The following is a 269,990-nucleotide window of genomic DNA, read 5'->3' as shown; positions in this document are numbered from 1 at the left end:
TGGGCCAGAGATTGAACCTGTGCTGTGGTTGTAGCCTGTACCATAGCTGTGACAATGCCAGAACCTCAACTCTCTGTGCCACAAGGAAACTTCTTTCACTTTAAAAATTATTACCTTTTCTTTTTTGGCCACCCTTCAGCATATGGAGTTCTGGGGTGGAGGATCAAATCTGAGCTGTAGTTGCACCCTATGTGACAGTGTACACCAGATCCTTTAACCTACTGTAGCAGGCCGGGGATTGAACCTTTGTCCCAGCGCTCCAAAGATCCCACTGATCCCATTGCACCACAGCAGGGAATCCCCTTAATTTTTTTAAACATATTTTTTTGGGGTTCATACTTGATGGACTAAAGTGGTCAGTGATTATACAATAGTAAGAAAAACAAGCTGCAAACCAGTGTCCAACAATCCCCTATGCATTGATCCGTCCGTATGGTGGCCTTTAGTATTGAGAGGAATGGCTTCTTTACCTGGACCTTCCAAGTCTCATTCAATTAGGCTATTGGTGACTTATAATCTGAAATTATAAAGATGAGGATTCTGGGATACATCCTAGCCTTTCCCACAATGAAATAACACAGTTCAGCTGAACCATATCTACCTGTAGATTTCATTGACTTTTCACAAATGGCACAGAAAAGTGTAGCACTTGCTGAGAGGGATATTGATATTGGGGAATATATATATATTTATCCTGAAAATAGTGTAAGCGCAATAGTAAAATAAGTATTTCTTTTCTTTTTTGCTTTTTTTGCTTTTTTTTTTTTTTTTTTTTTTTTGAGTGCCACACTCAAGGCACAAGGAGGTTCCCAGGCTAGGGGTCAAATCAGAGCTGCAGCCACTGGCTTATACCACAGTCACAGCAACATCAGATCTGAGCCGCGTCTGTGACCTTCACCACAGCTCACAGCAATGCCAGATTCTTAACCCACTTATCAACGCCAGGGATCGAATGCGCAACCTCATGGTTCCTAGTCAGATTCATTTCTGCTGTGCCACAACAGGACCTCCAAGTATTTCTGATAATCCTGGAACTTGATACTTACATAGATTGAATATATGTACAGATACAGGGTTCAGCTTTGTCTCCCCCAACCCACTGCCCCCAGATTTCATATCCTCCTGGAATCTCAGAATATGACATTTTTTGGAAATAATATCTGTTTAATAGGAGATAACAGGTCCAAAATGGAGTCACTTGAGTTAGGCAGCCAACCAAGAGTTAATAAAAATTTAGAGCTTCAGCATTCCCAGGATGTGGCCCCTACCAGTCAACCTGGCATTTCCTAGTCTACGTGGAAGGGATTCTGTTATTAGACACCTGCCCGCCCCCCTTCCCCTCACAAAATAGAAATGATGCATTCTTTGCCTGAAACAGTACACTCTTGGGTAATAATTTTCTATCCCTTCTCTTTCAAAACCCATCCTTTTTGTTCCTCTTGGTGCTCCTTTCTACTTACTAGATGTATTGCTGCCCAACACACAAATCTTTTATTTATTTATTTATTTATTTATTTATTTATTTATTTATGTTGGTCTTTCTAGGGCCAAACCCATGGCATATGGAAGTTCCCAGGCTAGGGGTCCAATCATAGCTTCAGCTGCTGGCCTATGCCACAGTCACAGCAACATGGGATCCGAGCCATGTCTGTGACATGCCACAGCTCACAACAATGCCGGATTCTTAACCCACTCAGTGAGGCTAGGGATCAAACCTTCGTCCTCATGGTTACTAGTCAGTTTCATTACCACTGAGCCACAATGGGAACTCCACAAATCTTTTAATGAGACCTATTAGATCTTTAAAAGTTACTCACTAGGAGTGCCTGCCGTGGCTCAGCGATTAACGAATCAGACTAGGAACCATGAGGTTGCAGGTTTGATCCCTGCCCTTGCTCAGTGGGTTGAGGATCCAGCGTTGCTGTGAGCTGTGGTGTAGATCACAGACACAGCTTGGATCTGGCATTGCTGTGGCTCTGGCATAGGTCAGCAGGAACAGCTCCGATTCGACCCCTAGCCTGGGAACCTCCGTATGCCCCCAGTACGGCCCTAAAAAGACAAAAAACAAAAAAAAGAAAACAAAGTTACTAGGAGTTCCCTGATGGCTCAGTGGGTTAAGGATCTGGCATTGTCACTGCTGTTGTGCAGATTCTTTCCTGGGCCCAGGAACTGCTACATGCTGTGAGCACAGCCAAAATAAATCAAAGTTACTCAATTGGATTTTTGTTATTTAGTAGATGTGGTGGCAGTAATGGCATCTGAGGCGGACTTCTGATAGCATTTGAGGACAAGGAGCAACATAGGTGTGGTTCAGGGAACCCTTTGAGTCACTTTCTCATTGTCTCCAAGGGCTTGTAGGTCAGCTCCTGTTCTTTCCCATCTCTGCTCTTTTTTGCATTGAGCTTCCACTCTAGTTGGCTTTTCGGTTTTCAGTTTGCAGGTGCTTGGAAAATCCTGGCCCTCTTTTTTTGTCCTAAGATCCATCTGGGAACTGTTGTAGTGGCAGCATGCAATTCCCCATGTGGGGCCCAGAGCCCACAGTCCCTATATGTTGAGGTCTGCTGGATCAGCCCTTTGCCCAGTTCACGGTTTCACAGGAATTGCTGATAGTGCACCCAGGATCTTCTATTTGGAAGTCTGCCATAATTTCTAAGCCCCAGCCCTTGGTTCTGTCCCCCGTTTCTGTGCTGGGATATGCTGGTGAGTTAATCTGCAGTTCCCTATGTGTTTGGAGTCCCTTCCCCAAATTCCACTTTGAGGGCTGCTGAGGGCCGCTGCAGTTCTCCATTTGCTAGAAGTGAGTCCACAGTGTCCATTCTGTGAGGTCTGTTTGATCCTGTCCCCAGTCCTTAATTCTTCGGTTACCACTGGTGTCTCCTGCTCCATTTCCTTGGTTACTATTTATGCTGTTAATGTGCACATGAGCTAAAGGCTATTACTATATGGGAATCTCAGAGGCCAAAAGCCACAAAAATTTGACGGTAGGGGAAGCGAACTTACATGCTATTAGAGCACTTGTCATGTACCCCAAACTCCCGTGTTAGAGTAAATTGGTTACAAAATGGATTAGGTTGACACCAGGTCACCCTCCAACCTGGAGAAAATTCATCTCGATGCCATGAGGTACGATGAAACATCATATAACATTCAACCCAGTGTTACATCCCTTTTAGGAATTAGATTCCCTCTGGAGATGCAAAGTCCTAGCTAAAAAATACAGTGGGATCCTTAAAGTCTAAAGAGTCAAGGATGCCACCTTCTGGCAACACCTGCATATTTTACATCTAAGAAGTATAACCCCGGAAGGTGTAGATATTTATAATAATGTCAAAATCTTAACCAAGCTCATTTTGTTTCTTGAGAACTTACCTTGGTAACCCTTCTTCTTTCAGGGCCCCCAAACATGGCCAGACTGAATGTGGGTTATACCTAATTTACAGCAGGGATCCTACAAAACTACTCCCTGCCCCAGGAGAATTGTAATTTCCATCAGAAGGAATTCTCTAATGGGATAAGATTATTTCGGAGGTGCACTTGAGAGTCCCCAAATGAAACAAACAGAATGGGTTACTTATTTTAATTGGCATACAGAAGCTCCTAAAAGGCTCAAATTCCAAAAATACCTTCATTGAAAGTTTCCTTGCAAAAAACTGATGAAAAATTAATGATATAAATGGTAACATAAAAGTCTTAACAAGTTAACAGCCTCATAAACTCTTTCATATTTACCTTGAAAGGAGAACCCCTTCCAGAGTGGAGACTCAGATATTTTCTGATAAACTGCTACATTATTCTCTAGGAGCATATAGAGGTTCCCAGGCTAGGGGTCTAACGGGAGCTGTTGCCGCTGGCCTATGCCACAGCCACAGAAATGCCAGATCTGAGCCACGTCTGTGACCTACATGACAGCTCATGACAACACCAGATCCTTAACCCACTGAGCAAGGCCAGGGATAGAACCCGCAACCTCATGGTTCCTAGTCGGATTTGTTTCCACTGTGCCATGATGGGAATTCCCCAGGAATGTGATCTTTAATCAGACAACCTGGCATTACCTGGTCAACTGTAAGAGGTACTCCACTGATAGACCCCTCTGGTTCCCCTTAGGAGGGAAAGTTTGCCTGAAACAATGCATTTTTTTATGATAATTTTTTTTCTGCCCCTTCTTTTTTTCTTTTCCTGTAGCTCTTTGGAACGCCTTTGTATTGCTAGATAGGATCTGTCCAATTCATTCGCTTAATAAAGACAATTAAATTGTAAAATTTGATCAGTTGAATTTTTGCTTAATGGCCTGTCAACATGAATTCATAACAGATTGGTGTAGGTCCTAATCCAGTGTTTGGTGTTTCTTTTATTTCTATTTTTTAATTTTAATTTTAATTTTGCTTTTTAAGGCCATACATGCAGCAGGAAGTTCTCAGGCTAGGGGTCCAATCAGAGCTACAGCTGCCAGCCTATACCAGAGCCACAGCAACGTGGGATCTGAGCTGTGTCTTTGACCTATTACTGTGGCTCATGCAACACTGGATCCTTAACCCACTGAGCAAGTCCAGAGATTTAATCCATATCCTCATGGATGCTAGTTGGGTTCATTCCCACTAAGCCACAATGGGAACAAGGTGGTTCTTTTAGAAAGAAGAGACCTGCACAGAAGATAGACATGTCCTCACCATGTGCACTAACAGCAATTGGCATGATCTGTCCACAAACCAAGGAATGCAAAGGATTGTCATCAACTAGATTTCAGAATATCAGCTTCAGCTGTGACAAAATCAATTTCTGTTGTTTAAGCCATCCAGATAGAATTTCACATTCCCTTTGACTTTAGCAAGTCCCAACTTGGAGCCATTGGAATAAAAATCATTAAAAAAAGAAACAACCTGGCACAGTAAACCACTGAATCAAAAGGAAACTTAGGGCCACCTTCACTGAGGACTGAAAAATAGCTCCTCCCTCAAAGAAATAGTCAACATCAATGAACCGAATATTGTACTTTCCGCATATGGTTTAATGTTAAAATTTCAGGAGATTCCTTGGTGGCACAGCAGGTTAAGGAACCAGTGTTGCCACTGTGGTGGCTTGGGTTGCAGCTGTGGCTCAGTTTCAATCCCTGCCCCCAGAACTTCCACATGCTGCAGATGCGGCCAAAAAAAAAAAAAAAAAAAAAAAAAGATAAAAACATTTCAATATCGTTTCTTCTGAAATTAGGAGCAAAATGAGTTTTAGAAAAATGAAATTTCAGTTGATTTTGGTAAATACAAAGATTTGTTTAATGAAAGGAATAGAGAGGGGGGAATTATGTTTTGTGTTGGGGAAACAAGTAAAGCTTAAGCTGTGTTGGCTCAGTAGAATGAGTTGTATCCCCTGACATTCATATGTTGATGTCTTAACTCTCTGTACCTTGGTGTGACTATTTAGAGGTAAAGTCTTTAAAGACATGATTAAATTAAAGTGAGATCCTTGGTATCTGCCCTAATCAAATGAACATGGTGTACTAATAAAAGGAGAAAAATTGGCCACAGATAGTTACAGAGGGAAAACTGTGCCATCTAGACGAAAAAGAGGGAGGATTCAGAACTTAGTTATCAGTTACCAACACTGATAACTCCTTGATTTCAGACTTTGTGCCTCTTAAACTTTGAGAAAATAAATTTCTTTCAATCACCAAGATTTTAGTGCTTTTGTTAGGGAAGCCTATGTAGACCAATACAGTTCCTATGACACAAGTGGGCCTTGGATGTTTGAAGGACAGCCAGAAGCCAGTGTACCTGGAACAGAGTGAGATGGTCAAAGAATAGCAGAGATGAAAAGAGAGTGATGAGGGTGAATAGGCGCATCGTGTCCTGATGCACTGGATTGCCGTGGTGCACTGACTATTGGCCGTGAATGACATGAAGCCTAAAAGTGGCCAGGTGAAGCAGTTTCACAAGATCCTTCTGTTTCCTTGAGAGTAGACATTAGGATGATTTTGTCACTCAAGGTGCTGGATCAGACTGGGGCAGTAGCAGTGGCAGAGTTAGGTGCAGTGAGAGCCTAAACATAGCTTGAAGTTAGAGCCATTTAGAACTTCCTGATGGCAGGAAAGTTGGTTGAGAGGAAAAGACTCAAATTTCCTCCATTATTTTGTGCAGAAAAAAACCCAGCATGATTGAGTTGCCGTAACTGAGATGTAGGTTGTCGCTCATGGAGACTAGTGCTTTTTTTTTTTTTTTTTTGTCTTTTTGCCTTTTCTGGAGCTGCTCCAGCGGCGGCATGTGGAGGTTCCCAGGCGAGAGGTCTAATCAGAGCTGTAGCCGCCGGCCTATGCCAGAGCCACAGCAATGCGGAATCCGAGCCTCGTCTGTGACCTACACCACAGCTCACAACAACACCAGATCCTTAACCCACTGAGCAAGGCCAGGGATCGAACCTGCAACCTCATGGGTCCTAGTTGGATTCTTTAACCACTGAGCCACGACGGGAACTCCTGGAGACTAGTGCCTGAACGTGATTAGTTCAACTATGAATGTGTTAAGATGGAGATGAGAGCAGAACAAACAAAAGCAGAACACAAACAAGAGTTACTAGATTTACTACAATTTAATTTTTTTTCAAAAATATTATTAGAAACATTGGTCCAAAGAGTAAAAATGTGGAGCTGCCAAAGTAATTGCTAGTAGTTAAATCAGTACATGAAAATGGTATTGTCTTGCAAAAGTTAAAAAAAAAAAAAAAGATTTAAAAAGTGAGTCAGGAAGTTCCCATTGTGCCTCAGCTGTAACAGACCCGAATAGTACCCATGAGGATGCAAGTTCGATTCCCGGCCTCACTCAGTGGGTTAAAGGATCTGGCATTGCCAAAAGCTGTTGTGTAGGTCCCAGGCTTGGATACTGCATTCAAGCTGTGGCATAGGCTGGCAGCTACAGCTCTGATTAGATAGCTAGCCTGGAAACTTCCATATGTCACAGGTGTGGCCCTTAAATATAAATAAATAAATACATACATACATAATAAATAAATAAATAAAAAGCGAGTCAAGTGCTAAGCTATGGATGACTAACCATTTTTGAACAATAGATATTTGATATAAAATTGTATATACCCTTTATCTTTTCAAAAAAACAGCTCTGAATTTCATTGGTGTTTCCTATTTTTTTAGTCTCTATTTCTCTCTGATTTTTATGATTTCTTTCCTTCTGCTAACTTTGGGTTCTGTTTGTTCTTCTTTTTTTTTAGGGCCGCATCTGTGGCATGTGCAAGTTCCCAGGGGTCTAATTGGAGCTACAGCAGCAGGCCACAGCCACTGCCATAGCAATGCAAGATCCAAGCTGCATCAGCTACCTACACCATAGCTCATGGCAATGCCAGATCTCCAACCCACTGAGCGAGGCCAAGGATCAAACCTGCATCCTTGCAGATCCTAGTCGGGTTCATTACCACTGAAGCACGACAGGAAAGCCTGTTTGTTCTTTAATCTAGTTCCTTTAGGTTTAAATTTAGAGTGTGTAATTGAGATTTTTCTTGTTTCCTTAAGTAGGCTTTTGTTATAACCTTTGTTCTTAGAACTGCTTTTGTTATATCACGTGGATTTTGAAAGTTGTGTTTCAATTTTCATTTGTCTCCAGGTATTTTTTTTTATTCCCCCCCCTTTTTTTTTGCCATTTCTTGGGCCGCTGCCACGGCATATGGGGGTTCCCAGGCTAGGGGTCTAATAGGAGCTGTAGCCACCAGCCTACGCCAGAGCCACAGCAACGCGGGATCCGAGCCACATCTGCAACCTACACCACAGCTCATGGCAACGCCGGATCCTTAACCCACTGAGCAAGGGCAGGGATCCAACCTGCAACCTCATGGTTCCTAGTTGGATTCGTTAAACACTGCACCACAACGGGAACTCCTTATTTCCTTTTTGATTTATTCAGTCACTCATTTGTTGTTCAGTAGCGTATTATTCAGCCATTGTGTATTTATGCTTTCTGCAATTTTTTCCCCTTGTAGTTAATTTCTAGTCACATACTTTTGAGGTGAGGAGTGATACTTGATAAGATTTCAGTCTCCTTTGAGTTCCTGTCATAGCTCAGTGGTTAACGAATCCAGCTAGGAACCATGAGGTTGCAGGTTCGATCCCTGGCCTTGCTCAGTGGGTTAAGGATCCGGTATTGCTGTGAGCTGTAGTGTAGACCGAAGAAGCACCTTGGATCCTGCCTTGCTATGGCTGTGGCATAGGCAGGCGGCTACAGCTCCAATTAGACCCCTAGCCTGGGAATCTCCATGTGCTGTGGGAGCAGCCCTAGAAAAGGCAAGAAAAGAGAGAGAGAGGAAAAAAAAAAAAAGATTTCAGGAGTTCCCATCGTGACTCAGTGGTTAATGAATCCAACTAGGAACCATGAGGTTGTGGGTTCTATCCCTGGCCTTGCTCAGTGGGTTAAGGATCCAGTGTTGCCATGAGCTGTGGTGTAGATTGCAGATCCTGCGTTGCTGTGGCTCTGGCGTAGGCCAGTGGCTACAGCTCTGATTAGACCCCTAGCCTGGGAACCTCCATATGCTGCGGGAGCGGCCCTAGAAAAGGCAAAAAAAGACAAAAAAAAAAAAAAAAAAAGATTTCAGTCTCCTTAAATGTATCGAGACTTGTTTTGTTACCTAGCATGTGACCTATGAATGTTCTGTGTGCCCTCAAAAAGAATGTGTATTCTGCTGCTTTTTGATAGAATGTTCTAAGCAAGCACAACAATTATTTGAAGTTGCTATCTTAAGTGCACATGCTTTCTAAAAACCTTGAATTTTTACCATCACCTTCAATATTTAATGTTTTTACATCATATTTTGCATCTTTCTGCTTTGTATATTCTTTAACTTCTTATTGTGGAGATAGGTGATCTTACTACTTTTTTCTTTTAAACTTCTTGCTACCTTTTTAAGTGTTGATCTACTATCTTTATATGTTGCCTTTACCAGTGACTATCCCTATGCTATTTTTTGTATTTCTAGTTGTGATAGTTTCTTTTCCATTTAGAAAAGTCCCTTCCCTCTGGTGAAGCTGATTTAGTAGTGCTTTACTCTTTTAAATTTACATGTCTATAAAACTCTATCCTTCAAATCTGAATAATAGCTTGCTGGGTAGAGTATTCTTGGCTTTTTTTTTCCCCACTTTTCATCAATTTGAACATATCATGCCACTTACTTCTGTTTTGCAAAATTTCTGCTAAAAAATCAGCTGACAGTCTTACTGGAGTTCCCTTGTATGTATCTAGTTGCTTTTCTCTTGCTGCTTTAATGGCTCTTTCTCTTTAATTTTTGCCATGTCAAGTGTAACTTTTCTTGGTGTGTACCTCTTTGGGTTCATGTTTTTTTGAGATTCTCTGTGCTTCCTGGACCAGGATGTCTATTTACTTTCCCAGGTTAGGGAAGTTTTTCAGCTATTTGTTCATCAATAACTTTTCTTCCTTTTCTCTCTCTCTTCTCCTCTGAAACCCCTATCATGAGAATGCATGTACACTTGTGGTGTTAGAGGTCTCCTAAAATATCCTCATTTTAAAAAAATTAGTTTTTCATATTTCTGTTTAGCTTGAATAATGTCCACTACTCTGACTTTCAGATCACTGATCCATTCCACTGTATCATCTACTGCTGATTCCTGCTAGTGTACTTTTAAATTATGGTTGATTTACAATGTTTCTTCAATTTTTGTTGTGCAGCAAAGTGACTCTATCACACACAGTTCCCTGTACTGTACAATATGGCCTCATTGCCCATCCAGTCCCAGTTTAACAGTTTGCATTCCAAAAACCCCAGACTGCCGGTCCATCTCACTCCCTTCCCCCTCCCCCTGGGAACTACAAGTCTGCACTCCTTGGCCATAATCTGTTTATGTTTTATAGATAGGGTCATCTGTGCTATATTTTAGATTCCACAAATAAGTAATATCATATGGTAGTCATCTTTTTTTTTCTGGCTTACTTCACTTAGTATGAGAATCTCTTGTTCCATCCATGTTGCTGCAAAAGGTATTAGCTTATCTTTTTCATGGCTGAGTACTATTCCATTGTACATATGTTCCACATCTTCTTAATCATTCATCTGTCAGTTGACATTTAGATTGTTTCCATGTCTTGGCTATTGTGAATAATGATGCAATGAACATAGGGGTGCATCTGTCTTTTTAGTTTTATTTATTTATTTTGCATGAATCTTTTTAAATGAAAGTTTTGTCTAGATATATGCCCAGGAGTGGGATTGCTGGATCATATGGTAGTTCTATATTTAGTTTTCTGAAGTACCTCCATACTGTTTTCCATAGTGGTCATACCAATTTTCTTTCCCACCAATAGTGAAGGAAGGTACCCTTTTCTCCACACCCTCTCCAGCATTTGTTATTTGTTGACTTGTTAATGATGGCCATTCTGACTGGTGTGAGGTGGTATCTCATTGTAGTTTTGATGTGCATTTCTCTAATAATTAGTGATGTTGAGCATTTTTTTCATGTGCTGGCTGGCTATCCATATGTCTTATTGGAGAAGTGTCTATTTAGGTCTTCTGCCTATTTTTCAATTGGGTTGTTTGTTTTCTTGTTGTTTAGTTTTCTTGTTGTCTAGTTGTTGTTTAGTAGGCCCTTGTCTGTGCCTACTAGTATATTTTTTAATTAAAGTTATTGTATTTTTCAGCTATGTTTGGTTATTTTTATATTTTATAACTCTTTAAATTTTGGCTACACCCATGGTACACAGAAGTTCCCTGACCAGTGATCAAACTCAAGCCACAGCAATGATAATGCAAAATCCTTAACCACTAAGATATCAGGGAACTCCAGTATATTTTTTAACTTTTGATTAAAAATCCTTGCTATGGAGTTCCCGTCGTGGCGCAGTGGTTAACGAATCCGACTAGGAACCATGAGGTTGCGGGTTCGGTCCCTGCCCTTGCTCAGTGGGTTAACCATCCGGCGTTACGTTGCCGTGAGCTGTGGTGTAGGTTGCAGACACGGCTCGGATCCTGCGTTGCTGTGGCTCTGGCGTAGGCCAGTGGCTACAGCTCCGATTCGACCCCTAGCCTGGGAACCTCCATATGCAGCGGGAGCGGCCCAAGAAATAGCAACAACAACAACAACAAAAGACAAAAAGACAAAAAGACAAAAAAAAAAAAATCCTTGCTATGTTCATCATTCTTCTCACAAATTTGTTGAACATCTTTATGATCACTACCATCAGTTCTTTATCAGGTAGTGTTTATCTCCATTTCAGTTAATTTTTGTTCTGGGCTTTTGTCTTGTTCCTTCATTTGAGATATATTCCTGTCTCCCCATTTTGCCTAATTTTCTTCTCTGTGTTTATTTCTTTTCTCTCTCTCTCTTTCTTTCTTTCTTTTTTTTTTTTTTTTTTTGGCTATACCCATGGCATATGGAAGTTTCCAGCCAGGGATTGAACTTGAACCACAGCTGCAGCAACTCTGGATCCTTTAACCCACTGCCACCGGCCAGGGATTGAACCTGCACCTCTGTAGCAACCCAAGTAGATGCAGTTGGATTCTTAACCCATTGGGTCATGGCAGGAACTCCTCTGTGTTTATTTCTGTGTATTAGGGGGTCAGTTAACATTTCCCAGTTGTGTAGCTGTGACTTTAGGTAGGAGACAACCTGTGTTCCCATAAGCACACTCCCTTCCAGACATCTGTGCTATATGCCCTGGGCTTGATCCCTACATGGGCTGCCTGTGTCTTTCTCTTGTAGTGGATCTGACCACTGGGTGAGCACTGATAGGGGGACTGTGTCCTGGCCTGTGTGGCTGCCAGGGAACTCCGGTATATTTTCTAACTCTTGATTAAAATCCTTGGCTGCCAGAGAACTCCAGTATATTTTCTAACCTTATGCAGTGGCTGCTGGCCCACTGGTGGGTGGAGTTGAGTCCTGGGGTGTCTGGGTCCTCGGCTCAGGGGGCATCCAGGACATATGATGGCCTGCTAGTATGCTGGTAAGTCCCCCAGTGTTAGATGGAGGACTCCAAAATTGTGCTTGTCCTATGGTAAAACAATCTCCTGAAAATGGCTGCTGTCAGCATCTGTGTCCTCAAAGGGAGTCCATCCCAGTGGCCTCCAGCCTCTCTGGGATGTTCTCTAAGATCAGCAAGTGGGACTGAACCAGGTTCCTTTTATTTATTTATTTATTTAAAAATTTTTTTGCCATGCCCACAGCATGTGGAAAGATCAACAATGGATTCTTAACTTGCTGAGCCACCAGGGAACTCCTGATTCCTTATTTATGTCAGTTGTGGAAAATCTTTTCTGCTAGTCTTTATGTCATTCTTAGAGATAGTTGCAATATAATAGCTGTGATTTTTGCCATGCCCATGGGAGGAGGTGAACTTGGTTTCTTCCCATTCTTCCATTTTCCAGAAATTTTTAAAGATAATTTCCTTTTGTTTCTTTATAATTTTATCACCTGTTTTCTCAATAATTTCCCCTGTTTTATATTTCATGTAAAGAAAATCAGGAGTTCCCATTGTGGCTCAGTGGGTTAAGAACCTGACATAGTATCTGTTAGGATGTGGGTTTAATCGCTGGTCTCACTCAGTGGATTAAGGATACAGCATTGCCACAAAGTGCTGCATAGGTCACAGATGTGGCTCAGATATTACGTTGCTGTGGTTGTGGCGTATGCCAGAAGCTGCAGCTCGTTTGAACCCTAGCCCGGGAACTTCCATATGATGCAGGTGCAACTGTAAAAAGAAAAAAAAAAACGTTATTACCATTTCATAGCAAATATCCCTTGTTCAAAAGTATTTAAAATCTTCCTGTAGTTAGCACTTCGTTTGCTTTATTAACCTATTTTTTCCGTTGCAGAACTATACTATTTTCATATATTTATTCAACTTCCAGCAGCTGTTTTAGTGATTGACAAACCTTCCAATTTGTAAAAAATACAAAAATGAGTTTCCTGGTGGCCTTGCAGTTAAGGACTCCACATCGTCATTGCTATGGCTCCGGTTACTGCTGTAGCTTGGGTTCGGGCCCTGGCCCAGGAACTTCCACATGCCTCAGGCATGGCCAAAACAACAAATGGCAAGATTACATTCTTTTTTAAGACTGAGTAATACTGCTTCGTATATAAATACCACATCTTTATCTAGTCATCTATAAGGGACACTTAGTTTGCCTCCATATCTTTGGTCTTGTAAATGTTGCAGTGAACATTCAGGTACATATACATTTTCAAATTAGTGGAACTTCTGGATTGTATGGTAATTCTAATTGTAATTTTTTGATTAGCCACCATACTGTTTTCTACAATGGCTTCTTCCAGTTTACGTTTCCACCAGCAGTGTAGGAGGGCTCACTTTTTTTTTTTCCAAATCCTGCCCAGCACTTGTTATTTGTTGTGTTTATTTTTATTTTTATTTTTTTATTTTTTGTCTTTTTGCTATTTCTTGGGCCGCTCCCGCGGTATATGGAGGTTCCCAGGCTAGGGGTCGAATTGGAGCTGTAGCCAGCAGCCTATGCCAGAGCCACAGCAACTCAGGATCCGAGCCGCGTCTGCAACCTACACCACAGCTCAGGCAACGCCGGATCCTTAACCCACTGAGCAAGGGCAGGGACCGAACCCGCAACCTCATGGTTCCTAGTCGGATTCGTTAACCACTGCACCACGACAGGAACTCCTCCTTTTCATTTCTGTAGATGGTTTTCATCTCTCTGCAAAAGCTTTTTAATTTGATGTAGTCTCATGTTTTCATTTGTTTCCCTTCCCTGAAGATACATATCCAATTTTTTTTTTTTTTTTTTACTAATGCCAGTGTCAAATAATGTATTGCCTGTGTTAAGTTCTGGGAATTTTATGGTTTCAGGTGTTATATATGTCTTTAATCCATGTTAAGTTTATTTTCCTAGATGGTTGAGAAAGTAGTCCAGTTTGATGCTTTTGCAGATAGCTATCCATTTTTCCCAACAACATTTACTGAGGCACCTGTCTTTTCCCCATTGTATATTCTAGTCTCTTTTGTCATAGATTAATTGCTCATACAGGTCTAGGTTTATTTCTGGGCTCTCTGTTCTCTTCCATTGATCAATATACCTGTTTTTTTGTGTCAGTGCCATACTGTTTTGATTCCTATAGCTTTGTCGCAGTTTCAAGTTATTTACCTTTGTTCTTCTTTTGCAAGATTGTTTTGGCTATTTTGGGTCTTTTGTGTTTCCATATGTATTTTAGAGAAATTTGTTCTTGTTCTCTGAAAGATGCCATTGGTATTTAAGTAGGGAGTGTGTTGAATCTGTACATTGCCTTGGGTAGTATGGTCATTTTAACAATGTTAATTTTGCACACTGTGGAGAAGGTATATCTTTTCACTGTTTCATCTTCATTTTTTAATTCGTCAGTGTCTCACAGTTTTCTAAGTACAGGTCTTTTACCTCCTTGGTTAGCTTTATTCCTAGGCATTTTATCTTTTTGATGCAGTTGTAATTGGGGTTGCTTTTTTGTTCTTTTTTTTTTTACAGGTACACCTGCAGCATATGGAAGTTCCTAGGCTAGGGGTTGAATCACAGCCATGGCTGCCAGACTATGCCACAGCTGCAGCAATGCAGGATCTGAGCTATATCTGTGACCTACCACAGCTCATGGCAATGCCAGATCCTTAACTCACAGAGTGAGCCCAGAGATTGAACCTGCATCTTCATGGATCCTAGTTGGGTTTGTTAGCACTGAGCCATGATGGGAACTCCCTGGGATTGCTTTCTTCAATTCTCCTTCTGCTAGTTGGCTGTTAGCATAAGAATGTAGTGTAGAAATGCAACAGACTTTTGTTGGAATCCTGAAACTTTACTGAAGTCATTTATTAATTCTAATACTTTTTGTTGGCATCCTTAGGATTTTCTATATATATACTGTCATCTGCAAAGTAGTAGTTTCACTTCTGCCTTTCTAATTTGGATTCCTTTTATTACTTTTCCCTATCTGATTCCTTTGACTAAGACTTCATACCATGCTGAATAAAAGTGGTGAGAGCAGGCATCCTTGTCTTCTTTCTGATCTTTTCATCACTGTGTATGGTGTCGGCCATAGGTTTGTCATATACAGCCTTTACTATGTCGAGGTTGTATTCCCTCTGTACTCACTTTGTTCAGAGTTTTTCTCATAAATGGTGAAATTTTTCAAAAGTTTTTTCTGAAACTATTGAGATGATCATGTGATTTTTTTCTTCAGTTGTTTTTTTTTTTTTTTTGGCTTTGCCATTTCTTGGGCCGCTCCCACGGCATATGGAGGTTCCCAGGCTAGGGGTCGAATCGGAGCTGTAGCCACCGGCCTACGCCAGAGCCACAGCAACGCAGGATCCGAGCCGCGTCTGCAACCTACACCACAGCTCACGGCAACGCCGGATGGTTAACCCACTGAGCAAGGGCAGGGACCGAACCCGCAACCTCATGGTTCCTAGTCGGATTCGTTAACCACTGCGCCACGACGGGAACTCCTCTAATTGAAATTTTAAAAAATTAATTTAACTTAATTAACTTAATTTAACTTAATTTAAAAAATAATATCTCAAGGAGTTCTCATTGCGGTGCAGCAGAAACGAATCCAACTAGGATCCATGAGGTTGCAGGTTCGATCCCTGGCCTCGCTTTGGCAAAGATCTGGCGTTGCCTTGACCTGTGGTGTAGGTTGCAGACATGGCTCAGATCTAGCATTGCTGTGCTGTGGTGTAGTCTGGCAGCTGTAGTTCCAATTAGACCCTCCATATGCCTCCGGTGTAGCCCTAAAAAGCAAAAAATAAATAAATTTAAAAAATTAAAAATAATATGTCCAGGAGTTTCTGCTGTGGCATAGTGGGTTAAGGATCAGGCATTGCTGCAACTGTGGTGTAGGTTGAAACTGTGGCTCTGATTCGATCCCTGGCCCAGAAACTTCCATATGCTGCAAGTGCAGCCAAAAAAGAAAAAAATGTCCAAAGTAAAAATGAAGTTATTCAAGTATCAAAATGAGACTAATCAATGAAACATAAAGAGAACCATACATTAAAAAAAATTTTTTTTCTCTTTAGGGCTGCACTCACTGCATATGGAAGTTCCCAGGCTAGGGGTCGAATCAGAGCTACAGCTGCCGGCCTACACCACAGCTCACTGCAATGCTGGATTCCCGACCCACTGAGTGAGGTCAGGGATTGAACCTGCATCCTTGTGGATACTAGTTGGATTTGTTTCCACTGAGCCACGACGGGAACTCCCTAAAATTTTTAAATTATATTGAATGACATCAAATCAAACTAAAATAAATGGAAAGATGGAGTGTGTCTAAGAAAGGACAGAGCCATGTGAATACTTCGCAAATAGCTGTAGGATTTTTGTTTCTTTTTGTTTGTTTGTTTTTGTTTTTAGTTTTTTTGGCCTCACTCACAGCATGTGGAAGTTCCCAGGCCAGGAAGCGAAACTGCACCACAGCAGTGACCTGAACACAGCAGTAACAATGATGGATCCTTAACCCACTGAGCCACCAGGGAATTCCAATAGATATATGGTTTTAATGAAAATTTCATCAATACTGCAACCCAGTTCTACTTGGAACTTCACAACCCCTGCTTCTAAATTTTATAAGATCAATGTTTAGTAATAGCTGTGCTTTCCTAAATAATGTAATTGAGAGGTTTAGAGTAATATGATCAAGCATTAAAAACTTGTTTTGGGGAGTTACCATTGTGGCTCAGTGGAAATGTACCTGACTGGTATCCATGAGAATGTGGGTTCGATTCCTGGCCTCGATCAATGGGTAAACAACCCAGCGTTGCCGTGAGCTGCAGTGTAGGTCTCAGATGCAACTTGGATTTGGCATTGCTGTGGCTGTTGCGTAAGCCAGAAGCTTCAGCTCCAGTTCGACCCCTATCCTGGGAACTTCCATATGCTACAGGTGCAACCCTAAATTAAAAAAAAAACCTTATTTTGTAGCTTAATTATGAAAGTATAATAGAACAATGTTACCATAGGAATGGGCCATTATCACATAAAATGGAAATTTCATTAAACTTCATGGACTTTCACAATACAAACTAATTTAGGGACACCTGCTTTATCAAGAGGTTCTTCCCAGTTTCAGGATCTAAAAGTGGCTGTCTAAGATCCCCACCGGGGGTCTCTTCTGGGTAATTCAGTGAGTGAAGAAAATAGGGAAAAATCTTCATGAAATTGGATTTCATAATGGTTTCATTTTTTATCTTTTCACCTTTTAAGGCCACACCCATGGCATATGGAAGTTCCCAGGATAGGGGTTGAATCAGAACTACAGTTGCCAGCCTACACTACAGCCACAGCAACTTGGGATCCGAAACACATCTTCAACCTACACCACAGCTCATGGCAACTCCAGATCCCCCACCTACTGAGCGAAGCCAGGGATTGAACATAGGTCCTCATGGATACTACTAGCCAGATTCGTTTCTGTTGTGTCACAATGGGAACTTCATAATGTTTTATTAAAATGACACCAAAAGTATAAGCAACACAAGAGAAAACAAATTGGACTACCTAAAAATTAAAAAATATATATATTTTTGGCAGCACCTGCATCATTTGGAAGTTCCAGGGCCAGGAACTGAACCTGAGGTACAGCAGTGACCCAAGCTGCTGCAGTGCAACGCCAGATCCTTAACTCACTAGGACACCAAGGAATTCCAATACTTTCAGTTTTCTAAGAAACCTCCAGGCTGTTTGCCATAGTGGTTGCACCAATTTACATTCCCACTAACTGTGCATGAAGATTTCCTTCTGTTTTTTTTTTTTTTTTCTTCTTCTTCTTTTTGTTTTGGCCATGCCTGTGGAAGTTCTCAGGCCAGGCAGTGACCCAAAACAAAGAAGCAACCCAAGCCACTACAGTGACAATGCCAGATCCCCAACCTGCTGGACCATGAGAGAACTGGAGGATTCCCTTTTGAAAAGAGAATGTTTTGGACAGATTGGTGTATTAAATAAAATATACAGTTGACCCTTCAACAGAGCATGGATTCGGGGTACCAATTCTCTGCACAGTCAAAACTTTAAGTATGTTTTAGTCCACTCTCCATCCCAGAGTTCCCTCAGTATCTGCTGTCCCATGTCCAGAGACTCAACCAACTTTGATCATGTAGTTCTGTAGTATTTACTACTGGGGGAGAAAAATCCATATAAGTATGTTTCAAACACATCTGTACTATTAAAATTAATTTTTTTCCACGTGGTGTCAAGTGTGGGGGCTTTTCTCCTTTTCAGGCTGAGTGATATTCCTGTGTGTGGAGGGACCACATTTTGTTTCTCCATCATCCGCTGATGGACACTTGCACTGTTCATTATAGTTTGCAGTTGCCTCTTTTCTTTCCTTAGCATGTATTCTCAGCACAGCAGCCAGAAGAATCCTTTAAATGCTAAGTTAGGCCCTGTGCCCCCACACACTTCCAGGCATCTCCCTCACCCAGAACCAAAGCCCAGTTCTTCAGGTAGCCCCACAGGGTCTTTACCCCCCTCGGATTACTCTCTGATTCCAGTACCTTTCCTCCAGCTGCATGGGCCTCCCTGCTGTTCCTTGAACACTACTCCAGGGCCTTTGCACAGGCCGATGCTTGCCTAAAACCTTCTTTGTGAGGACAGCTGAAAAATCATCATTTGACACCTGGAGCACTCCCCCACCATTTGCCCATGAGCCCTTGGTTTTAGTCCTTGTAATAGTTTTAATGGTTCCATCATCCCAGATTGGGCTGTAGGAGCCCCTTCCACCCAGCTCCTGTGCTCTTTGGACAAGCCTTCGTCATTTTGTGAATGCTGCCTGGTTTTCTGGAGTAACTAGATGTTTCAGCTCCTTGTCCAGATAGGGTCCCAGCCCCGGATCATCTTTGTCAACATGCAGATTTCTGAACTTGTGCCAGGAGCATCTGGTTCAGTAGGTGGAGACATGGAATTTAGAGGACGTCTAGGAGAATGAATGTCCTAAAAAAAACAAAAAAACAAAAAACAAAAAAAAAACCTCCTCGTCAGTGCAGTGGCTTGAGTCGCTGCTGTGGTTTGGGTTTGATCTCTGGCCCATGAACTTCCCCGTGCAGCCAAAAAAAGAAAAAGAAAAAAAGTTTTAAAAATCCTCCTGGCAGGTTAGGGTGGAATAGGAAAGCTGAGAGGGAGGCGGATGTGATTATAAGGGCCAAGGTGGGAGATCCATGTGGTGATGAACATATTCTGTATCTTGATTCTGGATAAATGAACCCAGCCAAGTGATCAAATTGCATAGAACTTAGAAGAAAAATTGTGAAGTTCCTGTTGTGGCTCAGCGGTAATGAACTCAACTAGTATCCATGAGGATTCAGGTATGATCTCTGCCCTTGCTCAGTGGGTAAAGAATCTGGCATTGCTGTGAGCTGTGGTGTAAACCAACAGCTGCAGCTCAGAATTGGCCCCCTAGCCCAGGAACTTTCGTATGATGCATCTGCAGCCCTAAAAAGACAAAAAAAAAAAAAAAAGGAAAAAAAGAAAAACTGTGAATAAATAAATAAAAATTTAAAAAAGGAGTTCCCATTGTGGCACAGCAGAAATGAATCGGACCAGGAACCATGAGGTTGCAGGTTTGATCCCTGGCCTTGCTCAGTGGGTTAAGGATCCAGTGTTGCTGTGAGCTGTAGTGTAGGTCACAGACGTGGCTCGGATCCCGAGTTGCTGTGGCTCTGGTGTAGGCCAGCAGCAACAGATCCAATTAGACCCCTAGCCTGGGAACCTCCATATGCCGAAGGTGCAGCCCTAAAAGGACAAAAGACAAAAAAAGAAAAGAAAAATTGTAAAGAACCTAACACACACACACACACACACACACACACACACACACACACGAATAAAATAAATTGTATCAATGTCAAGATCCTGGTTGTGACATCCAGCTCTACCTTTGCAAATGTTACTGCTCAAAATGGTGACAAAATCTCTCAGAATTATTTCCTACAACTGCATGTGAATCTACTATTCTCCCAATGAAAATTCCAATTAAAAAAGACCCATACTACTGCAGCTGCAGCATGGATTCAACCCCTAGGCTGGGAACTTGCATGTGCCATGGGTACAGCCATAAAAAAGAAAAAAAAGAGCCATACTAATAGAAATGTAAGCAAGCAGTGTCACAATGGAATGCCAGTAACATGAGAGGCCATGAAAAGAATACATTGCTTTCAAGCAATGACTGTGTAGAGATAAGTGAATGAATACCTCTTGCACGATGAGAATAAAATTCCAGATGAAAAAAAAAAAAAACAGTTTCCAGGTGAATCAGGGAAGCAGCTTTGTTCGGGACCCATGGCTTTCAACTACAAATAAGCTATTTTAAAATTCCTAAAAGGAATGATCATACCAGTTATAGTATCAGAAAACACAGCAATATAACCAGAGATTCAGGAAAACAAATGGAAACAAAGTTAGAAAAATTAAAATTAAAATCACTCATTTTTTTTTTTCTTTTTAGGGCCCCACCTGCAGCATATGGACGTTCCCAGGCTAGGGGTGGAATCGGAGCTGCTGCTGCCAGCCACAGCCACAGCTGCACCGGATCCGAGCCCCATCTGTGACCTACACTGCAGCTCGTGGCAACACAGGGTCCTTAACCCCACTGATCGAGGCCAGGGATCAAACCTGAATCCTCATGGATACTAGTTGGGTTCTTAGCCTACTGAGCTACAACAGGAACTCAGGTTACTCATATTTTTGATCATTGGTTGGCTGCCCATATGCTTTCTGGTACAAACTACAAAAGTATTTGGGGGTAACTTTTTATTTGGATATAATTTCAAGCTTACAGAAGACATGCACCATCAGTACCAAGAACTCCTGCATGTATCCTCACCCAGTTGTCCCCATGTTAATAGTTTGTACCTTTTGCTGTCATCATTTTCTGTGTGTGTATATGTACATATGTATATAGTATTTATGCATCTTTCCCCTCTTAACTCTGAGTAAATTGCGATCTGTTCCCCTGTAACCGAGCAGGGCCCTATGGGGCCTTCCCAGGACAACCCCCTCCCCCATGGTCCCCACCTGCCTCTTGTCTGTTAAAAAACCTTTACCTCCTAGGCCTTCCTCAAGTTGCAAAGAATACATTTAGAGAGTGAGAAAATGCAGAAAGCAACAGTCGAGTAAGATAATAATAATACACAATACAACATAATACACAATAATAATAGTTATAGTAATAGCTAACAATAATATAACAAGAAAATATTTATAATATAGTCTGCCCACGAAACAAAGTCAAGGATATTTAGTTTTTCCTGGAGAGCTATAGATAATATCCTGAGCCATGTCCTTTGAGCTGTTTTGAAGAGACTAAAGCCCCCACCAGGTGGAAGTAGTTAACTGCATGCTGTGGATCAGCACGCAGACCCCAGACAGGTTGGAACCAGAAACTGAATGATGTTGGCTCCCAATTACCTCCCCACCAACTCATCAGAAGAATGTCCACCAGCTGATCCAGCACCCCCACCCCAGACTTTAAAAACCTTTTCCGAAAGCCACAGGAAGTTCTGATCTTTTCAGCATTAAGTGCCTGCACTCTTTGCTAGATGCCTGCAGGAAACGTTGCACTTTCCTTCCCCACAACTCGGCGTGAGTAAATGGGCTTTACTGCACACAGGTGACCCAAGTTTGTTTACCCTGAAATACTTCAGCAACTAGGTCCAAACAGCCAACTAGGAGGTTTTGCTGGTGAAATGGGGCCCTCTTGTGACGATGATTTTCCTCCATTGAAAGCCTTCTTTGTGCATTGTGGATACAATGACTTTGTCAGAATCTGTTACACAAATATTTTCTCCTTGTTGTGGCTTGCCTGCTTGTTTTCTCACAGTGCAAAATATTCAAATATTCAAAATTTTAAGGACAAACTAGGTCATTTCTTTGTGTATCTTTTCCACATTTTCTATCCTGAGAAATCTTTGCCTATCCCAAGATCACAAAGATTTTTCTCCAGTGTTCTTCTAGATGTTTTAGAGCTTTAGCTATTATAAAAACTTATTGTGTCTGAACAGTCATGTCCTTAAAAGGGAGACCTGTAAGAATTTTTGATTTTCCCTAATTTTTGAGCCTGTTAATTGAATGCATAGTCAACCAGACACACCACATCCTGGCCATCTTCCAATGTATATGTGAAATTCTCCAACTGCCAGAGATGACAGCTTGCAGCCCAGAGTTGCCCCAGCTTCACCTCAATCACCCCGGCACCCTCCACTTCCAGGAGTATCCTGCCTAGGACTTGGAAGAGGACTGGGGTTGTGTCCCCAGAAAGGGGCAAGGGGGCAATTAGGCAACATAGAGGCTTCCCTGAGTGTGATGGGAACCAAACATTTGTACAGGGTCTGGGGGAGGCAGCAGGAGGGACAGATGCTCATAGTGCTCACCTGTCCACATTTGAGATATAATATTTAATACATTTACTCTTTATTAACATGGTTAATTTTTTTTTTTTTGTCCCTCCCCATCGGAATCTAAGGATGAGGGCAAGGATTTTTGTGTTAATTTACTGTTGTCTTCCCTTGTCCAGAAAATAGAGTTTGGAATATAGCTATGCTTAATTAGCATTTTTTTTTCAGGATTCCACATGCATTTTTCCTTCAGGAATATCCAATACAAAAAACAAAATAGGCACCAAAGCGAAAACGTGAGCTAGGGCGCCATCCAGTGGCTACTATGGGATAGCACGACGCAGTTATTAGAAAAGCAGTACGTAAACAAATGAATAAAATATGACACATTTCTGGAAAAATAAGGTGTGTTCCAAGAAGCAACATTCCAATAATAGGAATGTCTTTTTATAGGGGTGTAAATAAAGAAAAGTTTTCAGAGAAATGAGCATTTATTGCTTATGTAACAAACATTGCTTATTAGACACCCGGGTGCTCAGGGGTTGCCCAGGAGGCCACGCCCTCAGCCACACCTCTGGGTGTGCTTTCTACCCTAGACACGCCCGTGTGGGGATGTGGGCGGGCCCTCATTGACCACGCCCACAAGCACATTCCCGCTTCCGGAAAGCCTAAGGGGGCAGGGCACCACACTAGAACCAATAACGTCCCAATGACCGGGGAAATAGTATTTATCTGCTCTATGATTGGAGAAGCTGACCTGCCTATCCTCGAGCTTCCACCAACACCAAACGTAGGTCTGCCCCCTTTTTATTGCTCCCAGCTGCCCCGGGGCCGGAAGCGGAAGTGCGATCAAGAACGCTACTGCAGAGTTGGCTGCTTTCATGGGACTACACGCTACTCCTTTTGGTGTCCACAGCAGGGTCAGGCCTTGCGACTGCTTGGCGGCCAAGGCTGGGCGAGGAGCAAGCCGCGCCAGGAGTGGGTCAGAGGGCGGGGTACAGTTCAAAGGGCAGGGGTCGGGGTTATTTAAAGGGTTACTTCCAAAGTCCAGTCTAGGACGAATGGAACTGAGCCTCAGGGGTCTTGTTTGGCGGCGCAGGACCATCTGACCCCCTACACCTTAGGACCCGCGGCGGCCTCACTTTAGGATTTGGGGGAAGGGTGGATATGAGTGAGATGTGGATGGAGGCTGGTTTCCCTGGGCGCAGAGCAAAGCTGAGCCACGTGCAAAGGGGTCAACCAGGGCAACGTGAAACTGAATCCTTTTTCTTGGAAAACAAAAATTCATGTGGATTGTTGTGTCCAGAAACACCTGTGTAAATGCTTCGTGATATCCTACTGTGGCCACTGGATGGCGCCCTAGCTCATTGTGGAAATGGGGACAGATTCTTAGCATCCAAGAGAATCAGACTCCAAGTGGGAGAGGAACGTTGTCTTCTTACAAACAGGTTTTCCCGTCCCACTTTCTGAGATTTTCTGGAAGGAGTCCCTGTAGACTGGCTCCTGTGCTCTTTTAACAAGTCCCCATCTTTTTTGTTTGTTTGTTTTTAGGGCTGCATGTGTGGCATATGGAAATTTCCAAGCTAGTGGTCCAGTCAGAGTTCAAGCTGCCGGCCTGTGCCACAGCCACAGCAGCGCCAGATCAGAGCCACGTCTGCGACCTATGTACCACCAGCTGGTAGCAACAGGGTATCCTTAACCCACTGAGAGAGGCCAGGGATCAAAACCTGCATCTTCATGGATACTAGTCTGGTTTGTAACCTGCTGAGCCACAGCGGGAACTCCAAGCTCCTCATCATTTTGTGAACATTGCCTGACTTTCTGGCATAACTGGATGCTTCAGGACCTTCTTGTCTGGATACTGGCCCAGCCTCTGATCATCTTTGTCATAGACAGATTTCAGAGCCCAGTCAGGCATGTGTAGCTTAGTACATGGGGTGTGGGATTTTGGGGACTCCTAGGAGAATGAGTGTCTTTTAGAAAAGACTTCTTATCAGGCGTTGTCAGTGCAGTGGCCTGAGTTGCTGCTGTGGATTGTGTTCCATCCCTGACCCTGGAACTTCCTCATGCTGGGAAGGACCAAAAAGAAAAAAAAAAATTTAAATCTTCCTAGATTGTTAAGGTGGCATGGGAAAGCTGGGAGGGAGGTGGGTGTGAAGGAGAGCCATATGGTGATGAACATTTTCCATTTCTTGACTGCGGATAAATGAACCTACCTAGGTGATAAAATTGCATAGAACATAAAAGCAAAAATATTGTAAAGAACTTAACACACACACACTTGAATAAAATAGATTGTATCAATGTCAAGATCCTGGTAGTGACATACAACTATATTTTGCAAAATTTTAGCACTGGGCAAAGGCAGAGGAGATCCCTGAGTTATTTCCAACTCCATATGAATCTACAATTCTCTCAATAAAAATTCCAATTAAAAAGGATCTGTACTATGTTGCCACAGCTGTGGTGTAGGTCACAGCTGTGGGTCTGGAACTTCCGTATGTTCTGGGCACAGCCATTTAAAAAAATTAAAAAGCCATACTAATAGAAATTTAATAAAACGATTTTATGGTGGAAATGCCAATAACATGAGAAGCCATGAAAACAGCAGAACACATGGGCTGCAGCTTACTAGTAAATACTAGAGATGAGTGAATGAACATCCTGTCACTGTCCCATCTGCTTTGCAGAAATGAATGTGAGAATAAAATTCTGGGTGAATAAAGAATGAACGTTTGGGTGACTCAGGGAAGCAGTTTTGTTTGGGACTGTTTTCAACCACAAATAAGCTATTATAAAATCCCTTAAAGGAATGATCATACCAGTTATAGTCTTGGAAAACACAGCAGTACAACCAGAGAAACAGGAAAATAAAGCAAATGGATTCCAAAAAACTCGATCAGTAGTAGGGTTTTGTTTTGGAGTTTTTTTGTTGTTTTTTGGGTTTGTTTGTTTGTTTTTTTTTTTTTTTTTTTTTTTTTTTTTTTTTTTTTTTTTTTTTTGGTCTTTTTAGGGCAGCATCCATGGCATATGGAGGTTCCCAGGCTAGGGGTCGAATTGGAGCTGTTGCCACTGGCCTAGGCCAGAGCCACAACAAACACCAGATCCAAGCTGTGTTTTTGACCTACGCCACAGCTCACAGGAACGCTGGATCCTTAACCCATTGATCTGATCGAGGCCAGGGATCAAACCTGCAACCTCATGGTTCCTAGTTGGATTTGTTTCTGCTGTGCCGGGACAGGAACTCCTTGATTAGTAGTATTTTTGATCTTTGGTTGGCTAACCATTTTCTTTCTAATACGAAGTATTAAAAAGTGTTTTGGGGTAACTTTTTATTTGGATATAATTTCAAGCTTACAGAAAAGTTGCACAATCAGTACCAAGAACTCCTGCATATACACTTACCTAGCTTTCCAGATGTTAATAGTTTGTCTCTTTTTTGTGTCATCCTTTTCTCTGTGTGTATATATACACACACACATATATATATGTGTGTGTGTGTGTGTATATACATAGTAATTATGCATTTTCCCACTTAACTCTGGGAGAAAACTGCACTCTGTGCCCTGTAACCAAGCAGGACTATAAGGGGCTGTGAACTGGAGATTGGCACTTGCCATCTGCCTCTACAAGGAATGAATCATGAACCACAGCAGCTGCTTACCTCAACAGCCCCTGAAAGGAGCTTATGGTGAAGATTGGGAGTCCGGCCCTCTGTGATCTTGGGAAACTGGCAGAAGAAGTGTTTAGGTAGGTAGATATTTTCAAGAGGATATTTTATGAGCCCAATTCTTGCATCTCCTGGAATCTAGAAAAGCACTACGATTCTTCATGGTGGTGTCTGCTCCTCAGAACTAGCAGTGGCCTTCTTGAGACTAGCAGCAACCTTCTGCAAAATGTTCTTGTTTGCATGTACCTCCTCTTTCACCAAAATCACATATATATTGACATTACCTCTTTGGAGTGGTATTTCAGAACTATCTGAAATGCTCCCTCCCAAGCTATAGTTTTCATTTTGCCCCAAATAAAAATTAACTCTCAACTTTTAGGTTGTGCATATTTTTAAGTCAACAGGGCCTTCCCAGGAAAACCCCTTTTCCCCATGTCCTCCACCTGCCTCTTGTTTGTTAAAAAAAAAAAAAAAAAAAAAAAAAAGGTTTCTATGTGTTCCCTGAGTTCCAAAGAGTACATTTAGAAAGTGAGAAAGTGCAGAAAGGAAGGGAGACAGTCAAGCAAGACAAAATAATAACACTTTGGCCTTTAAACAAAGTCAAGGACATTTAGTTTCCCCTCCAGATCTGTAGATAATATTCTGAGCCATGTCCTTTGAGCTGTTTTGCAGATACTAAAGCCCCCACCAGGTGGAAGAAGTTAAGTGTAGGCTGCCCACCAGCATGCACACCCCAGATAGATTGGACCAGAACATAGGTGATACTGACTCCCAATTATCTTACCTCCAACCCATCAGAAGAATGTCCACTAGCTGATCCTGCACCCCACACCCCACCCTACCCCCTGTCTTTAAAAACCTTGCCCTGAAAGGCATGAGGAGTTCTGGTCTTTTGAGCATTAACTGCCTACACTCCTTGCTTGATGCCTGCAATAAATTTCGTTTTCCTTCAACACAACCCGGTGTGGGTAAATGTGCTGCCCTGAGCACAGGTGACCCAAGTTTGGTTGGGTAACACCCCTTTATCCTGAAATAGTTCAGTGGTTATTCCCAAGCAGCAAACTGGGAAGTTTTGGTGGTGAAAGGGGGCCCTCTTGTGGACATGATTTTTTTCCATGAAAGCCTTCTTTGTATATTGTGGATACAATTGACTTTGTCAGGATCTGTTTCACAAATATTTTCTCCTTGTTGTGGCTTGCCTGCTTGTTTTCTCACAGTGGCTTTCAAAGAACAAATATTCAAAATTTTAAGGACCCAACTTGATCTTTTCTTTGTGTATCTTGGCCACATTATGTAGCCTAGCTGAGAAATCTTGGTCTAACATGAGGTCACAATGATCTTTCTCCTGTGTTTTTCTAGATGTTTTAGAGTTTTAGGTGCTACACTCAGGCCTGTGATTCACTCAGAACTGAGTTGTGTGCACTACGTTAGGAGGAAGTTACTGTTTCTGAACAGACAGACATATCCTTAAAAGGAAGACTTGTAAGAACTTTTGATTCTTCCTAAATTGAATGCAAATTTGGAGTTCCTGCTGTGGCGCAATGGATTCCATCCCTTGCCTAGTAACTACAATATGCCACTGAGGGGCCAAAAAAGGAGAAAAAGTGAATGCAAATTCAACCAGTTGCCCCACATCCTAGCCACCATCTACCACACATGGGAGTTTCTCCACTTGCCTGAGATGACAGCTTACAGCCAGGAGCTGCCCCAGCTTCACTTCCATCACCCTGGCGCATTCCACTCAGGAGCATCCTAACTAGAACCTGGAAAAGGACTGGGGTTGGGTCTCCAGAAAAGGGAGAGGGGCCAGCTAGGCAGCATAAAGTCTTCCCTGAGTGTGATCGGAACCAAACAGCCGTTCAGGGCCTAGGGGAGGCAGCAGGAGGGACGGGTGCTCATAAACCGCTGTCCACCTTGGGATGTATTATATTTATTATATATAATCTTTATTAACATGGTTAATTTGTTTTGCCCCTCCCCATTAGAATTTAAGAAGGATGAAGGATTTTTGTGTTCGTTTATTGTTTTATCGTTGTCTTCCATCGTGTAGAGAGTAGACTGTGGAATATAGAGATGCGTAATGAGCTTTTTTTTTTTTTTTTTTTTTTTTTTGAGGATTCCACTTGCATTTTCCCCAGTATACTCAATGTCACAAATGAAAACGTGGGCTAGGCCGCCATCCAGTGGCCACTATGGGGTATCACAACGCATTTATTAGTGAGAAAACCAATAGGTAGAGAAATGAATAAACTATGACCCCAATTCTGTAAGACTTTCCGAGAAGAAACATTCCAACAGTATGAACGTCTTTTTAGAAGGGTCTGTAGGCATGAGGAAAGTATTTAGAGAAATAAGCATTTATTGCTCATGTCACAGGACACAGCTTATCACAGACACGTGGGAGCTCAGGAATTGCACGGAAGATCACGTGGCCTCTTCTCGCCATAGCCCCGCCCATGTGAGATCCCCTCTTTAACACGCCCACAATCAATTCCGGAGTCCGGAGAGACCTACAGGTGCGAGAACCAGCACTGGGCCCAATAGCTTCGCAGTGAGTAGGCATAGCGTTTCTCTGCTGGAGGATTGGAGGACGCAGCCAGCCCGCCCATCCTCTGGCTCCACCAATCCCAAACTCGGGCCTGTCCCCTTTTCCGCTCCCAGCAGTCTCGGGGCCGGAAGCGGAAGAGAGATCCGTCATTTTCTTACACCGGACTGCCTGACACTCCTGAGGGCGGTGGTTCCGGTGTCCGGGGCAGGGGCGAGCCACGGCTGGAGTGGGTCAAAGGGCGGGGGCGCAGTTCAAAGGGCCGGGGGTGAGGGGCTGTTATTTGAAGGGCTAATGCCAGCGTCCAGGAAGGCGCCCGGCCACAGGGGTCTCTTTTGGGGGCTCGGGACTTTCGACCCCCTAGACCTTAGAACCGGCACCAGACTCACTTTCGGATTGCTGGAGAGTGGGCATGGGTGAGATGTAATGTAGCCTGGTTTTCGTTGGCGCGGAGCAACGCTGAGCCACGTACAAAGAGGTTGACATCGAGTCTGGACAGCAAAGTAAACCTGGGTCCTGTTTACTTGGGAAACACAGAGATGATGCCTGTGGATTCTGTGTCAGAAAATCCCTTATCTGAGCCCTGCACGTGGGCGGAAATGGTGACAGATTCTTGGTATCCAAGAGAATCAGAGCGTCAAGGCAAAAGAGGGACGTTGTCTTCTTACTGATAGAATTTCCAGTCAGAAGCTGTGCTTTTATTTAATTTATTTATTGTTGTCTTGGAAATCCTTTATTTATTTATTGTTATTTCCCCAATACATTTTTTCTACTGTACAGCATACTTTTTTCTGACATTATCATGCTCCATCATAAGTGACTAGACATAGTTCCCAGTGCTACACAGCAGGATCTCATTGCTAATCCATTCCAAAGGCAATAGTTTGCATCTGTTAACCCCAAGCTCCCAATCCGTCCCACTCCCACCCCCTCCCCCTATGCAACCACAAGTCTATTCTCCAAGTCCATAATTTTCTTTTCTGTGGAAAGGTTCATTTGTGCTGTATATTAGATTCCAGATATATGATATCATATAGTGTTTGGCTTTCTCTCTCTAACCTAGTGTGAGAGTCTCTAGTTCCATCCATGTTGCTGCAAATGGCATTATTTTGTTCTTTTTTATGGCTGAGGAGTATTCCATTGTGTATATATATACCACATCGTCCTAATCCAACCATCTGTTGAGGGACATTTAGGTTGTTTCCATGTCTTGGCCATTGTGAATAGTGCTGCAAATGAACATGTGGGTGCATGTGTCTTTTTTAAGGAAAGTTTTTTCCAGATGTATGCCCAAGAGTGGGATTGCTGGGTCATATGGTAGTTCTATATTTAGTTTTCTAAGGTATCTCCATACTGTTCTCCATAGTGGTTGTACCAGCTTACATTCCCACCAACAGTGCAGGAGGGTTCCCTTTTCTCCACATCCACTCCAGCATTTGTTATTTGTGGACTTATTAATGACGGCCATTCTGACAGGTGTGAGGTGGTATCTCATGGTAGTTTTGATTTGCATTTCTCTAATAATCAGTGATGTTGAGCATTTTTTCATGTGCTTGTTGGCCATCTGTATATCTTCTTTGGAGAAATGTCTATTCAGGTCTTTTGCTCATTTTTCAATTGGGTTGTTGGCTTTTTTTGCCATTGAGTTGTATAAATTGCTTGTATATTTTAGAGATTAAGCCCTTGTCAGTTGCATCATTTAAAACAATTTTCTCCCATTCTGTAAGTTGTCTTTTTGTGGATATATATATATATATATATATTTTATGGTTTCCTTTGCTGTGCAAAAGCTTGTCAGTTTGATTAGGTCCCATTGGTTTATTTTTGCTTTGGGAGACTGACCTGAGAGAACATTTGTAAGGTTGATGTCAGAGAATGTTTTGCCTATGTTCTCTTCCAGGAGTTTGATGGTGTCTTGTCTTATATTTAAGTCTTTAAGCTATTTTGAGTTTATTTTCATGCATGGTGTGAGGGTGTGTTCTAGTTTCATTGATTTGCATGCAGCTGTCCAGGTTTCCTAGCAATACTTTCTGAAAAGACTGTCTTTTTCCCATTTTATGTTCTTGCCTACTCTTTCAAAGATTAATTGACCATAGGTGTCTGGGTCAGAAGCTGTGCTTTTAATGGACAGTTTTCAGTGAAGTAGAAACCAATGACTCAAATGGAGGTTGTTTTGGCACTTTCTAGCTGCAACACATTCTTGGAGGCTACTATCTTTCGTTTTGTTTTGCAACTGGTTTCATCTGCCTTCCCAGCCTAATGAATGTCAGGGAAGGTACTTTTTTCTCAGCGGATTTTTACTATTGCACTGGTATCTGGGCACCAGCTTTGGCCTCCAGTTGTGACTTTTATCAGTTCTCCAATGATATTAGCTAAGTTGCTAAGCCTCTTAGCACCTGCAGTTTCCACATCTGCAATATTGCAACATCCCTAATATTGCCTTCATTTAGCAAGTAATGTGTGCAATGTGATGTGTTGACTGTATTAATGTCAGCTCATCATCATGGTATCACCATCATATGAGATGATCATCCTCATATTATAGTCTTAGACCCTTGAAGTGCAGGCAGGAGAATGACAGCAGTTATGACCATGGAAAAACTGGCAGAACAGGCTTTCAGATGTTATATATTTTCAGGAGAAGATTTTATGAGCACTATTCTTGCATCTCCCCATATCTAGAAAAGCACTAAAATTCTTCATGGTGACATCTGCGCCTCATGGCTAGCAGTAACCTGCAAAATGTGTGCTTGATTGCACAGAACTACCTCCCCACTTCACCAAAATCATATGTGTACTCACCTTCCCTGTACCTCTGTGGAGTGGTTTTCTAGAGCTTTCTGTAATGCTGCATCTTTGACTATAGTCCTCATTTTGCCCCAAATTTAACTCACAACTCTCGTGTTCTTTTTTTTTTTCAGTTGACACTCTAAAATAACATTGGAAGTATTTAGTGATGTTCCACTACCTTCAACTTTGACTTTGAAGTAAATTGTAAATACACATTGTCAATTGAAAGGAAATGCACATCCTAACAGTTGAGAATTATGTTTTATTCATCAGATTTTCTGAGGAATTAAGCCCAGAAGACAACCTCTCAGATCTTCTTTGAGGATCTGCTCCAAAGAGGTACTGGAAGAGCGAGGTTATATAGGAGTTTTGCAAGAAAAAGCAGTGGTAGGTCCATCAAAAGATTACTATTAATTAAAGAAAATCAGATATCTCAAGTTAACGAATTTAGCGCTTTCTATGTATGGGAAGATTAGCTAGAGTCTGGGCTTATTGAAGTCATTTCTTCTATATGAACCTTAGCTATTTAGGGCCAGGATTCTTTTTTTTTTTTTTTTCTCTATTCCTAGTGCCCTCAGGGTGCACAGTTGGGGACTTCAGTGGCTCTGGCTTGCTGGCTTTTCACCTGTTCATTGATAGGGCAACTGACATTTTTTCATCCATAACTTTTAGACAGATTTCTAAATCTCAGGCTAATTTTTTCAAAATGGCATTCATTATTCACAAAATGAAGAAAACAAAAATTACAAATCAAAAATAATTTGTAGGAGTTCACACTGTGGCGCAATGGGATGAGTGGCATCTCTGGAGCTCTAGGACACATGTTCAACCCCCAGCCTGGCATAGTGGCTAAAGAACCAGCCTTACCACAGCTGTGGTGCAGGTTGCAACTATGGCTTGGATCTGATCCCTGGCCTGGGAACTCCATATGCCAGGGGGTGGCCAAGAAAGAAAAAATAATTGTTTGAAATTGGAAGTTACTTTTCTACCATAGGAAAGCATTCTAAAATTTGTTCCCCTGAACAATGATTTCAGTGAGGGTGAATAAAAAACATTTTTGAAAACCATAGAAAATTAATTTTTCAAATTATGTTTTAAGTAAAGCAGTATTGGAAGTATATATATATATATATATATATATATATATATATATATATATATGTATGTATTTTTACCCCATCTCACGTTGGAGGGTATTTTCTGAAATGTTCTAAGTGTTTTGGCCTATTTAATCAGAATATTAAGAGTTTTCAGGTCCAACCCAAACTTATTTATGCTTCTGTTGGTTTTTCTTTTCCTTTTTTTTTTTTTTTTTTTTTTGCTTTTTAGGGTCCCACCCGCGGCATATGGAGGTCCAAAGGGGTCATATAGGGGTCAAATTGGAGCTACAGCTGCTGGCCTACGCCACAGCCACAGCAACACCAGATCCCAGCCGCTTCTGCGACCTACACCACAGCTCATGGCAATGCCAAATCCTTAACCCACTGAGCGAGGCCAGGGGTGGAACCCACAACCTCATGGTTCCTAGTCAGATTCTTTTCTGCTGCGCCCCAACGAAAACTACACTGTTGGTTTTTCTTATATCAGTTAAAATAGGAATGCAGTTGCTATAGTGATATCACAGCCTTTCACATATTTCAAAATATTCCAGTGACACACTCAAAGACAGAGCTAAAAAACATTTCCTTGCAGTGTAAAATGCACACCTGAGAACTGTGGCATCTCACACCTGTGGCTGTGCTGAGACCAGTTCTGCGCGGAAGCTGAGCCTGGGGTTCCAACTTTCCGTGGGGTAAACCTACGCTGCGCCTTGGGTACCTGACTCCAAGCCCAAGAGTTGGGGGCGTGGCTGAGGACTTGGCCTCATCGTGTCAAAGGTCACATATCAAAATATAGCTTGACCCTGCCTTGCAAATGGTACTGTCATTGAGAGTCTGTTCTTAAAGGCACATTTCCACAGTGACCTCGCGGTGTCACGGCTGCGGAGGTCCCCAAGCCCTGTGTCCCATCCTCACTCCAATATGGAGCGATCCGCGGGGAAACTGAGTCTGGACTTCCAGATGCAGGTGAAGGACGCAGGGGAGCCGCTGAGCAGATGTCACATTGTACCCCTGGCCGGGGTCGGGTTCTGCGCAGAGCTCAAATCCCAGGCCTGGGTATCTGCAGTGATGTTCCCTGTGGCTTGTCATTCAGGAGCAGGGACGGTGTCCAATCTGGGCGACTGGGCGGTGTCCGGACAAACAACCAATCAGGGTGGGAAGGGACCAGTTGACCTGTCCATCAGGCTGCGGCGTGACAAGGATTACCGTCCAATCAAGACACGGGCCCCGGAGAGCCATCCAATGAAGGCAGGCGGCGGTTGCCTTCCCAGTGGTGGATGTTGCTTTCAGCCCCCTCAGCGCTGATGCGAACTTGTCCCTCGAGGCTTCGGGTGTTCCGTCCCTGTCACTCTCCCCTGCTCAGGTTGCAGAGTCGCGGGGAGAGCGCTTCGGAGAACCCGAAAGGAGGCAGAGATGGTGAGTGCACGGCTTGGGCCCTGCACACGGAAAAGGCTGATTCAAATTGGTAAGAACCTGGCGAAGGCGCGGGCGGGCCAGGGTCTCCCCACCCACCCCAGTGTCCTGCGTCTCCTCCTTGTTTGAGGGGCGGAGTCCGGGGCGTCCGGACTGAGTTCTTGGCCGAGTGAGCTAATGAGGGCGGAAAGCGGAAAAGCATGGTTATGCTCTGGGTGGCCAGGGGAAGGCATCTGCCCTGGACCTGACAGATCAAGTCAAGCCCGCATTTGTCAAGAGGACTGTACTACACATATAGTTCGATAGGACCGAGGCCCGGATCTCAGAGATATGCCAGCGTCTCCTACTCACAGAAAAGGGCTTTTCTGTGTGAAAGAGGCTGAGCAGGAGAGAAGCTGGGTGAGTGCGGGCAGTGCTCTAACTGCAGGACCAGAGTGCCTGGGCTGGACAGGGCCCCCTGGTCGGCCTGCTCTCTGGAGAAGCTGACCAGGGGCTTGTCTGAATCCCAAGGTTGTTTAAACTTGGGGGCGACCCAGTGTTCAGGAGCCTGTGGGGAGGGAGCCTGATGCTGTGGGGTAAGAAATGGGACGCTCAGAGGTTGGTCCAGGGCAGACATGGGGGTGAGGTAGCACAGGTACCTTCCCATAGCAGGTTCCTTCCTTGCAGGCAGTGACATCATTGAGCGTCTTTATGCTTAAGCAAAGGGCACAGATCCATGGTGATGTTGCCCACTGCGCTGACCCCTGACTCGAGGTGTGTGTATGTGTACGTGTGCGTGTGTCCCTGCCCCAGACCTCCCGCATGTGGAATTTTATAATCAGTGTTTAGGATGCAAAGAACAAAGAGCTTTGTTTGGGGGTCTTAAGAATTGTAGTTTAGGAGACATTTATGTAAAAAAATCGAAAGAATTCTGAGGATGAGAAAGCGTCAGTGGCTTATAAAAGGAAAGTTACAGGTTGTTAAAGTTGCCTGGCAAGGAGTTCCCTTCGTGGCGCAGTGGTTAACGAATCCAACTAGGAACCATGAGGTTGCAGGTTCGATCCCTGGCCTTGCTCACTGGGTTCACAATCCGGCATTGCCGTGAGCTGTGGTGTAGGTCGCAGACGCAGCTCGGAACCCGCGTTGCTGTGGCTCTGGCGCAGGCCGGCAGCTCCAGCTCCGATTCAACCCCTAGCCTGGGAATTCCATGTGCTGCAGGAGCAGCCCTAGAAAAGGTGAAAAGACAAAAAAAAAAAAAAAAGGAAAGAAAGAAAGAAAGAAAGAAATTGCCTGGCAAGAATTGTGCTCAACCCTGACATATGAGGAAGGAAATATTTGTCCTTAAGGGACAGGCTGTCACGAGTTATGTAAGGTAAGTGTCCAATAGGCAACTTTCTGGACCAAGGGTAGATGTTCTGGATGCCTACATTAAGACAGAAAGTGATCAAAAGTTCAGATTCTGTCTGGGTGGAGACCTGCATAAACCCCACTTCCTCAGTGGCTGCCTAGCTCCATTTTAGGGTGCTCTCTTAGCAATACTGACTCCATTTTGATTTTTCTTTGACAGCTGGCCTGGCTCTGGACCAGGGGTTAAGGGCAGCCCTGGAAAGGGGGCACTGGATGGGTGTGAACTGAATCCATACTTTTCTGTTCTGGAGATGGTGTCTGTGTGGCCAGGAGCAGATTCTCCTCTGAACCCATGACCAGTCGTTCAGATCCAGGTGCACCAGAGGAAGCCAGGTAGTAAAGGACTGACGCTTACAACCTTGACTTCCACCCTGCTGGGCCACTGTGACCTCCAGCCCACCCTTTAGGCAAAATCCAGGCCTGCAACCCTGTCAATCGGCAGGGGGTGGCGGGGGGGATCTGCTTGTCACTGTATACTGGTTCTGTGTATGTGATCAGTATATTGGTTTTTACTGATAACCATTGGGCTTGAGCATTTCTCATAAGTAGCGGTTCATCTTCTGCGAAATAGTTTTCAGTCATTGTCTCACCTTCAATTCATTTGTATGTTTACTGATTTCTTATGTTTTCTTTACATACCCTGGACTTTCAGCCTTTTTTCATTTCTGGGTGTTGCCAATACATTCTCCCAGATGGTGGTTCATCATTTCTCTCTGTTCTGTACTTTGATGGACACATCTTACCTTCAATAGACTTGATTTTCTGTCTCTTCCTTTTCTTATTCTTTCTTATTCTTATTTATTATTAATAATAATAAATAATTATTCTTATTCTCTTATTCTAGCTTATTCTTTCTCCTCTGTAAGAAAACTCCCCTGAGCTCTCAAGTTGTGAGTAACTTTCCCTGTAACTTCTCAGTGTCCTACTTTCCTCTTTTGCAGTTAAGCCCACAGTGAGTAGCTTATTGTACATGCAGTTATAAGGGAAAATATTTCTTATTCCCTTGTGGATACCCAGTGCTCATTCCCCCGTGTGTCAAAATGTCATCATTTCGCCCAAGTTCCCCGGTGCCCAGCCACTCATGCTCTGATCCAAATGCACTTGACAAAAAGAGGTGGGCCTGTGATTTTTATTCCATTGGTGTATTTGTCTATCACATTGTTAACAGCATCCTGTCCTAAGCCTTGTATAATGTCCGTAGGAAAAAAAAAATGCCACCACTTTGTTCTGTCAAAAATCTTGGATATTCTTAAATGTTTGTCTTCCATTTAAGTTTTAGAAATAGTTTTTCTATTTTTTTTTAGAAGCAGTTTTTGTTACGTTCAAAGAAACAGAATGAAATTGACCCCCAAACAAAGCCTGAAAGGAATCTGATGGAAGATTGAATGGAATTTTCTTAAAACACTTAACCTGTTTGGGAGAAGCTGACATCCTGGAGTTCCCATTGTGGCTCAGTGGTTAATGAACCTGAATAGTATCCACGAGGACTCAGGTTCAATCCCTGGCCTTGCTCAGTGGGTTAAGGATCCAGTGTTGTAGTGAGCTGTGGTGTAGGTTGCAGATGCGGCTTGGATCCCAAATTGCTCTGGTTGTGGTAAAGGCCGGCAGCTACAGCTCTGATTCTGCCCCTAGCCTGGGAACTTCCATATGCTGCGGGTGCGGCCCTAAAAAGACAAAAAATAAAATAAAATAAAAAAGCTGACATCCTGGTTTCTTTTCTGAGAATATGTCCTATCACTCTGTAATTTCATTCTCTGATGGTTTCATTTAATAACATTTTGGAGTTTTTGCATTAATCATTTAATGTTTTTCATTAGACTTATTTTCAAAAGAAAATTCATTTTCTAAAAGTTTTTTTTCATAATTTTAATGATTTTTATTTCTTCATCATATCTGGTTTAAAGTGTTCTGTCACTCTTACGTATATACATTCTTTTTCTCACATTATCATGCTCCATCATAAATGACTAGATATAGTTCCTAGTGCTATACAGCAGGATCTCATTGCTTATCCATTCCAAAGGCAATAGTTTGCATCTATTAACCTCAAATTCCCAGTCCATCCCACTCCCTCCTCCTCCCCCTTGGCAGCCACAAGTCTGTTCTCCAAGTCCATTATTTTATTTTCTGTGGAAAGGTTCATTTGTGCCATGTGTTAGATTCCAGACATAAGTGATATCATATGGTATTTGTCTTTCTCTTTCTGACTTCATTTAGTATGAGAGTTTCCATCCATGTTGCTGCAAATGGCATTATTTTTCTTTTTTATGGCTGAGTAGTATTCCATGTGTATATATACCACATCTTCTTAATCTCTTCATCTGTCGATGGATATTTAGGTTGTTTCCTAAAAGTTTTTTACTGAAGTATAAATGATTTACAGTGTTATGTTAGTTTCTGGCCTATAGGAAAGAGATTCAGTTATACATATACATATATCCATTCTTTTTTGGGGGGGTTCTTTTTAGGGCCACACCTGCAGGATATGGAAGTTCCCAGGCTAGGAGTCAAATTGGAGCTGCAGCTACAGGCCTATGCCACAACCACAGCAATGCAGGATCTGAGCCCCATCTTCAACCTACACCACAGCTCACAGCAATGCCAGATCATTGATCCATTGAGCGAGATCAGGGATCGCACCTACGTCCTCATGGATACTAGTCAGGTTTGCAACCTGCTGAACCACAATGGGAAATCCCATATATCCATTCTTTTTCAGATTCTTTTCCCATGTAGGTTATTATAGAATATTGAGGTGAGTTCCCTGTGCTATATAGTAGGTTCTTCTTGAATAATTACTTTATATATAGTGGTGTGTATCTGTTCATCCCAAGTTCCTCATTTATTCCTCCCCCACACCTTTCCCCTTTGAAAACCTGTAACTTTGAAGTCTGTGAATCTGTTTCCGTTTTGTAAATTAGTTCATTTGGATCATTTTTAAAGATTCCACATAAAGTATCATTGTATGGTATTTGTCTTCCTCTTTCTGAATTACTTCACTTAGTATGGTAATCCCTAGGTCCATCCATGTTGCTGGAAATGGTATTATTTCATTCTTTTTTATGGCTGAGTAATATTCCATTGTATATAAATACCACAGTTTCTTTCCTTCTTTCTTTTTTTTTTTTTAGGGCTGCACACAGGTCATATGGAAGTTCCCAGGCTAAGGGTTGAATCAGATCTACAACCCCTGGCCTATGCCACAGCCACAGCAATGCCAGATCCAAGCTGTGTCTGTGATCTACACCACAGCTGACAGCAATACCAGATCCTTAACACACTGAGCAAGCCCAGGAATCGAACCTGTGTCCTTATGGATGCTTGTGAGATTTGTTTCTGCTGAGCCACATTGGGAACTCCCTGTACCACAGTTTCTTTATCTGTTCCTATGCTGTTGGATGTTTAGGTTGCTTCCATGTTTTGGCAATTGTAAATAGTACTGCTATGAAATTAGGTTCTGTGTATCTTTTCAAATTATGATTTTCTCTGTATTTATGCTCAGGAGTGGGATTGCTGGATCATATGGTAATACTATTTTTAGATTTTTAAGGAACCTCCATACTGTTCTCCATAATTGTACCAATTTACATTTCCACTGACAAAGTAGGAGGTTTCCCTTTTCTCCACACCCTCTCCAGCATTTATTTTTTGTGGACTTTTTGATGATGGCCATTCTGACCTGTGTGATGTGATACCTCATTGTATTTTTGATTTGCATTTCTCTAGTAATTAGTGGTGTTGAGCATCTTTCATGTTTTTTTTTTCTGTCTATATATCTTTGGAGAAATGTCTGTTTAGATCTTCTAGCCATTTTTAAATTGGGTTGTTTGTTTTTTTAGATATTAAGCTTCATGAGTAGTTTGTATATTTTGAAGATTAATCCCTTGTCAGTTGCTTTATTTGCAAATATTTTCTCCCATTCTGTGGGTTTTCTTTTTGTCTTGTTTATTTTTCTTTGCTGTGCAAAATCTTTTAAGTTTAATTAAGTCCCCTTTGTTTATTTTTCTTTTTATTTTCTTTATTCTAGGAGGTAAATCAAAAAAGATATTGCTGGAATTCCTGCTGTGGCACAGCAGGTTAAGGATCTGGGGTTGATGAGGGTATGGTGTAGGTCACAGCTGTGGCTAAGATTTGATCCCTGGCATGGGAACTTCCATATGCCATGAGTGTAGCTATGCACATGATATTGCTGTGATTTATGTCAAGGAGTGTTCTGCTTGTGTTTACCTTTAAGGGTTTTATAGTATCTGGTCTTACATTTAGGTCTTTAATCCATTTCGAGTTTATTTTTGTGTATGGTATATGTTTATCCAGTTTTCCCAAGACCATTTATTGAAGAGATTCCCTTTCTCCATTGTATATTTTTTACTCCTTTGTTGCAGATTAACTGACCATAGGTGTATGGTTTTATTTCTGGGCTTTCTATCCCATTCTACTAATCTATATTTCTGTTTTTGTGCCAGTACCATACTGTTTTGATGGCTGTAGCTTTGTAGTATAATCTTAAGTCAGGGAGCCCGATTCCTCCAGTTCCATATCTCTTTCTCGGGATTCTTTTGGCTATTTGGGGTCTTTTGTGTTTCCATTCGTATTAAAACTTTTTTTTTGTTCTAGTTCTATGAAAAATGTCATTGGTAATTTGATAGGGATTGTGTTGAATCTGTAGATTGCCTTGGGTAGTATAGTCATTTTGACAATATTGATTCTTCCAATCCAAGAACAAGGTACATCTTTCCATCTCTTTGTATCATCTTTGATTTCTTTCATAAGCATCTTATAGTTTTCAGAATACAGGTCTTTTGTCTCTTTAGGTAGGTTTATTCCCGGGTATTTTACTCCTTTTGATGCAGTGGCAAATAGGAGTGTTTCCTTAATTTCTCTTTATGATCTTTTATAGTTAGTGTATAGAAATGTAGCAGAGAATAACAATTCTCTATGTTAATTTTGTATCCTGCAACTTTACTAAATTCATTGTTGAGTTCTAGTAGTTTTCTGGTAGTGTCTTTAGGACTTTCTATGTATAGTATCATGTCATTGGCAAACAGGGACAGTTTTACTTATTTCCAATTTGGATTCGTTTTCTTTCTTTTTCTTCTCTGATTGCCATGGCTAAAATTTCCAAGATTATAAGTGTATAAAAGTGTTGGAAGTGGGGAGTTCCTGTTATGGCTCAGTGGTAATGAACCCCACTAGTATTCATGAGGATGCAGGTTCAATCCCTGGGCTTGCTCAGTGGGTTAAGGATCCAGCATTGCTGTGAGCTGCTGCTCAGATCCTATATTGCTGTGGCTAAGGCATAGGCTGCCAGCTCCATTTAGACCTCTTGCCCAGGAACTTCCATATACCACAGATGAGACCCTAAAAAGCAAAAAAAAAAAAAAAAAAAGGCAAGAGTGGCATCCTTGTCTTATTCCTGAACTTAGAGGAAATGTTTTCAGCTTTTCACCATTGAGAATGATGTTAGCTATGGGTTTGTCACATATGGCCTTTATTATGTTGTGGTAGGTTCCCTCTGTGCTCACTTTCTGGAGAGTTTTTAATCATAAATGGGTATTGATTTTTGTCAAAACCTTTTTCTGCATATATTGAGGTGACCATAAGTTTTTTATTCTTCAATTTGTTAATGTGGTGTATTGCACTGAATGGTTTGTACATATTGAAAAATCCTTGCATCCCTGGGATAAATCCCACTTGATCATGGTGTATGATCTTATTAAAGTATTGTATACCTCTGCTACTAGTGCCCTCGCCCCCATAGGGAGCTACAGGGTATCCTCCAAGACTCCATGCAGATCTGGCCCAGGCTCTTATGGAGTCACTGCTTCATCCTGGATCCCAGTGCATGTGAAACTTTGTGTGTACCCTCCAGGAGTAGAGTCTGTCTTTCCTTCAGTCCTGTGGAGCTCCTGCACTCAAACCCAACTAGCCATCAAAGCCAGATGCTCTAGGGGCTCCTCCTCTCCATGCCAGGTCCCCAGGCTGGGGAACCTGACCTAGGGCTCAGAACTTTCACTCTTGGGGGAGAACCTCTGTGAGATAATTATTATCCAGCAGTTTTTGGGTCACCCACCTGGTGGGAATGGGATTTGATTATTTTACAAAAGCACCCTTCCTACCATCTCATTGCGGCTTTTTCTTTGTCTTTGTGTGTAGAATATGTTTTTTGGTAGGTTCTATTTTTGATAGTTGTTAAGCAGTTAGTTTTGATTTTGGTGTTTTTGTGAGAGATGAGCTCAAGTCCTTCTACTTGACCATCTTGTCTCCTCTCTCCATCTTTTCCATTTTGAAAGCTTAGCAGTCTCCATAAAATGTACTGAAGGATGACTTGTTCACTTGTTATTAAGTGTGTGAAAATAAGGTGCTACAACCACATCACTTCATGAAATGTCAGCTTACAACATTTTTCTCTTAAGAAAGGTATCAAAAATTGTGGTTTATAGAAATCCCCCTCCATGCCAAAGAGTATGAAGGATTTTGAAGATAGTATCTTTTGTAAAGGACATTCTTTCCTCATCTTCACAACTTTTCCTCATCTTCATCATTCATCACCTTCAGGGTCAGTCATGTTTAATAAAGGCTTTACATCCACTCAGCCCATCCTCGAGGGCTGCTTCTTGCTGAGCCATGTTATCTGCCAGCTCTCCAATCCAGACTTTTGAAAGTGTTTCTTTTTGTTTTTTTTTCTTACTTATTGGGGCTGTGTTAGGAGTTTCAACAAGGCTTACAATGGTGCAGGGTAATGAGAGGGCACTTCTCTGGGAACTGTCCTTGGTAGTGCAAACAGTATGTAGGTGGTGACAGTTCCAAGTTGAGCCTGGCAGATATGCCCTGCTCTCAGCTGGCACATGGAGGAGTCTGGGATCATATTTCTCTCCAAGAAACCTCTATGGAGGTGGATTTGGGAATCACCACATTCATCCTGGAATATAGAAATGAAACCGGACTGGATTCCCTGAAAATTTTTGTATCCTGTAGAAATAGAATGTCATGATTCGAGTTCCATCTCTGGCCCTAACGGGCATGTGTCAAATCATTGACATTTTTTTTTCTGCATCCATGGCATGTGGAAGTTCCCTGCCTAGGGTTCTAATCTGAGCCACAGGAACCCAAGTTGCTGCAGTCACAACACTAGATCCTTAACCAGCTGCACCACAAGAGAAGTTTTATATATTTTATATTTGGTAAAAAAAAATTCTTTTTAATGATGTGTGCACAAAGCTTTATCAATTATTATTTTATTTTGTTTTTTTAGGGCCACACCCGCGGCATATGGAGGTTCCCAGGCTAGGGGTCCATTCAGAGGTACAGCCGCCAACCTATGCCACAGCCATAGTAACATCAGATCTGAGCCATGTCTGTGATCTACACCACAGCTCATGGCAATGCCAGATCCTTTAACCCACTGAGCAAGGCCAGGGATCGAACCTGCAATCTCATGGTTCCTAGTAGGATTCGTTTCCACTGCATCACGACAGAAACTCCAAAATCTCTATCAATTATTGTTGCATTTTGCTTCAATTTCCACTACTTACCAAACACTGAGTAAACTGCATTGGATCTGTTTGCCTGTTGTCACTTCCCACAAGACTGTAAGCTCAGGAGTCCTAGAAATTGAGTCCAATTTCCTGACTATTGGCCTCCCACACACGTAGGTGAAGTGGGACTTTGCTAAATAAAGTATGTGGCTGTTTTAGGACATACTGGTCTTTTTTTTTTTTTTTTTTTTTTTTGCCTTTTTTTGCTATTTCTTTGGGACGCTCCCACGGCATATGGAGGTTCCCAGGCTAGGGGTCGAATCGGAGCCGTAGCCACTGGCCTACACCAGAGGCACAGCAACATGGGATCCGAGCCGCGTCTGCAACCTACACCACAGCTCACAGCAACGCCGGATCGTTAACCCACTGAGCAAGGGCAGGGACCGAACCCGCAACCTCATGGTTCCTAGTCGGATTCGTTAACCACTACGCCATGACAGGAACTCCAGGACGTACTGGTCTTTAAAGACATGGCCATGAACTTCACCCTAGGGGAGTGGACTTTGCTGGACCCTGCTCAGAGGAAGCTCTACAGAGATGTGATGCTGGAGACCTGCAGGAACCTGGCCTCCATGGGAGAGGATAGCTTCATCCCTTTACTCAGTCTTTAGGGAACAGTTTTGGGTTGTTTTTTTTTGGCTTTTTTTAGGGCCACATCTGCAGCATGTGGAAGTTTCCAGGCTAGGAGTCAAATCAGAGCTGCAGCAGCCAGCCTATGCCACAGCCACAGCAACACAGGATCCAAGCCATCTTTGACCTATGCCACAGCTCACAGCAATGCCAGATCCTTAACCCACTGAATGAGGCAAGGGGTCAAACCTGCATCCTCATGGATACTAGTCAGGTTTGTAACCTGCTGAGCCACAATGGGAACTCTGGGAATGGTTATTTTTCACAATGTTCTTTGTTATTAGGGATAATAATGGGTATATTTTGAAAAAATGGTGACCGTGGTCCCAGCCTTTATAGAACTTACCTAGAGTCTAATAGATTTTCCATGAAAACAAAATTTGGGCCTCCCCTTAGCATATGGAGTTCCTAGGCCAGGGATCGGATCTGAGCTGCAGTTGTAGCCTACACCACAGCTGTGGCAGCTCCAGATCCTTAACCCACTGCACGGTGACAGGGATCGAATCTACATCCCACTGCTCCCAAGACAGCACCAATCCTCTTGTGTCACAGTGAGAACTCCCTAAAGTGATTTTTGTTCCTGATGATCAGAATCCTGAGGCTCCATAATTTTATAAATGTGAGCATGTTCTCCAGTGTCACCTTGGACAGTGAGAACAGTATTAAAGATTTCACCTTGGAGTTCCCGTCATGGCGTAGTGGTTAACGAATCTGACTAGGAACCATGAGGTTGTGGATTCGATCCCTGGCCTTGCTCAGTGGGTTAAAAGGATCTGGTGTTGCCGTGACCTGTGGTGTAGGTCGCAGATGTGGCTTGGATCCCGCGTTGCTGTGGCTCTGGCATAGGCCAGCAGCTACAGCTCCAATTAGACCCCTAGCCTGGGAACCTCCATATGACATGGGAGTGGCCCAAGAAATGGCAAAAAGACAAAAAAAAAAAAAAAAAAAAAAAAAGATTTCACCTTGTGAAAGCTACACAATGATCTATTAACATTTGATGTCATCACCTTGCTGCAGTTAAACCCACACTTACCTGTCATCAATGACATGAGGAACAGAGAATTGGCCCATCTCACTGGGTGCTTATTGTCCTCCTTCCTCCCTCATGATGAGCTTCATGATCAGGACAGCAGCCACACACCATCTCCCACTGTCCATTGGCAAGAGGTTCAACCTACAGCCTCTCTTCCTTTCCAGGAGGTGGTGTTATGGCTGGCAGTATGGGTGGAACCCTTTAGTCATAACGTTGCCTGCTTTGGCAACCATCCCCCAACCTTAGGTGCTCTCTAACAACAATCACCTTCCTTAATATAAACCCAGTTGTGATGGAAAGTGTTTGTTAGGAATAACAAAAGACTCAGAGTTCCCATGGTGGTTCAGTGGTAACAAATCATACTAGTACCCATAAGGATGAGGGTTCTATCCCTGGACTCACTCAGTGGGTTAAGGATCTGGTGCCGCCATGAGCTGTGGTGTAGGTTGCAGACATGGCTTGAATCCCGCATTATTGTGGCTGTGGTGTAGGGTGGCAGCTGTAGATTCAATTTGATCCCTAGTCTGGGAACTTCTGTATGCAGCAGGTGTGGCCCTAAAAAGATGGGGGGAAAAAGATTCATTTCACCCTTCTGACCCTGAAACATTTCCCAGAATTGAGGACAAGAGACCAAACATTATTCCATTGCTTTTAGGAATTCCCATTGTGGCTCAGTGAGTTAAGAACCTGACATAGGTAGTTCCCGTGGTGGCTCAGTGGTAAAGAACCTGACTAGTATCCGTGAGTATTCGGTTTCAATCCCTGGCCTCTCTCAGTGGGTTAACAATCTGGTCTTGCCATGAGCTATAGTGTAGGTCACAGACTTGGCTTGGATCCTGCATTGCTGTGGCTGTGGTATAAGCTGGCACCTACAGCTCTGATTCAACCTGTAGCCTGGGAACTTCCATATGTCATGGGTGTGGCCCTAAAAAGACAAACAAATAAACAAAACAAAAACAAAACTCAAAAAACACCTAACAGCATCCATGAGGATGCGGGTTCAATACCTAGCCTGGCTCAGTGGGTTAAGGATCTGGCATTGTGTAGGCTATAGCTCCGATTCAACCACTAGCCCAGGAACTTCCATATGCACAGGTGCAGCCTTAAAAAAATATCCATTGCTTTTGAACCTCAGGAAATTTCAAGAGTTTGGAAAGCTGTGAGCAGGAAGCTGGATGAGGATCCAGTTAATCTGAGAAATAAATACCAGTCATCTGGATTACCAAATGTATATATATTTCTTATAAACCACAATATCACACATGACCATCCTTCCTTATAAAATTTGTTTAACATTTTGAAACAGTATAGGAAAGAAATCTACATGTGATCTCTTTTCTTTCCTTTATCTCATTGTTTCTTTTCCAAGGATTTAGTTATTCTATCAGTTGTTTCAGGTTCTTGCTCTTGAGTTAAAACCGGTGGCTCAGGTCCTCAGTGGGATATTTTGGAGAATGAACTGTGTAGTGATGAGAAAATAGTAAGATTCACAAGGAATGATTCTGGGTTAGGGAGAAACCTGGAGAAAACTGGGCTTTTCCTAACATGGGACATCAGCATCCAGCCCAGGAGAGGCGTTTGAGGTGAATGTCACTCCCATGAGGGGAAGGGGATGTCATCGGACTCACTTGAAATTAAGTACAATCGTGTCCTTGGAGAAGTTTCACACTATAGTACTTTTATACATGTGATGTGGATATAAAACATCTGAAACATAATTCACTAGGAAACAACCCAGGAAACCTCATATATAAAACACTGCAAGTTATGGTTCTGTTTAAGCCAGAGTATTAAATTTGTTACACTTTGTTAACAGTTGAAGAGTGTGCCAAAAACATGCCAATTCAGCGTTAATGGCAAACACATAGTCAAAATAATCACTAACAACATCAATAAATCATTAATAACTAAATCTCTGATAAGTATTAATCCCTAATACTGTGCTTCCCGCTTTGAACAAAATCATTTGGTAGAGAGTCTCTGTGAAAGGAATGAAAGTCATCAATGTAGAGAAACCTGAACAAATCTTACTGCTCATAAGAATTACCTGACTGCAGTTCAGTATCATGAATGCACTAAGTGTTTAAAAGTCTTCAGGGATCATTCTTTACAGAAGGATCAGCAAAGATCTCACACTGGACATAATCCAGAGAAATGTAGGCAAGCTATGTCTCATGTATAAGCCCTCCTGGGACAAGAGACATTGTAAAGAAACTCTATCTATATATGTCAATATGCTGAGAGAGAGATGTGTGAAGAATCAGAGTAATAAATAGTCTGCAGAGTGTAAGAAATTTGGAAAGGTTATCATTCTTCCTTAATCTTTTCAGGGAAATAAGAGAGGTTCTTATGGATGGAAAATCCTTCATATTTTATTGCCATTTTGCATGGTATGTGAAAACTCACATTGGAGAGAAACATTATGAATGGACACAATATGGGAAGGCTTTCACTTGTGGCACACAGTTTTGAGAACATGTGAGAATGCACAGTGGAGGAGTTCCCGTCATGGCGCAGTGGTTAACGAATCCGACTAGGAACCATGAGGTTGCGGGTTCGGTCCCTGCCCTTGCTCAGTGGGCTAACGATCCGGCGTTGCCGTGAGCTGTGGTGTAGGTTGCAGACGCGGCTCGGATCCCGCGTTGCTGTGGCTGTGGCATAGGTCAGTGGCTATAGCTCCAATTCGACCCCTAGCCTGGGAACCTCCATATGCCGTGGGAACGGCCCAAAGAAATAGCAAAAAGACAAAAAAAAAAAAGAATGCACAGTGGCGAGAAACCCTACGAATGTAAACTGTGGCAAAGCTTTCTTTTGGTCCAACTACCTTCAAGTACTCATAAAAATGCACAGTGGAGAAACACCCTATGAATGTAAGGAGTGTGGGAAAGCCTTCTATCTCAAATCCCTGCAATGACACATGAAAACCACAGTTAAGCGAAACTGTATGTCAGGTGTGTGAAAAAGCCTACTGGTATCTCATATACCTGTAAAGACACATGAAGAGCACACACTGGAAGAAAACTTAAATCCAAAGACAGTGGGAAAGCCATCGTTTCTCAACAAGTGTGAGCAACAAAAATGTGTCAAGAAATCTTATGAATGGAAAAAATGTGGGAAATTTTTCCTTTGCAAGTGCCTTATTTTCATTGGTATTCCCAATATATTAGTAGAAGGAAAGGAATCATAAAGATTAGAGCAGAAATAAATGAAATAGAGACTTAAAAATAGAAGAGATTGCTGAGGTTAGGAGCTAGTTCTTTTAAAAGATAAATGAAACTGATAAAGCTTTAGCCAGATTCATTAAGAAAAAAAAATAGCTCCCATGTAAATAAAATAAGAAATGAGAAAAAAAGAAGTTCTCATTGTGACTCAGCAGGTTAAGAACGTGACTAGTATCCATGAAGATGCAGGTTCAATCTCTAGCCTCACTCAGTGGGTTAAGGATCCAGTGTTGCCGTGAGCTGTGGTGTAGGTTGCAGACACAGCTAGGATCTGGCCTTGCTGTGGCTGTGATGGAGGCTGGCAGCTGTGGCTCCGATTTGACCCCAGCCTGGGAACTTCCATATGCTGCAGGTACAGCCCTGAAAGAAAAAAAGAGAGAAAGAAAGAAAGAAAGGAAAGAAAAGAAGTGAAAGTGGAGATGTAAAACTGAAACTACAGAAACACCAGGGTTATGAGAGATTACTAAAAATAATTATGCGCCAGTAAAATGGGACAACCCCGAATAAATAAATTCCTAGAAATGTACTATCTCCCAAGATTTAATCGGGAAGAAATATAAAGGAGTTCCTTGGTGGCCTAACTGTTAAGAATCTGGTATTTCATTGCTGTGGCTTGGGTTGGTACCATGGCACAGGTTTGATCCCTGGACCGTAGGAACTTCTGTATGCTGTGAGTGTAGCCGAAAGAAAAGGTGGGGGGGAGAAAAATAGAAAATGTGAACATGTAACAAGATGGGGCTGGTGCTGAGCCCAGGTTTGGCTGCTAATCACTCAAATGTGTTGGTGGAAAAGGAAAGGTTGCTTTATTCAGGATGCCGGCAGCTTGGGAAGATGGTGGACTAATGTCTAAGGTCATCTCCCAAGTTGCTGGTTGAGAGTCAAAGGTTTTAAAAGCTCTGTGAGGGAGGGGGCTGCAGGGCAGGTGAGCAGTTTGTGCATTTCTCAGGTTAGTTGGCAACAAAGTCAAGTTTTGAGCATTACCAATCCTCTGGTTTCAACCAGTCTGGGGTCTGTGTGCTTGCGGTCAGTAATTTTCATTTGCTTCATGTCTGCTTCCTGTAAAAGCACCTTTGGAGTGTATGTTAGACCTTTATCTGTATCTTTCAGGGGACTGGGTATTTAGTGATTTTGCTATGTGACTGGCTTATACTCTAAATTGTTGCCAAAAAAAGAATGAAATTTTGTCATTAGAGACAACATATATGTTACTAGAGGGTACTAATCTAAGTGAAATAACTCAGGCAAAGAAAAATACTGTGTAATTTCACTCGCATGTGGACTCTTAAAAAGAAAACGTGGATAATCAGCAAAACAGAAACAGACTCACAGCTACGGAGAAACAAGTGGTGCTCATCACAGTGGAGGGTAGAGGGAGGATGAGTGAAATAGGTAAGGGAGATGAACTCCGTCCAATCAGGCCGCCGGACCCAGGAGCACTGTCCAATCAGGGCCGGGGGCGGGCGCGGCCGCGATTGCAGCCCTTGTGGAAGTGGCTTCTGGCTCACTTCAGCGCAAGCGCCGTTCCAGGTGTACCCTCTCCATCTCTCACCTGCCCAGCTTGCGGGGTCTCTGGGCGAGCTCGGAGCGGGGCGGAGATGGTAAGTTTGCGGCCGGGGACCAAAGACCAGGAGGGTCCCATTGGAACTGGCCAGAACCGGCTGAAAAGTTGACGAGGTCCTGGTTACCCGGCTACCCAGTTGCCGCTTCCCAGTCAGCTCTCGGGTCTGGGACCTGGTGTCCTGTACTGTTCCTTCTCCGGGGAACCTCCACGAGCGCTTTGCTGGGGTCGGAGGGAGGCTGTGTCTTGGGGGCGGGGCAGTGGTTGGGGTGGCTGCGGGAGACCCGCCCCTGGACCTGAAGTTCAGCTTTCATCTGGTCTCAGTTTTCAGTAAGGTAAAATAACGGATCCTCTCCCCTTTTCCTTCCACTTAGAGTAGGACGTTCCTCAGGTCTGGTTCTTTGCCTCCTGATGTGGACTGTGTTGTTTTGACTCGTGTTGTTTTGAGCTCAGTCTGGAAATACTGCCTGGGAAAGAGTCTCAGAATTGTCCTGCCTTCCCCTGCAGTTGTAGGGAAATGCAGAAAGTTCTGTGGAATTAATTGAAGAAAGCTCAGCTAGACTTGGAGTGAGGATGGCCCTTAGGGAGAGCTCTATTCATTCCCCACCCCACTCCACCCAACCGATAGACACCACCCCCTACATCTCCAGCCAGAAGGTGCCTCTTACTACCCAGCAGAAAGAAGAAAACCTCTCTGCCCAGGACAGCCCAGCTAGTGAGAAGCCTCCATATTTTGGATGCCCAGCTCCTCCAAATTACTGCTCATCCCTATAAAAGTAGGTCACCTCCTCCTTGTTCTCTGGATTTGCCTGTGATTTAGCATAGCTTGTAATTCCTCCCTCTTTTCCTGAATGCACTTTTGCTGATAAAATAAGTGGCTGTTGTATTGTTAAACTTGACAGTAGAACACATTGAGTTGCTAAAGAGGTGGATCCATGAGCTCATTAAAATAGTGACGCTTTGGAATTACTCCGTGGGGCAGTGGGTTAAGAATCTGACTGCAGAGGCTGGGGTCCCTGGGGAGGTGCAGGTTCAATCCCCACACAGTGCAGTGGGTTAAAGGATCTGGCATTGCCACCCCTCTGGCTGGGATTCAGTCCCTGGAGGGGGAACTTCCATATGCCCACGGGTGCAGCCATAAAGAGAAAAATGTTTTAAAAGTAAAATAGTTGGGAGTTCCCGTCGTGGCGCAGTGGTTAACGAATCCGACTAGGAACCATGAGGTTGCGGGTTCGGTCCCTGCCCTTGCTCAGTGGGTTAACGATCCGGCGTTGCCGTGAGCTGTGGTGTAGGTTGCAGACGCGGCTCGGATCCCGCGTTGCTGTGGCTCTGGCGTAGGCCAGGGGCTAGAGCTCTGATTCGACCCCTAGCCTGGGAACCTCCATATGCCGTGGGAGCGGCCCAAAGAAATAGCAAAAAAAGCCAAAAAAAATAATAATAATAAAATAAAATAAAATAAAATAGTGACTCTTCTATACAAGGTGCAGAGTTTGTGACACTCTGATCCTGTTCCATTTCCTGTTAACACACGGGAGCCAGATTAATGAGACGTGTTCAATTCTGATTAATTTACAGTGTTAGCATGAGGATATTAGTGAACTAATACTGTTACCAACCTGGGTTCTTGGACCTTTTGAGGCCAGATGAGGAATTCAGGCAAAGCTTTATTGAGGTTTGTGCTAGAGCAGGAGGGAGCAAAAACAAGTTAACAGGTGCCCTTGCTGGATCCCCGAGAAAGGGTGGGTTGGTCCCTTAAATGGGGTGACAGTGAGTGTAAGAGGGTGGGTTGGGCAGGAAGGGTGGCTTAAGGGGTCTACCCTTCCCCTGGTGGCATGGTGTGCAGGGATCAGGGACATGACCCTGCTTCTGCTCCTGCACCTCAGAAATGGCCGTTGGGTTTGGGCTTTTTTATATCTTTTTCACAATTTGCCCCAACTGTGATGGGTGCAGTTATTTTTTGCCTTCTGGTTTCTTTGTATCCTGTTCTTTGGGGGGAAACTTGTCCAGGTGTAAGCACTGCAGTAAAGGGTCCCAGGTCCCAGTCTATCTCGGTACCTGTCTTCTGCAAGGAATGAGCAATATCCAGTTATTAAAACTATAAAAATGCTCTAGAAATTTCCTCCCCTAGGCTGTCCATGAACACAGGAGGAAGCAGTGATCTTCAGGCTCTGAGTCACACACTGGGAGGAGGGGCTTTGTCTCCTGTAAGTGACCCATGGTGCTTGAAGTACATGCATCAATGGGGTGGGGTCAAGTTGAGCCCAAAGCTGAGCCACTGAGGGAGGGGAAGAAAGGTGTCCTGGGTTCTTGCTGCTGACTTCCCCCATGTAGGTGGGCTCCAGGCCATAGAACCACCACAGAAGGAGCTGCTGATGCCAAGAGAAACCAGGAGCATGGCGGGGGGGGGGGGGGGGGGAATCCCCCCCAGCAGAAGTGCTGGAGGTGGTCTGTCCTCTGAGGTTGTGCTGCCCTCAGCTGCTTCCTCACCTTTGCTTTGGCCTTACCCAGGAGTTGGTGGATTGTGTATAATGTGTGCTTCTGAGTGAGTCTGTGAAGGTCAGACTTAGGGAAAGCTCCTTGGGTTCAAGAGTGTTGAGAGGGTTGACAAATTTGAGAGTTTCTCTGGGTCGGAACTTCGAATGAGAATTAAGGCCTAGAGGAGGGGGCATTTCCACAGAAGGGGGAGTGCAGGCATGTGGAGCTCTAGGCTCCATCCCTTCCCTGCCCTGGGGGTGCCCAGCTCGGCTTTGACCTCTGACCTGGGGCTTCTTTGTGTACCATAGGTGGCTGATCTGAGCAGGCTCCCCGCTGCTGCCCTTCCGTCTTTTTTCCTTGATGGAATCTTGTCCCATGTGACTCAGCGTTCGAGCACCTAAAGACTTCTGCTCCATTACTATAAGGTATAGATTTTTCGTTTCTTTTTTGTTGTAGGTTTTTATTTTCTTGGTTGAAAATCTGAGCGGATTCAGTGGCAAGCCTGAGGAAGCCAAGAGAATTCTAGAAATAAAATATTAATTTAAAAAATTGGGTAGGAGCACAACATTGTAAATCAACTATACTTTAATATGAAAAATAAATTAAAAAGTAAAAAAAATTTTTGGAGTGTAGTTGATTTACAATGTTTTGTTAGTTTCAGTTGTACAGCAAAGTCAGTCAGTTTTACATATATCTATTCTTTTGCAAATTCTTTTCCCATATAGGTTATTATAGAATATTGACTCTAGTTCCCTGTTCCCTGTGCTATATAGTAGGTCTTCTTTTTTTTTTGCTTTTGTTTTTGCTTTTGCTGTTTTTTTCAGGGCTGTGCCCATGGCATATGGAAATTCCAAGGCCAGGGGTTGATTTGGAGCTACAGCTACCGACCTATGCCACAGCCACAGCAACTCGGGATCCAAGCCGCATCTTCAAACTACACCACAGCTCATGGCATCGTGGATCCTTAACTCTTTTTTTTTTTTTTTTTTTTTAATATGGAACACTTCACGAATTTGCGTGTCATCCTTGCCCAGGGGCCATGCTAATCTTCTCTGTATCATTCCAATTTTAGTATATGTGCTGCCAAAGCAAGCACTGGATCCTTAATTCTTTAAGTGAGGCCAGGGATCAAACCTATGTCTTCATGGATACTAGTCAGATTCATTTCTGTTTGGCCACGATGGGAACTCCTGCTTTTATCCTTAACTGCAAACACACCAGAAATTTTATTCATATTGGAGAGAAATTCTGCATTTGTAGATTATGAATCTCAGATCCCTAAAGGGTTTCATACTGTGACAATGCCACCTGGGGAGTAATCACCCGAATTGAGCTTGAACTTCACGACAGAAATGTGGTGCTCCCGTCTGTTTGCCCTGATACTGGGACCAGGAACCTGGTGTCAAAGGACTGAGCCCAACCCATGTTGACATTCTCTATGGTGAAGGGTCTCTAAACCTGGCCCTACAGCAAAGGAACAGACATCAGTAGAGAAAACAAGAGAAGAATTCCCCATGTGGGGCAGCAGAAACAAATCTGAATGGCATCCATGAGGATGCGGGTTCAATCCCTGGCCTCACTCAGTGGGTTAAGATCTGTCATTGCTGTGAGCTGTGGTGTAGGTCACAGACTCGGCTCAGACCTGGCTTTGCTGTAGCTGTGGTGGAGGCTGACAGCTGTAGCTCTGATTCAACCCCTATCCTGGGAACTTCATGTGCCACAGGTGTGTCAAAAAAAAAAGGAAGGAAGGAAGAGAAAGAAAGGAAAGGAAAGGAAAGGAGAGAAAGAGAGAAAGAGAGAAAGAGAGAAGGAAGGAAAGAAGGAAAGAAAGAAAGAAAGAAAAGGGGAAAGGATGTTATCAATTCTAACTTTGAAAGGAAACAAAACCACTGGGAAAGGAAGTGGAAAAAAAGGCTACAGAAAAGATTTCATTTCTGCTTTCCTGGTCTTCCTGCAATTGCTGTCAATGTGTTTTCCTTCTACATATATGTGAGCCTTCCGATATATTGGGGTTTTGCTGAAAATATCAAGTATTTCTCATTTTGAAATAAGAAGAAATCTTTTTTTTTGCCCACACCTGTGGCATATGAAAGTTCCTGGGCCAGGTATTGAACCTGAGCCACAGCAGTGACAATGCCAAATCCTTACCTGCTAGGCCAACACAGAAGGCCAAGAAGAAATCACTATATTTTTGTCCATGTGGTCACAAAAATCAGCTCGGAGTGTACAGATCTCCAGTTCTAGATGCTGTCCTATTGCTTCTGCCTGGAAGACGTCCTTTCCCTTTTCTGGTAGTGCCAGTTTTCTGGGGATGGATTACTCCAGTGTTTGTGTGTCTGACCCAGTCTCCACAGTGTTGAAAGGTGTTCCTCTAAGTATAGCTTTTTGCTGAGACCCATGATTTTCCTTGAGCATTTAAAGTATGTTACTGCACTGTATTTGTGCTGACATTTCCAGTGAGAATTCATGTATCAACTTTGGTCATCTGTATTGTGTTCTGTTTTTCTCTGGATGCTTTGAAGATATTCTCTTCATCTCCAGTTTTGAGAAATGTAATTATGACAAGTCTTGGTGTAGATATCTTTGTTACCCATGCTTGGTGTTTGTCAGCCTTCTCAGATGTGGGCTTTATATTTTTCATTCATTTTGAAAAATTATCACCAATGATTTTGTCAAAGATTTTTTTTGAGCTTCCTTCTCTCATTTGGTAGTCCAGTTTCATGTGTAGTAGGTCACTAGGTACTGTTTCATGGCTCACAGATGCTCTCTACATTTTTTATACTATATTGCAAAGATTTCTATTGACCCATCTTCATGTTTATGTCTCTTTCCTTCTGTAATCTCTTATCAGGTTTTAATCCCATCCAATACATTTTTCATCGGAGACATTGTAGTTTACATGTCCTGAAGTTGTATTTGGGTTTTTAAAAAAACATTTCCATTTCTCTACATAAGTTTTTGTCATGTAGAAGACAATTATAAAAATTCCTTCTCAAATTCTAACATCTGTATTAGTGCTGGGGTGTTTCAGTAGATTGATTTTTCTTATCATGAATCTTTCATTTCAGCTTTTTTTGTTTATTTTTTTGTTTATTTTTTCAAGTATTATTGAAGTATACACTTTTCTTTTTTTTTTTTTTTTTTTTTTGCTCTTTTTAGTGCTGTACCCATGGCCTATGGAGGTTCCCAGACTAGGGGTTGAGTTGGAGCTGTAGCTGCCCATCTATGCCACAGCCACAGCAATGCAGGATATGAGCCATGTCTGTGACCTGCACCACAGCTCACGGCAATACCATATCCTTAACCCACTGAATGAAGCCAGGTACTGAACTCGCAAACTCATGGATATCAATCGGGTTTGTTAACCACTGAGCCATGATGGGAACTCCTATTGAAGTATACTTGATTTACAATGTTGTGATAATTTCTGCTGTACAATAAAGTGATTTAGTTATACATGTATACACATCATTCTTTTTCACATTCTTTTCCCACATATATTATCACAGAATATTGGGTAGAGTTCTCTGTGCTATAAAGCAGGTCTCCATTGGCCCATCATTCCATATACCTCAGTGTGCATATGCCAATCCCAAACCCCTAGTCCATCCCTCTTCCTGCACCTGTCCTCTTTGGTAACCATAAGTTTGTTTTCAAAGTCTGTGCGTCTCTTTCTTTTCTGCAAAAAGTTCATTTGTATCCTTTTCTTTAGTTTCCACATATATAATATCATATGATGTTTGGTTTTCACCTGTCTAATTTCACTTAGTATGATAGATCCATCCATGATGCTGCAAATGACATTATTTCATTCTTTTTTATGGCAGAGTAATATCCCATTGTACATATGTACCACATCTTCTTTATCCATTTCTCTGTCAATGAACTTTTAGGTTGCTTCTACGTCTTAGCTATTGTAAATAGTACTGCAGTGAACATTGGGGTGCATGTATCTTTTTCAAATGATGGTTTTCTCCAAATAGATGCCCAGGAATGGGATTGCTGGATCAGGTGGTAGTTTTATTTTTTGTTCCTTGAGGAACCTCCAATTCTTCTCCATAGTGGTTGTATCAATTTACATTCCCAGCAAAAGTGTAAGAGGGTTCCCTTTTCTCCACACCCTCTCCAGCACTTATTGTTTATAGATTTTTTTTAGGGCCGCGCCTGTGGAATATGGAAGTTCCCAGGCTAAGGGTTCAATCAGAGCTGCAGCTGAAGAATCAGAGCGACAGCAAGTCGGAATCTGAATTGTGTCTGCACCCTACACCACAGCTCACAGCAATGCCAGATCCTTAACTCATGGAGTGAGGCCAGGGATCAAAATGGCATCCTCGTCAATACTAGTTGGGTTCCTAACCTGCTGAGCCACAGCAGGAACTCCCTGTTTTGTAGCCTTTTTATGATGGCCACTCTGGTTGGTGTAAGGTGGTACCTCATAGTTGTTGTTTTTTTTTTTCTTAACCATTTTATTTTTTTTCTGCTGTACAGCATGGGGACCAAGTTACACATACATGTATACATTTTTTTCCTCCCATTGTTCTGTTGTGATGTAAGTATTTAGACATAGTTCTCAATGCTACACAGCAGGATCTCATTGTAAATCCATTCCAAGAGCAATAGTTTGCATTCATTAACCCCAAACTCCCAATCCCTCCTACTCCTTCCCTCTCCCCCCGGGCAGCCACAAGTCCATTCTCCAAGTCCATGATTTTCTTTTCTGTGGAAATGTTCATTTGTGCTGTATATTAGGTTCCAGTTATAAGTGATATCATATGGTATTTGTCTTTGTCTTTCTGACTTAGTTCACTCAGTATGAGAGTCTCTGGTTCCGTCCATGTTGCTGCAAATGGCATCATGTTGTTCTTTTTTATGGCTGAGTAGTATTCCATTGTATATATATACACCACATCTTCCCAATTCAATCATCTGTCGATGGACATTTGGGTTGTTTCCATCATAGCTATTTTTATTTGCATTTCTCTAATAATTAGCAATGTTGAGCATCTTTTCATGTGTTTTCACCATCTGTATGTCTTCTTTGGAGAAGTATCTAGATCTTCTGGCCATTTTTTGATTGGATTTTTTTTTTTTTTACATCAACCTGCACTAGTTGTTTGTGTATTTTGGAGATTATTCCCTTGTCAGTTGCTTGGTCTGCAAATATTTTCTCCCATTCTGTGCATTTATTCATTTCATTTATGGTTTTCTTTGCTGAGCAAAAACTTTTAAGTTCTGTTTGTTAATTTTTGGTTTTGTTTTCATTATTCTAGGAGGTGAATCTGAAAAGAAATTGCTGTGGTTTATGTCAAAGAGTATTCTGCCTATGTTCCTCTCAAAGAGTTTTGTACTATCTGATCTTATATTTAGGTTTTTAGTCTACATTGAATTTTTTTTCTTCATTCTGGTCCTTTATTGCCTCTCAGGAACCCCACATTTTCCCTCCCTGCACAGTGTCTGCCTTTGGGAAGAGGAGAATAGGGCCTTACACAGCCTCTCCCTGGGAAGTTGTGGCCAAACCCAGCTGGTAGGAAGACAGGGACCAAACCAAATTCTGCTGGAGGAACCCCCCCCCCCAATTTGGTCCAGCCATGGTAAAGCACTCAAGTTCCCTGGGGGAGACCAGTGACAGAGAGGTCAAGGATCAGGCCAAGTGCTGCAGCTGACAAAATAGCCACAGCAAAACAGGCCACATCATGCCCACCTGGGAAATGGGCCAATGGAATCTTCTGCTGGGGGGGTCATTGGGTTGAACCAAGTCTTTGGGTTGGAGGGGTCACTGGAACCAAACCCAGTGGTTTTATAGAGCCACGGTCAAACCATATCTATTTTATTTTCATTTTATTCCATTCTACTCTATTTTATTTTTTAATTTATGTTTAATTTTGTTTTGTTTTGTTTTTTAGGGCTACACCCATGGCATATGGAAGTTCCCAGGCTAGGGGTCGATTTGGAGCTACAGATGCTGGCCACAGCCACAGCCATAGCAAAGCAGGATCCGAGCCACGTCTGTGACCTACACCACAGCTCACGGCAATGCTGGATCCTTAATCCACTGAGCAAGGCCAGGAATTGAACCTGAGTCCTCATGGATACTATTTGGGTTCATTAACCACTAAGCCATGATGGGAACTCCTACTCTATTTTATTTATTTTTTGTTTTTTTAGGACCATACCCATGCATATGGGTGTTCCCAGGCTAGGGGTCAAATTGGAGCTGCAGCTGCTGGCCTACACCAGAGCAACTGCCAGCTCCGAGCTGCATCTGCTACCTACACTGCTGCTGGTGGCAATGCCGGATCCTTAGCCCACTGATCAAGGCCAGGGATAGAAACTGCATCCTCATGGATACTATTTGGGTTTGTTACTTGTGAGCCACACCAGGAGCTCCTCAAAGCATATCCTTTGGCAAGAGGGGTTATTGGACCAAAGCAAGTCCTTTCAAAGAACAGTAAGTCAAACAGAATCCATCATGGTGGTCAATGGGCCAAACTAAGTCTTTTTGGAGAGGGCCTGCCTAGCAGATCTGAGTGAGTCCCTTCAAGGGGAAGGAACTTCAACTTCAGTACCCAAGCGGAAGACCAGATAGACACGGCCAGTAGGCAAGCCTCAGATGCTGATGGTGCAGAGGATGGTGAAGCCTGACAGGGCACTACTGAACAGGACCCTGGGGCAGTGCGGGTATCAGTGCAGCTCCTTCAGATCTCTTTTGCCCTAGTGCACAAATAGCAGCAGCTGCTGAGGTCTATCTCTGCGTTGCCCACCTCAGGATCCTGCTCCACTGCCAGGTCCCACTGTGTGATCTGGTTGTCTGCACCTGAGGCTGCAAAGATCCCACTGTTCTGGGGGTGCCACTCGATGGAGGTCATGGGGGCCATGTGCTGCTTGAAGGTGGCCACCAGGGAGCCAGACTTATTTTTGTGTATATGTTAGAGAGTGTTCTAATGTCATTCTTTTTTTTTTTTTTTTTTTTTTTTTGTCTTTTTGCCATTTCTTGGGCTGCTCCCATGGCATATGGAGGTTCCCAGGCTAGGGGTCGAATTGGAGCAGTAGCTGCTGGCCTACATCAGAGCCAAAGCAACATGGGATCCGAGCCGCTTCTGCAACCTACACCACAGCTCACAGCAACACTGGATCTTTAACCCACTGAGCAAGGCCAGGAATCGAACCCGCAACCTCATGGTTCCTAGTCGGACTCATTAACCACTGAGCCGCAACCAGAACTCCCTCTAATGTCATTCTTATATATGTAGCTTTGTAGTCTGAAGTCAGGGAGCCTGACTTTCTTTTTCTTTCTCAGGATTGCTTTGGCTATTTGGAGTCTTTTATGTTTCCATTCAAATTTTAAAATTTGTTGTTCTAGTTCTGTGAAAATATGCTATTGGTAATTTGATAGGGATTGTGTTGAATCTGTAGATGGCCTTGGGTATTTAATCATTTTGACAATATTGATTCTTCCAATCCAAGAGCATGGTATATCTTTCCATCTGTTTGTGTCATCTTTGATTTCTTTTATCTGCATCTTATAATTTTCAGAGTACAGGTCTTTTGTGTCTTTAGGTAGGTTTATTCCTAGGTATTTTATTCTTTTTGATGTGATAGTAAATGGGATTGTTTTCTTAATTTTTCTTTCTCATCTTTCATTATTAGTATTTAGAAATGCAATTTATTTCTGTGTATAAATTTTATATCCTACAACTTTACTGAATGCATTTATGACCTCTAACAGTTTTCTGGTAGTGCCTTTAGAATCTTCTAATATCATGTCATCTGCAGACAGTGATAGTTTTAATTCTTCCTTTCCAATTTGGATTCCTTTTATTTCTTTTCTTCTCTAATTGCTTTGGCTAGGACTTCCAAAACCATGTTGAATAAAAGTGATGAGAGTGGACAGCCTTGTATCATTTCCATCTTAGTGGAAATTCTTTCAGCTTTTCACAATTGAGAATGATGTTAGCTATGGGTTTGTATAATGGTCTTTATTATGTTGAGGTAGGTTCCCTTTATGACCTCTATCTGGTGGGTTTTTATCAAAAAATGGTGTTGGATTTTGTCAAAACTTTTCTCTGCATCTATTAAGATAATCGTATGGTTTTTATTAGATTTGTTAGTGTGGTTTATCACACTGATTTGTGGATATTGTTTTGGTCAAGTGGCTGTGGTAATTTATGATTCATTTGCAGTAGATAAGAATTCCAGTCAGAATATAACCTATTCTTGATTTTTTAATATTTCTTATTTATGGAAACCTTGATAAATTTTCATATTCATTTTAACATTTTATCTACAGAATAAGCTTCCATGCTTAAAATGAACTCAACTTTAGTCATCATGTGATTTTTGTACATGGCTCACTCTAAAGATTTTCTGCAAATAAATTTTTGGTTTCTGAATGTTCATGAGAGAATTAAGCTAGCCTTTTCTTTCTCATCTTGTCCTTACTTACTTTTGGCACGAAGTTTATATTTGCTTTGTAAAACCAATCAGGGGAAGTTTCTGCTATTTCTATTCTCTGTAAGATTTTATGTAAGATTAGAATTTCTTATTCCTTAACTATTTGGTAAAACTTGCCTATTAAACCATTTGGACCTGATGTTTTCTTTGTGCAGATAATTAGCTACTGGATTACCAAGTAGTCTTTAATTTCAGGTTTTTAGGACTGTTTAGATTTAGATTTTCTGGGGTTTTTTTGTAGTCAGTTTTTATATTTTTCTAAAATGTATTCACTTTATTTATTCTTTCAGATTAGTCTAAAGATATTATCTTTTATATCCCTGATGCATTTATAACTATCTTATTTTTTATGTGTAATAGTTTATTTGTAATTACTCTTTTTTTCCTCATTTAATCTTTGCAGAGGTTTGTCAGTTATTTTTGCTTTTATTAGAGAACAAACTTACCTTTGCCAGTCTTTTCTATTGCACATTTGTATTCCATTTAATTAATTTCTGGTTTTACTCTAATTATTTCTTCCTTTTTATATTCTTTATTCTAACTTTTGTTTGTTTAATATGTAAATTTTCATTTATTTATGTTAAATTTTGTCCATGATAAACTGTTATGTATGAGAAGCAGTTCACAGAATGAAATTGACAATATAGACCCACAAAGGAACCTGCTGAGACCAGCTCAGCAGGTGAGGGCTGAAGAATGGGTGATGTGAAACTTAAGAAAAAGTTAACATAAAACAAGACACAGAGACATTTTCTTAATTAAAGGTGGGAACCGGAGGACTCAAGGTCTTGGGAACCAAGAGCCCTGCCTCAAGAAAGCACACTGCTTTTATTGTGCTCTTTAGGATTATGTCAAGTGAGGAGGGGGTTGTATGGTGCAGGATATAGTTCTTTCATTATTTTTAAAGTTCTGTTATTATTTTAAAAGTCACATACCTGGTAGCTGGTTAAGCTTTTATTCTGACCTTTAGGCATTTAACAATCATTAGCATTGAGGAAGCCTGGCCTTAGCTGACAATGCATAGCATCTAGAGAATCATCATTGTGATGATAATTTTTTAAATTCAATGAATTTTATATTTATAGTTGTACACCATCATCACAAGCTAATTTTAGAAGATTTCCATCCCAAACCCCCAGTCCATCCCTCCCCCACCCAACCTGTCTCCTTTGGTAAACATAAGTTTTTCAAAGTCTGTGAGTATGTTTCTGTTTTGCAAATAATTTCACTGTTTCCTTTTTTTAGATTCCACATATATGTGGTAGTATATGATGTTTGTCACTCACTATCCAACTAACTTCACTTAGCATGTAATTTCTAGGTCCATCCATGTTGCTGCAAATGCCATTTTGTCATTCCTTTTTGTGGCTGAGTAATATACCATTGTGTATATGTATCACATCTTCTTTATCCACTCCTCTGTCAATGGGCATTTAGATTGCTTCCATGTCTTGGCTATTGTACATTGAATATTGGGATGCACGTATCTTTTCAAGTCATGGTTTTCTCCAGATAGATGCCCAGGAATGGGATTGCTGGATCATATGATAATTCTATTTTTAGGTTTTTGAGGAATCTCCACACTTTTTTCTATAGTGGTTGCACCAATTTACATTCCCACCAACAATGTAAGAAGGTTCCCTTTTCTCCACAACCTCTCTAGCATTTGTTATTTGTAGACATTTTGATGATGGCCATTCTTGCTGGTATATTGTGGTACCTCATAATAGTTTTGATTTGCATTTCTCTAACAATTAGTGATGAACATCATTAGTGATGTGTTTTTTGGCCATCTGTATGTCTTTTTTGGAGAATTGTGTAGATCTTCTGCCCATTTTTTGATGGGATTGTTTGGTTTTTTGGTATTGAGCTTCAAGAGGTATTTTATATATTTTAGAGATTAATCTCTTGTCAGTCACTTCATTTGCAAATATTTTTTCCCATTCTGTGGGTTATCTTTTTGTTTTGTTTAGGGTTTCCTTTGCTGTGCAAAAACTTTTAAGTTTAATTAGGTCCCATTTGTTTTTATTTGTTTTTATTGTCATTACTCTAGGAGGTGATCTGCGAAGATATTATTGCGGTTTATGTCAGAGTGTTTGGCCTATGTTTTCCTGTAAGAGTTTTATAGTATCCGTTCTTATATTTAGGTCTTTAATCCATTTTTTTTTTTTTTGTCTTTTTGCCATTTCTTGGGCCTCTCCTGCGGCATATGGGAGGTTCCCAGGCTAGGGATCTAATCGGAGATGTAGCCGCCAGCCTAAGCCAGAGCCACAGCAACGTGGGATCGGAGCCGCGTCTGCGACCTACACCACAGCTCACAGCAACGCCGGATCGTTAATCCACTGAGCAAGGGCAGGGATCGAACCCGCAACCTTATGGTTCCTAGTCAGATTCGTTAACCACTGCGCCACGACAGGAACTCCCCTTTAATCCATTTTGAGTTTATTTTTGTGTATGGTGTTAGGGAGTGTTCTAATTTCATTCTTTTACATGTAGCTGTCCAGTTTTCCCAGCACCACTTATTGAAGGGACTGTCTTTTCTCCATTGTATATTTTTGCCTCCTTTGTCATAGACTAGTTGACCCTAGGTGTGTGGGTTTAACTCTGGGCTTTCTATCCTGTTCCACTAAGCTATGTTTCTGTTTGTGCCAGTAGCATACTCTTTGACTGTAGCTTTGTAGTATAATCTGAAGTCAGGGATCTGGATTCCATCAGCTCCATTTTTCTTTTGCAGGATGTCTTGGGCTATTCTGGGTCTTTTGTGCTTCTAAACAAACTTGAAAATATTTTGTTCTGTGAAAAAAAAAAGCCATTGGTAATTTGATAAGGATTGCATTGAATCTGTAGATTTCCTTGGGTAGTATTTTGACAATATTGATTCTTCCAATTCAAGAACAAGGTATGTCTTTCCATCTCTTTCTGTTGTCTTTGATTTCTTTCATCAGTGTCTTACAGTTTTCAGAGTACAGGACTTTTGTCTCTTTAGGTAGGTTTATTCTTAGGTTTGTGTTTTGTTTTGTTTTTTTAATTTATTTTTTTCTGCTGTACAGCATGGGGACCAAGTTACACATACATGTACATTTTTTTTCCTCCCATTGTTCTGTTGCAATGTAAGTATCTAGACATAGTTCTCAATGCTACACAGCAGGATCTCATTGTAAATCCATTCCAAGAGCAATAGTTTGCATCCATTAACCCCAAGCTCCTGATCCCTCCCACTCTATCCCTCTCCCTCTGGGCAGCGACAAGTCTATTCTCCAACTCCATGATTTTTTTTCTGTGGAAATGTTCATTTGTGCTGTATATTAGGTTCCAGTTATAAGTGATATCATATGGTATTTGTCTTTGTCTTTCTGACTTATTTCACTCAGTATGAGAGTCTCTAGTTCCATCCATGTTGCAGTTTGTGCTTTGTTTTGTTTTAATGTGATGGTAAATGGGATTCTTTCCCTAATTTCTCTTTCTGATCTTTCATTATTAGTATATAGATATGCAGTTAATTACTTTGTGTTAATTCTGTATCCTGCAAGTTTACTGAATCCATTTATGAGCTCTAACTTTTTTCTAGTAGTGTCTTTAGGATTTTCTAGGTATAGTATCATTTCATCTGCAAACAGTGGTAGTTTTACTTCTTTTCCAATTTGGATTCCTTTTATTTCTTTTTCTTTTCTGATTGCCGAGTTCCAAAGCTATGTTGAATAGTAGTTTCAAGAGCAAACATTGTTGTCTTGTTCCTGATGCGCAGCTTTCAGCTTTTCACCATTGAGAATGATGTTAGCTGTGAGTTTGTCATATATGGCCTTTATATGTTGAGGCAGTTCCCTTTATGCCCACTTCCCAGAGGGTTTTTTTTTTAATCGTAAATGGGTGTCGGGATTTGTCAATAGCTTTTTATGCATCTATTGAGAGTATCATGTGGTTTTATTCTTCAGTTTGTTAATGTGGTGTATCACAATGATTGATTTGCGGATATTGAGAAATCCTTGCATCATGGGATAAATCCACTTGATCATGGTGTATGATCCTTTTAATGTATTGCTGGATTCAGTTTGGTAGGGTTTTGTTGAGGATTTTTGCATCTATGTTCATCAGTGATATTGGCCTGTAATTTTTTTTCTCTTTTTTTAATTTTATTTTTTTGTGGTAACTTTGGTTTTTGGTATTGGAATGACAGTGGCCTCATAGAATGAGTTTGAGAGTGTTCCTTCCTATGCAGTTTTTTGGAATAGTTTCAGAAGGATAGGTGTTAACTCTTCTATAAATTTTTGATAGAATTCACCTGTAAAGCCATCTGGTCCTGGACTTTTCATTTGTTGGAAGTTTTTAAATCACAGTTCCAATTTCAGTACTTGTGATTGGTCTGTTCAACTTTTCTATTTATTCTTGGTTTAGTCTTTGAAGATTGTAGTTTTCTAAGAATTTGTTCATCTAGTTTGTCCATTTTATGGGCATATAGTTGATTGTAGTAGTCTCCTATGATCCTTTATATTTCTGTGATGTCTGTCTTTACTTCTTTTTTTTTTTTTTTTTTGGTTTTTTCTAGGGCTACACCTCTGGTATATGGAGGTTCCCAGGCTAGGGGTCTAATTAGAGCTGTAGCCACCGGCCCACATCAGAGCCACAGCAATGTGGAATCCCGAGCTACATCTGTGACCTACACCATAGCTCACAGCAACACCAGATCCTTAACCCATTGAGCAAGGCCAGGGATCGAACCTGCAACCTCATGATTCTTAGTCAGATTCATTAACCACTGTGCCACGATGGGAACTCCTGTTGTTACTTCTTTTTCATTCCTAATTTTACTGATTTGAGTCCTCTCTCTTTTTTTATTGATGAATCCAGCTAAGGGTTTATTATTTTCTTGATCTTTTCAATGAACCAGCTTTTAGTTTCATTGAATTTTTCTATGGTTTTGTTTCTATTTCATTTATTTCTACTCTGATCTTTATGATTTCTTTCCTTCTCCTAACTTTGTGTTTTGCCTGTTTTTCTTTCTCTAGTTGCTTTAGGTATAAAGTTAAGTTGTTTATTTTAGTCTTTTATTGTTTCCTGAGGTAGTCTTGTATTGCTATAAACTTCCCTCTTAGAACTGCTTTTGCTTCATCCCATAGGTTTTGGATTGTGTCTTTGTTGTCATTTGCTTCTAGGTATTTTTTTAACTTCCTATTTGATTTTTTCAGTGATCTATTGGTTGTTTAGTAGCATGTTGTTTAGCCTCCATGTATTTGTGGGTTTTGCAGTTTTTTTTTGGTTGTTATTGTTGTTGATTTCTAGTCATAGCATTGTGGTTGGAAAAGATGCTTGATATAATTTCAGTTTTCTTATATTTACTAAGGCTTGATTTGTGGCCTGGAATGTGATCTATCCTAGAGAATGTTCTGTGTGCACTTGAGAAGAATGTGTATTCTGCTGCGTTTGGATGGAATATTCTATAAATATCTATTAAGTCCATCTGGTCTAATGCATCATTTAAGGCCTGTGTTTCCTTGTTGATTTTCTGTCTGGATGATCTGTCCATTGCTGTAAGTGGGTGTTAAAGTCCCTTGCTATTACTATGTTATTGTGAATTTCTCCTCTTAAGGCTGTTAGCTGTTGCCTTATATATTGTGATCCTATGTTGGGTGCATATATATTTCAATTGTTGTATCTTCTTCCTGGATTGATCCTTTGTTCATTATCTAATGTCCTTCTTTGCCTCTTATAACTTTATTTTAATGTCTATTTATTTTAATGTCTATTTTAATGTCTATTTTGTCTGATATGAGTATTGCTACTCCAGCTTTCTTTTGTTTTCCTTTTGCATGGAATATTTTCTTCCATCCTCTCACTTTCAATTTGTTTGTGTCCCTAGAGCTGAAGTGGGTCTATTGAAGACAGCTTATATATAGGTCTTGTTTTTGTATCCATTCAGCCAGTCTGTACCTTTTGGTTGGGGCATTTAGTTCAATTACATTTAAGGTAATTATATGTGTGTTCTTATTTCCATTTTATTAATTGTTTTGGATTTGTTATTGTTGGTCTTTTTTCTTCAATCCTCCTCTTGTCTTGTGGTTTGATGATTATCGTTAGTGTTGTGTTTGGATTGCTTTTTCTTATTTGTGTGTGTATCTATTTTCAATTTTTGGTTTTCAGTTACCATGAAATTTTAATTTAGGAGTATATATATATGATTGTTTTAAGTTGTTCTCTTAATTGCAAATGCATCTCCCTATCCTGAATTTGTACCCTCTTCTCATGTTTGCTGGTTTTGGTAGCATATTTGTGTGTGGATGATTTCCTACCTTTACTATATATACCTTTATTGGTGGGCCTTTTCATTCATAGTATTTTTGTTTCTAGTTGTGGTCTTTTCTTTTCCACCTGGAGAAGTTCCTTTATTATTTGTTGTAAAGCTGGGTTAGCAGTTCTGAATTCTCTTAGCTTTTGCTTGTCTCCTTCAAATCTGAAGAAGAGCCTTGCTGGGTAGAGTAATCTTGGTTGGAGGTTTTTCTTTTCATCACTCTGAGTATATCATGCCACACTCTTCTGGCCTGCAGTTTAAGCCAGTAATCAAATCAGGGTTCCCTTGTATGTTATTTGTTGCTTTTCACTACCTGCTTTCTTTGTTTTTGTTTTTGTATTTTTGCCTTTTCTAGGGCCACTCCCGCAGCATATGGAGGTTCCCAGGCTAGGGGTCTAATTGGAGCTGTAGCCACTGGCCTACGCCAGAGCCACAGCAACATGGGATCCAAGCTGTGTGTGCAACCTACACCACAGCACACAGCAACGCCAGATCCTCAACCCACCGAGCAAGGTCAGGGATCGAACCCGCAACCTCATGGTTCCCAGTGGGATTCGTTAACCACTGAGCCACAACAGGAATTCCTTCACTACCTTCTTTCAATATTTCCTCTTTATCTTTAATTTTGTTCACTTTGATTAATATGTGTCTCAAGGTGTTCTTCCTTGGGTTTATTTTATATGGTGTTCATTGTGCTTCCTGGATTTGAGTGAGTGATTCCTTTCCCATGTTAGGGAAGTTTTTGGCTATTATCTCTTCAAATATTTTATTTGGCCCTTTCTCTCTCTCTTGTCCTTCTGGCACCCCTATGATACAGATGTTGGTGAGTTTAAAGTTGTCCCAGTGCTCTCTTAGAGTGTCTTCATTTCTTTTCAATCTTTTTTCTCTTTTCTGTTCTGCATCAGTGAATTTCACTTATTTTATTTTGCATTTCTGCTTGCTTAATCTTTAAATCTTCTACTTCTTTGCTCAGTGTTTCTTGTAATTTATCAATCTTTGCCTCCAGTTTATTTCCAAGATCATGAATTATCTTTACTATCATCAGCCTAAAGTCTTTTTCATGGAGGTTGGTAATCTCCAGATCACTTAGCTGTTTTTTGTTTGTTTGTTTTTTGTCTTTTTGCCTTTTCTCGAGCCTCTCCCGCGGCACATGGAGGTTCCCTGGCTAGAGGTCTAATCGGAGCTGTAGCCACTGGCCTATGCCAGAGTCACAGAAACACGGGATCCGAGCCGTGTCTGCAACCCATACCACAGCTCACAGCAACGCCAGATCCTTAACCCACTGAGCAAGGCCAGGGATTGAACCTGCAACCTCATGGTTCCTAGTCGGATTCGTTAACCACTGAGCCACAAGGGGAACTCTGCTGATTTTTTTCTTTTTTTTTTTATTACTCAATTTATGACGTTTGTAGTTGTACAATAATCATCACAATCCAATTTTATAGGATTTCCATCCCACAACCCCAGTGCATCCCCCCACCCCACAAACTGTCTCCTTTGGAGACCATAAGTTTTTCAAAGTCTGTGAGTCAGTATCTGTTCTGCAAATAAGTTCAATAAGCTCTGCAAATAAGTTCAAACATTCCACCTGTCAATGAAAGCATTTGATGTTGGTGTCTCATTGTATGGCTGACTTCACTTAGCATGGTAGTTTCTAGGTCCATCCATGTTGCTGCAAATGCCATTATTTCATTCCTTTTAATGGCTGAGTAATATTTCATTGTGTATATGTACCACTTCTTGTGGTATCATTTCATTGTGTATATGCACCACTTCTTGTGTATATGATCCACTCCTCCATCAATGGACATTTAGGTTGTTCCCATGTCTTGGCTATTGTATATCGTGCTGCAATGAACATTGGAGTACATGTGACTTTTCCAGTCATGGTTTTCTCTGGATAGATGCCCAGGAGTGGGATTGATGGATCAAATGGTAGTTCTATTTTTAGTTTGCTGAGGAATCTCCATACTATTTTCCGCAGTGGTTGCACCAATTTACAATCCCACCAACAGTGTAATAGGGTTCCTTTTTCTCCACACCCTCTCCAGCACTTATTGTTTGTAGACTTTTTGATGATAGCTATTCTGGCTGGTGTAAGGTGGTACCTCATAGTGGTTTTGATTTGCATTTCTCTAATAATAAGTGATGTTGAACATCTTTTCATGTGTTTTTTGGCCACTTATATGTCTTCTTTGGAGAACTGTCTGTTTAGATCTTCTGCCCACTTTTTGATGGGGTTGTTTGTTTTTTTTGGTATTGAGCTGCAGAAAGTGTTTATAAATTTTGGAGATTAATCTCTTGTCAGTCGGTTCATTTGCAAATATTTTCTCCCATTCTGTGGGTTATCTTTTTGTTTTGTTTAGGGTTTCCTTTGCTGTGCTGGAACTTTTAAGTTTAATTAAGTCCCATTAGTTTATTTTTGTTTTTACTGTCATTACTCTCAGAGGTGGATCTGAGAAGATGTTGCTATTGTTTATGTTGGAGAGTGTTTGGCCTATGTTTTTCTCTAAGAGTTTTATAGTGTCTGGTCTTATATCTAGGTCTTTAATCCATTTTGAGTTTATTTTTGTGTATGGTGTCAGGGAGTGTTCTAATTTCATTCTTTTATATGTGGCTGTCCAGTTTTCCCAGCACCACTTATTGAACAAGCTGTCCTTTCTCCATTGTATATTCTTGCCTCCTTTGTCATAGATGGGTTGGCTGTGGGTGTGGGGGTTTAATTCTCGGCTTTCTATCCTGTTCCACTGATCTATATTTCTATCTTTGTGCCAGTGCCATATAGTTTTGATGATTGTTGCTGTGTAGTATAGTCTGAAGTCCAGGAGCCTGATTCCTCCAGCTCCATTTTTCAGGATGTCTTTGGCTATTCTGGCTCTTTTGTGCTTCCAAACAAACTTTAAAATACTTTGTTCAAGTTCTGTGAAAAATGTCCTTGGTAATTTGATAGGGATTGCATTGAATCTGTAGATTGCCTTAGGTAGTATAGTCATTTTGATAATATTAACTTTTCCAATCCAAGAGCATGGCATGTCTTTCCATCTATTTGTGTCATCTTTGATTTCTTTCATCAGTGTCTTATAGTTTTCAGAGTATAGGTCTTTTGACTTTTTAGGTAGTTTTACTCTCATGCAGAATATTCATGAGAAATTTGCCTCCAATATACGTTCCCCATAATGAGCCACGGTCACCCCGTTTTCCCAGGAGATCCTCCAAGAACCCGAGGCAGGTCTCACCCAGATTCCTATGGAGTCTGTGCTTTGCCTTGGGACCCAGTGCACATGAAACCCTGTGTGGGCCTTTCAAGAGTGGAGTCTCCATTTCCCTGGTCCTGGGGAGCTCCTGCACACAAGCCCTGTTGGCCCTCAAGGCCAGATGCTCTGGGGGCTCCTCCTCCCAATGCCAGATCCCCAGGTGTAGGGACCTTACATGGGGCCTAGAACTCTCCCTTCAGGGAGCCTCTGCAATATGGTTATTTTGCAGTCTGTGGGCCTCCCAACTGATGGGTATGGGGTTGCTTATATCACATAATGACCTCTCCTACCATCTTGATGTGGCCTCCTCTTTGTCTTTTGTAGTAGGGTATCTTTTTTGGTAGATTCTAGTCTATTTTGTTGATGGTTGTTCAGCAGTTGGTTGTAATTTTGTTTTCAGGAGATAAGGTGAGCTCCAGTCCTTCTACTCTACCATCTTATTGCTGTCTCTCCCAGATTACAAATCTTACTGTGATTAGAAGAAACTGCTGGAGTTGCTTTAAAATGGACTATGTGTTGGCAAGTCTTCAATGATAACTTCCTCCATTGGATGCAGGGTAGATCTCATTTTAGACCCAAGATGCAGACAGGTCTCTATCTCAGCACTTGTGCAAGAACTCACACTGCAGAGAAAACCTATCCATCAAGAATATGGTACAGCCTTCCCTGTTCTGTCTTGTTCAGAAAAGTGGAAGGTCTTGGAAGTTCCCTTGTGGTGCCGCAGGTTAAGGATCTGGCATTGTTGCAGCTGTGGCACAGGCTGCATCTGTAGTGCAGGTTCGACCTCTGGCTCAGGAACTTCCACGTGCTGTAGGTGCTGCCAAAAAAAGAAGTAACATGTGCAAAGTCTTGCTAGTAAATTCCATGTGAGGAATGTGGAGAAACTGTGTGGTCACTCATCTGTTTTCAGACTCATGAGTGGTGATTTGAGTGCTCATCACAGTGAGCAGGAAGGTTCTTATTTGTTGTTCTGCCTTTAGAAGACATGTGAGGAGTTCCTGTCGCGGCGCAGCGGTTAACGAATCCGACTAGGAACCATGAGGTTGCGGGTTCGATCCCTGCCCCTGCTCAGTGGGTTAACGATCCGGCGTTGCCGTGAGCTGTGGTGTAGGTTGCAGACTCGGCTCGGATCCCGCGTTGCTGTGGCTCTGGTGTAGGCCAGTGGCTACAGCTCCGATTCGACCCCTAGCCTGGGAACCTCCATATGCCACAGAAGTGGCCCAAAAAAATAGCAAAAAGACAAAAAAAAAAAAAAAAAAAAGAAGACATGTGATTATTCATAATGGAATGAAGTCTAGTGAATGTGAGGAATGTAGGAAGGCTTTAGTCATCATTATTTGACATAAAAGCAGTTACCCTGTAAGTGTGCGATGTGGGAAAGTGTTATTCATTTCTTGCACACAGGGACACAATTCCAGTTAAATAACATCTGGTGTACTGAGTGCAATGAGCCCATACACCATGAGGAATCATAGGTTAACTCAGGTGACATGATGGTATGAGAGGCCCAATCAGAAGATCATGCCTTGTGTTAACCATATTTGTGGAGGGACCAAGGAAGCAGGTTTTGTGGACTGGATGGACTCATGGGGTTGTGTGTGCAAGGGATTTTAGACTTAGTTACAAAGCTCGGGAAAAATGAAGTGGATCTTATAATTGAGAAACTAAAAAAGGTTCCTCCTATTAGATTTAGAAGCTGGTCTTACTTTGGGATAATATTTTGTGTTTTCAGACTAGACTATGAAGTGACCTTATGGGTGTCCTCCATCCCAGAGTGGCCTGACTTTATGTTCCAAGGATTGTTTAAGAGAATGTGATGACCATTCTGAGTGCCAGTAGTGGGTACCAGGGCAACTATTTGGCTGTCGGGCAACTATTTGGCTGTCAGGCAACTGTTTTGTCAGCCCCTTCTCTTATCCACAAGCAAGTGAAATCAGGCTTCCAGACCCTACTCTATGATACCCAGATCTTTTTAAGGATTTTGTAATCTGGACATTTTCCAGGGACATCTATACTTGGTATAGAGTTAGTCTTGCCTGCTTTTTTTGAAGGAGTATGACCAGATGAATCCTCTGATGTGACAGCGGCTTGCAGTGGCTTTTAAAACTCTAAAAAGAGGAGTTCCCGTCGTGGCGCAGTGGTTAACGAATCCGACTAGGAACCATGAGGTTGAGGGTTCGGTCCCTGCCCTTGCTCAGTGGGTTAACGACCCCACGTTGCCGTGAGCTGTGGTGTAGGTTGCAGACGCGGCTCGGATCCCGCGTTGCTGTGGCTCTGGCTAGGCCGGTGGCTACAGCTCCGATTCGACCCCTAGCCTGGGAACCTCCATATGCCGCAGGAGCGGCCCAAGAAATGGCAAAAAAGACAAAAACCAAAACTTTAGTTTGGGAGTTCCCGTCGTGGCGCAGTGGTTAACGAATCCGACTAGGAACCATGAGGTTGCGGGTTCGGTCCCTGCCCTTGCTCAGTGGGTTAACGACTCGGATCCCGCGTTGCTGTGGCTCTGGCGTAGGCCGGTGGCTACAGCTCCGATTCAACCCCTAGCCTGGGAGCCTCCATATGCCGAGGGAGCGGCCCAAGAAATAGCAACAACAGCAACAACAACAACAACAGACAAAAAGAGACAAAAGACAAAAGACAAAAAAAAAAAAAAAAAAACTCTAAAAAGAGTAAGGCAACTGTAACAGACATTTATTAGAAATAAAAATGTTTTTTCTCTGAAGACATGACCCTAGGTTACCAAACATAGTCAGTGGAAATATCCTCAAATCGAGATACTCTTTTGCAGAGCTCTGCATAGCTTTCTAAGAAATTGAAGCGATGGAGTTCCCTGGTGGCCTAGCAGTTAAGGACCTGGCACTGTCTCTGCTATGGTGCAGGTTCATTCCCTGGCCAGGAAACATCCACATGCCATGTGTGTGGCCAAAAAAAAAAAAAAAAAAAAAAAAAAAAAAGAAAGAAAGAAAGAGAAAGAAGTGAAGTGAAAGTCACATAACATAGTTAACTATTTTAAAATATATAAATTGGGGGTTCCCTGGTGGTCTAGTGGTTGGGACTTGGCACTTTCCTAGGTTTGACCCCAGTCTAGGAACCAAGATCCCTTATTAAACTGCTGCACACCATGGCCAAAAGATATATAAACACATACAGAAAAATAAAAACTAATACAGTGTTAATTTTAATATACATATTTAATGTTATTATGGACATTTATATTTAGTATATATATTAGTGTATATATATGTATGCACACATATACACAACTTGGTCCATTTGCAACCACCACCTCTAATTTGAAAGCCTTTTCATTACCCCAAAACACCCCATGCCCTTTAAGTAGTAGCTCCTGATCCCCCTGCAATTTTTTCCAGGCAAACACTCATCCACTTTCAGCCTCTGTGGGTTTGCCTATTCTGGTTACTTCATATAAAAGCAGCTACACAACATGTGATCTTTGTGTCTAGTGTTTACTCAGCATGTTTTTGTGGGTCATCCACACTGCAGCATGTCAATACTTTTTGCCTTTTGATGGCAGAGTATGATTGCATTGTGCACTATAGCTCTATTTATCCATTCATGTGTGGACAGGCCTTTGGATTGTTTCCACCTTTTGGTTGTAGGGGAAAAAACACTGCAGTGAGCATCCGTGCACAAATTTCTATGTGAACACAATTGTTCATCTCCATTAGGCGAATACCTACAAGTGGAGTTGCTGGGTCACATGGTGATTCTTTAACTTTTTGAAGTACCACCAAACTTGTCCCCAAAGGCTGCCCTGGCACTATTTGCATTCCCCTCAGCAACGTATGAGTGTTCCTATTTCTCCACAGCTTTTAGACAGAGCTGTGTATTTTTTTTTTTTTTTTGTCTTTTGTCTTTGTTGTTGTTGTTGTTGTTGTTGCTATTTCTTGGGCCGCTCCCGCGGCATATGGAAGTTCCCAGGCTAGGGGTTGAATCGGAGCTGTAGCCACCGGCCTACGCCAGAGCCACAGCAACGCAGGATCCGAGCTGGGTCTGCAACCTACACCACAGCTCACAGCAACGCCGGATCGTTAACCCACTGAGCAAGGGCAGGGACCAAACCCGCAACCTCATGGTTCCTAGTCGGATTCGTTAACCACTGCACCACGACGGGAACTCCTATTTTTTAAAAACCATAGTCCCAGAGTGTATGCAGTGATATCTCACTGAGATTTTCGTTTGCATTTCCTAAATGACCAATGCTGTCAAACTTCTGTGTATTTGCTATCTTCTTTAGAGAAATGTCTACTCAAGTCCCTAGCCCACTTTACTTGTATTTTTTAATGGCCACATCTGCAGCATATGGAAGTGCCCAGGCCAGGGATGAAATCCAAGCTGCAGCTGTGGCGACAAAGGATCCTTTAACACACTGTGCCAGGCGCCACTGCAGACACCACCAGATCCTTAACCCACTGTGCCACAAGCAAACTTCCAAGAATTTCCCTCCTCTTAAGGCTAAATAATATACCAGTATGTGGAGGGACCACACTTTGTGTATCCATTCATCCTTTGATGGACACTTAGGTTGCTTTACATATATTTTTTTGGCAACTCCCACAGCATGTGGAAGTTCCCCAGCCAGGGATCAAACCCATACCATGGCAGTGACCTGAGCTGCTGTGGTGAAAACACCAGATCCTTAACCTGCTGTGCCATAAGGGAACTCCAACATATTTTAATGATTGTAATAAATCATGCTACTATGAACACGGGTGAAGAAGCATCTGTTTGAGACCCTTATAATTCATTAGGGTATATACCCATATTGCTGGATCATATGGTAATTCTTTCAATTTTGTCCCTTTTTTTTGGGCCACCCCATGACATATGGAGTTCCCAGGCCAGGGATCAAATTCGAGCTGCAGCTGTGGCCATGCTGACAGTGATCCTCAACCCACTGTGCTGAGCTGGGGACTGAACCTGTGTCCCAGTGCTCCAGAGATGCTGCTGATCCACAGCAGGAATTCCGTCTTTCAATTTTTTGAGGAAGCACCATACTGTTTCCACAATTGCTTCACATTTTATATCCCGACCAACACAAAGATTCCAATTTCTACACATACTGGTTTTGTTTTTTCGTTTGATAATAGCCATCCTAATCTGTGAGGTAGTATTTCACTCTAGTTTTGATTTGCATTTCCCTAATGATTAGTGATGTTGAACATCTTTTCGTGTGGTGATTGTCCGTTAATATGTTTTCTTTGGAGAAATGTCTATTCAAGTTCACTGCCCAGTTTTGGATTTGGTTGTCTGGGTTTTTTGTTAAGTTTTAGTTCTCTATAAATTCTGGATATTAATGTCTTATCAGATACATGATTTGCAATTTTGTGTGCGTGTGTGTTTTTTAGGGCCGCACCCTTGGCTGATTTGTAAATGTTTTATCTCATTCTATGGGTTGCCTGTTTACTCTGTTAATGTCTTTTGATGCACAAATTCAATTTCATGCAGTCCATGAAATTTGTTTTACCTGTGCTTTTGGTGTCATCTGAAAAAGCACTGCCAAATCCAGTGTCATGAAGCTTTTGTCCTTTCTTCTAAGAGCTTTATTGTTTTAGGTCTTACATTGAGGTGCTTGAACTGTTCTGAGTTCATTTTTGTATTTCATGTTATGTAAAGATCCAAATTCATTCATGTTTTCCATGTGGATGCCCCATTTCCCAGCACCATCTGTTGAAAACAGTCCTCTCCTCATTGGATGGCTTTTTCACTCTTGGTAAAAATCACTTAACCATACAGGAAAGGGTTTATTGTGTACTCCCTTCTATTCCACTGGTCTTTATGTCTGTCTGTTTGCCAGTACCACACTGTTTTGAGTTCTGTGGTTCTGTAGTAATTTTTGAAAACAGGATGTGAGAATTGCCCAGGTTTTTTTTTTTTTTTTTTTTTTTAAAGATTGTCTCAGTTATTCAGGATCTCTTGAGAGTCTATTTGAATTTTAAGATGGGTTCTCCTTCTAAGAAAAAAAATCAGATTTTTATAGGAGTGGCATGAATCTATAGATCCCTTCGGACTGACATTTTAACATTTTTATCTTGCAATTGATGAACATGGGAGGTTTCCATTTATTTGTCTTTACGTTCTTTCAAGAATATTTTCACTGTACAAGTTCTCAGGAAGTTATTTCCAGAGGTTTTTTGTTTTCTTTTTGCTTTTTAGGCCCACATCTATTGCATATGCAAGTTACCAGGCTAGAGGTCAAATTGGAGCTACAGCTGCTGGCCTATGCCACAGCCAGAGCCAGATCCAAGCTGTGTCTGTGACATCCACCACAGCTCCCAGCAACACCGGATCTTTAACCCAGAGTGGGGCTAGGGATAGAACCCACATCCTCCTGGATACTAGTCAGGTTCATTTCTGTTAAGCCACAAGAGGAGTTCCTAAAGTTGGGTTTTTTTGTTTTGTTTTTGTTTTGTTTTTTTGCTTTTTAGGGCCACACCCACAGCATTTGGAGGTTCCCAGACCAGGGAAACCTGGTCAAATCAGAGCTACAGCTGCAGGCCTACACCGCAGACACAGCAACACAGGATCCAAACTGCATCTGTGACCTGCATCACACCTCACAACAATGCAGATCCTTAATCCATTGAGCGAGGCCAGGGATTGAACCCACCTCATGTTTCCTAGTCGGATTCATTTCTGCTGCTCCACAATAGGAACTCCCTTCCGAAGTATTTTATTACTTTTGATGCTATTGTGAATGAAATTGTTTTGGCAATTTCCTTTGTAATTGTTCATTGCATATAGAAATGGAAGTGATTTTTGAGTGTGGATGTTGTATCGCCACTACTTCCCTGAACTCAGGTATTAGTTCTAACAGCTTTTACTGTGAGGTCTTTAGGATTGTCTACATAAAAGATCATGTCATCTGCAAACTGATGTTTTACTTCCTTTCTAACTTGGATGCCTTTTATTTCTTCTTGCCCTGTTGCTCTAGCTAGAAATTGTTATTACCTTGAATAGAAGTGTGAAAGTGGTCATTCTTGTTTCTGATCTTTGAGGAAAAAAAAACTCTCAGTTCCCATTTGAGTATGGTGTCTGGAGTGGGGTTTTCAAAAACGGCCTTTATTATGTTGAGGTGCTTTCCTTCTATTGCTAGTTTTTGTTTTTGTTTTTTTTTTTTTTGCTATTTCTTGGGCCGCTCCCACGGCATATGGAAGTTCCCAGGCTAGGGGTCTAATTGGAGCTGTAGCCACCGGCCTGTGCCAGAGCCACAGCAACGCAGGATCCAAGCCGCGTCTGCAGCCTACACCATAGCTCACGACAACACTGGATCCTTAACCCACTGAGCAAGGGCAGGGACCGAACCAGCAATCTCATGGTTCCTAGTCGGATTCGTTAACCACTGCACCACGACGGGAACTCCCTAGTTTGTTTGTTTGTTTGTTTTTTTTTGTTTTTTTTTTTAGTGTTTTCAATCATGAAAGGTTGTTAGAGTTCCAGTCGTGGCTCAGTAGAAACAAATCTGACTAGCATCGATGAGGACACAGGTTCGATGCCTGGCTTTGCTCAGTGGGTTAAGGATCTGGCGTTTCTGTGAGTTGTGGTGTAGGTGACAGATGTGGCTCGGACCCGCTGTGGCTGTGGCTCTGGCATAGGCCAGCAGCTACAGCTCCAATTAGACCCCTAGCCTGGGAACCTCCATATGCCACAGGTGCAGCCCTAAAAAAAAGACAAAAATCAATCAGTCAATCAATCATGAAAGGTTGTTGAATTTTCCCAAATGCTTTGTCTGAATAGATGATCACTTTGTCTGAATAAGGATGAGCACTTGTTTTTACCCTCCATTCCGACATGGGATATTGCACCGGCTGATTTCCATATTGAACCATCTCTTGAATTCCAAGAATTCCACTTGGCCATGGTGTATAATTCCTTTATACTGAATTCTGTTTGGTAGTATTTTGTCGAGGATTATTGTATCACATCTTATGATGTCTGTAATTTTCTTTTGTTGCTGAGTCGCTTTGGTATCAGGGTAATGCTGGCCTTATAAAAAGGAGTTAGGAACTGTCTCCACCGCCTGTTTTTTTGTTTTTGTTTTGAAAAGCATGAGAGGGATTATTAGTTTGTTTCGTCTCTTTTGTCTTTTCTAGGGCCACATGCGTGGTACGTGGAGGGTCCCAGGCTAGGGGTCTAATGGGAGCTGTAGCCACCAGCCTACACCAGAGCCACAGCAACGCAGGATCCGAGCCGCGTCTGCGACCTACACCACAGCTCACGGCAACGCCAGATACTTAACCCACCGAGCCAAGGCCAGGAATCGAACCCGCAATCTCATGGTTCCTAGTCGGATTCATTAACCACTGAGCCACGACGGGAACCCCATTGGTTGTTTTTCTAAATGTCTGGAAGAATTCACCAATGAAGCCATTAGGATCTGGATTTTTTTGTTGGGAGATTGTGGATTACTGGTTCAATCTGCTTACTAGCTATAGAGGGATTCAGATTGTTTATTTCTTCATGATTCAATCCTGTAGGATTTGTTTCCAGGAATTTGTCCACTTCATCTAGGTTATCTAATTGTGTGTACAGTTGTTCATAGTAACCTTATTAACCTTTATTTCTGTAGAATCAGTAATGATGTTCCCACTTCCATTTCTGATTTCAGTAATTTGAGTCTTTTTTTTTTTTTTAGTCCGTCTCACTAAAGGTTTGTCGGTTTTGTTAATCTTTTGAAACAAACCAACTTTTGGTTTTATTGATTCTATTGCTTTCCTGTGCTCTATTTTATCTCTACTGTAATATTTATTTTCTTCTGCTAGCTTTAGTTTAACTTCTTCTATTTTCAGAGCAATTTGGGCTCTGCATGCCAGTTTGCTCTCAAAGCACTCACAGCAGTTTGGAAAAACAGCAGGGGGAGATTTCCTCCAGGAAGGGAGGAAAGTTTGCAAGGAAGGATTCTAACAAACAAGCCTAACAGTAGCCTCTACCTTTCTCTTGTTGCCTCTCATATTCCAGATTTGTGGGTATCCCACTTAACAACCATAACATTACATTTTTAAAATCCCCTACTTTCATCCAGACCTTTCCTCTGGAAGGACTGTACAGAAGAGACATAAAAGTATTTCCAGGAATTCCCATCATGGCTCAGCAGTAACGAACCCTGCTAGTATCCATGAGGACACGAGTTTGATTCCTGGCCTCACTCAGTGGGTTAAGGATCTGGTGTTACCATGATCGGTGGTGTAGACTGCAGATGCAGCTCAGATCCTGCGCTGCTACGGCTGTGGCAAAGGCCGGCAGCTACAGCTATGATTTAACCCTTAGCCTGAGAACTTCCATACATCTCGGGTGCGGCCCTAAAAAAAAAAAAAAAAAAAAAAGGCAAAACAATGGTATTTTCAGAGGAAAACATTTTGATACAACTTACTCAGAAAAACAAATTGTAAGGATTACTCAGGATGAAATCCTATGTTTTCAAATATTTTCAGTTTTCAAGTTGGCGTTGTAAAACCTCTCAGCCTTTTTGTTAGGATCATTTCTATAGTGTGTGGCTCCCCAAAAATCAGTATGTTTCTGGGGACAGCCACCTTAGTAGGCCAGGAGAAAGGTGAGGAAAGGGGGGGAGGGTGTCGTCCTAATGATAAGGAAAAATTTTAAAACTGCTGTTCTATTGGTCTTGGCCTTGTGTTAGTGATGCTATTGGCTGCGAGTGCTTGAAGCACTCGCTCGGGCGTGTACACTTGTGGGGAGGCCACACACACATTTTCCCTGAGGGAGCCAGTGTTGTAATTTGGCTGGCACTTGCGGTTCTTACTATGATTTTAAGAAGCACCCCAGCAAAAAAGGCATCAAGGAACTTAGAACAAAATGACCCAAAATGGAGAGTATGCTACATGTCCAGGGGCCACACAGCAAGGTCATGGGTAGAGAGAGACTGTGGACCTGCCTTAATTCTGGTTCCTATGTTAAATTTAAAACAAGAACTGGTGGAGGTTCCTGGTGGCACAGCAGGTGAAGGATCTGGCATTGTCACTGCAGTGGCTCAGGTTTAATCCCTGGCCCAGGAACTTGTGCGTGCTGCTGCAGGTGCAGCAAAAACAAACAACAACATCAAAAACCTAAGAACTGGAATTAAGGCAAGGGAAGGGAAAAGCATGGAGACTCAAGTGGCCAGTTACCTAGTTTACACCCAGCTTTCTGAAAGAGAAACTTCATGGGTGAGTCAGCCTGGTCTTACATGTAGTCATTTTGCTAGTAGCTGGCAATATGTCTGAGACAGATTTCTTTGAAATGGATGAAAAGCTTATCGGCAGGAACTTACACTGCAATCAAAAAGCCTAGTGTCAGATCTTCCTGGTGGCCTAGTGGTTAAGGATGTGGTAGTGTTGCTGCTGTGGCTCGGTTTGATTCCTGTCCCAGGAACTGCTGCTTGCTGTAGGCTTGGCCAAAAAAAGGTGGGGGGGGGGAATAGAAAATGTGAACATATAACCAAACAGAGCTGGTAACAAATCCAGGTTCAGTTGCTCATCACTCGAAAGGCCAAGACTTAAGAGACAAGTGTCGGGGGAAAAGGAAAGGTTGCTTTATTCAGGAGGCCAGCCGCCTGGGAAGATGGTGGACTAATGTCTGAGACCATCTCCCAAGTTGCTGGTTGAGAGTCAGAGGTTTTAAAGGCTCTGTGAGGGAGGGGGCTGCAGGGTGGGCGAGCCATTTGTGCAGTTCTCAGGTTAGTTGGCAACAAGGTGAAGTCTGGGCATCACCAGTCCTTTGGTTTCAACCAGTCTGGGGTCTGTGTGCTTTCGGTCAGCAATTTTCATCTACTTGACGTCTGCTTCCTTTATAAAAGCACCTTCGGAGTGTGTGTTAGACCTTCTTCATCTGTATCTTTCAGGGGACTGTGCTGCGCAAGGGAGTAGGAATGAGGAAAGGCTTTCCCACATAACTTACACACAGAGGCCTTCTCTCTGGTGTGCGTGTTTGATGATTTTGCTCTGTGACTGACTTAAGAGTCTAAATTGCTGCTAGAAAAGAATGAAATTCTGTCATTAAGGACATCATACATGATACTAGAGGGTATTAATCTAAGTGAAATAACTGAAGCAAATACTGTGTGATTTCACTCATATGCAGAATCTAAAAAACAAATCATGGACAATCACAGCAAAACAGAAACTGACTCATAGATACAGAGAAACAAGGGGTGCTCATCAGAGTAGAGGGTCGTGAGAAAATGAATATATTGGTGAGGGAGATGAAGAGAGAAGAATTCCAGTCATTAGCCCCTTGTATCACAGCAGGTTACAGATCTGGCATTGTCACTCAGGTGGCAAGGGTCTAATTCCTATCCTGGTAATTTCCACAGGCCATGGGCTCGGCTGAGAAAAAAAGCTTAATGTCAGGCACTTCTACTACAGTACTACATAAAAGAAAAACTTACGTTAAATGCAAACCTCCAGGACTTGCCATTGTGGTTCAGTGGGTTAAGGACCCGAAATAGTGTCTGTGAGGATGTGGGTACAATCCCTGGCCTCGCTCAGTGGGTGAAGGACCTGGCATTGCCACGAGGTGCAGCACAGGCCTAAAGCTGCAGCCCCGATTCGACCCTTAGCCCAGAACCTCCCAGGAACTCTGATGCCGCAGGTGCAGCCCTAAAAGGAGTAAAAAAAGGCACATTTCCAATCACTACAATTCCAATAACCTTTAAAATGAAAAAATATTAACTGCAAAAATCAGAAAAAAAAAAAAACAGTATTCAAATTTATAGCTGAACAAAGAGTTTGACAATACTGTATTTCCAACTTCTATCATTTTTTCCCCTGGTATAAATTTTCTGGAGCTGTATACATGAATTAGCACAAGTGTCTAACGTTACTTAATTGTAAGATTTCCCTCTAGACAGAATGACTTAAGGCTTTTGAGCATCACACGCAGTCACTGTGCTGCTACCCAGTGTGTACCTTCATGTGATTTTTTAAGGATGAAGATTGACTGAAAGCTTTCCCACACTGTGTGCATTTGTGTTTCTCTCCATTGTGAGTCCCCAGGTGCTTCTGAAAGGCTCCAAAATCAGCAAAAGCATTCCCACATTTTCACAGTTTCTCTTCATGGTGCCTTCTTACATGTTTCTGAAAGGATGAGAGCCAACTGAAGTCTTTTCCACACTGTTGACACGCGTAAGGTTTCTGTCCAGTATGAGTTGCCATGTGGGCACGGAAGGATCTGAGAGAAGTGAAAGCTTTCCCACAGTTTTCGCAGTTAGAGAGATTCTCTCCTGTGTGCGTTCTCATGTGTTCTTGAAAGCTTCCGGGCCAGATGAATGCTCTCCCACATGCCTTACATTCATAGGGCTTCTCTCCAGTGTGAACCTTTTCATGTCTTTGAAGAGACTGGAGATGAAGGAAGGTTTTCCCACATACTTCACATTTGTGGGACTTCTCACTGTGTGTTATCATGTGTCTTTGAAATGTGGAGGGATACACGAAAGCTCTCTCACACTCCTTACATTGATACAGCTTCCCTCCAGTGGGAGTCTGCACGTGTCTAGCAGGACTGGAGGACTCACTGAGGGTTTTCCCACACTGCCTGCCTTCAGAGTTTCTCTCTGTGGCGTGAATCAGGATGTGCTGCGCAAGGGAGTAGGAATGAGGAAAGGCTTTCCCACATAACTTACACACAGAGGCATTCTCTCTGGTGTGCATTCTTCGGTTTGAGGGACAGACACAGGCCTGACTGCACTCCTGACCTGGATAGGGTTTTGGTCCATGATGAGCTCTGACACAACTTGAAATGGAAGAAAGATGCCTGAATTCTTTCCTACATCTGGGGCATTTATATGGTTTGATTCTGGAAGAAAGAGTCTTGTACAGGTGAAGAGTGGGAATGTGACTGCAGGTTTCTCCACGTTGATTTCCTTCGCTAGGTTTACAGAATCTGCCCAAATTGTGATTTCTGCTAAAAGTGAGAAGCACTTTATTAATGATTTGTTAGTAGCAATGAACAAGTATTAGAAACAGATCCACAGATATAAAGAATAGCCTTGTGGTTGCCAACGGAGAGGGAAAGATTGGGAATTTGGGGTTAGCAGATGCAAATTATTCTTTTTTTTTTGTCTTTTTGCCTTTTCCAGGGCCGCTTCCCGCGGCATATGGAAGTTCCCAGGCTAGGGGTCCAATCGGAGCTGTAGCCACTGGCCTATGCCAGAGCCACAGCAACAAGGGATCCGAGCCACATCTGCGACCTATACTACAGCTCATGGCAACGCCAGGTCCTTAACCCACTGAGCAAGGCCAGGGATCAAACCCGCAACCTCATGGTTCCTAGTTGGATTCGTTAACCACTGCACCACGATGGGAATTCCAATGCAAAGTATTCTATATAGGATGGATAAACAAGTTCTATGGTATGGCACAGGGAACTATATTCAATATCCGTGATAAAACTTAATGGAAAAGAATATTTTTTTAAAAAGAAATGTGTGTGTATGTATATATGTGTACATATATGTCTATGTATATTTGCGCGTATATATGTATACATATATGTGTAACTCTGTGGGGATATGTGTGTATCTATACGTATGTGTATCTATGTTATGTATATATGTGTGTGTATGTATATATATGTGTGCGTCTATGTATCTATGTGTATATACATAGACGTGTGTGTGTGTGTATATGTGTATATATGTATGTCTAAGTGAACCATTATGCTCTACAGCAGAAATTAACACAACACTGTAAATCAACTAGACTTCAATAAAAGAACCTTAAGAACAACAAAAAAACCCAAGCATTGGAGCTGCATGTCTAGGGAACTCCCACTGTGCGGCACTGGGTTCAGGATCTGGTGTTGTCTCTGTGAAGACAAGGTTTCCATCCCCCGCCCAGCACAGAGTTAAGGATCCAGCATTGCCGCAGCTTCAGTTCAGATTAGATCCCTGGCCTGGGAACTTCCACATGCCATGGGTGAGGCCAAAAAAAAAAAAAAAAGAACTATATGTCTGACTATATTTCAGTATATAAGAATTTGTTCTATATTCTGAATTTTCTGAAAGTAAATTAAATAAACACTTTGGAAGAGAGCTCAGCTGTCGTTACTATACACACACTGTAGATCATAAATGGGATTTCCCTGTAACTGTTTCTACCTGAATTTTGTTTCAAACACTTACTAAGTCAAATTATATTGTTGGGGAGTTTCCATCATGGTACAGGGGAAACAAATCCCACTAGTATCCATGAGGATACAGGTTCAAGCCCTGGCCTCGCTCAGTGGGTCAGGGATCCGGTGTTGCCACGAGCTGTGGCATGGGTTTCGGACTCGGCTCACATCCAGAGTTGCTGTGGCTGTGGCGTAGGATGGCAGCTGTAGCTCCGATGTGACCCCTAGCCTGGGAACTTCCACATGCCACAAGTGCGGCCCAAAAAGGTGAGCAACAACAACAAAAAACCCCACACACAAAATTACGTTGTTGAATAAACAAATCTGGAGCTAGGATTTTTTTTTTTTAATTTCACAACCTACTAGGATTCTATCCTGGGACACTACTGCTTTCTCTTTTGAGTGTAACTCACCTCAGATGCCTGCCCTGGTTTCTCTGAGCTCCAGTACTGTGATCTTCCCCACACTCTCCTAGAATGTCAGCACAAGAATTATATTTTGTGAATTTTGCTATTTTCTGTTTGTGACAGATTTTTTCCTCAGATGTATCCTGCTGAGCAACTGACTCGCTGGCTTTAGACAATGTCTCATAATCTGAAAGAAAAGAAAAATGAATACATGCATTTAGGAATAAGGCTCTGTGAGCAAAGACAGACTCTGAGGACGTCAGCACTTTTACGACCTCAGTGCGGCCAGGCACAAAGGGTCAAGAATGGCAGACAGTTCACGAAAGACCGTCATGAGGCTTCAAACCATAAACCTCTCTCTCTGTGAACCGAAAGGACCCACGAAGCCTGTACCCACACTAATGACAATAAAGGAGCATCCAGTCTGTTAAGCCAAGACAAAAAAAAAGTCACTGCTAACACACGGATTTCCACTGTCCTGAAAACATTATCAGATTCTAGGCTGTGGCCGCGGCTGTCTCATTTACCAGTGTATCTACCGCTTTTCCCATGTTTCAAGTCTGGCAACAGCGCTGATGAGAAATGCCTGTTCCCTGAAGGACGAAGTGCACGGGCGAAGCTCTCCTCACCCACAGAGGCCAGGTTCCTGCAGGTCTCCAGCATCACGTCTCTGTAGAGCCTCCTCTGAGCAGGGTCCAGCAAAGCCCACTCCTCCAGGGTGAAGTTCACAGCCACGTCTTCAAAGACCACAGAGCCCTAAAACACTCAAATTTGTGCAGGAAGATGGGTGAGTCTGTCAGCACTGGGAGGCTGGATTCAAGTCCCGGGAAGTCCAGACAGGGTCCTGTGGGCCCCAGACACCTGCTCAGATTCTTCACAACTCACTCCCTATTTCACAGCACCCCCAACAATCTGAACTTAACTCATTTATCCTGTCTCCTTTTGCCTTACTCCTTTCTACCTGTAGGGCCCAGAAAGAGGGGATACATACGAAATAAACACTTCCATCTGAAAAATGTGCAGCGAAAGGGCAACTGAGCAGGCCTCAGTGGGCCAAACCCTGAACTTCAGGACTAACCCTTGACCAGCTCCTGGGAGAAAGCGTGTAAGGCCCTGGAATACATTGCCTGATAAGAACATCTGTGTGCCTGGGGTCTTGGGCCATGCCAGAGTTTATGCCGACGACATGACTTATGATGTATGCCTGGTTTTTGCCATCCTAGGTTTTGGGGGAACATGGTATCAAACTTCTAGAGAAGCCGGACACTGACAGCTAAGGTCAGTGCATGGGCACCCCAATGCCTATGTGACCAACAATCAATAAAAACCCTAGATTGGCAGTTCTAGGGCTTGGGTGTGCTCCCCTGCTTAGTATATTTCATACATGTAGCAAATTAAACTCTGCACATGCAGTGCAACTTGCACTGAGAGGATAACAAAGTTTGAGTCTACCTCTCCTTCACAATTTCTTATTTTGTGGCCTCACCCACAGCACATGAAAGTTCCTGGCCCAGAGATCCAATGTGAGCCACAGCCACCACCCAAGCCATAGCTGTGGCAAAGCCAGATCCTTTAACCCACCACACCAGGCCAGGATTGAACTTGTACCTCCACAGCAACCTGTGTTTCTGTAGCCAGGTTCTTGAGCCACTGCGCTACAGCAGAGACTCCTCTCCTTCACTAATTTTAATATCTGTCCTTTTCATAGGAGTTCCCTTGTGGTACAGCAGGTTAAGGATCTGATGTTGTCACTGCAGTGGCTTGGGTCACTGCTATGGTGCAAGTTTAATCCTTAGCCCGGGAACTTCCACATGCCACAGGTGGGGCCAAAAATCAAAAAAGGAAAAAAAAAAAAAATCCTGGAGTTCCTGCTGTGGCTCAGGTCAAGGATCTGGCATTGTCTCTGCGGTGACTTGAGTTGCTGCTGAGGCTCAGGTTTGATCCCTAGCCTGGCTTATGGGTTAAGGATCATGGCATTGCCACAGCTGCAGTGTAGGTCACATCTATGGTTTGGATTCGATCCCTGGCCAGGGGAACTTCCATCTGCTATGGGTGAGGCAAAAAAAAAAAAAAAGCCGTGTCCCTGTAATAAACTGTGTATAATCACTATTCTGAAGTGGTTCCCCCTGAGAGCTCTGTGGTGAATCCTTACACCTGGGGCTGGTCCTGGACACCCTGACACAGAGGACCATCAATTCCTTGCAATAAGAAGCAGTTCACTAGAGCCAGTTGAAACTGGCAGAGGAAAGAATCACCGAACTTGAACACTGACAGATGATATGAATCAAGGTGAAAGAGCCTCAGAGAAATGTGGGGCTGCATTTAGTGCACCAACATCTGACAGCAGCACAAAGACAGGAAAGAGGCCATGGGACAAACAATCAAGGCAGCACTGGCTGAAAGCATGCTAAACTTACTGAAAATCACCAAACTACGCAGACAGATGTCAAAGCGAGGCACGATCAAAGTCAAAGGCAAGGAGAAAAGCTTGAAAGCAGCAAGGAAAACACCTTGTCACCTAAAAAGGAACCACAGTAAGACCACGAGCTGATTTCTCAGCAGAAACCATGGAGGTCGAGGTATGGGATAACACAGACAAAATGCTGAGAAAAGGAAAACTATCAATGAGGGATGCACATCCGGAACGTGATCTTTCAGAAATGACAGTGAAATGAACACACTCCCAAGTAAAAACTAAGAGGAGTTCCTGCTGTGGCGCAATGGGATCAGTGGGGTCTCTGGAGCGCTGGGATGCTGGTTCCATCCTTAGCCCCTCACAGTGAGCAGGTGGTACCTGTGGCTCGGATCTGATCCCTGGTCCAAGAACTGTATATGCCATCCCATCAAAAAAGAAAAATAAGAATATTTTGGGAGGGAGGTGGTCAAGGGAAGTGCCTTATAAATACTAAGGCAATTCTTCAAACTGAAAGCAACTGTCCCAGATGGTAATTCAAATCCACATGAAAAAAAAAAAGCATACCGGTAAAAGTGTTTATATAAATACATATCCTCTATGATTTAAAAGGCAGTTGTGTAGCAGCTGCCCAGCTAGCTCAGTCGGTAAAGCATGAGACTCTTAAAAGGCAATTGTGGGAGTTCCCATTGTGGCTCTACAATAACTAACCCGACTAGTATCCACAAGGATGTGGGTTTGATCCCTGGCCTGACTCAGGGGGTTAAGGATCTGGCACCATGAGCTGTGGTGTAGGTCACAGGTGTGGCTCCGATCTGCTGTGGCTATGGTCCACCCCTAGCCTGGGATCTACCATATGCTGCAGGTGAGGCCCTAAAAAGAAAAAAAATTTTTTTTAATTAAAAATGAGGAGTTGGAGTTCCCATGGTGGCGCAGTGGTTAACCGACTAGGAACCATGAGGTTGCGGGTTCGGTCCCTGCCCTTGCTCAGTGGGTTAACGATCCAGCGTTGCCCTGAGCTGTGGTGTAGGTTGCAGACGCGGCTCAGATCCCACGTTGCTGTGGCTCTGGCGTAGGCCGGAGGCTACAGCTCCGATTCGACCCTTAGCCTGGGAACCTCCATATGCCGCGGGAGCGGCCCTAGAAAATGGCAAAAAGACAAGAAAAAAAAAAAAAAAGTTCCCGTCGTGGCTCAATGGTTAACGAATCCGAGTAGGAACCATGAGGTTGCGGGTTCGACCTCTGGCCTCGCTCAGTGGATTAAGGATCCGGTGTTGCTGTGAGCTGTGATGTAGGTCACAGATGCACTCAAATCCCACACTGCTGTGGCTGTGGTATAAGCTGGTGGCTTAGCTCCCCGATGCGACCCCTAGCCTGGGAACCTCCATGTGCCACGTGGGTGCAGCCCTAAAAAAAAAAAAGAAAGAATGAAAGAAAATATTGCCAAAGCTAAACGACTAAACAGGATTAGAGGCCCAGAATTAAACCCACACACCTAGGGTCAATTAATCTATGACAAAGGAGGCAAGAATATACAATGAAGAAAAGACAGTCCTTTCAATAAGTGGTGCTGGAAAAACTGGACAGCTACATGTAAAAGAATGAAATTAGAACACTCCTTAATACCATATATAAAAATAAACTCAAAATGGATTAAAGACCTAAATATAAGACTGGATACTATAAAACTCTTAGAGGAAAACATAGGCCAAACACTCTCTGAACATAAACCACAGCAATATCTTCTCAGATCCACCTCTTAGAGTAATGACAATAAAAACAGATATAAACAAATGTGACCCAGCTAAACACTTTTTTTTTTAAGTTTTTGCACAGCAGAGGAAACCGTAAACAAAATGAAAAAACAACCCACAGAATGGGAGAAAATATTTGCAAATGAAGCAACTGACAAGGAATTATTCTCCAACATATATAAATACCTCCTAGAGCTCATTATCAAAAAACCAAATGACCCCATTGAAAAATGGGCATAAGATCTAAATAGACAGTTTTCCAAAAATGACATACAGATGGCCAAAAAAGCACATGAAAAGATGCTCAACATCACTAATTATTAGAGAAATGCAACTCAAAACCACTATGAGGTACCACCTTACACCAGCCAGAATGGCCATCATCAAAAAGTCTACAAACAGGAGTTCCCGTCGTGGCGCAGTGGTTAATGAATCCGACTAGGAACCATGAGGTTGCGGGTTCGGTCCCTGCCCTTGCTCAGTGGGTTAACCATCCGGCGTTGCCGTGAGCTGTGGTGTAGGTTGCAGACGCGGCTCAGATCCCTAGTTGCTGTGGCTCTGGCGTAGGCCAGGGGCTACAGCTCCGATTCGACCCCTAGCCTGGGAACCTCCACATGCCTCGGGAGTGGCCCAAAGAAATAGCAAAAAGACAAAAAAAAAGTCTACAAACAATAAGACCTGGAGAGGGTGTGGAGAAAAAGGAACCCTATTACACTGTTGGTGGGATTGTAAATTGGTGCGACCACTATGAAAAACAGTTTGGAGAGTCCTCAAAAACCTAAAAATAGAATTACCATATGATCAGCAATTCCACTTCTGGGCATCTATCTGGAGAAAACCATGACTTGAAAAGATACATGTACCCCAAGGTTCATTGCAGCCCTGTATACAACAGCCAAGACACAGAAGCAACTTAAATGTCCATTGACAGAGGAGTGGATAAAGAAGATGTGGTACATACACACAATGGAATATTACTCAGCCATAAAAAGGAATGACAAAATGGCATTTGCAGCAACATGGATGGACCCCGGAAATTACCACACTAGGTGAAGTGAGTCAGACAGTGCTACACACTTATATGTGGAAATTTTAAAAAGGACACAACGAACTTATTTGCACAACTGAAACCGACTCACAGACTTTGAGAAATTTATGGTTACCAAAGGAGACAGGTGGAGGTGGGGAGGGATGGGCTGGGGGTTTGGGATAGAAATGTTCTAAAATTAGGTACAAGTAATATAATAAAATTCATTTAATTTTTAAAAAATGATAAAATAATAATAAAGTAAAAAAGACTGAAGGGATGAAGAGGCTCTGCAACCAGAGGAAAATCGTTTGGAAAATAATGCAGCTTTGGAAGGACCCACTAAGCTTTCTTTTCTGGATCTAGTGACAGTATTATTTAGTAAATGAAGACTGAGCACATGGAAGAATCATGTTAGTTCTCATGTGTACTGTAGCAACCTTTAGAGTTCAGTGTGGAAGTCTGTTAACAGTTACTGTAAATTGGCATTTATGCTACAAATTCTTTTTTAGTCATTTGTCTTTTTGCAGCACAAGTACTAAAATGAAAACATCCTGTGGAGCAAAGTGAGTTTTGATTATGAACTCTATTCAAATAATGGCTTAAAAGAGGTCCTGTTCTGGACAAAGGAAGTTAATCATGTAAAAATCAGAACTGTCCTAAGGTGAAAAGCGTGTTTTGGCTTAAAAGAGATACATGTTTTTTGGGGGGGGCGGGGGGCAAATCTGTGGCATATGGAGGTCCCCAGGCTAGGGGTCAAAATCAGAGCTGTAGCTGCCAGCCTACACCACAGCCACAGCAATGCCAGATCTGAGCCACATCTGTGATGTACACCACAGCTCATGGTAACACTGGATCCCCAACCTACTAAGTGAGGCCATGGATTGAAACTACATCCTCATGGATACTAGTCGGATTCATTTCTGCTGCACCACAACAGGAACTCTGCCCTATACTTTTTGATCGAACAGGTTCATGGTGAAAATTAAAATTTCAAATTTCTTTTAAGGAACTTTTTTTTTTTTTTTTTTTGTCTTTTTGCTATTTCTTGGGCCGCTCCCGCGGCATATGGAGGTTCCCAGGCTAGGGGTCGAATCGGAGCTGTAGCCACCAGCCTACGCCAGAGCCACAGCAACGCGGGACCCCAGCCGAGTCTGCAACCTACACCACAGCTCACGGCAACGCCGGATGGTTAACCCACTGAGCAAGGGCAGGGACCGAACCCGAAACCTCATGGTTCCTAGTCGGATTCGTTAACCACTGCGCCACGACGGGAACTCCAGGAACTTTTAAAGAATAACCATTAAGTCATATTTCACAAGTGGTAAAGAAAGCCTTATTTACTGGAAAAATTTTGTTTGGCATAGTAGTAACTGGGTAAAAAAGGTGTAATATGTCAAAATGAGAAATAAAAAGCTAAAGGCTATTTAGCTAAATAGTATAACTGGAAATTTTTTACTCTTTAGCATGGCTTTTATAAATGCATGGTTAATAATTTTATTTGCTGTTGGTAATTAATAGCTCATTAATGTTTTCCCCACCTCTGATAATGAATTTTAAATTACAAAAAATTGTCCAATAGCTTCAATTTAAAAAGAAACTAGATGTTGAAATAAATATATTTTTATAAAAAAATAAAAAGACGTGGTACATATACAGAATGGAATACTACTCAGCCATAAAAAAGAATGAAATAATGCTATTTGCAGCAACATGGATACAACTAAAGATTCTCATACTAAGTGAAGCAAGTCAGAAGTACAAATACCATATGGTATCACTTATATGTGGAATCTAAAATGTGGCCCAAATGGATCAATCTGCAGAACAAAAACAGACTCACAAACATGGAGAACAGACTGGTGATTGCCAAGGGGAAGGAGAAGGGACTGGGAGTTTGGGGTTAGTTGATGTAAACTATTACATTTAGAATGGATAAGCAATGAGGTCCAACTGTATGGCATAGGGAACTACATCCAACCTTTTGGGATAGAACATGATGGAAGATAATATGAGAAAAAGAATGTATATAGAAGTATGACTGGGTCACCTTGCTATACAGCAGAAATTCACAATATTGTAAATCAACTATATTTTAATTTTTAAAAATTTTTTGAATAAAAACTTCCAATGGGAATTACCCCCTGTGGTGCAATGGGTTAAGAATCCAACAGCAGGGAGTTCCCGTCGTGGTGCAGCGGTTAACGAATCCAACTAGGAACCATGAGGTTGCGGGTTCGGTCCCTTCCCTTGCTCAGTGGGCTAACGATCCGGCGTTGCCGTGAGCTGTGGTGTAGGTTGCAGACGCGGCTCGGATCCCGCGTTGCTGTGGCTCTGGCGTAGGCCGGTGGCTACAGCTCCGATTCAACCCCTAGCCTGGGAACCTCCATATGCCGCGGGAGCGGCCCAAGAAATAGCAACAACAACAAAAAAAAAAAAAAAAAAAAAAAAAAAAAGAATCCAACAGCAGTGGCTCTGTCACTGCAAAGACACAGTGGGTCTCCGGTCCCAGCCCAGCACAGTGGGTTAAAGGTTCTAGCATTGCCATAGCTACAGCTCATATTCAACCCCTGGCCTGGGAACTCCCATATGCCACGGGTGCAGCCATAAAACATAAAAAATAAATAAATAAGGGAGTTCCCTTCATGGCTCAGTGGTTAATGAACCTGACTAGGATCCATGAAGATGCGGGTTTGATCCCTGGCCTCACTCAGTGGGTTAAGGATCACGTGTTGCTGTGAGCCTACCATGAAGGTTGCAGACTCAGGCTTGGATCCTGAGTTGCTGTGGCTGTGGTGTAGGCCAGCAGCTGTAGCTCCAATTGGACCCCTAGCCTGGGAACTTCCACATGCCATAGGTACAGCCAAAGAAAGAAAAGAAAAGAGAAAGAGAAAGAGGAGTTTGGACCTCCCCTCGTGGATCAGCAGGTTAAGGACCCAACATAGTCTCAGTGAGGATGGGTTCAATCCCTGGCCTTGCTCAATGGGTTAAGAAACCCACATTACCACAGCTGTGGCATAAGCCTCAGCTGCAGCTCCGATTCAACCCCTGGCTTGAGAACTTCCATATGCCACAGATGCAGCTGTGAAAAGGAAAAAAAAATTATAAACTTCCAACAAACTGAAGTCCAGGCCCAGATGTCTTCACAAATGAATTCTATCAAACATTTATAGAAGAATTTAACACCTATCCTTCTGAAACTTCCCAAACTCCTCTTTCTTTCAGAGGAAGGAATATTCCCAAACTCATTCAATGAGACCACCATCACCCTGATACCAAAACCAGACAAAGATACCACAAAAAAAGAAAATCACAGGCCAATATAACTGATGAACATAGATGTAAAAATCCTCAACAAAATACTAGCAAACCAAATCCAGCAATACAGTAAAAGGATCATACACCATGACCAAGTGGGATTTATCCCAGGGATACAAATATCTGCAAATCAATCAGTGTGATACACATTAACAAACTGAGGAGTAAAAACCATATGCTGGAGTTCCCGTCGTGGCGCAGTGGTTAACGAATCGGACTAGGAACCATGAGGTTGCGGGTTCGGTCCCTGCCCTTGCTCAGTGGGTTAACGATCCGGCGTTGCCGTGAGCTGTGGTGTAGGTTGCAGACGCGGCTCGGATCCCGCGTTGCTGTGGCTCTGGCGTAGGCTGGCAGCTACAGCTCCGATTGGACCCCTAGCCTGGGAATCTCCATATACCACGGGAGTGGCCCAAAGAAACAGCAAAAAGACAAAAAAAAAACAAAAAAAAAAAAAACCATGTGCTCATCTCAATAAACTGAGAAAAAGCTTTTGACAAAATCCAACACCCATTATGATAAAAACCCACCAGAAAGTGCACATAGAGGGAACCTACCTCAACATAATAAGGCCATGTATGACAAACCCACAGCTAATGGTGAAAAGCTAAAAGACTTTTTTCGCTAAGATCAGGAATAAGACAAGTGTGTCCATTCTCGCCACTTTTATTCAACATAATTTTGGAAGTCCTAGCCATGGCAAACAGAGAGGAAAAGAATAAAGGGAATCCAAATTGGAAAAGAAGAAGTAAAATTATCACTGTTTGCAGACAATGTAATACTGTACATAGAAAGTACTAAAGACCCTACCAGAAAACTGTTGAAGCTCATAAATGAATTCAGAAAATTTGCAGGATATAAAATTAATACACAGAAATCAATTGCATTTCTATATACTAATAAGGAAAGATCAGAAAGAGAAATTAGGGGAGTTCCCAAGGTGGCGCAGGGGAAACGAATCAGACTAGTATCCATGAGGATTTGGGTTCAATCTGTGGCTTCGCTCAGTGGGTCAGGGATCCAGTGTTGCTGGAGCTTGTGGTGTAGGTCTAGATGTGGCTCAGATCCTGCATTGCTGCACCTTTGGTGTAGGCTGGCGGCTGTAGCTCCAACTTGACCTCTAGCCTGGGAACCTCCATATGCTGTGGGTGAGGCCCTAAAAAGGAAAATTAATTAATTAATAATTAAATTAGGAAAACAATCCCATTTATCATTGCATCAAAAAGAATAAAATACCTAGGAATAAACCTACCTAAAGAGACAAAAGACCTGTACTCTGAAAACATAAGATGCTAATGAAAAAAATCAAAGATGACACAGACAGAAACATATACCATGCTCTTGGATTGGAAGAATTGATACTGTCAAAATGACTATATGACCCAAGGAAATCTACAGATTCAATGCAATCCGTAACAAATTACCAATGACATTTTTCACAGAATTAGAACAAAATATTTTCAAGTTTGTTTGGAAGCAAAAAAGACCCCCAAGAGCCAAAGCAATCCTGAGAAAGAGAAATGGAGCTGGAGGAATCAGGCTTCCTGGCTTCAGACTAAACTACAAAGCTACAGTCATCAAAACAGTATGGCACTGGGACACACACAGAAATATCAATGGAACAGGATAGAAAGCCCAGAATTAAGCCCACACACCTACGGTCAATTAATCTACGACAAAGGAGGCAAGAATATGCAATGGAGAAAAGACAGTCCCTTCAATGATTGGTGCTAGGAAGACTGGACAGCTGCATGTAAAAGAATCTAATTAGAACACACCCTAATACCATCCACAGTGGGAACCTGCTTATAGCACAAGCAACTCCAGCCAATATTCTGTGATAGTGTAATGGGGAGGAGAAAGGGCCCTCCCAGAACAAAGGGAAGGCAACATGCAACATCAGCTCCTGGCCAGCACAGTTTTGTAACAATGTAACATAACCTGAATCCATGGGCACAAGCATATCTATAACTGTCCCCTCAGAAATTACAGAATGTGTGTTACCTTATAAGGGGGACAAAGGGACCAGAATGTAAAAGAAAAAATAACAGAGGGTATATAAGACAGCGCCCCTCTGCATTCGGGGCTCAGCCTTTGGATATGAATCCGCTGAGCCATTGCTGGCAGGAATAAACACTGCGTCCTGGCCTCGGTATCCTGTCTCCCTGTATGTAAGTCCTGCAACAATAGTTTATTTGGGAAAAATAATCTGAAAAAGAATGAATATGTGTGTGTGTATATATATATATGTGTGTGTGTGTGTGTGAATCACTTTGTTGTACAGCAGAAATTATCACAATATTGTAAATCAACTATACATCATTAAAACTTTTTAAAAATGGGGAAAAAAATTTTGCAAGAGGTTGTAATTATAGCTCCAGGATCTACTAGTGGAACTTGTCTGGATCTCAGAGAAAGGAGTTCCACCCAGCAGATGCTGGTGTTGTTAGGAAATCAGATACAAGGGAAGTTCGGAGCTCAGTGGTTCATCAGCAGCCAGGTTCCTGCCCCACCTTAAACAAGAGATAAGTGGCCTCTTGTTCCAAAGCAGCTACACTCTGCCACTGGTCAGGATCCACGTGGCTCAGCTCCACAGAGGTCCCAGCAAGTCAAGGGCAAACCTGACTCTCCTTGGTGTGGCTCTCACTGTGTACAGCCTGGATGGCTGGGTTGCTCGGGGACTCTTGGAGCCTACAGATGTCCCTACAGTTAGCCCATTCAGGGTGCCCAGAACCTGTGGGCACCATGGATGGAGCCCCCACCAGGCACGGTCATGGACACTGCACGCCCCTCTCCATGGTGCAACTTGCTGACCTACTGATGGATCCACTCAGCCACCTGCACAGCCATGCTTATCACCATGCCCTGCCCCCGGCCTCCAGCACATCTGCTCAGAACCTCCCCACTCTTGGCCGCTCTGCCCTGCGTGGGTCTCCACCTGGGAAGCCCCCCACCCCCAAGCACACCAATGCCTCAGAGGGTGACATCACAACTTGAGCAAATTACGAGGGTAAGGATGCTTCCCACCCCTCTGGACAGTGGGGCATTCCCCTCCTGGGTCACCTTCACATCACGAAGGAAGAGACAAATCTGATGGTCAACCTCAAGGTCCAGCTGCACTAATGCCACCAGCTGATGGATGCTGAGGGCCCTAAAGAGGACTGTTTTTCTGAAATAGTTGCTTGCCTCTGAAAATATTTAGTAAGTTCCCTCCAACTGCATGGCCCCAGTAAGGTCACTGCACCTTCACAGCAAGCCAAGCCTTGTACGTGTTCTAACCCCCAGCAGCCATGGGGAGGGTGGGGGAGGCACTTCCCTGCAACACCCCCAGCTTGGCCTGGAGATCCTAGGGTCAGGGACCTCTTGTTGCCATGTTCACCAAGTGACCTGTAGGTTATTTATGGCCTGATGCACCCACAGAGATCTGACTCCCTGTCATCACGGCTGCCACCAGCACCTGTCTTGCACTCAAAATCGCCACCTTCCTTCCCCCCATCTGCTACACAAGCCCCTCCTCATTGTACTGTGACCCCTACCACACGTTGACCAAGTGGGCCACACCTGGCATGACAAATATATTTGTGCAAACCTCCGACATTAGCCCTGGACTTGCAAGAGAAAGGATGTTGGGTCTGTCTCCCCGAGGGACACACATACATCCCCAGGCGTGACCCCGCAGCTCTTCACAATGACTACAGGCTAACTCCCCACACCTGTGGCACATGGACGTTCATGGGCCAGGAAGGGACTCTGAGCCACAGCTGCTACTTACACCACAGGGGCAGCAACCCAGATCCTTAACCCACTGCAGGAACTTCCCCCCAAATATCTTGAGGCTCATGTGAGTTAAAGCAAACCCCTCAGCAGGACCCCAGACGGGTACCCTGAGGTAAGCATCAGATAATCAACCCTTTCCTCCAAGGTGGTACTTTTTTTTTTTGGCTGCACCTGTGGCATGTGGAAGTTCCCAGGCCAGGATTGGAACCTGAGCCACAGCGGTAACGATGTATCCTTAACCCACTGAGCCACCAGGGAACCCCTCCTCCATGGTAGTACTTTCTAAAGGCTACCAATTATCCTCAAGGACAGAGACTGCCTCACCCTGTAAACTCACTGCCCTCAAAGGATACATAACACTTTATTCAGATTCTACTGTGGACCTGGCTCCAGAGACCAGGAGCAAGTCCACAGCACCCTGCCCAGTCCACAGTGTATCCATGGAGAGAACCCCTAGGATTATAATCCTGTTACCTTTCATATCCCAGCACCCTTCACCCTCGTGGCACTTTTCCACCTCAGATGTCCTACTCACATACCAGGAGGACCTTTCTTATCTCTGTTGGGAATGGCCATCACTAGTGGACGGGCAGGCTTAGGAACAGGCACTAAGGCCACTGGGAAATAATCAGCCACCCTAAACAATGAAATGCAGACACTCTACCAAACACTGATTCTGACGCAGCAACAACAGGGCTCACTAGCACAAACGGTGAGGACTGACCAAGTGGAGTTGGGGAGTTCCCTGACAGCCAAGTAGTTAAGTGATCTGGCATTGTTACAGCATGGCTGGGGTCATGGGGTAGCACGAGTTCGTCCCTGGCCCAAGAACTTCACATGCTATGGGCCTGGCCAAAAGTAAAAATTTTAAAAAGTGGCGTTAGATATCCTATTGGCTGAACAGGGTGAAGTCTGTCCCTTGCCAACCTCCAGAAGGCATCTTAAACAGATCATGCATAATATAACTAAGATATTTAAAGAAACTCCACACTCCCAGAGGTCCTTGATTTGTTCTTGTGGCTCTCACCATCTCCTGGGGAACAATGGCTACAAAAAGATTTCAAATTGTATTGAATCTGTTCGTCATAGGCTTCACCATCATTGCCTTGGTTGAATGTGCTTGACTTTGTTTTTGTTTTTTAGGGCCACACTTGTGGCGGCATAGGGAGGTTCCCAGGCTAGGGGTCAAATTGGAGCTACAGCTGCTGGCCTACACCACAGCCACAGCAACGCAGGATCGAAGCTGCATCTGCAACATACATCACAGCTCAGTGCAACACCAGATGCTTAACCCACTGAGTGAGGCCAGGAATCGAGCTCAAAACCTCATGGTTCCTAATTGGATTTGTTAACCAATGAGCCACAAGGGCAACTCCTGAATGTGCTTTACAATGGCCTCATATCACGTCCTTGGACATAAATGCTACTTAAAGGATTGCTCTAGCTGACACTGAAGCATCACAGGACAGATTGTCAAGAGTTTAGCTCAGCTGCTCCATGGTACTGCTGCCCTGGTATCCATTCTGTTTGGCCAAGCAGCCTTCAGGGTCCTTGAGCTGACCCTGTCCATGCCTTAGACAGCAGCCACCAGAGTCCCAAGCAAACCTAAGTTTCTGATATGACTTCACCAGTGGCCCTTGTGATCAAGAACCTCCCCTGCTTCTCCTTGTGCATCCCTTAGATAAGACCCCCGTGGCGCCTACACAGGAACTGTCAGAGAGGATCAAGGAAAGAAGACCCAGTTATGGGTTGTCTACAAGAAACTCTTTATTTACCTATTTTTGGCTGCAGCCCACGGCATGCTAAAATTCTCAGGCCAGGGATTGGACTCAAGTCACAGCAGTGACAACACTAAATCCTTAACCATCATAGAGTTTCCATCAGGGAACTCCAGGAAATCCCCTTTAAATATAAAAGGAATTTAAATAAAAGGAAATGGATGGAGAAAGACATACCATGCTAACACCAATCCAAAGAAAACTGGAGTAGCTATATGTCACAAAGAGCAGATTCCAGAGGAAGGGAAATTATCAGGGATAAAGCCAGGCATTATATGACGATGAAGGCATCAGTCCTCCAAGAAGATGTAACAATCCTTCATATGTTTTTGCCTAACAACAAAGTCAACATACAAGACACAAAAAGTGATAAAACTGCAAGGAGAAATGAATGAATCCACTATTAAGGATATTTGAGGAGTTCCCATCGTTGTGGCACAGCAGAAGTGAATCTGACTAGGAACCATGAGGTTGTGGGTTCAATCCCTGGCTATGCTCAGTGGGTTAAGGATCAGACGTTGCCATGAGCTGTGGTGTAGGCTGCAGACGTGGCTAGGACTCTGAGTTGCTGTGGCTCTGGCTTGGGCTGGCGGCTACAGCTCCAACTCAACCCCTAGCCTAGGAACCTCCATATGCCGTGGATGCAGCCCTAGAAAGGACAAAAAGACAAAAAAAAGAAAAAAAAGATATTTGAGACTTCAACACATCTCTATCAGAAATGACAGATCCTATAGGCAAAAAAGTGAGTAAAGACCTAAATGAACACAACAGCTCCATCTATAGCTGAATATAATTCAAACTACAGACGGCTTCATCCAATGACAGCAGAATATATATTCCTCTCAAGTGTACATGGGAACTTCAGCAAAAAAGGCCGCCTCTTATGCCATAAAACAAACTCTAATAAATGTTTTTTTTTTTTCTTTTTAGAGCCACACCCACAGCATATGGAAGTTGCCAGGCTAGGGGTCAAATTGGAGCCACAGCAACTCGGAATCCAATCTGAGTCTGTGACCAACACCAAAGCTCACAGCAACGCTGGATCCTCAAACCACTGAAGGAGGCTAGGGATCAAACCTGCAATCTCGGGAGTTCCCGTTGTGGCTCAGTGGTTAACAAATCTGACTAGGAACCATGAGGTTGCAGGTTCGATCCCTGGCCTTGCTCAGTGGGTTAAGGATCTGGCGTTGCCGTGAGCTGTGGTGTAGGTTGCCGACACGGCTCCGATCTCGAGTTGCTGTGGCTCTGGCTTAGGCCGGTGGCTACAGCTTCGATTAGACCCCTAGCCTGGGAACCTCCATATGCCACAGGAGCGGCCCAAGAAATGGCAAAAAGACAAAAAAAAAAAAAAAAAAAGAAAAAAAAACCCTGCAATCTCATGGATACTACCTGGATTCGTTTTCACTGTGCCACAATGGGGATTTCCCCTAATAAATTTAAAAACATAGAAATCATAACGGATGCACTTCGACTACAGTGTAATTGAACTGGAAATAACAGGGAGTTCCCTGGTGGTGTAGAGGGTTAAGGATCCAGCATGGTCATTGCTGTGGCTTGGGTCACCGCTGTGGTGCAGGTTCAATCCCTGGGCCAGAAATTCCCACCTGTTGGAGGTGCAGGCAAAAAAAGAAAAATTGGAAATGACATAAAGATAGCTGGAAAGTCACCAAAATACTTAGAGATCAAACAACCAAATTATAAACAGCAAACGGATCACAGAAGAAGTCTCTAGAGAAATTAAAAAAAAAAAATTGAACTAAATGAAAAATCAAAATAAAACTGATTCCTTCACGGCTCAGCAGGTTAAGGAGCCAGCATTGTCATAGCTGTGGATAGGCTTGATCCCTAGCTCAAGAACTTCCACATGCCAGTGGGGTGGCCAAAAAAAGAGAAGAAAATCCAACTTATCAAAAGTTGAGGGATACAGTGAAAGCAATGCTTGGAAGGAAACTAGCACTGAAAGGATATATTAGAAAAGAAGCAAAATCAAAAATCAATCATTTAAACTACTGCCTTCAGAAACTAAGAAAAGGTCGAATTAAATACAAACAAAAAAATCCCAAAAACACTAAAATCTGGCACAGATATAAATAAAATCTGAAATAAGAAATCAACAGAGAACATCAACTAAACTAAAGCTGGTTCTTTGAAGAGATCGATAAGATCATAGGCTACCTAGGGAAAAAAATAGAGAACACAGAAATGAGAACTATAGCAATGAAACAGGGACTGTCATTACCCATCCCTGGATGTTGAAAGGATAATAATGGAACAGTACAAATAAGTTTGCCCCCAGATTTAACAACCTAGACGGAATGACCCTATTTCTTGAAAGACACCTCTGTGAGAACTCACACAGGAATAGCTAAGTCTAAATAGTCCTAAATCTATGAAAGAAACTGAATCAAAGTAATAACCTTCTGGGAACCCTCCTACACTGCTGGTGGGAATGTGAACTGGTACAGCTACTATGGAGAACAGTTCCTTAAATAACTAAAAATAGAGCTACCAAACCATCCTGCAATCCCACTCCTTGGAAGTACCCAGAGAAAACCACAATTCAAAAAGACATACACCACAATGTTCCTTGCAGCACTATTTACAATAGACAAGACACAGAAGCAACCGAAATGCCCATCAATAGACGAATGGATAAAGAAGATGTGGTACATATATACAATGGAATATTAGCCATAAAAAAAGACAAAATAATGCTACTTGCAACAACATGGATGGACCTAGAGACTATCATACTAAAAGAAGCAGGCCAGGCAGAGAAAGGCAAGTATCATATATTATCACTTATATATGAAATTTAAAAAAAAAAAAAAAAAAAAGCTTGGAGTTCCCGTCGTGGCTCAGTGGCTGACCAATCTAACTAGGAATGATGAGGTTGCGAGATCAATCCCCAGCCTTGCTCAGTGGGTTGGGGATTCGGGGTTGCCGTGAGCTGTGGTGCAGGTTGCAGACGAGGCTTGGATCCCATGTTGCTGTAGCTCTAGGAAGGCCGGTGGCTACAGCTCCTATTAGACCCCTAGCCTGGGAACCTCCATATGCCACGGGTACAGCCCTAGAAAAGGCAAAAAGACCACCCCCCCAAAAAAAAAGCTACAAATGAACTTATTTCCAGAACAGAAAAAGACTCACAGACATAGAAAACTAACTTATGGTTACCAAAAAGGAAAGGGGAAATTTATGGGGGGGAGGGATGAATTAGGGGTTTGGCATTAACACACACACACTACAATGTTCTAAAACAGATAACCGACAACAACCTACCGTATAGCACAAAGAAGTATATCCCATATTTCCTTGGGGGGTGAGGGTGTTTCTTTTTTGTTGGCCATACCCAGAGCAGGCAGAAGTTCCCAGGCCAGAGACTGAACCTGCACCACAGTTGTTAAGTGACAACACCAGATCATTAGCCCACTGAGCCACCAGGGAGCTCTGAGTATACTCAGTATTTTGTAATAACCTATAAGAGAAGAGAATCTGAAAAAGGTGTGTGTTTCTGTGTATACGTATGTGTTGTGTATGTGTGTATAACTGAATTGCCATAGTATATACCTGAAACTAACACAATAATGTAAATCAATTACACTCCAATTAAAAAAAAAAAAAATAGGAGTTCCTGTTGTGGCTCAGAGGTAATGAAACTGTCAGTATCCATGAGGATGTGGGTTCAATCCCTAGCCTTGCTCAGTGGGTTGAGGATCCAGCGTTGCCCTGAGCTGTGGTGTGGGTCACCGATGTGGCTGGATCCAGAGTTGCTATGGCCGTGGCGTAGACCAGCAGCTGCAGCTCTGATTTGACCCCTAGCCTGGGAACTTCCATATACCTCCAGTGCAGCCCTAAAAAGCAAAAGAAAAAAAAGATACATGCACTCCCCATGTTCACAGCTGCACTATTTACAACAGCCAATAAAATAAATGAATAAAATGTAATATTACTCATCCATAAAACAGAAAGAAATATGCCATTTGCAGCAACATGGATGGACCTAGAGATCATCATACAAAGTGAAGTCAGAGAAAGACAAATATGACATCACTTACATGTGGCATCTAAAATATGACACAAATGAATTTATCTACAACACAGAAACTGACTCACATAGAGAAGAGGCTTGTGGTTGGGTGAGGGGTGAAGGGGGAGGACTGAGAGTTTGGAATTAGCAGATGCCATTATATACTGAATGGATAAAGAAGAAGATCCTACTTTATAGCACAGGGAATTATATTCAATGTCTTGTGATAAACCATAATGGAAAAGAATATATATATATATATATATATGCATGTATAACTGAGTTGCTGTGCTTTACAACAGAAATTAAAACTGTAAATCAACTATACTTCAATAAAGTCTTAAAAAAATAATAATTGCTTGACGTGGGAACCCCCTCACCTCTGATGACCAGAAGTGAAATGTTCTGTGTGAGAGAAAGACAGAGGAGAGCTGTAGTTTGTTGTTTGCTTTTTTTTAACACAATCTCTAATGAAGGACATAAATTGAACTTAATAGAAAAATTATAAAGTGTTACTTAATGCCATCAAAGAAGAAAGGAAAAATTGAGAGATGGTGCTTGTTCTCTGAAAGGAGACGCAACGCCTTCATAATAGCAACTCTCCCAAATAGAAGTACAGTTATAATAAAATCCCATTATATCCACAAGCAGGTTGGGTTTTTTTGGTTTAATTTTTTAAATGGACACACCAGTGGGATATGGAAGTTCCTGGTCAGGGACTGAATCCGAGCTGCAGCTGTGGCAATGCTAGATCCTTTAACCCGCGACACCTGGAATCCGTGCCTCCACTGCGATCCAAGCTGCTGGAGTCAGATGGATAACATGAGGCAGGAGGTAGATGGGCCCCTGGACTGAGAACGGCTGGGACTTGTAAGGGCGAGTAAATTGGGCCTTGCTGCTCTTTGACACGTCAAGGAAAAAGTTAATTACAGGAGCTGAGCTCTGCTGGAGTAGAAAGATAAGAAGACCACATTAATCACTCCTGGGGTCAAGGCGATCTCCCCAATTACACATGTGCGGTATGACTCCTAGAGGTCAAAAAGCCAGGGGACACCAGGCCAGAATAAGTCCACCCTCTGCTTTGGAATCCATCTCTGCCAAAAACGCGCACACATACTGGGCAGGGTCCTATGTCCAGGCAGGTGTGAGAAATAAAACAAGATAATTGGCTAAAGGTAAACAAAGACCCAGAAGAACTGTGCATAGAAGTGATTTGAATCACCTCTCGGGTGCACTCCTCACTCAGGGGGATGCTGGCACCCACACCCCTCTTTAGGGGTGTGTATTATTTCTTTGCTTCATGACTAAATAAACTACTTCTCTTGTGTGCTCTCCCACTTGCACTGTGACCCTAACAATAAACTTCATACCTGTTGTCACAGTTTTTGCCTCCTTGAAACATTCTTGCTTCAACAGGGGGAAGGATCAGGGTAATTCTGCTTCTGGTCTCTAGCTGGTTTAGCTGCCAGGCTGCCCAGGTTCAATTCCTGAGCAGGGAATTAAGATCTCGCTTCAAGCCATCACTCCTGCTGTCTCTCTGAGATCAAACCCACTGTGCCACAGCGAGAACTCATTGGTTCTGAAATTTATGAAAAACTACTTCCAAAAACTGAAATGAGAGGCATATGTCTAGGAATAGTCAAGTTATATCAGCATTATTAACTTAATGCAAAATCACATGGATAATTTAGAAATAGCCTGACAGAGTTCCCATCATGGCTCAGCAGAAACAAATCTGACTAGCATCCATGAGGACGTGGGTTCAATCCCTGGCCTTGCTCAGTGGGCTAAGGATCTGGCGTTGCCGTGAGCTGTGGTGTAGGCCAGCAGCTACAGCTCCATTTGACTCCTGTCCTGGGAACCAACATATGCCGAAGATGCGGCCCTAAAAAGCAAAACAAGCAAAAAACATAGAAATAGCCTGATAACCATGGGTACACCTCAAAGAGTACTCACCGCCCCCAGCACTTCTGCAGAGAGATCCCCTCCCCTAAAACTCGAGGCATCAGCAGTTTCCTCGGTGGTTCTGAGGCAGAATAATAACTCAGGCAGTCAGCATAGGAGCATGGGCTTTGATGCATTCTTTGATATGGCCATTGATTAACATTTGTGGCTTAAGGGCTCCAGGGGATAACATCCCCACAGGCTTTGTTTACTATAGGGAGTGTATCTATGCCCAGATGGACATTAATCTCTAACCGACTGTGACTCAGTCTGTGGGAAGAGAAGGGCAAAGAAACCATGAGACTTATGGGACATTTCCACCCCTAAGACCCCAAAAGACTGACATAGGTAACTAGGCAAGGCCAATGGGAGAAAACCACATCTCTCTGGAGTCCATGTTGGTACCCCCATCTTTAAGGGATAAAAACCCCTATAAGACAATAGAGAAGGGGACTCTTCTTCCCCCTCCCAGCTGTTCTGGGAGCTCTTTGCTTTCCTATAATAAAGACTTTGCTTGCTGCCTGTGTTTGCAAAATGCATTCTTCAGCTCAGTGAAGAAGAATCCAGATTCCTGTAATCTTTCCAGCATCAATTCTACGGTTGGGAGGCCACCCGCATGGGGTGGGGGAGGGACACAAGGCCCCAAGACACCTGCCTTTCCCCCTCCCTGACAGCTCAGCTTGTCCCCACCCCAGATGATGCACCTGCTTCAAGCACCAAAAGTGTTATTTACAGGAGACAGTGTGTGTATGAGAACTCGCAGGATCACTGACCCAGTGTGTAAATGAGAATCCGCAGGATCACTGCTTCCTCCTGCGTTCACAGATAACCACAGGGGAGGGAAATTCAGAAATTCTAGGGCACTTTTATGGTTTCAATAACTGAATACTGTTATCCCTTTCAGAAGACAGGTTTCGTTCACTAATATCCTGACGATAAGATAAAGTAAGTAAATCAGAATTGAACATGTCTGGCTTTATTTTTTAATTGTATGGCCGTAAATCAACCATAACAATTTAAAAAAAAAATGAAATATGCTCCCCCCCATAAAAAAATTCATGGCCGCACTCAGGGCTTATGAAAGTTGCCAGGGCCAGTTTTGTCAAAGGCTGCAAGTGTGGCAGCGCTGGATGATATAACCCATTGCAAGGGGCTGGGATTCAACCCCACCTTCTCAGCAACCAGAGCCTCTGCAGCTGGATTCTTAACCCACTGCGCAACATAGGCGGAACTCCAGACTCGCTTTCACAAGTTATATTTTATGGAATTTTCATTAATCTCGCTCCCACGTATTAACACAAAATGGCACAGGTTCTGAGTGTCACGAACTCTGCACCTTGTAAGGAAGAGTCACTACCATTTCACTGAACACATCTCTTCATCCAGTTCACTATATTGTGTGGAACTTTCTGCATTTCCCCCACAACTGCAGGGAAGACAGAACAATCCTGAGAATCTTCCCGGCGGGTTCCCAAATTGAGCCCCAGAACAACACGAATCAGAACGACACAGTCCGCACCAGGAGGCAAACAGACCTGAGGAACTAACTACTCTAAATGGAAGGAAAGGGGGAAAGGATCTGTTATTTTACCTTTACTGAAAGCTTAAGCGACAGTGTAAGCGAAACGGTCAGGTCCAGGGATGGATGGGTCCCCTACAGCCACCCCAACCTCCCCCCCGCCCCCAAGTCCCGTCCTCTCTCCGACCCCAGCCTAGGGACGGTAGGGGACGCCATGACGCCACTCCAGAGAGAAGGGCTAATTAGGGTGGTAGCTGGGGAGATCCAGGGGGTAGACCCGTGAGCTCCTGCGAGTTCCAGCCAGTTCGAACCAAACCCTCCAAGTTTGCGGCCAAGACCCGGGCACTCACCATATCCGCCTTGCTCTGGGCTCTCCCGGGCGTCCTCGCCGTGGCTCCGCGACCTGGGCAGATGAGAACGATGGAGGAGACACACCTGGGGCTGAGCGCCAAGTCCTTGTGGGCCGAAATTGCGCCCGCCCCCGGCTCTGATTGGACTGTGCTCCTGGGTCCCGAGATCTGATTGGACAGTGGTGCGGGGCTCCGCTGCTTGAAGGGGCGGTTTGCAAAGTTTCTCCTGACCCTAGATTGGGCAACTCTCTAGCCCATCCCTCCTACTGCAAGGTTTTTCCTCCCGACCCCGCCCTGCCTCCCTAAAAGAACAGGATATCAACCGTCCAATACAAAATTACATTTCTTTGGTCTTTTGTTTTTCCTTTTTGGCCACCCCAAGGCATATAGAGTTCCTGGGCCAGGGGTCCTATCTAAGCCACAGTTGCGACCTCCGGCATCATCAGATCCTTCTGTGTTGGGCTGGGTTAACCTGGGTTCTGGTGCTGCAGAGACACTGCCGAGCTTGTTTGGAGCCATCTGGGAAGTCCGAGACACTGCCGATCTTGTTGCGCCATAACGGGAACTCTTAATTTTACATTTTGTACATTAAGCTCTCTTTATATCTTTCATTAGACTTTATTTTTTGGCCATGCCTGGGGCATGCAGAAATTCCCCAGGTAGGGATCGAACACACACCACAGCAGTGACAAGGACAATTCCTTATCCGCTAAGCTATCAGGGAACTATGATTAGACTCATTTGGGTTTTATTTATTTGTTCATTTTTTGGCCCACAACATGTGGAAATTCCTGGGCCAGGGATTGAACCTATGCCAAAACAGTGACCCAAGCCAATGCGGTAACAATGCTTGGATCCTTAACCTGATGCGCCATAAGAGAACTCCTCCTTAGACTTATTTTGTTTTTTGTTTTTTTATTTTTGGCCACCCTGCGACATATGGAGTTCCTGGGCCAGGGGATCTGATCTGAGCCACAGTCACTACCTAAGATGAAGCTGCGGCAACGCCAGATCCTTACTTAACCCACTGTGCTGGGCCAGGAATTGAACTTGAGTCCCAGCCCTCCCAAGACGCTGCTGATCCCGTTGCACCGCGGTGGGAACTCCTAGACTCATTTGACACAGGATTAATTTTATTTCTAATTCTGGATATATTATCTTTTTTTTTTTCCCCCAAATGAGAGTTGCAACATTTATTTCAGGTTCTTTCTCCCTCTCTCTCTCTCTCTTTTTTTTTTTTTTTTTTTTTTTTTTTTTTGTCTTTTTTTGCCACACTTGAAGCACGTGGAAGTTTCTGGGCCAAGGATTGCACCACAGCACCACAGCAGCAACCTGAGCCACAGTGGTGAAAATGCAGAAGCCTTAAGCCACTAGCTCACCAGAGAACTCCTTGAACATATTATCTTTTAAATTAAATCCTCAACCTCCTTTCCATAGCGATTGGAAATGAAATGATGTTTATTTTTATACTGAGTTTGCATCCTAAAAACCTGTTAATCATCTTTTTTCTTATGGTTCCTATATATGAATTTGAGGTTCTAGATACATAATTGTTTCAGCTATGACATGAGATGTTACTTTTTTCAATTCCTTTGTACTTCTTACACCTATTTCTCATAGCGCCGGCTAGGCTATCTAGCAGACTGCTGAAGGCAGCAGGACTATGGGCATTCTTGGTTTGTACATAATTTTACTGGACAAGTGACATTTTTACCCATTGAAAATTCTCATCTATTCCTTGCTAACCAACATTGCAGAAACAGAAATCTGACTGAAATAGAGGCATTTATTTGGGATTTGTTAGGACTGCAACCCAGCAGGCATAGATTCAAGAAGCACTTGAATTGGTTTTTGCCTGAATGCAAAATGGAAGAAGCTTATAAAGGCAAAGCTGCAAGGCCATGGTTAGTTACAAAAGTTGTTTGTCAAAATTTTCAATGGGAACTGACAAGAATGGTGCATATTCAGCAAAAATTTGTTAGGGTTTGAAATCATTAGATAATTTCAGCGTGGGGCCTTGAGAACAAGGTAGCAACTGGTGGGTTTTGTTCTGAATATAACTGTTTGAATGTGTGGGTCTGGTAGTGTTCAAAGAAGATTCAAGTTAGAGTTCCCATTGTAGCGCAACAGGATTTGTGGCATATCTGGAGCGCTGGGACAGAGGTTTGATCCCTGGCCAGACACAGTGGGTATTTCCCCTATGTTGTAGGTCACAACTGCAGCTCAGAAAGGATCCCTAGCTGAGGAACTCCATATGCTGTGGGGCATCAGAAAGAAAGAGAAAGAAAGAAAGAAAGGAAAGAAAGAAAGAAAGAAAGAAAGAAAGAAAGAAAGAAAGAAAGAAAGAAAGAAAGAAAGAAAGAAAGAAAGAAAGATTAGTTCAAGTTAACAGTGGAGCAGGGATGTGTCTGAGAAGAGATCCTCAATGGCTGCCAGATGCCATTGTTCTATGCCTCAACAAAGATTGCTCTCTTACAATTACAGCTTGTTGTGATACTAAATTATTAAGAAATTCACAATCTCAGAGTTCCGTTGTGGCTCAGCAGTAATGAACCTGACTAGGATCCATGAGAATGTGGGTTTGATCCCTGTCCTTGCTCAGTGGGTTAAAGATCTGGTGTTGCTGTGAGCTGTGGTGTAGGTCGCAGATGTGGCTCAGATCTTGTGTTGCTGTGGCTGTTGTGTAGACCAGTAGCTGTAGCTCCGATTTGACCCCTAACCTGGGAACTTCCATATGCCACAGGTGTGGCCCTAAAAAGAAAGAAAGAAAGAAAGAAAGAAAGAAAGAAAGAAAGAAAGAAAGAAAGAAAGAAGGAAGGAAGGAAGGAAGGAAGGAAGGAAGGAAGGAAGGAAGGAAAGAAAGAAAGAAAGAAAGAAAGAAAGAAAGAAAGAAAGAAGGAAAGAAAGAAAGGAAGGAAGGAAGGAAGGAAGGAAGGAAGGAAGGAAGAAAAGAAAAGAAAGAAAGAAAAGAAAGAAAGAAAAGAGAAAGAAAGAAATTCACCATCTGGACAGTAACTTTAATCTTCATGTCAAAGTTTTTTTTTTTGTTTTTTTGTTTTGTTTTGTTTTGTTTTTTGCTTTTTAGGGCTGCACCCACAGCATGTGGAGGTTCCCAGGCATTGGATAGGGGTCCAATTGGAGCTATAGCTGCTGGCCTACACCACAGCCACAATAACTCAGGATCCAAGCCTCATCTTCGACCTACACCACAGCTCACGGCAACACTGGATCCTTAACCCACAGATTGAGGCCAGGGATTGAACCAGCAACTTCATGGTTCCTAGTTGGATTCGCTTCCAATGTGCCATGAGGGGAACTCTTTTTTTTTTTTTTTTTGGGCAGCATTTGCAGCATGTAGAACTTCTGGGACCAAGGATCAAACCCACGCCACAAAAGTGACCTGGGCCATATCAGTGGCAACACAGATCCTTTAACCACTATGCCACAAGGGAACTCCAAACAAGTTCCCTGTAACTCAATGTACTATCCAATTTCCCATCTAAGATCAAAGAAAATGAGCAGAGGCTAAATTATAAGCAGATGAAACTTTCATCTTCCAAGACTTTCTATCATTACTCATTTCTGTGAGGAACACATATATGGTATCCACAAGTAACAAATAACTTGGAGGCCAAAACTTTCAGTAATGAAGACTCAATGGGAGGGTAAATCTTGACTCAGGAGATTCCAGTATCTCTAACAGAGGACCAGGAAAGACATTTAATAATGCCAGCTTCAGATCATTACGGCTTCAGACACACTATGAACATAATGCAAAGAAAGGATAAAATTTTTTTCATCAAAAATTATACCATGTGTGGTCAATTAATCTTTGACAAAGGAGGCAAGAATATAAAATAGGAAAAATACAGTCTCTTCAGCAAGTGGTGCTGGGAAAACCAGACAGCTGCATGTAAATCAATAAAACTAGAGCACAACCTCACACCTAGCACAAAAATAAACTCAAAATGGCTTAAAGACTTACGCATAAGACAAGATACCATAAAACTCCTAGAAGAGAACATTGGCAAAACATTCTCTGATATAAGCCATACAAACATTTTCTTAGGTCAGTCTCTCAAGGCAATAGAATAAAAACAAAAATAAACCAGTGGGAACTAATCAAACTTACAACCTTTTACACAGCAAAGGAAAATATTAAAAAAAACAAAAGACAACCTATAGGATAGGAGAAAATAGTTACAAATGATGCAATCGATAAGGGCTTAATATCCAAAATATACAAACTCATACAAAACAACAAAAAAAAGACAACCCAATTGAAAAATGGGCAGAAGACCTGAATAGATATTTCCCCAAAGAAGACATACAGAACAGCAACAGGCATGTTTAGAGAAATGCAAATCAAAATTACAATGAGGTAATGTAGAACTTCTGGGACCAAGGATCAAACCCACGCCACAACAGTGACCTGGGCCATATCAGTGGCAACACAGATCCTTTAACCACTATGCCACAAGGGAACTCCAAACAAGTTCCCTGTAACTCAATGTACTATCCAATTTCCCATCTAAGATCAAAGAAAATGATCTTCACACCGGTCAGAATGGCCATCATTAGTAAGTCTACAAATAGCAAATGCTAGAGAGGGTGTGGAGAAAAGGGAACTCTCCTGCACTGTTGGTGGGAATGTAAAATGATACAACCACTATGGAAAACAGTATGGAGGTATGTCAGAAAACTAAATTTAGAACTACCATATGATCCAGCAATCCCACTCCTGGGCATCTATCTGGACAAAACTTTCATTGAACAAGTTACATGCACCCATGCATTCATTGCAGCATTATTCTCAATAGCTGAGATATGGAAACAACCTAAATGTCCATTGACAGATGAATGGATTAAGAAGACGTGGCACATATACACAAAGGAATAATACCATAAAAAATGGAATAATAGCCATAAAAAAGTTATTGCCATTTGCAGTAGCATGGGTGGAACTAGAGACTCATATTAAATGAAGTAAGTCAGAAAGAGAAAGCCAAATACCATATGATATCACTTATATCTGGAATCTAATATATGGCACAAATGAACCTACCTACAGAAGAGAAACAAACTCATGGATGTGTACAGCTCCTATTCAACTCCTAGCCTGGGAACCTCCATATGCCATGGGAGCGTCCCTAGAAAAGGCAAAAAGACCAAAAAAAAAAAAAAAAAAAAAAAAGAAAAAGAAAAAGAAAAGAAAAAAAAAATGGAAAACAAACTCATGGATGTGGAGAACAGACTTGTGGTTGCCAAAGGAGGAGGGGGAGGGAGTGGGACGGATGGGGAGTTTGAAGTTAGTAGATGCAAATTTTTGCATTTGGAGTGGATAAGAAATGAGCTCCTGGAGTTCCCGTCGTGGCGCAGTGGTTAACGAATCCGACTAGGAACCATGAGGTTGCAGGTTTGATCCCTGCCCTTGCTCAGTGGATTAACGATCCGTGTTGCCATGAGCTGTAGTATAGGCTGCAGACGCGGCACGGATCCCGTGTTGCTGTGGCTCTGGCGTAGGCTGGTGGCTACAGCTCCAATTCGACCCCTAGCCTGGGAACCTCCATATGCCGAGAGAGCAGCCCAAGAAAATGGCAAAAAGTCAAAAAAGAAAGAAAGAGAGAAAGAAAGAAAGAAAGAAAGAAAGAAAGAAAGAAAGAAAGAAAGAAAGAAAGAAAGAAAGAAAGAAAGAAAGAAAAGAAAAGAAAAGAGCTCCTGCTGTATAGCACAAGGAACTCTAACCACTTGTGATGGAACATAATGGAGGATGATGTGAGAAAAAGAATACAAAACTGGGTGACTTTGCTGTACAGAAGAAACTGACAGAACATTGTAAATCAACTACAATAAAAATTTTTAATAAATAAAAAGTAAGTTATACCAATTTATGCATGGAAAAAAAAAAAAACCCACAAGCCAAAAGCCACTTAATACCCCTAGGGTAGGCGTTCCCCTCATGGCTCAGCGGTAAATGAATGTGACTGGGATCTATGAGGATGCAGTTTCCATCCTTGGCCTCACCCAGTGTGTTAAGGATCTGGCGTTGCCATGAAATGTGGTGTAGATCTCAGACATGGCTCGGATCCCGCATTGCTGCAGCTATGGTGTAGGCCAGCAGCTGTATCTCTGGTTCAACCCCTAGCCTAGTAACCTCCATATGCTGAGGGTGCAGCCCTAAAAAGGAAAAAACAAAAAACACCTAGAATGTCTCTAGGTTCAAAGACATTCTAATGGAGAAATTAGACAAGGTTTTTATGACTGTACAATTAAAATTAAAGTCAAAGATAACAGGAATTCCTGTTGTGGCTCAGCAGAAAAAAACCTGACATGTATCAGTGAGGATGGAGGTTTGATCCCTGACTTCGCTCAGTGAGTTAAGGATCTAGTGTTTCTGTGAGCTATGGTGTAGGTCACAGATCTGGCACTGCTCTGGCTGTAGCTCTGAGCTGAACCCTAGCCTGGGAAACTTCCATATGCCACAACTATGCCCCTAAAAAAAAAAAATTAAATAAATAAATAAAGTCAGAGATAACAAAATACAAGTAGTACAGATGAAGTGAACATGGAGGGATGGTTATTACTTAAGTGTTCAGGTCGGCAATGTGCAGTAGAAATTAATATACTGGGTACCCTGTTGAGGATGAGGCTCTTCCAAAGGAAAAGTTTCCCACATTTTTTTTACGTTCATAAGAGTTCTTTTTTTTTTTCTCCTTTCCTTTGTAGAGCCACATCTGTAAGCAAATTCCCAGGCTAGGGGTCAAATCAAAGATACAGCTGCTGGCATACAGCCACAGCAATTCAAGATCCAAGGCACATCTTCAACCTACACCACAGCTCAGGGCAATGCCCAATCCTTAACCCATTGAGCAAGGCCAGGGATCAAACCTGCATCCTCATGGACACTAGTTGGGTTCTTAACCCACTGAGCCATGATGGGAACACCTCCACTCATAAGAGTTCTTGACAGCATGTTATTTACACTTGTAAGTTTTAAGAAACAATAATGGCTTTCCCACTGTCCTTGGATTCAAGTTTTACTCCAGTATGTGTCTTCAGGTGTCTCTGCAGGGATATGAGACACTGGTGGGCTTTTTCACACAGCTAACATTCATATGATTTCTCTTTACTGTGTGTTCTCATCTCTCTTTTCAGAGACAGGGCATACCTGAAGGCTTTTCCACACTTCAGACACTCATAGGTTTCTCTATACTGTGCGTTATCATGTGCCTTTGCAGGGATCTCAGATGCTTGAAGGCTTTCCCACACTGCTGACACTGATGCAGGTTTCTGTTCACTGTGTGTTCTCATATGTTCTCAAAAGGATGTGGAAGTAATGAAGGCTTTCCCACATTCTGTACATCCAAAGGATTTTACTTCTCTGTGTGTTTTCATAAGTATCTGGTATAACAGAAGTCCTTCTCACATTCCTTAAGCACAAAAGTTTTCTCTCCAGTGTGTATCCTCATGTGTCCTTTAAATGTGTAAACTCATGTGTCCTTGCAGGCTTTCCCACATTCCTTACATTCATAGGGTTTTGCTACACTGTGCAGTTTCATGTGTTCTAGAAGGTAGCTGGACCAAAATAAAGCTTTGTCATGCTGCTTACAGTCATAGGGTTTTGCTACACTGTGCATTCTTACATGTTTTCTAAATTGTATGCCACGAATGAAAGCTTTCCCACATTCTGTCCATTCATAGGGTTTCTCGCCATGCAATGTCATGCAATCTAGAAATAATATCTGAAGGATTTCTGACATGTGTCAGATTTCCCATCTATAAGGAGATCTCTTATGTCTCTGAAAAGATGAGGAAAGAGTGATAGCTTTCCCAGATTTCTTACACTATAAAGATTGTTTATTACTGTAACTTTTCACAAATCCCTCAGATGCTCTCCCAGAAACATTTAAAGGGTTTCTCTACAATGTCTGTTGCCTCAGGAGGTTTTAGCCAGGAGACCCAGCTGCAGGCTAGCCAACATTCCTCACATTCCTCACATGGTTTGAGTCCAGGGTGGGATTTTTGCTGCTTTTTCAGGAAAGAAAGATCCCTGAAGGCTTTTCCACACTTAGTGCATTCATGATGCTGAACTTCAGTCAGACATCCCTTATAAACAGTACAATCTGTAATCCTGCTCAGGTTTTTTCCACATTTATGATCATCATTCCCTTCAGAGAGAATAAATAACTTCTGTTCAAAACGAGAAGCACAGGAGTTCCCACTGTGGCTCAATGGTAATGAACCTGACTAGTATCCATGAGGATGCGGGTTTGATCCCTGGCCCTTTCCAGTGTATTAAGGATCCAGCATTGCTGTGAACTGTGGTATATGTTGTAGTTGTGGCTTGGATCTGGTGTTGCTGTGGCTGTGGTGTAGGCCTGCAGCTGCAGCTCTTATTCAACCCCTAGTCTGGGAACTTCCATATGCTGCAGGTGTGGTCCTAAAAAGAAAAAGAAAGAAATGTTTGTTCCTTAAAAACACCAGGGAGTTCCCTGGTGGCTCAGTGGGTTAAGGATCTTGTGCTGTGCTTCACTGCAGCAGCTCAGGTCACTACTGTGGCAAAGGTTCTATCCCTGGCTCAGGAACTTCCACATGCTACAGGTGCAGCCTTATTTATTAAAATAAAATAAAATAAAATAAAATAAAATAAAATAAAATAAAATAAAATAAAATAAAATAAAATAAAATACTAAGTGCAGGAGTGATGTTGTCCTCACCCACAGAGGCCAGGTTCCTGAAGGTCTCCAGCATCACATCTCCACAGAGCTTCCTGCAGAGTCTCATGGGAAATGACAACAGGCAGTACATTAAATGCAGTTTACTCAGTGATGGTTAAGTGCTGGAAATGGAAGCAAAGTGCAACAATAATAATTAATAGACACTCATGAAAAAGAAATGATTTTGGAGTTCCATTGGTGGCACAGAAGGTTAAGTTTCTGGTGTTTTCATTGCTGGTTACAGCTCTGGCACAGGTTTGATCCCAAGCCAGGGAAATTTCACATGCTGCAGGTGTGGCACCCGCCCCCCCAGAAAAAAACAAACAAACACTGTTTTTACTGAAAAAGCAGATCCTGATGTAAAGACTGAAATTGAAATCATCATTCATATACCATGGACACCCAACTTGCTCAGAAATTATTTCTTTGAAGCTCTAAGAACGGGAGCAGATTGTCAGAATGTTATCAACACTGATTTCCAGGACTGCTGCATCTGAACAACTCTTAACTTGAAGGTAATGGCTGAAGGTAATGGCATTGGGGAGCCTGGGCTGGTCCCCCCATATCCAACAGAGGCAGAGACACAACCCCCTGTCAGGACCAGGGCACAGACACAGGCCAGGGCCCAGGGTCTTGCACAGCTTTTGGGTAAGAGGAAGCCTAATTCCTGAGGAATCTGTCAAGACAGCAGGGCCTTTCAAACAAATAACGAAGCGCCCAGAAATCAAGGAAGATGTCCCACAACAAGAGCTGTGGAGAATCTGATGGTAATAGAGTCAAATGTGATTTTTCTTTCTTTTTTTTTTTTTTTCAACTTTTTTAGGGCTGCATCTGCAGCATATGGAAGTTCTAGGGCTAGGAGTGGAATCAGAGCTATAGCTGCCAACAAATACAACAGCCAGAGAAATGCAGGATCTTCACCACATCTGTTACCTACACCACAGCTCATGGCAATACCAGGTCCTTAACCCACTGAGCAAGGCCAGGGATCCAACCATCATCCTCAGGGATGCTATGTCAGGTTCTTAACCTACTGAGCCACAATGAGAACTCCCAATGATCTAAATACAAGGAATAAGATAAAACAGCAAATTAAACTCAAAGAAGATATAAAGAAGGAGTTAATAAAAATGAGAGAAAAACCATGACATTAAAAAGCCAAATATAGGAATTCCCATTGTGGCTCAGTGGTAATAAACCTGATCAGTATCCAAGAGGAAATGAGTTTGATCCCTGGCCTCACTCAGTGGGTTAAGGATCCAGTGTTGCTGTGAGCTGGGATATAGGTCACAGATGAGGCTCACATCCTCAGTTGCTATGGCTGTGGCGTACGTGGCTACAGCTCTGATTCTACACCTAGCCTGGGAACTTTCACATGCCTAAAAAGACAGAAAAAAAAAAAAAAAGTCAAATAGACTATGCTGGTCATATTCTATTTCACAATCTAAATGAAAATACATAGTTGTGCCCACATTGTAAAAACCAGTCACGTACATTAAATGCACACATAACACTGCTTGGTGATGAAGGACAGATATAAAGCTGAAAAGAATAACAAAATGACCAGGAGTGTCGGCACCCTGGGGACTACCCACTGGGAGATAAGTTTGTTGGAATTGTCAGCTTGTCCTCCCCAGTTGCAACTCTCTGCAGGTCCCAGGAATAAAAAACATTTTTGCTGGAAAATAACTGACTTATATTTTTAAGGTCAACAACCATTTCTTTTTCTTTCTTTTCTTTCTTTTTTAATGGCTGCACCTGCAGCATATGAACATTCCAGGGCCAGGGATGGAATTGGAGCTGTAGCTGCCAGCCTACACCACACTCACAGCAACAGAGGATCGGAGACTGCAACCTACACTGCAGCTCATGGCAATCCCGGATCCTTTAACATACCGAGTGAGGCCAGAGATCAAACTCGAATCTTCATGGATTCTGGCTGGGTTCTAAGCCACAACTACAACTCCCAACAGCCATTTCTTACCCAAACTTTGCTCAGACTTCTCCCGCAGAGGCCCCTGACTCTGGGTCCTTGCTCACCCCAACTCCCGCCCCACCCTGAGCAACACTGAACTGCAGAACAAGACCCTGCAGACCTGGCCAAGAAAGCACTGAGGACAGAGGGGCCTGGGATCTGACAAAGAGCCTTGCTCTCAAGCTCCTCACAAAGAGAAAAGCCCTTTGCTGTGGGTTAGAGATGGTTTCTGAAACAAAGATTTCCTTCTCCATGGCAGAGTGGATCACGCTTCTGGTCAGGCACTTTAACAACCCTGTGACTTTTCCTTTTATAAGCCACTGACTCCCTCATCCCCAAAACACTCTAGATTTTTCACACAAATGTCTCCCAAATAGCAGTGTTTAAGACCCCAAACAGAGCTCTTTGTTCTTTGCAGCCTAAACACTGATGATCAGCCTACATGCCAGGAGAGCTGGGGACCTCCTGGGTCCGGGGTCAGTCCAGTAGGCAGCACACTGTGGACCTGTGCCCTGTGCTTAAGCACAAAGACGTTCAGTGATCTCACTGCCTGCAAGGAAGGAACCTGCTGTAGGTTTGACCTGTGCTACCCCACCCCCATGTCTGCCCTTGACCAACTTGTCAGTATCCCCTTTCTTACCCCACAGCATCAGGTTCCTTCCCCACAGGCCCCTGAACACTGGGTCGCCCCCAAGTTTGAACAACCCTGAGATTTGCAACAAGCCCCTGGTCTGCTTCACCAGAGAACAGTCCTACCATGGGGCGCTGTCCAGTCCAGGCACATTGGTCCCGCAGTCAGAGCAGTGCCCTCGCTCGCCCAGTTTGCCTCCTGCTCAACCTCTTCACAAAAGAGAAAAGCCTTTTTCTGTGCGATTGGAGACGCTGGCACATCTCTGGGATGGGAGCCTCGGCCCTATCGCCACCGTATTTGCAATACGAGTCCCCGTGATACGTGTAGGCTTGACTTTTTCTGTCAGGTCCAGGGCGGATCCCCTTCAACCCTCAGCACATGACCATCCTCAGCCTTTCCTGACTCGGACCCCCACACCGCCAAACACATTGTCAGGACGGCCTGAGCCAACCCTAGGCCAAGGTCGTAAACTTGAGTCCTTAGGAAGGCCGGGGAGTCGGTGGGGGTCAGGACGCCAGGACCCCACCCCACGGCTGAGGGGGACACTCAGGTCTGGACCCCAGGATAGCACCGCAGGACCCAGACCTGCAGCTGAGGCGGAGGTTCTGGTCAGGACAGTACTCGGTGTCCCCACCACGTGGCTGAGGGGGAGACTCTGCTTGGGATCCCCACGGGGGTGGGGAGAAGGATATCCCGGCCTGCCCACCCACCCCCCTTTCAGCAGACTGGGATCAGCCTTTTCTTTGTTCCATCCCAGGAAGCGCACACACCATCTCTGTCTCCTTTCCAGTTCTCTGAAGCGTCTTCACCGCCCAGCAACCAGGGCAAGTAAGAATCTCCAGGAAGAAACACCTGAGGCCTCTCAGGATAACTTCCCACAAGCACCTGGTCAGCTGAGAGCAAAACCTTTGGTGGGGCCTCCAGAGAGTATCCTAAGCTGATTGGCTGGTTGTCCACCAGCCCACCCAGTCGCCCTGGATTGGACAGTTTGCCAGACCCTGCCTCTGCACCTGAGTGCAGGCCACAGAGACTCTGGGGGCTGATCCCACTCCTGGAACTGATGCCAGAAAGATGTTATCAGAATCCAGGTTCTTGTTCAAAGAGGGAAGAATTAACTTCACATACAGGCAGCAAGCAAGCAAAGTCTATATTACAGGAAAGCAAACAGCTCCCAGGACAGCTGGGAGGGGAAAGAAGAGCCCCCTCTCTATTGTCCGACAGGGGTTTTAATCCCTTAAAGATGGGGGTTACCAACACAGGTTCCAGGAAAATGTGGTTTTCTCCCATTGGCCTTGTCCCATTACCTATATCAGTCCTTGTCCAATAGGGTCTTAGGGGTGGAAATGTCCTGTAAGTCTCAGTTTCTTTGCTCTTCTCTTTCTGTAGACTGAGTCACAGTGAGTTAGAGATTAATGTCCATCTGGGCACAGGTACACTCTCTATAGTAAACAAAGCCTGTGGGGTTGTCATGCCCTGTAGCCCTTAAACCATAAATATTGATCAATGGCCATATCAAAGAATGCATCGAAGCCCATGTTCCTACAATGACTACGTGAGCTATTATTCTGCCTCAATCCCCCCTCTAGAGTTGGAGACTCTAACTGGGGGGAGGGGGTGGGGGGTGACAACTGCCCCAACTGCTTTCTGCTGACAAGAGGCCTAGTTAGGGGAAAGCAGTTAGGTTTCCATTCATGGGACAGTCAAGCAAGCTCCGATACATTATATTGGGTACCCCGTCTATCACCATTTGAAGGTTGATAGCTTTTAATTGGAATGTAATGAAGCAAGAAATACAACTGATTATACAGGGTCCGAATAAAAGGATCAAGATCACAATGATGACTGTGGTGAGGAAATGTTTCCACTAGGAGGAGGTCAACCAGTTCCAGAGGGCACCTCCACGCACTGGAGCTGGATTGGACATCTTATGAATCTGCTGCTGGAGAGCTTGCAGGGAATCAGACACATTCTGTGAAAAATCAGGAATATAGACACAACATTCAGATTTTACAACAGCACAGGTAGCTCCTTGAGCTGCAGTGAGTATATTTAAGGCCATTCGTTTTGTAGCACTACGTTTCTTATTTGTTGTTCCATGTTTAGGGCAAAAATAGCTTCTGCAGTATCATTAAGAGCTTGTCGAGTAAAATTAGTTAAGGCTTCCATCCTCAGTATTATGTCAGTGGTTCCTAATGAAGGCACAAATATTGCTGCTAAGTAATCCTACCAGCGGAACACTGATCTGGCCCATTTAGCATGTAAATAGGGAAGGTTGGTTGGTGCTCAGCTCAGAGTTTTCATAATGTTGCCATGAGCAAAAGCCAATCCCAGAGTGCAGCACCCGACCCATCCTGGGGGCAGCCAAGGCCACAGATTACTTCCATATATCCAATAAATTCCATTTGGGGGCAGCCAACATACGCCAGGATTAGATCGCCAGGCCATTCCAGGCCATATGGGAGTCTTATTTGGATTGTATATGACCTAAGAACCATGAGGTTGCAGGTTCGCTCCCTGCCCTTGCTCAGTGGGTTGAGGATCCGGCGTTGCCGTGAGCTGTGGTGTATGTCACAGATGCAGCTCGGATCCCGCATTGCTGTGGCTCTGGCCTAGGCTGGTGGCTACAGCTCCAATCCGACCCCTAGCCTGGGAACCTCCATATGCTGTGGGAGCAGCCCTAGAAAAGGCAAAAAGACAAAAAAAAGAGTAATAGTAAAGGAAATAATAAAGGGGTGGATTAGTCGAGCCCTTTAAAGGACTCCTAAGGAGATCAGGCACTGCTTGACGAGAAAAATATAACCACAACCGATCCCAGCATAGGGGACAAGGCTGAAGTCATATAAGAGGTGGTATCAATTGGCCTAAAGCCCCAGGGGTGCTGAACTGGCTAAAAATAGCAAAAGGTAGAAGACCAGAGGTACCATATAATGGGATGAACTTATAATTTAAGGGGAACTCCTGAAGCTTATAGAACTGGATTATGAGGATCTTTGTCCACATAATCCTTAAGGTTTTGTTTTTTTCCCATAGTGCAAGGGGTGTCCTTGCATCTTGTCCTCTTAGGGACAACATTAAAAGATGGATTTCTATCAAAAATTGGACTCAGGCCACTTGACCAACATCATTTACTGTAAAATGCTGGCTCCTAACATGCTGTAGGAATCAGGGAAGGTGGAGATAGGAGTTTCATAAGGGGTTAGGGACGGCTACTTTAAACCCTTCACCACCTCTCAAGAATTCACAAAAGCTTTTTTTTTTTTTTTTTTTTTTTTTTGTCTTTTTGTCATTTTCTTCAGCTGCTCCCGCAGCATATGGAGGTTCCCAGGCTAGGGGTCGAATTGGAGCTGTAGCCGCCGGCCTATGCCAGAGCCACAGCAACACAGGATCCAAGCAGAGGCTTTGACCTACACCACAGCTCACAGCAACGCCAGATCCTTAACCCACGGAGCAAGGCCAGGGATCGAACCCACAACCTCATGGTTCCTAGTCAGATTCATTAACCACTGAGCCACGACGGGAACTCCTCACAAAAGCATTTTTGTTCCTCACATGCCTTTTGAAAATTGCTAACCTTCAGAAATATAGTAACCTGTGATTTCCCAAATGGTTTCCAAAGGCTACAGTACATAGAGGAGATTTCAGGGTAGGGGGAATGGCAAGAAAGTTCGCCTTGTGATTGGCTTTGTCTGTATCGGGCCATCTCCACCTTGGGACACCCCATTTGGTGCCTCTTGGCATATGGCAGGAAGGTATAAACCCCGACCAGACTACTGGCCCAGAGGGCTGACTTTTAGCTGTATGAGGTCGCTCAGGCACTTAAACAGAACCACAGATGGGGCTCTGCACTGGCTTTGCGTCCAGGACACGTCTCAGGCTCGCACACGCATTCACCCTCCTTTCAGAATTGAACAAAACTGAATGAAGTAGAAAAACCACAAGCTTGCTGCTGCTTCCCTTGTGAGCACTGGTGTATTGGATCCGATCCCAGACGAGCCCCCAAAAGATGATGCCAGAAAGATGCTACTGGAATCCAGGTTCTTGTTCATGGAGCCGAAGAATGAGCTTTGCAAACACACAAGCAGCAAGCAAGCAAAGTCTTTATTATAGGAAAGCAAAGAGCTCCCAGAACAGCTGGGAGGGGGAAGAAGAGTCCCCTTCTCTATTGTCTTATAGGGGTTTTTATCCCTTAAAGATGGGTGGTACCAACATGGACTCCAGAGAGATGTGGTTTTCTCCCATTGGCCTTGCCTAGTTACCTATGTCAGTCTTTTGGGGTCTTAGGGGTGGAAATGTCCCATAAGTCTCATGGTTTCTTTGCCCTTCTCTTCCCACAGACTGAATCACAGTGGGTTAGAGATTAATGTCCATCTGGGCATAGATACACTCCCTATAGTAAACAAAGCCTGTGGGGATGTTATCCCCTGGAGCCCTTAAGCCACAAATGTTAATCAATGGCCATATCAAAGAATGCATCAAAGCCCATGCTCCTATGCTGACTACCTATTATTCTGCCTCAGCCCCAGAGGGCTGAGGTGCGTAGCAAAGGAATGATTTCAATGAGCCCAGACTCTTGCATCTTCCCTTATTTAGAAAAGCACTAAGTCCTTAACTTGAGATGTCTGGTTTTCTTTTGTTGTTGTTGTCATTTATTTTACTTTTTGTCTTTTCAGGGCCATACCCTCAGCATATGGACGTTCCCAGGCTAGGGGTCTAATCAGAGCTGTAGCTGCCAGCCTATGCCCCAGCCACAGAAATGCAGGATCCAAGCCAAGTCTGCAATCTACACCACAGCTCACAGCAATGTCAGATCCTTTAATCCACTGAGCAAGGCCAGAGATCAGGCTCATTACCTCTGAGTTACAACAGGAACTCCTAGGTGTCTGGTTTTCTTTTCTTTTCTTTTCCTTTTTTTTTTTTTTTTTTTTTTTTTTTGCTTTTCTAGGGCCGCTCCCACGGCATATGGAAGTTCCCAGGCTAGGGGTCTAATTGGAGCTGTAGCCACCAGCCACAGCCACAGCAACGCAGGATCTGAGCCGTGTCTGTGACCTACACCAGAGCAACGCCGGATCCTTAACCCTCTGAGCGAGGCCAAGGATCGAACCCGAAACCTAGTCGTACTTGTTAACTACTGAGCCACGACGGGAACTCCAAGAAAAGTTATTATGCTTATTATTTCTTATGCTTCTTTTAGAAATGAATTTGTTTTTTTAGGGCCACATTCATGGCATATGGAAGTTGCCAGGCTAGGGGTCAAATTGGAGCTACAGCTGCCAGCCCACACTACAGCCACAGCAATGCCTGATCTGAGCCGCATCTGTGACCTACACCACAGCTCATGGCAAAGCTGGATCCCGACCCACTGAATGAGGCCAGGGATCAAACCCACATCCTCATGACACTAGTCGAATTCATTTCTTCTGCGCCACGATGGGAACTCTATGAATTATATCTTAATAAAGCTTCTTTAAGAGAAAGAATGATGAATTCTACCAGAATGCAACATGGAGTTATTCATCTTAGGATGCAATATTATGTGCATCCCTGATCTGGTAAAGTCAGGAAGGCTTTGAATGGCCTAACCACAAGCCCCTGCCAGCCCCCAGGCCTGCAGAAAAAGTCCTCTCACCAAAAAACCCTCCTTGTCACAGTGACCAGATACAGGAGTTCCCACTGCAGTGCAATGGGATCAGTGGCTACCCTGCAGCACCAGGATGCAGGTTAAATCCCTGGCCGGGCACAGTGGGTCAAAGGATCCAGTATTGCTGCTGCTTCAGCATAGGTCGCAGCTGCTGCTCAGATATGAGCCCTGGCCCAGGAACTCAATATGCCTTCAGGGAGACCAAAAAAAAAAAAAAAAAAAAAAAAAAAGTGGCCAGATACAGCTCCTGTTTATCCCAAGTAGCAAGTTTCATCTCCCACATCAACCTCTTCTCATCAAAGCCTGCCTCCTGCAGCTGGTGTTCACTCTGTCCCAAAGTACACCCCCAAGTACCCTGCAGGGCTTGAGGTATGTTGTCGCCCAGGCTTGTGAGTCCACATGACTGAAAAACTGCTGTCCCCTCTCTTGCCTGTGTCAGTGTCATGTGTTGGTCTCCCCATAGCCTTCCTTCCCCCAGATTATAACAGAATGCCATCTCCCACTGCAAGGCACACGATGCCCAGCTGTCCATTCTTTGGACAAGCTGACTCTGTCTACCAGTAAGTAGGGTTATTCCTGGTCACCACTGTGGCCTCAGTGAGAGAGAGTTGGAGTCTATGAGTAAAAAGGCATCAGTAGTGGGAAAAACCATCACCATACAGAGAGAAAGGGAATATCCCAGCATAAAGTTACAACGATTCAGGCCACCCAGCTCTCATCTGAATTCACTGGAACCATGCACCTTTAAATTTTGGATTGTTTTGAAAGGTAATAAGACACCTCTTAAGGAAATTATAATGCAACCCTTCCCACCCCACACAGTGGGGTCTGAGGCATCAACTCATAAGCAAACATTAATTGCTCTGCAATAAGAGTTAGAAAGTCATCCTAAATGAGATCAGTAATACTACAAAGAGCAGCACAAAAGCTGAGGTCAGATTTTTCCCCAAAATTCATGCAGAAATGATCTTATATTACTGCAGAATGAGTTACCAAAATTACACTTTCAAAGACTTTTGGATTCTGGAATTGGAGATAAGGGTCTGGGAATCTATATAAAATTTCTAAACCTGTATGCATCTAGTAACTTGGCCTCAAAATAAGGTAAGCAAAAAAAAAAAAAAAAAAAAAAAAAAAAAAAAGATTGGAGTTTCCTTGTGGTACAGCAGGGTAAAGATGTGGCATTGTCATTGCAGCAGCATATGGGTCGCTGCTGCAGCACAGGTTTGATTGCTGGCCCAGGAATGTGCATATGTTGTGGGCACAGCCAGGAAAAAAAAAAAAAAGGAATTAAAGAAAAACCTGCAAAATCCACAATCAAAATGGGAGACTTGGGCACAAGTCTCTGGGTAAGAGAAAGTTTCAGCAGTTAAAAATTAGCTTCCACATCTGTTTTTCAAGTTTTCTCACAGCTTGACCTAGTAGACTTACATAAAACTCTCAAACCAACAATTAGAAAATATATATTCATGGAGTTCACACCACGATACAGTGGGTTAAGAATCCGAATGCAGCAGCTAGGATCCCTTGTTCAGTTCTCAGCTTGGCACAGTGGGTTAAGGATCCGGTGTTGCCATGGCTGTGGTGTAGATAGCAACTGCAACTCTGATTCGATCCCTGGTCCCAGAACATTCACATGCCAGGGGTGCAGTCATATAAAAACAAAAACAAAGAAAATATACGTTCATAATGAACCCATGTGGAGGGTTAACTTTATTTACTTATTTTGGCCACACCTAGGGCCTATGGAAGTTCCCAGGCCAGGGATCAAATCCCAGCCATAGCTGTGGCAACACCAGAGCCTTAACCCACTGTACCAGGCCAGGGATAAAACCCATGCATCCACAACAAGCTGAGCCACTGCAGTCCAGGCCAGGGATAAAACCCACACTTTCCTTTTGCACAGCAAAGGAAACCAAAAAGAAAACAAAAAGACAACTTACAGAATGGGAGAAAATAGTTTCAAATGATGCAACCGACAAGGGCTTAATCTCTAGAATATATAAACAACTTATACAACCCAACAGCAAAAAAAACCAATCAATCAATGGAAAAATGGGCAAAAGACCTGAATAGACATTTCTCCAAAGAAGATATACAGATGGGAGTTCCCGTCGTGGCGCAGTGGTTAACGAATCCGACTAGGAACCATGAGGTTGCGGGTTCGGTCCCTGCCCTTGCTCAGTGGGTTAACGATCTGGCGTTGCCGTGAGCTGTGGTGTAGGTTGCAGACGTGGCTCGGATCTCGCGTTGCTGTGGCTCTGGTGTAGGCCGGTGGCTACAGCTCCGATTCAACCCCTAGTCTGGGAACCTCCATATGCCGCAGGAGCGGCCCAAGAAATAGCAACAACAACAACAACAACAAGACAAAAGACAAAAAAGACAAAAAAGACAAAAAAAAAAAAAAAAAAGAAGATATACAGATGGCCAACAAACACATGAAAAAATGCTCAACATCACTGGTTGTAAGAGAAATGCAAATCAAAACTACCATAAGATACCACCTCACACCAGTCAGAATGGCCATCATTAATAAATCCACAAATAACAAGTGCTAGAGGGGCTGTGGCTGTGGAGAAAAGGGAACCCTCCTGCACTGTTGGTGGGAATGGAAACTGGTACAGCCACTATGGAGAACAGTTTGGAGATACCTTAGAAAGCTATACATAGAACTTCCATATGACCCCGCAATCCCACTCTTGGGCATCTATCCGGACAAAACTCTACTTAAAAGAGACACGTGCACCCGCATGTTCATTGCAGCACTATTCACAATAGCCAGGACATGGAAACAACCCAAATGTCCATCAACAGATGACTGGATTCAGAAGATGTGGTATATATACACAATGGAATACTACTCAGCCATAAAAAAGAATGACATAATGCCATTTGCAGCAACATGGATGGAACTAGAGAATCTCATCCTGAGTGAAATGAGCCAGAAAGACAAAGACAAATACCATATGATATCACTATAACTGGAATCTAATATCCAGCACAAATGAACATCTCCTCAGAAAAGAAAATCATGGACTTGGAGAAGAGACTTGTGGCTGCCTGATGGGAGGGGGAGGGAGGGGGAGGGAGGGGGAGGGATCGGGAGTTTGGGCTTATCAGACACAACTTAGAATAGATTTACAAGGAGATCCTGCTGAATAGCATTGAGAACTTTGTCTAGATACTCATGTTGCAACAGAACAAAGGGTGGGGGGAAAAATGTAACTGTAATGTATACATGTAAGGATAACCTGACCCCCTTGCTGTACAGTGGGAAAATAAAAAAATAAAAAAATAAATAAAAATATTATTTTCAGGAAAAAAAAAAAAAACCCACGCTTTCGCAACAACCTGAGCTGCTGCAGTCAGAGCTGTAGCTGATGGCCTACACCACAGCCACAGCAACGTGGGATCCGAGCCACATCTGCAACCTACACCACAGCTCACGGCAACACCAGCTCCTTAACCCACTGAGCAAGGCCAGGGATCGAACCCGCAACCTTATGGTTCCTAGTTGGATTCGTTAACCACTGAGCCACGACGGGAACTCCTGCAGTAGGATTCTTACCTACTGTGCAAGGGACTCCCGAGGGTTAACTTTAAAGTAACCACATATTGGATGCATCAGGGGTTGCAAGCATCCTTAAAATTGTGGCTTCAGGAGGGATCTTTGCAGTGAAAAACAGCAGTATGTCATGATTTTGGAGGCAGATGCACTAACCTACACATGTGGTAAAATGGCACAGGACTCCACACATGAAATACACACACACAAATGTGTGTATGTGAAACTGGGGAAATCTGAACAAATCCTCTGCATTGTTCCAGTGCAGATCTGCTGGTTTTGACACAATACTCTGTTTACATAAGATGTTACTGTGGGGGAAGCTTCAGAATAGGCACGCACGACCTCTCTGTACTATTGCTATAACTTCCTATGAAACTATAATTATTTTGAAATTAAAAGATTAAAAAAAGAGTTCCCATCATGGCTCAGTGGCAACAAATCTGACTAGGATCCATGAGGATGCAGGTTTGATCCCTCGCCTCGTTCAGTGGATTAAGGATCCCACTTTGCTCTGAGCTGTGGTGTAGGCCACAGATGTGGCTTGGATCTGGCATTGCTACGGCTGTGGCATAGGCCAGCGGCTATAGCTCCAATTAGATCTAATAGTTCCTAGCCTGGGAACCTCCATATGCCACAGGAGCAGCCCTAGAAAAGGCAAAAAGACAAAAAAAAAAAAAAAAAAAAAAAAAAAGGGAGTTTCCGCTCTGGTGCAGCAGGTTAAAGATCCAGCATTGCCACAGCTGTGGTGTAGGTCACAGCTGCAGTCTGGATTCAATCTGTGGCCCAGGAACTTCCATATTCTGCAGCTGAGGCCGCCCCTCCAAAAAAAAAAAAAATGTTTAAAAAACCACCCCAAACAGTGGCTTAAACCAGCATGGAGTTTCTTTTCTCACGTGAGGATGCTCAGAAGCAAACAGCAAGAGTGGCACTGCCAAGTGGATGTGCTACTGCAGGCCAGGCTCCCACGCCTTTTTCCAGCCTGCAGCTGTGATCCCTATTGCTACAAGGTGGCTCCAGCAGCCTGAGGCAGGGGGTCGGGGTTACAGGCAGGAATACAAGGCTAGGGGCGGGGAGAGGGCAAAGGGTGAGGAGAACAAGCCGGTCATCTCTGTCCCTAGTGACTTCTGTCTACCCCTCACAGTCCAGGAACAGGAACTTTGGATGCAAGGAAGGGTGGGAGGTGCTGTTTTTGTTCCATATGTAGTATTTGTGGTTCTTCCTACACAGAGCACCTCCCTGCCCCAAACAACACAGAATTCTGTTAGTTAGGAAGGAGAAGGCAACTACTACTCAGACCACAAGTACCCTCTGCAAATGAAGCCAACAGTACATCTTCACAAAGACCAAATTAATAAAAGATTTAATACGATAAAGGCTACATGTTCTGATCACAATGCCACCGAGTGATGGAATGTGAGAGGTAATTTAAAATACACACATTCTGAATATTAATTTTTCCCCAAGAAACTAAGAGTCAAAATACTCATAGGATAGGAGAAAACTATAATTTGAAAAGACACGTGCTCTCCTAAGTTCACAGCAGCACTATTTACAATAACCTAGATATGAAAACAACCTAAATGTCTATCTATAGGTGAAAAGATAAAGAAGAGGTGATACATATATACAATGGAATATTACTCATAAAAAAGAATGAGGGAGTTCCTGTTGTGGCTCAGCAGAAACAAACCCAACTAGTATTCATGAGGATGTGAGTTCGATCCCTGGCCTCACTCAGTGGCTTAAGGATACAGTGCTACTGTGAGCTGTGGTGTAGGTGGCAGACACAGCTCGGATCCCATGTTGCTGCAGCTGTGGCTGTGGCATTGGCCAGTGACTACAGCTCCAATTCAACCCCTAGTCTGGGTGGGAACTTCCACATGTTGCGGGTACAGCCCTAAAAAGCAATAAATAAATAAATAATGAATGAATGAATGAAAGAAATAATGCCATTTGTAGCAATATGGATGAACCTAGAAATTATCGTACTAAGTGAAATTAGTCACACAGTGAGAGACAAACATCACACGCTATCACTTATATGTAGAACCTAAAAAAAGGATACAAATAAACTTGTTTGTAGTAGAGAAATGGACTCACCGACTTCGAAAAACTTACGGCTACCAAAGGGGATTGGTGAGGCGGAGGGAGTGGACTAGGGGTTTGGGATGGAAATGTGCTAAAATTAGGCTGTGATGGTGGTGTACAACCATAAATATAATAAAATTCATTGAATTAAAAAAAGAATAAAATAATGCCATTTGCAGCAACATGGGTGGAACTAGAGATTCTCGCACTGAGGTACATCAGAAAGAGAAAGACAGATGCCATATGATATCACTTATATGTAGAATCTAAAACACAAATGAACTTATCTATGAAACAGAAACAGACTCATGAACAGAGAACAGATTTGTGGTTGCCAAGTGGGTGGGAGTTGGGGAGGGATGGATTGGGAGTTTGGGATTAGCAGATACAATACAAACTATTATATTGATTTTTTGTTTTTGTTTTTGCTTTTTAGGGCATATGGAGGTTCCCAGGCTAGGGGTTGAAGTGAAGCTGCAGCTGCCAGCCTACGCCACAGCCACAGGAACACGGGATCTGAGCGGCGTTCAGTGACCTACACCACAGTTCACGGCAGTGCCAGATCCTTAACCCACTGAGCGAGACCAGGGATCAAATCCGCGTCCTTATGGATACTAGAAGGGTTTGTTAAAACTGCTGAGCCACGACAGGAACTCCACGAACTATTATATGGATAAACAACAAGGTCTTACTGCATAGCACAGGAAAGTCTACTCAATGCTGTGATTAACCATAATGGAAAAGAATATGCCAAAGGATATATGTTGTGTGTGTGACTGAATCACTTTGCTGTACAGCAGAAATTAACATCAACCTTGTAATTATACTTCATTATCATTAAATTGTTAGTTCAATAATAATTCAATTATTATTCGTTATACTTCAATAAGACAAATTTTTAAAAATATTCACAGGACATATTGGAAGATACTTAGAATGTGATGGTGATGGACATACCCCAACGCAGCACTCTGCAGATCAACTCTGGGTGAGCCAGGCAGGCAGCATGGAGTCCCCAGCAGGTGGGACAAAAAGCAGGCTCATCGTCTACCTCATGGGAAGGACCATGACAAAGGCAGAGCCCCTCCCTGCCCTGGTGCCCTCCTCAGAGAAGCTCCTGTGCAGTGGCCCAAGGCTCTGGGCTCTGGGCATTCTCGCAGGGCCTCCCCTCCGCCCCCATGGGTTCTGCTCCCAGGAGGATGGATGACACGTGACGGTGGACTTGCCACCGACATTCAGGAAGCTCTTCTGTCCTCACAGGCCTCTCCCAGGACTAGCCCCACAGTGATCACAAACGCAGAGGCTGTGGTTTGAGGCAAGAGTGCCCAGGCCATGGGTAAGTGTGCGGGAAGCAAGGACAGCAAACGCTTTGCCACAGCTATGATGATCCCTGGCCTGATTATGGGAAGTGAATTCCGAATTCTCCCCTTCAAGTACTTACTCAAACTGAGGAACATCTATGAAGTGTTTACTTCTGGCAATGTTCCAGAACAAAACGTTTGCATTAAGGTTAGGTTGAGGCCCGCAAACTGGCCTGATTGCCAAGTCTGACCCCATGTAAACAAAGGGTTATGCGGGGAGGGGTTCCTTGAATGCAGACACAAGCGTTCATTTACTGTCTGAACCAGGGAGCAGCTGTGACAGAAAACCTGTGGACCTCAAATCCAAAAACACTTGCCAACTGGCTTCTGACAGAAAAAGTCTGCCTTAGTTTTCTTTTGACTTATGCTTTTCATAGACGTTCTCTGGAGGTCTGCTTTCGTCTTGAATAAAAATCATTCGATTCACATTTGTCTTGGTCCAAACTAACTTTGCTAAGAGCAAAGGACGAGGATCTATTCCTCTTAAATCTTACCATTTTCATTGACTCTTGAACGTCTTTTGTCCAAAAATATCCTGTTTAGAATTGGCTCGATGGTTGTAAGCTGAGTCTTCCAGTCTACAATATAATGGACCACAAACAAGCAGACAAACAAACCCCAAAGTTCTTAGAAAAAGAGTTGGACAAGAAGACAAAAAAAGAATTAAAAATGGACAAAGGTTTTAATAGACATTTCTCCAAACAAGGTATATAAATGGGCCAATAAGAGGCTGAAAAGATGCTGAACATCCTTACTTATTAGGGTAGTAATGATAATGAGATACCATTTCACACAGAGTAGGATCAAAAGTCATAGGAAAGAAATGAGGAAAATGGACCTTATGCCCTGCTGGTGGGAACATAAAACTGATAGGGTAGAGTAGGATAATTAAGTAGTTAATTAAAACTCCCACTACAGAGATTAAAGACAGCCTCGGTTAGACCATATATGGTCAAAGGAGGAACTAATGATGTAAGCTTTGAGGTCTACCCAGGAATAAGGAAGAAAGTGGTCTTGGTCTTCTCCCCTCCCCACTTTTTCTTCCTTTTCTTTTCTTTTCTTTTTTTTTTTGGTCTTTTCTTTAGGGCCTTACTCGTGGCATATGGAGGTGCCCAGACTAGAGGTCTAATCAGAGCTACAGCTGCCAGCCACAGTAATGCCAGATCCAAGCTGCGTCTGCAACCTACACCACAGCTCAGGGCAACACTGGATGCTTAACCCACTAAGCGAGGCCAGGGATCGAACCCTCAACCTCACAGTTCCTTATCAGATTCGTTTCCACTATGCCACAATGGGAACTCCATAACAGCCCATTTCTTAACCTCTGTTTCCTCTTGACTAAAAATTTGGCTAGGCTTCTTCTCACAGGACCCTGAATCTGTCCCCAGTCCTGAGCAAGCACTGAAAAAGTGGCCTGTGGTTCCCCCCTTCTGGGTTTTCCCGGGGATCCGCTGACCACACCCAGACACTCTGCAGACATCTCTGGTCATTTCCCCTTAAAATATTCTGGTTATCTCTGCTTGCCCTTTCTCACCCGATTTTTTTTTAAAGGCTTTTTCTGTTTGAGACTCTTGCAGATTTTTGTGATCCAAGCATGTTTCTGACTCCGAGTATGTCTCCTACATTAAGTCTCTACTATCCAAGGCTGGACAGGTATATAATGATAACAGCTATACAAACAGATTAACATGGACTGCATTTCACAGCATGAAGTACATGGAACCTCCCTGGGGCTTCTCTTACATTAATTCCCCTATTTATAAAGAGAGAAACTCAAAGAAGATGTAAAGAAATGGAAAGATATTCCATGTTCCTGGATTGGAAAAATCAATATTGTAAAAATGGCCATACTACCCAAAGCAATCTACAGATTCAATGTAATCCCTATCAAATTACCCATGACATTTTTCACAGAACTAGAACAAACAATCCAAACATTTATATGGAACAACAAAAGACCCAGAATCGCCAAAGCAATCCTGAGAAACAAAAACCAAGCAGGAGGCATAGCTCTCCCAGACTTCAAGAAATACTACAAAGCCACAGTCATCAAAACAGTGTGGTACTGGTATCAAAACAGACAGACAGACCAATGGAACAGAATAGAGAATCCAGAAATAAACCCTGACACCTATGGTCAATTAATCTTTGACAAGGGAGGCAAGAACATAAAATGGGAAAAAGAAAGTCTATTCAGCAAGCATTGCTGGGAAACCTGGACAGCTGCATGCAAAGCAATGAAATTAGAACACACCCTCACACCATGCACAAAAATAAACTCAAAATGGCTGAAAGACTTAAATATACGACAGGACACCATCAAACTCCTAGAAGAAAACAGACAAAACACTCTCTGACATCAACCTCATGAATATTTTCTCAGGTCAGTCTCCCAAAGCAATAGAAATTAGAGCAAAAATAAACCTATGGGACCTAATCAAACTGAAAAGCTTTTGCACAGCAAAGGAAACCAAAAAGAAAACAAAAAGACAACTTACAGAATGGGAGAAAATAGTTTCAAATGATGCAACCGACAAGGGCTTAATCTCTAGAATATATAAACAACTTATACAACCCAACAGCAAAAAAACCAATCAATCAATGGAAAAATGGGCAAAAGACCTGAATAGACATTTCTCCAAAGAAGATATACAGATGGCCAACAAACACATGAAAAAATGCTCAACATCACTGGTTGTAAGAGAAATGCAAATCAAAACTACCATAAGATACCACCTCACACCAGTCAGAATGGCCATCATTAATAAATCCACAAATAACAAGTGCTAGAGGGGCTGTGGCTGTGGAGAAAAGGGAACCCTCCTGCACTGTTGGTGGGAATGGAAACTGGTACAGCCACTATGGAGAACAGTTTGGAGATACCTTAGAAAGCTATACATAGAACTTCCATATGACCCCGCAATCCCACTCTTGGGCATCTATCCGGACAAAACTCTACTTAAAAGAGACACGTGCACCCGCATGTTCATTGCAGCACTATTCACAATAGCCAGGACATGGAAACAACCCAAATGTCCATCAACAGATGACTGGATTCAGAAGATGTGGTATATATACACAATGGAATACTACTCAGCCATAAAAAAGAATGACATAATGCCATTTGCAGCAACATGGATGGAACTAGAGAATCTCATCCTGAGTGAAATGAGCCAGAAAGACAAAGACAAATACCATATGATATCACTATAACTGGAATCTAATATCCAGCACAAATGAACATCTCCTCAGAAAAGAAAATCATGGATTTGGAGAAGAGACTTGTGGCTGCCTGATGGGAGGGGGAGGGAGGGGGAGGGAGGGGGAGGGAGGGGGAGGGAGGGAGAGGGATCGGGAGTTTGGGCTTATCAGACACAACTTAGAATAGATTTACAAGGAGATCCTGCTGAATAGCATTGAGAACTTTGTCTAGATACTCATGTTGCAACAGAACAAAGGGTGGGGGGAAAAATGTAACTGTAATGTATACATGTAAGGATAACCTGACCCCCTTGCTGTACAGTGGGAAAATAAAAAAATTATTAAAAAAAAAGAAATAGTTAATCCCATAAAAAAATCAAATCAAATCAAATCCATTAAAAAAAAAAAAAAAAAGAGAAACTGAGGTGCCGGGAGAAGGCACAACTCCCCCACCATGGCAATGGGATCGGGGGCCAGGAAACCCCTCTAGACCCCTAGTCCTGAGCTGGCTATGTAGTCTGGCGGAACCATCATGCCCCCAGACTCCTGGGGTGAAAACATCAGGGAGCCCCTACCCAGATCCTGAGGCCCACCAGCCTCCAGAACTCTCCACCAGGCAGGGGCCAGAGTCAAAATGACCCTCACTCGCTCCCCTTAGAGCTCTGCCCTGGTCTTCGATCTGCCTGCTGGCACCACCGGCCCCTCGCTGAGCCCTGCCAGCCTCGGAAACCCGAAGTGCCGCCCGTCAAGTCTAAGGAGCAAACCTTGAAGAGGCTTGCTGGAAGAAACTTCCACTTCCGACTCTGGGGCGGGAGGAGGTGAGGCGTTCCTGGGATGGACGGAGTCTCTAAAGTGAGCGGGCGAGCAGTATCCTTCAATCACGGGGCGGAGACATCATAGTCTGGGACAAGAGTTGGGCCCTCAGGCCGTATCTGCATACCTAGAGGTGCGCCTAGGGCTTGTCTGGGGTCAGGACTGCCCTGTGGGTGTAGCTGTAATCGGCCCCACCCACCTGGGCAAGTCTAAAAGAGGTTTCCTGGGGGCGTGGTTTATGTTTGTCTCTGCTCCGTGGCTTATCTCCCCTCCCACTTAGGTCAAGAAGTTCTTTTGTTGTTGTTTTGTTGTTTTTTTCTGCTTTTTAGGGCTGCAACCGCGGCATATGGAGGTTCCGAGGTTAGGAGTCTAATGGGAGTTACAGCTGCTGGGGTACACCACAGCCACAGCCACGCCAGATCCGAACCGCTTCTGCGATCTATACCACTGCTCACTAGATCCTTAACCCACTGAGCGAGGCCAGGGATCGAACCCGCAACCTCATGGTTCCTAGTCGGATTCGTTTCCACTGTGCCACAACCGGAACTCCAGGTCAAGGAAGTTTTAATTATCTTCATGCTTATAAGGCTATCAAACAATAGCCCATATTTAGGATTTTCTCATGATGGTTCCAATCTTTTACAAAAATGGAATCGTTTCATACACACTTTGTGTAACCAGCTTTGCCTAAACCAATGCATAGGGTCTAACTCTGAAGGTTAATGGGCTTTTTATGGCAATCTGCAAAAAGATCCTCTCAATCTAAATACTCCATCCCCCAGAACCCTCCCCAAGGACAAACACTGTCTCCAACATTTTGCCTAACCTTCCAAAGACTCTGTATACACACACACAAAACTGCAGCGTATTCCTCTAATAAATACTCATTACGCCTCTCCTATGTCCTGGACTGTTCTGAGCACTGAACAATATGGGAAAAAGTGACCACATAAATCCTTCATCCTTCTTAGATTCTAACGAGGAGGGACAAGAAATAACCATATTAACAAACAGCATATATAATAAATACATCCCAATATGAGAGCACATGTCAAGGGCTGAATACACAGGTAAGGAACAGAGGAGTGGCTATGATCACCTGATCTTTCTGCTGCCTCTCCCAGGCCCAGCACAGCTGTTTGATTCCTATTACAGGGAAGCCTCCCCTCTGCCCTGACCCCCACCTCACCCACCCCCACCATCCCAGGGACCCAGACCCACTCCATTCCAGTTTCTAGAAAGGATACTTTTAGCACTAGAGTGCTTACCTAGGGTAACTAAAGAGGAGTTGGGACAAGCCTAGGGCTATGTCTACATCATCCAGAAAGTGAAAAGACAATCCACTGAATAGGAGAGAATAACTGGAAGTCATGTATCTGATAAGGGAACTGTATCTAGAATATATTTTTAAACACTCCTACAATTCAATAATAAAAAGACGAATTATCCAATAAAAATGGGCAAAGGATCTCAACAGACATTTCTCCAAAGAAGACACACAGAGAGCCACTAAGCCATGAAAAGAGTCTCAACATCATTAGCCACCAGGGAAAGGCCCACCCATTACCACAGTGAGATAGCTCTTCACACCCACTAGACCAGTTAGAATCCAAAAGTCAAATAATAAGTCTTAGTGACATGTGGAGAAATCAGAATTCTCATTCACTGTTAGTGGGAATGTAAAATGTGTAGCTGTCATGGCAAATGGCCTGACAGTTCCTCAAGTGATTAAACATACTATGACACAGCAACTCCACTCCTACGCATCTAGCAAAAGCGATGAGAACAGGTTCAAACATACTTATACACAAATGTTCACAATAGCCAAGAGGAGGAAGCAACCCAAGTGTCCATCAATAGGTGAAGGGATAAACATAGGGTCCACCCACATACTGGAATGTCATTCAGCCTTAAAAAGGATATTATGACACAGGTGACAATACAGATGAACCTTGAAAACATTATGAAAGAAGCCAATCACCAAAGACCACATACTGGAGTTCCCTGGTGACTCTGTGGGTTAAGGATCCAGCATTGTCACTGCTGTGGCTCAAGTTTGATCCCTGGCCTGGGAACATCCACAAGCCACGGATTCAGGCAAAATAAAAGACACACACCCACATGTTGTATGATTTGATTCTTATGAAATAACCCAAAGAAGGAAATCTATAGGGAGAGAAAGTAGATGATCGCTTCCTTAGGGCTGGGGTCGGGGATGGGGAAATAGAGAGTGATAAAGGGTACAGAGTTTCTTTTTGAGGTAGTGAAGATATTCTATGATGATGGTTATACAATTCTGCGAAAATGAAAAATCGTTAAACTGCACACTTTATATGAGTGAACTGTATAGCATATGAGTTATGCTTCAATGAAGCGGTTTTTTAAAAATATACCCTAAGCTCTTTAAAGAAAAAAATTGTGACCACTGGATATCTTATTGGACACTACGTGCCTCCATGAAAGAAAAACACCAGAAAAATCACAGCTTGGAGAACACTGAAAACCGTAAGAAGCTACACTGAGAAATGAGACAAGGCAAGGGAAAAAAAAAGTGAACTAAAAGCTGACTCAGCTCTTCCATGTGACCATGAACATGGGAACTGTGGACTTGCAGGTACTGGCCAGAATGGGGTGGTGGCTGGGGCGGAGAGACAGCTCTTCTCACACCCTGGGAGCCACTTCAATGACAATCTCTGGCAGTTTCTATCACAATTTAAAATGAACACATCAACTGCCTTGTTGGCTTTAAAGATCACATGTTGGTAACATGCAGAGATCAGAAATCCCACACAAGCAACTGGAAATTTTGGTGGCTTTCAAGAGGCTCAACCAAGTGACAGGGATTAGTGTGGGTGGAGACCTCCCTTTCACAGTAGACCATTCGGTACCACACTTAGCCCAATTTGTTCACTTAACGACACAAATCACATGGATGTTCCATAGAAGTCGGTTTTTTTTTTTTCTTTTGTCTTTTTGGGGCAGCAGCCTTGGCATATGGAGGTTCCTAGGCTGGGGTCTAATCAGAGCTGTTGCTGCCATCCTACGCCAGAGCCACAGCAACGCCAGATCCTTAACCCGATGACGGAGGCCAGGGATCAAACCGCTGTGCCATGTTGGGAACTCCGAAAGTCAAGATTTTTAAACATGGAGCTCCAGGAGTTCCCTTCGTGGCTCAGCGTTTAGCGAACCCAACTAGGATCCATGAGGATGCAGGTTCAAACCCTGACCTCACTCAGTGGGTTAAGGATCCAAAGTTGCCGGTGAGCTGTGGTGTAGGTTGCAGTCGTGGCTCACACTGCACATTGCTGTGGCTGTGGTGTAGGCCAGAGGCTACAACTGATTGGACCCCTAGCCTGGGAACCTCCAAATGCCACAAGGGCAGCCCTAAAAAGCCAAAAAAAAAAAAAAACCCAAAAACAACCATGGAGCTCCATAAAAATAGTTTTGCAAAACTATCAAATATCCTGTGATCATATAGTTCCTCTTCTGACCACTTTCACAGTTGCATACTAGGTTCAAGGAGAAGGATGGGTAGTTTGCATGTGAAAGTGAGACAGGCTGGGACCCTTTGCTGCACTGTTTGCACCTGCACCTGGAAAAAATGGCTCCTAGAGCAAGTGGATACAAAGAAACTATAAAGGACTAAGAATAGCTGTAGGCATGTGCACTGGGGGTAAATTATAAACATTAGATACAAAAAAGCCAAAACCCAACTGACACTTTTGAGGTGCCCAGAGCAAAGCCAGAGGCCTGAGCAGGATCCCTGCACACTGCACTAAGGTGGGGGGCAGACCTCAGAACACACCCCTACCTTCACCCCAATTAAAGAACCAGCTGCCCTCCACAAGAGGGCCAACCAGGGCCCCTGGTACTTACTTTCCCTCCCTAGCACCAATAAAGCCTTGCCTGAATTCCCCCTCTGGCCTCTCATCAATTTCTATACATTCAAATCCAAAGACCTGATTTGGTAACAAAAGTAAAACATTAAGAAAAAAGACTAACATACCATCGATAAGAAAATAGTTAAAGGAGTTCCTGCTGTGGCTCAGCAGAAACAAACCTGACTAGTATCCATGAGGATGTGGGTTCCATCCCTGGCCTCGCTCAGTGAGTTGGGGAATCTGGCATTGCCATGAGCTGTGGTGTAGTTTGCAGACACAGCTTGGATCCCACATGGCTGTGGCTGTGGCGTAGGCCAGCAGCTGTAGCAGTTGAAGCCTGGGAACTTCCATACCACCGCTAAAGGTGTGGGACTAAAAAGCAAAAAAGAAAAAAAAAAAGAAAGAAAATTGTTAAATCATAGTACAAAGCAGATGTAAGATGTAAGGAAGTAATTATATCTTCATATATACACTGGTTCTCCAGCAAGGTCTATTCTGCCCCCTGTGGGGATATTGGCAGAGTCTGGAGCCAGTTTTGAATGTCACCACTGACTGGGAAGGGGCTGCTACTGGTATCTCATGAATGGAGGTCAGGGATGCTATTCAACACCCTACAGTGCACAGGAAGGCCTCTCTGAAAAGGAATTATCTGGTCCTGAATATCAGCAGTGCTAAATTTGAGAAGCCCTGGTATGAAAAAACTAAATCTCAAACATTATGTTCAAGAAAAAAAAAAAAAAGCTGGTAATGAATATACACAGGTTTCCATTATAGTAGTTTTTAAAAACGCAAAAAAAGATGTTTTTTTTTTAAACCTACATACATGGAGTTCCTGTTGTGACTCAGCAAGTTAAGGACCCAGCATTGTCTCTGTGAGGATGTGAGTCTGATCCCTGGCCTGATTCAGGGGGTTAAGGATCCAGTGTTGCTGCAAGCATAGGTGCAGCACAACTTGGATCTGGTGTTGCCATGGCTGTGGCTTAGGCCCCACATGCAGCTCTGATTCCACCCCTGGCCTGGGAACTTCCGTATAATGCTAGGTGCAACCATTAAAAAAAAAAAAGCAACCCCCCCCCCCCAACAAAATCCCCTACATACACAGCCTAGAAGCCTCCATCTCAAGTTACTTTTCTTCTTTTTTTTTTTTGGATCTCGAAGCATATGGAAGCTCCCCTGGGCCAGGGATTGACCCCATGCCACAGCAGCAACCCCAGCAGCCAAATGTGGAAATGGTGCTTCGTTGAGATTAATGCTTACTCCACCTCACACATTGCTCACTTTGCACAGGGTTCCCCCATATCCACACTAGGAAACTAATTCTTAGTTATAAGTGCTGCCCCATTCAGTGTAAGGTGCTGAGAAGCACCCCTGACTTCCATCCTCTAGATGCCAGTACCACCCCACCTTCACCACCCCCAAGCAGGGACAAAATGTCTCCAAGTATTGCCAAGTGCTCCCTGGTGGTAAAACTGCCTCAGGGATGAAAAATCACTGCTCTAGACCATTCATTTCATGCTGGTTTTCTCCTAAGTCCAAAGTCATAATTTTGCTGCCTGCACTTCAGGGGTCTAAGGCTTTTTTTTTTTGGTCTTTTGTCCTTTTAGGGCCGCACCCGCGGCATATGGAGGTTCCCAGGCTAGGGGTCTGTCTAATCGGACCTGCAGCCGCTGCCCCACACCACAGCCACAGCGACGGCGACGCGAGATCGGAGCCGCGTCTGCGACTTACACCACAGATCACGGTAACGCCAGATCCTTAACCCACCGAGCGAGGCCAGGAATGGAACCAGCAACTTCATGGTTCCTGGTCGGATTCGTTTCCGCTGTGCCGTCTAAGACTTTAACATGAAGATGACGACCACGACGATTAGCTGATACTAACAATAATCAACACTTTACGTTGCCTTCATCTCTTACTAAATGGAGGCAATGCAATGTACGTTTGTTCTACAGATGTGGAAACTGAGGCTCTGGAAGAATTAACAATTTGCCCAATATCACCGGAGAAATAATAAAGGCTTGAAGCCAAGACCGGAACCCAAAGCTGGCGCCCCCCCCGAGAAGAAAAGTCTCCATGCATGGAATACCAGTGGCATAATAAAAATCAACTGATAAAAGTAGTACCTGCCCTGACATTCATCAGGCTGGGAGGGCGGGTGAAGCCACTTGCAAAATCAACAGGAAGCAAGATAAGCTCCAAGAACACGCTGCAGCTGAAAGTGTCAAAACAACCCCCTTTTGAGGCATTCCTGTCTACCTAGCTGTAAACTCTGTCCATTAACAGCATAGCTTCCGACCGTAACCTTATCAGTAAGAAGATAACGTCCCTCTCCCGCCTGGAAGCTCAGATTCTCTTGGATACCAAGAATCCTACTCCATTTCCACCCAGGTTCAGGGTTCAGATAAAGGGTTTCCGGACTCTACAATCCACAGGCATCTCATCTCTGTATTTCTCACGAAAACAGGACCTGGGTCCATGTCGCGGTCCAGACCCCACGGTGACCCCTTTGCACGTGGCTCAGCGTTGCTCTGCGCCAACGGAAACCAGGATGTATTTACATCTCACCCACACGCCTTCCCGGCAACTCTAAAATGAGTCCCGCGCGAGTCCTACGGTTTAGGGCGTCAAAAAGTCCCGCGCTTCACACTAAACCCAAAGGCCCAATCCAGTTCGACTCGGGCTGGACGCTAGAATTCGCCCTTTAAACAACCCCGCCCCCTGCCCTTTGAACTGTGCCCCGCCCTTTGACCCACTCCAAGCGCGGCTCGGCCCTGCGGTGGATTACGGAACAACCACCCTCAGGAGCCTATGTAGGCTAACACAGCAGTCGCCGCGGTTGGCTCCCGATCGCCATTCCGCATCCGGCTCCGGGGCTGCTGGGAGCGGAAAAGGGGGCAGGCCCGAGTTTGGGATTGGCGGATCCCCGAGGATGGGCGGGCTGGCTGTGTCCTCCAATCGTCGAGCAGAGAAACGCTATTCCCTGTTCACTGGGGTGCTACTGGGCACAGTGCCTGGCCCCACCCCCCCCGTAGGTCTTTCCTGAAGCTGGAATTGATTGTGGGCGTGGTTAAGGAAGGGTTCCCACATGGGCGTGGCTATGGCTAGAAAGAGGCCCAGGGGTGCCACGTGATTTCCCGTGCAATTACTGAGCCCCCAGGTGACTGTGATAAGCTGTGGTCTGTCACATGAGCAATAACTGGTTATTTCTGCGAACACTTTCCTCAAGCTAATACACCTCTGTAAAAAGACATTCCAGTTGTTGGAATGTTTCTTCCCCAAAAGTCACTCTCTTCTTCCAGAACTGGGGTCCCATTTTATTCATTTCTCTACCAATTGCTTTTCTGATAAATGCGTTGTGATACTCCATAGTGGCCACTGGATGGCGGCCTAGTTCACGTTTTCGCATTTGTGTCTCTTTTTGCATTAGGGTATAGGAGGGAAAAACGCAAGTGGATTCCTCAAAAAAAAAAAAAAATGTTTATTAAGCATCTCTGTATTCCAGACTCTATTCTCTACATTAGGGAAGACAACAGTAAACGAACACAAAAATCATTGCATTCATCCTTCTTAGATTCTAGTGGAGAAGGACAAAAAATTAACCATGTTAATAAAGAATATATATAATAAACGTAATATATCCCAATGTGGACAGGGGAGCAACTAAGAGCACCTGTCCCTGCTGCCTCCTCCAGGCCCCGCACAGCTGTTTAGTTCCCATCACAGAGAAACCTCTATACTGCCCTAATTGCCCTCTCTCCCTATTCTGGGAACCCAACCCCAGTCCTTTTCCAGATTCTAGATAGGATGCCTCTGGTACAGGAGAGTGCCAGGGTGACGGAGGTGAATTTGGGGAGGTCTGAGGACTCTGGGCAGCTCTTGGGTGTAAGCTGTCATCTCAGGCACTTGAAGAAGCTCACATGTACAATGGAAGGTGGCCAGGATGTGGTGCAGTTTGCTGAATTTACATTCAATTAGGGAGAATAAAAAATTCTTACATGTAGGTTTTCCTTTTAAGGACGTGTCTGTTTGGAAATGATAACTTCCTCCTACTATAGTGCACGCAAATCAGTTCTGAGCATATCATAGGCCTGAGTGTAATAGCTAAAACTCTGAAACACCTAAAAAAAAACAGATGAGAAAATTCTTTGTGACCTCGGTTAAGGAAAAGATTTCTTAGCTAGGATACAAAATGTGGCAAAGACACACAAAGAAAAGATCAGGTGGATTATTAAAATTTTGAATATTTTCTCTTTGAAGACCCCTGTGAGAAATCAAGCAGGCAAGCCACAACAAGGAGAAAATGTTTGTGAAACAGATCCTGACAGTCATTGTGTCCACAATATACAAAGAACGCTTTCAATGGAGAAAATCAGGACCACAAGAGGGCCCCCTTTCACCACCAAAACCTCGAGCTGGCTGTTTGGGACTAACCACTGAAGTATTTCAGGATAAACAAACTTGGCTCACCTGTGTGCAGTAAAGCAAATTTACTCACACCGGATTGTGATGAAGGAAACGGCAACGTTTATTGAAGACATCAAGCAAGGAACCCTGGCAGCTAATTCTCTAAAGACCAGAACTCCCTAGGGCTTTCAGGGAAAGGTTTGTTAAGGACGTGATGAGGGAGGAGGGGTGCAGGGTCCGGGCTCAGCTGGTGGACATTCTTCTGATTGGTTGTTGGTGAGGTAATTGGGAGTCAACATCATCAACCTTCTGGTTCCGACCGGTCTGGGGTCTACGTGTTCTTGGGCAGCATGCAGTTAACTTCTTCCACCTGGTGGGGACTTTGTTATCTGCAAAACAGCTCAAGGACAGGACTCAGAATATTGTTTGTAGCCCTTGAGGAGGAATTAAAGGTCCTTGACTTTGTTTAAAGGCCAAGCTATTATTACTTTTGTCTTGCTTGACTGTTTTCCCTTCTTTCTGCGTTTTCTAAGTTCTCTGAATTTATTCTTTGGTCCTCCAGGAAGGCCTAGGCGGCTAAAGGTTTTTATACAGACAAGAGGCAGGTGGGGATCATGGGGGGTGGGGGTTGTCCCGTGAAGGGCCCATAGGCTCCTGCTTGGTTACAGGGCCACAGATGTTAATTTACTCCCAGAGTTAAAGGAGAGAAAAATGCACAGTTACTTTATACATATGTGTATCTACACACAGAGGGAATGATGGCACAAAAAGGGACAAGCTATTAACATGGGGACAACTGGGTGGAGAAGGAACACGCAGGAGTTCTTGGTACTGATGGTGCTTTTTTTTTTTGTCTTTTTGCCATTTTTTGGGCCGCTCCCGTGGCATATGGAGGTTCCCAGGCTAGGGGTCCAATCAGAGCTGAGCTGCCAGCCTACGCCAGAGCCACAGCAACGTGGGATCCGAGCCGCATCTGCGACCCACACCACAGCTCACAGCAACGCTGGATCCCTAACCCACTGAGCGAGGCCAGGGACCGAACCCGCAACCTCATGGTTCCTAGTCGGATTCGTTAACCACTGCGCCACGACAGGAACTCCTGATGGTGCATTCTTTCTATAAGCTTTAAATTATATCCAAATAAAAAGTTACCTAAAATACTTTTGTAGTTTGCACTAGAAAGCATATGGGTAGCCAATGAATGATCAAAAGTGACAGTTTTCTTATGTTTCTATTAGTGTGGTTTTTTAAAATTTTTTATTTTAAAATTTTATTTATATATTTATTTATTTATAGAGCCTCAGCTACTTACCTATGCCACAGCCACAGCAACTTGGGATCTGAGCTGAGTCTGTAACCTATACCACGGCTCACGGCAATACCAGATCCTTAACCCACTGAGCAAGGCCAGGGATCAAACCTGCGACCTCATGGATGCTAGTCAGGTTCGTTTCCACTGAACCACAATGGAACTTCCTTATTTATTTTTTGACTGCACCCACATCATGTGGAAATTGCTGGGCCAGGGATTGAACCTGGGCCACAGCAACAGCCCAAGCCATAGCAGTGACAATGCCAGATCCTTTACTCAATGTGCCACCAGGGAACTCCAATATGACTCCTTTTTAAGGGGAATTTTTATTGAGAGAGTGGTAGATTCACAGGCAGTTGTAAGACATAATTCAGATAGATCCCTTCTACGTTTTGCCCAGTTTCCCCAGTGGTAACATTTTGCAAAACTCTAGTAGGATGTCACAACCACGATCTTGACGTTAATAATTTTTTTTTTATTCAGGTGTGTGTATTAAGTTCTATACAATTTTATCACCTGGGTGGGTTCATGTATCCACAGTCAAGATACAGAATATAGGAAATGATACGGCTGTGGCTGAGGGTCGCACTTGTGGCATATGGAAGTTCCCTGTATAATCACACCCATCTCCCTCCAAATTTTCTCATCACCATAACCCACCAGGAAGTGGGTTTTTTTTTTTTTTCAAATTTTGTTTTTCTTTTTTCAGCCATACCCATGGAATATGGAAGTTCCCAGCCTGGGGGTCGAATCAAAGCTACAGCTGCCAACCTACACCACAGCTACTGCAAAGTTGGATCTGGGCAGCATCTGTGGCCTACATAGCAGCTTGCGGCAATCAAGACTCTTAACCCACTGAGCGAGGCCAGGGACCAAACCCGCATCCTCCAGGACACTAGGTCTGGTTCTTAACCTGCTGAGCCAAAATGGGGACTCTAGAATTTTTTTTTTTTACTTTTTAGGGCCGCACTTGTGGCATATGGAAGTTCCCAGGCTAGGGGTTGAATCAGAGCTACAGCTGCCGGCCTACACCACAGCCTCAGCAACATAGGATCTGAGCCATTTCTGCCACCTACACTACAGCTCAGGGCAACACCGGATCCCCAATCCACCGAGCGAAGCCGAGGATTGAACCTGCATCCTCATGCATACTAGTTGGATTTGTGTCCCCTGCACCATGACAGGAATTCCCAGAAGTTTTTTTTTTTGTTTTGTTTTTTTTTTTTAGGACAGTCATACTCCTAGGAGCCCCCTAAATCCCACGGCCCCACCTACTGAACTACAAATGCCTGGCTGGGCTCAGAAATCTACATATTCACAAAGATGATCTCGGGGCTGGGACAGTATCCGGACAAGAAGGGCCTGAAGCATCTATTGGGACAGAAAGCCAGGCAGTGTTCACAGAATGATGGGAGGTTGTCACAAGAGCACTGAAGCCAGTTTGAAGGGGCCCCACCACCAAATCTGGGGCAATGGGACCATTAAAACAATGAAGGGGATTAGCCGAGGGCCCTGAGGGCAAATCTGGGGGTGGTGCTTCACGTGGCAAATGATGATTTTGCAATTGTCCCAGCAAAGAATGTTTCAGGCAAGCATCAGCCATTGGAATCGCTTCTGAGATGTTTTCCAATGCCCATCCTTGTGTGCAAGGTGATATTGCTGCCCAGTGCTGCCAACTGTGGTGAAAACAGAAAAGACACAGTAAGGGAGCTAGAGAGTGCCTCAGGCAGGGATAGGGTGCTATTTTATGGAGGGTGGGGTCAGGGAAGACCTCTCTGAGGAGGTAATTTTTGATCTGAGACCTGAGGTAGTTGAGGGAATGAGTCTCAATGTGGGATTCCACGGATGGGAAACGTTCAGAACAGGTACATCCACAGAGACAGAGAGTGGGTTCCTGGTTGTCAGGGGCTGGGGAGGGAGGGGTGGGTGACTGCTCATGGGGACAAGGCTTTTCTTGGTTTGATGAAATGTTCTAGAATTAGCTAGTGGTGGATATTCCCTTTGTGGCACAGCAGGTTAAAGATCTGGCATTGCTGAAACTTCGGCATGGGTTCGATTCCAGGCCCAGGAACTTCCGCAAGCGGTGGATGAGGCAAAAAAAAAAACAAAAAAAAACAAAAAACAAAAAAACAATTAGCTAGTGGTGACTGTTACACAACTTTTGAAATATATTACAAATCACTGACTTGTTCACTTTAAATAGGTCAATCACACATTATGGGAACTCTTAGCTCAATAAAGCCGTTGCTTAGGAGTTCCCATCGTGACTCAGTGGAAACCGATCTGACTAGCATCCATGAGGACTCAGGTTTGATCCCTGGCCTCCCTCAGTGGGTTAAGGATCTGGTGTTGCTGTGAGCTGTGGTGTAGGTCGTAGATATGGCTCCAATCTGGCATTGCTGTGGCTGTGGTGTAGGCCAGCGGCTACAGCTCTGATTTAATCCCTAGCCTGAGAACCTCCATGTGCTGTGGGCACGGCCCTAAAAAAGACAAAAAATAAGAGAGGGTTAAAAACCATCAAGATTGATAACAGGATGCCATCTTAAGCAGAGCTATCTAGACTTCCCATTGTGGTGCAGTGGGTTAAGAATCTGACTGTATTGGCTGAGGTTCCTGCTGAGGTGCAGGTTCAACCCACAATGGGTTGCAGCTGCAGCTCAGATCCATGCTGAGGGTGTGCCATAAAATAATTAAGCCAGGGAGAAGCACAAGGAAAGGCTCTAAGCTATTCAATTTTAAACTAGTCATTTCTAAAAGGTATTGTGGGCCACACATGCAATTTAAAATTTTCTAGACTCCACACTTTCTAAAAGGGAAAAATATTAATTTTAAAAGTACAGACATATAGGTGTGAAATGCATGAATCTACTTTTCCCTGTTTTTTTGTTTTGTTTTATTTTGTTTTGTTTGGTGGGAGGCATGCCCATGGCATGCAGAATTTCCCAGGCCAGGGATTGAACCTGCCCCACGTTGTAATCAGAGCCACAGAAGGGATGACGCAGGATCCTTAACCCACTGAGGCACAAGAGTACTCCTTTTTTCTTTTTCTTTTTTTTTTTTTTGTCTTTTTAAGGGTGCACCCATGGCATATGGAGGTTCCCAGGTTAGGGGTCTAATCAGAGCTGTAGCTGCTGGCCTACGCCAGAGCCACTGCAATGCCAGATCCAAGCCAAGTCTGCAAACTACACCACAGCTTACAACACCACCAGATCCTTAACCCACTGAGCAAGGCCTGGGATCCAACTCACAACCTCATGGTTCCTAGTCAGATTCGTTTCCACTGTGCCATGACGGGAACTCCTTTTTTCTTTTATGTGTATGCGGGTTTTTGTTTTGTTTTGTTTTTTTTCCTGTAGTAAATGCTGAAGCACTATGCAATCCACAGTTAGTTGAAGCTGTGGACATGATGTTGCTGAAACTTGGCCTCTGTCCACTGGTGCTGAACAGAAATGCAGAGACAGAGTTTTTGGTAAAGGAGAAAAGAACAGTTTTACTGATTTGCCAGGCAAAGGAGGCCACAGCAGTCTAGGCCTTAAAGACTGTGCCTTCCATTGGGAAGAACTGCAGGCAGTTTTACAGTAAAAAGGAGAAAAACAGGGTTCTGGATAAGAATCAGTGTTGAGAGCAATAATGCATTCTTCTTTCTTTGGGGGAATCTTTAGTCATCAAAGTTGGTGTCATGAGATCTCAGCATGATCCTGATGGTCTTCTTGGTTATCAAATCTCGATTTTTCCTAAAATAAAAATACTTGTGAAGAGGACAGAGGTGAGGGCAATCTAGGAGAGTCCCTTAGAAAAACCACATGTTTATAATCTTTGACCCACAGGCAACTGTGCTCAGGGTGCCTAATCTGTAGCTCACGGGTGATTCTGTTTAGGGTGCAATTAAGCAGAGAGAGAAGCACAAGGAAGCGCTCTAAGCTATGCAATTTTAAACTAGTCATTTCTAAAAGAAGCTTAAGGAATATAACTTCTTGTAGGTGGGTGAGGTGACTGTATCAGTGGAAAAGTAGATACTGAGCATTACAAGATGCTCGAATTTTCAAACGTACAGAAGGTCGGCACCCCTCATCCTCATGTTGTTCAAGGCTCAGCTGTATTTTGTATTTATCACCATTTGTCCAAAATAGTCTCCAATTCGAAGTTCCCATCGTGGCTCAGTGGTTCACGAGCCTAATATCCATGAGGACATAGGTTCAATCCCTGGCCTTGCTCAGTGGTTTGGGGATCCGGCATTGCTGTGAGCTGTGGTGTAGGTCGCAGACGTGGCTCAGATCCCATGTTGCTGTAGCTGTGGCACAGGCCAGCAGCTACAACTCTGATTGGACTCCTAGCCTGGGAACCTCCATATGCCGCGGGTGTGGCCCTAAAAAGACAAAAAAGAAAAAATATATATATTCTCCAATTAAAAGGGAACGCTTTTGCACTGTTGATAGGAATGTAAATTGGTGCAGCCACTGTGGAAAACAGTCTGGGGGGTCCTCAAAAAATTAAAAATAGTTACCAAATGATCCAGCAATTCTACTTCTTGGGATTTTTCCAAAGAAAATAAAAACACCAATTCAAGAAGATATATGCACCCCTATGTTTGTAGTATAACCAAGCTAGTGCCCTGTGGGGCTCTTAGGCACACAAGCCTTTCTGTGTCCTCCATTGCTTGTTGTCAGGGACTAAGCCTCAGCCTCCATGACCTTCCCTGAGCTCCAAAGGGCAGTTGCTAATCAGGGAATGGAGGCGACGCTGAGTCCAGGGATGAGCCGTGCAGCCTTGGGGCAGAGTCCTGGTTCCTCCTCAAGGAACGTACAAAACAATATTTTTGAGCCCTTCTGTAGATCGAAAACCCCCAACAAATGGAAGAACTGCATGATGAAGCATTCTTCCGTCTGGGAAGGAGGACCACCAGAACCAGTCCTGAGGCCACTAAACACCAGCTTTGAGAAACAATGCAAGCTTGCCTCTACCCTGATCCTTATCCATGGCCCTGATCCTTATGCCACCCCCCAAACTATAAAACCTCCTCCTAACCCCTTCCACGGGGGGCACAGTCTTTAAGGCATTAGCCTGCGGTGGCCCCCTTTGCCTGGCAAAGCAATAAAGCTATCTTTTTCTCCTTTACCCGAAACTCTGTCTCTACATTTCCTTTCAGCACTGGCACAGAGAGGCTGAATTTTGGCAACAGTAGCAACACTATTTACTATAGCCAAGGTATGGAAGCAACCTATAGAGCAATCTATAGAGCAGTGGACAAAGATGTGATATAGGGAGTTCCTGTTGTGGCTCAATGGAAATGAATCCGACTAGGAACCATGAGGTTTGGAGTTCGATCCCTGGCCTCGCTCAGTGAGTTAAGGATCTGGTGTTGCCATGAGCTGTGGTGTAGGTTGCAGATGAGGCTCACAAATCTGGAGTGGCTGTGGCTGTGGTGTAGGCCAGAAGCTATAGCTCTGATTGGACCCCAAGCCTGGGAACCTCTGTATGCCTTGGGTGTGGCCCTCGGAAGCAGAAAAAAAAAAAAAAAAAGATGTGGTATAGGAGTTTCCTGGTGGCTTAGTGTGTTAAGGATCTGGTGTTGTCACTGCTGTGGCACGGATTCAATCCCTGGCCATGGGTGCGGCCAACCAAAGCAAAACAAATAACTAAAAATAAAAATATCCATGAGCATTTTATGTCTTTAGTAGAAAGTCTTCAAAATCCTGTGTGCTAGGGAGTTCCCATTGTGGCTCGGTGGTAACGAATCTGACTAGTGTCCATGAGGACTCAGGTTCAATCCCTGGCCTCACTCAGTGGGTTAAGGAATGGATGTTGCCATGAGCTGTGGTATAGGTCACAGATGCCACTTGGATCTGGCGTGGCTGTGGCTGTGGCTGGCAGCTACATCTCCAATTTGACCCCTAGCCTGGGAACTTCCATAGCCTTCGAGTATGGCACTAAAAAGACCAGAAAAAAAAAAAAAATCCTGTGTGCTACATACTCAATTCAGACACTTAATTGTCACTACACATCCTTGGTCTGTATTTAGATGTCATAAAATTTACCATTTAAAGATTAGATTTTCGTTCCCAAATTGTTCCAATGAGAAACCAGCTCTGCAGGTTTTAGCCCCCTAGATCTTGCCAGGTAACTGGGATGGTTAATTAACCTAATCGAGTGTCATCTTTTAAATTGACATTTAAATTAATTTAATATACATAAATTTAGACATCCATTTCTTCAGTCTCGGCAGCCATGTTTCCATAGCTGCTCAGACAGCAGAGCTCAAAAGAGAGCAGTGCTTAGAGCCACAGGAACAGAAATGGAAGTAACTCAGCTTTGTGATTAGGAGGAGGAGGGATGTGGAGACAAGGGTTAGTGAGATAGAGCTAAAGCCTCCATCATCACATGGAATCATCATGTCCACCACTGCAAATCCATGGAAAGCACCAGAGCTCAACCTGCGATGGCCAGCTGCATCGCCCCCCCCACCCGCACCCCACCCTCTGCTGGTAATGCCCATTCTCAAGCCCCACCTTAGACAACCTCACCAGAAACTCTGGGCTTAGGAGTTCCTGTTGTGGCTCGGCAGTAAGGAACCTGACTAGTAGCCGTGAGGACTAGTATCCACGAGGACCTGGGTTTCATCCCCGGCCCCACTCAGTGGGTTAAGGATTCAGCATTGCCATGGCTGTGGTGCAGGCTGGCAGCTGCAGCTCTGATTTGACCCCCTAGCCTGGGAACTTCCATATGCCCCAGGTGAGGCCCTAAAAAGCAAAATAAATAAATAATAGTAATTTTAAAAAAGAAACTCTGGGATTGGAACCCAGAGATCTGTGTTTTAACAATTACTTCCCCAGAGATTCTGATTCATATACAAGTTTAAGAACCATTGGTGCAAATATTTGAAAGTAAATACCCTAAGAAAAGTAAAAAGCAGCAAATTCCAAGGAACCCACTGAGGCCCCAGCAGATCATGGTCACTTGTCATTTGAGATCTTTGGGTTCTCTTTGTTTCCTTTTGTTTCGTGTTTAGTATTATTTTGTATTGAAATAGAGTTGATTTGCAGTTTTATATGAGCTTCAGGTGTATAACATTGTAATTCACTATTTTTACAGATTACTCTCCATTAAAAGTTATCACAAAAGAATGATTTCCTGTTTAGGAACAACGTGTCAGTGTATGTCTTTGGTGAAACATCATCATCATCATTATTATTATTTTGCTTTTTTTAGGGCCATGCCCATGGCATATGGAAGTTCCCAGGCTAGGGGTCGAATCGGAGCTACAGCTGCTGGCCTACGCCACAGCCACAGCCACAGCGGATCTGAGCCGAATCTGCGACCCACATCAGAGCTCACAGCAATGCCATATCCTTAACCCACTGATCAAGGACAGGGATTGATCCTGCATCCTCATGGCTACCAGTTGGATTCATTTCCACTCGCCACCAGTGGGAACTCCTAGTGGAACATTATTGAAAGTATCCATAGACGCTAGATAATAGAAAGGCAGATAAACAGATGAACTGAAGGGTCTGGATTCCATCCACCCAACCACCCAGACCCACTTGCCTCTGTGATTCCGGCATCCCATCTCAAAGGATGGGCAGAAATGAGACTCCAAATCAGGACTGGAGCTTGACAGCCTGGTGGCTGATGAGGGCAAGGTGGCACCTGCCCACCAGGAGACCCCCTTCTGAGGAGGAGGAAGTTCCTGCCACTGCTCATGCCCTAATGTAAATGTTTCCCTCTGGGAAGATGTGGAGCAACTGGGCCCTCATGGCACCGTTGGTGGGAATGGATTGTGGGGCAGCCAATTTGGAATCAGCCTAGCAGCTTCTGAAAAAGGTTAGCAGACACCTGATCCCACCGTAGCTACCTCATAGGCATCCCCTGGAAAGGAATGAAAGCAAGTTCCAATGCACAGATCTAAGCAGGGTTGTTCATAACAAAACAAATGTCTATCAGCAGGGGAAAGGATGAAAAAAATGTGGTCCATCCCAGAGTTCCCTTGTGGCTAAGTGGGTTAAGGACCTGGCGTTGTCACTTCTTTTTATTTTATTTATTTATTTATTTGCTTTTTAGGGCAGCACCTGCAGCATATGGAGCATCCCAGGCTAGGGGTCCAATTGGAGCTACAGCTGCTGGCCACAGCCACTTCAGATCCAAGCCTACACCACAGCTCACAGCAACCCACTAACCTGCTACCTCATGGTTCCTAGTTGGATTCGTTTCCATGATGAGAACTCCCTGGCATTGTCACTTTGGCGGCTCAGGTAACTGCTGTGGTGCAGGTTTGCTCTCTGGTCTAGGAACTTCCATGTGCTGTCAATGCAGCCAAAAAAAAAAAAAAAAAGTGGTCCATCTATGCAATGGAATATTATTGGCCATAAAGAGGAAACAAGTACTGACACATGCAAAAATATAGACAGACTTCAAAAAATAAGCTCAGTGAAAAATATCAAACACAAAATATCACATATGTTATAAAGATATATCTAGAGAAGAACATACCTGGTCAACTCATGTTATGTAAATTATACTTCAATAAAGCTGCAATTAAAAAGTTGCTCCGGCAGAGGGTGACAGAGACCACACATTCAACTCAGAACCTTGGCGTTCTCTTGTGGTACAGCAGGTTGAGACTGACCTCACTACACTGGTTCCAATCACTGAGGCACGGGTTCCATCTCTGGCCCAGGAAATTCTATATGCATGGGTATGAGGTCTAATTTGCTGACTATCTTCTCCTCTTCCCTCCTCATAGAGGGAGTGAGCTGGACCCCCAAGAAGGTATTCTGCAGCGTCTCAGTCCCCTGGGGGTCCCACTGGGATAAAGCCACCACCTTCATGTAGAGGAATCATTGGATGAACAATTGGCCCATTGGAAGTTTGCTGGGAAGCTGTCAGCAGCCTAAAATGCCTGATTTAACCACCATGGTCCTGCTGAGCCCTACATGTTCGCCAAGTGGCTGGGTGGGTGGAAGAGTTGCTGTTCAGACGTCAACTGGGTCACATCCCTTCACCAAGTCCCAGGGGAAGGAGGGTTCTTGGTGGGGTCAAAGTATGGATTGGGATGAACTGACACTTTGGGATGGATGTAACCAGCGGACAGGGCTTCGCCCTCAAAAGACAACCTCAGTACCACCAGCCTGCCCAGCCCAGTAGGGAAGAGTCAGAGCATGTGGGGTGTTTTGGGGGGCCACCTTGGACCCCACCTGAGACCCAGCCATGGGAGGAAAATAAGCACCAAAAATGCACTTGGATGAACACAAGTGTCATCCCCCCAGTCATCCTTTCAGCCACGCACAGACGGGATGGACAAGGGAGAATTAAATACAATTGAAAAATCATGGGGTAGTGATTAGGATTAGGGGAGCAAGAAAGAGATAGGGATGGGGCCTCCTTGAAAAGAGATTTTAAATTGAGTTCTGGATGGCAGAAGATGTTCACTGTAAAGAAGAGAACAAGAGGAGTTCCTGTTGTGGCTCAGCAGTAACAAACCCAACTAGTATTCATGAGGACGTGGATTTAATCCTTGCCCTCACTCAGTGGTTTAAGGATCCAACATTGCCATGAGCTATGGTGTAGGTTGCAGACATGGCTCGGATCTGGTCTTGCTGTGGCTGTGGTGCAGGCTGGCAGCTACAGCTCCAATTTGACCCCTAGCCTGGGAATGTCCATATGCTGCATGGGTGTAGCCCTAAAAAGACAAAAAAAGGGGGGGAGGGGACATGAGAAAGGCTGAAATGTGGATAAATGCGCACCATACTCACCAGTGATCCACACCGAATCAGGGAAGCCACCCCCAGATTCCTGACCACCAGAGCCCTGTGAGGTGATTGATACACATTTACTATTTCAAGGTACTAAGCTTGGGGGCACTTTGCAAAACAGCAGTAGCTAACTAATACATCCAGATTTCTTTAGGAGCTCCAGGTCCCAGAGATCCCAAATTCACTTCGGGATGGTTACACTTTCCTCCAAGTTTGGTGGTCCAACCCAACCACCATGTAGACAGTTCAAACAAAGGGGTTTCATTAAGATCTGGGCATTAAGGTGTAAGGGTTATCCGTGTACTTCTGGGATTCAAATCCCAGTTTAGCCACTGAGTAACAACAGCAGGTCGTGGGGCAAGTCAGTCAACCTCTCTGAGCCTGTTTCCTCCCATGCACAACAGGGATGTCAGGAATCACTGAGGGTTGAGGGGGTTGCTCTAGTTACTTAATTTCTCTTTTATCTTCCCTCCTGGAAGGTAGAGTTGTGTCCCCTAAAATGATACATTTAAGTCCTTACCCCTGGTAGCTGGGACTAGGACCTTGCTCAGAAACAGGGTCTTAGCAGATATAATTAAATAAGATGAGGTCATACTGGAGTAGGGTGGCTCCAAATCCAGTGACTAGTGTCCTTATAAGAAGAGGGATGTTTGGGCATTCCCGTTGTGGCTCAGTAGGTTAAGAATCTGACGAGCATCCATGAGGATGCAGGTTCCATTCCTGGCCTCACTCAGTGGGTTAAGGATCCAGCGTTGCACAAGCTGCGAGGTAGGTGGCAGATGTGGTTTGGATCTGATGTGGCTGTGGCTGTGGTGTAGGCCTGCAGCTGTAGCTGATTTGACGCCTAGCCAGAGAAACTCCATATGCCACAGGAGTGGCTGTAGAAACAAAACAAAACAAAAAAGGGAGTTCCTGTCGTGGCTCAGTGGTTAACAAACCCAACTAATATTCATGACAGCGTGGGTTTGATCCCTGGCACCGCTCAGTGAGTTAAGGATCTGGCGTTGTTGTGAGCTGTGGCGTAGGCTGGCAGCTATAGCTACGATTCAATCCCTGGCCTGGGAACCTCCATATGCCACAAGTATGGCCCTGAAAAGACAAAAGACAAAAAAAGAAAAGGGACCTTTGGACACACACAGATGGCCATGTGAGGACAGAGGCAGAGACTGGGGTGACACATCTGCAAACCAAGGCCACCCGCACCACCAAAAACTGGAAGAGCAGGAAGGATGCTCTCCTGAAGAACTTCAGAGGGAGCAGAGCCTTGCTGGCCAAAGCCTTGACTTTGGACTTTGGACTTCCCGCCTCCAGAATGGGAAAGAATACATTTCTGTTGTTTTAAGCTCCCCAGGTTTGTGGTTGTTACAGCAGGCGCCCAGAAGGGAATGCAGGAAAGGAATGCGAACCTCTTTCCACCAGGTGGCAGAAAGCAAACCTCAATCAATGCCGGGTAATTCAATCAATTCACTTTTCCTGGGGCCAGGCTAAGTTCATGTGGTGGCTGGGAGCAGGGCCAGCTGGGGGCCTAGGGTCCTTGGGCAACTCCCAGCCCGGCCAGCATCTCTGGAGGGTCTCTGGCTTGCAGTTTCTTGGTCATTCATCTGTTGCCTGGAAACACACACCCTCTACCTCCAGCCTTTCGGCAGCTTCACCTGCACTGTTGTCACTTGGCTATTGTCTGTGGCCCACGTGGCCCACTGGGAGGTTCTGGGGATGAAAGAGAGAACGTGTATGAGGGGGTGGCATTGAAACCTGTCACTACCTCCCAGCTGTCACCTCTCTGTGGTCACTCCACAGCCCCCTCCCCACCCTGGGCTCTTGAGCCCCCTTCCTGGTCCACACCCAACCCAAGTGATCCTGGGGCCTCTGAGCAGCAGGGTCTGAGGTCTCCGGGGTGGGCCCAGGGGAATGAAAGAGCTTTGGAAATGCAAAGACTTTTTCTCTCCAACTTTCATCCAAACCTTGGATTCCAAGTAAACCACAACAACTCGAGAACCAAGAAAGAAATCTTAGCTTCCTCCTTCCCAAGGAGCTGTGTCATCTGCCCCCTTTCTGAGTGCTCAAGGAGGCTGTGTCCCTGCTGGCCAGGCTGGAGCAAGCAGGGGACAGTGAAAGGAAGAAGCAGAAGGAGCCACATCAGCCAAAATGGCAAATGTGACCCCAACCCCATGCTCAGGGACATCCCACAAGTGGAGACAGAGTAGCTACTCTAAAATGCTTCTGATTTCCAGAGGGACCTAGGATTTTTTTCTTTTTTAAGACCCTCAGGGAGATCCCGCGGTGGCATAGGAGGTTAAGGATTCTCAGCTGAGACTGGGATTTGATCCCTGGCTGGGAACTTCTATATGCCTTGGGTCTGGCCAAAAAAGAACCTCAGATCTGGTTCTGCTCTCACTGGCAATGGGAAGGTAATGGGAAGGTTCTAGATCTGCAGTGGGGATGGTTATCCCTAGCCACATGTGGCTACTGAGCAATTGACATTCTTTGGGCCAGTGTGCCCGAGGAACTGACTTTTAAGTTTTATTTCATTTTAATTCATTTTAATTTAAATAACCACAGGTATCCAGCAGATACCCTAGGAGACAAGACAGCCTCGGATAAACTGGTGTGTCCAGCTGACCAACGACAACCATGGAGAGGAGGGGAGCACACAGGGAGAGGCAATTAGCAGCAGACTGGACCATAAATATAATACACTTCAATTGAGGGCCAGTGGAGGGATCAAGGGCGAAAACCTTTAGTTGCCGCCAATCCGTGGCAGCCCTCACTTTCTTCTCCATAGATAAGCCACAAAACCCAATTTGTGTGTTTACATCATAACCCCTAGGGGCTGCACATCCCAAGATCTGAACCCTCAGTGGCCTATTTCCCTTACACACTCCTCACCCCCCACAAAGCACAAGATGGGGTTGTGGGGGAGATTTCTCCGGTTTGTGTGGATCCCAAGCCAGCATCCTTCCCACCCCCTCCAGGTGCAGGCAGGTATAAGAATCCCCATCAGCATTCTGTGAATTTTGAACACAACAGGGTTTAGGGCCATGGAGATTACAAGATTAGCTCCAATATAAAACAGATTTGGAGAAAAATAAGAAAGGGAGAATGGAGGCCTCCCTAAGGTGGTGACCTCTGACCCAGAGCTGAAGGTGAGGGATCCAGTCAGTGGCAGTCAGGGGAGAGACCCTCTCTGGCCCAGGGGAGAAGAGCCAGTGTAAAGGCTCTGGGGTGGGCACAAACTTGGCGTCTCACCCCAAACTCTGGACTAACGGCTTCACATCTCAGAATCCCTCCACACACCCCACCCCTAAGTCTGACATCACCCCAGGCCTAGAGTACCCACCACTCTTTCTCTCTTGGCCTTGAACCTGAGAGAGCTGAACTAGGCCAATAGTCCCAAGGCCTTTGCAGCTCCAGCTTTTGGTTCTCAGATTCTCAGAGCCTCTGTCCCTGGGCTTGAAGAGCAGCAGGGAAAATTCGCTGATAAAATGCACAGCCCTGGGTTTGGCTCCTGGGAAGCCTGGAACTAAAAAAGTTCAGTTTTTTAATATTGAGGAAAAGGGTCTTAGTGCGTATCTAAGGACTAGAGCGAGACTGCCCTACCTAAGATCCCCCCACTTCCACTCTCAGCGCCCCACCCCACCCCCGCCTCCCAGCCACGAGTCACTCCTGGGTAAGACGAAAAAATTATAAGGCTTCTCACCAAACAAGGCAACTACAAGCCTCCCAGGCCCTCCCCAAGTTCTACCCTCTCAGACCCCCAAACCCCTTGTCCTTCTAAATATCTTTACTCCAGCCTGAACCCCAAACTACCTTGACTCTGCAAGCAACCCTTTCCTGCAGCGGGACCGCGAGGGTTAAGCTGCGGCGCCGGGCGCGCTGATTGACAGTCCGGCCGGCGGCTGGGGAGAGCCGACCAATCAGCGACGGCGACCGAGACCCACGTGGGAAAGCAGCCTAGCCATTGGCCAGCGCCGCCAGCAGCCGCCCGCGGAGCCTGAGCCCACGTGCAGCTGCTCCCTGCTCATTGACCAGCTTCCCGGTTCAGGTGGCTGCGGGCCGGGGCGGGGCTGGGGCGGGCAGGGGCGGGGCCGGGGCGGGCCGGGGTGGGGCCCGATGGGTCAATTGGCCCCGGGGGATGGGAGGAGGCGCTTCCAGTCTGCCTGAACTTGGCCGACCCTCGCGGCATCTTCCTGGCACCTCACGGGCCACGATCTTGAGGGAGGCGAGTAGACCCGCCGGTCTCCTGGAGGACCTCAGGGTCCCTGGGCTGGGGAGGAGGCTGGAGGGATGCTGAGGGGTAGAAGCGAAGTGAAGAAGGGTTAGGCTTGCTGCTACAGGAGTGATTGGAGTAGAGCGAAGTCTCTTTCCTCCTGAGAAATTTCTCCTAATGCACCTGGCCAACTCTTACTCATCCGTCAAAACCCCTTTCCAAATTATGTTCTCCCGTACTTTAAGAAGTTGTCTCAAAACTAAGATTGAGCTTTGGCATCCTTCTCTGGGTTTCCTCCCACCCTGACTGCTCCTGGCGGGGTGTGTAGGTGTTCAGAACCATACCCCCCCCACCACCTCATAAGGTGAGGTCCTAGGGTCCCCATCACTAATTAACACAGCTGGAAGCAACAGCGGGGTAGATGAGTGAATGTAGGATGTAGGGAATGCTGTGGAATACCGCAGGCAGGGAGGGGACTGGGGACTCAGGACTGGGTCCTGGCAGGGGTGGGTGGGAGGCCGAGGGTGGGGTAGAGCTGCTTCTGTCCCTGCCACTGCCCAGCCTTCTGTGTTCATGATCTTCTGTCTTGTTACTTTTATTAGAGTCCCTGGCTAAAGTCTTTGTGACTTCTGCCTGAAGATGACCTCTCGGGGCCATCGCAGCCCCCACGAGCACCTTCAAAAGATGGTGAGGCCTCCAGGAACTTTGGTGAGGAGGGCCTGGCTTGGCATTAGCCCCTGGGGGAGAGGGGGTAAGAGGTTGGGGGCTGGGCTCAAATCTAGTTCTCCTGCTCCTGAGAGAGGAAGAGATGTAGGCCTGTCTTGCCAGGCCTTAAGCTGGGGACACCAACCCATCATGGTTTAAGATATTTATTTATTTAGTCCTTTTAGGGCTGAACCCATGACATATGGAGGTCCCCAGGCTATGGGTCCAATCGGAGCTGCAGCTGCTGGCCTACATTGCAGCCATAGCCACAAAAACACAGGATCCAAGCTGAGTCCGCCACCTACACCTCAGCTCATGGCAATGCCAGATCCTTAACCCACTGAGCAAGGCCAGAGATCGAACCCAAATCCTCACGGATACTAGTCAGATTCCTTTCCTCTGCACCACAATGAGAAATCCTCAGTTAATATTTTATGAACCAAAAAAAAAAAAAAAAAAAAAACCTCCCCCCATTCCTTCCTAAAAGACTATTTCTAAGCTTAGGCCGGGGGCAGGCAAACTTCTCTAAAGGGCCAGAGAGTAAATATTTTCAACTTTAGGCCAAGAAGCAAAATGGAAGATGCCTGTGGGTACTTAAGTAATAAGAGAGCAAGCCAGTTATCTTCAGGTCTCAGGAAGTCCCACCCCTCCCTCCTGGGAACTGATGACCTGATTGCTGGGATACTGGGAGCCTGTGGGTCTTGTTTATCCCTCTTTCAATCTCTCCAGGCTCATCCTGAGGCCAGCCTTCCAGCCCTGAACTACCAGGAGGTTCTGGATCAACTCAAGCAGCAGTTCCCCAGGTGAGGGCCATTCTCGGCAGCTGGAGCCTGGCTGTGGCCCCAAGTCCCACTGAGGAAAAAAATCCCACTTGGTGTCTCATTGGCCTAAAAGTCAGAACAATTAAAAGGAAGGGAGTGGGGGGAGGAAGCATATTGGAGGCCGAAGCAAAAAGGAAGGAAAACCGGTAAAAACCAACCTGGCTTGCATTTAAATGTTTGATTTATTTTGTCATTTAGTGTGAATTTGCTTGCATTCAATTGTATATTTGAAGGAGTTCCCATTGTGGCTCAGCGGTAATGAGCCCGACTGTTATCCATGCGAATGCAGGTTGGATCCCTGGCTTCGCTCAGTGAGTTAAAGATCCTGCATTGCATGAACTGTGGCTCGGATCTGGTGTCGCTGTGGCTGTGGTGTAGGCCAGCAGCTGCAGCTCGGATTCAACCCCTAATCTGGGAAATTCCATGTGCTGTAATGCAGGTGCAGCCCTAAAAAGGAAGGGAAAAAAACAAACAAAATGCATTAAGGAGTTCCCCTGATGGCTCAGCAGTTGAGGATCCAATGTTGTAACCAATGCGGCACTGGTTCGATCCCTGGCCTGGGAACTTCCACATGCCACATGTAGCCAAAAAAAAGAACATGAAAACCAGATTCATCTTGACACTGCCTTCAACGTGGCACCAAAAAAAAAAAAAAAAAAAAAAGGGGGGGGGGGAGTTCCTGCTGTGGCGCATCAGGATGGCCAGCATCTTGGGAGCACAGGGACGCAGGTCTGAGCCCCAGCTCAGCACAGTGGTTTAAGGATCCAGCCTTGTCGCAGCTGCAGCTTAGATTTGATCCCTGGCCTGGGGGAACTCCATATGCCCTGGGACAGCCGGAAAAAAAAAAAAAGAAATGGCACCTAGAAGGGACTAGCTCACTTCCTGAAACAGCCCTGCTAGGGGGCTGGGGACAGGGCTCATGCTGGGGAAGGGTTTTGAGGAATCTGGTCTGTCTTTCTTGGCAGGTTCCCCACTCACTTGACATCACAGATGAACAGCGCTTACTACCTGGTGAGCCCCGCCCCTCCGCCCACCCCCATCAGGCAGCTCCTCTCCTGGAAAGGGAAAGGGCTGTTCTGTTTGGCCTCAGGAGTCAGCTTTGGGGACACCTGCTCCTCTACTTTGCTTACTTTAGACAACTGAGGCAACTCACTGAGCCCAAGCTTCCTGTGAGTTTTTCTTAATAAAATATGGAAAACAAGTAATTGCATATTTAAATTAAGGAGATATTTCTTTGGCTCAGTGAGTCAGGAGTATAAGACATGACTGGAGTCCCTGTCCTTCAAAAGTGTATGTCCTAGTGTGTGCTGTCTTCTAGAACTTTCCATGAAGATAGAAATGTTCTCTATCAACAGGGTCCCATATGGCACCCACTAGCCACATGTGGCTCCTAAGCACTGGTAAGGAGCTGAATTTAACTTGATCAAAAGTTAGAGCCACACTTGACTAGTGGCTACTTCACTGGACCAGTCAGCTCTAAAGGAAGGAGAGAAACAGATAAGCAAACAGGGAAATGAGAGTCACAAAATATCAGCATCAAGAAAGCAGAAGGAGATCCCATTCGTGGCTCATTGGTTAATGATTAGTATCCATGAGGATGCGGGTTCAATCCCTGACCTCGCTCAGTGGGTTAAGGATCTGGTGTTGCCGTGAGCTGTGGTGCAGGTCATAGACGTGGCTCAGATCCCACAGATGTGGGATGTGGCCCCAAAAAGACAAAAATACGGAAAAAAAAAAAAAAACACAGAAGGTGAAGGGGTGAAAGTGAGTAAAGATTTTGAGCTAAGGTGGGAGTTCCTGTTGTGGCTCAGCAGGTTACAAACCCAACTGGTATCCAAGAGGATGTGGGTTTGATCCCTGGCCTCACTCAGTGGGCCAAGGATCCTGCATTGCCATGAGCTGTGGTGTAGGTTGCAGACTCAGCTTGGATCCCGCATTGCTGTGGCTGTGGTGTCGGCCAGCAGCTGCAGCTCTGATTGCTTCAGTCCCCAGCCTGGGAACTTCTATATGCCAAAGGTGCGGCCCTAAAAAAAGCAGAAGGAAAAAAAAAAAAAAAGATTTTGAGCTAAGGTAATCAGGAAGGGCCTCTCAAAGGAAGTGATGTTTGTGATGAGACATGGAAGATAAGGAGTTCCTGCCACCCTAGAGAGAACAGGGAAGGTTGTTTCAGGCAGAAGGCGCAGCACACGCAAAGATCCTGGGGCGAGACCAGGCCTGCATTGTTGGAGGAAGAGTGAGTGGCTGGATCAGAGTGAGCAAGAGGGAGGTGGGGAGGGCAGGGAGGGGGTAGGGGTAGGCCATGCCCCCCTTTGACCTTCACTTCATATCTGGAGTGAAAGCCAGGGGTCTCCCTGATTACAGCCCAGTCTGAGTGAGGTAGGCGGTATCCCATTTGATGAGAGTAGGGACAAGAGAGGTAGCACGACTTCCCTAGGGTCACACAGCTGAGGAGAAGCACACACAGCATTCAGTTCTGCACTCTAGCCCATTTGTATCGACCACCTCCCCGTGTGATTGCCATTGCTCCTTTGCAGTTCCAGAAGATCCGGCAGGGGCTCCAGGAACATCACAAGCAGGTGAATGAGGGACCAGGAGCTTGGGATGGGGCTGCCCCTCTTTTGCAAGGCAGGAGAAAGGGGGAGAGAGGGAGGAAGGGAGGGGACAGGGAAGGTTGCAAGGGGCCTTGGGGGCCATGGGAGGACCTGGGCTTTTACCCTGAGGGAGGTGAGAGCCTTGGAGGGCTGGGGACCAAGGGGGCTCTGAGGTGGGCCCGCCCTCCCCCGCATCTCAGGAGTGCATCCCCATTCCCAGTCAGTGCATCCCCCCACTGGTTCTTGCGTGGCTGGACGAGAACAGGGGCCTGTCAGCAGGTTGCGGGTTAGTTGCCTCTGCTAGGAAGGGGCCGTTTGTTATATGCCAGGCTTAGCCGGATGCGGTCTCCATGTGTCTGAGGTTCTCAAGGGCCTGGCTCACACTCGAGGTTGGGTGGGGGAGCAGGCCTGCACGGGGGCCCAGCTCCCAGCACAGGGCGCCTTGCCCAAGCTGAAGCACAGCTTCCACCCCTGCCTGTCCTCCCGCCACCTGGCCCCTTCTCCTGGGTACTGGCGGGACTTTCTGCCTGTGCCAGATGTGACTGGCGGAGGGCCAGGGCCGTGTCTGCGACTTAGCAGGGCCTGGGGTGGGGAGCTCAGGGAACAGAGAAAGACAGATCCAGAGCCTGGGGCGAGGGCGGGGAGGGGGGGTGGCGCTGAGACTGCGGCAGAGTGGGGGGTGGGGAGCAGGAAGCAACCAGAACACGGTTATTCATTCAACAGATATTTATCCATCACCTTCTTGCCAAGTGCTGTTGTAGGCGCCAGGGAAATAGCAAAGGAGAACACAGGCAAACCGCTGCCCTTGGGGTGAGAGGAGCTTGGTAAACAGAAGTGTCAGATGGTGAAGGCTGGGGCAAGGCAGGGATGGAATCAGGAAGCCCCAAGGGGACATGGGGGACCAAGGTAAGAGTGGGTTGCCATTCAGGGTGGTCAGGGAAAGCTGGCTAAGAAGGTGACATTTGGGAAAACTCTTGAAGGAGATCAGAGAGGGAGTGTAGGTGTCTAGAATGAGGAGTAGACCAGGCAGAAGGCACAGCCTGTGCAAAGGCCCTGGGGCAGGACTGGGCCTGGTGTGTTGGAGGGACATCGAGGAGTCCCCTGTGTCTGGATCAGGGTAAATGAGGGAGACAGAGGGAGGAGGCGGCATCAGGTTGGTGACAGGTGCTATCTTGCAGAGACCCTGTGAGCCTCCAGAAGGACTTGGGCTTTTACCCCAGGGAGGTGGGGGCCCAGGAGGGCTGTGAGCAGAGGGTGGGCAGGACCTGACTCAGGTGTTTACACGTGCCCTCTGGTGGGTGCTGCAGGGAAGATGGACAGTTAAGGGCCTGGACAGGAGCTGGGGTCCAGTTAGGACCATCCAGGTGGGGGATGCTGGTGGTGAGAAGCAATCCTATTGTGGATGTGTTTTGGGGAGGAACTTGACAGCACTTGCTGAGTATGGAGATGTAAACGGATGAGGATGAGGATGCTCAGGGCGCAGGTGGGTCTTCACCGAGCATCCCCTACCCCCACAGAAGGCCCCAGGTAACCATCCTGATCCCTAGCCATCTTGTGGTTCCACACAGACCACCTCCCCCTCCCGTTTCCCTTTCCTTGTTCTTTTCCCAGCCTCCTGGCTGTGCATTTAAAATCCCCAGCAGCAGCAGCCCCCCCTGCTCTCCAGCCTGCCTGCACACAGCTCTTCCCCAGGGAGGGCCAGCACGCAGGCAGGAGGGAGCAGCACTTTTCATGCTGAGTGCATTAAAGTGCCAGTAAATTGCGCATTAACGAGCCAGGGCGAATTGGGGAAGGCTCCCCTGGGCCTCATGCTGCTGGGAGGCCCAGCTGGGGAATCCATCACTGGCTGCCCTAGGAGGTAGCAGCCTGGCGCACCGAGGGCTCTGGCTCTGGGATGTAGGACCCCCTCCCTGTCTCTCCCTCCACCATCCTGTTTGCACTAACTGGCAGAGGATGGGACCCGCCTGGGAGTGGAGGCAGATAAACATGCTGGGCCCCCGCGTCTCTTTTTGGGCAGTTGGGTTTGATGCTCTGAGCCTCAGTTTTCTCATCCGCAGAATGGAAACACAACTGACAGCCATGGCGCTTATGCTGCCTTTCCATTAGCAATTACCTCTCTCTGTGAATCGGAACATTTGCCCAGGATTTCAGAATTCACCCTGGGCCAGTCTGGGAGCTTCTTGGCATTTACCACGGAGGGGCGTGTGCATTCATGAGGCCCATAGGCGCTGCCTCCAAAGCCACAAGCCAAATCAGAAATCCATGTCATCCTCTCTGATAGCCACAGGACACACATGGTTCTTTAAATTTTAGTTGACATTCATCAAGTAGGCACTGCCTACATTTCAAGTACTCAAAAGCCCTGTGAGGCAAGCGGCAACCACCTTAGACGGGCAGGTCTAGAACATTCCTAATAACACTATTTAGTCTGTCTGGACTAAATATAGCTGCACAAACACACATTCCCACAGAGCCCCTTATCTGCCCAGAAGGGTCTCCCTAGAGTGACTCCTGGGCAATACTCGGGGGAGCTTGCTGTCTTGTGTGGTCTCTGTCCTCAGCTGGATGCTGCGCACATTCTGGAAACCACTGCTCTTGATTTTTGGTGCCTCACCGTCCAGTCCAGCAGCCCCCAGCACACATGTGGCTATTGATTTTCTTTTTCTTTTTTTTTTTTTTTGAGGGGGTGTTCTTTTTTCTTTCTTTTTTTTTTTTGCTTTTTAGGGCTGCACTCCCGGCATATGGAAATTCCCAGGCTAGGGGTGAAATCAGAGCTGCAGCTGCCGACCTAACCACAGCCATGGTAAGGAAGGATCTGAGCCTCGTCTGCAGCCTACACCACAGCTCACGGCAATGCCAGATCCTTAACCCACTGATCGAGGGCAGGGATGGAACCCGCATCCTTATGAATACTAGTTGGATTCTTAACCTGCTGAGCCTCAATGGGAACTCCCAACTTTTTTTTCCTGATAAAGTTAACTGTTGACTTTTTTAAAAATTGGTTTTAATTTGTTTGGCCATGGCATGCAGCAGCTTCATGTGGGATCTCAGTTCCCAGACCAGGGACTGACCCAGGTTTGAGGGGTGAAAGTGCCAGACCCTAACCAGTTGCCCACAAGGGAACTCCCTGACTTTAAAAATAAGTGACCCTCCTACCCCTATCTGCTTTGTCACCTGCTCTGCTCCCCAAGAGGTAACCACTTGTTTCTTAGGATTTTTGCAACATTTAAGCAAATTCAAATGTCATCCCCACACATGTGTACACAAAGCTTTGTTCTCTCTCTCTCCTTTTATTTTGGCCTCACCCACAGGGTGTGAAAGTACAGGGATCAACAAAGCCACGCCACAATAGCAACCAGAACCACTGCAGTGATGGTGCTAGGTCCCTAACTCACCAGGGAACTTTTACACACCTTTGCTTCTTGAAGCTATTTTAGTTTTCTTTTGTCGTTTGAGGGCTGCACCCCTGGCATATGGAGGTTCCCAGGCTAGGAGTCTAATCAGAACTGTTGCTGCCAGCCTACACCACAGCCACAGCAACACCAGATCTGAGATGCATCTTTGGCCTACACCACAGCTCATAGCAACACCGGATCCTTAACCCACTGAGGCCCAGGGTGGAACCCACAACCTCTTGGTTCCTAGTTGGATTCATTTCTGCTGCACCATGACGGGAACTCCTCTTGAAGCTATCTTAAACAAGGGGTGGCATTCAGGCTTTAGTTTTCAAACTTCCCAAGAAGAGCAGTTGGCTGTGAGCTCAGATCTGGTGATACTTTTTGCCGTATTGTAATGTTGACTGGTGATTAGGGCTCGATTTTTGTCATCTGCGGCCAAAGCCAGCTTCTGGGTACCAAGGGCTTGATCCATGCTAGGTGTGGGACAGAGGGCTCTGCATGACCATGAACCCACCCAGAAACATTCAAGGCAGGTGGTGCAGCTGTTTTGCACATGGGAGACTGGCCTGTAGGGAGGCAGTGGCGCCCAGGGCTGTCTGATAAGGAAGCTTTAGCTGGGATGACATCCTCTCTCCAGGCAGAGAACTTCTTACAGATGATGGAGACTTGTAGTCAATCCTTGGGCTTCCAGCTGGGGAAGGTAGGTTCCTGGGTCCCCAAGGAGGGAGGGCATGGGCTGGGGCTAAGGCACCTCCTGGACCCCTCATGACCCCATGCCCTATAGCACCAGGGGAACCAGGACTCCCAGCACCCAGGGTCTGAGACCCTGCAGCCCTCCGGTCTCCAGAGGCCAAACTTCGAAGACATGGCCACAAGGTCATCCGACTGGCCCCAGCAGGCCCCTGGAGAAGACAAGGACACAGTCCACCAGCTAGACACGTGGCCATCCTGGGACCCTGAGCCCAGGTTTTGGCAGGATGTTCTGATGGAACTACTCTGGCGGATGTTTGCCTTGACTCACGATCAGGGGGAGCACCCGAGATGCATGAGTGAGTCTCCCTGATGGTGAGGGGAAGCAGGGCGTGGGGCGCGAGGAGGGACAGCATCCGTTGACCTTGGTCGCCTTGGTCTCCCCCTCTGTCCTCTCCTTCCACCCATCATCATAGTGACCGAACAGGCAACAGACCTGGTAAGTAGCTGGAATCCTGGGTACCTGGAGGGGGGGCTTCTGGGCTGGGTGTCATCCTGGCTGAGCCCCCAGGTTGGGCATTTGGGTGCCCATGGGGTTGGCCTACTCCCTCCACACTTAGCCCTTGAGTGCCCTCGGAGGACCTGAGCCTGTCTGCAGTTCCACATGCAAGGAGGGATGGCACTTGAGGCCGCTGGAGCATCCTGTCCACACCACCTGGGCCCTCCAAGCCAGCTCTGGTTCTCAGAGCACCCCCGCCCCCACCGCCGGCAGGTCCTTTGTTCTGAACCACCTCCCCAATTCCCACGGGCAGGAAAGCCAGGACCCAGGACCACGACACTTGAAAGTGGAAGTGCTTCCCAAGGCCTCTTTGGGTAATCCCCCTGGGAGGAGGGCAGCCCACTTTGGGGATGGGGGAGGGGCCATGCCCACCATCGATCCACTCTTGTCTCTGCCCAGTTTTCAGCTCTGCCAGGCCCTCCTCCAGCTCCTCTGAGGACACCCAAAAAGGGAGCTCAGGACTGGGCACTATAGCAGGAGGGGTGTTCTCCCACAAGGCCCAGGTGAGACCCGGCACCCCACAGGAAGGCTGGGGTGGGCTGGGGTGGGACGAGGATGTGGCTCAGCTGTGATCTCCTCCATCCGCCTGCAGGAGCTTGCCGGGAAAGCCCATCAGTTTCTGAAGCCTATGTAAGTAGGTCCCAAAACCTTGGGGTCTGAGGCAGGAGGAGCCCAGATGGGAGTGAGAAGGCTTCCTGGAGGAAGGGGCATAATGGTTAGGACCTCGAAGGATGGATAGGAATTTGCTAGGATAGGTCAAAGCATTTCAGGCAGAAGGGAGCAGTGTTTGGTTACGGGAGAGAGAGAATTCCAGGAGGGCTGTGGTAGGACCTTGCGGGATGTATAGTGTGCCAGGGAAATGAAGCCTGAGAGGACCCCAAGTTGGAAAAAGGACACAGCCTCTCTGGGGTTTGATAGATGTCCCCCTCTGGCCAGAGAGGCTCACGGGCTGACTAGCGATCCTGAGGCCTCCCCTCCCAAGATGCTGGGACCCCGAGGACTTTGAAGACACATGGAATAGGCCTGACATCTTGCCCTGGCAATCCAAGAAGCTGGCCATCCCACACCGAGTGGAGAAGATGCGGAGGCTAGATCATGGGGAGCCTGTGCTGGCCACGGCCATCAGCAGCTTCACGCGGCACGCCTTCACCTGCGGCAGGGGTGGCGTCAAGGTGTGGAGCCTGGTCGGCCAGGTGGCAGAGGCCACGTTTCCAGAGAGCTACCTGCGTGTCCAGGTGAGAGGGGCTGGCTCTAGGCTGGGCCAGAGCTTGTGGGAGAGCCACCTGCAAGGGAGGAAGCTCAGCTCAGGCTCTGACCACCCCAGACCCAGGGGGCCTACCTGCGCACCTGCTTGCTGATGTCGAATAGCACCACCCTGCTGACGGGCGGCCACAACCTGGCCGGCGTGAGCCTGTGGGACCTGACAGCACCCTCCCTGCACGTGAGAGCAGAGCTGCCCTGTACGGGCCTCACCTGCCAGGCCCTGGCCGCCAGCCCCGAGGACAGCCTGGCCTTTGCCAGCTTCACCAACGGCACCGTCAGGATCTGGGACCTTCGGAACCAAAGCGTGGTCAGGTGTGGCCTGGAGATGGGCGGGATCAGCCCTAGAGCCCCTTCCCACCTTGGCCCCTAAGCAGGGACCTAGCAGTCTCATGGCCAAAGTCCCTTTCCTTGAGGAACTTGCATTTGAGCCTAAGACCCAGGTTCAAAACTTGGCCAGGCTGTTTCCTCCCAAGCCCAGTCATGGTACTTCTTGTCTACCTCAGTTTCCCCATCTGTCACCCAGGTGTGATTGGGTGGGTGGTATCTCCGAGTCTCAGCTCTGACCCCCCTCCTGATGCCTCTCCTGGCCAGGGACCTGCCAGGATACCTGAACGGAGCCAGGAGCATTGCTGTCAAAGACCAGACCATCTGGACTGGGGGTCTGGATGCTTACCTGCGGTGCTGGGACCTGAGGACTGCTGGGGAGCCCCAGGAATACCAGTTCGAGTCCCAGGTGTGAAGCCGGAGTAGGGCCGGCTCAGCTGGGATGGACCTTGGACTGAAGGAGGTGGACGCGGGGGGAGGGGCAGGGAGGTAGTGATCCCCAAGTCTCAGTGATGCTGTGAAGAGAGGGGTCATTAGCTTTGCCCTCTCCAGCTTCCCAGGTCACTTTGGATGCCTCTGTGCTCTGTAACAGATCAGGTGTTGCTATTCCCATTGAGTCTGAGTCGATAAAGTAGAGATGACCATACCCATTTTTCAGATGAGCCAACCAAGGCCAGAGATGTAAAGTTTGTTTGTTGGGGCCTCACAGCCAGAAAGCAGGCAAGCAGTTGGCCCCCAGGGTGGGTCCCTGTGCACCTGTGGTTTCTATTTTTTTCTTTTTGCCTTTTCTAGGGCTGCTCCTGGGGCATATGGAGGTTCCCAGGCTAGGGGTCTAATCAGAGCTGTAGCCATGGGCCTACGCCACAGCAACACCGGATCTGAGCCACGACTGCGACCTACACCACAGCTCACGGCAATGCTGGATCCTTAACCCCATGAGCAAGGCCAGGGATAGAACCCACAACCTCATGGTTCCTAGTTGGATTCATTAACCACTGAGGCACGACGGGAACTCCATTTTTTTTTTTTTCCTCCTGTGGTTTCTTGAGTCCACTGAGACTTGACTTTTTCCCTGCTACCTGCTCCCCAGATAATGAGCCTATCCCCCAGCCCCCAGGAGGAGTGGGTGCTGGTGGGCACAGCCAATGGCCAGCAGTGGCTGCAGCCCACCCTTGGGGGCCAGAAGCACATGGCGGGGTGTAAGGATGGCACCATCCTTGGTCTCAAGTTCTCCCCACTTGGTGAGTGGCCAGCAGTGGGGGGACATCCCCAGCCTCACACAGACTGACTCCACCCAGCTCTTTCTGGCCCTTCCTCAGCAGGAACCACCCTCAGGGACGCTCTCCACAGAGCTGTGGGGGAGGTGGGGGACTCCCCACTTCCCAGATACCCAGGGGTCTGGCCCTTAGCTGCTGACCTGCCCACTTTCCCCTGTGACGGGGCTCCCCTTTGCCTCCTCCAGGCCAGTGGTGGGTGACTGTGGGCACAGACAACCTGGTCAGCATCTACAGCAGGTGCACAGGGACCACAGTGGTCCAGGTACTGGGGTGGGGCAAGCGGGTGGGACACTCAGGGGCTGAGCCCAGAGCTCCAAACACAGAGGCTCTGAAGGGACCATGTTTGAACTGATGGGCCTTCAAGGGTAGGGGTTGGTGAGCCCCCTCACTCTGCTCCCCGACTCTCCAGGTTCCCGAGTCATCCTCCGTCATGTGCTGTGATGTATCCGCCAGCAACCGCCTGATCATCACGGGGTCCAGGGACCACGCCTCAGTGTACCAGATCATGTACTGAGGCCTTGCCAGGGTGGGTGGGGTGGGCACAACTGGGCCTGTGATCTTTGTCACGTGTAATAAAGCAGCTGGAAAAAGAATTGATTTGGTGCTGCGTCCTGGCCCCAGCCATTGCATGGAGATTTGGAAGGACTCTGTCCAGCTTGCGTCTCTGGGCCTTTTGAGTCCACATTTCCTGAGACTGATCAGAGCCCTTGACCCCCACTGTCGTGGGGGCTGGATGTGGAACCCTTCTTCCTACTCTGTGAGCTCATCTCGTCTCACGCAGAGATGTTCCCAGGCCCTGCCTATAAACCCAGGGATGGGGTCCTCAGTCATTCAAGATACCTGCGTTGTTAGACCAGTGCTTCTCACCCCAGGGGACACCGGGCCATGCCTGGGGTCAAGTGTGATTGTCACAACCTGGGGGGGGGGGCTCTTGGCATGGGGTGGGTGGGGGCTTGCGGTGCTCCTCGGCATCCCACAGTGCCTGGGGTGGCCCTGCAACCAAGAATTACACAGAACCAGTGTCAGCCATGCCAAGGGGGAGAGTTACAGCAGTGGCTCTCACCGGCCAGCACTCTTCCATCCTCTCAGTAGGGCTCCGAAAGCACAATTTGCCCACCCCCGTCCTTCCAGGATGAACAGCATCCTGGGTGGCATCATCTGGACCAGAGAACCAGCCCGTCTTCAGAAACTACCCAGGCATGACTGTTTCCAGCAGGGATACTGCCACCCTGCCATCTCCCCTCCAGAAGCTTCCCTGCCTCACCCTCAGTTCCCTCTGAGCCATGGTTCTGGTGGCAGCCCATGTGAGCTGCCAGAACCAGCTCTGAAGGCTTCCCCACCCCCACCAGCCTCTCCCCAAATCTGGCTCACATTTTCACGGGCTTCCTCTGCTTATGCCTCATCTGGAGGTTAGGAGGAACCCCTGCCCTCCTGGTTTTCACAAGACCAAACTCCTTACCTCTGAGCCTTTGCACATGCTGTTCCCTCGGTTCCCAACAGACCCTTCTATGACTCTTTAGCTCTTCTCTTAGCCATTATCACCTCCTCTGGGACTGACCTCTGCTTAGCCAGGTCATGTGCCAGGCTCTGAGGAATTCTCTGGATTTCAAAGGAAATGTACCTGCACCCCAAATAGCTTCAGGCACCACCATATTCCCTAACTCTTTGTTCGTGGGCAGGGTCTTTGGATGATTCTGTGCAAAGGGCTGGCGGTAAAGCTTTTGGGCCAAGGCTGTAAAAGCTGAACAGGACTCATTTCTCCTGCTGTGTTGGCCCCAAGCTATACACTGACCTGGTGAAACCCCCACCATCCTGTGGTCCCAAGTGTCTACTTGGAGTTGAGCCCCACCTGCCCTCCGGGTGTGAGTATGAAACATCTATTGTTTCAACCAACTGAGATCTGGGGGCTGTTTGTTACATGGCAGAACAGAAGCCACACAGCCCCAATACAACACCCATTTCTTGAACTCAGTGTTTCATGCAGAATGAATTCCCTCAGTGTCCTTATCTGGAAAAAGAGGCTGAAAGAAAGTCACTGACCCACGGCCACACCACTGGAAAGTGGCCTTCTCTCAATAATGGCGCCCAGAAAGAGCAAGGGTCCCCAGTTCCCCAGCCTGAGACGGAAAGGCAGTTGTGATAAATACATTTATTTCCCCAAAGTCCCCCTGCACATCTGGCCCCACATCCAGTGGAGGAGGATGCCAGGGGGTCAGAGAGCAGATGAGATGTGGGGCTCACAGTAGGACAGGAGAGAAAGTCCTGGATGTCTCTCCACCAGGAGTTGGGCCAAGGGTGCAGGAAGAGGGGGTCTCAGTAGACCACCTCGTACACAGTGGCCTTCTTGTCCCCCGAGCCCGTCACAATGTACTTGTTATTCCCGGAGATGTCACAGCTCAGGACAGAGGATGACTCCTTGGACTGCCGAAGGGAGGGGAAGGGGGTGTGAGTCCAGGACAGGGAAGGGGGGGAGAGAAGGGAGAGTGAGGCATGGCCAAGGCCAGTACTGTCTGGTTCGTGCTCCTAACCACCCACCCCTTCAGAAGGAAAAGGCGAGATGGCTGGGGCAGCACCTGCCCCTAAAGATGAGCCTATGGTCCAGGCTGAGACCGACACAAGACTCGGAGGAGCCCAACATGGGGAGCCTAGGCGGGGGGTAGGGGACAAGGGTGACATGGTTTCCAGAGAAAGGTCCTTTTTTGGAGCTGAGCCCCTGGACAGGTGATGGTGCTCCTGAGAAGAACGGGACCACTATTTTTTGGAAGCTCACAGAGGGTGTGCACCAGGCATGAGGCCACACACCACAGCAGAGGGCTAAGGCTTATAGCAGGATGACCCACACCAGTGCTCAGAAAACTTCTGTAGAGTCCAGTGGTACATTTTTAGCTTTTGACCTGAAAGCTCAGTGAAGTCCAGATGAGCTCTAGCCAGTAAGCCCAGAAACCAAATCAGTCTGTATCACATGATTAGCTTTTTTTTTTTTTTTGGCCTCGCCCATAGCATGCGGGAAGTTCTGGGGTCAGGGACCAAACTCGAGGCACAGCACCAACCCAAGCCCCAGTAGTGACAACACCAGATTCTTAACCCACTGTACCACAGAGGAAACTCCAAGATGGCAAATTTTACAAGTATTTTATCACTATTAAAAACAAAAACCTGACGTTGTCGCTGTGATGCAGCAGGTTAAGAATCCGACTGCAGTGGCTCAGGTCAACTGCAGAGGTTCAGGCTGGATCCCCAGCCTGGTGCAGTGGGTTTAGGATCCAGTTTTGCTGCAGCTGTGGTGTAGGCTGCAGCTGCAGCTTGGATTCCATCCCTGGCCCAGGAACTTCCATATGCCATGGGTGTGACTATAAAAACAAAACACGCAAAATCTGGTTGCACACAGATGTGGCCCTCGTGCTGACCATCTGCTTCTGTAGCTCCTGGCTAGTGGGGAGATCCCTCTGTTCAAAGCCCCCCCTACCCTCCCCCAGGTCCCTGGACACCTGGTATCCTGCCAGGGTGGGGACCTCAGACAGGAGGTACCTGGAAAATGCTGGCTCCATATGGCGTCCTCCAGGCGTTCAGCAGGTTGTCCTTCCCTGTGCTCACGAACCACCGCCCTGGGGGAAGGAGGGTGGGGGGTTCAGGAGAGGCGACCACAGAAAGCCTGGGCTGGGGGCTGGGGGCAGAGGCGGGGCAGCCTGTTCTGGCCTCTCACTGTCTTTCCTGCAATTTTTTTTTTTTTTTTTTTTTTTTGGTCTTCTTAGGGCTGCACCGGTGGCATATTGGAGGTTTCCAGGCTATAGGGGTTGAATCAGAGCTGTAGCCACTGGCCTATACCGCAGCTCATAGCAACAGCAGCCACCACAGCCACAGCAACACCAGATCTGAGCTGCGTCTGTGACCTACACTACAGCTCATGGCAACGCCAGATCCTTAACCCATTGAGTGAGGCCAGGGATCAAACCTGCATCTTCATGGATGTCAGTCTGATTCGTTTCTGCTGAGCCACGACGGGAACTCCTCACTCTCTTTCCTGCACTTCTGTCCTCCTCCGGGGGACAGAGCCTCTCAGGAGTCTCCCCCTCTCATTCCAGATGAACTCAAGGCCCCAAAGAGCTCTGACTGGCCTTCAAGAAGGGGGAGCCCCAGGACAGTTGCCAAGTGAAAACAGGGTACTCAGGGAGTTCCCCTGTGGTGCAGAGGGTTAAGGACCTGGCATTGTCACTGCAGCAGCTCAGGTCGCTGCTGTAGAGCGGGTTCAATCCCTGGCCCAGAAACTTCCACATGTCACCGCCTCAGCCAAAAAACTAGAAAAGTAAAAAAATAAAAATAAAAAAATAAACAGGGTACTCATTTACATTTGAATTTCCCATCAACCATACATCATTTTTACTACAGGTGTGTCCCAAATATTTCATTATCTGTTTTTTATCTTAGTCACGCCCATGGCATGAGGGAGTTCCCATGCCAGGGACTGAATCCATGCCACAGCAGCAACCTGAGCCATAGCAGCAATGACACCAGATCCTTAACCCCTTCGGCCACCAGGGAAAACTCCCTGTGTGTTTTTTTAAGCATATGCACATTCCATGAAATACTTGGGACATTTTTTCCTTTTAGGGCCGAACCCATGGGACATGGAAGTTCCCAGGCTAGGGGTCAAATCAGAGCTGCAACTGCCAGCTTACACCAGAGCCTCAGCAATGCCAGATCCTTAACCTACTGAGCAAGGCCAGGGATGGAACCCACATCCTCATGGAAACCAGTCAGGTTCTTAACCTGCCAAGCCACAACAGGAACTCCCACTTGGGACATATTTTTAGTGTCAAATTTTTTTAGTGTACGCCCAAATTTTTTTAGTGTACGTATATCCAGGCAATAGCTGAGATATATCTGCACTAACAAATTAGTTGCTTTTTAGTATAAGTATATCCCATACATTGAGAGGGCATACTTATGCTAGTAAATGATGTGTTGTTTAGTGTATGTCCCACGAAATACTTGGGATCGACTAAGAAATTATTTGTCCTTTAGCATATGTCCCATGAAATACATGTGACATACTTCTACAAAGGAATGATTTGTTATTTATCTAAGATACAAATTAAACCGGGCATCCTGTTTGTGTGGTGGGGTTTTGGTTGTTGTGTTCTGTGTTTTGGCAAGCCTGCCCCAGCACCCTGGAGTCCCTGGCCTGACCCCTGGCAGACACACCGCAGGAGGCGAATTTGAGGGACAGCACGCAGCTCTCGTGAAGGTGCAGCTGGTATTTCTCGGGCTTCCGGACATGCAGGATCTCCACGTTGCTGCTCTCCATGCCAACAGCCAGCCAGTCCTGGTTGGGGCAGTGGCCCAGGGAAAAAATCTGGGGATGAAGAGGGAATGGAGGACATCAAAAACCCTTTGGGTTGTTGGGGGCTGCCCAGAGCTGGGGGCTGGGGGGGAGGTCCTACACCACAGCCCCCACGTGGAGAAGCAGCTGGCCCCGGGCCTGGACGCAGCAGGCAACTGCATGTCAAATCATTAATATTAATCAGAATTACACGGAACCCTGGGGCCTCACATCCATTATCTGCTCTGAACGCACAACAGCTTTGCAGGGGGGGGGGAGAAGGGGGCAAAGCCAGCGGGGACAGGAGCTCCCCTCGAGCAGATGGTGGAGAGGAAGCTGAGGCCATATCCTGCCCAAGGTCACGCAGCAAGTCCACGAAAGACCAGGCCTTCCCACTCCCAGCTTGGGACTTTTGCCACTTGCCAACACCTCTTTTCACTTTGATTTGAAAGGATTCTGTGGCCTCATCAGTCCATACCCGGCCCACGTGTGGCACAGAGAAGAGCAAGACCTAAGCCTCTCCCACCTGAAGCCTCTCGCTGTCTTATTGGCAAATGAGACACGTGTGGAAAGAACCCTAACTTTCCAGCAGAGAGAAAACTGGGTAGTTTCATATGTTCCTGGCCACAGAGAAGTGGTTCTGTATAAAAAAGGGGGGCACAATAGGATGGGAGATATTCACCATGGGATGACGAGATAGGTATATCACCCATCTAAGTTTTGGAGACAGGAGATGGACACGTCTACCCACCTGCACCCCTGATTTCCCTATCAAAGGAAACTTCAAGCTAAAGAGAAGAGATGGTAAAAAAGAAAGAGTTTGGGGGAGTTTCCGTCATGGCTCAGTGGTTAACGAATCCGACTAGGAATCATGAGGTTGTGGGTTTGACCCCTGGCCTTGCTCAGTGGATTAAGGATCCGGCATTGCTGTGAGCTGTGGTGTAGGTCACAGATGCGGCTCGGATCCCAAGTTGCTATGGCTCTGGTGTAGGCCGGCAGCTATGGCTCCAATTAGACCCCTAGTCTGGGAACCTCCATATGCCATGAGTGAGGCCCTAGAAAAAGAAAGAAAAGAAAGAAAGAAAGAGTTTGGGAGGAAGCTTCTACCAAGCTTCAAGGAGGGGGCACGCTGGAGATAGGTTTTGAAGGATGAGTAGGAGTTTACCAGTTGGAGAAAAGAAGGGAAAAGCATGGCAGCCAGAAGGAACAATAAGTGAGGAGGCTTTGGAGGTGTCACCGGGCATGGTGTGTGAGAGGCTAGAGCATCAACGCCTTAAAGGACAGGCCAAGAACTCACCTGTCCCCAAGGCAGTGTGAGACAGGATCTGGGTCCAGGGTATCTGAAGACCTGTCCTTGACACTGCTCAGCCCTGACGAGCCCCCTGATTCTGTCCAGCCCCTTCACATCCTTCAGCCTGGCCTGCCACAGCAACTGCCCTGTGCCAAGCTCCTACACTGGCCTCTATCTGTCTGTGGGGGTCAGCAGCTCCCCTATGGTGAGTCCTGGTGAGAGATCAGGAGCTCTCGGTAGGTTCAAGAGGTTGAAGGCTGAGAGTAGAAACCAGCTACACAAGAAGAGACAAAGGAACAGGGGAATGGCTTGGCAAGAGCAGCTGGGAAGACGTTCTGAGGGTCTTAGCTCCACAGCTTCATACAAATCAGCTCCTTTGTGTTTCCCTGTGTCTGCCTTTGAAGAAGTAAAGAAGGCCTGTGGATCTGTCTCAAGGACAAGAGAGATGGACACAGAGGTCCATCTGGGAGTGGGTGCTTCAGGGGGAGAGGAAGAGAGCCCACATTCCTAGAACTTGTGTCCCCTCCTGCCAGACCCTGTGCGGCACCTGGGAGCTGAAGTCATGCTGCTGCAGCTGGCGGCCCTCCCGCAGGTCCCAGCAGCGCACGGTGTTGTCCAGGCCCCCTGTCCAGAGCCGAGTGCCATAATCAGAAATGTCGATGCAGCTGGCCCCATCCGTGTGGCCCTGGAACTGCCTGAAGAGAAGAGGGCCCAGGTGTCCATCCTGAAGGTGGTGCTGCTCCAGCGTCCCCCGAGGCTGCTCCTCTGCCCCCACAGCACAAAGGAAAGAGATCTAGGTCTTGCCCGAGGTTACAAGGCACCGGCCACCCACCTGACCATGGTCTGGTTCTGCAGGTCCCAGACCACGATGTTGCCATCGCTGCAGCAGGAAAAGCAGACCTTGGCGTCGGGGCTGACAGCCAGGGCGTAGCAGGCGGGCGCTGAGGAGGTCAGCTCCGCCTTGATGCGAGGGGTGGGCGCCGCCAGGTCCCAGATGGACAAGGTGCTGGCTTCACCGCCCACGATCAGACTCCGGCCGTCAGGCAGCAGCTTGCAGGAACGGATGTAATTGTCCCTGTTCTGGGAGCAGTGCGAAGCAAGGGCGTGGGGTTAGCCCCCCAGCCAAGCCTGCAGGAGCCCAGCTGAATAAATCACCCCCATTGACCTATAAGCTCCGCCCCTGCTTGGCCCACAAGTTCCACCCCACTGGCCCATAAGCCCCACCTGCTGGGCTATAAATTGTGTCCGGGTTGGCCTATAATCTCCACCTGGGGGTGGCCTAAGACCTCTACCCCAAATTGTCCAACAAGCCCCACCCTGGTTGGCCTAAAAACTCCTCCCATTGGCCTATAACCCAGCCTCTAAGCGGCCTGTAAGCTCCACCCTGGTTGGTCTATAAACTCCTCCCATTGGCTACAGCCCCGCCCCAGGTGGCCTGCAAGCTCCACCCCATGTATCTGCAGGCTTCGCTGCCCGTACCAAGCAGTCGAGCTGGGCCACTGGCGTCTTGGCACCGGGCTGGCCCACGTCCCACACCTTCACGCAGCCCTTGCCGCCCGTGTACACGTGCTGCGTGGAACCGCTGATGGTGACCGCGCACACCACCTCGCCGTGCGCCAGCGTGTGTAGCTGCCGCGCGTGCCGCGGGATGCCTGCGCCCACCAGCGCGTCGGACGGGAAGGGCACGGGCTGCATCTGCCCGTCCGCAGACACGTGGAAGGAGTAGGCCCTGGACGGGAGGTGGGGCATGATGCACGCGAGGCCGGGACCACCGGGGAGAGGGGAAGGGGATCCCTTAACCCTCACCCCCACCCCTCCCCGCGGCAGGAAGCAGGCTTCTCCTGCCTGTGCCCCCAGCGTTTAGGGAAGGGCGCCACACGATCAAAGGTGAGGGGGAAGTGATACAGAAGAGGAAGAGGTCCGGCTGTGGCCTGGAGCATGGTAAGCCAGCACTTAGTAAATGTCTGCGGAATAGAGGATTCAGGAAGATGCCTCCTGAGTTCCCCAGAACGCTGTCCAATAGTAGCCGCCCACCACGTGGGGCCAGTTAAATTTAAAGAAATTAAAATTTTCAGTTCCTCCGTCGCCATGACCACATTTCAAGTGCTCAAAAGCCACAGATGGCTGATGCCAATCAGACTGCACAGCCGAGAGTGCAGACCATTCCCATCATGGCAGAATGTTCTACTGATCTTGGGGCCAGGTCGTTCTCTGCCAGGAAGGTGGGGCCGACCTGTGCCTTGTAAGGTGTTGAGCAGCATCCCTGGCCCCCACCCACTGGAGGCTAGAAGCAGGGGGGCGTGGCACAAAAATCTACCCCTTGCTGAGAACCACTGCTCTAGCCATTGCTTGTTACACACCTCTCCATCCAGAGAGCAACTCTGGGAGGGGAGCCCCAGTTATCTTACAGAAGAGACTTTCTGGAAAGGCCGAAGGGAAGCCCAACCCCCGCCCCATAAACTTAGAGGAGGCAGGGAGCCCCATCCTGGTACTCACGGCTTTCCCCCAGGGATGGTGGGCAGGGAAGAAGAAATGGATGACCCTCGGAGATGTGGATGAGACTCAAATGCCATCTGCCAAAACACCAGCAGGGGTGTCACAGGACAGGTGATTCAAACCCACATCCGTCCTCTCACTTGCCATAGCCCTCTCTGTTTATCTGCCCCAATCTGTTTCTCAGCCCCTCCCCAAGAAAGCGGAGATGCCGGCTTCTCTACCCTGGCTACAGGTGGGAGAGTGGAGGCTTTTAGATGAAGGAACTCCACAGTCTCTTATCTGGGAATCCTAGGGCCCCAGATTTGGAAGGATCCTGATGAATCTTCTGTCTGATGCTTAGAACAGGGGTCAGCAAATTGCGGTCCCCTACTTGTTTTCATAAATAAAGTTTTACTGACACATAGCCACACCCATTCCTGTGTATGTTGTCTGTAGTGGCTTTTGAGCTATAAAGGTAGTAGAGTCCTTGTAGAGTGGTTGTGATAGAGACCAACTGGTCTGCAGAGCCAAAAATATTTACTATCTGGCCCTTTATTGAAAATATTGCTGGAGTTCCCGATGTGGCCCAGTGGAAATGAATCTGACTAGCATGCATGAGGACGGTTTAATCCCTGGCCTTGCTCAGTGGGTTAAGGATCTGGCATTGCCATGAGCTGTGGCGTAGGCCAGTGGCTGCAGCTCCAATTCAACCCCTAGCCTGGGAACTTCCATATGCTGCAGGTGCAACTCTAAAAAAAAAAAAAAAAAAAAAAAAAAAAAGAAAGAAAAAGAAAAAAAAATATATTGCTGATACCTGTTCTGCCACATCCCTTTCAAGTGCCCACCCAACCTTGGGCTGGGAGTAACTCCAATGACAGGCATTTTATTCCCTCTGGAGGCATCTACACCCACTTCAGGAAGGTGCACTCTCACCAAGCATCTATCCCAGTACTGCCCTCTGGGGCCCATGCAGACACCATCTCCTCCCCCTGCCCCAGCTCGGGGGTCTCATGTCTCTCCTTCAACTCCTCCCCACTTCTAGTCCTTTCCCTGGGCTAGTCCTTCCTCCGCAATCTACCAGAATCACCACAGGCCTTTAAAAATCCGGGCAAACAACTGTACACCATTTGCCAGGAGGCTGAAGTGGACCCTCATGTCCCATGGTGTGGCTTTCTGTTCCTCTTAATACAGCACAGTCACAGGTGCTTTTTCCACAGTCGCAGGTGCTTATTTGTATTGAGCTTGTAGGGCTACTGAGACCTTGAGATCGTCTTCCCACATGCACTCGCCAAGCCAGGACTCCCCTCCCTTTCCCTACTGCCTTGTCTCTCTGTGTTTAACTGGATTCTCCTCCAGCCCCCAGCCCCTGGGCCCTGTTGACACTTCCTGGCATCTCCCACCCTGAGGACTCACCATGGGGGAGCGTCCATACACCACAGAGCCGCTGACCTGGGGGGACAGGTGGAGGCTAACGTAGGAGCTGGGCACAGAGAGGTCCCCATTAAGGGCGCTGTGCGAGCCCAGGCTGAAGGACGTGGTAAAGGGACTGGACAGGGTCAAGGGACTCCTCAAGGCTGAGTGAGAAGAGACAAAGACAGGTCTTCAGACATGCTGGACCCAGATCCTGCCTTCCACTGACTTGGGGGAACTCTGGGGCTCTCATGCTCTGGCTCAGCATCCGCCATACGCTGTCCTGGCTCTAAATATTTACGGATGCTGTTCTGGTCAACATTCCTTTCCCTTTCCTTCTTCAGTGGCTGAACTCCTATGCATCCTTCAAAACCTACATTCATTGTCTGGCAACATTTTAGAAACATCCTAGAGCCTCCCCACTTCATCCCTAGCCTCTAGCCTTGCCCATTTTGGGTCCCTTCCTCTACCCGAGCCCTGATCACGCAGGGCTGGGAGTCTGAGGGTCTGGCTCCCTTCCCCCGCTATTGGGGAGCTCCTTGAGGGCAAGTTTCAGGGCTGATTTCTTTCTGGGACTCTAGAACCAGCACAGAGCCCAGCCACAGGACGAAAAGAATAGCACTGCCATCCCCGTTTTAATGATGGGGAATGTGAAGCTCAGAGAGGTTGGATCACTTGCTGGAGGGCAGACAGTTGATTCAAAGCTGGTCTCAAACCCAAGTCTGTCTAACTCCAAAGCTTGTCCTTCCAGTGCTGAAGCCCCTGAGTAAGTCACTCCCCATCTCTGGGCATCGGTTTCCTCCCCCAACATCAGGCCAAGACAATAAAAAAGCTGAGGACCACAGAGAAGTAGCATCCAGCTCAGAGTCGTGGAAAAGGCAAGGCACCGTCCTAGCTGGAATCCACACCTCTTGCCTCACCCCCCACCCCCCCCACACACACACTGTTTTCTAGAACTCCCCAGAAGGGAGGCACCAGCAGGTGCTCACCAATACTGTCCGTGGAAGGCGCTGGCTTGGCTGCGAGCTGGCGGAGGTGACTGGCCGAGCTGGGCCCAGGGGTAGACGCGTCCTCGGGCGGGGAGGAGTCGCAGGACTTGGAGGCAGGGGTGCTAGCGGGAAGATCATTCTGGGGAGAAAGGGCAGGACTGAACACCTCCAGGCATGGCACCTGGCACCTTGCAGCCCCAGGATCGCAGCAGAAGGTGGGTGGGAGAAGGGAGCAGGGATCCCTGGGTGGGGGTAGGTAGGCCAGGGCTCAAGGGAGGTGCCCGCACGCCTCTGGCCTCAGGTTCGCACACACCAGGGGAACTGCCCCATAGCCCACCCCCGGGGCACGGGGCACGCATGAGTGACTGCACGCACCGGACGGCCAGGTGGACACCTGTGTGCCCACAGGATGCACACACTTGCGTGCCCATGGGAACCAGCAATCTATTGTGAGAAGTGTGCGTGTGTACGTGTGATCAGGTATATGGTGCAGCTATGGGGTCAGGAAGACACTAGACGTTCTCAAAGTCTGGGACAAGGTGGGCCCACCCTGCGGGGAGTGGGGGTCAGAAGAGAAGACAGTGGACAAAGTTAGAACCTGTCACAACCTTTAGGGCCAGGGAACAAACACTAGGATGGGTGCCTGGACCAGGAGACCACAGTGTGCTCCCAGAGGAGAGACAGACACGTAGTCAGTGGATACCCCCTTGCTCCCCATGAGGAGGGGCTGTCCCCCACCCAGTTCCTCCCCAGGGGCATCCTGGAGGGGAGGGGAGGGGAAAGCAGACCTCCAGGTAGAAACAAGCTCCATCTTGGCTTTCTGCCTTCACTTCCTTTGCCTTTCAAGAAACTTCATATCCTTATCTTTCTTTTTTTTTTTTTCCTTTTCGTTCTTTTTTGGCCATGCTCGTGGAAGGCGGAAGTTCCCCCGCCATGGAGGCCAGGGACTGAACCCGAGCCAGAGCAGTGTCAAGGCTGGATCCTTAGTGACAACAACAGATCCTTAACCCACTGCTCCCCCAAGGAACTCTGCACCCTATCTTTCCATCACATGGTGTGTGACAGCCACACTCGCACGCCCACGGGAGGGAGTGGACGGGGCCAACGGCGGGGACAAGAGGGGTCTTTGGGGGGTTTCTCCATTAGAAACAGCGCTGCCCCTCCCCCTCTGTGTCTCCTCAGAGTGGGAGGAGGGCACATGAGATGCGATGGGAGCCCCAACCTTGGCGGTTGCCATAGCAACCTGCTGGGAGGGGAGGCCTAGAAACCGACGCAGTCTCCCTGGCAAGTGCAGGGCAGGGGTCTGGGGAAGATTTGGGGGGAGGTACAAGCAGAGCTGAGCTGTGAATGCGCCAGGGGAGGGCTTTGACGGGGTCCCTACACCTGGCATTAAACATCAGGAGGCGCAAGGAGAAAGTTGCTCCGCTAGGAATTGTCATCTTTCCTTGTGGGAACCACATTTCAGGTTAGGGCTGGTGCGTCCCCCTTGTCTCTCAAAGACGTTAACACTCACATGGCTGGGATCAGCCCAGCGGAGTTGCCAATTCTATAGTTGCACTGTGTTTATTTCCCCGACTTCCTATTTCTTGCAAGAGATACTTGGTTTCTGCATGAGATGGTGAGTTGCCTTTTAATACTATTTACAAAAATGCCTTTTCATATTTATGGAGGTTCAATAGAGGGAGTCCACTTAGGAAAAATTACCTAATATCAGGTGGTTTTGAGGAAGGTAGCAAAATAGTCACAAAGGGAACGTTGCACCACCCTAGCCTGGCTCATCTGTTGTCATTATGTCTGATGCGAGAGCGTCTGTTTCCAGGTTCCCGGGATAAAGAAAATGAGTTTCAAGGCCTCCCCCACTCCTTACCAGGACAAGCTCCTTGGCTCTGGGGAGAGGTGAGCCAAGGCTGGAGGCCAAGGAGGCTGGACTGTCCACCAGGTCCCGACGGGCAGGGATGCAGACGGGGGCCTTTCCACATGGGGTCGTGGCTGGGCTGGGGGGCTCGGAGGGTTGGTCCTGGGTTTGAGGAGGTGACGATGAGTGCTGGTGAAGCGGCAGAGGATGGAGAGGCCCTCTCTGTACTCCTCCCGTGTCCCACCCCAGCCGCTAGACTGGGCACTGCTGACCCACTTGGGAGGATTATGAAACCCCTGGGGCCTCAGCTGACTCACTTGTAAAGTGGGCTTAATGACATAAGCACACAGAGCAACAACTATATCGACTATATCAGGGCCTGGATTTTGTTTTTCATCCCTGAACAGAGGAGGAAAAGTGGGGTCAGGAAGGGGGTGTCACTCCCCCAAAGTCCCACAGTGAGCCAGGGCTTGAAGCCACCTCTGACACCCTCCTTCCACTGTTCTCTGGACCTGTTTCCCACCTGTGCTATGGAGAGTAGGGCAGCCTGGGGTGTCCTGGGTTCCCCCTTCTTCCCCTCCCCCTGCCCCATGCCACCCCCATCCCAGCCACTCCATAGAGAGGGGAACACCAGGACCCCCCGCTGCCTCTGGGCCTCCCAACACCCTAGATAACCCACCACCTGCTCTGGGACCAGGCCTCCGAGTTCCCTACCTCCTAGTCCTGAGGTCAGGGCGGGAGGAGGCTGGGGCGCACTCACCTCGTCCACTACCAGGTTGTAATCGCTCTTGTCTTCGTCACTCTCCTGGGGGGACACAGGGGAGAGAGATCACCTGGCCGTGCCCCTGCCTCCGTGGCCCCTGACCTCTCCTCGGGAGGGTCGGGTGGGGATCCTGGGGAGGGTCCCTCGTGGAGGAGGATGGGAGAGAAGGGGCTGAGTGCCCCAGAGGTGTGGGGTGGCCTCAGTTTACTCCTCTGTGTGGCGCGGGGAGAGCCGGCGACCAGGAGGCATCCTCACCCTCTCCCGGCTCTCATCTGCCCACCCCAGTCCACATGTGCCCCCCAACTCACATAAGGTCCCGACAGATCCTTCTCCTCTGCTCTCTGCTTCCCATTGCCACCCAGGCCGCTGGGTCTCTCCTCTTCCACCACACTCTCCGGGGGCGAAGGGGACACGCTCTGCAGAGACACAGGGGCCAGGCAGGAGAAAAGGTCAGGGTTTCTTGGGCCCCCAGGCTGTGTCCTGGCCCAGCCAAGACCTGGGATACCCATTGCTGTGATTAGGATCCGAGCCTCAAGCTTCCCATCTGGGAAAAGGGACCTTCCAAGGGCAGGCTCAATGTGGTTGTGACTACCACAGAGATCCCCAGACAGGCCCCAGTGTCCCCTGGGGAGCACTAGTGCCTGCTGAGAAGAGCTCTACATGCAAAATGCATTCCATCTTAAAGGCGCAGTACAATAAAAAGAATATAAAAGATCCATCAAGGGGGGTTCCTGTTGTGGCTCACGGAAACAAATCTGACTGAGGATGTGGGTTCCATCCCTGGGCTCAGTGGGTTAAGGATCCAGTGTTGCCACAAGCTGTAGCGTAGGTCGAAGACACAGCTCGGATCCCATATTGCTGTGGCTGTGATGTAGACCGGCAGCTGTGGCACCAATTCGACCCCTAACCTGGGAACTTTCATATGTTGCAGGTGTGGCTCTAAAAAGACAAAAAACAAAAACAAAAAACAAAAACCCAAAAAATAAAAAAAGATTCATTAAGAATTTATTATGTTGATTTTGTGTTGATTATAGGTTGAAATATTTTAGATGCACTGTGTTAAAGTTTACTATTGAAATTGACCTGCTGCTTATTAACTTATTTATTTATTGGCTGCACCCACAGCACGTGGAAGTTCCTGGGCAGGGACTGAACCTGCACCACAGCAGCAGGCCAAGCTGCTGCAATGACAACACCAGGTCCTTAACCGGCTGCACCACAAGGGAACTCCCCTGCTTAACTTTTTTAATGTGGCTACTAGAAAACTTACAATGATGCTTCCACAAAACTAAACAGGTGATTGGAACTGCACGGAAACACACACACACAACAAGTGCTTGTAAAATGGTGATTAAGCTCTATGGGTTGCACCCCCCTCAGTTTTCTGGCTTTGACCCTGTATTTTAGTTTGCACAAGATGTTATCGTTGGGGGAAGCTGGGTGAGGGGTGCATGGGACCTCCCTGTACATTTCTTTGCAACCTCCTTTGCATCTGTCATGATTTCAAAATTAAACAAGTTTAAAAAAATTACCTACAGGGCTCACATGCTACTTCTATGAGGCAACACTCTTGCGGATAGTAAAGTGGAGTGAATGAGGAATAAATCAATGATGGAGGAATGGAATGCTACCCGGGCATGCATGCATTTATTCAACTGCAAAAATCACTGAAGGCTGAAAAATTTATGTATTTATTTATTTTGGATGCACCCACTACATATAAAAGTTCCAGGACCTGGGATCAAACCTGTGCCACAGCAGTGACCTGATCCACTGCAGTGACAGTGCCAGATCCTTAACCCACTGTGCCGCCAGGAATTCCAAAGATGGAAAATTTTAAATAAATGAGATTCTAGTTTTATGGGGCATCTCACACACACACACACACACACACACACACACACACACACACACACACACAAAGGCTCTGGGCGACACAGTGTGGAAGCGGAGATGCAGTCTCCTTCGGAGGCCCCTATCAGCTCAGAACAAGCAGCTTCAGCCGCATGTGAATACAAAGCAAATGTTAGCAGAGAGGGCAAATCCCCATGCCCCTAAACTTACCCTGCTCAGCGCTCTCTCCACTGGAGGGTGGCGAAGAGGTAGAGAGAGAGAAGGAAAAAGAATGAGGGATTTTATCCCACGGTGCCAGAGTGCACAGCTCTCCACAGTGTATAAAGCCCCCTTCCCAGCTCAGAGCCCCCTTCTCCTTCAGACATCCTCGCAAAGAGGGACTATCCCTCCCCTGCACCACTCAGATAGATGCCCAGAGAGGGGTATAACCTGCCCAAGGACACACAGCCCCTTGGGAAGAGGGTTGAACCCTCAAGCCTGCAGCCCTTCCATTCCTTCATTCACACGAGTTTGGTGCCCCTGCCCTCCTCTTCCCGCATCCCCAGCCATGCCCCCAGCCACTGCCCACTCACCTCTGGACCCCTCGGCCTCCACGCCTGTCCGGTCCTCCTTGGTGACCGCGGCCAGCTGAGCCTGGGCGGCCAGAGCTCCCGACAGGGCCAGCAGCCCCGTGGCACTGCCGCCCACCAGCCCAGCTGGGCGAGGGGTGAGGGGCACAGGGGGGGCATGGTGGGACAGCGGCTGGAGCTGCTGCTGCTGGAGAGGAGGGGGGTGGGCCAGGGGTGGGCAGGGGTGGGCTCCCCTGCCCCAGCCCAAGGGACTGTGGAGAGGGGGTCAGGGTCAGGACAGAGGGGGTGCCCTTGGGATTTCCAGAGCGGCCAGAGCCAGGCCAGCTGCCCACCTGGCACCCCAGCTTCACCACCAATGGGGGGCTGGGCTGGAGGCGGGGGCTGGGCTGGAGGACTCACCCCGATGAGACTGTTCAGCTCCCCCACGGTCACCTGCTTGGCCCGCTCCACGGCCTGCAGCACCTGTTGTTGATGCTGGGTGGGGGGGAGTGGGGGACAGGGGTGCTCAGGAGAGCCCCCACCTCCCAGGCAAGGCCCCCTGCCCTTCTTCTCTCACCTGCTACTTCTATTTCCTTTCTCTCCCTCTCTCCCTCCCCCCACCCGTTTTTGGCTGGACCTGCAACAGGAGCAATTTCCAGGGCCAGGGGTTGAACCCACACCACAGCAGTGACCTGAACCACAGCAGTGACAACACCAGGCCCTTAACCTACTGTGCCACCAGGGAACTCCTCTCCCTCTCCTTTAAAAATTAAGAAACAGACAAAGAAACAAAGTCTCTACATGAAGTTAGAACTAATAATTATAAATCAGAGTTTATAAATGTGGGTCTGCCCTCGGCACTGCCAACATTGAGACCAGGTCATCCCCTGTGGAGGGCCATCCCCAACGCTGTGAGGGTGGAGTGGCATCCCCGGCCCCATCCATTTGATAAGCCAGGAACCCCTCAGTCGTGATGACCACAGATATCCCCAAGATCACCCAGTGTCTCCTGGGGACAGAGTCACAGCCAGTAAAGAACCGCTGTACACATCAGCACCCATGTACCCACTACCCAGGTCAAAAAATACAAACTGGCAGCCTCTAGAAGCCCCTGTGCACCCACCCTCCTTCCTTCCTCTCCCCACCTTCATGCAGTGAGAAAACGTCCTGTCTGCGCAGTTAGATACTGAAGCCACATGTGGCTACAGAGAGCTTGAAATGTGGCTGGTGCAACAGACAAACCGAACGCTTCCTTTAATTTAATTTCATAGACATTTAAATGTAAATTTAATGCAATACATTTGAAAAGAAATACAAATTAATACAAACGTAAATGGCACACGTGGCTGGTGGTTCCCGTGTATGCTCTGAGGCCACCAGGGCCCCCACACTCCCCAAGTTGGGGATTGGGGTTGTTCCCACTGAGGTGATGTCCAGATGCTGAGTGGGGGCCCCTGTATGGTGCAGGCCTGTGAGAATGTGTTGGCGTCCAGCGTTAGTACATCTTGACTGTCAAGGGCCAGAGAGTCAAAATTTTCAGGCTTGCAGGCCAGAGGGTCTTTGTGGAAACCCCTCAACTCTGCCCTTGTCTAAGGAAAGCTGCCGTAGACAATAGGGACATGAATGGGCATGGCTGTGTGCCAATAAAACTTTATTTACAAAAGAGGTGGAGGGCTGGTGATTTGGCCCCTGGGCTGTAGTTTGCTGACTCCTGGTCTAGAATCATGGAATTTGCTGGAGTGCACATGGGTGTCTTTTTTTTTTTTTGTCTTTTTGTCTTTTTAGGGCCACATCGGAGGCATATGGAGATTCCCAGGCTAGGGGTCTAATCGGAGCCGTAGCCACCAGCCTACACCAGAGCCACAGCAACGCGTGATCCGAGCCGCGTCTGCAACCTACACAGCTCACGGCAACGCCGGATCGTCAACCCACTGAGCAAGGGCAGGGACCGAACCCACAACCTCATGGTTCCTAGTCGGATTCGTTAACCACTGCACCACGACGGAAACTCCTGCACATGGGTGTCTTAATTCACTCCTTCCTAAAGTTGTTTTACCCTCTCTTCTGTGATTTTACCCTTTCTCACTCTGGGCCACTTGGTCCCCATCCTGGACTTCTGACACCATCTCTAAGCCACCAACCCAAGAGCCCAGAAACCTCAGATTCAGTGGGGTCCAGACCAAGGTGAGCGCCTCTCCCATTTCTTGGCCCCCAACGCAATGAGGGCCCCAATGTATTCACCCTGTGGTAGAGTCTGTCTTCTTGTCTCTCTGGAGATGGAACGCTCCAGATGGAAGCAGGAATAAAATGTAAAGGTCCCGAAGAGCTTGGGGCATTGGCACAAGGGCTAACTTTAATTTTTTAAGTTTCAATGAAGCTGTTTAATTTGCCCTGGCTCCACCTTTTTGTATTATTGTGGTTACAAACACATACAAGTTACCCTTTTAGCTATTGTTTTGGGGCCATGACCAAGGTATGCAGAAATTCCCAGGCCAGGAATGGAACCTATGCCACAGCATGGACAACGCCGGATCCTTACCCGCTGAGCCACCAGGGAACTCCACCCTTTTAACCATTTTTAACCATCCAGCTCATGTGCATTAAGCACATTTGCAATGTCAGGCAATCATCCCACCATCATCTCCAGAACTTTTTCATCTTCCCAAACTGAAACTCTGTCCCCATGAAACACTGACTCCCTAGCCCTGGCCCCACCATCCACTTCCTGTCTCTATGGATCTGACTCCACTAGGGACCTCAGGTGAGTAGAATTAGATAGTTATCTGTCCTTTTGTGACTGGCTTATTTCATTCAGCATGATGTAGGGACTAAGTAATAAGGACAAACTTTTTTTTTTAGGGTGGTGCCCGTGGCATAAGGAAGTTCCCAGGCTAGGGGTCCAAGTGGAGCTGCAGCTGCTGGCCACAGCCACAGCCACAGCGACCTACATCATAACTCATGGTCATGCCAGATACTTAACACGCTGAGCTAGGCCAGGGATTGAACCTGCATCCTCATGGATACTAGTTGGGTTCGTTACCACTGAGCCACAATGGGAACTCCTAAGGACTATCTTTTACTGGATTTTGTTTTTGTTTTCTTTTCAGGCTGCACCCGAGGCATATGGAAATTCCCAGGCCAGGGACTGAATCCAAGCCATAGCTGCGAACTATGCCATAGCTGCGAACTATGCCATAGCTGCAGCAGCGCTGGATCCTTTAGTCCACTGTGCCAGATGGGGGGTTGAATCCGTACTTCCTCGGCAACCTGCGAGCAGCTACAGTCGAATTCTTAACCCACTGTGCCATAGTGGGAACTCCTTACTGGCTGTTTACTAAGCACCTGGCATCATCTTCACCAACTAGAATGTATCAGCTCTTCTAAACTTCATGACAGAGGCACTGAGAGGGCAAGCCACTGGCCCAAGGCCACACAGCCAGGATTTGGACCAAGGTAGCCTGGCTGCAGGCTTGAGGCCCTATCCTGCCCCTCAGCCAACACCTTCTTCCATCCCTAAAGCCCTGCCCCAGCTGGTGCCCAGGCCCACAGGCCACCCAAAAGAACCAGTGCCTGCCACATATAGCCAGCTCCCCTCCTGGCCCCCCAGCAAGCTCACTCACCTCCTGAGTCAGGAAGGGGATAATCTGAGCACAGATTCCACTGAGGCGCTTCACAATCTCGGCCTGGCAGGGAGCAATGGGGAAGAGGCTTGGAGGGGGAGGTTCTCAATCCAGAGGGCTCAGGGCCAGAATGAGAGCCTGGCGAGGAGGCCGGCCACCTGATGTCCAAGGAGGCCTTGACCTGGAAGACTGGGACAGATACACCACCCACCAGACCCACTGAACAGAGATTCCCAGAAAGCAGCTGCACAGCTGCCCAGAACAGATTGGGACTCCACAGAGCTTTGGGTTTGAGTCCTGGTCTCTGGGGGACAAGGTCCCTCTCTAGGATGCGCCTGAGCCCTTGGCCTGCAGCCAGCGAGCAATCCCAGTGCATCATACTCAGGGCTGAGATGCTGTGACACAGTAAGAAACATATATATTTGAAAAAAAAAAAAAAGAAAAAGAAACATACATATTTGGTCTTTGCTCCAGTTCCTGGTACAGAGCTTCTAAAACCCTAGGGATTTCTGAGTGGTAAAGGGGAGAGAGCATCTTTTGTTATTCACAATTAGCCCCTTTCATCCACATCTGAGTTTATTAAGCGGGATGGAATGTTCAGCCCCACCCCCCCAACCTCTGACCTCCAGGGAGGGGAGAGAGGCTGGAGGTTGAGGTAGTCACCCATAGCCAGTGGTGAAATCAATTCTGCCTATATAACCAAGCCTCCCTAAAAAATCCCTAACCAAAGTGGTTCAGAGAGCTTCGGGTGGGTGGTCGCGTGTAGATGCTGGGGGGGGGGGCACCCAGGGGGGGCATGGAAGCTCCCCACCCCACCCCACCTTGCCCTGTGTATTTCTTCCATCTGGCTGGTCCTGAGTGATAGATATCCTTTATCATAAATGGGTAAGACTAAGTCTGAGCTCTCTGGAGTTCTGGGAGCCATTCTAGCAAATTATCAGAATGGGGGGGAGTCACAGGAACCCTGATTTATAGCCAATTGTGTCCAAAGGCCAGGCCCAGACCTGCGATTGGCATGTAAAGTGGGGGCAGTCCCGTGGGGCTGATCCCTGAACCCACAGCATCTGCCTGGACTCTGGGTGATGTGTTAGAAGTGGGATCAAGTGTAGGACATGCAACTGGTGTCAGAGCTGGAGAATTGGTTAGTGTAGAGAAAACCCACAGAGGATAGAGAGTAGGAGAGAAACAGAAGGCTTTTGCTTGGAGGTTTCATCTGGGACCAGGGCAGGGCAGGGGGTGTCCCACAGAGGCTGAACAGAGGGGAAGCGTGTGTTCTGTCAGCCTGTGCTTTGCCTCTAGGGGTGCAGGGTACTGTGTCGGTCTAGGTGAGGTTTGTGTCTTCTATCTGCTACCAGGAGCGTGGAACCAGGCTCCCAGAGCCAGGGCTCTACCCTATGCCCTCCACCCCATAAGGGGGTCCATTTCACAAGCCATGTCCAAGCAGACAAACCCCCTCCCACCCATACCAGAGCCAGCAGACCCAACAAAGCATGCCACAGCAGGCACTCCCAGGCACCTCCAGTCCACTTGAACTTCCTCCCACCCATCAGAAAGCCCCTAGACTCTGTCCAATTTTTTTCTTTTTTGGACGCATCCGTGTCATGTGGAAGTTCCCAGGCCAGTGATGGAACCTGTGCCACAGAAATGATCCAAGCCGCTGGGGTGACAACGCTGGATCCATAACCTGCTGCAGCACAAGAGAACTCCCTCTTGTCCATTTATTCTAATGTTCTGATGGACAGAATCTAAGATTCCATCAACCTCAGAATCTTGAGATCCCTCTCAGCCCCTTAGAAACCATCAGAGAATTTCGAGGTCAGTCTCAGGATCTGGGGGTTTAATCTTGGGCAACTGGAGTCAATTTCAGAAGCTTCAGGTCTAAGTCAGAACCTTGAGAAGCTGAGGACAGAATGGTGGAGACAACCACAGAACCTACGGGTCCATCTCCAAATGTCAGACACGCTGGGCTGAAAGGGACCTCTAAGACTGTCCATCTGTCCCCTTCCCAGGACAGAAGTCCCTCTCCAGCCTGACTGCTGGTCTCTGCTACGAGCCTTCCTTGACAGGCCCCTGCCCACCGATCGTGTCTCTTCTGGACAAGGTCTCCAGAAGTTCATTTTCCTTTCATACGGCTGAAATCAGGCCCCCTGGTCCCCGAGATTTCAGGATAAGGCCCCTGTTCCCTGGGTCTGCAACCGCTGGAGTGCTGGGTCCCTCTCCCAGCTTCCAGACACCCGCACATACACCGACACCCTTACTCCCGCCCCAACACACAGTTACCTGCTTATGCATTTCAATGTTGAGCCCGTAGGACATTTCATAGTACTGAAAAGGAAAAGCCATCTGGCAATGTCCACCATGCTGATGGACGTCCAGCTGCGCTGGGTGATGCTGGATCTTCCAATAGCCCCCAGGCTCAGGGAGATCATCACAGGACCCAGAGCCTCTCAGCCCCAAGGGAGCCCAGAGGAGGAACAGGATCCCCCTCCACTCTCTCCAGGGGGTGGAGCAGGGAGGCAGTGCCCAGAGACCCTGGCTGCTCAGAGGTGCCCCTGAGGACAGTGGACATCCTTGCCTTAGTGTTCTTAAAGGCTGGGAGGGCTCTGGGAGAGAGCCTGGAATCCTAACCAGCCCACTTTATGGATGAGGAAAAATGAGGCCCAGAGCTGGCCAGGACTTACCCTAGTGTGGTCCTAGGGTTGGTATCCACACCCTGAGTTTCCACTCATAGCCCAGCCCTCCTCCTCACTGACCCCACGCCGGTATGACAGCCACTCTCACCATGACATAATGTCGCTGCATTTCCGTCTTCTCACTGGCCAGCTTCTCACATTCCAGCTTGAGGCTGGGAAGGAGATGGGGTGTTGGGAGCCCACTCTCCCCGCTCCCCAGCAGGGACACCCACGGACCCCTTCTGGGCCAGTTTCCAAAGTGATAGGATTGGCTCTTCTCCTCCCCATTTCCTCACCCCCTCCCACACCCTCCCCATCCCTTCTCAGGCTCAAAATGTCCCAGTACGGAGTGTCTGTCCACCTCACCTGTGCTCCTACCTGAAGGCCTTTTATCCTACCCCTGGGGCCCCTCCCTCCTCCTTGCACGCCGGAGGCCCCGCCCCTCTGCCCCCAGCGGCCCCGCCTCTCTCCTGAGGGCCCCCAGGTGAGACCCCCAGGTGAGTTCCTGGGACCTGGGACCCCAGGGCGGGGCGCCCCCGCCCCCCACCCCCCCTCACCTGTGGTACTGAGCCTGAAGAAACTGGAATTCCTCTTTGATGCGGTCGCAGATCTCTAAGATTGAGAACTTGAAGGGCTGACCGGACTGAAGCGGGGTCTGGGGGGGGACGCCCAGGTTTGAGTTCCTGGACGCCCCGCGCCCCCATCCCCCGCAGCCCGGACCCCCACTCACCGGGTGCCTTCCTTGGGGGTACATCCTGCCGTTCCGGGAAGCACCCCCACGCCGCCGCTGGAGCTTGACGATATGGGGTGGGGGGGGCGAGGCGGCGGCGAGGTGGGGGAGAGGCTGGGGCAGGGGGCTGCCCGAGAAGGAAGGGGGCAGGCGGCGTGGGGCAGGGGACCCCGGCGTCCCCCGCCCCTGAGCGAGCGCGCGGGGTCGCGGGGACTGAGGGGCGCTGAGGCCCCTGCTGGGCGGGAGGTGCGCGGCCGGCGCAGAAGGTCGGGCGAGCGGCGGCCGGTTTCAGAGGCGCGGGCGGCGGGCCCCGCGCGGAGCCGCCTCCCTCCGGCGGGGCTCGGCCGGGAGCCGCGGGCAGAGCCGCCTTAAGGTGGCGCCGCCGCCCCCGGCCCGCCCACCCGGCCTGCCTGCCCCGCGCACCCCCCACGACTGCGGCCGCGGTCCCGGGACCACCCCCTCCCTCCGCCAGGGACGGGCGGGGAAACTGAGGCTCTCGTCCAGCCCCGCAAACATCGCCCCTCCTCCCCAGGGCTCAAGAGAGAAGAGTCAGGAAACAAATAAATACCTAGTGGCCCACGGTGGGAGTAGCTCGGTGGAGGGGGTGGGGGAGATGGGGCCAGAAACGGCCTTTCTGAGGAAGTGGGCTAAGACTTGAGGATGAGGAGAAAGCAGCCTGCCAGGGCTGACTAGGAAACCTGCCTGCAGGGAAAGGGACTAGCCTGTGCAAACACCGCAGAAGGGACAAGGCTGGGGGGCAGAGCCAGGCCTTCGCCCTCTCTGGGCCTCGTATTCACATCTGTAAAATGGCAGAATCACAGGCTATTTTTAAATGGCACAGCAGGTGAACTCAGCTTGGCCTGGCACAGGGTAAACTCCCAGAGATGGGAGCTGAGTTCCAATCGCCACCAGCAGACTGGGCTGTCTCCCCTCTCACGCTAGGGGCTCCTGGAAGGCAGAAGTCTCCCTGAGGATGAAAAGGAGTCTCTGTCATCAGACTGAGCCCTTTCTGAGGCCAGGGGTGCTGTCCCCAACCACAGACCACAGATATCCAGGGAGCATCCTTCATTCTTACCTGGGAGGTGGGACCTTCTTATTCCTATCTTGTGTGTGTGAAAAACATGAGGGTCCTTTGTTAAGTCAGTCAACAAACACATATTGAGAGCCTGCTGTGGACAGTGTTCTAGGCGTGGGGGCTCAGCAGGGAACAAAACAGAGGAAAAACCCCTTGCCTCGTGTTGATACCTGACCTGTGTCAGTAGATGAGTAAGCAAAAGTGTACAAAAGCCCTATCAAATGTATTGAGCATCTAGGACATGCCAGGCATCCTTCCAGACACCCAGGGTAGGTGGAGAACAGATTCCTGCCCTCTTTGAATTCATCTGGACAAGGCAAGATTGCAGTTTGAAAATTGTGGCATTATGTGTGTGTGTACAAAGAGGAGCTTAGGTGCCAGTGATTGGGGAACAGAGGGAACTTATTCATCTGGGGTGTCTGGGAGAGACCCTTTGGAAGAGGTAACACTGGAGATGAGATTGGAAGGTTAAAGATGGGCAGCAATGGGCAGGGAGGGGCAGAGAAGTCCTGAGGATAAAGATATGAGTGTGGGAGGTCCCATTGTAGCTCAGTGGGTTAGGAACCTGACTGGTATCCACAAGGATGCAGGTTTGATCCCTGCCCTTGCTTGGCTGGTTAAGGATCCAGTGTTGCTGTGAGCTGCAGTGTAGGTTGCAGATGTGGCTGGCTCAGATCCTGTGTTGCTGTGGCTGTGGTGTAGGCTGGCAGGAGCATTCAGCCCCTGTACTGGGAACTTCCATTTTTTTTCTATAAAGAAAAAAAATGAGTGTGTGTGTGTGTGTGTTACAGGGAGTGAGTACTCGATGGCCATCAAGATAAAATCCAAACTCCTCCCTCTTCCCACAAGGTTCTGTGCCCCTTCACCTTCACCCTCGTTCACTCTGTTCCAGCCATACAGGTCTCCTTGCTGTTCCTCCAACTCACCTGGTACAGCCCTGCCCCAGGGCCTTTGCACTTACTGTTCCCTTTATCTGGAATGCTATTCCCTTGCTTCTCATCACCTCCTCAGAAAGGCCCTTCCTGGCCACCCATCCAAGCAGTGTTCACCCACTTCACCCTGTTATTCTCAAATGCTGCATCCTATTCTCTCTCTTTCTAGGTTCTATCAGAGTTTGCTTTGTTCGTGTTTTGTTTTGACATGATTGTGTTTCTTTGTGGGCTGTTCTACTCTTTACTTGTCTCCCTCACTAGGCTGTGTAGGGACAGAGCCCCCTGTCTTGGTGCCTGCAGAGACTGGCACACAGGAAGTGCTCCATAAATGAACAGGCAGTGGAGTGAGAAGAAGAAACAGGGGATGCAGCTAAAGCCAGAAATCACTGGCCACACTCTTGCTGGAGAATTCTAAGAAACAGGGAGTTTCATAATTCCCTGATGCTGAAAGTTCATCATTCCAAGTTGTGGGAGCATCTGTGAAGTCCTTGCTCCAAAACCTTTCCAGAAGGTGCCTCGCCTCCCCTGGGAAGGCAGCACCTCCCCTCTCCGGACCACTAGTCCAAGCAGTGGTCCCCCTCCCTCATGCTCTGTTCCTTCCCACCCTGTAACTTCCCCTGGGCCTTCTCTTGTCAAAAGTTCTCCATCTCCTCAAGTTCAAAGATTCCTTCTTCATCTTCATCTTGCAGCTCTGCCCAGAGTGGCCTTTCCTCTCCCTGCTCCCACGCCCTCCTGACCTGGTTGCCCTTCCTTTCTGAGGGCTGATCTCTTTTCACGTAGCCTGGTCACCTGAATGTCACCTTTGCCCAGCCCTCTGGCTGCCCAGGCTCTAAGCCGCTGCTGTGTCCTCTTTGAGGCTTGAATCATCACCTTTGTGAAGATGGCTCCAAGCTCTGACTCTACCCCTGGTCCCTACCCCTGGGAGACCCAGCCCTGAGGGTATAGCCACTAACAAACAAATATTTCCTGGAGGTCCCCCAGGCCACTGGATGCACTGTCTTTCCCCAGATCTGTCCCTCACCCTGACAGGCCCCAGTCCACCCTGATCCCCCAGAACAGAGCATCGACCTAGTGGCGTCTTTCCCCCTCACCTGCCATGCAACCCTGCTCCACAACTCCACAGCCCCCTGCCATCACCAGCTCTTCCTCCTCTTCCATTTGGATCTCAGGCCACCTTCTCCCTCTTGTCACCTTCTGTTTGAGTCTGGGTCTGGCCCTCCCTCACTTAACTGCCTGCATGGGGAGGGGGTGCCCTTGTGATAAAGTCCCAGCTCTTTAGGCTAGCCTGAGATTCCCTGCACCACCTGGCCTGGCCCAGCTTACCTCCCTCCACCCTTTCAAACACTCTCTCTGCTCCAGCCCCACCAGCCAGATTACCTAATCTGTGTTCCTTCCCACCTCTGGGCCTCTGTTTATGTTGCTATCTCTTTCTGGAATTTCCCTCCTGCTCCTTTTCTGCCTGGAGAAAATCCATTCCTTCAAGGCCCAACCCAAATAGCACCTCTTCGAGGCAGCTCCTCCAAAAGGCCTCTCTTCCTCCACACACACGGAACAGAGACTGTCTAAAGTTGGCAGGAACATGGGTATTTATTCTATAATCCTCTCCTCCTGAGGAAGATGCTGAGGCCCTAGCAAGGAAGGGCCCAGGCCTTGCCCAGGAGGCTACCAGGCTGGGTGAGATGGAGCTGAGGACACACTTCAGGCCCATAGAGTCAGTGCCAGGGCAGAGGGAGCACTCAGGACCTAAGGGACCCAGAGCAGGAATAGGAACTCTGCCTGGTTAAGTTCAGAGGAGGCTTCCTGGTGGAGGGGACCTTCACCCACCAGTCTTTAGATCCCTCAGCCAAGCACACTCCACAGAGGAGGGTAAATACAGATTTGTGGGTTGCCTGAGAAGCCACAAAACCACACACACACACACACACACAGACACACACTCCTCTCGTGTTTGTAATCTGCCAGGAAGGAGGAGACGATTTGCTCTCTGTGCAGCAGCAGTCCCAGCTTTGAGAATTTGGGGAGGCTCAGCAGAGAGCAATCTGTGAGATGAGGGGACCCATCTCACAGGCAGATTACTTGATAACTCGCTGAAATGCCACATCCGGCCAGAGCAGGAGGCAGGGAAACGGCTGCCAGGAGTGAGTTACAGCCTGGGCAGTCTAGCACAACCTTCTCATTTCACAGGGAAGGCTTTCCCCAGCTCACTCCATGGCTTAACCCCCCACCCCTCTGGGTCTCAGTTTCCCCATCTGCAAAACCCGGGGGAGAGGCTGCAAAATTGGAGGAAGGGACTTAGCTTTTGATCTCTCCCCTCCCACTGTACAGAAAGACTCAGCCCTGGTTCCTGGCTGGGTTTTTATGATGTGGATGTGGGTGTGTTTTTTTTTTTTTTTTTTTTTTTTTTTTAAAGGAAAAAGCTGAGAAGCAGCACTGGGACCCCGGATTGCTCAGACCACCTTAAATCAGCCTCGCCGCCTCAGCTACTGTGGAAATTCCTTTCTCCGCGGTGGTTGGCTGGGCGCGCCAGCCAATCCATCCGCGGCGCTCCCACATGGGTCCATGACGTCACAACAGGCGCCAGCCAATGGGGATCAGGGAGCCCGCAACCAATGGCAGAAGGCTCTAGGATCGTCTGGGCCAATCGGAAGGCGGCGAGGCGCTCCCAGCGGGGGACGGAGAGTGTGGCTCCCCCTCCCAGAGACCCTCGTGGATGCCGGAGACTGCCAATGTTGGAGAAGGGGGTGGGGATCCGGCTGGCTTAGTATCCAAAAACAAGGAGAAGCGAGGCACCCCCTGAGCCTGGCGTGTCTACCCTTAAAAACAAGAGTCCATCAGCCAACATACTACCTTGCAAAAGCCCGGCCGGCTGGCGGGGCGACTAGCGCCTTTCGCCCTATTTCACAGATAGGTAAACTGAGGTAAAGAGACATTAAGTCACTCTGGACGCCCGGGGAAGAACAGAGATGCTCACCTAACCCCAGAGGATTCCAGCACGGCTCCGTTTCTGTCATCGGGTCGGATGGGGAGGAATGAACCCATGTGCCAGCGAAAGGAGGCAGTGGCTGGTCCCTGTGCCTCAGTTTCCCCGCGCGCGCAAGCGGGAGAGAAGTCCACGGCAAGGGTTCTTGGAAAGACTACGAGCCCCAGAAGCTCCCGCGCGGCGCCGGCCCGGTCTGTCAATCAAAGTAACGTGGGTCCCTCTCCGGCCCGCGCTCCCCCGCCCGCTGCCTCTCTCCTGCCAGCTCCCGCTCCCTCCCCGCCGGCTCCCGGCCCGGCGCGGTATAATTACAGCCCATTGATCCGACCCGGGCCGGGAAAGCGGCTCCCTCGGGGAGGCCAAGCCTTTGGCTTCCGACTTCACCAACCTCTGCCTACCGCCCCCCTAGCCGAGCTGCCGGGCCACCAGCCAGGCCTGTCTCTTCCCGCTGGCCAGGGCTCGCGGGTGACCTCTAAGCCTTGGTTCCCGCCACGGTTGGCGTTAAAACCCCCTCAGAAAAATCACACACAGGTTTCCTTACACCCTGGACCAAGGGGAGCTCTCCTGGCCTGTTCTAGCGCTCCCCTCACGTGATCTAAAGACTGGGGCATCTCTCGGGGCCCCAGTTTCCTCACCTGTGTAGTGAGATGGTTGCACAAGACTTAGTCATGAAACCGTGCTTTCTGTTGGCCCCCAGTGTGTTCCCAATTTTAGGGAAGCTGGGGGAAACCAAGCACAACACTCGGCCCCCGGAGATTGGTCACGGCTGGGATTGGGGCAGAGCCAAGAGTGTGGTGACTGCTTGGGGAGTTGGAAAAACTTCCTAGATGTGGGGGTTGGTGGTGTTTAAGCTGGGGTTCTGCAGAATGCATAGGAGTTGCCTCCTTTGAGCAGTAACTTTATATCACCCTAAACCACCCTGGAAGAAGAAAGATGGTGATTGAGGAGACTTGAGCTCTGACCAAGGCCTTGCCTTGCTGGGTGGACCTCTGAACATTCCCTGGCTGTGAACCAGAGAGTGGTAATACCCCTCTGCCTACTTTCACAAGGGTCTGTAAAGTCCCAATAGGTTTTGGCCAATGGGAAACAGGGGAAAATGCAATCAGTGGCAGGAAGCACTAGGATTGGCAGGGGGCTTCAAATTCCAGCCTCTTCCTGGGCAAGAACTGGATGGCTCAGGGGGAAAAAAAAGAGGCTTTGGGGAGTCCAGGATGGACCTGGGCTCAGTGGGTATTCTCATCTGGAAAGCAAGGTTGCTAATGGAATCTTCAAAAAAGCTCAAGCGTACAAAGTACTTAAAATAATTAATAGTAAATGCTCAGAAAGGGGTAGCCATTTGCTCTCCCTTTATGCCCCAAAGGGTCCTTCTCTCCTGGCCTCCCTTCACACTCCACAGCTGGGCTCTGCACCCACTCTCCACTCCTCTCACATCCTGGATCCTCCATTAAAATGCGAATCAGTTCCCATCCTTCCCTCTGCTCAAGAATCTTCCATAGCTCTCCATCACCCTCAGAACAAAATCCAACCTCACTACCTCTGTCGACATGATCTGACCCCCATCACCTTCCTCCTCGCACCCCCTCCCTCTCTCCTCTTCACTCACTCCCCTCCAGCCACATAGGCCTCCTGGCTGTTCCTCCAGCACACCAGGCATGGTCCTGCCCCAGTGCCTTTGCACAAGCTGTTTCCTTTGCCCAGACCATGGCTGGCACATCTCTTCCTTCCGGTCTTAGAACATTGAACATCACAATCTAGGGAGGCCTGGCCTGGCCAGCTTGGCTGCAGTAGCCCCCACCCTCCCTACCTGGTCAGCTTCTCTCATTTCCTTCAGAAGCCTCATCACTCACTGAACCCTTAAGTTTGTTTATATTTATGGTCTGTCCAGGCCCAACCCAGTGCCTGCTCCACATATGTGTTGGGAAGATAAAAAGATGAGCTTAGAGAGGTGCAGAGCTCTCCCAGGTCACCCAGCATGGTGGGCAGTCCCCCAGGACCCCTGACAATCTGGCCAGTGCTGACTCAGCCTGCATGGGTCCCCTGCAACCTGAAGCCTGGGTTCAAACCCTACCTTGGCTGCTGTGTTGCTGTGATTCTGTAAAATGGGGGTAATGACAACAGTTTTTTCATCCTGTATCATAAGATCAAACAGCTTGACAGATGAACTGACTTTAGCCATTATCATGATGTGAGGGAATATTATGAGCTGGGGGCGTGGGGACAGGGCAGAGGAGCTAGCACCCAAAAGGCATCTATTTTTAACCCCCTGGGGTCTTCTGATGGACCCCACCCCACCAATGCCCTCTCCATCTCAAGCTCTGGCATCTTGCAAGCCCTGCCTCTGACTCTCCCCTGGGGGGCTCCTTGCTGGACCCCAGACTCACCCTGCCCCCAGACACTGCACAGGTGTGGGTGGAACAGTGTGGCTAATATGAATCCTACTCCCCAGTTTCTGGTTTGCAGGGAGAACTTTTATCCTCTCTGGATCTCAGTTTGCTCGTCTGGAAAAGGGGGCTGCCCTTGGTCATGGTACACAGTGCAGGGCGATTATGACTCTGGGCTCATTGCTCCCTTCACTTGACCTTCTGTCTGATGCTCACACAGCCCCGCAAAGTAGAAGATGAGAACTTGCAGTGAATGAGGCAGAACTGCCTCCAGGCTTCTGCCCTGGGCTCCCTCTGCCTGGAACACCTCCCTCCCCCCAGCCTTCTCCCCAGGGCAGCTTCCTTCTGTCATCCAAGTCTCAGCTCAAATGTCACCTCCTCAGAGTGCCTCCTCCCATCTCCTGGCTTAAGTAGCCCCCTGTCATTCTCTGTCTCCTGCCCCTGCTGGATTTTTCTTCCTAGCACTTGACTGTTCTCTGAAATTATCTTATTTGATGGTGTATTTGTTGTCTGACTTCCCTACACTCTGTGGGTTTCCACTAGGGGTAGAAGGATCTCTGTCCTGGATCCCAGGAACCCATCACAGAGCCTGGCACACAGCCGCAGCCCAGTAAATTCAGGTTGCAGGTGGGTCTGGCTAGAGAGTGAGGTGAGGAGGAGGCGGCGCGGCCCAGAGATGCCTAGGGATCTATCCAAGGTCACACAGCGCCGTGCTCCGCGGTGGGCGCCCTGCGGCTGCGGTCCTGGGGCCCCCGAAGCCACCCCGCCGTGCGTCCCCGGCCCGGGGGCGCGAGGGGGGCGAGTGCCAGGTGGCTGTCCCCTCGCTCGCTTCCTCGTCCCCCGCGCTGCCGTGGCCCGGGAATGCACAGGTAACTGTACGGGCCGGCCCAGCGCGGCACCCAAGGGGCCAGGTCAGGCCCAGCAGGGGACCAGGAGCGTGGGCACCGCCCCTCCCCTGGCGGGGATCCTGGAAACAGAGAAGGGAGGGGGAGAAGGAAACAGAGGGGACAAAGGGGGAGGAGGGGAGGGGGGAGGGGGAAGGGAGGGAGGGTGAAGGGGGCGGAGGAGGAAGGGGCGGTGGGGGAGGAGGACGCGAGGGGGCGGAGGGTCAAGGGCGGGGGAGGGGCGGGCTTCCTGGCCTGGCAGGCGCCCAGCAACCCGGCCCAGGGGGCCTGGGTGGGTGGGTGAGTAGGAGAGGTTTGTAGGAGGAGAGTGGGGGGAACATCCGCGAGGTCGGCCGAGAGGCGGGGTTGGCGGCGAGGTGGGCACAGTAGGAGGGAGATAAGGGGGAGGAGAGAGAGATCTAGGAAGACCTTGAGAACCTAGGGGCGGAGGGAGAGAGGAAGAGAAGGAAAGATAGAGACACGGAGGGAGATAGAGACAAAGCTAGAAAGAGAGACACGCGGAGCATCGGGAGGTAGAGGGGGTTCAGAGATAGAGAAGGGCAGATTCCGGGAGAGACCTTCAGAGCAGAATGCTTGGCAGTGGGCAGGGGGTTGGGGGTGCATGCAGCTCCCTCCTGCAGCTCCTAAAGTCAGAAAACATCTTGGCCCTACCTCTGTCTCCTCTCCAGCCTGGCCCCTCTGCATCCACAGATCTTGCTCATCCTGCATCTGGCTGCGCTCCTCCTGGGCTCAAACACCTTCCAAGGCTCCCTGCAGCCTCCCCCCTGCCCCCTCCCAGTCTACAGGCTCCAGAGCCTTGCGGGGCTGGCCCAGGTCCACCCATCCTGTGGGCTCCTCTGCCATTTTCTTTCTCCCTATATCTTCACTGAATACCTACTGTGTGCCAGGCAGGAGTCTAAGCCCTGGTGATTCAGGGGTGGCCAAAACAGACCAAACCCCCATTGTCTTGGAGCTCATCTCAGAGTGGGGAAAAGCAGAGGACAAGGGAATATTGTTGACCTAAGTTGTTCCTAGAGATCAATCCTGTGAAGATAAAGCAAGCAGGAGAGAGGGGGTAGTGATGACGGGGAGTGGGGTGGCTGTAGAAACAGTGTGTTCCAGGCAGAAGGAAAGGCCCAGAGGTAGCCCCCTACTTGGTCACCCTCAGACAGGGAAAAAAGGCCAGTTAGAATGAAGGCTCTGATCAAGGGGCAGGGCCACAGATCTGTCCACCTGCCCAGGGTCCAGAAGTTCTTCCTGCTCTTTCTACCCAAAATGGCTAAGATCTGGATCTTCCCATATCAGAATCCTGGTTCTGTGGCCATGTGCCCCTAGGCGAGTCACTTTGAGTCTCAAGCCTCAGTTTTCTTATCTGTAAGATGGTCCTTCCTTCAACAGGCATCTTCAAGAATTAACTGAGAGCTACAGCTGAAGCCCTGAGCCAAGGCCAGAGAGCATAATAGATACTCAGCACATGGCAGCTGTTTCTGGCTTCTGTTATGCTTGTGATTTGCTTTGCCTTCTCCATTATTTCCGGTTGTGCCTAGTGGGGCTGAGAGCTCTGCCAGCCAGCTCAGGGCTGGAGACCAGCTGTGGTGCCCTGCCTTGTTTTTATGACTTTAACAACTGCCTGCCCTTCCTCACGCCTCAGTTTTTCTGTCTGCACAATGGGGAGAGTCATTCCAAGGTCCTTAATTCCACCATCACTGCAGCTTCTTAGTGTTTCTACTCCAAGTTCAAGGCAAAAATATACAGACTCTGGAAGGCGGGAGTCCACCTAAATATTTCAGGCAGCAGAGGTACCTGGCCAGACTGGACTGTGAATGTTTAATGTGTCCTATCCTAGTTCTCGCTGGCCTTTAGAAGATATTTTTCTCCCTGGCTGGGGCATCTGTTAGTCCTTGACCCCTCCTGAGCCTGGGAGGCCAAACCAGGAGGAGGGGGTGGGCCTGGCTCTGGAGGGACTGGTGTGTGTGGAGACAGGAGCTGGGTCAGTTTCATGCCACTGGGGCCTGGAGGACTCTCCAACACTAAGGACATCAAATATGCATGGGGAAACCGAGGCTGAGACAGTCAGGGACCCCCACTCCCTCCATGCACACAGATTCCCCACCCCCCATCCCAAAGACCCCTAGAAAGGAGGAGGGGGTTGGGAGTCAGAGGGATGGGTTCACCCAGTCCTCGGCTCCCTTCCCCTCAAGTCCTTTGCCCCAGGAGCTGGGAGCAAAGCTCAGGCTCCCCCTCCCCCTCCCCAGCCCCCTCCGGAGTGTCTCCGCCCCTCCCCCTCGCCTCCCCCTCTTCTGCTGCTCCTTCACGCTCTCCTCCCTCCCCCCTTCCCCTCCCCTTCAGTCCCCCTCTTTTCTTTCCTTCTCCCCTCCTCCGTCCTTTCCCTAACCCCCCTCCTCCCTCCCGTCCTCCCTACACCACTCCATTCTCTCCCCTCCCCGCCTCCTCTCCCCCCTCCCTCTCCCCCTCCTCTCCCCTTCCTCCTCCCCCCTCTCTTCCTCCCCCTCCTCCTCCTCCTCCCTTCCACTCTCTCCCACCGCCCCCTCCTCCCCTTCCTCCCGCCTCATTAGGCGCGGCCGCGGCGCGGGGCCCATTAGCGGATCAATTAGCCGAGGTCGCCGGCGGCGCGGTCGTTAAGCGCGGGAGGCCGCGGCGGGGAGGGGGCTCCGGAGACTGCATCTCCGCCCGCCCCGGCTTTTTGGCCGCGATCGCGCCCCCTGCGACCCTCTGGTCACGCACCCCACTGCAGATATCTGGACCCTCCCTAAACCCTCCGGGGGCCCAGCCCCGCGGGGAAAAGGGGGGGCTCCGAGTGCCAAAGAGAGGCCCCAGGTCACAGATCTGTACGTGGCGGGGCAGGACCCTTCCTTCTTGGGAGAAGACCCCTGAAGGAGACTGTCGGGTATGTGACGTCCAGCCCCGCAGCGCCCTTCATCTTCCAGCAACATCAGTAATATAATAATAATAATAATAATAATAATAATAGCGGATGGCTGGTGAGCCTTTGCAGGCTTTCTGCTAATCCTCGGAACGATTTCCCAGAAGCAGATCAGACAAGTGACTTCAGTGGCCTCACTCTCTATCCCTTCTCTGCCTTGGTCTCTATCCACACACCCGCTGACACATTTTGCATTTTGCTAAAGCATCCGTCTGCCCCAGCCACTAGGGCAGGGGCTTCCTCAGTCTGGTTCTCTGCTGTGTCCCTGGGGCTTAGGGCAGGGGCTGGATAAATGAATGAATGGACCAGTCTCTGCTAAAGCACCCTCCATAGACGCAATGATACGATTTTTATGACAACGATAGGTTCTGAGATTCTACCCATTTTACAGATAGGGAGGGGAAACCAAGTGGTGAAGCCACTTGCCTGAGTCATCCTGCCGTGAGAGGAAGAGCCAGGATTTAACCCCACACTGGGAGTTCCTGATGTGGCTCAGCTTCGGCTTCAATCCCTGGCCTTGCTCAGTGGGTTAAGGACCCTGTGGTGCCGCAAGCTGTGGCTTGGATCTGGCGTTGCTGTGATGGTCCAGCAGCTGCAGCTCTGATTCGACTCCTAGCCAAGAAACTTCCGTATGCTGCAGGTGTGGCCCTAAAAAGAAAAAAATAAAAATAAGCCCACACTGGACACCCATGCCTGGAACCATTCATTATGCAGCATGTTAATAAGTGCCTCTGTTCCCTTCCCACTAGAAATATGTGCAGGACCCCCTGGGAAGGATGTTGTCACAGAACTTTGCTTTGGCGGGGGCGGGGGGAGGGTTGGGGGGTGACCTTCAGAAAAATGACTTCTGGGAGACTTAGGGGATTAGAACTCCGGAGAGAGGGGAAAAAGAGAACACTGTTCCGGGCAGAAGGAACAGCATGTGCAAAGGCCTCTAGGCAAGAAACAGCAAGATGTTTCAACCTAGCTAAGCCTGCTGAGGAAGAATGATTAGAGGGGTGGGTAGCAGGACAGGACCTCAGGGTCTCGTGGGACTAGAATTTATTCCAAGGGCCACAGAAGCCAAAGATAATCCATTCTTACCTTTTTGTGGCCACCCTCACGGCAGGCAAAAGTTCCTAGGACAGGGATTGACCCAATCCACGGCAGTGACAATGCTGACTCCATAACCACCAGGCTGCCAGGGAACTCCAAGATGATCTATTCTTTAAATAATTTTTTTAAATTATGAAATAAAACACACAGAAGAGTGCATAGATTACAAGTGAACAATTCAATGAATTCACAGAGTGAATACACTCATGTAATCAGACCCCATGATCTTTAGAAGCCCCCTTTGCCCCTTCCTCAAAGGTGATACTATAGGTTACATGGGCCTGTTTTCTTGTTATATAAATGGAATTACATAGCATAAGCTCTTTTGTACCTGGCTTCTTTTATCGTTATGTGTGCAAGAAGATGCATTGTGTTGAGTGCAGTGGTTGCTGGTTTTTTCCTGACTGCATAATATTCCATAGGGATGCCTAAGGTCACAGCATACCCATTGTGCTCCTGGTGGAGAGCTGGTAGTTTCCAGTTTGGGGCCATGATGAGTAACTACAGCTGCTCTAAACACCCTTGTGGCATTTCTGTGGGACGGATTCAGCATCCAAATCTAGGGGGAATTGTCTGGTGCCAAAGAGGGATCTGAGGGCAATGTAATGATTTACACAGGTGGCAGAGATGAGTTCTGCATTTCAAAATAAGCAGGGAGTGATCCCAACACACTCACATGTTTGGAGGTGCTTTAGCTGGGGTGGGGGAGGGGTGGGACCCAGCAGGAGGGTCCCTCTGGCCCCTCTCCACCTCATCATTCTCTCCTTAGGGATAAGAGACCTTTTCCCTGAGGCCAGCAGTCCATCATTGCCCCTCCCTTTCTCCCTCCCTGTGCCCTTGATCCCCAGGAGAACCCACTGGAATGGGCAGGCATGTGATAATTCCTTGGACTTCTCTGTGCTCCCGGTTCCACGAATGTGGGATTTCTATGCCATGCTGACTTTGCAAAGGTCTTACAAAGTCAAGATGACTGCCCCCACCCTCCCCCTGCACCAGCCCCACATCTTTGGTGAGCAGCCTGAAGTTCTCTACTCAAATGCCAGGGGCATCTCTCTTCCTTCTGGCTTCCCTGGAGTGGTCTAGCTTGGATGCAGGGAATGAGGGTGGGCTCCAAGTGATCCTTGGGAGGTTTGAGGTCCAGCTGGGGGTCTGTGGTCTTTGATACGGAATAAAGGTGTGTGTGTGTGTGTGTGTGTGTGTGTGTGTGTGTGTGCGCGCGCGCGCGCGCGCGCGGCCAGTTCAGTCTCATCATCTTTTGTCTCCAAGAGTAAAGGATGTGTTTAGGAGCCCTCTGGTCTGGGGCTCAGCAACCCCTTAGCTTTTCCAAGCCCCTTGGCCTGATAAAACAGCTAGCTAGACCTCAAGCACCTAGGCCATGCTGTGTGACCTAGGGCCTCTCGCTGCCCCTCTCTGGGCAAGGAATCAAGTTCAGGAGTAAGACTACATTTACAAGTAGGATTCAGGTAGGACTCTAGATATCCATCTTAGAACAGAGCAGGAGGGATCAGACTTGAAGGGAGCCCTCTCCCACCCTGGGAAGGGGGGCACCTCGGAGCAGCCCGCAACACAGAAGCAGGAACACGGCAACCAACCTTCTCACATCTTTATTTGAAAGGCACAGCTAAGCCCACCCTCGATACAGCATTTTCACTTCTCTTCATAGAGATCAAACGACTGAACACAACAAAAGCTGACAGTCTAAAAAGGCTATATACAGACACAGGTGTGGGTGTTGCTTTTTTTTTTTTTTTAACATTTTTATGTCTTTTTTTTTTTAATATCCCTTTTTTTAAAAGACAAGCTAGTATACTGGAAAAAGGGAAAAAAAATAAAATAAAAACCAAGACAACTTGAGTACCCTCATCTTTATTCGGGAAGGGGAGAAAGGGAAATCTGGGTTGCCCACCCCACCCTGCTGTCCGGGCTAAGCTGGCTTCTCCTGGCCCCTCTTTCTTTTGTTGTCAAGGGGAGAGGCCCAAGTGGGTGTTGGGAACTAGCAGAGGGTGAGTGGGTGGGAGGGGGAGACTGGGGCGCCCAGGGCGGGGAGGGGCAGCTAGCATTGTGTTTGCATGCAGTGCCAGGGTGGGACGCCAGGTGTGCCTGGAAGGGCCCAGTGGGCAGACTGTCAGTTACACATGTGCGAAGAATCGGGGAAGTGCAGGGGGTGTTGGACCTCTTGAGGTTTTGCTCCCTCTGACCCGGCCTCCCGCGGGCGCCTCCAGGCCTCAGCTTGCCTCATCTGTGGTATGAGCAGGTATGCACCCATTCAGGCTGCAGGGGAGGAGGGAAGCTGGGAGCTGGGTGTAGGAGCAAAGCCAGGGGGTGGCACACAAGCAGGGCGAGGGCCCCAGCAGGCGGCTACCATAAATACTACCAGAGTTTAGCCAATAACCCGAGCTATACTGTGTCTTGCGCTGAACATTCCTCTCACTCTGTGTCTGTCTCCCTTTGTCCCCACCCACCCACCCCATCCCAGCTCCCCACTAATCCGACTTCTCGCCGTCGTCCTCCTGGTGGGTGTCACCATCATGCCCATTCTTGTCTTCCTTGGAGAGGTGGGCTTGGGAGCCCAGTGCCGACAGCGAGAGGAGACCGGTGCCTGCGCTAACCGCTGGCAGCGAAGGGGGCTGCAGCCCCACAGGCAGTGGGGTCAGAGGCAGGGCCAGAGCCTGCAGCTGGGACAGCTGGTGGGCTTGGAGCTGCTGCTGCAGGGCAGAGGAAGTGGCGAGTTAGCCACCTCAGGCCCACAGGTCACCCCCCCACCCCACCCCCCAAGACCCCAGACATACTCGGATGATGGAGTTCAGCTCAGGTGCAGTGACCTGCTTAGCCCTCTCGATGGCTCCCAAGACCTGCTGCTGGTGCTGGAAGGGGGTAGGGTGGGGAGGAGTCAGCTCATTTGCCCCATCTCCTTGGGGTTTGTGGCACAAAGCCCAGAATAAGCCCCACTCCCACCTGGGCTGTTAGAGCCCTCCCTCTCCGTGGCTTCCCACCCCACCAGAAAACCCACCCCACCAGAAAACCTATTCCCTCTGGTTGATTCCTTTAACCAAGTCTCAGTCTCTTCATCTGGAAAATGGCTAGATGGAGCTACACAGACAACCTAAAGGGCTGGGTACTAGAATCTTTTTTTTTTTTTTTTGGTCTTTTTGCCATTTCTTGGGCCGCTCCCATGGCATATGGAGGTTCCCAGGCTAGGGGTCGAATCGGAGCTGTAGCTGCCGGCCTATGCCAGAGCCACAGCAACGCGGGGTCCGAGCCGCGTCTGCAACCTACACCACAACTCATGGCAACACCGGATCCTTAACCCACTGAGCAAGGCCAGGGATCGAACCCGCAACTTCATGGTTCCTAGTCAGATTCGTTAACCACTGCGCCAAGACAGGAACTCCGTACCAGAATCTTAAGAAAAAAGTCTTTGGTGAGTCTGACAAACCCTGGACCACGGCCTGTCCAATGCCATGCACAAAGAAGTAAAAGTGCAGTGTACAACCTGGCCAATTGCACAGGGAAGTTCTTGTCCTAAGAGCTCAGACCAGGACTGCTAACCTGAGCTCCTCTTCTTCCACATCTGGGAAGGCCCAGTGAATTCTGGTGGGGCTGGGGTATGAGTCTAGATTCAGGGCAATCCCCTCCCCCACCTCTCCCTGCCATTGGATGGTAAGTCTGTCTCTCTTGCCATTGGATGGTAGAATCTGCCAAGCTCCTTTTTTGCCTTGGCTACCAGGAAGCCACTGTCATGAAAGGAAACCACGAGTCTGGGTCCCAAGAACTCCCTTCTCGGAGCTTTCATGGTATCCTCCTGGCATCATCCCTAGGCATTACCTGAAGGACCCCAAGATATGAGCAAGGATTAAAGAGAAAATGAATTATCAACAGTAAAGCTGGCAGAGAACAGATGGGCCTTATTTGACCCAGGTGTAGGGGTGTGTGTGTGTGTGTGTGTATGTGTGTGTGTGTGTGTGTGGAGTGGGCTTCATATTAAGAGTCTTAGAACCCAACAAGCAGGAGTGGAAGAGCTGGATACCTGGTTCCTTTGGGTGTATTTGTGCATGTGCATCTGTATAGTGGCTTGTGTCTCTGCATCTGTCTGTCTGCACATATGTGCACCTCTACATCTGTGTTGCATCTCTGTCTGTGTGCTGTGTGTTGCATCTATGCCTATCTGTGTGTTTGGATGTCTGCATACATGTCCTGAGAGCCTCCTCATGCACACATGCCCTTCTCCTGGGCCAGGAAGGCCCCACAGATACAGATGAATCTCAGGAGGGTGAAAGGCGGAAGCAAAACAAGGAAACGAGATTCTTGGTGCAGTCTTTGGTGGCATAGCTGACATTTTTTATGTGAAATGACTCACTGGGGCTGGGAATTCCACAGAGGGTGAGGCCCCTCCCTTCAGTACCCTGCACCCCTGGAGTTTCTCCAGCCTGGGGATTCTTCTTCTTCTTTTTTTTTTTTTAAATCTTTTTAGGGCCACATCTGCGACATATGGAAATTCCCAAGCTAGGGGTTGAATTGGAGCTGCACCTGCCAGCCTACATCACAGCCACAGCCACTGCAACTTGGGATCCAAGCCATGTCTGCGACCCACACCACAGCTCACAGCGACGTCAGATCCTTAACCCACTGAGTGAGGACAGGAATCGAACCCGAGTCCTCATGGGTACTAGCTGGGTTCATCATCGCTGAGCCACAGTGACAACTCCCAGCTTGGGGATTCTTCTGCACAGGCTGGCTAGTGGCTGGGAGGTCCAGAGTAGGAAGGCATGTGCCCTGGGGCACCCAGCTCTCTGCCGCCTGCCTGATGGCTGGCTGCAGTGGGGAGGGCCTGAGGAAAGTTCAAGGTCCATCTACCTTCTCCTCCCTGCAGCCCTGGGGGATCCACTCACCTCTTGGGAAAGGTAGGGCAGGACCTGGGCACATATCCCATTCAGCCTCTTGACGATCTCAGCCTGGAACACACAGACGCTTCAGTCCTGGGCGGGCAGCTGGGGCAGGTGCAGACCAGCCCTAGGAGGCCCGGGGGTTCTGTCTAATCTGAGAGAAGGCCAGCTCGGCCCACGGTGGATCAACTCTTCAGGCTCACAGGCACCTTTAAAGGTGGCATCCAAGGCTGGATCTCTGCCCTGTAGCTAAGAGCACAGGTCAGAGGGAATCCAGGGTCTCGGTGGCAGTGGAAAGATGATGCTCAGCTCTTAGTAGGTAGTGAGTGCTCCATGGGAGGGAGGGAGCAAGTGGCAGGGGACGGCTGGCATCGTCATTTCACAACATACCTGATATTGGCCTCGCCAGGGCACAGGTGGCAAGAGCAAGGCCAGAGGGCGAGGGGCAATCTGGGGGCCCCAGGGCATGTTGGCACATGTCACACACCTCCACATCCCCACCCCCATCCACCGCCCCCACATCCCTCCCAAGCCCCTTCACAAGGGGAGACAATGGGATGGGGGTGGCAGGTCCCAGGAAAGTCTCTGCCCCTCCCCCTCCCGGAGATAAACCTCCCAGGAAGGCCAGAGAAAGAACAGAACAGGGGCTTTGGTGGTAACAGGATACCAGGGCAGACTTGGTGCTCAGCCAAGGGCGGGCTCCTACCTGCCTAGGGGTGCCCAAGTGGGGCATGGGGCGGAGGAGAGGGGGAAGGAGGGGGCGTACCTGCTTGTGCATCTCGATGTTCAAGCCGTAGGACATTTCATAGTACTGTGTGGGGGGAGACAGAGAGAGAGAGAAATGGGGGCGGGTGAAGGATAGGGGGGCTCGAGAGACAAAGGATGGGGGGAGCTACGGAAAGACAAAGAGGCAGAGAGGGAAGAAATCAAGAGACAGCCAGAGGGAAAGGCAGGCGAGAGAGATGGAGAAGCAGGTTGGAGGGAATGGAAGGGGAGAGACACCCACACCAGGAACAGGGTCCAGGTGCGTGGTGGGGGCTCTGCTGGGGAAGCCTCGGGAAGCATCAGGGCCCCAGCAGTGGCTTGGGTGCCCATGTTCCTGGAATAACGATGGGGGGGCCTCTCCAACTCATACACATTCCAAGGCTCCTAATCTTTTATCTTTATGTGTCTTGTCTGCGGGTGGCCCTGACTTCAGGGAAGTTTGCCTTCCTGGGTATAAATAATCTGAGCATAAACAAATCCTGCTGGGTCTGCCTCTGAGGCCAGCAGCCCCCCTCCTCACGCCCCATATCTGACCCTGGCCCCTCCCCTGCTCTAAACCATCCCATGGTTCCCCATCACCCAGGGGGAGGGGGAGGGGAGTCAAGTTTGTTCCCGGGCCTTTGTGTGGTCTCCCCTTCTCTACCCAGCAAGCTCTTACTCATTCTTCAAGACCCCAGCTGCAATGCCCCATTGTCCATGCAGCTGCTCAAACTAGAAGCACCTTCCTCTGGAGTCCCCCAGTCCCTCTCTCTGCCCCAGCCCTGTCCCTCTGAGGCCAGATCAGAGGTTCAATGTGTGGCTCTGCCTCCCCTATAGCCTGGGAGAAGTGGGCTCTTGGCTGGACCAAGGCAGGGGTTTTGGATGCAGAAATTGCCGCCTGGTGGGTATGAAGCTGAGCAAGTGATTTTGGAGGTGTGCAAGGGGGCAGGGTATCGAATGTAGCCCCCCCCCCCATGCAAGAGTGTCAGAAGAGTGTCAGCCTCCTCCCTGGAGAGGGGGGCCTCCAGGGGTCCTGGGGCCAGCCAAGCCTGGGTGAGGAGGGGTTAAACCTGGGAGGCCAGGACCATGGGGGCGGGGAGGGATCCGGCTGCTCCCCCACGTCAGTTCCTGGCTTTCACAGCCACTGCCTCCACGGCTGCCAAGGACAGCCGGGGGACCTGGCAGGCCCAGGCTGCAACCCGGTGGTTTGGCACCTCGGCCACTGCCTGGGCCGGCAGCCAGGCCAGCAAGACGGACTGAGCCCGGCCCAAGGGCTGGCTGAATGGAGAGCAGACCCTGACTCCTCGCACATCCCTGAGGAGGTGGCCAGGGTTCGGGCAGCAGCTGCTGGTGCCAGAGGGGGCTCTGGGGTCCACCATCCCTGCCTGCTGGCCCCTGGGGCTGGCTTACCATCACATAATGACGCTGCATCTCTGACTTCTCGCTGGCCAGCTTGTCACATTCGAGTTTCAGACTGAAGAAGAACAAGGGGAGGGGAGGGGGCTGGGCTGAGTTTCCCCCCATTGTGCAGGGGGACAGACACTTCCTCCTCTATGAAGATGGGGCAGGGGGAGCATCAAGTGTCCTAACTAAAACATGGGGATGATGAAACCAACCTTTGAGAGCTGGGGAAAATAATGAAATTAATAAGAAAGCCATGAAAATAATAAGAAAAATAACAAAAGTCAGAGCAAATGCCCTGACTGTAGGTCAGACAGGGATTCAGAGAAACTTTTACTTATCCTGAAACCTGACGAGGTCGAGGCTATTAATGTCACTCTCCTTTTGCAGATGACGCAGTGGAAGCCCAGAGAGGCTGAGTGAACAGGCTCAAGGTCACACAGCCCAGAAGCTGGCTTCAGAAGCTACGGTCTCAACTACTGGGGCAAACTCTCCAGCAAGGGAAGGGAGGAATAAATAGATCCTGCCCAGAGTCTGTGAAGGCCGGAGCTGACTGGCAGGGCTCAGGACTGGATTTACCAAGGAACCACCCAGCCTGTCTTGTGGGCCCTGATTTCCCTGGTGTGTGTGTGTGTGTGTGTGTGTGTGTGTGTGTGTGTGTGTGTGTGTGAGTGTGTGTGTAAATTTCCACCATCAGGTAATAGAGATGGTGACCACTGTCCTCTCTCAGGCTCCTCCAGCAAAGATGAGCTTAGGGCATTTCTCAAAGGCCCCCCGCCATGAGGGTGACAGGTTGAAAGCTGAGAGCTCAAATTCAAGCCAGACAGACTGGTTCATTGATGCTGTGTGACTCTGGGCAAACCCTTCTACCTCTCTGGGCCTCGGTCTCTGAATCTGTTGAGTACCAACCGCCCAGGGTAGGATGGTAAAATGAATTAAGACCAGAAATGCTCTTAATGCTAGCATCCAGTAAGTACCCAATAGATGCTTAGTTAATCTCATGGTCACTCCAAGAGACTGGAGTTTCACTGCCAGACTGGCTGGGACTTTTACACCCCAGTTTAGAGGTAAGCCAAGGCTGGCTTCTCTAATTTTCTTTAAAAATGTACAGTTGCTGCCACTGTTAAAAAAAAAAAAAAAAGGCAGTTTCATTCCAAACTGCATTTCTGGCCCTTCCTGAGGGACTGGCAGATACTGTACCAGTCCCCAACACAGTAGGACTCCTCGCTGTATAGCAGGAAGCCCAGGCCCAGCGGATCGTGACTCCAAAGCTCAGAGAGGGGGCCTGGCCTACCTGAGGTCACACAGCATGAGGCAGCAACCTGACCCTCAGTCTCTGGAGTCAGATCGGCCAGCCAGATTGGATCAGAGGAGAGCAAGGGCCAGGTAGGGAGGGTAGGACCCCTGGAGAGGCTCAGAAAGGCCAGGCCTGACAAGCAAAGCTCCTAAACCCTCCACATCACAGGACCAGAACAAAGCTCCCGGGCCTGCCCTTCAACCACCTTGCCTCAGTTTCCTCACTTTGAAATGGGCATATGATCAAAAAGCAGGGAAGATTCAATAAAAGGATGTATGTTCAGTATTTGGCAAATGGGGAGGATAGGAACACCCCCAAAGGAAAAACAGATCTCACTATTCCTATCTCTTCTTGGAGAAAACTCAGGATCCTTCATAGAACACTTTTGTGTGACCAAACTGAGGTCCAGAGAAAGCCCAAGACCCCACTGGTATCTGTGGCCATGGACCCCCTTCTGATTCTCAAGCAAAGACCCCCTCCGGAGCTAAGGCTTGAGACTTTGCAGTCTTCAACCCAGAAACTGAGTGTGAGAATCTCATTTTGCCACTTCCCTGCTGGGCAACCCCAGGAAACCCCTATCACCTCTGGGTTTAAGTTTCCCTAAATGTAAAATGAAGATAATAATAGTTCCTTTTTCTTAGATCTGGCACATGGCAAGCCCTTTAGAAATGTTAGATTAAATTCTGGAGGGAGCATCGCCTTGCTGCTGGGTGCCAGAAACCTTTTCTCCAAAACTAGGCAAAGAGATAACAAGCTATAGACTTTCTTTTGAGGGGTGGGTGGGGCGATGGAAGATCCAGCCCCCAACTCCAGCTCTTGGGAGGTCTTTTATCCAACGCAGTCTGGGGTGGGGGTGGGGGAGGGGAGAGGGGCTTGGAAACCAGACGGCTGAGTCTTTGGGCAAATTATTTAAATTCTTGTGCCTCAGTTTTCTCCTCTATGAAATGGGACTGTCCTAAAGACTAAATGAATTTAATATCCGTAAGTGTTGGAGACCTGGTCTGCCACATGAGACACTCAATACCGATTTTTTCCCCCCATTCTGTGTGTATAGCAGGGACCACAACTTCAGCTCCAGGCCTCAGTCTTGCCTTCTGAGCAGGGGGCTCCACCTTCACCCAGGGCAGGGACCACCAGCCCTCAGCTCACCTGTGGTACTGAGCCTGCAGGAGCTGAAACTCATCTTTGATGCGGTCGCAGGAGTCCGAGGTGGTGAATTTGAGTTGCTGGGGTAGGTGCGACGAGCCCTGTGGGGAGGGGGCGGCCCGGGTCAGGACCAGGAGGGGGCCGCCACCCACCTTCCTCCCTGAGGGCGCCCCCCCTCCACCAGGCTGCGGCCTGCGCAGCTGCAGCGTCCCCCCACACCCTGCCCCACTTCCCTGGCTGTGTTTACAGCCCCTGGCTCGGCCCCCGCCCTCGCTTCCTGCCCCCGCCTCTCCCCGAGAAGCTAAGGAGGGTGGGTGCTCCCGGAGCCGCTCGTCCCCCTCCACCCCCAGGCTGTGGGGGTGCATTTGAAGGGCCGCCCTTGGTGGGGGGTAGGGTGCGCCCTCTACCGCGCCTCCACAGCGCCGGGAGGGGTTGCACGTCTGAGCGTCCCAACTGCCTCAGGGAGGGGGGAGAACGCGTCCTAGTGAATCCCCCTCCCCAAAGCTGGGAGGCGGGGGCAGGCTTCCTGGCAAAGTCCCCTTGGGAGAGGGGGCTCTCAGCGCCCAAAATCTTCCGGGGGTGCGGGGGCCCACCCCAGATTCCTAGCACCCTTCCTCCAGGCCGCGCGCTCTTCCGGGAGGGGTGCGCCTTGACTCTCCCCCACTCCCAGGCCCCAAAAGCAGCCCCAGCGTTAGAGGTGCCTAGTGGGGCTCCCGGGGCGCCCCAGGCCCCAGGCCAAGGCCAGCGAGGCCCAGCCTGGCTTGGGGTGGGGGTGCGCAGGGTCCAGGGTCTGGGGCGTGCTCTGAGCTGGGGGCAAAAGGGGACCTGGGGGGGCTCTGGGCCCGGAAGCTGGGAGGGGGACCCGGAGCTGGCGGCGGTTGCGGGGGGGGAGCAGCTCTGGGCCCAGAGCTGGAGGGGACTGGGCCCAGGAGTTGGGGGGAGGTGCCGAGCTGGAGGCGGGGGGTTGGCCTGGCAGGGACCTGGAAGGGGGTCGCAGGGCTTGGACCTAGAGGGGGCGCTGGGTTCGGATATGGGAGGGTACGGGGCCCCGACCTGGAGGGACGCAGGGCCCGAACCTGGGGGAGGGAATAGCCCCGGCTGGGAACTGGGGATACCGGGCCAGGACGTAGGGGGACGCAGGGCCCGGAGCTGGGGGGGGTGGCTGGGCTGGGAACCGGGGGTGCCGGGCCCGGACGGGGGGGGGGGGGGCCGCCGGGCCGACGGGCCCCGCTTACCGAATGCCTGCTTTGTGGAAACATCATGTCAGTCGCGGCGGGGGGCGCAGGCTGCGCCCCGGCTGTGCGCCCCGACTCGGGCTGCTCGGGGCGCCGGGCGGCCGCGCCTTTGTCCCGGAGCCGATCGGCAGCTCCCGGGGCCGCCGCCGCCGCCTCCCGCGCCCGGCCTCGCCCGCTTCCTGCGCCCCCTCCCCGCGCGCCCGGCCCCGGCGCGCCCCGGGCCCCGCTTCCTGCGCGCCCGGCGCCCCTCCCCGCCCCTCCCCGCCGCCCGCCTCCCCGCACGCCCGGCCGCCGCTCCTATTGTCTAATGGCGGCGACGCCGGCAGTGGCCGCGGCCTCGGCTGCGCGGAGGCTCCGGCTCCACCTGCTGCTGTCGCCGCCGCCGCCGCCGCCGCCGCTGCTGCTTCCCGGGCCCCGTGCGCGCCGCCGAGGGGGGGGCGCGCGCCCGGGGAGGCCCGCGGATCCCCACCCATCCGCCTCCCCCGGGCCGGCCGGCGCGGTGACCTTGGGCCCGCGCGCCCCCGCCCCGCCGCGGCCCCTCCCGGCCGGGTGGCCTCGGCAACCGCCAGGGCCTCGGTTTCCCCATCGGTCAAAGCTTGGGGCCCGGCTGCCCCCATCGAAACCGCCGGCGCTGTCATGGCGCGACCCGGACGCGTGCCAGGGACATGCTCTGTAACCTTGGCTCACTGGCTTTTCTCTGAGCCTCGGTTTCCTCCTCCGTAGAAAGGCGGGGATGATACCGCCGACCTCCTGGGAGCCATACCTTGACTCACATTAATGGAGCGCCTACTGTGTGCCAGGTGGGGGTGGGAGGGGGTACAGAGTCCCTACCCTGGTGGAGAAGACAGAAGACAGAGAGACCAGCCAAAGAGCCAGGTCCCTGGCAGGTCAGATGGTGGTAACAGCTATAGAGAAAAGAAAGCAGGAGGGAGGGCCGGGAAGATGTGATTTTAAACAGAGGGAACTCAGATGGACCTCTTTGGCCGCTAAGCGGATCTGAAGACGAGAGAGGGAGCCAGTAGGCTATGGGGTTGGTCGCTTATTTTAGGAGGCAGAAACAGCCAGTGCAAAGGTACTGAGGCAGCACTGTGCCTAGCACAGGTGGGGGTGGGGTGCTTGAGAGGAAAAGGGAGCAGAGGGGCAGGGCTAGCAGCTTCTGGAATTTGCACAGAGGCCTGGCTTCCAGAAGGGCCTCTGCTTGGGTGGATGATCTGCTGTGTTGGTCTGGAAATTCCTAATAATTTTTGAATGGTCTTGTTTTGCATTGGGGCCTGCAAATTCTGTAGCTGGTGATGAGGCGGGACAGATGGTGCAGGGCCTTGTGGGCTCAGGGAGGATTTGGGCTTGCTCGGAGTGAGATGGGAGCCCTGTGAGATGGTGGGCAGAGGAGAAACAGGGCTGATGGGGACTTTGATAGGATCTCTCTCCCTTTCCTGTGGAGAGCAGGCCTCCAAGAAACCAGAAATAAGGCACATTAAGTTCCAGGAAGTGCTAAATACATAGGCTCTTAATTGTCACCATCATCATCATCCACTATGCACCTTTGCCTCCTGGATGAATTTAAATTCTTCCAGCCTTGGGTTTTCCCATTTGTAAAATGGAGACTTAGGACCGTGGTCACCTTTCCCAGGAAGATGAGGGTCCAGGACAAGGTTGAGATGAATAAGCAAAATTTAAGCCCCTCCCACCCCCAAAACCCATCAAGATAAAACAATACTTTAACACTATACATATGTATATATATTTTTTCTTTTTAGGGTTGCACCCACGGCATATGGAGGTTCACAGGTTAGGGGTCGAATCGAAGCTGCAGCTGCTGGCCTACACCACAGACACAGCAACACAGGATCTGAGCTGCATCTGCTACCTATACTACAACTCATGGCAATGCCAGATCTCTGTCCCACTGAGCAGTGCCAGGGGTTGAACCCAAATCCTTGTGGATACTAGTCAGACTTGTTTCCGCTGTGCCACAATGGGAACTCCAACACAATATTTTTAACAATAAAAATTCATGTCCAAAAATTCACAATGAGGAAAACACCATCATGTTAAATGAGATAGCATCCAAAGGGGTCTGCTACGAAAATGCAGGGTCTCCCTCATATGAGACAAAAGGCACAGGAGTTCCCTAGTAGTTCACAGGTTAAGCATCTGGCATTGTCTACTGAGGTGGCGCTGGTTGCTGCTGTGGCAGTTTTGATCCTTGGCCCTGGGGCTTCTGCATGCCCTCTTGCCCTGAAAAAAGAGAAAGGCACAAACTTTTAGAAAATTTATTCCTAACAGTTCTGGAATGTGCAGACCCCACAAATCATATTGGAGTCCCCAGTCAGAATGGGGTACAGAATTTTCTGGACTCAAGGCAAAATGAAAATGCAGGGCCTCGTGTTTACAAAGGATCAGGAATTTAAAGATGGAGAAAACAGGAGTTCCCGTTGTGGCTCAGTGGTTAACGAATCCGACTAGGAACCAAGAAGTTACGGGTTCGATCCCTGACCTCACTCAGTGGGTTAAGAATCTGGTGTTGCCATGAGCTGTGGTGTAGGTCCCAGATTTGGCTCAGATCCCTCATTGCTGTGGCTATGGTATAGGCCAGCAGCTGTAGCTCTGATTAGACCCCTAGCCTGGGAACCTCCATGTGCTGCGGGTGTGGCCCTAAAAAGCGGGGGAAAAAAAAAAGATGGAGAAAACATCCTTTAACCAAGTGCAGGGCCCTTCCTTTGAAGGTAGGGTCTGTAGGGCTTCAGGAGTCATAGGTCCAAGAAACCACCCTGCTCCCAACCCTCCCCACCCCTCGTGGGGACCAGACACCTTTTCTCCTGGGACACCACCTACACCTGGCCCTCATCATCTAGGCAGGCAGCTCCCAGTAAGGGGGCACTTAGTGACCATTTTAGCAGAACCCAGACTTGGAAGGTCAGAGCTGGACACAGACACCCCCAGTACAGTGGGATGAAGCCTGGGCCTTTCAGCATGAAGAGATGCCCAGAAGTGTGAATAATAATAAACCAACCCAGGGAGTTCCCTGGTGGTCTGGTGGTTAGGACTCAGTACTTTTACAGCTGCAGCCCAGGTTCCATCCTTGGTCTGGGGACTGAGATCCCACATTAAGCCCCGAACACCATGACCAGAATAATAATGATAATAAACCAACCCGCCCGTATAAGTTTTTAACATGTAGCAGTCTCTGCTTTAGTCTTTTAACTCTAGGTACTGCCATTATGCCCATTTGAAAGATGAGGAAATGAAGACAGTGAGAGGTTAAGAGACTTGGCTAAAATCACATAGCTGATCAGTGATAGTGGCAGTCACCCCAGGTCCTTGGGCCCTTGACTGCTATGCAATACTGCCCCTCCAGGTGGAGCATGAAGGCAAGGCATGGTGGGAATACTGCCTGGAGGAGGCCAGGAGCCTGGAAGATTCAGGGTCCTGCATTCTGGACTGAGGAGTTGGGATTGTACCTGGAGAGCACTAGGGAGCTATGGGGGAGTTTAGAGCAGGGTTTGTCAGTCTGCACTCTTGAAATCTAGCCTGGAACATTCTCTAGGGGGACTGTCCTTGTCACTAAGGGGTGGGGAGCAGCATCCCTGGCCCCACCCACTCGATGCCAGGCTCACCTCCCCATCCGGACAGAGTGTCTCCCAGGGCAAAATCACCCCCAGCTGAGAAGCTCTGGCTTAGAGCCGCAGAGAGAGGCTGGGCCGGCCCGCTGTGTGGGGAGCTTTTGGGGGGTAGAAAGAACAGAGTGTCGGTGGGTGCGGAAAGGCAGGGAAGAATGCTGCAACCCAGGAGGGAACAGTCTTCTTCGGATAATTAATTTGGGGGGAGTTGGGGCTTTCTTTCGAAGATCTCACCGTGTGGGCGGCTGCTGTCCCCAGCTCCTCCTCGGAGCCACATCCTGATCTTGCCTCCCCCTGGGGTTCCTAAGGCCACATCTGGGACCAAGTTGGGGCGGGGATCTGTCTCCTGTATCCAACAGTCTGAGACCAGCCTCACGGCCTGCTTACAAATGAGCGCTGGGCCCTGCGGCCTCCGGGGCAGAGCCAGGCGCTGGCTGGCGCATGATGGATGGGGCTGCATGGTCATTAATCAGAGGCGGGGGAGGAAACAGGTGGCCGCCGTGCACGGAGACCTCCCTGTGATAGGCCTGGTAGAGCTGGGGCCTCAGCTGTCCCAGTCTGGGTTTGAGGCCCTGGCTGCCATAACTAGGCTAGGTGACCCATAGCAGTGTGAGTTCACTGGTCTGCACCCGAATTCCCCCTCCCCAAATGGAGCTATTATTCATTCATTCCCTCAGTAAATATTTATGGCACCTACTGTGTGCCAAGCATAGTTCTTTTTTTTTTTCCCCTCGCCCATGGCATGCGCAAGTTCTAGGGCCAGGGATCCAGCCAGCACCACAGAAATGACAACACCAGATCCTTAACCCACTGAGCCACCAGCGAACTCTGCAGGCATGGTTCTAAGTGGGAGTTTACAGCAGTGACTAAAGAGGACAAAAATCCTTCCCCTTGCAGAGCAGACTCAGGTTCTGTCCTCTCTCTGCCTACAGCCCTCCAGGGCCCCCACCTCCTTGGGGTTAAAAGTCAAAGTCTTCTCCATGGTCCACAAGGCCCTGCACATCCCTCCCTGCCCTCTGCTCCCCTCCTTCCTCTATCCCCCTCACTCATTCTGCTTCAGCCACATGGGCCTTGTTGCTGTTCCTCCAACCCACCAGGCCCAATCCTGCCCCAGGGCCTTTGCACAGGCTGGGTCCTTTGCCTGGAAAGCTCATCCCCAAAGCCCTGTTTGGCTAATTCCTTTGTCCCCTTCAAGTCTTAGCTTAAATGTCACCTTCACAATTTTTTATTGTGACTTTCTTATTTAATTCTGGCAGGGCTTGGACTAGGTTGGATATACTTTTTGTTTTGTTTTGTTTGACTATACCCATGGCTTTGCAGAAGTTCCCAAGCCAGGGATCAAACCCGAGACACAGCAGTGACAACATTGAGTCCATAACCACTAGGCCACTAGTAGCCCACTAGGGAACTTCCACAATCAATTTTTTTTTTTTTTTTTTGGCATCACCCAAGGCATGTGGAAATTCCTAGGCCAAGGGCTGAACCCAAGCCATAGCAGCAATCCAAGCTGCTGCAGTGACAACACTGGATCCTTAACCTGCTGTACCACAAGGGAACACTTTGATGTTTTTATTGTCATAAAATACACATAAAATTTACCATTAGAGAAGCCCCATCCCCAATAGCAGTAACCTTCTAATCCCCCCTCTCCCAGCCCCTGAAAACCACTAATCCACTTTCTGTCTCTGTGGATTTGCCTGTTTTGGACAGTTCATATAAATGGAATCATATACTATGTGACCTTTTGTGTCTGGCTTCTGTTGAGTATCATGTTTTTGAGGCACAGGCTCACTGCAGTGTATGTCAATACTTTGTTCCTTTTTATGGCCAAGTAATATTCCATTGTAAGGATGGACCACATTTTGTCCATCCTTCATCCTTTATCCGTTCATTCATCTGTTGATGGACATTTGGGGGTTTCCACCTTTTGACCATGGTGAATCATTCTGCTATGACCATTCACATACAAGTTTTTTGGTTTTTGTTTGTTTGTTTTTGTCTTTTCTAGGGCCACACCAGTGGCATATGGAGGTTCCCACGCTAGGGGTCAAATCAGAGCTATAGCCACCGGCCTACACCAGAGCCACGGCAACGCAGGATCCGAGCCACGTCTGTGACCTATGCCACAGCTCACGGCAACGCCAGATCCTTAACCCTCTTAGTGAGGCCAGGGATCAAACCTGAAACCTCTTGGTTCCTAGTCGGATTTGTTAACCACTGAGCCACGACAGGAACTCCTGTTTTGTTTTTTAATGGCTGCACCCAGGGCATATGGAAATTCCCAGGTCAGGGACTGAATGTAAGCCGCAGCTTCCATCTATGCAGCACCTGCAGCAGTCCCAGATGCTTTAACCCACAGCACTGGGCCGGGAATCAAACCTGCTCTTCTGCAGTGACCCCAGCTACTGCAGTAATATTCCTAACGCACTGCACCACAGCAAGAACTCCCATATAAAAGGGTTTTTTTTTTGTGTGTCTTTTGAGTGCCACACCTGTGGCATATGGAAGTTCCCAGGCTAGGGGTCTAATCAGAGCTGTAGCCGCTGGTCTATGCCACATCCACAGCAATGCCAGATCCTTAACCCACTGAGTGAGGCCAGGGATTGAACCCGCAACCTCATGGTTCCTAGTCGGATTCATTTCCGCTGTGTCACAATGGGAACTCCAAAAAGGGTTGGTTTGTTTGTATTTTTGTCTTTTTAGGGCCGTCTCCGAGGCATATGGAGGTTCCTAGGCTAGGGGTCCGATCAGGGGTCCTCTGGTCTACACCACAGCCACAGCAACACCAGATTCGAGCCACGTCTGTGACCTACCACCATAGCTCATTGGTTACGCCAGATCCTTAACCCACCAAGCAAGGCCAGGGATTGAACCCACGTCTTTGTGGATGCCGGTGGGGTTTGATAACTGCTGAGCCACTACAGGAACTCCTAGGAGTTTTTATGTGAATGTATTATTTTATTTCCCTTGGGTGTATACCCAGAAATGGAATTGCTGGGTCATAGGGTAATCCTATATTTAATTTTTGAAGAATCACGAAACTTCCATAGCGCTCCACCATCTTACATTCTCAACTGCAATGCAAAAAGGTTCTAATTTCTCCACATCCTTGACAATGTTTGTTATTGTCCTCTAAAAATATATATGTAGGGAGTTATCTTGTGGTGCAATGGGTTAAGGATTTGGCATTGTCACTGCAGTGGCTTAGGTCGCTGCTATGGCACGGGTTTGGTCCGTGGCCTGGGAACTTCTACACGCCACAGGTGCAGGAAATAAAAAAATACCCATCCTATTGTGTGTTAGGTGGTATCTCATTGTGGTTTTGATTTGCATGAGGCAATATTGAACAAATCAAAAGTAAAGAAAAAATTTCCATGATGAACAAAATTTCCAAATTTTAAATAAAAACAGGATCCAGCTGACACTTCCATCACTCACTTTTTTTTTTTTTTTTTTTTTTTTTTTTTTTTTGTCTTTTTAGAGGCTCACCGATGGCATATGGTGGTTCCCAGGCTAGGGGTCAAATCAGAGCTACAGCTGCTAGCCTCACAGGAACGCCGGATCTTTAACCCACTGAGCAAGGCCAGGGATTAAACCCAAGTCCTCATGGATACTAGTTGGACTTGTTAACCACTGAGCCACAATGGGAACTCCCATCACTCACTTTAATGATTCCCTCTTCCCAGCCCTGTGGAAACTGCCCCTTGTCCCCGCACCATCCCGGCTCAGTAACAAAGTCAACTTTACCGCATAGGACTCCTCGCCATCCAACATATGATATCTTTATGTATTTATTTGTTGGTTTTCTCCATCTTTAGAATGTCAGCTCCAGAAGGGAGGGATTTTTGACTGTCCTGGTCACAGTTGTATCCCCAGCATGTGGAACAGTGCCTGGCTCACTGTAAGTAATGAATAAATGGTGAATGAATGGACGAATGATGGGTTATAAGGATCCTCTGGGTTGTTAGGAGAATTAAATAATAACACTGGAGCCAGAAAGCACTTAGCATTCATGGGTAACACATGACATTCCTAGTCAAGGTTTTATGGCTTGATAAAAATCCTTTGATTGGCCAGGCTTGGGTCACATGACATCTGGGAATTCAAGACTTATGACCTCATAGAATCCTCTGATTGGATAGGTTTGGGTCACATGATTACCCTGAGTCTTTCTTTCTTTTCTTTTTTTTTCTTTTTCTTTTTTTTTTTTTTTTTGTCTTTTTAGGGCCGCACCTGCAGCATATAGAAGTTCCTGGGCTCAAATCAGAGCTACAGCTGCCAGCCTACATCACAGCCACAGCAATGAGGGATCTGAGCCATGTCTGCGACCTACACCAAAGCTCATGGCAATGCCAGATCCCCTACCTACTGAATGAGGCCAGGGATGGAACCCACATCCTCATGGATACTAGTTGGAGTCATTACTGCTGATCCACGACGGGAAATCCTCCAATTTTTTTTTTTTTTGGCCTGAAGTATGCAGAAGTTCTCTAGCCAGGGTCTGGAAGCTGCACCACAGCAGTGACCTGCACCACAGCAATGACAATGCTAGATCCCTGACCCACTGCATCAGGGAACTTCCCTGATTCAATATTCTTGTCTGAATAGGTGCTCTAATTGAACAGATTTAGTTCATATGACTTTCCAAATCCACTAAATGAGGAAATTAGTGATTATTATTACATTATTTTTTCCTTCTTCCACATCCTTTAACAAATGCCTCCTATTTGCCAAGCCATTTACCATGGAAAAAGGGTAGGGAGGAGTTCCCACTGTGGTGCAGTGAAAACAAATCCAACTAGTATCCATGAGGATGAAGGTTTGATCCCTGGCCTTGCTCAGTAGGTCAGGGATCCAGCGTTGCCATGAGCTGTAGTATAGGTCACAGATGAGGCTCAGATCCTGAGATGCTGTGGCTGTGGCATAGGCTGGCAGCTGTATCTCTGATTCGACCCCTAGCCCGGGAACTTCCTATATGCCTAAGGTGCAGCCCTAAAAAAGCAAAAACAAACAAACAAACAAAAAAGATAGAGAATAAACTGACATTAATCAGGCATTTGTTGTATGGCCTCTAATTTTCTTTTCTAGCACTGCTGTAGGAGCCACATAAACATGGAAGTTCAGACTGACCTCAGGGCCTTTGCACTTGCTGTTCCCTCTGCCAGTGCTCTCCCATAGGTCTTCCCATGGACTTAACCCTTCTTATCAGCTTAAATAGAAGTTCTTCAGAGAGGCCTTCCCTGAATAGTCCAATGGGGGAAAAACCATTTTTTTATATCATCTTGTTTTGTTATTTAAAATAGCATTTATCACTCTAAAATTATCATGTTTAATTGTTGTCTTCTTTATTATCTGTCGGTCCTGTCAGAATAAAGAGTCTGTGAAAGACTGTTTTGTTTACTGTTATGTCCCAGCACACACCTTGTGTCTGGCAAAGGACTGCTACTCACTGCAAAAATCAGGTATTTGTGGGAGTTCCTGCTGTGGCACAGTGGGTTAAGGATTTGACTGAGGCTTGGGTCGAGGATGAGGATTCAATCCCTGGCCTGGTGCAGTGAGTTTAAGGATCTGGCATTGCAGGTCCCAGCTGAAGCTTAGATTCAATCCCTGATGCTATGGGTGCAGCCATAAATGTTTTTAAAAAATCAGGTATTTGTGAAATGAGTGAGTGAGGTAGTAATTATTATCCCTACATTCCAGATGAGCAAACTGAGGCCCAGAAAGGGGTAATGATGGATTCTATCATTTATGTATCTTTGGAATCCCTGCCCTTTATTCCCACCTTCAAAGCTGTCATTCCACAAGAATTTTTGAGCACCACTATGTGCCCGATCCTGGTCTAGATGCTAGGGATACAGTGATCCACACTGACCCCAACCTTACAGTCTATCAGGGAAGCCAGATGTTAATTATACAGCTATACAAACAAATATGCTGTTATAATCTATCAACAATCCCATTGGTTCCAGCTTCACAAATGTACACAGAATCCAGCTCTTTTTCACCAACTATAGAGTTAGTAGCCTAGTGCAAGTCAACAAACATCTTTTTGTTCAATGCAGTAGTTTCACATCTCATTTAGGATTTTTTGAGTACAGGTGACAGAAAAAGAAAGAGAAAAAACCTCAAATGGCTTAATTACATGGAACTGAACATCCAGAAAGTTAGGGCTGATTTCAGGCATGGCTGGGTCCAGGGCCTCAAATATTTATCATCAGGATTCTGTGTCTCTCCATTCAGCTTTTCTGTGCTCTGTGTTGGCTTCATTCCTGGGACAGTTGTTTTCTAGGGTGGTAAACAGTCTCCTGGCAGCTTTAGGATTCCACCCTGGCAGCTCAGCAACTCCAGCTGATTCCTTCTGTTTAGTTACCTGATAAGTCCCAGGGCTCATTCTCATTGGCCAGGCTCAGGTCATATGACATTGATTCACCATTATGGCCAGAGTAGAATGCTCTCATTGGCCATTCTTTGGTCACATGATTTCCCCCATTTAGAGGTTTTTTTTTTTTTTCTTTTGATATAATCAACATATATTAGTTGCAGTGGTACAACATAATGATGTGATATTTGTATACATTGAGACATGATCATCACAATAAGTTAACATCCTCACCATGCATAGTTATAGAAAACTTTTTTCTTGTGATGAAACCTTTTAATATCTACTCTCTTAGCAACATCCACAGTATTAAGTATTATTTTAAGCTGGAAGTTTGTACCTTTTGACGACCTTTACCCATTTCACCACCCCACCAGTCACTATTAATGGGCTAGAGGGAAATACTCTGGTCAGAATAGGATCACATGCCTTCATTGCTTCTGTTCCTATAGCAGGGTTAAATGCTCTGATTGGTTGGGTCTGGGTCACGTGCCCCCATCAATAGTAAGTGGGTGGGTCTAGCTCCAAACTAACTACTTGGAGAGAAAGTGAAGTGAAGGCGCTGCTCTGTGGGAAACCATAAAATGTAAACCCTCTATAAAAAATAAGGACCGTGACAGGAGAGTGAAGGGAATGCTGGGGACTGACACGATCACTGTTGCCATAACTTCTTCAGCTGCACCCCTGCCCCTGTCACCCCAAACACCCTTGGACTGATTGCCCAGCTCACTGCCAGGTCCTGGGCTAGATCTTCCAAATCGATACTCTGACAAGACAGATATTATTATTATTGACCCATCTTACAGTTAAGGACACTAGCTCAGTGAGAAGTAGCAGTTCATGCAAAGACAGAACAAGGACGTGGGGTAGCCAAGACTGGGGCACAGGACTGTGGGTCTCTCCACTGTCCATCCCCCATGACCCAAAACAGCCAGGGGGAGCTGGATTTTCTTTTTTAGTTTATTTTTCCTTTTAGCTTTTTATTTTGACATAATTTTAGTTTTACGGAAAAGTTGCAAGAATAGTTGTACAAAGAGCTCTACAAGACACCCTTTACCCAGATTCCTCAAATGTGGATCTTTTTTGCCTTATTTTATTTATTTATTTATTTATTTTTTAGGGCTGCATTTGCAGCATATGACGGTTCCCAGGCTAGGGAGAGCTACAGCTGCTGGCCCACAACACAGCCACAGCAATGCCAGATCTGAGCTGTGTCTGTGACCCACACCACAACTCATGGCAATGCCGGATCCTTAGCCCACTGAGCGAGGCCCAGGATCGAACCAGCAACCTCATGGTTCCCAGTTGGATTCGTTTCCGCTGAGCCAGGACGGGAACTCTACAAATGTGAATATTTACCAAGTTTGCACCCTCTCTCACTCTTCCCCTCCTTTCTTTCTTTCTTTCTTTAGACCACACCTGGGGCATGTGGAAATTCCCAGGCTAGGGATCAAACCCACACTACAGCAATGACAACTCCTGGATCCTTAACTCACTGAGCTACCAGGGAACTTCTCCTTTTTTATTTTTAATCCATTCAAGACTTTGTTGCAAGCATAATAGTACTTTACCCCCAAATTCTCCATGGTTGGTATTTTCTACAAACAAGGATATGCTCTTACAGAACCGCAGTGTAACGGTCCAAAATAAGTGATCAAGAAAATAATATGGAAGAGTTCCCTGGTGGCTCAGTGGGTTAAAGATCCAGTGGTCATTGCTGTGACTTGGGTTTGATCCCTGACCTGGGAATTTTTGTATATCGTGGGCACAGCCAAAAAAAATGTTGACAATATTTTTTACCTAATCCGTGGTCTATATTCGGATTTCACAGTTGCCCCAATAATGTCCTTTATAGTAAAAGAAAATCCTGATTGCAAAGTGCATTTAGATCTGTTAGTTTCCTTCCATCTAGAACAGTTCCTGAGACTTGCTTTGTATTCAAGACATTGGCGTCTTTGCCTAGTTGTTCTGTAGACTGTCCCTCAGTTTGGATTTTTCTGCTGTTGCCTCTCGATCAGATTCATTGTGCATCTTTGACGGGAACATTTCAGAAGTGATGCTGTGTCTTCCTCAGTGCATCATATTAGGAGGTGCATTTATGTCCCTTTGTCTCATTTCTGGTGATGTGATCTGGGTCATGGTGGTTGCTATCTTCCCTTTGTAAGTAATGAGTATCTGGTGAAGATGTGCTTTGGGATCATGTATATATCCTGTCTCTCATCAAACTTTCACTAATCCATTTTAGCATTCTCACCTGAATCATTAGCACAATGGTTGCCATGGGCAACTATCTGGTATTATTTACTGAGAGGCTCAAACTGTTGCCTAATTAGTCCCCTATTTAGAAGCTCCTCTAAAGTGGCCCCCATCTTCACCTTCTGTTCTGGTCCTACAAGATGTTCCAAGCTCATCTTGTCCCTTTCCTGTTCCACTCTTGGCATCAGCCATCTCTTGGCATCAGCCATCTCTTGGCAGAGCCTGGTTCCTGTTGATGGAGAATGATATTTAGAAACCAAAATCTGGGTGATAGGTACGCTTAAAATACTGGGATTTTGCTGCTTCCGGGACCTTCTAGTGTGCAGAAGGCACACACACACACGCACACACACTCATGCATTTACATCTAAATCTGTTATCTATCTATCTATCTACCTATCATCGACCTATTATCTATCTATTCATCTATCTAGCTTGGAAATGTGAGTTCACACTGATTCCTCCAATGCCATTCCATCACCCAGAATTTATTCCTTCCCTTGTTCCATATTTTAACTCCCTTCTCCAGCAGGGGGAACCCTGCTCAGAGGGAGAGTTTTGAAAACAGAAATGAGGTCATGTTCTTTCCTGTTCAAGACTCCCCCTGGGTTCCCTGATGCATTCTATTCCTATTTTTACAAAATAAACTGATACTATTGTGAAATTCTCATAGATAGAAAATTAAATTGAATATCCTGCCTATTTCATTGTACCATGTACTTCAATTGCCTGTGTAATAAAAAATGAAGCAAGCTAGGAGTTCCAGGGTGGCTCAGTGGGTTAAGGATCTGGCATTGTCAAGGCTGTGGCTCTGGTTACTGATGGGGGACAGGTTCATTCCCTGGCCTGGGAACTTCCATGTGCCATGGGTGCAGCCAGAAAAAAAAAAAAAAAGAAACCTATAATTTTGGGATTAAATTTTTAAAAATATGGAACATCGCAAATTTGCATGTCATCCTTGCAGAAGGGCCATGCTAATCTTTCTTCCAATCTTAGTATATGTGCTGTTGAAGCAAGCACTTTAATGCATTTTCAGTGATATCCAAAGTTATCCCCACCGCCCACAAGGCCCTGCAGCCCACCCTACCCCATCCCCCGGCGCTTTCCTACTCTCACCTCCTTCCTCTCCTCCTTGTTCACTCTGCTCCTCACAGACTTCCCTGATGTTCCTGTAACACACCAGACATGGTCCTGCCCTGGGGCCTTTGCATGGGCTGTTCCCTCTGCCTGGGAGGCTCTTCCTCCAAAGATCACCTGGCTTACCCCCTCACTCCTTCCTAGGTCTCAGCTTACTATCATCCCCAGATGGATCACCTTGGGCCTTCCTAAAAAGAGCCTGATGTACATTTGCTCGATCTTCTCTATTTTTTTGGCAGCACCCAAGGCACGTGGAAGTTCCCAAACCAGGGATGGAACCTGCACCATATCAGTGACTGGAGCCACTGCAGGGACAATGCCAGGTCCTTAACCTGATGTGCCACATATTTTGTTTGTTTGTTTTTGCTTTTTAGGGCCGAAGGTGCTGCATATGGAAGTTCCCATGCTAGGGGTAGAATCGGAGCTGCAGCTGCCAGCCTACACCACAGCCACTGCAACGTGGGATCTGAGCCGCGTCTGCGACCTACACCACAGCTCAGAGCAACACCAGATCCTTAACCCACTGAGCAAGGCCAAGGATCAAACCCGAATTTTCATGGATCCTACTCAGGTTTGTTACCGCTGAGCCACAACGGGAACTCCTAGAACTCTAACTTTTTAATTCATCATTTTTTCCCTGCAAAGGGTTTGTCACACAGTAAGTGCTCAGTGAATCTTGGTAGACATGAAAATCATTTTCCTCAGGAATTGGCTGCCTAGTCAAAGCAGAAGCAGAAGGCCGCTTCATTGGGTGGGGCTGCCATAAGGAAATCCCATAGACTGGGTGGCTTATAAACAATAGGCATCTATTCCGCACAGTTCTGGAGGATGGCAGGTCCAAAATCAAGTTTCCAGCCAATCTGGTTTCTGGTGAGGGCTCCCTTTCTGGCCTGCAAACAGCCACCTTCTCGCTGTCTGACATGGCCTTTCGCCATTGTAGGTACATGGATGGATGGCTCTCTCTCTTCCTTTTCTTATAGGAACACCAGCTCTATCAGACTGGGACTCTATTCTTTTCTCTTTTTTTTCTTTTTTTGGTCTTTTCTAGGGCTGCACCTGCTGCATATGGAGGTTCTCAGATCAGGGGTCTAATCGGAGCTGTAGCCACCGGCCTACACCACAGCCACAGCAACATGGGATCCAAGCCAAATCTGCAACCTACACCACAGCTCACGGCAATGCCAGATCCTTAGCCCACTGAGCAAGGCCAAGGATCAAAGCAGCAACCTCATTGTTCCTAGTTGGATTCGTTAACTACTGTGCCACGATGGGAACTCCTGGGACTCTATTCTTATGACCACATTTAGCCATATAGACAGGACCTCCTGAAGGTCCTGTCTCCAAATGCAATCACATTTGGGGGTTTGGGTTTCAACCTAGGAACTGGGGAAACACAATTCAGACCATAGCATAGCTTTCCTGAGTTCTGTTCCTCTGGCTGAGGTGCAGCTGTGTTTCTGGGACATGATGGACATGGACAGTCTGGGGCGCATGTCTTTGTACTGAACCCTGGAGCCCAGGAGGGGACAGAGACACAGGAGGGGCCGAGGAGGACAGCTCCCGGTGGAGGAGGCAGGCCTTTATTTGATGGCCACTCTAACGCAGCCGTTCCCAACCTTGGGGCAATTCTGCCTCCAGGGGACATTTGCAACATCAGGTGACATCTGTGGTTGTCACCGGGGGGAGCTCCTGTCATTGAGTGGGTGGGGCCAGGGATGCTGCTCCACATTCCCTAGCACCCAGGATGGCCCCTCACAGAGGACCAGGAGGCGAGGCTACTCTAATGGGAGCCAAATAGCAAACTGAGAGAAGGGGTTGGGGAGGTTTTTTTTCCCCCAGGAAGGTTTATAACAGTGGAACCGAACTGGGCTGGGGGCTGAGTTTCCCCTCAAATGAAGGATGTGGGGTTTGCCTGGCTGATAACTGTTGGAGAAGACGGCTCTGCAGAAGCTCCCAGGAGGGAAAAAGCTGCCGAGATTGGGGCTCATGAAATGGGCTGGAGGGGTGAGAAAGAGCTGACAGGGCGGGGCCCAAGGGACAGACCACCCAGGGCCTGGGACTCTGGGAAAGAAAAGAAGGTAACAACCAGGAGGCTGTGGATGGCATGGGCCGTCTGTCTGCTGGGAACAATTCTAAGTCTTCCTTTTGTTTTTTTTTCTTTTTAGGGCCACAGCTGTGGCATATGGCCAGTCTAGGCCATAGCCACAGCAACCTCAGATCTGAGCTGAATCTGCAACCTACACCGAAGCTTGTGGCAATACCAGATCCTTAACCCACTGAGGGAGGCCAGGGATCGAACCTGCATCCTCATGGATACAAGTCGGGTTCTTAACCCGCCAAGCCACAATGGGAACTCCTTTAAGTCTTCTTTACACAGTCATTTATTTACTAGTAACCCACTTTAAAAATGGGGACAAGAGAGGCTCAGAGAGAGTGTGGTCCCAATGGAGGGCACCCAGCCTGGCAGGGGCTGGGAATCCAGGCCAATAGGTCTAGGGGACTTCTAGGTCCTTGCCCCTTGGGGCCAAGCTTAACAATGACTGTGTTTTGTTTTTGTGCTTTTTCGTCTCCCTGGAGCTTTAGGCTTCACCCTTGGGAGCCTGGCATTGGCAGGGCTGGGAGCTGCTGTTGGGGTGTTTAAGGCCTTTAAAAGGTGCTCCCAGTCTTTCCCTGGGGCTGTGTGCTAATGAGGTACCATGATTAGGAGGCCACCTCTAGCAGATGTATCTCTGGGGACACCTGGACACATTTAGGGGCTGTAGGGAGCAGGAAGCCATGTCTGTCCACCTGGCCTGCCCTCCAGAGGCTCCCGCTGCCTCCCTCAGACACCTAAGGGCCAAGGGCCAGCTGCAGCTGTGCACCTGGTGGGCTGTGTGGTTCTGGACCATAGTCTCTCCCTCTCTGGGCCTCAGCTTTCCCATCTATATAGCGGGTGCAGGCATAGCACAGACCCCACAGGACCTGCAACTGCTGTTTTCGCTCCCTGGAACCTAGATCCCTGCACCCTCCCCTGAACAAAATAAATGCCCCCCCTCATTGTCAGAGGCCAGGGTCTACCAAACTCTCATATCACCGGCACTGTCCCAAGCACTGGAGGTGGGCACCATATTCACTCCCATTTTACAGCTGAGGAAACTGAGCCCCACCCCCCTGCCCCCCAACAGACTTGTGTTGAAGCCTTTACCCTCAGCCGATAGTGTTTGGAGTGGGGATCTTTGGGAATGGAGTTAGGGTTAGATGAGGTCATGAAGGTGGGGCCCTCATAATCGGATTAGTGCCCTTATAAGAAGAGGAAGAGGAGTTCCCTTCATGGCTCAGTGGTTAATGAACACAACTAGGAACCATGAGGTTTCAGGTTCCATCCCTGGCCTTGGGTTCCATCCCTGGCCTCGCTCAGTGCGTTAAGGATCCACCGTTGCCGTGAGCTGTGGTGTAGGTCACAGACTTGGCTGGGATCTGGTGTTGTGGCTGTGGTGTAGGCTGGCAGCTTATAGCTCCAATTCAACCCCTAGCCTGGGAACTTCCATATGCTGCAAGTGCAGCCTAAAAATAAACAAAAAAATAAATAAATAAAATAAAAAAAGAGGAAGAGATAAGAGCTGTCTCTCTACTATGATAGGGCACAGCAAGAAGACACTATCTGCCACCCAAGGAGAGAGTTCTCACCAGACACTGACCTTCCTGGAACCTTGGACTACAAGTCTCCAGAAGCATGAGAAATAGATTTTGGTCGTTTAAGCCCATCTATGGTATTTTCTTATGGCACCCCAAGCTGACTAAGGCAATGGGCTATGTGATTTAATCCCCAGAATAGTCCCAAGAGGAAGTGGCTCTAGCCAAGGAGACCCAGGGGCTCAGAGAGGGCAAGACATACCCCTAAGTTCACACAGCCAAGAAGTGATAGAGATGAGATTCCATCTCCAGTCTGGCGAGTTCTCTGTCCTGCATGTATCTCCTTAACTTTCCCCAGATGCCCCCAAGCCAGTCCTGGGAGGCAGTGTAGCCTCCTAGTTAATAGGCAGCTGCGGGTTTGTATCCTCACTCTGGCCTTTTACTTGTTGAGTGATGAGGACCAAGTCAAGTCCTCTCTCTGCACCTTTGTTTTCTCATCTGCAAACAGAAGTCCTAAGAGTTCCAGAAAGTTGTAAGGATGGAATGAAATCCAGCGTGAGGCTCCCCTTAGCTGGGTGTTAGAAGTGTACATTAACTGAAATGAAAGGAAATTAAAAAATTGAGCTCCTCAGTTGCACAAGCCACATCTCAGGGGCTAGCCACTGTGGCTGGTGGCCACCCCACTGGACAGGGAAGATGCCCATCATTGCCCCCCATGGCAGGAAGTTCTGTGGAGAGCATGGCCTTGAACATTCTTCTTCTTCTTCTTTTTTTTTTTTTTTTGTCTTTTTGTCTTTTTGTTGTTGTTGTTGTTGCTATTTCTTGGGCCGCTCCCACGGCATATGGAAGTTCCCAGGCTAGGGGTTGAATCGGAGCTGTAGCCACCGGCCTACACCAGAGCCACAGCAACGCGGGATCTGAGCCGCATCTGCAACCTACACCACAGCTCACGGCAACGCCGGATCGTTAACCCACTGAGCAAGGGCAGGGACCGAACCCGCAACCTCATGGTTCCTAGTCGGATTCGTTAACCACTGCGCCACGACGGGAACTCCGGCCTTGAACATTCTTGAGCATTGGTTTTCAGCTGGGGGTGATTCTGTCCCCAGGGGACACTGAGTGATGTCTGGAGACACTGTGGTTGTCACAACTGGAGGGCTGCTGGCACCGGGTGGGTGGAACAGGGAGGCTACTCATCACCCCACAGTGCCCATGACGGCCCCAAGAGGATGAGCTGACCCCCTGTCTGCAGTGCTGGAGGGGGTGGGGGGACACTGGAGTAGGACAGTGGGTCTCAGGCAGGTCCCAGCAGCATCACCTGGAGTCTTGATAGAAAGGCAAAATCTCCGGCCCCACCCCCAGCCAGCAATGCTGCTCACATCCTGCAATGTCCAGGACAGCCCAAATGTCCCCTGTGCCAAGCAGGAGCGACCCCAGACTAGAGCTATGGCGGCCACTAGCCATACACTGTCAAATAGTCTTACGCGTCAATTGATGGAAATGAAATGAAATGAAAAATGTATGTCCCCAGTGGCCCTGGCCACCGCTCCGGGGCTCAAGCGGCTAGTGTGCCGAGCAGCACCGAGCTGGAGTATTCCCGTTCTGGCAGAAAGCGCTTTCGCTCCCCAAGGTCAGGCCAGCCTGTCAGCGCTGGCTCCACCCACTAACAGGGACCGAGATTGCGATTCCAGGATCGACCACATGGGGGCAGCATGTCCCAGGAGCTGAAGCCCCCGGGCAGAGGCTGAGCAGGTAGCAGGCAGCCCTCAACTGGCGGGCTAGAGCGTCCACCGTGGGCCAGACTCTGTGCTGGACACGGCGCTGCACTCCAGACAGTCTAGTCCAGGTTACCCTCTCGCCCTTGGACATTGGTCTGTGCGGACCGTCCTGGACACTGTGGGGTGCAGAACAGCATCCCAGGTCTCACCCACTCCATGCCAGAAGCCCCCCAGTTGTGACAACCAGATGTTCCCAGACATGGCCTATTGTCCCCAGGGGAGGCAGGACTGCTCTGAGAGAGACCCATTGGATTAGGGGATTGCATGGACCCCCAAGAGGCTGGTTTCTATGACCATCAGACCACCGAGGTCTTGGGATGCTGTACACATTTAAATGCACACCTAGTGGGAGGGGCGCAGTGACTCAGGTAGTGGGGGCCACTCTGGTCTACACCAGCTGACCATTGGAGATTTATTCTGGTGTGTAATTTGAGCTAAGAGATCAAAATCATTTTTTCCCCCAAATAATTAACACAGGGTCCCTCCACCTCTAGGACATTTGGGGCCAGGTCATTCTCTGGGGTTGGATGTTCTGGGCACTGTGGAGGGTTGAGCAGCATGCCAGGGCCCCACCTAGTTGATGCCAGAAGCCTGTGGTATGACAACCACAGATGTCCCCCAACATCGACTGGTGTCCCCTGGGGGCAGAATCCCACCCCCCAAGTTGTGACAACCAGAAATGTCATCAACATTGCCAGCTGGCAGCTGTCTGTCTGTCTCTCTTTTTTATTTTTTTAGCTGAGTCTGAGGCAGGTGGAAGTTCCTGGGCCAGGGATGGAATCTGTGCCACAGCAGTGACAATGCTGGATCCTTAACCCGATTTGCCACCAGGGAACCCCTGCCGTCTGTCTCTCCCTCCATAGGGCAAAATTACACCCAGCTGGGAATCACCATTTTAGTGAATCAACTCATCAGACAGTTAATATTTAAATTATGAAACAAGATGCAGTATATAAGGGGGGCCTTCAAACTTTTTTTGACCATGACATCTTCTCCCAGTAAAATTAAATTAACTAAAAATATGTATACCAGAGTTCCTGTTGTGGCTCAGTGGTAATGAACCTGACTAATATCCATGAGGACACAGGTTTAATCTCTGGCCTCGCTCAGTGGGTTAAAGATCCGGCATTGCTATGAGCTGTGGGGTAGGCCTGTGGCTGCAGCTCTAATTCCACCCCAAGCCTGGGAACTTCTATATGCCATGGGTGTGGACCTAAAAGGACTATATTATATATATGCATATGTATACCTACCTACTACTCAGGACACAAATTTAAATATGTGCATCCCCCCAATAAAAGTTGACCAAGATAACACTTGCCCCTGCTAAGCATGATGCGTTATGATATTTCCCGTTCTATATTGCTGAAAATGAAAATGTGAGTCTTGACTCACTGAATTGATTTCTCCACCTACAGATGGACAAAAACAGTGATGCAGAGTACAGGCTGATGAAGGACCCAAACCAGAAACCCAAACCCTGAGGTCCCTTGGGCCAGGGTCACAGCATGGAAAATGGTCAAGGACTAGTGTCACAACCTTGACCAGTGTTGCAGGCATGACTTAGAAGGAGGCCAGGCCTGGAGAGCTAGTGGCCCGGCTGCACATGTATCAAGTTCAAGAGCAGGTCAAACCAACCCGTGGGCAGAGGACGTGAGTAGACTTTTCTGCAGTTGTGCAAATGGCCCAAAAGTGCATGAAAAGCTGTTTAACATCTTTCATTAGTCATCAGGGAAATGCAAATTAAAACCACAGGGAGATACCCATTAGGACCTCTATGAAAAACCAACCCAACCCAACCCCCACCCCCCAAAAAAAGTAACAAGCATTGACAAGGCTGGAGAAATCAGACACCTCCTGCTCAGCCCGTGGGAATGGAAAATGATGCAGCTGCTATGGAAAATAGTTCAGTGGGTCCTCAGAAGTTCAAAAGTACGAGTTCCTTGGTGGCTCAGCAGGTTAAGGATTGGGTGTTGTCACTGCTGTAACTTGGATTGCTGCTGTAGTGTGGGTTCGATCCCTGGGCCAGGAAATTTTGTATGCCAAGGGCCAATCCCCACTCCCCAAGAAAATCAAACATAGAATCACCTTGTGACCCAGCAATTGCGCTCCCAGGTACATGCCGAGCACAGACTCAGATATTGTACACTTTTGTTCATAGCAACTTTTTTTTTTTTTTTTTTGCTTTTTAGGGCTGCATCCATGGCGTGTAGAGGTTCCCAGGCTAGGGGGCTGAACTGGAGCTACAGCTGCCAGCCTACGCCCCAACCACAGCAACACCAGATCTGAGCCACGTCTGCAACTTACACCATAGCTCACGGCAACGCCGGATCTTTAACCCACTGAGCAAGGCCAGGGATCGCACCGGCAACCTCATGGTTCCTAGTCAGATTCGTTTCTGCTGCACCATGACAGGCCAAATGTGGAAACACCCCATGTCCATCAAGAGATGATAGATAAACACAATATGGTCCATCCCTATAATGGATATGATTCAGCCTTAAGTAGGAAGGAGATTCTGACACCTGTTTCAACATGGAGACCTTGAGGATGTGATGCTAGACAAGAAGGACAAACACTGTCTGATTCCACCCCCAGGAGGTCCCTAGAGGAGTCAGATGCACAGAGACAGGAAGGAGATGGTGGGGCAGGGGCTGGGGGAGGGGAGGGGGAGTCAGTGTTTCATGGGGACAGAGTTTCAGTTCGGGAAGATGAGAAAGTCCTAGAGATGATGGTGGAGATGGTTACACAACATGAATGTACTTAACGCCACTGAGTTGTGTGCTTAAAAAAATGATTAAAATGGTAAATTTTATGGTATGCATATTTCATCACAGCTAGAAAAAGATTAACTAAAAAGCTGGGAAAAAAAAAAAACAAAAACCAAAACCCCACAAAACCTAAACCTGGTTGGGTGGGGAAAATAGGGCTGGACACAAACACTACCATCCGATGAAGTCAGGGCAGGGATTGTCATGGGGGGGGCGGGGGAGCAGAGACTTTGCCTGGGCTTTGGGCTTCCAGAAACTACAGAATGCCCAGTTCAACGTGCATAGGAGACTTTTCACCTTTTTTTTTTTTTTTTTTTGGCTGCGCTCTCAGCAGGCATGAGGAAGTTCCCTGGGCCAAGGATCCAGTTTGCGCCACAGAAGAGACAACTGCTGTATCCTTAACCTACTGAGCCACCAGGGAACTCCTCATAGGACACTCTTATGCTAAAACATTCTTGGTTGTTTATCTGAAATTCCCAATTGAGTGCACGTCCTGTGTTTTTATTTGCTAAACCTGGGCTGCAATGTGCCCACTGCTTGTTTCTCCTCTCCTGGGATGGCGTCTAGGCTTTGTCCTCAGAGGAAGAATCAAAGAATTGTACCTCTTTCCTGCATAAACGTATTTGGACACGTCTTTTTTGAGAAAGGAGCCTAGCAGGAAGGCAGTGCTCAGAAATTGTGAGTAGAGTTCCTGCTGTGGCTCAGTGGGTTAATTATCCAGCTCGTCCCTTTGGCGTTGCCGGTGCAATCCTTGGTCTGGTGCACAGGGCTAAGGATCTGACCTTGCTGTAGATGTGGTCAAAGTGGAACCTTGGGTTCGATCCCTGGCGGGGAGCGTCCATATGCCGAGGGTGCGGCCAAAAAAGGAGGGGGGAAGCAACTGTTAGCTACTCCCAGGGCACGTGTCTCTCGTTATCTGTCCTATCCCTGCCTGCCCAGGAACCTTGAGGACTTTTACTGCTGGTCACAGATAAAGGGCAATAAAGGAACTGAGATGGGAAGAGTTTCAAATAAAACTCAGAATCGAAAGCCTTTGCAGCCACCCAGGTCAGAAGCTTCCTGTGCCAAGAGGCTGGGGGCGGCAGGACTCTGGGACAGACTCAGCTCTACCACCTGAGCCTCATTTTCTCTCTCTCTGAAGTTAGGGTCGGGGAGATTTCCTAAAGGCTTGCTCCCGGCATTGGGTGATTGCTTTGTGATGAGCAATAAGTATTCCAAAAGGGCAGGTGTTTGGGATTTTTTCGTGTTTTTTTTTTCTCAGATACTCACATCCATTCTTTTTCAGATTCTTTCCCATACAGATTATCACAGAATAGTGGCTGGAGTTCCCTGTGCTAGATAGCAAGTGCCCACTGGCCAGTCATTTCATATCCCACAGTGTGCAAAGAGCAGTTTTGATTTTAATGTATATTGTGGTAGAAGTGTATTTCACAATTTTTTTTTTTTTTGTCTTTTTTAGGGCCACACCCGTGGCATATGGAGGTTCCCAGGCTAGGGATCTAATTGGAGCTACAGCTTCTAGCCTACACCACAGCCACAGCACTGCCAGATCCAAGCCACGTCTGTGACTACACCACAGCTCACGGCAACACTGGATCCTTAACCCACTGAGCAAGGCCAGGGATCAAACCTGAAACCTCATGGTTCCCAGTCGGATTCCTTTCTGCTGGGCCATGTTGGGAAATCCTTTTTTTCTTTTTTTTTTTTTGTGGTGCCTACAAATTTCCTGGTCATGGATCAAACCTGAGCCACGGCAGTGACAACCCGAATCCTCAACTGTTAGGCCACCAGGGAGCTCCATAGGGTCCCTCCTTATTCACAGAAGTTCTGTGCTACAAATGTGGAACCAGTAAACACTGCACCACTTGTTCCTGGGGACACACTGGGTCAGGCTCCTGTGAGCCTCTGCTCACATTTTTATCAACTGATCAACACATAACCTTGTGTGCTGTATGTATCTGCTTAAAGACTGCTTATTTAATAAAAAGTCATTGATTCATTAACACTGAGCTCACAGCCCACTCTAACTCACACCTGAAGGAAGCTCATCTAATATAGGAACTTCCTCCAGGAGGCATATCCCAGCCCTCCTGAGCTTAGGACACTAGACAGCACTTCAGCTCTATGCTTGGGGGCCACTTTAGGTGCAGCAGCAAAATGCAAAACCCATGGCACTCAACAGGCTATGAAAAGGACACTGGTTCTTGGGTGCCTGGCGTGGTGCAGCAGAAACAAATCCTACTAGGAACCATGAGATTGCAGGTTCAATCCCTGGCCTTGCTCAGTGGGTTAAGGATCCAGCATTGCCGTGAGCTGTGGTGTAGGTCGCAGATGCAGCTCAGATCCTGCTTTGCTGTGGCTCTGGTGTAGGCTGGCAGCTGTAGCTCTGATTCAACCCCTAGCCTGGGTACCTCCATATGCTGCGGTGCAGCCCTAAAAAAGAAAAAAAAAAGAAAAAAAGACACCGGTTTCACCTCAGCTGGGAAGGAGTGCATCGGTTGACTCAAATGTTTCACCATTCTGTGCATGTCTGAGAATGACTGGCAATACCACACATAATGATTTGGGGGATACAAATAAATGTCAGTGAGTAGAATTTTCAAGTGTGGAATCCTGGAATAATTAGGATCCACCTTGTGTGCATTTATCTATTTCCCAGCTCTGTCCACCAAGATGGCCTTGAGATCGAGACACCCCAAGTGCCGTGAGTACCCTGAGTACCCAGATGTTGGCTTCTAAATACCACCTCCACTGAGAGGACCCTGCATTGCTTATGCCTTTCTGTTTTCTTTATTTTCTGGTGTTTTGGTATCTGTGGGGCCTTGCTGACCCTGGAGAGATGGCCAGCTAATTCCTAGAGGTAGCAAATGACGGGCCTGTAAGTGGATCTTATGCCAGCCAATTAATCCAGAGTCCATGCCTCCCCTCATCTCTCTCCTCTATGGGACCCTCACACTGAGAGCCACTGTTCTCCTTCACCTATGACTCCAGGGCTAGGTACCAGGCATCTAGGGGCAGTTCCTACACTCCAAGCTCTGCTGAAATTATTTGCTCTGGCTTAAATATCCTTAGCTTGCTTACCTTGCTGTGCCCACTCCTTTTAGTCAAATCATAGTGAAGACTCTTGTCCACATTTCCCCCCTCCCTGCTTCCCTACGCTTCCCACGCTTCAACACCGGTGCTTCCCCATGTGGCCCTGTGGCATGCCACTTCCTGTTTCTAGGGATCTGTGAGGATAAGCTTCCTCCCCTGTGATGGGCATTTCTGTGTCTGTGTATCTTATAGTACCTGATTGAAATCAATTCTGGGTACATTTTTTAAAAATTTATTTTTTGGGAGTTCCCGTCGTGGCTCAGTGGAGGGGAATCTGACTGGCATGCATGAGGATGCGGCTTTGATCTCTGGCTCTGCTCAGTGGGTTAGGGATCTGGCATTGCCGTGAGCTGTGGTGAAGGTCATAGATGTGACTCAGATCCCTCATTGCTGTGGCTGTGGTGTAGGCTGGTGGCTGCAGCTCTGATTTGACACCTGGCCTGGGAACCTCCATATGCCGTGGGTGTGGCCCTAGAAAGACCAAAAAAAAAAAATTTTTATTTTTTGAATTATAGTTGATTCACGATGTTGTGTTTCTGGTGTACAGCAAAGTGATTCAGGTATATGTGTGTTCTTATATATATACATGTATATATATGTATATATTTCCCTGTGCTACACATTAGGACCCTATTGTTTATCTATTCTATATATAATAGTTTACATCTGCTGATCCCAAATTCCCAATCCTTCCCTCCCCCTCCCTCCTCCCCTTTGGCAACCACAAGTCTGTTTATTCATTCATTCATTCATATTTAGCACACATATATATACATATATATATATATATTTTTTTTTTTCCCACACCCATGGCATGCAGATGTTCCTGGGCCAGAGACTGAATTCAAGCCATGGCAGTGACCAGAGCCACAGTAGTGACAACACTGGATCTTTAATCCACTGAACCGCCAGGGAATTCCCATACTTAATAAACTCCTAATGCCTTGTCTGTGAGCAGCCACATACTAAATAGACCATGAGGGCTTAGTAAGGCCAAATCCTTTGGCCTGGCCATTGAAAATCCCCAGTTTGGAGGAGACAGAGCTAGACACAAATGTTCTTAGCTCCAAAGGGTAGAAGTGGGAACCCGAGGCTGGGGAAACCCCAGGGAAGGAATGGAGTATTGGTTAAAGGAAACTGGCAAAGTTGTTCAGAGGTGGTTTCATTTAAGTGGGGCTTTGAAGGATGAATAGAAGTTTGCCACTTTTGCTGTTGAGAAAGATCCAATCTGGGGGAGACAGGGTCAGCACAGATGCTCCCAGCCCTGTACAATAGGAACTGGGGCAGAGGATAGCACTTCGGTCTGTGGATGCTCAGGAGTGGGGAACTGGGTTTTGTGTGTAGCAGAGAGGTAGGGAAGGCTGAATGGAGGAGGAAATAATGGAGCTGAGCTACTGGAAAATGGCAGAGCAGAGAGAATGAGAAGGGTGTTGCAGGCAGATGGCATAATATATGCAAATGCTCAGAGATGTGAGCCTGCACAGTGTTTGCAGGGACAGCAGCAAGTTCAGTCTAGTTGGAAGGAACAAGGCTAGGAGGGGAGCTGTGGGGGAACTTGAGTATGATGATATTCTCAAGAGCCTGGTCATGCAGAGCTGAGGCAGAAGGAAGGTCCAAGGCTAAGGGAACCTGGGTAAGGGGCATGAAGTTTCTACTAGAGGACCCTGGAGAATGCTGTGTAGAGGAGGGGGCATTCGAGCTGGGGTTTTGAAGGATAAGTAGGAGTTGACTAGTTTTGGTCTTTGAGCAGTTCCTAGTCTAAGAAGGAAAATTCTATGGAAAGAGCCTGGACAAAGGGACTCAGTGATGGGGAGTCCAGGCAGGAGACTGGTAGGGCTCTACCTGGAAGAATGAGGAAAGTCATTCATTCATTCAGTGTCACCTTCTTGATACCTAATCCTGAGCTGGAAGCTGGGGACACATAGATAACAAAACTCCAGTCTTTGTCCTCCAGTAATCCACATGGAGTTTCCCCAGGAGGCAAAGTGAGGGAAGGGTGGTGAGTATGAAATGGATCTTGGGTTGACAGCCACTCCACTGGAATAGTAGATGATAATAATCATGACTATGATTGTGACCCAGAACAACACTATTGACTGTTTACTGTGTCCTAGGCTTTGTTTTAAACAGTTTGCATTGGAGTTCCCATCGTGGTGCAGTGGTTAATGAATCTGACTAGTAACCATGAGGTTGCGGATTCGATCCCTGGCCTGGCTCAATGGGTTAAGGATCTGGCGTTGCCGTGAGCTGTGGTGTAGGTTGCAGACGTGGCTCGGATCCCGTGTTGCTGTGGCTCTGGTGTAGGCCGGCGGCTACAGCTCTGATTAAACCCCTAGCCTGGGAACCTCCACATACCGCGGGTACGGCCCTAGAAAAGGCAAAAAGACAAAAATAATAATAATAATAATAAATTAAACTCTCCGGGCAGGTAACTGTTATAGCTCTGTTTTACAAAAAAGGAAATGGAGAAAGATTGAGTCACTACCTCAAGGTCACAGCTCAGGGTCATGGAGCTGGGATATGAACCCAGAAGTTGTGAGCGCAAAGTCTAGGCTATTACTGAGTAGCACACTTCTCACCATCCCCACAGCCTCCACTCAGGTCCATCCCTCATCTTTGCTCACTTGAGCCAGCACACTCACCTGCATTTTGTGCCCCTGGCTCCCACCTTAGCCGCAGACAGTGTGTCCTCCCTTCAGCCGCCACCAGAGGGGGCACGTGACCTGAGTCAATCCAAGTCTCTCCTCTGCCCCCAGCCCTCCAGGGCTCCCTCCTCTTTCAGGATGAAAGCCCAGATCCTTCCCACCGCCCTAAAGGCTTTGCACAACGTGCCCTGTACCCTCCCTGTGCTCCCCTCCTCCCTCTCCAACCACCCCCTCCCCACCCTGCCCCAGCCACACTCACTGTTCCTCCAACCTTGGCATAGACCGTCCCTGCTGCCTGCGCCTTGTCCATTTCCTCAACTGGCCCCTCCCAAAACCTCTATTCGGCTTTTTCCCCTCTTAAGCGTTTACTATCTAATACTCAATACATTTTGTGTACTTAGATTTGTTTATTATCTGTCTACTCCCACTTAGGACATTGGCTCCACAGGGGCAGGAATTTTTGTCTGTTTTTTCATTGCTGTGTCCTCAGCACCCAGGAATGAGACACACAGTAGGTGCTCAATAAGTGTTTGTTGATTTAAAAACTGGCTCTACTGTGTCCATTCAGCTCATGATAATGATAATCCTGAGCATTTATTGAATGCCTTCTGTGTGCCAGACTATGTGGGAATTCTTTGTTATTGGTTTGTTTGTTTTTGGTTATTGACATTTTTTTTTGAGGTATAGTTTACAAATCATAAATCACCATTTTATTTATTTTATTTTTTGCTTTTCAGGGCCCCACCCACAGCATACGGAAGTTCCTAGGCTAAAGGTCAAATTGGAGCTGCCGCTGCTGGCCTATGCCAGAGCCACAGCAACGTGGGACCCGAGCTGCATCTGTGACCTACACCACAGCTCAGCCGGATACCCAACCCCCTGAGCAAGGCCAGGGATTGAACCTGTGTCCTCATAGATACTTGTCGGATTCATTTCCACTGAGCCACAATGGGAACTCCATATATCACCATTTTAAAGTGTACAATTTAGTGGTGTTTATATATTTACTATTTACACTGCCATCACCAATTCTAGAACATTCTATCACCCCCAAAAGAAAACTCAACTCCATAAGCAATCATTCCCTATTCCCCCTCCCAGTGCCTGGCAGCAATGAACCCACTTTCTGCCTTTTTAGATTTGCCTGCACTGGACATTTAACATCCACGCAATCACACACTGCGTGTCTTTTTGTGTCTGCTTCTCTCACCGAGCATCGTGTTTTCAGGGTCCATCCATGTAGCCAGTGTTGGTGCTTCTCTGCTATTCATGGCTGCATAATATTCCAGTCTGTGGATGGACCATATTTTGTGTGTCAGTTTATCTGCTGATGGACATTTGGGTGTTGAATTTTGGGGGGCAATTATGAATAATCTTTTTATGAACATTCATTTACAATGTTTTGTTTGAACACCTGTTTTCAGTTCTTCTGGATGGCTATCTAGGAGTAGAATTGCTGGTGAAATGGTAATTCTATGTTTACTTATTTTGAGGAACTGCTAAATTGTTTTCCACTGTGGCTGCACCATTTTACATTCCCAGCAGCTGTGCTGGAGGGTTCTATTTCTTCCACATACTGGTCTGCAAGATGTTATTATCTGCCTTTTTCATTGTAGCCATCATAGTGGATGTGGAATGTTATCTCACAGTGGTTCCAATTTGCATTTCCCTGATGATGACTAATGATATTAAGAATCTTTTTTTTTTTTTTTTTTTTTGGCCGAGCACACAGCATATAGACTTTCCAGGGCCAGATATCGAGTCCTCGCCACAGTAGTAACCTGGGCCACTGCAGTGACAACACCAGATCCTTAACCTGCTGCACCACAAGGAAACTCCATCTTTTTTTGTTTGTTTTTTCGGTTGCCCCGTGGCATATGGAGTTCCCGGGCCAGGGATCAGATCCGCAGTTGTGACCTATGCCACAACTGAGGCAATGCTAGATCCTTTAACCCACTGTGTCAGGCTGGGGATCGAACCTGTGTCCTGGGGCTGCAGAGACACCACTGATCCTGTTGTGCCACAGCAGGAACTCCATGTCTTTTTTGATAAAGAGTTAAAGCTGGAGTTCCCGTTGTGGCGCAGTGGTTAACGAATCTGACTAGGAACCATGAGGTTGCAGGTTCGATCCCTGCCCCTTGCTCAGTGGGTTAACGATCCGGTGTTGCCATGAGCTGTGGTGTGTAGGTCGCAGACACAGCTCGGATCCTGCGTTGCTGTGGCTCTGGCATAGGCTGGCAGCTACAGCTCCGATTCGACCCCTAGCCTGGGAACCTCCATATGCCGCGGGAGCGGCCCAAAGAAATGGCAAAAAGACAAAAAAAAAAAAAAAAAAAAGAAAAGTGAAAGCTAATATTATTGGAGCTGTGCCACTAACATTTTTTGTGTGTCTGTTGTAGGTCAGGCCAGGTCCACCTAACTGTGACCTGGACAGACTCAGATGCCTTACCCTGTCTTCTTGGATTGCACCATCTTTGAAAAAGTAAGAGAAGAAAAAAAATGAAAGAAAGAAAAAATAAGAGAAGAAAACTAGTAAGTACCCTCTGGGATTGCAGCTTGGAGCATAAGGTAGACTAAAGTTGGGAGCTCCCTCTAGTTACTCTGACACTGAGCGTCCACGTGACATAGGGGATGCTCATTACAGACGCAGGCAATGAGCACCCTATTCTCAGCACTGAGGCCTGGGACTGAGCGCTGTGGAATCTGCCCCCTGATCCCAGGGCTGGTGCTCTGGCCTTAGGTACCCCTCCAACCCAGCATGCCCCCAGCCTGGGCCCCACTCACCTTTGCTCCCATTCTCAGCTTCATGCCAGGAAATAGCCTTGTTCCCTGGCGCCTGGACCCCCTCATAAAATTGAACCCCTCAGGCCATAGGAGGCCAACTTCCACGATGGAGGAGGGGAGATGGCTTTGAGGACAGGAGGGCAGGGCCTCCCAGCCGCCAAGGCGTGTAGCTCTGGACTTTGTCTCTCTGGGCCTCTGGGTGGAGAAGCCTAAGTCAGCAATTAGCCACCATCTGGGCCCTGGCACCCGTTCACCCTTTCTCCGTGGGCCTATGTTTCTGCATCTTACCCATGGGGGCCTTCCTGGTCCCCGCCCAGCTCTGGCACATGGTGGGTGCTTAGTGAATGGCTGAGAATGACAAGACACTCCCTGTTGATTCTGCTCCCTGTTTGGGTCCGTTTAAACACTTAAGCATTTATAAAGCACCTGCCGTGTACTTTACAAGTACCACCTCCTTGGAGACTTCTTTTTTTTTTTGGTCTTTTTCCAGGGCCGCGCCCACGGCATATGGAGGTTCCCAGGCTAGGGGTTTAATCAGAGCTGTAGCCGCTAGCCTACGCCAGAGTCACGGCAACGTCCAAGCCGAGTTTGCAACCTACACCACAGCTTACGGCAACGCCAGATCCTTAACCCATTGAGCCAGGCCAGGGATTGAACCCTCAACCTTATGGTCCCTAGTCAGATTCATTAACCACTGAGCCACGAGGGGAACTCTGACTTCTTATTTTTAACAGCTCTATGAAAATATACTTGAGTGTAATGATCTGTATGTGTTTAAAATGTACAGTTTGCAGTTCCCATTGTGGCTCAGTGGGTTACCAATCCGATTAGTATTCATGAGGATGCAGGTTCAATCCCTGGTCTGCTCAGCAGGTTTAAGGATCCGGCATTGCCGTGAGCTGTGGTGTAGGTTGCAGATGCGGCTCAGATCCTGCATTGCTATGCCTGTGGTATAGGCTGGCAGCTGCAGCTCATATTCAACATCTAGCCTGGGAACTTCCATATGCGGCAGATGCAACCATAAAATAAATAAATAATAAAATAAAATGTACAGTTCGATGAGTTTTGTCATATGTCTATCCCCGTGCAACCATGGGCACAATCAAGATAGTGAGCAATAGCTTCCATCCCCCCAGATCCCTTGTGTTCCTTCCCATTCCCACCCTCCATCCCAGGGAACCAGCCATCTCCTTTCAGTCACCATAGATTTCTGTAGTTGGCATTTTCCAGAATTTTGTATAAATTAAATCAGAGAGTACACCCTCTTCCATGTTTGGCATCTTTCACTCAGCATAAGACATTTAAGATTCATCCATGGTGTATGGGTTTCCTTTTTATGGCTGAATAATATTCCAGTGTGTGGATGGATCACATTTTGTTCATCCACTCACTTTGTTGGTGGACACTTGGGTTATTTCCAGTTTGGAGATGTCATCAATAAAGTTGTTACAACATGTGTGCTTGGGTCTTAGGTAAACCTGTGCTTTCATTTCTCTTGGGTACATGTGTTGTTATTAATTTCTGTATAACAAATCACCTCCAAACTTGGTGCCTTAAGACAATAACACTCATCATCTTGCATAGTTTTGAGGGTCAGAAATTTGTGAGTGATGTAGCTGAATGGTTCTGAATCAGGGTCTTTCACAAGGCTGCAGTCAAGCTGTGGGCTGAGGCTGCATCATTATCTGAAGTCTTGACTGGGGCTGGAAGAGTGACTTCCAGGCTGGCTCCATCCTGTGGCTCTTGGTGGGAGGCCTCAGTTCTATACCACATGTGCTCCTCCAGCAGGGTAGTATAGTCCAGACTTCTGTAAAGAGCTCTCTGTAAGTACCAGAGAAGGGGAGCCCAAGCTAAAAGCCAAAGGCATTATATAACAAAATCTCTGAGGTGGCATCTGCCATATTATTATTATTATTATTATTATTATTATTATTGTCTTTTTAGGGCTGCACCCAAGGCATATGGAGCTTCCCTGGCTAGGGGTGGAATTGGAGCTGCAGCTGCCGGCCTGCACCACAGCCACAGCAATGCAGGATCCTAGCTGCATCTGCGACCTGCACCACAGCTCACGGCAATGCCGGATCCTTAACCCAGTGAGCAAAGCCAGGGATGGAAGCCGCATCCTTATGGATACTAATTGGATTTGTTACCACAGAGCCACGACGGGAACTCCCTGCCATATTCTATTTGTTAGAAGTGCATCACTAAAACAGAAGTAGAAGAAGGAGCAGGAGGAGGAAGAGGAAGAAGAAGGAGGAGAAGGAGGAGGAGGAGGAAGAAAAGGAGAAGGAGGAGCAAAAAGAAGTGAATCACAAGAGTTCCTGTTGTGGCTCAGAGGGTTATGAACTCTGACTAGAGGGTTCCATCCCTGGCCTCACTCAGTGGGTTAAGGATCTGGCATTGCCGTGAGCTGTGGTGTAGGTCGCAGACACGGCTCGGATCCCATGTTGTTGAGGCTGTGGTGTAGGCCAGCAGCTGCAGCTCTGATTTGACCCCTAGCCTGGGAACTTCCATATGCCACGGGTGTGGCCCTAAGAAAGAAAAAAGAAAAAAAAAGTGAATCACTAAATTCAACACACATCCTAGGCATGGGGGTGAATTACACGAGGCCGTGAATACCAAGAAGCGGGGCTCACTGGGGGCCATCCTAGAGTTATCTCCCACTGTTCTCTAGTATTTGACTCTTTCAGCAAACATTAAGCTTCTACTGTGTACTTCACAAGAAACTTCTCCTTGGCTACTCACAACAGCTCTCTGAAAAGCAGGTAGTATTATGTTCACTTTACAGATGGGGAAACTGGTCCAGAGATACTAAGTCACCCACCAGCAATCTATACCAGAGTTAAGTGGCAAAAGGAAGGATCCATCCTGAGGTTTAAGTCCTGTGTGAGGAGGAGGCTGGAGGTGGTAAGCAGCAGAAGCAGAGAAGGGAAGAAAGTGCAATTATTTTTTTTTTTTCTTCAGAGAAAAAAAAAGCACCCAGAAGCGCTGGGTTCCTTCATCGATTTCACAAACATTTATCGATCACCTACTGTATAGCAGGTGCTGTTTTTGGCTGTGGGGACACCACAGAGAGCAAGATGGACAAAGTTCCCTGCACACGTAGCACTCCCACATGAGGGTGGGCGATTCCACTCATTGCTACCCAGGAGTTTTGCTGGGGGAGGGAAGAGGCCAGAGGCTCTGTGCTGGACGAGGGGGACCCCACGGTCACCAAGACACTGTGGTCACTGCCCTCCAGGAGTTCACAGTCTGGTGGGGGAGACAGAGAGCAAACAACAAAGAACCCATCCATTCTTCCCTTCAATACTTATTGAGCACCTACTGTGTACTATACTAGAGGCAGCAGTGATCAGAACAGAGAACCCTACAATAGGGTGAGGAGGGAACAGGCAAGCAAAGAAGATGATTTCGGGCTGTGGAAAGGGCTGTGGGAAAGTCCAGCAGGGTGCTGCTGGGGTGGGGGGGTGGCATTGGAAAGGTCTGGCCTGGAAAGACCTGGCCTGACGGCCCCTGGAGGAGGGGACATTGGAGCCAAGGTCCAGGGGACAATGTTTCTGTTCATTTCCCTGGTTACAGTTCTTTATTCAAGTGGAGCTTTCCTCTATTTGTGGGACAGGGTGTGGAGGGGGACCCCAGACCCCTGCCCTGACTGCGTGTCCAACTAGGGTGGGGGCAGAAGGGCCAAGATCAGAGCCTTAAGGAGCCAACCTTTCCTCAGTCCCAATCAACTAATCAGTGGAGACCTTGACCTTCCCCTCTCCCCTTATCTCAAGACAGGTGAGCACAGTGTTCAAGGTGCAGCTTGGAAGGTACATGATGTGATCTGGGCAGAGCCGGGGGTGGGGGTGGGGGTTCCAGCCAAGTCAGGGCTGGGGGAGGTGCCGATGTCAGGGAACTGTGGAGAATGGCACCTCACTTTCCTTGTCCATGAAATGGGTCTCAGCATGAGGAGCACCTCAGACTTTTATACTTTTCCCATCATTCGAAACACATGGGTTGAGTACCTCCTGTGTGTTTGGGCCTCTTTCTAGGTCTCTTTCTGTTAAGAGGCCAGACAGTGAAATTTTTTTTTTTTTTTTGTCTTTTCTAGGGCTGCACCCGCGGCATATGGAGGGTCCCAGGCTAGAGGTCAAATTGGAGCTGTAGCCGCCAGCCTATGCCAGAGCCACAGCAATGCCAGATCCAAGCCACATCTGCGACCTACACCACAGTTCACAGCAACGCTGGATCCTTAATCCACTGAGCCGAGGCCAGGGATTGAACCCATAACCTCATGGTTCCTAGTCTGATTCATTAACCACTGAGCCACGATGGGAACTTCCAGATAGTAAATATTTTAGGGCTGTAGCAACTACATAACTCTGCTGGTGCAGGGTAAAGGCAGCAAATCTCCATAAATGAATGGGCGTGGCTATGCTACCATAAAATTAACTTGGCAGGACTCGGTATATAGTAGGCACTTCATTAATCCTTGTTCCCTGACTGTAATATAGTAGCGCTGCACTAATACCTGGTCCATGCCTGGTATATAGCAAGTGTTGCATTAATGCTTGGACATGCAAGGTTTACAGTAAGCATTCCACTAATGTTTGTTTCCTGCCTGGTATACACCAGGCATTGCATTAATGCTTGGTTACATCGTGGGCACGGCATTAATAGCTGGTCCAGGCCTGGTATACAGCAAGTACTCCATTAATGCTCATTCCATACCTGGCATACAGAAGGCCTTACATTAATGCTAAGCCCAAGTCTGGTATATAGGAGAGGTTCCCTTAATGCATGCTCCAAGAATGGTTGAGAGTAAGGTTCATTTCTGGTCAGGCAATGGCAGGGTCCTGGGAGGCCGTGAATGCTGGTACCTCGCTGCCTCACATGGAGCCCGACGGATCGACCGACAGCAGCTGCGGATCTGAGCCTTTAGCTCCAGCATAGCCGAGCAGGGCCGAGCGGAGCCGAGCGCAGCCGAGCCGCCCTGCAGAGTCCGCCACATTCCCACAATCCCGGGCGGCCCCGCCCGGCTCCCAGCTGCGCGTCCCCCTTCCCACGTCGGCGCAACCTAACCCTCGGGCGCGCCCGCCTCGCCCCGCCCCGCCCCGCCCGTGCGACGCCCCGCCCAGCCCAGCTGCTAGTCCCGCCCCCGCGGCGGGCGCGCGGGCCACCGCCCCCTCCCATTGGCCGCACTGGCCGCCCGTCGGCGCTGTGCGGGCGCGGGTTAGGTTGTGAGGCGCTGTCGCTCGGTCGCGGCGGCTGCGGTTGGCGGTGGCGGCGGCAGTGGCGGCGGCGGCGGCGCGGGCAGAGGGCGTCCGGGCGGGATCAGCGGCCAAGCGGGACCGGCGCTCGCAGGTGGCCGAGGCTGACCGCCGGCCCGGGGGCCGAGCGCCGAGGGCCAGGCGGGCGCGGCCAGGGCAGCTCCGGGCCAGGGCCGGGCCGGCCGGGGGGCGACGGCGGGGGCGGCCGGCGGGCGGCCGGGGCCGGAACGATGACTCTGGAGTCCATGATGGCGTGTTGCCTGAGCGATGAGGTGAAGGAGTCCAAAAGGATCAACGCCGAGATTGAGAAGCAGCTGCGGCGGGACAAGCGCGACGCCCGGCGCGAGCTCAAGCTGCTGCTGCTCGGTGAGTGGGCCTGGCCTGCGGGGTCCCCAGGGCCAGCGGCGCGGGGACGGCCGAGCGTGGCGGCCCTGCGTGGTGTCCACGGTGGGGACCCCGGGCCTTGGGGTCAGCGTACTCGGTGCCGTCGGCCTCTGGGCCACCTAAACCCCGCAGGGTCATCCCCAATCTCTGCTGTACAGGCTGAGTCCCTGAAACGCGAGGGGCCAGCTCCTGCCTCTGCTGTCCACATCAGCGCCCCAGAGCCTCAGGATCTGCCCGTGCCTCTTCTTTCCATGGCAGGGCCCTGATCCCCAATCCCCGAAGTGTCAGTCCCCAGTCTCTGCTGTCCAGAACGGGCCCGGGTTCCTTCAGGATTAGCCCTCGCCCCTCCTGTCCAGGTGGGCTCCCAGGACGCTTCGGGATCAGTCCCGGCCTCTGCTGTCCACTCCTTGATCCCTGCAGGGCCAGCTTCTGCTTCTGCTCTCCAGGTCAGGCCCCCATAACCCTGGAGGGTCTGCCCTATGCCCCTTCTCTTGAGACACGGCCTCTCCCTGCACAGGGCTGGCCCTCCGTCTCTCCCCCACCAGGTGTGCCCCCCTTGCTGACCCCAGCATCTGTTCAGGTCCAGACCTTCCGGCTGTAGTCCAGTAGATGTGCCCCTTGCCTCCTGGGATCCTTTCTCCACTCTTCCCACCAGGTGGAGCCCTGTTCCCTGCGTGCAGGGCCCCTCCAATCTCCGTTCTCTCAGACCAGTCTGTGTGGGGAAGACCCATGTCCCTGCCAGTGAGGTACACCGCATGGGCGAGAAGACAGCCTGTCCCCTTTTCTTGGGGTCGGGGCAGGTGGAGCCCCAGAGGGGCCTTAGCCGGTTTTCAGAACTGGCCAACTCGGCAACCCCCCCTATGTCTTAGTGGGAGCCTGGGCTCCCCGGTCCTCCTCTCCTCCTGGAGAAGACTCCTGTTCGAATCTCCATCTCCCCAAGGCACACCTGTTGGTGGGAGCCAGTCGGCCCAGCTGTCAGCGAAGTGTTGTCACCCCAAATAAGGGTTGTTGGAGGCCTTACCTCCGCAGTCAAAGGCAAGAAGGTCGTTTACACAACAGAAGCCCTTGCCCTACCTTCTCTGGACCTGGGCTGCATTCCTGCACTGTGGGAAAGTTGGAAATGCAGCTGCGATGGGCCGTGGGTGGAGGAGGGGTCTGCCGCGGAGGGGTGTACCGGCTTATTGGTGCAGGGTTTGGAGTCACTGAGTTGCATGGTGGAGGAATGACTTTGTGGAGGCTGCAGGTCTTGGTGGGAACATCTTACTTCTCCCACCTGTGGGGACCCCCCCTGTCCTCTCTTTGATAAAATACCTTGCCAATTTCTTTTCCCCAAATTTGTTCCGCTTTACCTAAAGGCTATAACATGGGCCATCTTTGCAGCAAAGACAGGCAGAGAGTAACCTTAAAGTTTGGAGAAAACTGGCAGTGGAGTCCCAGTGGCATTTGGGAGGACAGCGTGGCACTGGCTGGCTTTTGCCAGAAGAGGTAGACTTTATTGTCAGAACTGGGGTTTCAAAATTACCAGCATATTAATGTTACCAGACCCATGGCCTGGCTGGAGGCTGGAGGCTGGGGGCTGCGTGAGCCCGCAGTTGCTCCCACTGCCAGCCCTGAGCCCTTCCAGGCCCCAGACTGACATGGTGGTGGGTGCTCCTGCATCCTTGGTATGTGTATCTGGTCTCCCTGGGCCTGGACTGAGGAGGCTTGCAGGGGCTCTGGAAGCATCTGTTGCCCACCCTTGGGTGTGGGGTGTTGGCTGTGGGAGCACCTGTGTCTGTGATCCTACTCCTCCCCTGAGAGAAGCACCCAGCCCTGCCCTGCGAGCGTGCAGGAGGTGGGGAGTCTGATTTGAGAAGCTAGGTCCTAGGTATGGCAGGCAGTTAGGATGATGATGGTCCAAGGCAAAGTTTTATGACACGAGGAGGACGGTTGTAAGGCTGGGTCAAGGTCCTAGGGATGTGCTGGGGGCCGAGGGGCCAAGCAGCATCCCTGCCTTTTGTACTCCATGCTGGGAGCACCCCCACTGGTGACAACCACAGATGTTCCCAGACATGGCCTAGTGTCCTCTGGAAGCAGAATCACCCGTGTTTATGTTATTAGAATGCCTCCATGCCGTGTTAGCATGCCATGTGAGGTGCGTGTTGCAGAGCTGGTGCATGATCACTGTAAGTTATTTCGTCAGGTGTTTTGTGAATCCTAAAGAAGTGAATACTTTTGTTTGTTTGGTCCAAAGCCAGGTATATGTGTGCACTCAATATGCAGTTCATAGTTGAGCACATGTGATGTCCGTGTTCAGTTTCGTTGATTCTCTTACTCTGGGCCATGTCCTCGTTGACATCGGTCTGTGGTGAGGACTGGGAGTAGCGCACTGTCCCTGCAGTGGCCACAGTGCCCACCGCGCAGCAGCTCTCTCCCACTTGACAGGAGAGAACCCCGGCTCCAGTTAGGAGCTCCCGGAGGGGTTCGGGAGCCAGCTTCCTGCTGGCTTCGGCCTCCCATGAACTCTCCTGGTACAGGTGCAGCGCTTTGTCCCTGCATTTCTGTCACTCAGCAGAGAACCACCGAGCAGCCCCTTGTCTGTTCCTTGGGGCAGGTTTCCCCATGAACACCGAGGCCTTCCAGGGAAATGCCGTTCCTGGAGCTCAGTGTTCCGGCCCGGCCGAGCCTGAGCAGCTCCAGGATTTCTAAATAAAGAAGGGCGGTCAGTTCTGCAGGCTTCCTGTCCGGCCAGAGCCAGCCCCCAAGGGCAGTGAAAAGACCCGGAATCCAGCCTCGGGTGTGGTAGCCCCGGCGGGAAGGGCGCGCCTCCCCGGGCTTTGAGGCTCAGCGTGGAGCGTGGCCACCACTGCTGGCAGTGGCCTTGTGTGTCCCTTGCAGACCCCAAGAGCAGGAAGTGCCTTGGGACCTCTCACCCACCCCTTAATTACCCCAGGGCTGTGGGAGGCCCCAGGGCTGTGGGAGGCCCGAGGCCCACCCTACCCCATTTGTACCACAGGATGCATCTTAGGTGCTCTAGAGTTAAATGAAACTTTGTGTTGCTGAAACGGTCTCTGGAGGTGCTGGGGCCCAGACACACTCTCAGAATTCTCCCTTGTGTCCTGAGCACCAGGTGACACTTTTCCTTACCAAGGGACGAAGGAATGAGTATCACTGGCCCAAGCTCGTCCTCGCCAGGTGTGTCCACAGGCCATGGACTCTGTGTGCACAAATGCTTTCCAGCGTGTCGGCCAAGCCCCGCTGGTTGCTACTGAGAGACTCGAGGAAGTGCTTTGACTTGGTTGTTTAACCACAAAAGGTTTCACTTTCTGATTTTTGTGGTGGAGCCCTCCTCCCTGCAGCCCAGGAGCATGTTGTGGTCATTGCTGCTTATGGGCAGGGAGTTTGGAGCAGCTGCAGATGGAGCAGAGAAGAAGACCCCTGGCAGGAGGGACACTGAGCCCATTTGTCCCTCCTTTGCCCTAGGTAGCCTTGGGAATAAAGTCCAGCCCTGGGTGGGCAGGTCTGGCCAGGGCCTGAGCTGGGCAGATGTGTGGCGCTGGGCCACACTCAGGAGGGGCAGCCTCTCTGGTCCCCACTGATGCTCCTTTCCCATCAGGACAGTGAGCTGTAGGGCCTGTCCAGTGTCTGTGGGTGGGACTGAGGTGTCTCCATGGGCTTTGGGGGCACCCACATGCAGCATTATTTTTTGGCTGAATTCCAGCTTCTCTCAGAACCCAGCCCCAGGCCTCAGGCTTGCTGGCTGAGGGACTGTGGCACCACTTCCAGCATCTCTCTGCCTCCTGGGTGACTGCCTTTCTGGGGCACGTGGCTGGTTGATGGCCTGGGTGTCACCCTACCACGGTGTCTCCCCCTCTTTACCCCACTTCATCCCACCTGCAGGACCCACCACCCCATGCACCCTGGCAAAGAGCCCTGTGGGCCTCTTGAGATGTTTGCTGGGTGACTTTGATTGGCTTATTGAACACAGGTCCCCCAGACAAGTAGAATGGTGGTGACCAGCTTACCCGGGCTTTTGAATATCCTCACATCTCACTTGCGTCCTGATATGTGGACAGATAGGAACTTGGGGAACAGCTGGCCACTGCCACCCTCCGGAGGCCCTCCTGTGAGCAGGTGGAGGTGGAGACTCCTGTGCACAGCCTCGGTTTCCCCGCCTGCAGCAATGTTTAGGGTTAAGCTGATGATGCCCGAGCGGCCCTTGGCACACAGGAGGTGCTCAGCAAGCCAAGGCACTGTTCTGACCTGTTGTCACTGCTTTCCCTACTGGTGCCTCAGCTCAGCTCCCGTCTGCAAGCTGTGGAGCAGCCCTGGGAGGTGGTGCTCACAGGACAGTGCAGAGTTCTGTCCCCAGCGCCTTCTAGGCCTTGGTTTTCTCTTCTGTGAAAGAATAGGCATCATACCGACTTCAGGGTTTGGGGGGATTAAGTGGGGCGATGCACGTCTACTGGGTGCGCCAGATGTACTGTTTTCACTCATGGTGTTACACTGGCCAGTGGTCCCTCTGTGCCTGGTGGGTGCACCACAGACCCTGGTGGAAGCCGCCCTTCCCGCTGCTACCACATTTTGCTTTTGCTCTCAGACCTTGGTCAGGCCCAGAGCCAGAAGTCAGACTCCTTCTGGAGGCCTGGGGGATGGGGGTTGGGGTTTGAACTGGAGGTGGGTCACCCACCTCTGCCCATCGGTTCTCTCACCTGAGCCTTGGTGGGGGGTGGGTCCCCCACACCCATGCTGGATTGCACAGCAGGGTTGGGCAAGACTGGGAGCTCCCACCATGTCTCCCTGCCTCCTGAGAGTCAGGCTCAGGAAGGGCTGCAGTAGGACCCAGCACGTGGGGACAAGAGAGGGGCCTCTAAGTTCTACTAGGCAGCGTGGCTGTCCCAGGGGTGGCTGGTGTCCACACCTTGAGCCACCTGGGCAGGAGACACCAGCTTTGCTTCTCTGTGCCTCAACTCCCTCACCTGTCCTTTGGGAGGTGGGGTGATAGGTGGATGAATGAACGAATGAATGGAGTGAGGGGGACAAGGTGTAATCACCAGCTTTGGCTGCACAAGGGTTTTGTTTGTTGTTTGCTTGTTTGTATTTTTAGGACCTCACCCCCAGCAGGTAGAGCTTCCCAGGCTAGGGGTCCTATCAGAGGTTGTAGCTGCTGGCCTACACCACAGCCACAGCAGCTCAGGATCCAAGCTGTCTGTGACTTACACCACAGCTCATGGCAATGCCAGATCCTTAACCCACTGAACAAGGCCAGGGATCGAACCTGCATTCTCAGATGCGAGTCAGATTTGTTTCCACTGAGCCACGACAGGAACTCCCTGCACGAGAATTTTGCGCTTTCTCTGTCCCCCCACCATAAGGTCGGCATCTCTCCTTGATCTTGGACCTATTGACACAGATCACGGCTCATGTTGGACTTCCAGACTATGTTTCCAGGAGCCCAGATCCCTGGCGGTGCTCTTGCCTGTGGTCCTGGGGTTCCCAGGTTCATTACCCACATCCTGGCACTAGGGAGCACTAGCGGCAGCCCCGGACACTGGTGTTCTCTTGCTGGGTTGCACCCAGTTGCCCTTGGGGTTGTGGATGCTGCTCATCTTGAATCCCTCCCGGAGTAAGTCAGACCAGCACCATCCTTCCTGCCCTCAGGCCAGCCCTGGGACGAGGTTGAACCACTTCCTTGCCCCACTTCTCTCCCACACCTGAGGAGTGGCTGCCCGGGGCTTAGTCTCAGCTGGGGCATCTGGTGGTGCCACTGAGCACACCCAGCTGCATCCATCTGACCTATGCCAGGCCCCCAGGCAGGACCTCCCTACAACTGGGCTGTACTCCCAGGGGCCCCTGTTCTTAGAGTAAGGACTGCAATGCAGAGGACCCATGGGGACGTATGACAGAGCCAGCACTATGGATTGGGGCCAAGTTCACTGGGTTCATTCAGGAAGAGTTTGTGCAGTGCCTTCTGTGAGCCAGGGCTGTGCTGGGGGTGGGGCACAGAGGAGCCAGCTCTGAGCAGGCAACAGACCAAGAACAGGTGGGGTGTTGGGGTCTTTGGGACACTTCTTGGAAAACATGAGTTTGGGTTTCCATGTGGGGAGTTGCAGTGGAGTTTGGGAGGGGAAGGGCCCAAGGAGTGGCTGATGGAACAGTGGTGTGGAGCGCTGGCATCGGCCATGAGTGTCCACAGCTGTCCCCATGGAACTGGGCTTGTGGTGTTACGGGGGAATAGCGGGGGGCCAAGCGACCCCCAGATGAGAGCGTGGCCAGGACCAAGAGGCACATGGTGTCCTCTCTGGGAGGTGGTGTGGCAGTAGGTCCCCTGTGCACATCACCTGTGCAGGTATATAGCTAGAATGAGGCTCGTCATGGGGTTCTTGCATGGTTTTGCTTGAGGGGGGGCCTTGCTCTTCTCCCTGATGGGAGTGTTTGTTTGTGTGTTTATGCTTTTTAGGGCCGTACCTGCGGCATATGGAAGTTTCTAGGCTAAGGGTTGAGTCGGATCTGCAGCTTCCAGCCTATGCCACAGCCACGGCAACGCGGGGTCCCCCACCTACTGAGCGAGGCCAGGGATCAAACCCGCATCCTCATGGATACTACTTGGATTTGTTTCCGTGCCACTATGGGAACTCCTGTATCTTTTAATTTAATTAATTAATTTATTTATTTTAAATGATTTTTATTTTTTCCATCATAGCTGATTTACAGTGTTTTGTCTACTTTCTACTGTACAGCAAGGTGACCCAGTCATACATACATGTATACATTCTTTTTCTCATATTATCGTGTTCCATCATAAGTGACTAGATATAGTTCCCAATGCTATATAGCAGGATGTCATTGCTTATCCATTCCAAAGGCGGTAGTTTGCATCTGTTAACCCCAAATTACTAGTTCATCCCCCCCCCCTCCCCCTGGGCAACCACAAGTCTATTCTCCAAGTCCATGATTTTCTTTTCTGTGGAAAGTTTCATTTGTGCTGTATATTGGATTCCAGATAAAAGTGATATATGGTATTTGTCTTTCTCTTTCTGACTTCACTTAGTATGAGAGTCTCTAGCTCCATCCATGTTGCTGTGAATGGCATTATTTTATTCTTTTTTATGGCTGAGTAGTACTCCATTGTGTATATATGCTACATCTTAATCACTTCATCTGTCGGTGGACATTTAGGTCTGTATCTTTTTAAAACAGTAGCATTTTGTCAGAAACAGGCGATCTTGCCCAGAGAGGATACTGGACGATGTTTGGAGGTATCACGGTTGTCACGACTGGGGATGGTGTGGGTGGAGGCTAGGGATACTGCTCAACTCGCCACAGTGTCAGCAGAGGGTGCTGATTGGGACATGGCACTCCTGTGTGCTCTCTCCCCACCCCACCCCCCATGAGGGAGGAGTGCATGGATCCCTCAGGGAGATGTGGCATAAGAGGTGTGACTGTCCCAGTGCCAGGGTTACACTCGAACTGAGGGTGGGGTGAAGTTAGGTTCAGGGGCTGATGAGAAAGGAGCTTTGGAGGACTGTGGAGGTGACAGCATGGTGTCCTGCGAAGGTCTGGTGTGGCCTTCAATGCAGATACCAAACTTATGCCATGAGGAGAGTTATTCTGGCTGGAGGTCGTAGGAGAGGAGTTGCTGATGGTGGCGGGATGTGGTCACATGAGGGAGGGTACATGTGGGAAGCATGAGCAGGCACCATGACTAGTTAAGGTGGCATCTGGTGGAGACGTTCACTTCTGTGGCCTCTATAAATTCAGACTCACTTGCAGCAGGTGCCCAGTGTCTTCCCATGGCGTCCTTCCTCCAAGCCTCCATGCCTCTTGTGTAGGATGTGGGGCGGTTCTTGGGGTAGCCGTGTGGGTGGGGTGGGGTGCTGATTCCCAGCCCAGCTCTCATGGGTTGATGATTTGCAGGCACGGGCGAGAGCGGGAAGAGCACGTTCATCAAGCAGATGCGCATCATCCACGGGGCGGGCTACTCAGAGGAAGACAAGCGGGGCTTCACCAAGCTGGTGTACCAGAACATTTTCACAGCCATGCAGGCCATGATCCGGGCCATGGAGACCCTCAAAATCCTCTACAAGTATGAGCAGAACAAGGTGAGTGGCTGGGTGAGAGGCAAGTGGCATCTTGGGCCAGCGTCCCCAGCTATTCCACACACAGTATTTGACCCTCTGTGACCCCATGCAGTGGCACTTCTATTTTCTTTCCTTTTTTAAAAATTTTATAATGATTTTTCTTTTTTCCATTATAGCTGATTTACAGTGTTCTGTCAATTTTCTACTGCACAGCAGGGTGACCCAGTCACACATACATGTATACATTCTTTTTTCTCCCATTGTCATGCTCCATCCTAAGTGACTATAGTTCCCAGTGCTATACAGCAGGATCTCATTGCTTATCCATTCCAAAGGCGATAGCTTGCATCTGTTAACCCCAAATTCCCAGTCCATTCCACTCCCTCCCCGTCCCAATCACAAGTCTCTTCACCATGTCAGTGATTTTCCTTTCTGTGAAAAGGTTCGTTTGTGCTGTATATTAGATTCCAGATATAAGTGAAATCATATGGTATTTGTCTTTCTCTTTCTGACTTACTTCACTTGGTATGAGAGTCCCTCATTCCATCCATGTCGCTGCAAATGGCATTTTGTTCTTTTTTATGGCTGAGTAGTATTCCATTGTGTATATATGCCACATCTTCTTAATCCAATCGTCTGTCTATGGACATTTAGGTTGTTTCCATGTCTTGGCTATTGTGAATAGTGCTGCAGTGAACATAGGGGTGCATGTGTCTTTCTTTTTCTTTTTCTTTTTTTTTTTTTTTTTTTTTGTCTTTTTGCTATTTCTTGGGCCGCTCCCGCGGCATATGGAGGTTCCCAGGCTAGGGGTCGAATCGGAGCTGTAGCCACCGGCCTACGCCAGAGCCACAGCAATGCGGGATCCGAGCTGCGTCTGCAACCTACACCACAGCTCAGGGCAACACCGGATCGTTAACCCACTGAGCAAGGGCAGGGACCAAACCCGCAACCTCATGGTTCCTAGTCGGATTCATTAACCACTGCGCCACGACGGGAACTCCAGCATGTGTCTTTTTCAAGGAAAGTTTCGTCTGAATATATGCCCAAGAGTGGGATTGCTGGGTGATATGGTAGTTCTATGTATAGTTTTCTAAGGAACCTCCATACCATTTTCCCTAGTGGTTGTACCAATTTACATTCCCACCAACAGTGCAGGAGGGTTCCCTTTTCTCCACACCCTCTCCAGCGTTTGTTATTTGTGGACTTATTTTATTTTATTTTTTTTGTCTTTTTGCCATTTCTTGGGCCGCTCCTGCGGCATATGGAGGTTCCAGGCTAGGGGTCGAATTGCAGATGTAGCCGCCAGCCTACACCACAGCCACAGCCACGCTAGATCTGAGCCACATCTGCAACCTACACCAAAGCTCACAGCAACGCTGGATCCTTAACCTACTGAGCAAGGCCAGGAGTCAAACCTGCAACCTCATGGTTCCTAGTCAGATTCGTTAACCACTGAACCATGACAGGAACTCCTATTTGTGGACTTATTAATGATGGCCATTCTGACTGGTGTGAGGTGGTACCTCATCATAGTTTTGATTTGCCTTTCTCTAATAATCAGTGATGTTGAGCATTTTTTCATGTGCTTGTTGGCCATCTGTATATCTTCTTCTTTTTTTTTTTTTTTTTTTTTGCTATTTTGTACCCAAGCTTTCTGTATATCTTCCTTGGAGAAATGTCTATTCAGGTCTTTTGCCCATTTTTCAGTTGGGTTGTTGGCTTTTTTGCTATCAAGTTGCATAAGTTGTTTGTATATTTTGGAGATTAAGAAGCCTTTGTCATTGCCTCGTTTGAAACTGTTTTCTCCCATTCTGTAAGTTGTCTTTTTGGGTTTTTTTTTTATGGTTTCCTTTGCTGTGCAGAAGCTTGTCAGTTTGATTATGTCCCATTGGTTCCTTCTATTTTCTTTAGTAACAGCTTTATTGAGAAAATTTACATACCATGTCACGCATTTAAGGTGTGCAGCTCACTCATTTTTAACATATTCCGAGTTGTGCAACCATCTCTTCTAATTTCAGAACATTCTCATCTTCATGGAAGGAAACCCCTGTCCCCATCAGCAGTCACTCCCATCCTCCTCCCCAGCCCCTGACAACCAGGAACCCACTCTCTGTGTCTGTGGATGTGCCTGTTCTCCTGTTCTGGACGTTTCCCATCCATGGAGTCACACACCGTGTGTCTTTCTGTGTCTGATTCTCTCACTGAGCATCGTGGTCTCCAGGTCCATCTAGGTGGTGGCGAGTGTCAGTGCTTCTCTCCCTTTCATGGTTGAGTGATGCTCCCAGGTATGAAGGGACCACATTGTTTATCCATTATCCGTTGAGGAATACTTGGCTGTTTCCACTTTTTGGCTCTTGTGAACTCGTTGCTGTAACATTCATGTGCAGGTTTTTGTTTGCATGCCCATCCTCATTTCTAGACCTAGACCCAAGTAACTCTAGGTCTGCCCTCTGGATGGCTGCCAGCCTGCTGTCCCAGTGGCGTTCCCCCCAGCTGTGCACCAGCAGACTCTCCCTGGCCACCTCCCCTGGCTTTGCTTTTGTAGAGCTGTTTTGGGGGCTTCTCATTCAACCCCAGAAATTTGCCTGGGCTGACACATGGCACCAGAGCCCATATTTATCCAATATGGTTTAAATTAATTCATTTACTTTGAGGCTTAATGAGGCCAGTCAATCAGATTTCAGATATTGGCATCTTCCTCCCTTGGCGCTCAGGTCGTGGGTCATCAGGGACCCTGCAGGGCCCAGCGTTGGGTTGGGGGCCCTGCTGGCCTGGCTGTACAGGTCACGCATGTGGGGCCTGCTGGAGCCTCTCATCCTCTGGTTTGCATGATGGCCTCCAACCGAGGCCCCTCCAGAGTCCAGGCCCCTGTTTGGACCACAGAAGTCAATAGCATCTGGAACAGGTGGGCAAACTGAGGCCTGTGTCTGTATATACAGTTTTCTGGGCATGGGCCATGCCCACTGTTTATGTGGCCTTGGAGGCTTTTGCTACAGTGGCAGGGACAATGTGGCCGTAGAAACAGATCTCTGGCCCCTCATCTGTGTGGATCCACAGTCTGTGGGGTTTTCTGGGGCTGGTGTCTACCTCTGCAGGCCTGAGTGAGAGGTGGGGAGGGCAGGGCGGGAGCTGGGGCTGGAGAGCTTCCTGGGAGGGGATGGATGTGGGTTCTAGAGCCTAGGCGGCGGGCCCCTTGGTTCCCTGTTGGGGGTTCTGCCCAGGTGTGTCTCCTCCCGGGCCCCTCAGAGAGTGTGGCTGGTTGTGAGGGCTGGACCACCCTGTGCACAGGCACATGGAGCAGGCAGGAGAATAAGCGGGAGTATCCCAAGAGCCTCTGCCCCGTGCGTGTAGTGTGTAATGTGTGTGTGCTCAGTCATGTGCGTGTGTGCAAATCTTGGCTGGTGGCTCTTGGGTGGTTCTGAGGAGCAGGTCCCCGAGCCCTATTGTTCAGAGTGTGTATGGAGGCCTGACTTACTGGACCATGGCCATTAGCTGAGCCTCCCCTCCTGCTGGGTGATCTGGCCACCAGCCAGGCCGCCAGGAGCAGGACATTATCCTGTCAGATAAGGGAGGGCTTCAGAAGCTGTGTGCAGGAAATGGGGGCAGACACCAAGTAAACATTTCTTCTTAGGGACAGAGGCTCTCGGGCCTGTCCCACCTGTGACTCGGACTTCGGGTGCTGCCCGTGGTGTTTGTTCCACTGTCCTGTTTGGAGGCCACAGTCCCCTCTTTTGGGTCCCTCTCCCGCTTACTTAATTTTTAAAAATTTTTATTTATTATCCTCCTGCATGTTTTATTTTAATAAGAAAAAGGTACATTTTTTATTATAGGCTGTTTATTCACTCTGACTTCCTTGTGATAAAAACTAGGGCCTAGGGAGTCCCCTGGTGGTCTAGTGGTTAAAACTCAGCACTTTCACTGCTGCAGCCCAGGTTCAGTCCCTGGTCTGGGAACTGAGATACCACATCAAGCTGCTGCACACCTCGGCCAAAAACAAAAACATGAAAAACAAACTAAAGGCTAATTTTTTTGGGGGGGGGGGTTGTGGGTTTTTAAAAAAATTTTATCATAGTTGATTTACAATGTTGTGTTGGTTTTAGGTGTACAGTAAGGTGATTCAGTTATACATATACATATATCCATTCTTCTTCAGATTCCATTCCCATATAAGTTATTACAGAATACCGAGTGGAGTTCCCTTTGCTATGCAGTAGGTCCTTGTTGGTTATCTGTTTTATATATAGTAGTGTGTATATTTAATCCCAAACTCCTAATTTATCCTTCCCACCCACTCCTGGATCACTTGAAAAAAGAGGACGCTTATCTGTCTGTGTGGTTGTTTCTCATCCCACCTGCTCCCCCACCTTCAAAAGCAGCCCCTTGGGCACTGGGGCAGGGAGCAAGGCAGCCCCACTCCTTCCCAGGGGCTGCCTCCATCCTGGGCTTCGCCTTGCCCACCTTGCACTGGGGGACGGTCAGAAGTGTGCTTGTGGGAAGCTGAAGACGATGGTTCTGACTTGTGGGCCTCCCCTTCCCATCCACGCAGGCCAACGCGCTGCTGATCCGGGAGGTGGACGTGGAGAAGGTGACGACGTTCGAGCACCGGTACGTGAGTGCCATCAAGACCCTATGGAACGACCCCGGCATCCAGGAGTGCTATGACCGCAGGCGCGAGTACCAGCTCTCTGACTCTGCCAAGTAGTGAGTGACCTGGCTGGGGGTGGACGTGTGATTTCACGTAGGGTGTTTGCAGGAGTTTCCTGTGGTAGCTCTGCCACTTTTCTGTGTGTCTAAGACTATTCTAAAGTAATAGGCGTGTTTTTGAAAGTCACCCTTCAGACACCCCCGGCGCTAGTCCCTGTCTCCTGGATGGCCATCCTCGGGCAGGTCCAGTGGAGGGTCCCTTGGAACTGGCTGGGGTCCTGTCTGGCATCATTGCCATCCTGTCCTTGTCCTGAGGGCTTCTGGGCCATTTGAGCCCCCACTAGGGAGGCCTCTTCCCGCCGCTGAGTGGACCTGTGGTGGCTGGGAAGTCCCCGGCCCAGCCCGGCCTGAGCAGCTCTGCCTGTGTATTGCAGCTACCTGACCGACGTGGACCGTATCGCCACCTCAGGCTACCTGCCCACCCAGCAGGACGTGCTGCGGGTGCGCGTGCCCACCACCGGCATAATCGAGTACCCCTTCGACCTGGAGAACATCATCTTCAGGTACTGTGCCCTACTGCAACTGCCACCAGCCTTCAGAGACAGCCAGGGCGAGGGAGGGCGTGTGTGCGTGCAGGTGGGGTGGCTGGCCTGGAGTCCTGGCCAGAGCAGGGGTGCTCCAGGGCTGTGGTGACCCTGAAGGCTCCTCGGTCAGGAGCCAGGAGAAGGCAGTTCCTGGCCCCTCTGCAGAAGGGACAGGTTCTCCACTGGGGCCCAGTCCCTCAGGTCACACGGCCAGAGTGGACTCAGGGCCATCCCTGAGGACTGGCCTGCCACTGCAAGAGACTGCAGCTTGTCAAGAACTGCCAAGGGGCAAGGCCAAGTGTGTGTCTCTTGGGGCGGCCATAACAAACGACCACAGGTGGGCAGCTTAAAACCACAGAAATGGATCCTTACCCGGCTCTGGAGGCCAAACGTCCTGAAGTGGTAATGTCAGCAGGGCTGGGTCCTCCTGAAGGCGTGAAGGGACATCTGTCCTATGTCCCTCCCAACTGCTGGTGGTGCTGGAAGCCCTTGGTGTCCCTTGGCTTGTAGAAGCCTCTTTCTATTTCTGGTCCATCAGCACATGGCCCCTCCCTGTGTCTGTGCCCAGATTTCCCTCTTATGGTGACATCACCAGTTGCTGAATTCATGGGTCCCTGCTCTGGTGTGACCTCATCTTAACCAGTGACATCTGCAGTGACCCTGCTCCCAAATCAGGCTGTGTTCTCAGGTTCTGGGTGGACTGAATTTGGGGGACATCTTTTTGCTGTGGGCTCCAAGGCACAGGCTCCAGGCAGGGGCCTGGCTCTGGCTGCAAACCCTCCAGCCACCACTGCTCATGGTCCCTTTTGCTCCAAGAGCCCACCCTGGGAGGTAAGGGTGGAGGGTGGGAGCTGATTCCTCCCAGTGTGGGCCCCAGAGACAGTGCTCACCAGCCAGGGGTTAAGTCCTACAGCCTTGAAACGCCAGCCCCAGGTGGAGGAGCCTGGTTGTCTCCACCCGGCCCCCCACCTCTCTCTCACCCATCCGCCCCCCATGGTTGCCTTAGGCCCTCAGAGGTTGTAGGCATCACCCTGCGTGTGCCTGATTTTTCTGGTGAGACTTCAGCATTTTTTTGTTTGTTTGTTTTGTTTTTTTGTTTGTTTGTTTGTTTTTTGCTTTTCAGGGCCGCATCCATGGCATATGGAGGTTCCCAGGCTAGGAGTCAAATCAGAGCTATAGCTACTGGCCTACACCACAGCCACAGCAACAACAGATCTGAGCCGCGTCTGTGATGTACACAGCCATTCACAGGGATTGAACCCCAACCTCATGGTTCCTAGGCAGATTTGTTTCCACTCTGCCATGATGGGAACTCCATTGTTCAGCATTTTGATTTCTTTTTCAGTCAGATTTTTGGTAGGGTCTGGGACCTCAGAGACCTGCAGGGCACAGGCTTGGGGCATCCCAGACCCATCACTGGGGAGACTCATGCTCCAGAAAGGCAGTGGCTCCAGATGCTATTGGCCCCAGACTGGCTGCAGCTGCCAGTGTGGGCCTGGTGTCTGGCCACCACCCTCCCGTCCCTTCAGTCTTCCTGGCACATTGGCTGTCCACCTGTGCTTGCTGGAACCTCCTCTGTGTAACCCTGGCCAGGCGAATTCGCCTCTGCCAACTGCACCCATGGCCTGTCTCGGCCCTCCCCCCACCCCCAGCCCCTCCTGCCTGCCTATCCAGCTGCTGTGGTTGGACCCAGCTGGGACCCCTGCCCTCTCGGGCTGTTTCCTTTTCTCGCCATTATCTTAAGAAGTAATGTTTCCTCATCATGGAAAACTTAGGAAATTTACAAGTAGAAAGAGGGAAGCTGTGACCAGCTGTAACACTCAGGGTACCATTGCCAAGCGCCTCTCCTGCCCCCTAGCCACTCCCACCTGTCGTCAGCATCCGAGTCCATGCATCTCCCACCTGACCAGCAACCCGCGCCCTGCAGCCCCAAGCCTTGGCTGGGCTCCGTTCCCGTGTTACGTAGGCCATGTGTGCGTTGCTCCGCGAGGGTAGACTGGTTTCCAGGCATGGACATCCGTCTGAGGTTGTCACCTCTAGTCCAGGCATGGTCTAGAGCAGGCATCTGGTGCTCTCAGGAGACCCCTCTGTTTGTACTGTGTTCTCCTGGCTTGATGGCACTGGGGACCTGCCAGCTCTGAGATAGCTGAGGGAACTGCCTTTCACACTGCGGGGCCCTTGTGGCTCCTGCAGACACGGCCATGCTGGGGGAGCACTTGTCAAGTGGTCTGCAGCCCCGGCGCTGAGCCATGTGCCCGCCCTGTAGGATGGTGGACGTAGGGGGCCAGAGGTCCGAGCGGAGAAAGTGGATCCACTGCTTCGAGAACGTGACATCCATCATGTTCCTTGTGGCCCTGAGTGAGTACGACCAAGTGCTGGTGGAGTCGGACAACGAGGTGAGGCCCGGTGCTGAGCCTGGGGGGGAGGCAGTTCTGCAGGCCCTTCTGGGGGGCCTTCCGCCAACCCGCCACCTGCCCCACAGAACCGCATGGAGGAGAGCAAGGCGCTCTTCCGGACCATCGTCACCTACCCCTGGTTCCAGAACTCATCCGTCATCCTCTTTCTCAATAAGAAGGACCTGCTGGAGGACAAGATCCTCTTCTCCCACCTGGTGGACTACTTCCCCGAGTTTGATGGTGAGTGGGGCATGGCCGGGGCCTGGGCGCCCCCACCGGCCTGACCTCAGGCTGGTACCTAGCGCCACCAGCATGTCCTTCACCCAGTCCCACCTCTGGGCCTCTGTGCCCTCGCCTGTGGCTCAGGAAGACACAGGAAGGCTGTTTGCCAAGGCCGTGGCACAGTTAGTGTGACCGGAGCTTCCTGGGTTCCTCCCTGAGCCTTGGATGGTGGGAGGACCTTCGTGTCCCCCAGGAGAGCATCATCAGTGGGAGGGGGCGCCCTGCGGTCACCTCACAGCAGCAGGAGGGCGGTGCCCCCCCACTCGGCAGCCTGTCTCCTGCCTGCCCACAGCCGGAGCACAGAGTCTGTAAGGCCTCCATGGTCCAGCTGCAGGGAGAAGTGAGGCACTGGGGACCCAAGGTGACCCAGGACTGTCCCCCGGGTCAGCCCGAGTTATTGTCAGGACACACCCCACCCTCTATCTCCTCCCACCTGAGACCCCCGGGTGCTTCCGGAGGTGCAGCTGGGGCTTCGCCACTGCCTTCTGGGCAGGGCGGCAGGGGTTACAGTCGGGAGAAGGAGGAACATCACAGACCCTCTGGGCCAGCTCTGTGCTGGTGCTACATGTGGAGCAGGGCACCTGGCCCACCCTGAAGGCACTGTGAGGCCTGCGGGGCCAGCAGTGTGGGCTCCTTGGGCCTCTGGGACGGAGTGGGTGATGGGCGAGAGCAGGAGGGTCTCTGGGAGGGAGCAACAGGGCTGTGGGTGGACGGCCATGACTTTGTGTCCCAGCGTGTGTGGCTATGTGTGTGGACGTGTGCCCCTGAGTGGGGTGTGGTGTGGACCGGGTGGAGTGAGGTGAGGCCAGGAGGGAAGGAGGTGGTGGGAGTGTCTCACGTGGGCATGGGTGGTAGGCCTGGAGGGGCCCTGGCTGGGTGGGCTGAGGGCCGTCTGCGTGGTGGGTGGAGATGAGTGAGGGGTGGGGCCAAAGGGATCGGTGCCAGGGTGGAACTGGGCACAGAGGCTAGGTGGGCACAGCTGTCTGAAAGCTGCCACCCGGAGAGGCCACAGCCGGGCCAGAGCAGGTGGTATAAACCACAGGCAGGGGTCAGGGCCTCATCCCAGGAGCTTGGGGAGTGGGGGACTGCCCCTAAAGAGCGGGCACCCCTTGCCCTCACTCATGCTCTGCCTCCCCCAGGCCCGCAGCGGGATGCGCAGGCTGCCCGGGAGTTCATCCTGAAGATGTTTGTGGACCTGAACCCTGACAGTGACAAGATAATCTACTCCCACTTCACGTGCGCCACCGACACGGAGAACATCCGCTTCGTCTTCGCCGCTGTCAAGGACACCATCCTGCAGCTCAACCTGAAGGAGTACAACCTGGTGTGACCCGAGGCCACGCTCCCGCCCACGCCGTCCACACCGCCAGTCTGCGTGGCGTCTCCGCCCACGGGAGTCAGGGGTTCATATTTTTAAACAAATGGTTTTTATTTCACAGTTATCAGGGGATGTACATCTTTCTTTCTATACACCTCGTGCACCTTCTCACCTTTTTGTCAGTGGCAAAGGCCACCTTTTTCTGGCCTTGACTTGTGGCTTGCTTTTTTCTAAAAAGAAAAAAAGGAAAAAAAAAAAGAACCTACGGAAGACCGGCAGAGAGGAGACCCGGGCCTCCCTCTAGCCAGTGGGGGGCTCTGCATCAGGGGACTTGGCCGAGCATCGCAGCAGGATGGCTTCTTCCCTGGTTTCTTCTTGATCTCCTGGAGGCGCGGAGACGCAGACACTGGGACTTTTCTTTCTTCCTTTTTTAAGTTATTGACATCCTCGCCACTGTCGCTGCGTTTCTGCACCGGACTCCAAGAAGTGGGGGTGGGTGGCGCCCCCCGCTGCCCGCCCTGGGAAGTGCCTAACCTTTTTTTTTTTTTTTTTTTTTTTTCCTTTTTTGAGGAAATAAAATAAAACCAGCCCCTGGGCCCTGGCTTACACCCCTGCCCATGGTGGGAGCCCTGGGGGCTTTAGGGTTCTCTGGGCTGGCCTCTGGGACCAGTGTCTCCCACTGGGAGCACTCCTGGGCTCCTGAGGGCTGCTGCCCAGGCACCCCTGATGGCCTTGGGCCACCACGCAGGTGGGAGAGCCCCACCAGGGCCTGGGAGAAGACCCATTTGGACTGGGAGTCACTCTTTGTTCTGTTCCATTTTGTAGCCAGTTTGGAAACAGTGGGGGTGGGGTGGGAACTTTTTCAGAATATTCTCAGGTCTGACCCCCGATTGGCAGAGAGGGAGGCAGGGAGGGTCGCCCTGGCGGGTCCATGGCCACCCCACAGGTGCACACCGTGCTGCCCTCTGCCCAGAGTGGAGCCGTCGGGGCTTGTGGCAGCTGGAGGGAGGCCCTCAGGCCCACGCACTGAGGCCCCTCCCAGAGGGCCTGAAGGTGGGGAGAGGCAGGGCTGGTGTCTGCCGGAAGAAGTGGGTGTTTCATGCCGTGTGGACTGCGCACCATAGTGGTTTGTTTTTGCACAAATGTGGCGGTAGTGGACTGCCAGTGATGCCTTGCCTGACCAGCGCTTCGGGACCCTGAACATTAGCGCTCTGTGCG

The 269,990-nt window shown here is 47.7% G+C and overlaps 5 protein-coding genes, 3 long non-coding RNA genes, 1 other non-coding gene and 2 pseudogenes across 80 annotated transcripts; 4 read left to right on the top strand and 7 right to left on the bottom strand.

Moving 5' to 3' along the window:
- Window positions 1–33,639: 33,639 nt before the first annotated feature.
- Window positions 33,640–85,195, top strand: LOC146405539 (uncharacterized). Of its 2 annotated transcripts, XR_014837818.1 has the most exons (5): window positions 33,640–33,874; window positions 35,369–35,541; window positions 51,969–52,085; window positions 84,303–84,966; window positions 85,147–85,195. It is a non-coding gene; the product is annotated as an uncharacterized LOC146405539 (long non-coding RNA). The 2 variants fall into 2 exon arrangements; XR_014837817.1 differs by lacking the exon at window positions 35,369–35,541.
- LOC146405541 (uncharacterized) lies at window positions 41,935–49,959 on the top strand (annotated as a pseudogene).
- LOC146405540 (U6 spliceosomal RNA) lies at window positions 52,650–52,756 on the bottom strand. The gene has a single exon (XR_014839265.1). It is a non-coding gene; the product is annotated as a U6 spliceosomal RNA (small nuclear RNA).
- LOC110259662 (zinc finger protein 77-like) lies at window positions 80,173–142,540 on the bottom strand. Of its 36 annotated transcripts, XR_014837813.1 has the most exons (10): window positions 140,080–140,843; window positions 114,801–114,922; window positions 106,084–106,136; window positions 104,227–104,484; window positions 102,960–103,215; window positions 101,523–101,629; window positions 86,597–86,697; window positions 84,809–84,943; window positions 84,186–84,366; window positions 80,173–82,563 (listed from the first exon to the last, which is right to left on the bottom strand). XR_014837813.1 is itself a non-coding variant. In XM_085013347.1 (7 exons), the coding sequence occupies exons 5-7, from the start codon at window positions 84,840–84,842 to the stop codon at window positions 81,702–81,704; spliced, it is 1,176 nt and encodes a 391-aa protein (XP_084869473.1). In that variant the 5' UTR covers window positions 84,843–84,935; window positions 102,960–103,215; window positions 103,641–103,849; window positions 104,227–104,484; window positions 106,084–106,155; the 3' UTR covers window positions 80,173–81,701. The 36 variants fall into 36 exon arrangements, 32 of the variants coding, with proteins under 32 accessions (XP_084869473.1, XP_084869485.1, XP_084869465.1 ...); XR_014837814.1 differs by lacking the exons at window positions 86,597–86,697; window positions 101,523–101,629; window positions 140,080–140,843 and adding an exon at window positions 142,424–142,523 and having other exon boundaries at window positions 84,809–84,935; window positions 102,960–103,212; XM_085013347.1 differs by lacking the exons at window positions 86,597–86,697; window positions 101,523–101,629; window positions 114,801–114,922; window positions 140,080–140,843 and adding an exon at window positions 103,641–103,849 and having other exon boundaries at window positions 80,173–82,560; window positions 84,707–84,935; window positions 106,084–106,155.
- Window positions 142,541–144,869: 2,329 nt separating this feature from the next.
- On the bottom strand, window positions 144,870–157,333 carry LOC110259369 (uncharacterized). 4 transcript variants are annotated; one of them, XR_014837811.1, is made up of 6 exons: window positions 157,229–157,326; window positions 156,759–156,941; window positions 154,828–155,128; window positions 152,160–153,348; window positions 151,218–151,538; window positions 144,870–145,348 (listed from the first exon to the last, which is right to left on the bottom strand). It is a non-coding gene; the product is annotated as an uncharacterized LOC110259369 (long non-coding RNA). The 4 variants fall into 4 exon arrangements; XR_002341701.2 differs by lacking the exons at window positions 151,218–151,538; window positions 152,160–153,348 and adding an exon at window positions 153,422–153,476 and having other exon boundaries at window positions 157,229–157,333; XR_014837812.1 differs by lacking the exons at window positions 144,870–145,348; window positions 151,218–151,538; window positions 152,160–153,348; window positions 156,759–156,941; window positions 157,229–157,326 and adding exons at window positions 147,322–147,406; window positions 153,422–153,476 and having other exon boundaries at window positions 155,074–155,129.
- Window positions 157,334–157,424: 91 nt separating this feature from the next.
- On the top strand, window positions 157,425–169,849 carry TLE6 (TLE family member 6, subcortical maternal complex member). Of its 20 annotated transcripts, none has more exons than XM_085013320.1 (17): window positions 157,425–157,463; window positions 158,231–158,315; window positions 159,063–159,136; window positions 160,120–160,165; window positions 161,689–161,730; window positions 165,781–165,843; window positions 165,928–166,192; window positions 166,310–166,332; window positions 166,646–166,706; window positions 166,792–166,895; window positions 166,985–167,022; window positions 167,375–167,627; window positions 167,717–167,967; window positions 168,247–168,388; window positions 169,070–169,220; window positions 169,442–169,518; window positions 169,666–169,849. In XM_085013320.1, the coding sequence occupies exons 2-17, from the start codon at window positions 158,268–158,270 to the stop codon at window positions 169,768–169,770; spliced, it is 1,743 nt and encodes a 580-aa protein (XP_084869446.1). In that variant the 5' UTR covers window positions 157,425–157,463; window positions 158,231–158,267; the 3' UTR covers window positions 169,771–169,849. The 20 variants fall into 20 exon arrangements, 18 of the variants coding, with proteins under 18 accessions (XP_084869446.1, XP_084869440.1, XP_084869438.1 ...); XM_085013314.1 differs by having other exon boundaries at window positions 166,454–166,706; XM_085013312.1 differs by having other exon boundaries at window positions 158,231–158,336; window positions 166,454–166,706.
- Window positions 169,850–171,390: 1,541 nt separating this feature from the next.
- TLE2 (TLE family member 2, transcriptional corepressor) lies at window positions 171,391–193,073 on the bottom strand. 12 transcript variants are annotated; one of them, XM_021084144.2, is made up of 20 exons: window positions 192,784–193,073; window positions 192,611–192,708; window positions 192,163–192,226; window positions 191,662–191,706; window positions 189,382–189,444; window positions 186,182–186,256; window positions 185,786–185,969; window positions 185,424–185,443; window positions 183,668–183,775; window positions 183,357–183,401; window positions 182,609–182,785; window positions 180,742–180,880; window positions 179,756–179,916; window positions 178,364–178,440; window positions 177,347–177,596; window positions 176,700–176,947; window positions 176,415–176,562; window positions 174,459–174,609; window positions 172,785–172,861; window positions 171,391–171,677 (listed from the first exon to the last, which is right to left on the bottom strand). In XM_021084144.2, the coding sequence occupies exons 1-20, from the start codon at window positions 192,805–192,807 to the stop codon at window positions 171,570–171,572; spliced, it is 2,262 nt and encodes a 753-aa protein (XP_020939803.2). In that variant the 5' UTR covers window positions 192,808–193,073; the 3' UTR covers window positions 171,391–171,569. The 12 variants fall into 12 exon arrangements, 8 of the variants coding, with proteins under 8 accessions (XP_020939803.2, XP_013842773.3, XP_020939804.2 ...); XM_013987319.3 differs by having other exon boundaries at window positions 182,609–182,758; XM_021084145.2 differs by having other exon boundaries at window positions 185,786–185,966.
- Window positions 193,074–197,761: 4,688 nt separating this feature from the next.
- Window positions 197,762–201,816, bottom strand: LOC146405538 (uncharacterized). Its single transcript, XR_014837809.1, has 2 exons — window positions 201,705–201,816; window positions 197,762–197,963 (listed from the first exon to the last, which is right to left on the bottom strand). It is a non-coding gene; the product is annotated as an uncharacterized LOC146405538 (long non-coding RNA).
- Window positions 201,817–206,659: 4,843 nt separating this feature from the next.
- TLE5 (TLE family member 5, transcriptional modulator) lies at window positions 206,660–216,700 on the bottom strand. 3 transcript variants are annotated; one of them, XM_085013311.1, is made up of 7 exons: window positions 216,541–216,700; window positions 214,546–214,643; window positions 212,109–212,172; window positions 210,721–210,765; window positions 209,961–210,023; window positions 207,861–207,935; window positions 206,660–207,776 (listed from the first exon to the last, which is right to left on the bottom strand). In XM_085013311.1, the coding sequence occupies exons 3-7, from the start codon at window positions 212,127–212,129 to the stop codon at window positions 207,555–207,557; spliced, it is 426 nt and encodes a 141-aa protein (XP_084869437.1). In that variant the 5' UTR covers window positions 212,130–212,172; window positions 214,546–214,643; window positions 216,541–216,700; the 3' UTR covers window positions 206,660–207,554. The 3 variants fall into 3 exon arrangements, with proteins under 3 accessions (XP_084869437.1, XP_084869436.1, XP_020939817.1); XM_085013310.1 differs by having other exon boundaries at window positions 216,455–216,680; XM_021084158.2 differs by lacking the exon at window positions 216,541–216,700 and adding an exon at window positions 215,778–215,958.
- A 12,255-nt stretch (window positions 216,701–228,955) lies between these two features.
- On the bottom strand, window positions 228,956–229,052 carry LOC146405537 (U6 spliceosomal RNA; annotated as a pseudogene).
- Window positions 229,053–251,331: 22,279 nt separating this feature from the next.
- GNA11 (G protein subunit alpha 11) lies at window positions 251,332–268,784 on the top strand. Its single transcript, NM_001044538.2, is given in 7 exon segments — window positions 251,332–251,470; window positions 259,385–259,569; window positions 264,095–264,249; window positions 264,627–264,755; window positions 267,043–267,172; window positions 267,259–267,412; window positions 268,594–268,784. Coding segments are annotated over 7 exon segments (1,080 nt in total). The 5' UTR covers window positions 251,332–251,334.
- Window positions 268,785–269,990: the final 1,206 nt, after the last annotated feature.

This window comes from Sus scrofa, chromosome 2 (assembly GCF_054392235.1).
Source record: "Sus scrofa isolate SSC_HxYL_T2T_F1_AM1 chromosome 2, Sscrofa_HxYL_maternal_Yorkshire_Landrace_v2.0, whole genome shotgun sequence".
Taxonomy (NCBI): Eukaryota; Metazoa; Chordata; class Mammalia; order Artiodactyla; family Suidae; genus Sus; species Sus scrofa.
The sequence above is the reverse complement of the archived record's forward strand: the minus strand, read 5'-3'. Positions and strand labels throughout refer to the sequence as shown.

Excerpts from the sequence above, each read along its gene's own strand:
- LOC110259662 (XM_085013331.1), bottom strand. The coding sequence starts at position 101,801 with ATGGCAATTCAGTTATACACACATACACAACACATACGTATACACAGA. Across the intron at positions 84,367-84,706 it reads GAAAAGCGGTAGATACACTG|ATTATGAGACATTGTCTAAA; the intron begins GTAAATGAGACA and ends CTTTTCTTTCAG. Across the intron at positions 82,564-84,185 it reads AACCAGGGCAGGCATCTGAG|CAGAAATCACAATTTGGGCA; the intron begins GTGAGTTACACT and ends TCTCACTTTTAG.
- TLE6 (XM_085013312.1), top strand. The coding sequence starts at position 158,268 with ATGACCTCTCGGGGCCATCGCAGCCCCCACGAGCACCTTCAAAAGATG. Across the intron at positions 159,137-160,119 it reads CTCAAGCAGCAGTTCCCCAG|GTTCCCCACTCACTTGACAT; the intron begins GTGAGGGCCATT and ends CTTTCTTGGCAG. Across the intron at positions 167,023-167,374 it reads CATCAGTTTCTGAAGCCTAT|ATGCTGGGACCCCGAGGACT; the intron begins GTAAGTAGGTCC and ends TCCCCTCCCAAG.
- TLE2 (XM_021084144.2), bottom strand. The coding sequence starts at position 192,807 with ATGTACCCCCAAGGAAGGCACCCG. Across the intron at positions 185,444-185,785 it reads GGAGGCCGAGGGGTCCAGAG|TGGAGAGAGCGCTGAGCAGG; the intron begins GTGAGTGGGCAG and ends GCCACCCTCCAG. Across the intron at positions 183,402-183,667 it reads AGGATCTGTCGGGACCTTAT|GAGAGTGACGAAGACAAGAG; the intron begins GTGAGTTGGGGG and ends GTGTCCCCCCAG.
- TLE5 (XM_021084158.2), bottom strand. The coding sequence starts at position 215,804 with ATGATGTTTCCACAAAGCAGGCATTCG. Across the intron at positions 212,173-214,545 it reads CTGCAGGCTCAGTACCACAG|TCTGAAACTCGAATGTGACA; the intron begins GTGAGCTGAGGG and ends GTTCTTCTTCAG. Across the intron at positions 210,024-210,720 it reads ACATCGAGATGCACAAGCAG|GCTGAGATCGTCAAGAGGCT; the intron begins GTACGCCCCCTC and ends TGTGTGTTCCAG.